Source organism: Patagioenas fasciata, chromosome 4 (assembly GCF_037038585.1).
Source record: "Patagioenas fasciata isolate bPatFas1 chromosome 4, bPatFas1.hap1, whole genome shotgun sequence".
Taxonomy (NCBI): domain Eukaryota; kingdom Metazoa; phylum Chordata; class Aves; order Columbiformes; family Columbidae; genus Patagioenas; species Patagioenas fasciata.
Genome location: NC_092523.1, coordinates 17420261 through 17708618, shown reverse-complemented (window position 1 = coordinate 17708618; position 288358 = coordinate 17420261). Strand labels below are relative to the sequence as shown.

At 38.4% G+C, this 288358-nt stretch overlaps 7 protein-coding genes across 21 annotated transcripts; 3 read left to right on the top strand and 4 right to left on the bottom strand.

Moving 5' to 3' along the window:
• Positions 1–54326: 54326 nt before the first annotated feature.
• Positions 54327–136622, top strand: LCORL (ligand dependent nuclear receptor corepressor like). Of its 12 annotated transcripts, none has more exons than XM_065836244.2 (8): positions 54327–54563; positions 86178–86243; positions 93077–93156; positions 93416–93545; positions 101095–101349; positions 108667–108757; positions 117925–121486; positions 135537–136622. In XM_065836244.2, the coding sequence occupies exons 1-8, from the start codon at positions 54416–54418 to the stop codon at positions 135594–135596; spliced, it is 4392 nt and encodes a 1463-aa protein (XP_065692316.1). In that variant the 5' UTR covers positions 54327–54415; the 3' UTR covers positions 135597–136622. The 12 variants fall into 12 exon arrangements, with proteins under 12 accessions (XP_065692316.1, XP_065692313.1, XP_065692314.1 ...); XM_065836241.2 differs by having other exon boundaries at positions 117925–122806; XM_065836242.1 differs by having other exon boundaries at positions 117925–122810; positions 135537–135681.
• A 3571-nt stretch (positions 136623–140193) lies between these two features.
• On the bottom strand, positions 140194–167185 carry NCAPG (non-SMC condensin I complex subunit G). The gene is made up of 21 exons (XM_065837468.2): positions 166811–167185; positions 165947–166156; positions 164875–165103; positions 163193–163338; positions 162197–162281; positions 159143–159332; positions 156677–156826; positions 154249–154389; positions 153156–153279; positions 151731–151820; positions 151404–151583; positions 150842–150952; positions 148830–148949; positions 147069–147305; positions 146543–146724; positions 143763–143937; positions 143209–143370; positions 142171–142342; positions 141898–141990; positions 141379–141457; positions 140194–140565 (listed from the first exon to the last, which is right to left on the bottom strand). The coding sequence occupies exons 1-21, from the start codon at positions 166919–166921 to the stop codon at positions 140427–140429; spliced, it is 3126 nt and encodes a 1041-aa protein (XP_065693540.1). The 5' UTR covers positions 166922–167185; the 3' UTR covers positions 140194–140426.
• Positions 167186–167310: 125 nt separating this feature from the next.
• FAM184B (family with sequence similarity 184 member B) lies at positions 167311–225355 on the top strand. 4 transcript variants are annotated; one of them, XM_071807339.1, is made up of 12 exons: positions 167311–167740; positions 169097–169168; positions 193907–194671; positions 205455–205565; positions 212958–213170; positions 214407–214560; positions 215720–215832; positions 216261–216445; positions 220513–220630; positions 220791–220895; positions 221570–221775; positions 223250–225355. In XM_071807339.1, the coding sequence occupies exons 2-12, from the start codon at positions 169109–169111 to the stop codon at positions 223338–223340; spliced, it is 2121 nt and encodes a 706-aa protein (XP_071663440.1). In that variant the 5' UTR covers positions 167311–167740; positions 169097–169108; the 3' UTR covers positions 223341–225355. The 4 variants fall into 4 exon arrangements, with proteins under 4 accessions (XP_071663440.1, XP_071663439.1, XP_065694045.1 ...); XM_071807338.1 differs by having other exon boundaries at positions 167311–168208; XM_065837973.2 differs by lacking the exons at positions 167311–167740; positions 169097–169168 and adding an exon at positions 180049–180241 and having other exon boundaries at positions 221573–221775.
• A 49-nt stretch (positions 225356–225404) lies between these two features.
• Positions 225405–227796, bottom strand: MED28 (mediator complex subunit 28). Its single transcript, XM_065836806.2, has 4 exons — positions 227622–227796; positions 227483–227549; positions 226207–226319; positions 225405–225745 (listed from the first exon to the last, which is right to left on the bottom strand). The coding sequence occupies exons 1-4, from the start codon at positions 227778–227780 to the stop codon at positions 225548–225550; spliced, it is 537 nt and encodes a 178-aa protein (XP_065692878.1). The 5' UTR covers positions 227781–227796; the 3' UTR covers positions 225405–225547.
• A 708-nt stretch (positions 227797–228504) lies between these two features.
• LAP3 (leucine aminopeptidase 3) lies at positions 228505–244177 on the bottom strand. The gene is made up of 13 exons (XM_065837825.2): positions 244011–244177; positions 243297–243412; positions 242926–242980; positions 240672–240777; positions 239394–239553; positions 236592–236753; positions 235485–235643; positions 234686–234810; positions 233273–233361; positions 231788–231890; positions 229835–229914; positions 229087–229199; positions 228505–228978 (listed from the first exon to the last, which is right to left on the bottom strand). The coding sequence occupies exons 1-13, from the start codon at positions 244131–244133 to the stop codon at positions 228780–228782; spliced, it is 1590 nt and encodes a 529-aa protein (XP_065693897.1). The 5' UTR covers positions 244134–244177; the 3' UTR covers positions 228505–228779.
• A 1870-nt stretch (positions 244178–246047) lies between these two features.
• CLRN2 (clarin 2) lies at positions 246048–254604 on the bottom strand. The gene is made up of 3 exons (XM_065837866.2): positions 253975–254604; positions 248983–249162; positions 246048–248570 (listed from the first exon to the last, which is right to left on the bottom strand). Exons 1-3 carry the CDS (start codon positions 254225–254227, stop codon positions 248305–248307), a joined length of 699 nt encoding a protein of 232 aa, XP_065693938.1. The 5' UTR covers positions 254228–254604; the 3' UTR covers positions 246048–248304.
• A 741-nt stretch (positions 254605–255345) lies between these two features.
• Positions 255346–266717, top strand: QDPR (quinoid dihydropteridine reductase). The gene is made up of 7 exons (XM_065837467.2): positions 255346–255504; positions 255617–255709; positions 257140–257236; positions 258828–258968; positions 261298–261406; positions 263818–263901; positions 265830–266717. The coding sequence occupies exons 1-7, from the start codon at positions 255418–255420 to the stop codon at positions 265933–265935; spliced, it is 717 nt and encodes a 238-aa protein (XP_065693539.1). The 5' UTR covers positions 255346–255417; the 3' UTR covers positions 265936–266717.
• The last annotated feature ends 21641 nt before the right edge of the window (positions 266718–288358 follow it).

Genomic DNA, 288358 nt, shown 5'->3' with positions numbered 1-288358 from the left:
TTACTTTTCAATTAAAATCGAGATTCTGTGTTTATTATAAATCCATGCAAACATTGTTTGCTGTAACCTGTTGAAGAGTTTGTCTTTATGAGGACAGATACCATATTAATCTGCTCTTAACATTCAACGTTTTGAAAAACTGAATTATTCATGCTTCAACATCTTAACTGTCCTCTATTTTTTAAATTTGCTTGCACTTGCACATACATGGTTCTTATAAAAGCCACAGTTAGACTGGTGTAGGTCACATCTTTTTCAACATAATTCTAAGCCAATAAACTCCATTACTTTCTGAGTATGTCTTAAACTAGCATTGTGTTTTTGCTAAAGCTTCTCATAATATTAGACAGTTGCCAGCTAAAAGGAAGAATCAGTAGTAGCTGCAATTTGATAAGCAATTATTCTAATGTACTTGTTTTTAACAGATTTCAGTTATTTCAGGCAGAGCAGGATAACAATAAAGTTGTGATTTTGAAATGTGAGAAGTTCTGCATTTTCACATTAAAATAAAATAAAACTTATATGTTTTATGTAACAGTTCAAAGAAAGAGGAGACTTTTTTTTTTTTCCTGGTATAAAACTGAGAAGCTAATATTACAATTGTGGGGGATTGAGTGTCCGCTTAAGCAAAAACTCATAACTGGGATCTGGGACATAAAATCCGTGCAGTGAGATTTATCCTAAAATAGTAGTTAGAACTTGCCAAGCAAAGTCACCTAAATCAAAGTGAGGTTTATGAGAGCTGGGTGATACGCACAATACTACAAGAAATGAACCTGGGAGCAGACAAGCAGACAAACTTGAACTGAGTCTTCAAGACCTGCCAGACAATACAAGCCAAATTATGATCTAATATTTGAAAGAAGATGCAAGGCAGTAAAGGTAAAGACAAGAAAGTCCCTTAGATCAAAGATCACTTCACAAGCACAAGGGACAGAACCGCAGCAGCAGATGATAATATTAAGAGCCTTTTTGCAAATGATGTGTTAGTTTTCATTCAGTGTATTGGCAGTGTGGTGGCAAAACCATTTACACTGGTTTTAAAAAAGACTCTTGTTTTGAAACTTATATTGATGGCACTAAGGTTTATAAAAAATACTGTCCAGGTTAACAAACAATGTGAACTTAATCTGAGAGTAAATAAACTGGAAAGGATGGAATTTGCAGCAGTAGTTCAGGGGAAAGTATATATTAGTATATTTTTAGACGAATAAGTATGCCTACCGAGGGAAGGGAGGCTAAAACAACTGAGGGAGAGTTTAAGGCAACTTTTAAGGTGGATATTTTCTCATCAGGGTATAGAATATAGGTAATAGAGCGCAAATCTTCACTGTGTCCCATATTAGAAGACACCCGTTACTCTGGGAATCAAAGAACAAATAAAAAAGCTCATATAATGGTTGCATGTGCTGACTGCTACTAGAGGGAGGGGAAAAAAAAGAGGAGGGGTGGGTGACACGGAAAGACAGTGCATTATTTAAGTTAATTAGGAGAATACATAAGTTAAGGATATTTTCCAGGATTTCAGAGAAATTTTATTAGAGAAGGCTAAGTTTATTTTTATATTTTTTTAAATGTAAGAAGTACATTGCATATGTGCTGGTAGCCATCCTTCCAAAAATGCCGTATACACCTGTGTTTGTTCAAATTATCTCTTAGGTGACTCTAGCACTGCTATTTTCATTACCTTCCAAAGTCAATATGCTCAAAGTTAAGAGACATGTGTGTACATTTTATCATACGGATGATACTAAGATTCTCACAAGAAATATCTTCATGCATGAAAAGTAGAAGAAAAGCACTGCCAAAAGATCTGAACATTGTGAAAAGGACCAGAATTGCTGGGCTAAACTTATAGATACAGAAATGTAGACTGTTTTAAAGAAAAAACACAGAAAAGACACAGGTAAGACTGAAACTATCACCTATATACACCATTTTCCAGGCAGAAGTCTCATTAAGTCTCAGTTCACTGACGAACACTTTTGCATACAGCACTCCTGAACAGGAGTATTCCTTGAATACGTCCAGCTAATCAAGTAATCCAGATTCCTCTAAATGACTGCCTAATCTTCAGCATTACTTACATCTCCATCCACACATTTTATCATCGCTGATTTCATATTTACTCCCTCGTATCATTGCTAAATGTTGAAAAAACTTCAAACCTAATATGAATCTGAGTAGTATCTCACTAGGAAATCCACCATCCACCCCACTGGCAAGCACTTGAAATCTGTCACATCTCTAATCCTTAGTTCCTGTACCAAGTGTTTTTCTACTGTTCTATAAATCTAATTTTCACCCGAATTTTATTCAGTACACTTATTACAAAAATCTTTACATGCTCCAAATCTACAGGAAATTTTGTGCCCTAAATTTCAGATTCAATGCAATTTAAAAAAAATCAGTCTTGTTTAAAATTATCTATTTCTTTAAAATCACATTAACTACAATAAATTTTATTCCTATTCTTTAATGTTTTTATCAGATAACACTTTTCCCATTATTTCACTTGGGTTTGATCTCAAGATAAGCAGAATATATTTACATAGCTTTTGCCTTTTCGAATTACTGGCACAAATGGGGTTAGTTTTCAACTGTATGGAACTTCCCTGGTATTCACATGTTTATTAAAATTAACACTAGGAGACTAGATATCTTAGTCAACACTTTCAGACTCTAAACTCCAGGTATTGACGTCAGCAGTGGTATCAGCTCTACTTCTGTGAGCAGTCTGGAAAGTTCTTCCTTGTTCTTATGCAACTCCTGTACATCAACCTTTCCAAATAGGGAATTGAAACAGTTGTTGAACATTTTGTGAGTAATTATCTTCATTTTACCCAAGTCCAATTTCATAATGGCCTATCCCATTAGTAGGATCTCTTTTGTTCCGAATGTAATTGAAAAAAATTTCTATTAGTCTTTTTACTGGTAGCGTGACTTTTTGCAATTCTTATTTTATTGCCAGTTTTTTATGCTCTAGATTGAAGTTCATTTCTCTCTCTTTTGCTTTTCTTCAATTTCATAGACTGTTTTTCTATTTTTGTTATCTTCATTGCATCATTGAATTAGGTTAAGCTTTTAAGAAAATTAGTTTCTTCCTGATTAATTCATATCAAATCATGGATTTGAAGATATTCTGATAATTCTCCAGAATTAATCAGAACTCCTGCTTTCTAATAACCCTTTCTAAAGAAGCCAAATTTATTAAACTTCCAGTTCAGCCAAATTTATCCATTATGAGGAGGTTCAAAATGTTGTTGCTTCATGGTGAATTTATATATTATATAATTACTGTGTCTGATTTTAAAACATCTAACAGTGACTAGAGGCTCTTGCTCCATAAATCCTCCTACACTTGCATTTAAACGCAATTATGTTTTTTCCTCTCCACACTTTACAGTCAGATGTTTTCTATTTTTATTAAATAGTCTTTAATAGATTCCCTTTTGAAGCTGTATTTGGTAGTACTTATATGGAGTTCTCAATACTATGCTACAGATACACTAAAGTGTGCCTATTTTAATTCAAATAGTAATTCAAGTGGAAAGTGGAGGGAAAGGGCTTGTGTGCAGAACTCAGTAGGAACTCTCAGAAGTGTCTATTACTGAAAACTGTCTGACCATACCACAGTTTTCAGACATGAATGCCTAAAGTCAAGTAGCAGAATAAAAGATGCAAAATGAGCTAAGCACAAGTGATATGATTCTCTTGGAGGCACTGATCAGTAACAGAGGGGTTTTATGTTTTTAGGTGCCTAAATATGGTTTTCAGTGCTTATTTTTTAGAATATTAGATAGAAAACTATAAGCAATCATTATTAAACTGTTCAATTCAAGGCTCTAGGATTTGACAAGGGCTTGTAAATATGGCATGTTTTTTCCTAAGGAGAAAAGAAAACTCATAATGTCAACGGACTGGAAATTCCACATCATCCCACATGTTATCCCACATCCTTCTCAAAAACATTACCTTTGCCAGGTTTTGATCTCAACTCCAATTACTATGGTTTCTTAAAGGAGGAAGACCTTACTTCTACGGAGTACTGAAAGGAATTTTAAGTGAAAAAATATCTGTACTCAGAAAAGGAGTAAATATGTTTTTAATTGAGCACATCTAGGGGGTGGAGGAAGCGGTCTCATGTTTTTAAATACATTTTTAGTACAGTTGAGGAAGCTTTATCATAGCTTGCATCTGTCCAATGGCTATTTGTCATTACTTTTAAGTGTAACCTGAGTTACACATCTTGTACAGAATAGCAACACACAAGAACTATGCTCCTTCTTAGGCAGAGAAAGGCAAGAAAAAAAAAAATTTGAGTGTCACTTCACTGACTGTAAAACTGATGTAAAACAAGTGTAAAGAGAATTGGATACCCTATTAATAGATCCTGTACAAAAATAGAATACACTGATGTTCACTACACTTTTATTTCTGGTTTGTATTTTGAGAAATCTTTCTGAGAGCTTCTACAGAGGTAAGAGTTTGTTCATCATTTGCAGGAGAGTACAGAGTTTTAATTCTTTCTTCACCTTTTGGTCTCTGCCAAAAATGATGATCTCATATAAGACTGGAATTTCTTTTTAATAAAAATGGATATTGTGTACAGTTTTCTTCTGACTTGTTTATTTAAAAGAGAATGGCCCAATAAAGGTATGATGAAGGCCCCACATGTACTTGCTTTCACCTGCCTGATTAATTCGATCTCAATTAAACAGCATGTCTTTGGCAAATACAACAAACAATTAAACTCTGTGATTTGGTTCTAATGCTTCTCTGCTTTCACAGACTCACATTTTATTTCAATTAGTTATTTAGATTTATAAATAAATGGCATGTCTTCTCTCACTCCAGGCAATCAGGTAAACAAAATCTAAGCTTAATTATGCTGTGCTTTCCTCCCTCTGCCAAGTCTTTTAATTGTTCCCATTCCAAACTCTAGTGTTACGAGAACCCATGTAATAAGAAAAATCAGGGTTTGTTGTCATATTTTCTGGACGTTTCATCAGCTTTTGATTACAGAATCTTGTAAGCATATTAAAGGTTGCAGTTGATTGAAAAAAAAGGCTGACTTCATACTGAAAGGGACCCAAAAACACAAACTTCTGTACTTCACATTTTAAACATAATTATACAAATTCTCCTTTTGCAATTTTATGTCAAAGAAGGGTGGGATCATGTTGTGGTTTAGTATAATATAGTTTAAAAGTACTACAAGGTACAAACTCATAAGAAGCCAGACTTCATTAATTCCACTGTTCACGAAACTACTTATTTAAACACATTTGCTGAGACTGTGAATTATTTCTGCTATGGATGCAGAAGATGCTGGGTCTGACAGAGCTTGCTGGTTCAACCTCAGAAATGACAAAAGAGAGATATATTAATCCCAAGACAACTCTTGCCCAGAAAACTGTCTACTTCTTTCATGTGATACAGAGGATGAGGTTGTAAACTCAGTAACCCCGATTTTGCTCCTGAAGAATAATCTCAGTGCCTCAAGACTGCATTTCCAAGCACCCCAGTTCCAGGAGACCTTCTTAGATGGGCTCAGCAGCATGCGAACAGCAAAATGTGAGAATGCTTAAAACCAGCACCCAAGTTACCCAGGGACATGATCAAAAGGCGCTCAGCGCACAAAGACCTCGTTTATCTGGAAAAGTCAATGTTGAGCTTTGGAGCTAAATAAGCTTTATTGAGCCCAAAGTAAATTCCAAGTAACTACAAAAACATCTTGCTTTTCAGCCAGATTCATAATACTTATAACATCCAGATTTTTCCACTAGGCTAGATCTTCCTAGTCACCTTTCTCCAGCATAATCCAGAGTCAACTGTGGCCAAAACACACACAGGCATACACACAAAATCAAAGTTCACTATTATGTTTGCTGCTAGATGTATTAAAGTCACAAGTAGTGATGTATATTTGACAGAACTATCCACTATTTATTTTTATTATACATTTGTAATGAAGCAGAAGGAGATGTTATATCCCATATGATGCCAAAGATGAAAGAAAAGTTTACCATCTGTTGACAAAGAAAGATGAGAGGGAGCATTTGCTAAAATTAATTATTTCAGTTACAGCTGAGCATCTTATATCCAAGATCCCCACACTAACTAGCTGGAGAGCTCACAGGAAAGGTCTAGGGCTATTCTGAAGGCCTGGAAGACTCTTGGTGTAGTATAACGTCAGACACTGACAAGCTCAAGGGTGAATCAGAGACCCCAGGCCAACAATCCACCCGTTGCAGCACAGAAGGGCTCCCATGCCCCACTGTACAATGGCTCACATTGCCACGATGTGCAAGCTGGGGTTTGAGGGTACAGGCTGCTCCTGGGAGTGGTACTGATGCCTCTGCTGGGATACTGTGCTCCAGCTTCTCACATGCTTCTGGAGCTCTCACCAGGAAGGGAGCCGCAGCAGGCACATCTCTGCACAAAATGGGTGTCCCAGGAGGCAGAAAAAAGTCAAACCAGCGTGCACGGTCCTGTGATGGGAGCAACTGAGAGGGAGAGTGATCTGAATGAGGGCCTGGCGTCACTTTAGCCCCTTGAAAATCCTCGCTTGCCAATTTGAAAGAGAACTGGAGACCAGTAATGCTTGTCTGGCATACATGAAGTGTTTTATTTATCAAAACTCTTGCTTCGGGGATTAAGTCAGTCCCTTAATTACATTAGGAACATTTCACTTCCTTTCCTCTGCAACACACAACTGAGAGATGCATTTAGAGGGAGAGAAAGGTTTTGCTTAGGACTTATAATGCTGGTAAACAGAGAAGGGACACAGGACAGGTCAACCTTCTTTCTTTGCTGCTGTACAGTCCATTTTCTTATCATGTCTGACTGAAGTATTCAGCTCACGTGATGATATCTCTGTCACTAGATTTCGAAAGTGTAAACTTGCTTGCAGCAGACTATCCAGAACAATGAATATTCCACTGTTTAGACTTCTGACATTTGGAATTATTTTTGCTAACTGAAATCTTTGCATTATAGGGTGAGATCAGTATGCAATGTCACAGCCTTTGACATAGAGCACGTCACACTGGGTGATTGAATGGTGTTCTTTGGCAAGCTAATGTGCTGAAAAGTCTGACTTGCATATTCCCTGCTTAAAGGAATAGATGAGAACTTGAACACAGAAGAAAAATAAAATGGAAGTACAGACCTAGCTGTGATGGGGTCGTGGGCTCAGAAGCAGAATTAGTGCTCCTCAGAATGAACTTCAAGGACCACTGGATGACTAACAGCAGATATTCAACAGAAAAACTAATTCAACAGTTAAGCTTTATTCTGTATAGTGGGCAGACTGAAAAGGATTCAGCTGCCTCAACTTAGGCGAAAATTTCAGATGCTCCAGAAATGGAGTTATCCACACTTGGCTGGCTGGTAGACTCATCACTTTCTGTAGTTGTAGCCAGAAGCAATAGGGAATCTAAAATGAAAAATACGCCTGGAACATGAACGCCACACATGAATGCCCATAGGTAGCAAAGGTCCATTTAACAGCCGTAAACTGCTTGGGCTCTTAAATCTTCCTGCTGTTCATCAGGAAAGAAACTGAATTTTCTGCATGCTAGAGATGAAAAACTTATATACATTCTCAGCGTCTTTTTTTGTTTGTTTGTTTTTTACCTCTTCCTCCCCCATTTTTTTGTTTGGTGTTTCATACTAAAAATCAAATGGCTAAATTTAGAAGACGAAATCTATGTATTGAAAAAAATGCAATGGGTCACCTAAATTAGGGCAATGATTTGGGGAATAGGCCAAGTTTAAAAAATTGAGATAAATCAGTCAGACATCAAAGGTTAAGGAATTAAAGTGGACTGATACAACCAAAACAAGGAATCAAACAATGGTTTGGTTTCTTACCATAGACTTACATCTGCTTATAGAGCCAAATTTGTTCTGAAAAAGTGGTGATGCCATACTAATAGGCTGGATTAAAGCAAAAGACAGCACTGTCTTTCTTTTCAAGGATATAAAATGTCCCTAGAACCAACCATTCTTTACTGCTCCTGAAAGTTCAAAGAACTGGTTTAGTCATAGGACAACAAAAAGCATTCAGCAGTAAGTTATGATCCTTCTTTTTTCAGATTAGCCACTCTAACAATTTGCCCTAAGAAAATACAGTTTACCATGTATGACAGAGCAAAAGCACAGTACCATAAGCACTGAATAAAACAGAACGAGAAGGTATGGTTAACATGGGTCACAACAGGTAACAAAGTTAAGCAGGACTTGCAGGTCCTATTGTGCTGCTGTGGGAGACATACAGTACAACAGTTTGATAAAGAAGGAAGATATAAGGAAACCCATTATTTTCTGTATCTGTTTCTTGTTTCTTCCCTTCCACTTGCAGGGAAGAAGTGAGATAAGTGAGTCAAGCCTGACAAGTCGTCAAGCAGACTATTAGTCACCTTTCTACAGTTGTCTGCAGGTTTGTGAGCAGGTAAGGAAAGAGCACTTGAACTTCCCTTCATGCATCCATTCCTCACAACTCTGCCTCTACAGATATGCTGGGTAGCAGAGCAGGTTGCCTTTCTCTCAGAGCTCTCAAGTGAGACTTTCCTTCTGCTTTGGTACATCTGGATTCTGGAGGCGGTAAATATTTCTGCTTTTCATTTGCTTCCTCCTCTTTCTGTTCTGTCTTTAATGTTGATCCTATCAAGACCCATGGGCTCCCCAGGGAAGAGGAGTTTGAGAGGTTACTGCAGTGCTTCCAGCATAAAAACTGAGCAACATCTCCTTTGTAATCTGTGCCACACAGTTGCATAAACAAGACTTTTAACCTGCAAATGCAAACAGGGAGTGACACTGTTGATTCAAATGGTCCATATTAGCATATCATATGTAGTACAAATGGACCTAGCATAAAATAATTTGTTCTAGCCAATATATGCATTAGCTTCCTTTTTTTTTGTCTCCAGTTGAAGTATTTGTCAAAGCAAGAATGACATTCATCTAAATTGTAATGATGGAAAATAGTTCTCCATATGATGTGGTCAACCCTCCAATTAAAATATTAATTAGCAAATGATAGCAGTAAAATTTCAGGTATATTTTTAATATCTAATTCACATATTTCATGTCCTCTGAACCATAGTTTACTCTGTAAATATTTGCTAATCTAACAAAATATGTACTGCCAGACTTAGGTCATGATTCATGCAGATAGCAAAGAGGACTTCATGCCATTTTATAATCTGACTTCCTAATTTAATTAACTCCTTTAATCTGTTGATATTGGACTTTTTTTGGCTAGCTCTTGTGATTTTGCTTGTGTGACTAAAAAGCTCTGTGTACCATTCAGCACAGGTTAGCTTCCTCCCTCTCTCATAGCAACAAAATCCTGGCTACCTCTGAAGTGGATATGCTAAATGGGAGGAATTTCACATCATCTCTTGTCTCTATCTTACAATCACAAAATGCCACACTTCTGCTCAGAATGTTTTTTTCAGCAACAACCATTTTGTGTGTGATGGTAATCAATTTGCTATTGATGATCTTATCTGCTCAGTAATAAAGATATATCAATAATATAAGTAGTATTTTTCATGCCCTTTCCTGATTCAGCAATGTATGGTATACGCAGACATTATTTTCCCAGTTATTTAATTTTCTAGAAGCCACGCTTAAAGAGCATGAACTTTTACAAATACTTGCTATTCTTGCTTACATAAGAAAGCCACATTCTTTTCTGGATGCTTCGCTTAAAAAGAGACTTGATGCTCGCAATTTCTTGCACCAATAAATCAAGCATTACGTTTAACATTGTAGCCATTTTTTCTGACACAGTTTACACTTTTTGCTAACACAAGGACCAGTCCTATAACCCTGATACAAATGACCTCATGGGAATAATCTCCCCAATTTCAATAAATCTATTTGCATTGGTACTGTTCAATATTCTACTCCAGTTTGCTGAATCAGACCATTAGCAAAGATATACAAATGTATTCAGCCATAGGCAACTGGTATTTCCCTGTTTCTAAATTAATGAGCTTATTCCGCAGCATAAACAGCTCTTATTTTCCACAAACCTTTAAAAGAATGAGCACAGTCAAGATTAAACTCTTCCTTTATTATGACATTCATTATTTTTTCATTATCCATTACTGAACTTTGTTTGGTGCCCTGCAATCGCAGAATGTTTTGTTGCCGAGTTCAGTGATGAAAGGATTGCTTCTACAATGCACAATTGAAGTATCTACTGACCAGTTTGGTGAGCTTCTAAGCTCCCTTCACTTCTAATGAAGCACCGTAACTTAGCAATGATAGAACATTTGCTAGCTCGCAATAACTTTTATTTAGTGAGACTATTTATGACAGCAGAACTAAAGTGAGTATAAGCATGTGTGGAGTGATGTCTTTGACAAGAGGTTCTGTGAAGACTGTTGTTAACACCTTACTTGTCAGAGCAGAGGCAGGCAATGTGGTCCATTGCTCACCAAGCTATTATGTTAATGCTAGAAAAATAATTGAAGTTAAAGGGGGTTTTGACCTAATGGTAGAAGGAAAAATTAAATACATTTACCAGTTTGCTGTAGTAATACTGCCCAAATCCATTTAACCTCATTTACTTTCATCTACATTACTGCAGTGATGTTTCTCTCCTTTTATCCAAGTCAGAATTCTGGTTTGATAGCTTTGCTGGAAGGGGAATATAAGAAGCAGAATGTCTGCTGCAGCTGAAGGGAAAAGGAAAGATCAGGACCTTCAACATGACTGCAGTGTGCATCGCCTGAATTTTCGTTTCCCTCTCCTTGGACAAATAGGAGTGCTTCTAGTCTGGGTTACAATAGTTTCTGGTTTCCTTAGTAACCCCTTTGAGAGCATTCATGTGTTTATGTTAGTAGGAAAGGGTGTGAGGGGGTCTAAAATGGAATATAAATATCTCAAACTTAGAGTAGGTAAAGCCCAAATTTTCTCCTCAGTCAACAAACCCAAACTCAAAACAAGCAAAGTCTCCCCGGAAATCAACTGAAACAATTATGACTGGGTATAATTTAAATCATGATGTGATAAAAGGACAAGTTTGTTCTCAATCAGAACCATTCAGGGCCTCCAGGGTAAACCTGGAAGCTGAGCAGAAGAAAAGCACAGTTCTTATCCTCGGGATAAGTCTGGAGTGGTGAAGTCTGACTTGCAAGAACGCTTCCTTTCTAGAGTTTTGTTGCATGGTAGTTACGAAGAAAGTAGTTACCCCCTTGAGGTGTAATATTAGCAAACAAAAACAAGGCCAGAAAGCATTATGTGTTTTCCAATAGCTTTGTGTAAGTATAGTGGAAATACTCTCATAATAATACACCCAGTAATACTTTGTACTGTACTTCTTCCTCCCTTCACTCAGTTGGCACTAAATACTAAATAACATGTTTAATGAGATAATAGCTTGATCTTGGTTTGTTTGTTTGCTTGCTTGCTTGCTTGTTTGTTTTTTATTTGAAGTAATGGATATGCTCCTTCACTAACTGAGAATTGCAGAGTTTCCATCCCTGGATATATTCAAATCTCACCTGGACACAGTGCTGGACAACCTACTCTGAGCAAGGGGGTTGCACTAGATCTCCAGAGGTCACTTCCAATTTCTGCTCTTCTGTGACTCTGGGATCCTGTGAAGTGTGTAGTCGTTGGGAAACTGGCTAAAGGAAAATTACTGAGAGAGCAAGAAGAAAACTACAGTTCATGTAAGGAGGCACCAGCACATGTAAAAATACATTTTCACAAATGTAATTATTTTCTGACTTAATTTATAGCACTTGAGAGTTCAAAGTGCAGATGCTTTTGAGGATGTTCCGATATAAAAACATAAAATAGTAACTATGGCATTGGTATTAAACAAATCTAATGTCCTAACAACAATTTTGGTATTTATAGGATTTTGAATTATAAGTATTTGGGGAAATAAGAACAATTAAAAGTTACAGTTGGCAGAGTTTCATTTTTATATGACAAAATGTACAGTTCTTGTCACATACAACTGGGAGGAAGATGAAAAATGAATGCATAGACAACTTGAGAGTAATATGAAAGATAAAATGCTGTTAGAAAGACAACAACGTAAGCATTTATCATTTTCTTTTGTTGTTCATATTTCCTATTTTTGTCTGTAAACTGTCATTCTCCTGTGCTGTTGATGGCTTGTTGTGTTTTTGAAGGCAGTGATGGCAAAGCTGCTGATACCATGTTCCTAATTTTTGCCTGCTGTGACAATGTTTTTCAACTCATAGTAACAGATTGCAAAATACATTTGTTGGTCTTTGTCTAACTGATTTTCTAAAATGAAAACAAAAAAAGATAATTACATAGGTCAGCAATGAATGGTTTAGTTTGTTTCTATGAGCTTCTTCTCTGCAGAAATGGTTTGAAAAGAAATTCAAGTTTTCATATATTGTACATGAATGAAGTGTCAGTAAAGATCTCATTCTATATACAACACATTACGTATACATCTTTAATCAAGTAAGCAGTTTCAGTAGATAGCTACTAATGAGCTATTTGCTACTTTTCAGTCGTGATTTATTGATTGGATTTCCATTAATTATCAGTAGGAGCTCTGCCCTTCAGTAGATGTGTCTCCATTGGCCAGTTGATTGTCCTTAAACTATTCTCTAATCCTACCTTTGTTCGATGTTTCATTGCCTTGAGTCTTGTAGAATATTTACTTTAGCACAAAGAGGAGAATCAGAACAGTGATGTTTTGTGTTTGTTTTGCTGAGATGAAAGTAACTACCTATTGTCCACATTTAAAACCAGTCAGGACCATTTCCTTCAGATAAATGCCACTAAAAACACATGGGATCAGAGTGCACCACATAAAAGTCTGACTCAAACCTCAGTAAAATCAGTCGGAATCTTTCCATTTAACTGAATAAACTTCAGATTGGATCCTGAATAGCTGAAAAAGCCCTGGCTTATATTATAATCAATCTCTTTCCTCTAAGAGGCAAAAGTGGCTCCCTAGTGACTTTTAATGCTGTTTTTCAAAAGTAGAAAACAGTAAAGATGAAAGTGCAGAATAATAAAGAAATAATTGAAAATACCATCACCGCAGTTTACTTCTTAGTTGCTGACCACAAAATTCAAGATTCAGTTCAACCAAAAAAAAAAAAAAAAAAAAAAACCAACAACAACAACCACCAACAAAAACCAACTGAACAAAAATACCAGCAAAACCTACAGTGAGGACTGTAGTTTGTATGTGTCCAGACTTCCAGGAGAATTTCCCTCCTCATGTTTAAACGATCTGGACTATAGGGGTTACTTATAATTTGGGCATCATTCTTGGTTTGCAGACTGAAAATACTGATGTATTAAGTAGAATGCTTTTAACATAAAATACTAATATCACACATTAGTGCTATAGCTAAGACTAATATTTTTAGACAGATACATATTGCATAGTAATAAATTTTCTTCTTTGTAAAGTGAGTTCCTTCTGGATCTTGATGTTTACTATTCAATAAGATGAAACAAATGTATTTAATCTTTTCATACCATCTTTTATCAGGTTGATGGAAAAGTAACTGCAGTTTCGGACCATGAATTTCAAATCATTATAACTAGACTCAAACACATCTTTATTAATCTAAAATGGGAACCATTACAATCAGAACATTTTTGCCAACGAGAAGTGAGTTTGCTTATTCCTGCAGCATAAAAAATCATGCTTCGGGATTCAACGAACTCTTGGAAAGCATTTTCTGCATCCTGCTGGTTGTGGAAACATTTTCCTTGCAAAAAGTTGTCGAGATGTTTGAAGAAGTGGTAGTCAATTGGGCAGAAGTCAGGTGAACACAGCAGATGAGGCAAAACTTCATAACCCAATTGGCTGTCATGGAGAAGATTTGGGCCCTTTCTGTTTACCAATGCCAGCTGCAGGCATTGCAGCTTTTAGTGCATCTCATCAGTTTTCTGAGCATACTTCTCAGACGTAATGGTTTCGCCAGGATTCAGAAAACTGTAGTGGCTCAGACGGGCAGCAGACCACCAAACAGTGACCATGACCTTTTGTTGGTGCAAGTTTCACTTTGGGAAGTGCTTTGGAGGTTCTTCTCAGTCCAACCACTGAGCTGATTGTTGCGTAAAGTCCACTTTACATCACACATCTGATCGAGAAATGGTTCGTTGTTGTTGCGCAGAATAAGAGAAGACAACACTTCAAAATGCCAATTTCTTTGATTTTGGGTCAGCTCATGAGGCATCCACTTATTGAGCCTTTTCACCTTTCCCATTTGCTTCAAATGCTGAACTACTGTAGAATGGTCAATGCTGAGTTCTTTGACCACTTCTCTTGTAGTAAGAGGATCAGCTTCGATATTTACTCTCACTTGGTCATTGTCACCTTCTGATGGCTGGCCACTAAGCTCCTCATCTTCCAGGCTCTCGTCTCCTTTGCAAAACTTCTTGAACCACCACTGCACTGTATGTTCGTTAGCAGTTCCTGGGCTAAATGTGTTGTTGATGTTGCAAGTTATCTTTGTTGGTTTATGGCCCATTTTGAACTCAAATAAGAAAATTTCTCAAATTTGCTTTTTGTCTAACATCATTTCCATAGTCTAAAATAAATATAAAATAACCAGCAAGTAATAAGTCAGTAACCAAAAAAAAAGGCATAAAGTGAGAAAAGAGCATTAAAATGATGCATAACCACATTTATTTAAGAATGTATTCCAATATCTAACAGCAAATTTCAACAATGCAAAAACTAATTCCTTTTGCACCAACCTAATACTACTAACTTTCAGGTTTCACATTAAAAAAAAAAAAAATAACCATTCTTTAATAGACAAAAAGAAAATCACTGAAGTTCTATTCACCAATTATCAACCAGCTTTTGTAATAAAAATAAGTCTTTTCTAACCCAGAAATGTGCAAAAATGCAACAGCAAGGAAGCATGAATTGGATGGCATAAATATTACAATACCATATATATTAATCAGCCATATATGAAGTATCTAGTATAGTATGTTATTACAATGCCTTTCTTACACAGATAAGGTTATACTTCAAACATCTTTCTTAAAATAAATTTCCATTAAAACTGCAATCAGATATCTCAAAGGATTAGCAAATCAGTGCCTATACCTTCAGTTTCAGGTCCATGGTTCAAGTCTAAAAAGGTTGTGATTCTCAGAACTTGTTACTATCTGGTGGCGTTCAATACCTCATATACTTGCAGCAAGTGGTGTTCCCGCTACAACAAAAAGAGACACTAACCAGCACACTTGGTGACAGCCTCAAGGTTCTATCATCACAGAATCACAGAGTGCTTGTAGGTTGGAAAGCACCTTAAAGACTATCTAGTTCCAACCCCCCTGCCATGGGCAGGGACACCTTCCACTAGACCAGGTTGCTCAAAGCTCCATCCAGTCTGGTCTTCAACACTTTCAGGGATGAGGCATCCACAGCTTCTCTGGGCAACCTGTTCCAGGGCCTCACCACCCTCATGGTGATGAATTTCTTCCTTATATCCAATCTAAATCTACACTCTTTCAGTTTAATGCTGTTACCCTTGTCCTATCCCTACATGCCCTTGTAAAAAGTCCCTCTCTAGCTTTCTTGTAGATCCCCTTTGGGTACTGGAAGGCTGCTATTAGGTCTCCCAAGAGCCTTCTCTTCTTCAGGCTGAACAACACCAGCTTTCTCAGCCTGTCCTCATGGGAAAGGTGCTCCAGTCTTCTGATCATATTCCTTGCTCTCCTCTGAACTTGCTCCAACAGATCCATGTCCTTCCTGTACTGAGTATGCCAGACTTAGACACAGACTCCAGGTGGGGTCTCAGCAGAGCAGCGGGGGACAGTCACCTCCCTTGACTTGCTGGTCATGCTGCTTTTGATGCAGCCCAGGATGTGGTTTGCTTTCTAGATTGCAAGCACACATTGCCAGGTCATGTTGAACTTCTCATCAACCAACGCCCTCAAGTCCTTCTCCTCAGAGGTGCTCTCAACCCATTCTCTGGCCAGCCTGTATTTGTACTTGGGATTGCACTGACCCATGTGCAAGACCTTGCACTTGGCCTTGTTGAACTTCTAAAGTTCACATGGGTCCACCTCTCAAGTCTGTCCACGTCCCTCTAGACAGCATCCCTTCCCTCCAATGTGTCAACTGCACCGCACAGCTCAGTGTCATCAGAAAACTTGCTGAGGGTGTGCTCAGTCCCACTGTCCACGTGACCAACAAAGATGTTAACCAGCACCAGTCCTAATGCTGACCCCGGAGGAACATCACTTGTCACTGGTCTCTACTTGGACATTGAGACGCTGACTGCAACTCTTTGTGTGTGACCATCCAGCCAATTCTTTACCCACTGAGTGTTCCATTCATCAAATCCAGATCTCTCCAATACAGAGACAAGTATGTCATACAGGACAGTGTCAAATAATAGAGGCCTAAATGATCTCTCGACATTCAGGGTGCTACACCAAGCCAGGGTTTAGGCAAAATGATACAGGGAACTTTTCATTAATACTATCTGGTATTGAAACTTGATCACGAAAATATTACAATACCACAAAAAAAAGACCCCAGAGAATAGTCTTCTTTTGTAAATGATGGCTATTTTTAACAGTTCTTATTCATGAGTACTAGGTACCAGTACAGGGATAATCCTCAGCCATGAAATCGAAACAGCAATGCCATATGCTATTGGTTTCAGCAGAGTCCATCCGGTAAAGCCGCTGAAGAACTAGTCAGAAAGGTGTCTCATTCTGATTAGACTACTTGTTTCCAGTAACTTTTTAATTTGTTCAGGTTCAGAGGCAAAGAAAGAAATTCATGCTCCTTATTTTCACTCCCAGTAACGCACTGGTTTTGTGTACTTTTCCTTTAGGCTGAGAAGAACTGAATTTCCAAGGTACTATTAAATAGACACATTGTCAGTAACGCTAAGAAAACCCCTATTCTTATACAGTTAATTAGTCTTGTTACATTAATTGAAAACCATTCAGAACTCAGATCTGAATGGAGGGTGATCTGGGAAAGCAGCCAAGTGGGGTTTTCACAATGTTCCTCTCCACAGCCCGCTGGAGGCAATGGACGTTGCCTTCACAGGGCAATGGATCAGGCTACGCTCCTGTTCTAAAGTGTTTCTGAGGAGCCATGTATTCATTTCAAGTAATCACATTCATGAAAGGTTATAATAATGAAAAAGGTGGGAAGGGAAAGCCTTTAAAGGGCTTTCAGCAATTAAGCAACAAGGAAGGTATCTTCTTCCAATGTAAGGGTGTGCAGAGAGCAGATTGCTAATGGCCTAAACACCCTTCAGGAAATAGCTGTGCCCTCTTGCAGGTGTTTGCAATGCTCAGAACACATTTTTTGTTGTTGTTGTTATTGTTGGTGGTGGGTTTTTTTGTTCCCAGTTTGGTTTTTTGAATAACAGAATATTAATAAAACAATGATAGATCATGAGTAAATATGTAGATCAAATATCCTGTTTACACACAGAAAGTGTAAAGAAGACAAAAGATGAAATATAGACAGAAAGATTAAAATAAAAAAAGACAAAAAGAGAAAATATAGCAACAAAGTACTTTAAGATGGCTTTCTCTTACTAAAAGACAAAAATATAAAAATATAGAAAATTAGGAAATATATGTACATTTGGATTCTAATTTATGGAAAAATTAATTACAGTACACTTAAGGAAAATAAATGTCTTTATAGTGGGTAACCCTTTGCCAAGGTCTGAACTCCCACTGAGCCACTCTGTCACTCTCCCTCTTCAACAGGACAGGGGCACAGATAAGATAGAAATACTCAGGAGCTGGGATAAAGGCAGGAAGATTGCTTACCAGTTATCATCATGGCAAAAGAAGAGTCAGCTTGGCAAAAAAATAATTTCGTTCAGTAGCAATTAAAATAGATTTGGGTAGAGAAAAACAAATACAATAATTGAAACATCTTCCTCCCCTTTTTCTCAGGCTCAACTTCAATCCTTCAGTCCCGACTCTTCTCACCTTCCCCCAGCCTTGTGTGCTGTGGGGTGCGGAGGGGAATGGAGGGTTGTACTCAGCCCATAATGGTTCCTCTCTGCCACTCCTTCCTCCTCACACTTTTTCCCTGCTTCAGCATGGGTTGTCCACAGGCCACAGTTCCTTCCGGGAACATCCACCTACTCTGGTGCAGGGTCGTCCAGGTTCTGCAGCCCCTCCGCCAACACTTTCCCAGGTAAACCCAGCACAGTGCTTCATTCAGAAATTTGATTCAACTTAAATATGAGAGAACACAAATATACTATGCAAAGTTCTTGATAAAGAAAATCTCGTGTTACCTTTGAAGGTAATAACAAAGTGCTCCTGAAGAGTTGCAGCATATTTTAAATATGCTTGTGATACAAGCTGATCCAAGTTAAATCCCATTGTACATTGAAAATTAGTAATAGCACTAGATTTTTCTGACAAATGCATAGTTCTTCAAACAGGCAGATCATTTCTTTTCTGGAATATGCTGACAACTCTTTTGGGAAATAGCACTCCGAAGCAGAGGATGGTGTTGAAAGACTGTGTGGAAAATAAAGATGCACCTGAAGGCATACCATACAGTGTTTGGACTAGTGAGGGTATCTTTCTGTAAAAACATTGCCTTTTTAGACCACCACAGAGTTCATTCCAATGTCCTGAATACCATCAAGTTTGTAAGGCACTTTAGTAATCAAGACTGCCATTAAATGCTGTAATTAATTGTGATGGTGTCTTTGCTCTGTTTTCTTCTATTTTTTCCTCCCATACATACATCATAAGCTACTCTTATTCCAGATATCTTATTATAACCATACTTATTCATTCATGTGTATCATCTGTGACTTTTTGCTACTACGACTTTTTTATTTTTTAACTACAGATCATTTTGTGACCTGAACTCTTTCTGTGATGATGGAAAAAACCTGAGATCAGGGCACACATTTTGCAAAAATTGATGCTTGAATTATTAAATACAACTCTATTCCCTTGTGCAGTGAGAGACTAGTAGAAAATGGAAGCTATATATAATTTAATTATGGTGCATACAATAATAATCATTTGTCATTAGGACCCTGATTTTTGCTATGATGTGCAAATAGAGAAATGCCCAGTTCACAGTGGTGAGGTGTTGTGTGACTTGCAGAGGAGGACTGGGTCTTTTTTTGTGTAAAACTAGACTTTTTATTTATTTCTAGTATTTATTTCTGGTAACAGTATTTCACTCTAAACTTTTAATTGCTCACAGTGAATCACAGTAACAAGTATTATAACTCAAAGAATCACTAGCTTACAAATCATTTTTAATGCAAATCACAATAGAAGGGCATATTCTAGAAAAATAATCAGAAACAGTATTCTTATTTCTAAGTGATTCCTGTTTAAATTGTGAAGTCGTGCTGTTATTTTGAAATTAAATGCCATAGTCTCATCTCTCTAATGATAGAAATTTGTTGATTATTACAGATCTCTAAACAGCACTCAGGCACATACCGAAACAGATTGATGATACCAACTGGATACAAACTGGAAGTGTTAAATTCTGCTGCCAGTTTCAGATGCTTTAAAACACTTCAAGAGTAGAGTTCTGGTGGCTTCAGATTGAAGACTGCGCTAAGCACTATACACATATATAAGAAAAGTTCCCTTTCTCTGCCAGCTTACATTCTCAGAATAAAAAGATTCCTGTTGACCATATGAAGGCTCAAGTGACACTGGGCAAACGGTATTAACATTATGATATGAAGACATGAAAAATTCAGTCTAAGTATTGTAGCTGTGCAACTGAAGTAGAGACTGGCAGGAAAGATGTCCACAGTCCATTGAAGGACATGTGAAAGTCTATTTGTGGCACTGTGTGGAGAAAGACATGCAGCCTGGGAAATAACAAAAATAGCTATTATATATTAATAGCTTGTTCTGAACATGCGGTGCTACTAATGACTAGTTTTTGTGTATATGTTTTGCATTTTGGAAATTAACTGACCAATTGAAGAGGTACATGATTAAAATTATAATCCATAGGATTTTGTCTAAGGAGGAGTGTGAATTTAATTCACATTGTTGGACAATTCACACTATGATGCTGGTGACGATTAAGCAGCAAAACACTCTCAAATCTTTTCCATTGCCCTATAGCCTTAATAAAGAAACCCAAGAGGTGAGCCAGGTCAGTCTTGAGCCACTTCAGTCGATCTTTGAGGCTGGGCAAGGCTGAGCAAATCCAGTCCTTAAGAGAGCCGGTATTAGAAGCAGGACCCTGAGGCAGTGAGTAGCAGCCTCTGGCAGAGCCTGTAAGGCCTGTAGCACCTGGCTTTTCTAGTTGCAGCCATGGACATATTCAGCCCCACTTTTCCACTCACCACCAAACACAAGGAATTTCTAAAAGAACATCTCATACTGGAGAGAGTATCCAAACATACACACTGAAAATGACTACTAGCTCACACTGAAATAGACAGATATTGCTTTTCAGATCGGTTGAGTTTTCCCATTTAATTGAAGAACTCTGTTCAAGATTACCTGAAAAACATCCAAAAATAAACCCCAGATTCAAGACTGCACTCCACTACTAATATACAATGGAAATCACAATACACTGCTTGCATAGGAGCTTGACTGCTGAGAATTTCACAGACACTTTTGCCAGAAGTCACAGAACTTTCAATAAAAAAGGGAGTTCGTAAGGTATTAGCTCTCAAACTGATGCCATGAAATTATACTTGCAGCTTTTGTGTAAGTGAAATAATGATTTTGGGCTGTCACGGTTGCAGGCACATTCTTGAACACATGACTCTGTTGCACTTTGTGGGCTTAGAAACCAAAACATAGACCAGTTATTTACAGATCTGCTCTGCAGCTTCAGAGTGCTTGGAACTGCCTACCCTAATGTCGTATACCTGAATGCCTTTTTCTCTCCCTTACTAGAGACAACTGCAGTCTGAATTCTTCATAGTCCCTTGTTCTGACACTAAAATAAGGAATTGCAGATGGGTCAGACTAAATGCACCGAGCCCAGTGTCTGGCAGGGACCAGCACACTCCACACAAGTCTGCTACGAGGAAGGCTTTTTCCCCAAGTAAGGCACAGAAATTATTCCATACCTATTCCTTATCTTTTATGTAATGGATTTCCCACAGTTTTGCCATGCTATCACGTATAATTTTTTTTCAGTTACATTTTTTTCAATTTGCTTTTTCCCATCATAAGAGCCATTTAATGCTTTTGGTAATGTAGAAGTTTTGAACTACCTTCAGTAAGAGCATAGTTAAAACCTGTAAGCAAAAACCGATCTCTCTATCACCACAGAATGTCTCTGCTTAATAGGAAGAAAATATTCACTAGCTAAAAGACAAATCCACAAGTATTTCACTTCTGGAAAAATACACATTGCAGGATATGTTATCAACAAAAAGCCCATCCCCTTTCATCTAAACATTTGTTTTTAAACCTGTCATACCGGACTAAATATAGCCTGATTCTGTGCTCCGCTACCATATGTTGCCAGTTTCTAAGTGCAGCAAAAGTGGTTTTAGATTTGAAAGGTTCTATTCAAATTCCAGCTGCTAATGGCACTCAGTTTTATGTTCAAAAGGGGTTTACTGTTTTGTGTAGACATTTAATTTCTACTTGTAGTTACTTAAGGTATATTCAGATACCAAATGGCACTTGTCTAAATTTTGTATGGTATATTCATCCTGTACACCTGTGAAAGGTTCTTGAGAAGAGTAAGGTACAGCCAACTACTCGTAGAAAATGTTAGTTCATGTTAATCAGCACATTATGAGAACACATAAGTCATTGCTTAAACTCATAGCCTCCATATGTTCTCTCCTTACAGATTACATCTTTTTCAAACAGAATTAGAATTATAGCCTTGTTATCACACACTTCCACAAGCAAAACAGGGTGTTCTGGAAGCTGGTTAAGGAAAGCATGCTTCCCAGGGCTTGAGACAAGTCTCGGGCTCATAACCTGTACATGCAAACACCTTTAGGTCAGGCACAAAGTAAATCCATAAGCAAACACCACTCTGTACATAATGTGGTAACTTTTTCCAGCATAACTGCAAGGTGAACTTACTGTAATATGTTCAGTGGAACAAGCTTCCAATGAATCCCACAGAGTAGCAGCAACAGAAGAGAGCCTCCGTGGGGAATTAAGTACTTCAAACCACAACAACTGAGAACTAACGTGTTTAGGGTCACCTCATCTCACTGCTCCCTACAGGAAAAGAATCAGCCCTTTCATGGCCTTAGTCCAACTCCAGCAATGTTACAATCCCAGTCATCCAGATCACTTATCTCCATCCCGGTTCAGCTTAGCTGTTCGCTGGGTGAAGCATTTTCACTGAGGCTTTCACTCATCCTGATGCTGCCTAATCACAGCTTTTCAGATCTAGCCTGCATCAACTTGCAGACTTTCCTCAGCATCAATTCTGTCTTTTTTTTCCTAAAAATGTTAGGGCAGTTGGAAAAGTCTGGCTGCTGTTTTGTTTATAGAAAAAGAGAGTAGAAGAAAAGTTGTCACTACTACATCCCATAATAAATACTTCATTTTTTGGCTTCCAGGCATCTCTAGTAAGTCTTTACAACACCTTTAACATCTAATGACCTCTAAGAGAATTATCTTTTTATTATTCTGTAGACCCTCAAGCAGGAAAACTTTCATGTGCAGTCCAAGTTCATGCTTATTTTAAAGAGTGTCCTCACACCATTCTGCAGCACAGGATTTTCTCCAAAACTGTGTTCAGAGCAGGGAAGAGGATTTGGAAAATCAGTATCTGGAAAACCTGTTAGTTTATAACCTATATGGTCTGAGAAGGAACACCTGAAAACATGGCAATTCAAAGCTGCTCGTTATTTAAAAATACTGACTAATCATTCTCTTCAGTGGCGTGAAAATCACGAGTGCAAAACAACAGGTATGACACCTTGTGGGATGCACATCTTTTTTGTCCTGCCTAAAAGGCAATGGGCAGAGCAAAGAGGAGACATGTAAATAGCTTAGAAGTTGGCTGAGTGTACTATATCTTCTGGTACCCAACTCAGAATATAACAAGTGTTTTTGATTTTCAGAAAGCCCCAAAGTCGCTTTCTGAACACCAGCTCCTGTAGGACAAGGCACACTGGGAATTCCTTGTCTGTTCAAATTCCTTTGAAAAATATTGGCCAAAGTTTGTTTGAGTTTTCTTAGCTCTTCAACTAAGCTGACCATTCGTCGGTTGTTTTTCTGAAGAGATACATTATAGGATGATTTGAGATTCACTTTTCTTGAAACTCAAATCAGGTTCCCACAATGAATTACATAAAACTGTTAATCCAGAGCTTGTATAACTAGTGTGTAACTATTAACTTGTATAACTTGTGTAACAGTTACATCATCCTATTTTGCATCTGCTTTTTTCTATTTTTTGCAATTAGAGACAGTGACACAAAGAGACCATCAAATAGGTACAGGACACATAATGATAAAATGTTTTATAGCCAAGATTCTGGCAAGAGTACATTCCTTACAAAGAAGTTACACAACCTGTTCTTAGAAGTACCAATAAAATCTTTATTCCTCCCTTTCTCCACCTTTTCCCATCCACACACATGCTAGCACAAATTTTTACGCTATATTTTGGAAAAAAATATTTTATTACATTTTCAGAGTTTGAGCCTGTTTATCATTCACTTAGTTTACTCACTATTCTGTACCTATGTGAGGCTTTCAATGCCTTCATATGCAAACCATACATACATAAAAATATATAAATTCTTTCTTTATCCTATCCCTTCATTTGTTATCAGAAAAAAAAAAAAATTTAAAAATATTTTAGGTCATGTCTGGAAATATTCACTGCTAGGTCAAGCTGTTCTGAACATACTGTCTTGTAAAAGAGCATAACTGGAAACTTGTAGATTATTGCATTGGGACTCCAGTCTCTCCCAAAACTTTTCAAGCATTTGCAATAAAACTCCTAGTTAGAGAGTCATCAGTTACATAATCAGAAGCAGCATTTTTAAAGATAATTCTTTTAATCTATTTTGAAGTTTTGCATTTTGCAACAGAGAGCACAGTATGATCTAGTAAGGCAGAACATAAACAGCCAAATCGTACTGCAGATTTGGCTAGGGATTCCTCGGGTCAGAGCAGACAAGCAGATTTCTAACTGTCACACACACACTGTCTTCTTCTGAAGCAATGAATCATGGTTTCTTTCTTTCACAGAGCACTTCAGATTTATAAGCTAAGTGCTTTTTTTCTTTCTCTTCCACCCATCCCCCCTCAAAGAGGAAATAAAAGTCACAATCAAAACTCACAGAATAAAGTCAGACATCTCTGTGGAGCTTATTCTAACAGCAAGTATAACTTAATAAAATCCAAGAAAAGATTAGATATTTGGGGATAGAGTTTCTAATATATATTCATTAAAGATACTGTAAAACTTTTAACTGAAAGACCTAGGAAAAAAGTTAAACTCATGGTTTAAACCAATCACTGTCTATTAGAACTTAGGATGGCATTTACTGTATGGGGAAAATTCTTATTGTAGCTGCTTATTGGAGTTTTTGGTACTGTTTTCTTCAACCTATACTACTGGTCACTAGGTACTGGAAAAGGCTGGCTACAGGTTTGATCACTGTGTCCACTCCAGGATATATATTCTTGTGTTTATACATCGGTAAAGAACCATAGCTTCACAAACTGAAGAGACAAAAGGGCTACCTACACAAATTGGCAAAACAGAAAAAAGCTTAAAGAGTACATATTAGTTACACAATCAGATTATGTGCAGTGCAGGTGAATTCCTCTGAGGTGGCTCATAAATTTGAGACAAAGACTTTGCCTCCTATAAACTCTGAAAGTTGTAGGTGCCGCCTTCTGTAAATATTAATAATGGCACTGGAGCAAATGCCACAAGCAAAGGGCATTTGGCCACTCAGAGTCCTCCCCACAAAACCCTCACTATCACATAGACTGTGCTGATTGTTCTCGAAACTTCCTATAAGGTTGCAAATGTAAATGAATTTTTCTACATATACCACAACAACACATGGATTAAAGACTGCAGTTACTCCTTCATTGCTACTTGCATCCTGGACGTAGCATTTAAATATATTTTGCAGCTGTCAGGAAAGCCTCAAGCACTCACAGTGACTGACCCAACCTGAACTACACCCTTCCCTCAGCCAGTCTTCTCGTACTGCACTCCAAAATGTTCTCTTCAACTGCAAACTACTTGAAAGCTGCCGTATTTAATCTTTTACAGGTTAAAAAAAACAAACAAAAAAACCAAACAAACAAAACAAACAAACAAACGAAAAAGCCCAAACAGGAACTTTTTAACCATTTTAACCATTATAAAAGACATCACCCTAAATTCTGCCAACAACCTGACAGCCCGAGTGGGTGCCCGCCAGCGATGCCTTGTCCCTCAGTTCCCTGGGTAACGAGGACACAGGCTCAGGAATTGAGTACAAACCTGCCAGGAGAAACACAGGAGCCATTTCACTTTTTTGCTGCTCTGTCATTTTAAAATATTTCATGAATGTTCAGTGTTTCAAAAGGTGGTTTGAAAGAGGCAGAAATTGCCTGGTGTGTATTCTCTTTTTAAATCCAGGGCAGATCAATGACTGTTTATTTATCCTCAGTGAAGCAAGTGATTATTTTTCTCCAAATTCTAGCAGAAAACACTCCCATCACTGAACCTGATACGACACGTGTCGGTAACTCACACAGAGCTGGTGAGGGGCATGGGACTGGAGCAGGTTAGAAACTGGCTGCCTTGGTCACACAGAGAGCACAATTACTTAATGACAGCAATTTACCAGTTTACAGTTCACAGTGCCAAGGAAACATCGCTTGTGACAGTGGAAACAAATCAAACATGAAGTGGTTGTTCAGCACAGAAAAATCAAAGCTAGTTCTTCTAACACTCAAAATCATGGAATTTATTTCAGTGCTTAATTAATGCTTTTGATATCCCATTCTAAGTAGATTTGCTGAAAGGTTGGGACAGTAGGCTTTTTAAATAACCAGAAGTTATAGATTAAACTGTCTTTGCTGCTTCTAGCTATTAACTCGACACGCAATTCTTTTCTAATGATTGTTCACCGTATGCCATTAGTCTTCCGACTGTGAGAGTTATTTATTTGTGCCGTTTTCCTAAGCAACCCCGCTAATTCCCAACTGAAAGATCACGCATAAGAATAGAGCCAGCGAAGCCGGCTGAAATCTTTCCGTTCACAAGGAGAGGACATTAAGGAAGAAAAGGGTTGTTGAAACCTCTCAAGGCTAGATTAATATCTTCACCTTTCCACAATAAACGAGTGCTTTTCATATCTGTATTATCATCCATTGCAACAGGAGTTCATAGACAGAAAAATTACGTCTCTTTACATTTAAAATAACTTAAAGAGAAAAGACAGAAGAGGTTTTGTTTTAACAGGTAATGAACTCACAACAGTCTCTCAGGAATAACGTCACCAGTGCATAGAAGGGGAAATCCCAGCTATATGTATTTTTCCCCTTTTGTTTACATACAGCTGCAGTGATGATTTCTTAGTGTTGTAGGAAATAAATGAGAGTCAAAATATGAAAGGATCAGTAATTAAATTAGGGGGTTGATCTTGACTAAAAAATTTGTTAGCCCAAAAACTGATACACAAAGGTTTTTACAGTTGAATAGTGTTTAGACTGAAAAGCACTAGAAATCTATCACTGCTTTCTGACCTACTTTCCATGGTCATCGCTAATTCGATCTTCTTGCCTTTCATGTCTTTCTGTCTCTGCCAACAGACAGATGAGCAGTGGAAGAAGAGAAGAGGCAGGTTGGGTTAAGAGGCCATATTAAGGCAAATCAGAGCAAACAAAAGATTGGAAGATTTCAGAAACCTCCTCCTTAAATAAGCAGACAATTACTCTTATTAGGATGAAGTCAAAGGACATTATTATCACAAATATAGCATGCCTCATAAATCACCCAAAGTGTCCAAGTAAATGATCTGTGCATGGATCATGTAATGTCTGAAACAATTATTATACCTCTTGCAGTATCAAATCTAAATTCTACAAAAAGTTGATCAAGACAATTGAATAAATAGATCTGTTGGAAAATTAAATATCAGAAATAAGGGGGAAAATTGAGTATATCAGACATTTTCTAAAAGAATTATTGTTTGGGGTTTTTTTAAGAGTTATGTATTTGTCTTGAAACAGAAACAATGTATAAGATCTGAAATAAGCCAGCAATCATATATTTCATTTCAATTCAGCTATTTTACCTGACCTGAACAACATAAAAAGGATGCTTTTCAAGCTAATATAATTTTTCTTTTTTTTCCCTTAAGAAACTTTTTATATGCACCAGTTTCTATCCTGAGCCCTCCCACATCTATTTTATTCCGGTTTCTTAGATAGATGAGGTTTATGTGACAGCACTGTCAATTGTCATCTGTACCCTATGTCTTCCAAAAGCCTTTCATCCCACTGACCACTTTAAAATAGCTTATATGAAGATAAAAATTTCTAGAAATGTGTCTGAGAATTGACAGTTGTTTGGAGAAGACAGACCCAAATTCATTTCTCTATCTGAAGCAAGATAGTGTAACTCCAGCAGTTTGCTGTTAGCCAGGCAGCACACACAAGAGCTAAGGCAGCCTTTGCCTGGGCTGCTACATGCCCAGCCAAACATGCAAGCGATTTAGGGATTTAGGAGCAAGAGAAAAAAAAAAAAGAAAGGAGGAGAGAGGACAGGAGCATTAGCCCATCAGAATGATCAGAATGTTCTGTGAGACGAGAGAAAGAGATTTAAGAGATTTAAGACACAGATCAGCCAAAAGCTAGTCTCCACTAATTTTAGTGTTCACATGACTTTTTTTCTCCCCTCAGATATTTCACTTTAGCCCCCAAGTGAAGTAGCCATTGTTTGCACACTCTGAATTGAATATTAGTAAATTCTCAGTTACAAGTTACATGAAAAAGATCCAGGATCTAAACGTAAAATGATTACAGGGGTTTGAAGAGAGGTACCTGACATACACTGACATTGCCTTTATTCTGAGGAATTGCAGCTTCTGACCTTGGCCCAAGTGTAAAACAGGCCACCAACTGCACTGATCCACATCTATAGTTCCTAAAGGCAACTATGATGTCTTTCCATGTTTGTTTCTAATAAACAAAAAACACATTGCCTACAGGAATTAATTGCCTTTTTGAGATGAACAGTTTATTCCTCATTGAAAATTATATCGTGACTCAGATATAAAACTGGTACGAGTGTCAAGTCTGTCAAAGAACAAACAGATGTCTTCCTAGTCCTATGTTGTGCATCTGCCTATATAATCCTGTTTTAAGGAATGTGTTGGTTTCAGTTATGATCGCAGGAACCTACAGGACATATTTCAACCAACTGCCCTAAGCTCTATCCTCTCATGCTGAGATTTCTAGGGAAGCTGTGTTCCCCTCGTCACCATCAAATAGCAGCATCTGTACTACTGTTCCTAATAGTGTTGCAGAAATTTATTTTTATTTGTTTGCTCTTGTCTTCAAATTTTCCTTTCAGAAAGCCATCAATATTGGAAATAACAAACATTCTTAAAGCACTGTTCTCCCATTTGCTATATTCCTTTTACAATCCCATCACACACACACACAAACACACACACACACACACAAAGACAACCACTATCAAGTTCTTTTTTTTCAATAAAGCTGTTCAACAAAAAATACTAATTTCAATGAGAGATTTTTAATTGGCAAGTTCTGTGATGACAAATTTTCAGCTATCTCTATGACAGAAGAGAAAGTTGAAATATGGAAGTGCTATTCGACTCCGTAGTTAAGGTTGTATGGACTGTTAGACCTTCAACTAGATTAAACTCACTCGGTTTCAAAATTTAATAATCACAAGTTTGAAAAAAATAATTTTTCAAAAGAGGACAGAACTAGATATGTGATTTTGAATTTAGTCTATTTTAAAATATAGATGCTTTATTCTGGACTTTTCTCATCACACAGAGAAACTTCACTGCAACTTTCAGTTTCAAAATTGCTGATAAAATGCATTTATTTGAATTCAATAACTGGACCCACTGTTTGTATTGTCTAATGTTGTTATAGCTTTTCTTTTTAGCAGATATTTTGGTAGAAAATAAAGTAAAAATAACTTGAAATAATCTTGGGAATTCATCTTAAAAATCATTAACAGCAAGTAAACATTTTACTATAAAAACCTTTTGAGATTGTCTTAATGTTTTAAAATATTATTTCTTTACACAATAAAAGATTAATACACCTAAAAAGATAGGAAAGTACCAATCATTTAGGTGGTGAAATTCCCTAAGGCATGTAATGTATCTAATTTGATGTTTGTGGGCTTTTGCCTTTTTTATTCTTTGAATTTATAGCCACCTCAACTGTAAAGTAAAATTACGCAGAATATTTATAAAATATTCTTATAGCCTAATAACTGTAATTTTATATATATTGAGTAATCCAGCTGACACTAAAAGGGTTTTAGTTACTGTGAGTACAGTCATCCATACATATTTGCGGAACACCAGCTTGCAACATGGTGCTCTACTTCAAATGTGGTTTTAGAAAAGCAGGTTCGACTAGGGAAAAATATGAAACAAATACAAAGGAAAGACAGTTCACTTTCAAAAGACCAAAGTGTTTCACACTACTTCCTAAATCAAAGAGGCTATTTTTTACAACTTTGAAGCCATGCTTTTATAAGAAAAGAAAACTTCTTTCTTCCCTCAGGACAACAGGAAGAAATTTCTGCTGTGTAGCAAAAATACAAAGTTCAAGCTCAGGAACATCTGATAGTTAGTTAGTTAGTTAGTTAGTTAGTTAGTTAGTTAGTTAGTTAGTTAGTTAGTTAGTTAGTATATTTTACCTTCTACTTTACATGGACTAAAAATGTCTTCAGAGTTCCTTCACCTTTTTAAACACTAGAAATTGTTCATGTATTATGGTTTTTCTTCAATGATCATCTAAAAGTTGTCTTACAGAATCACAGAATGTTAGGGATTGGAAGAGACCTCGAAAGATCATCCAGTCCAATCCCCCTGCCGGAGCAGGAACACCCAGATGAGGTTACACAGGAAGGTGTCCAGGTGGGTTTTGAATGTCTCCAGAGAAGGAGACTCCACAACCTCCACAACCCCCCTGGGCAGCCTGTTCCAGTGCTCTGTCACCCTCACTGAGAAGAAGTTTCTTCTCAAATTTAAGTGGAACCTTTTGTGTTCCAGTTTGTTGTACCCATTACCCCTTGTCCTATCATTGGTTGCCTGGCTCCATCCTTGTGACACTCACCCTTTATATATCTGTAAACGTTAATGAAGTCACCCCTCAGTCTCCTCTTCTCCAACCTAAAGAGACCCAGCTCCCTCAGCCTTTCCTCATAAGGGAGATGCTCCACTCCATCATCTTTGTTGCCTTCGTTTAGAACTTCTTTTGTAAAAAGTATGCTACATTTTCAACCATGAGAATGTGATAAACCACAAAATTCTACAGTTCTCCACTGAAAGGAATTATGAATCTTTGAAGGTCACGTATAAATACCTTTTCTAATACCTTTGTAACAGAAAATAGCTTCATAATAATGAGTATAATCTTTGTCCACATTTTCTTTTTCAAGCAAATCAGAAATTGATAATTTCTACCTGTTAAATTGGTATTGGTTTCTTTAACTCTCTTCTTTACAGATGCTCTGCAAGATGCACTCTTTCATGGCAAAGGGGAAAAAATAGACCCGCTTCAAAGGAGTAGCTGGCATCACTGCAAAGTAGACTGAGAGACTCTCTTCACGAAAGAAAAAAAAAGGACTTCGGGGTGGGGGAAAATCAGTTCTGCTTCAGTGTGTGAGACAAAGAGAAACATTTCTTGTTTAATCTAGAGATACACAGGAAAACCAGATTAACAGGTAAGATTGCTGTTTTCATTGTTCACTTAGATGGGCCTCACCCATAGTTGTTCCTAACACAAGAACAGTTGTAAAATAAGTACTGAAGGGCAAAAGAAGTTACTGATATACCTTTCAAAATTACAGTCTTCAGTGTTTTTACATGAAATCTCTAACAATACAAACAGGTAATGAAGCTGAAGACATTGCAGAGTTCTCATGCAAGTGCATCTTGTCTGCTTTTTAAAGAGATCTCTCTCATGAAGTAGGTCTTTCTCTGTTTACTTAGTGCTCTCCTTAGTGCAATAAACCAAACAAGACACCGAAACACGGGGCTGAGTAAACCAGAGTAAGGTGCATACTAAATACAAGAATTCCCAACATCTAGGCTTTGGAATTGTTTGGGGTTTTTTTAAGTTATTATCCTTTTCTTAATCGGAAGTGTAAAAATGTTATTTATTTCATGGCAACTAGATGACAAAGAAATATATTGAAATATAAGAAATAGACTGGGATGGAATTAGCCAGTAGTCTTACTGGCTATCTCACTCTACATCAGCTTTCCTGTGGGGCAAAACTTGTTTGAAATACATACATATAAATATCTCTAAGCATTTCTGTATATCTCAGATAAGTAAGGACACAGGATATATATATATATATATTTAAGATAACTATCACCAGAAAATAAACTACTCCTAGATCTTTCTTTGTGACTAAAATAGAACTCTCCTAAAGGTTTTTTTTGGGGTTGTGTTTGTTTTTTTTTTTTTTTTAAAAAAAGACCTCTATACAGATAAAAGTGACAGAATTAGGAGCATCAGTTTTATTTGAGCTGACACACTGAAAACAGTTCATTTAGTCTGTATTTGAAGACATGGAAGAACATAATTTTTTATGCCTCAGCTACTTAGCCTTTAGACCCCCGGGGTACTGGAGTCTCTTTCAGGGCACTGGGTCAGACTTCGATGAGAATAGGAATCACCCATTAGACAGGTGTGATATGTATACTTATCTACCAGCAACCAAATGAGGAAACACAAGTTTTCAATGTCTTTCCTTCAGTCTGGCTCAAAACTAGGCTGAAGAGTGGGGTCTTTTTCCAGAAGTAGTAGCACAGTTAATCAGTTGGCCCAAAAATCTTGCTTTTGAAGGCCTGCCAGCAACAAGTGGTGCTCACAGGCTGTGTAATGAGCTAGATATCAGCTCTCAACAACCTGCCCAAGGAATGACATGAATATAGAGCCAGAAGCAAAATCATATACCTCGAAATAACACACAATGAAAACGTTGTAAGGGCTGAGTGATCACTGACCACCACATGATGCCAGGTACAAAAAGAAAACTCAAATACAACTCATCTCAAATCAGAGCCAAGACCCTGTACACATAAAAAGCAACCAAGGAAGTAAAAAATACTGCTTTAGTTTTTAAGTACAAGCAATGGGGGCTACCATAAACAGATCAACTGATACTTCTTTTCCTGAGATGGTTTTGAGGTATTCAGAACATGCAGCTCTGTTACAGAAATCTGAGGATTATTTCCTATCAAGGAACTGTAAAAGCATACTGATTTTAGAAGAGTGCTAAATACTGACATTTTCAGTGTTCAGGTCAACGTAGCAATAATTCATTCTGTCTGAACTGTTGCAACTGGGAATGCAACCTGGTGCTTTATGTCATTATTTAATACTGTGTAGAGCCACACTGCTGCTGAAGGGGTCAGGTCAGTCTCCTTCCCCACCTTCCCAAGTCCTGTCCCCTCTCTTGTGCCAGCACTACACTCAGGAAGACATATGGTGAACCAGAGACCTCACCTCTGTGAAAATACATTTGGGGGTTTAGTTTCTAACCAGATCAGTGCCAGATCCAGTTCACCTTGCAGATGCAAAGATGTTGACATCTGCTCAAGGGAAGGGGCAAGAATAAACAACAAAGGCTGTGCCCCTCAGTAGCAATGATGATTTGTGCCAGTTAAATGGCTGTTGGATCCCCGGGTAATCGTCACCACAGAAAACCTTAACATGGAGCAGAGTGTTGCCTACTGTAGCTTTGCATAGGATCAGTGACGGTGACTCCTCAGCCACCTCTCACAGTTTCTTTTTCTGCCTCACACTTAATATATTTTTCTGGTTTTTAAGCAATTCAGCTGCAGACAGAATAGTTATTCCAGCCTTACTAACAAATGAGAAAAATTGCCTATTGTCATCTTTATTAAATCCCTCCATTTTCTTTTATTTTAAACAGTCCTGCTTCTTACAGTAGTTCTTTCTCCTAAGGTGAATAGGACAAGTTGATTCCCATAGTGTCTGCTAGAATAGAATGTTGGCTTAATAATTATGGATTAAATCCTTGTCCAAATGAAATCAAAAGCATCTCTTATTGCATTGCCACTTTGATTAACCCATTGCCATTCAAATGCAAGAATTCTTCTAGAAGAACTCCAAGCCTCTATTTGTTTTTATCTAGGCATCAGCATCCTTATTTGCACTGTAACTTCCCCAAGTGAATGCAGATTTTACAGTGCCTCTGACCTGCTGGGAAGGGAGTTTTCCACCACACAAGCACACAGGTCTTCCCAAGCTGCCCTTTGACTAATTTAAGGACACGTGTAGAATTTGGCAGAGACTATTACAGTGCAATGAGTGGAACCACTGTACTTAATAAGGGCTTCATGAGCAAGTCCATATTACAGTGTCACAATACAAACACATAACTAATTAGCTAAATAATGAATGGGAAACATAAAACCAGTTTCTTATGGCTGGGGAATTATAGAGCCTCAGGCTCAAATGGCAGCTTTAAATAAGCATTTCTTTGTTTTGTTAAGACAGGTTGCTTTATTTTAACATACATTTTATATTAAAATTAATTATAATGTATATTGGATTCTGTGGTTATAATTCATGTTTTCTGCTTTATGTGTCACTCACTCATTAGTTTCCTAAATAACAGAGAACACACTTAGTCAGTTGGCATTTTCCAGTGTTTTAATTGCCTGCTGTGATATAATTATTGTGACATTTTGGGATGTTTTTAACATCCTGAATTAAATATTCTGACATCCCACAGAGCACTTCATGAAAACAGTCAAACTGTATTCAAGTCATTAGAAGTGAAGTTTCCTTTAATATTAAAATTATTTTTGACACAAAAATGCAGATAAAATTAAAGTATCTAACAATTTATATCTTATGTCAGTTTTCATCTTTGAAACTGTAAAATGTTGTTAGAATATAATGACTAACTATGGAGCTCGAAGTGCTGCCTTAATTTGTATTTTCTTTTATTTGTTTTTCAGTAACAATCAAAGAATACTACCTATGAAATCCTATCTATCAAGCTTAATTTTTGGTGAATTCTCACAGTAAAATATGCTACACATTTTAAAAAATGAAATAGTTTATTCAGCTTCTTTTTCACAATGGTCACAAAATACTGTACATCTTTAAAAACTATTTTACTTGCCACAAAAATAGTTTATGACACAACATAAAATGCTTTGACTTCCAGATTAGGCTTCATTTTTGCAAACATTAATTGTTTAATGGATTAAACAATGAGAATGATGTAAGTCAAATGAAATTTTGTGAATTAGCTCCTAACAAGGAGCAATACCTAAGAATAAGAGAAATTTACATAATAAACAGCCTGTCTTGGTCTTTTCAGCCCTGTTTTGCAAATGGATTTGAAGTTTTTTGATATGTGCTAGGAGAGCAAGGAGAACGTTTTGGGAACCAACAAGGTCAGCTCCTTCCAGCCGCCCAGTCCAGCCCCTTCTGTCTGCACCACCAGTGATGCAGGAATGTGTAGGTCTTGTCAGGGACAGAAAGAGAAGTCAGGAGGGTGAGGGACGGTGATATTGCTCACTGGCAATCTCCAGTTAATACCTCGTCCCTAAAGACTCGCACACTGGCTTGTGCACAGCAATATATCAAATTGCACTATGGTCAGACTAGAAAACCAGACAGATATAACCTGCCACTAAACTTACCCATGTGAGAGAATGTCTCTAAAAAACAAACTGTGCCTGTGTATTAAATATACATTTAAAGAGTGAGTCAATGTTTTAATATATACCTAACTTTTCATTTATACTTTGCACTGATACCCTCAAAAACTCAAAGAAAATCCTCAATTCATATTCTCACATTTTCAGGCCTAAATAATTATTTTTTTAATCTTAACTGCAAATTTAAGTAGTCTATAACATTAATCAATTAAATTTCAAAAGACTGTCTGAATTTTCCTATAATAAAATGTAGAAATAAATGCAACCCTGTAATCCTGAAGTAATATTCCAAAAGTCTTAAACATAATTATGTATGTTTATATAAAAATAAATTAGGCTATGGAGTGACCAAGACATGGCCCATGCAAAGTGAGGGACAAGACTATAGCTTGTGTGGGAAGGCAGTAATTGCTAGTTATCAGAACCAAACCTAAAAGCAAGGGAGCAACAGTAAACAGCCCTATGCTATATCAGCATCAATTTGATAGCAAAAATATAGAAAGTGAAGTTATTTCTGTTTCCTAGGCATAATATAGCAACAATCTCGTAAATTAAATCAATTGTGTGATACAAGTGAAGAAGATTACAGTATTACTGAGCAGAATGTGTGCAAAATTAATGTCCATCATAACTATAGTGAAAACCCTGAGAGAGAGATAATGGAGTTACAATTAGGAGACAAATCTGCAGCAAGGATGTTACTTTTATGTATACGATTACCTGTCTTTTGAGTGAGTTATTGCTTTACTTAAATAAGTATTTATTTATTTTATATCTTTCTGATAGTACACTGATGTTTCATATTGACTTAAGGATGCCATAGCATATTTACTACAAGAAAACAATCCCAATTATATGATCAAAACCTTCAATAACCCAGCTGACATTTAATGCTGATACTTTATCCTCATGTCAAATTTTTATACAGTCTTGAGAGGTTTTTTTTGAAAATATGTCTCCACTTCGTATAAGTCTTTAAAACACTTTGAATGAGTTAATTATAATTCCCAACAGCAGATGTGGGTTTTAACAGCTGTAAGGTTTCCACTAACAGGATACCTGAGCAAATGTCCTGTTAACTTATGTGAAACTAGTTGTCTTGCAGAGCAATAACAACACAGAATCAAGAAATAACAGATTACAAATAACTTGGTTAAAATTAAGCTCACATAAACCATACCCAGGAGCAGATCAGCACTGGTCTTACTTTACTCCAGTTCTGAATCAATTCCGAATACAAGATCGGTGCGAGTGTCCTCAACCTTACTGACTCTGTTGAAACCTAAAGCCCTACTACTTCATTTTAGCTGCTGTTTGGCCAGGCATCTAAATGTGTTAAATGCATCTCTGTTCAACAGAGTATTTAAGTACATGCTTCGTGCAGCTGAACCCAATGTAGACTTAAGCACCCGCTTATAATAAGTATGGTAATACACAGTCCTGAATTTACTCTTCCTTCTACTTGTAAGTATTTCCGAGCATTAAGATGGTGACAGATCACTGGAATTGGGAAAAGGTTACCCAGAACAGCTTACTCAACTGTTCGTTTTCAGGCACAACATCAGAGGTGACAGAGTTTTTTAATTCAAAATACAACCAGCTGACATTGTACTCCATTGTGGTGTAGTATTAAAATCCAAAGAAGGAATCAAAGAAAAGTTAAGTGCCAGAAGCAACCCTTTAAAAGACTTTCCAAAAGTTTTATGAAGTTTTTTTTCAGGAATATCTATTAGAAAATATTTTTGTGTTTCTGTGTTGAAAGATGCAAAAGACCATTTCTTCACTTAGAAAATAAGTACCCATCTAACAAACAAAAAAAAATTTAATGCTCTAGTAATTCAGTTCATGACTTGTTCTGAGATAGTATGGAGTTACCAATGTATATTTACTTACATAGTTCTTTCAGATATATCAAATTTATACTTGAGGTCATGAGTAAAATCATGCTCATGTTTCAACACTGCCAGACAAGGTATTTCACTATTAATAAATTGGAATTGGATCACTGTCTTTAATGAAGGGAAATATCGGGACCACCTACATTAACATTTTACTTCAGTTAAAATGTAGTCTTTTCAAGTATGTCTCCCACTCACTGCCATGTAATATGCCCCACATTATAGAGCTGTTTTAGAGTGCAAAAGCTGCATTATCTTCAGATGAAACTAAGCTAGAATGTATGTTCCAGAAGCACACCTAATCATGTCCACATGGCCATAGGGCCAGACTACAGCAAGTCCAAAGTAAACCTCCAAAAATATAAATAATGGGGACATAAGACCTGATCACCAGTGCATAACTCTACAGGTTCAATGGGTGAAGCCACTCGCTGATGTGAACATAGCCATTCTGTCCATAGAAGTGCCATGGGAGGTTTGATGTTTAAATGTACAAAACACTCAAAACCAAGATTTTCAAGAGATATCATAAGCACTGGTGTAACTGAAATAGATGCAGGAAGTTTTTGTCTTCTTATGAGGTATAAAATAATTCAGTGGAACTCCATGTCCTTCCTTGCCAATGGTTCACTAAGACTATGGGGTTCCCAAAAATATCCAGTGCCATCAATGAGACTTAAGCTTCCAGGTTATCCCTGGTAAGTCCTTCTTGTCAATCAATCTTCACCTCTTAACTAAGAAGACCAGTGAGGTGATCCAGACTCCACTCTTGGCTCCATCTGCAGGGTTTTAAACCTCTCCCTCTCAAGAAATATCTATGACCATGAAACTGTGGGTAATGTAGGGGGAAAGGTGCTCTCTATTCATCCTACTGACCCTGTGACATCATGTTGAAAGGAATTTGTGATGAATTGGACAGGAGAGAGCTCAACTCCAACTTATTGATTAGGACATTTCTGTTAAAGACAGGAATACTCCATGACAGTCTGCAGGTAGTTGTAGCTGCCCTTACAGAAAATGATGCCTAGTATTGGTTTTGAAAAAACATTACAATTGTATTTTGCCAGGGCCCTAATCCTGTGCTAAGTATTACATATGCTTTCAGAATGCCCCCTAGATCAAGCTGCTTACAGGATTTGGTAGAGAAACAGCTCCCAGATCACTGCCAGACTGAGACAGAACATAGACAAGCTCCAAGCAGCCTTGGACATGCAAAAAAAAAAAAAAAAAAAAAAAAAGTCTACACACATTTGCACCTTTAAAGGCAAAGAAACAAAGAAAGCCAAGTGTATCTAGAATGGAACTGCTGCTGAGCAAGGTCTTTTTGAATCATATTTTAGGCTTCATGCTAATAAGCCCTTTATTTGAGTTACTCTCTGATTCCTCTGACTTTGAGGTCTATTAGTACTTTCACAGAATCACAGAATGTTAGGGATTGGAAGAGACCTCGAAAGATCATCCAGTCCAATCCCCCTGCCGGAGCAGGAACACCCAGATGAGGTTACACAGGAAGGTGTCCAGGTGGGTTTTGAATGTCTCCAGAGAAGGAGACTCCACAACCCCCCTGGGCAGCCTGTTCCAGTGCTCTGTCACCCTCACTGAGAAGAAGTTTCTTCTCAAATTTAAGTGGAACCTCTTGTGTTCCAGTTTGAACCCATTACCCATTGTCCTACCATTGGTTGTCATACAAAACCATTGTTGTTCCGTACAAAAGAAATAGCAGGACCTCAGGAAAATAAACTGAGGCAACTGAAAACTACAAAAAAAAAAATAGAGGAGACTAAGAGAAGGAAGCATATACTGCAAGCTGTGTAACTGAAGAGGCTTTACCAAGGCAGCTTGAGCACTGGAAGCGAGTCAGTGAAATCACCTTGAGCGCCAGGCAGCTGTGGTTAGAGCCTGTTTGCAGCCCTGGGTAAGCTGCTTTCAAACCAGCTCAGAGAGCTCTGGGCTCTGCTGCAGTCAACAAACCAATCCAGGAAAGAACTTTAGGTATGTGCTTAAGTTCATAATTAGGAAAGTGGGTAAGTGGATGCTTGAAGTTAATCACCTGCTTAAGTGCTTTCCTGAATTACAGCCATACACTGGTACAACCGATAACTATATCTTTATGTAGATTCCATTTTATAATTCTATACAGAAGCAGAGAAAGTATTTAGATTAAAGGAAGAGGAATGAAGCTGAGTAAATTCTATTCATGCTAGTTTTGTTGGCTTTCTTATTGCTGTCGTACTAGTTTGACCTTTATTTAGAAATCTGTTTGACTTTTGTCATCTGAGATTGATATGTTTCTAAGCAATGGACTATTTCTGGAAGGAAAAGCATTTCTTCCTTTCTCCTTTACTTTTTGTTTTTCCTTGTATTATAACAATTTGCACCATTTCTTACCTCTGTTGCTAAATAGATACTGTTGTTAGGTTTGCAGTAATTCCAACCGTAACTGTTGTGTGTCTATGCCAGAGAGCTATTTCCTGTCCCTCACCCTGGTGAAGCAGCTTTCTGAGTAAATATTTACAAAGAAATAATGTCAGTACAGTTTAATTAAAATCTTAATTTTTAAAAAATTAGAAATACGCAAAGTTGATATTATTAAATCAAATGAAAAATCGGAACAAATAAGAAAACATGAGCTAGAGTCAGTATAATCTTCTTGATCATTGTAAACAACAGGGTATTTATTCTAGAAAATGATCACTCAGCACAGAATACTTTATGTTCACTGAATTCATACAAAACCCCTTCTACACCTTTGTGTTTACCAAGCATTCTCCAACATACCTCATAAATGCAGAAAAATATTTTTAGCTATTCTGAAAAACTCCTGGGTTTCAGTAAATGCAGTTTATTCTGCTCACACCAGGATGGAGCCAGATGCAGTTATGACATCAGCCAGGGCACCTATTAGTCCAAAGTTTGATCTTCACTCTCTGAAAGTGCAGTTCAGGTTGTTAAATAGTCACAGCATTTAATTTTGGGGTTTGGAAAACCATCCCTGTGCAAATTATATATCATATTGGGTGTTACTCTTTTCTCCAGAACAAAAGGAACCATAGATAGCCTCAGTCTTGCATATTTTAAATCAAGCTTTACTAAAAATTCTCCTGTGAAAATGTGACAAAAATGGCTACAGGATGACAGAGAAAATTATTATTTTGAAGATATGTATCTGAGTAACGAAATAACATAAATATCTTTATTCTTTAGCTATAAGTATGTCCATTTATTTATAGTCAGGTAAGCTACCATGGAAATTTAGGAAGATTGCTACAAGAGCAAACACTTGTTCACACAAATTGTCTTACAGGATCAAGGTCTAAACTTATTCAAAAAAGAACCCAAATTGAGCCAGAAGCCTGACCTTAGCTCAGTTTCACCTTTTTTAAAGATAAATTCACCCAGAGATGCTAGAGATTTATAATCCCTAAAAAGAAGTTCTGTTAGATAAATAATAATTAAGCAGAACAAACTAGTATTATAAGTAGAGCAAGTTCAGAAATACTGAGACCTATGTTTAAAAAACGGTTTGAGAACAAATCTGTCCTGCCTGCTGAGCCTCTAGAGGCTATGACCTTCCTTGCAGTCCATTTTTCTTACTCAGAAGTTTCCCAAACTGCATACACCCTGCATCATCTCCTCAAGAAAGCTAACTTTTTTCTATTCCCTTCAAGGCTTAACTCTCTGAGCAGTCACACTGATCACTAGTGTAACTTAACCCTAATCCTTCTATGAATTTGTTTCCAGTTGCAAATTCACTTTATTTTCTTTCTCACCTCCCTAAAAAGGCAAGTTTTTTTCTCATCATATAGTAAAGAAATCACTTATTGTAATGATCATATTCTTTAACACCTAAACCTTGTCCAGCTGAACATGGTTAACCACTCCCAGGGGAACTACCTCCCTCTCTCCTATAGACTTCACCTGGCCAGAGTAGCTATTCTATTTGTGCCCAGTCATGGGTTTATTAGCAAAACATAAGATGGAGTACACTGTATACAAAACAGTTCAATTGACTATAAAAATAGGACTGGTTTTAGCTCTAAGTTTGGTTGATTTGGTTTTATGAAAATAACCTTTATGTCCTTTTTTCTAATCTGAAATGCACCTCTTTTAGAAGGAAAAAGATGCTGATTTGGGGAGTGATTAGCTTCTGTTTATAGTGGGTGAGTATTTGAATATGTTTTCCTTCGCTCTGATTCTTTTTAAGATGGCAAACTGAAGGGTTTTTTATTCTGTTTGGGTTTTGTGTTTGGGTTTTTTGTTCTGACTTGGGTTTTTTTTAGAATTTGCTGATGCTGCTTATGAAGCCCACAGTATGGGCTGGAAATAGGAGTATTGTTTATGTTAGAGATGAGTTAGTAGATCCTTGAGAAACCTTTCCACAAACTCCAGGATCCTTATTCCTCCTCATGGAGAAAAGCAAGATGACTACCAGATCATTTAAGATTTTGAGGAAAGGTGATTTCTAAGTCATCATTTCTCAAGCAAGTAATATCAAAATGAAACTTAAAGCTCACTAAAATGAATCTTGTAGAAGCTTATGCAGGTTGGAGGTTTGTGTAGCTTGTAACAAGTGAATTTCCTTACAATGTTTCCATTTAGCTATGCTTGCATGCTACCCAGACAAAGAAGCAAAATTTGTTCTAAATATACAGGAGAAAAAAACTTGTCATAATGACTCTTTCTTTATGTACTTTGCCTGAATTGATAAGACCATACTCACCTGTCTCTCTAATTCTGTCACATTTATAAGAAGACATATGAAGGAGCAAAAAATATTTAATGATATGTTCCAATATTCATTTATCTTGACTTTAATTTTCATACTGGTCTTACCTCACACCACAAGAGATTGCTACTAGTTTGTGTGTGTATATTTATATGGCTTTGTTTCTGAGAGAGAGAAGTCGTTGCAGGTCATCTGGATTCTGTATAGCTGGTTGGTTTATTTGTTTCTAATGTTACAAACTGGCATTTTAAAGGAAGCATATTGGCTCCAGAAGACTTGTTTTAAATGCATTTCCCTGCTCGAAGGCATGTTATTGCTTGACTGAATACCTTTGTAACTAAGAAGAAATATCTTTTCCAGATGATCAAAAGGGTGACCATTTTACCATGTCTAGAATCACCACCATCACTTCTGTTTATATCTTTAGATAGACCTACCACCTCATCTTTTCTGCTTCTAGTGGAAGAACAGCTGTGCTTCCAAGAGTAAATTCTAGCTGTAGGTGTTACAGCAAATTCCCATGTTGGCTGAACAGTTGCATCAAACACCATATGAAGGGTCACTGTGAAGCGTATAAGAGAAAAACAAAACCAAATTAGATGTGATTCTTTAAGCATCTTGAGTATATTAAAAGTTTTTGACAAGCAAGAGTTGAAATAATGGGAGAAGAAATTTTACATACCTTTAGAAGTGAAGGTCTTAACAGATATTGAACTTATTTACCTCACAGTGTTGCTAAGTCCAGAAGCCCAGACTTTAAATGTTGAATGAAACTTCACGTGGCTTACATTATATCATTTTTTACTTGCTTTTTACATTTTAGAAATTATTTAATGCTTTACTTAATTACCATTCTGTCTACATTAAACCATGTATAAAATTATTGACTGTTGAAATACTGAGGGTACAGTTTATAAATTGTGACATTCTACACTTTTGTATTTCACTTTGTCTTGAGTGGTATTGTTTTATTAGAAATATAGCACAATATTTTTAATCCTCATTTCAAGATGTGAAGGATCTGAGGAAAATGCAATGTTAAATAGGGAAGCCTTACTAAGTAATTTTGTTTAGCAGGCCTTAGTAAAGGCAGGCAGAAAGCTCCAGTACTATTTGGTACTTTAAAAAATTGATTGCTATTTTGAAGTTTTCTTTAACGATTTGAAAGTAAACAGAAAATCCTGAAGATGAAAACTTGCATCTGATGCAAAAATTGTTTCATTTGTCAAAGATGGTGAGAATCAGCTTATTGCATTGCACCCAGCTTATTAAATAAAAATTGACTGTTGGTATAGCCAAGTGGAAGATTAAACATGTATTGGGAAAAAGAAACACAGGAATTTCCTACAAAATGGAGAACTATATTCCAGGCAGCAATGGTCAAAAAAATCAGAGGACAAAATCACAGACCCAATGAGGTCCTCTAAGTGGGCCAATGTGATTCAGATATTTATATTCTAGCAGGGAAGTAATGAGTGTCCTTTAACTGAAGTAATTTTACTCCAGTATCTCACTTTTGAGATTTTAAAAAATTCTGCTGGCTCTTCTTATTCTTCCTTTTTAAGTGCAATGAGAATTTAGAAAATGAGCCAGAAAGGTTTTAAAAAACAAACAAAACCACCAAAATCCCAGCACCAAAGCTCTAGAATAGGGGTGTCATACTCCTACACTAATACAGTCCTAAAATGACATTCAACCCTTTGAAGGCAACCACAAGGTTGATGTGGACCCCAATGAAAATGTTCAGCTAAATAGTTGCATTGCCTATTTCATGACTAGCTGTATATCCACGCAGGGTCCTGTCATGAGGGCTGATCTTAGTTCAAGCTTCTGCTTAATTTGTTTCTCTAGCTTGGTTTTGTTTTGTACCTTCCCCTTGGCTTTTTGTCCTCTACTGTGTATATGTTTATCATCTTATCCTAGACGTGGTTCTTGTATCATCTATTACATCACTAACAGCATCATTTTTTTATTAGCAAACTTCAAGGTTTCCCTTCTGTGAAACAAATGAAACGCATCTCAACATAGGCTGTACAAATCAGTGATAGAAGTGGTATAATAATCTTTAACACTTAGTGTTGAACTCTCTTATCAAGATGGCCTTGAGCAGCATTGATTTGTCACTGGGTGATATGCCATATAACATTTGTTTATGACAATTGCGATCAGAAGTACTCAAATTTAACAAACAATCAGGCCACAGATGGCAGTTAATCTAGTCTTTGACTAAATTAATTGCTTTCATAATTGGATGCACATGGAACTGTTTAAACATTAAGCACAGTGCTCTTAGGTATCTTTGACAAGAGAAAGTATGTCTGTTCTAACCAAATGCTTTAAGCATCTGAGAATAACAGGAGAGTGTGCATCACAGGGAAAAAACCAAAACAAACAAAAACCACCACCACACAGAATGCTGTGATTGCATTTAGTTCTGTAGAAACAAGAAACAGCAAGATTATAATTGGCATGTTTGATTAAATTTGAGAAATGTCTTGTAATTGCACAGAGGTAGGAAACTTTTTACTGTTATCTCCTCACTGGGCACAGAATTAGCTTAAATGTTTGGGAGATAAAATGTTATCAGTTTCTCCTACACTTAACCAACAGATTTCCTGCAAATTAAAATAAGGGGAGAGGAGTTTTAGTTACTACTTGCATGACGTTTCCAGTGCTGGAGTGTACAAGCCTTGTTGAAACTCTGACACATGTAGCCAGGGACCCTTTGTAGGAAGGATGGTGATAACCAAGGTGAAAATGTGTTTGTTGTGGTAAGGGAAACCTGTTAAGCACCAGAACACCAGGGAGTGGGGATTCTGTGCTGGTGAATTTGTACACTTACACAACACCCTACATGTGAAGTTGTTACTTGTGCATCTTAGTGAGTTTTGCTGACCTTGACTGTTTTTTACCTGCCAGGCCAAGTTCTGTCTTAGCTCACAGGTAGTTTTGGGGAGATCACCTTTCACATTTGCATAAGCTCCTGTCTAGCAACGCACCAACCTGTGCACAGCTACACTCAATTCCTCAGCAGCAGACCAGGCTTCTGTTTTGCAGGCCACACCTGGTAAGACTGCACCAAACAGAAGAACATCTCCACTAAAAGTTGTAATATCCCTGAAAACACAGTGAAAATTCCATCAGTGAGGCTCTATATTCCCACTGGTATGCTCTTCCTTTCCTACAAAGGAAATTCAAGATGTTTTAAAATATAATATTTCCACTGCTAAGAAATATTGATCCTGGCAGTGAAAAAGATGCTATTTCCAATAATCTGTTGCCAATGATCATATGAAACAGTTGTACAAGGTCAATGTGGATATGGAGCTGAGATTTATTTTAGAAGTAGCACTCCATGTATAAAAGAACTTGCAGGGACAAGGCCACTGGTAAGGAGGTTGATGAGTTATTTGCATCAGTGTTGGAGGTGGGAGAAGCTAGTGAGATCCTGATGCTGAACCCTTTATTTCTGGGAGGAAGGAACTTGGCAGAGGAGTTGTCTGAAATCGAAGTGGCCATGCAAGAGCTATGGAACAAGTTGCTAAAATAAACACTAAAAAAAAAATCTCCAAGATTTGCATATTCAAATGAATTCTGAAAGAACTCCAGATTGAAACAGCTGAATTACGAGTGGAAGTGTATGACCTCTTACAGCTTTTTTTGAATCTGAGGACTGGAGATAGCATGCCTAGAGTTTTTTTTTTCAAAATAAATACAATTTTTTTAAAAGATCGAAATCAATATTTCACTACAAATTCTGTTATTTCTTTAAGCCCAAGACTATGAGAGTCAGTGAAGACAGAAGCCTCTTGGCTTCCTGTTGAAAGAAAAGGTTGAAAACATACCTGAATTCAAAACTAAGCGCAAAGGTAAGAAAAATTGCACAATGGAAAGTAATACAATAGAGAGACTGGATGGAGAAGGAATATCTCTGAATCAGTGTGGCACTGTGCCCAAACTTGCAGGAGCAGGATCCCAGCATTGGTCTGAAGTGGTTAAAGCACTTTTAGACCCATACCAGCTTCTTGGCCATCTTGCTCTGCAGGGAAGCATTGCCAGAGAATGTAGATATCTAGCTGTGAAAACATCCTTCAAGGCAAACAGTAGGAACTTTAGCACTTATATTTTAAACAAGAGGAGGAAAGGGAAAAAACAAATGTTTGGGTTTTTAGAGGAAGCGAACTTGCTTAAGACAGTGAAGAAAAAGCTTAATTTTGTTTGCATCTGAAGCCATGAATACTTGGAATGAAAAAGGTTTTTCCAGGGATGATCAAATTATGGGAAAGGACAACAGCAATGTTACGCTTTTTGTTATGATGGTCTGTGGTAGATCTACTCTGCTGTCTGCTTTTCTCAGCAGGAATCACATGAGGAATTGTTCAGTCTGTCATATTCAGCCTACTGTGACTTCATTTTTTTATTAGCTGAGGGGATTACTTCATGTAGTCCCAAAAAGGAATACTTAATGTGAATCTATAATTGTTCTGTTAATTTGTTTGAATTAACCTAAGACAAAAATAATCTTTAAATATTGATGTGAAAATGGTCAGACAACGTAAGAAAATCAGAAAATCAAGTTTGAAAAAAAGCTACTTGAGAAATAACATGGACCAAAAAAAAACCATTCCATGTGTTAGATTTTAAAAGTATGAAAAAGTTACGATAAGAAATTATCTTGGTTATGTTGAATTAGCTGCCTTTGCAAAATAGAAATTTTATTTTCGGTCCTTTTGCAGCACTACTGAGATTGATTAAAACCACATTAGAAGATACCTATTGAGAACCAACAGAAAACATTTCAAGAATGCAGTTATGTGAAGCAATATAAGGCCACAGCAAACTAAAACCCACAGCACTGATCTAGCCAGTAAAATACTTCCATTTCAAGAATAACCAGGTCCCTATTTTCAAATTATTTTGTCTCTGAGATATCATGTGTTTCTCCATTTATTTTGCTAAAAGCTTGAAAATGGAAGAGATGGAATTGGTGGGAAAGGAGGGAGAAGGGAGTGGAGTGGGGAATTCAGAAGATAACCTTTCTTTTAGCTGAATTGCCTATGGTTTAGGTTATACATAAAATTGATAAGATGAGGCTTATAGATGTAATAAAAACAGTTGGTCTAAATCAAACCATGAAGAGCTCTCCTTCACAAGGCAATAACTCTGCGAGTGATGTTACAGGAAATAAACTGCCTTATTCAAGTGACCAATGAGCCATTCAGTCTCATTTTCTACCACCTCCCATGGTGGATTCTGGTTAGGTTGGCTATAAAATTCCAGCCTATGCTGGAAACCACAGCTGGAAACATTTGCAAAGGACTCCAAAACATGAACTTCTGCAGTAAAAACATACCTGTTACAGGCATACACATTCCTTCTCCCATAACAACACAGATAGCCACTTTCTGGAGAGATGTGAAAGATCTAGGAGGTGGCACCCTACACTCTCCTTCCAGGGCAATGAAGCTGTTGAAGCAGCCAGTTTGTGAGCTGGGTGTTGCTTATGCAATACTCTACCCCTAGATAACAATTCCTCTGGGAGAAGAAACCACATCCTCTGTTTGATGCTCCACGTGTGCTGTATCTTGTTGCATGATCTGTTGGTGCTATTGTCATACAGAGAAACCCCCTGGTGTGACCTTTCACACAAGGAGTAGTAGAACTGGGGGGGGAAAAACTTCTTCCTTGGCTTAATTGATAATCGGTGTTCTGCAGCAGAACTAGCAGCCCTTGTATTCAGTGAGTACTTAGCTAGCGTAATTGTAAAAAGTCATTCATGAAGACAGTAAACAGTTCTTTGTCTTTTCAATAATAGCATAAGTTTGGATTACCAGCACATGCTCTGATGGCTGGCTCAGTATTTCATGTCTATTCTCTAATATTAAGCTGCAATTAGTGATCTATTATTCTCTCTGGGTTTAATAGCAGCATATTTTCAGCTGCAGAGTTGCTCTGGTGATGGCATACTTAAATTACTTGGCCACTTGGGAAACTTTAGAGGGAGTGAACGACATTACTCAGCTGTGTGGAACATAGGATAACAGTTTAAATGGAAGGGAAAAACAGCCATATTTGATAGATAGTGCTGTGGAGACATCACTTACGAGTATATATTGGATTTTACCTTCCCTCTAAATTTAATTTTAATAGTCAAATAATGACATGTTAAAATGACAGTCTAATCTATAGAAGACTAATTTGTTATTTTTTGGCATTTCAAGCTGACTCCAACTCACATACCTTTTTCTGCTAGGCTGGTGCTGAAACATAGGATATATCAACTACATAATAGATGCTTTAAACTAGTACTGAATAAAGTTGCTATATTTCCAGTTGAAAAGTATTCTAATCAGTTTTCTATAAGCTAAAACCCTAGAATCTTTCATTAGTTTGTATATTAGCATTTGATTTCACCTTACAAGCCTGTTTCGTTTAAAGCCCTATTTTTCCTATCTTCCTGCGCACTGAAGTATAGCTCTTCTTTGAGGAGTGATTCTGTAGAGTAACATTTTGGATTCCACTCTGATCAAATGTGCTTAGCTCACCATAAAAGTTGTGGGGTTTTGTAGCTCTAGGGGTTTGTCTAAATGTCATGCAGTCTTTATACATGTGTGCTCCTGCGTAGAAGAACATGTGTGTGATGAGACTATGGCCCTTTGGTCACAGTATGACCAGACACCCTCTAAAGAGTAATGGTTAACACAAAATGGAAAATAACCAATTAAAATTTCACTGTGTGTTCTAAAAAGGTATAAATTGAAAGCTCTATTCATGTTTTAGTTATCAATGTAAAACCGAGTGCATCTGTTTTATGAACATTTACTGTGGAGTTTGATCATGATGCTTGCTTGCTGCAAACAACACTAGTTTGATACATGGAAGAGACATCTTTATGAAATCAGCTGGTATAGTTACAGTAGACAGGACATGAAGAATATCTGTGTTCTTGAAAGCCTGGTTGCTTTTCACTAAGTTAATTAGACGGCCTGATAAGAAAACATCCGCTCAGACACAAACTTTGTTTTACCCATTTAGATCCTCACAGCTTTAAGAGCACTACTGCTAGAACATATAAGAAACATTTTCCCATTTTTTGCCTTCCTATACAAGGGATAAAGATGTCTCTGGAAAATGGTCATCTGCCTGCAATAATCATGTTTTGTGTACTTAGAATTAGGTCAATAACAGGGGCACAAATATACCACTGACTTGACCGGCTTAGTGTTGCCTTTCTATTAGAGGGTGGAAAGCTTCTTCACTTCATGAATTTCCTGGTACTTTTCTCTAGGTAAAGATTCAAGAAGCAGGTTTGGGCTAAAAAATTGTTACTGTGGACTTAGAAAGATAGCCAAGGTGAATTTCTGTTAATCTGTGCATAGATGCAGTCATGCACGTATGTTGAAAGACAGTGCTGTCAGCTAACACTGATGAGAACCACAAAAGCAAACCCTATAATTAAGATACAGCTGTACTTTTCCTTGTATATATTGGTAAAATACACACCAAACATTATACCCCAAGATTTCAGATGTAAAAAAGTGCCATTTCTTTCTTCATCTGTAAGATATTCGGTATTGAATTGTAGCCTCTGCACACATCACCATTTGTAAACTAGTTTGAATTTTATAGAAGCACAGGGAGATAAAAGGTCTAAAACTCAGGAGCCTGGAATGCTTGCAGATCTTACTTCTTCCTGGTGATCCAAAACCCTGACTTTTCTGTCCTGTTAAAAAGATCATTTTTTCACCTGTGTGTGAAATGGAAGCTTCTCTAATTGTTCTTATTTGAGTTTGAGCTTTCATTTTCCATGATAGAACTGACAACAGCGCAACAAAATATTTTGGATCTAAGTTTCAAGGCTCACAGAGCCCCTAACCCAGACATCTGCCAACTAACTGTGAACAATTTTAGCCGTTTTAAAAACAATTCTGTTTTTTAAAGGTATTTTCACGTAACTTCACACTGATTGAAGTTATTATGAAAATTTGAAGTCTAAACTATTAGATTACGCATAATCTTTTCACCCGGGCTGTGCTGTTTGCCACCACAGGCAGGGAAGTGGTAGATAATGGCATGGCCCCTCTCTCACTGCATTCTTGCCATACTGCATTACAGCTGCTGGCCTAGCTTCTCTGCTGGAGCTTACCTTGCTGCGCCACTGGAGGAAAAAGTGTAGGCTGTATGTCAAACTTGGAATAGTGGAGGTATCTGCTGGAAGTAGGTGAAATAGGAGGTGGAGCAGTAATGCCTCAAACCATACAAATCCAGCTGCAGTGGCAAAATAATTACCTATCCCTAGCTGTCTGTGCTTACCTCTCTTTTGGAGGTTGCCAGTTTATTCAGTCACAACGTGTGTAAGTTTAAAGCTCTGAAATTTCTGGTATTCCAGCTGATGACATTGTTCTTCTGCATCTTGCCAGAGTCTCACAAAACCGCCATCTGTGCTGGCCGTCCACTCATCACAGCCTGAAGCTAAGGATGAGACTGGGCCTGAAAATTCCTGTTCCTTTTGAAGAGGTGCACTTTTCCAGCTCCTGAATTCTAACTCTGTTTTATGTAGGCAGCTCTAGAGCAACTTAAATATTTTGTATGAATGTGCCTTTAGGAGTGACCACAGGGATTCTGCTTTCAAAGCATGAATAAAAACTTAGGCAGATTGCTGAATAGAACTGGAGGGTTTGCTTCTCAGAGCTTCTTCTATGGAAGCTATGTGCTAAGTCCCTTAGCATTTTTGAAGATTAAGTCCTCAGTGACCAGTAAAAGAAAGAAATTTATTTTTTTTAAATGCCTGTGTAATTTTTTTGCTTAAAAATGACACTTTTCCTACATCTGACACTGCAAAAGAAAATGGTATATCTTATGAGCATCTCTGAATTCTTTATAATATTCTAAATTGCTAGAAAATTGATTTTGCAAATATGTTTAAGTAGTCATGTATTGCCAATCTAATATTCACACTGATTACCAGATAACCCTTATTCAGTTTCACTTGATCCTCCCTCTAAATGATCATGTTAGTGTTTATGGTGACATCTCCTCTGGTGTTATTTTTTTACCTTTCTATTTTCTGCTGTGGTATGTCTTTCAAGTATGAATGAGTCTCTGCAATATTTGTTCATAAAGCTATCACACAATTAATCATTTAACTCTGTTTTACCCAGAACACCAACGGTTTCCAGGTTTATGAATTGTATTCACGTGAGAAGGGGAGCTCACCACATCAGTATGTATTCACTTCAAGATAGCACCTGCAAAAGGTTTTCTACAGGGTTTTGACTGTTTTAGTTACACTGTTTTAATTCCGCTTCATCCTTCCCCCCAGTTTCTGCAAAGCAATGCTTATGTGACAAAGAGCCATGCAAAGCTGTCTGTTCAGGAGTGAATTTCACCTTTGGGGATTAATTATAAAGAGTTTTTGGTGATGAACAATTCTGCAATGTTTCAATAAGGTAGTTAAATCTACCCAATGTGTGTTAAAATAAATTAATTCAGATTTTGATGAGGTTGTGGTATGAAATCATAAACATCTGTGATTTTTAGTTTCTCTTTACCCCCCAAATTAATATGACATGAAACACACAGAAAGAACAGGAGTAATAATTCCTGTAGCTTCAAACAAAATTGTACTGGACTTTGGCTTCAGAGCCATTTCTAAGTAACTGACTCTCTGATCCCATAAAATTAGCTAGAATAGGCAGCTAAAATTAACTAAATCAAAATTATCCCTCACTGCTCCAGCTTCTGCCCTCCATCATCCTTGGAGTTTTGATCCAACCCTTATTCAAGAAAGTGGAATTGCTTCTATAAAATTGAGTTGAAATCCACATAAGTGACTCCATGGCTGGAAAGTCATTTTCATAGAGAAGAAAAACCAGTACAGCTAATGTAAAAATAACACCACTGATGGTTTGATGAAGTAGGATCCTTGGGTTAGTAGGTTCAGTTTTACATTTGGAAGAATAAAAAAATCTCAGAGGGAGTGAGTGGTTCAAAACCCGGTCTCTATAGCATATCCGTTGTCTAGGCAGTATTTTCAGAAGGTGTAGGTGTTCAAAATCTAGGCAACTATAAAAATTCAGTTTGAAATTCTTTCCTTCCCCTTTCCTCCTCCTGTTCCCTGAAATCTGCCCACCAGCTTTGTTAGCCAGGGTTATTTCTTTTTTTTTTTTTTTTTTTTTTTTTTCATACCTAGAGAAGTCTTTCAAACAGAAGGAACCTTAAAATGACAAGAAGTGTGCTAAATGAACAAAATTTGGGACTGGTGTAGTTTTTTCTCTACTCATGTCAGATAACCTCAGGGATTCAGTTAAATGAATAGTGTTTAAAATTCCTGTGTGGTGAATTTGTTAAGCTCAATTAGCTGTTTTACAGAAGTGACAAAGTTTACTTTCATGAAATTTCTTTATTAAAAAAGACATGACCTGCCATCTGTTACCAAATTTTTCTTCATTTCACTGAAAATAGAACTGATCTTCAGGGCTGTGCTCTATCAGCCATCCCTGAATATGTCCTTCACCCACAAAAAAAAAAAAAAAAAAAAAAATCGTCTTTAAGAAGTAGAGAAGAAAATATCCACCATGGAAGGATTGCAGGAGAAGCAAATGCACAACAGATTTTTTTTTTTTTCTTTAAACCCATCTTAAGGGAAAAAATATTACTGGAGAATATTATTAGTTTGAAATTGATGTTAAGGTTACATTTTAGTTTACGTGGGTTTTGACAATGCCTTCCCAGAGCTGCCTTCTTTTCTGCCGTTTCTCTGAGGTAAAGCTGTTTTTTGTTGCTGTTTGGAAGTCCAGTACGAATAAGATAGCCAAGGTACTTGTGACAGATTTGAGGTATAGGAGGAAGCCAGGAGACTGGCAAGCAGCTATTTTTTGCTGGCTGCCATGATAAAGAGCTGGAGGAAGCAATAGGCTGCCTTTTTGCTAGCACTTCCAGTTTTGCCATTCTCCTGAAACACTCCAGCAAAAGATAAGGGCTCCATTCCCAAATATCCCTGCTCCTGGTTGCACTGACTATCTACACAGTTATGTAGAGGCCCAAATGAGTGGGGAAGTGCTTCTCGTTCTTTGTTCAAAGTTGAAGCCCCTCTGCAGCTTTGCAGTATCGCTGTTGTTAACTGCTCATTCTCTACCAGACGCAAAAAGTTGTGTACAGATAGGGAAGGCATGATTCTTTTCAGCATTGCTCCTTCAACCCTTATGGGCGAGGGAGGGTAGAAGCAAGGCTATCTTTTCTATAGCCTTATTAAATCCTGCTTTCTATCACAACCTGCAAATAGGCACAGAAAATGCCATTTCTTGCTGAACGAATGCTGCATACAAAGACTGTTCTGAAAAAGGGAGCGTGGGGGAGGAGGAGACACTCAAAGATGCACCAGCATCTGAGAAAACAGAGAGATCTTGTTTTTCTTTCTGGAGAATTCAAGACTGCTAATTGTTCTTTTGCAAGACACAGGTAGCAATTGTCATGTAAGACTGGTGCTAAAGACGTGTGTCTGCTGCTGGAATCTGGAGGTACAGCAGAGCAGCAAAACTGACTGTCCAAGTGGTCATCAAACGCTCTAAGCAATCATAGAGTCATTTTGGTTGGAAGAGACCCTCAAGATCATTGAGTCCAACCATTAACCTAATGCTGCCACTAAACCATGTCCCTAAGAACCTCATCTATATGTCTTTGAAACACCCCCAGGGATGGAGACTCCACCACTTCCCTGGGCAGCCTGTTACAGTGCTTGACAACGCTTTCTGTGAAGTAATTCAATCTGACATTTGTGTGTTAACTTTTTTGCAGTTATTTTAATCTGCCTCTAGTTCTGAAGGCATTTGTAGGTTGATAGGGAGCTTTCTCAGGCGTGCTCCTGGATACTGAACTAAACTGGCTTGCTTCTAGTTTCCATGTTAGGCTTTTCCAAAGTGGGGTGGGAGATAATGCTGTGTTTTGTGTGCCACTGGTCCCCAGCTCTCCTCCCTGTCCCACTCTACCTGATCAAGACCCTTAGAAAGAGCAGAATAAAGGCACAGCCATTGAAAACAGTTCGGTGAACTGAGCAGTAATGTAGAGAACTTTGGAAGTCTCCCTGTGGAGTTAATTTGACAAGCTAATTAGGAAGGCATAGCCTTGTGCCTTCCCTCGTGTGACAGCCGTCTCCGTGCCGGTGTCAGAACGAGGGATGGACGGAGGCATGGGCTTCCAGGAGCCCCGGGGGTGAGGTGTGGGTGAGGAGGTGGAAGAGGCTGCGGGGAAGTGGGCTATGAGCGAGCCCTGCTCCAAGCAGCATCCCGGGTAGACCGTGGGACGAAGGTGAGACCTGTGCCGGTGTGAAATCTTCTTAACCCGGAGCTGCCCTGCACCGAGCTGCGGTGCTGGGAGGTGTGGGGCGGCGGTCGCTCTGCGGGACTGGCGCTCGGGCAGCATGGAGCCGCTGGAAGGACCGTCCGGGGTGCCTTGCTGGTGGGGAAAGCGTCGGGGCTGGGTCCTATTCCTGTCCCCCAAAGAACTACAACTCCCGGCGCGCATTGCCACCGCCTGCCCTGGCAGGGCTGGAGCAGGTGGCGCGCTGCCCTGCGGGATTTGTAGGCCGAGGGGACAGCGATGGGAAACAGGGCGGTGGTGCGGGGCGGGGGGGGCGTCCCTTTCCGGGCCGGTCCCCGACCCGCCCGCTGCCTGCGGGGTGAGGCCGGAGCCCGGCGGGGCCCGCGCGGGCCGGGGAGCTGGGACACGTGTCAATCACCCCGCCAGGCGGCGCGCGCTCCCCGCCCCGGATGCTGAGCGGGGAGGGGGGAGGCGCGGGCACGCGCTCGGGGGGTGGGGGGGCTATGAGCGGAGGGAGAGGAGCCGGGGGAGCGCGCGGCTCTGCTGGGTGGCGCGCGCGCTCGTATGTAAATGAGCGGGCGTGAGGTCAGAGGCAGATGGAAAAGGGAACAGACAGAATGGCCGCCGCGGCTCCTGCTCCTCCTGCCGCCGCCTCTCAGTGCCGGAGCCCCCGCTGCACGGCGGAGCGCAGGGGAGTCCGCCGAGAACTCGACTCCTGGCGGCACCGGCTCATGCACTGTGTGGGTAAGAGAGGGGGAAACGACGGGGTGTCCGGCCGTGGCGGGGGAAACCGAAGGGCGGGGGAGGGGGCAGCGGGGTCCCTGAGGAGAACGTTGTGGCGAGTCGGGGACCGGGGTCTCCGTGCGGGAAGCGGGCGAGGCGCCCAGCGCCCGGGTCTCTGGGGTGGGTGGAGTGGGGGACCGGGGATGGAGGAGCGGCTCTAGCGGCTTTCGTGGAGCGCGGAAGCGGAGACGGGGTCTGTGGGGGAAAACGAAGGTCCTAAGCCGCCCTCAGGCAGCGCAGGGTGGGTGTTACGGCTTCGGTTGGGGCCACTCGGTCCCTGTCTTCGCCGCTGACCGAGACCCTTTCTCGGCTCGGGTCCTTTTGTCTCCGCTTCTCGCCGTTCGCGCGGTGAGTGCCGGTGGCTGCCCCCCTCCTCTCCTCCATCGCCAGTGCCTGGGGGGCGGAGGAGGGGAGAGAGCCCGCCTGTGTGTGTGTGTGCGTGCGTGCGCCTTTAAGAGGGAGCCGCTTCTGCACTGACGGTTGGGATTTGAAGTTTTCCCTCCCCCCTGGAAGTTGTCATGGCGACGGCGGTTCTCCCCTCGCGCTCCCCCTCCGCCCCCGGGGCTGCCCCGGTGGCTCGCGTGCCGTGAGGTTCCCCCTCGGCTCACGTGACTTCCCCGCGTGCCGGGGCGGGGGAGCGCGGGCCCCGCTGACGTTCCCGCGCGGGGAGAACGGGCCCGGGCCCGGGGGGGCGCTCTGCCCGGGCGGTACTTGCACCGGGTAACTGCCCGCCGGGCTGTCCTCGTCCTGCGGGCGGGCTGCCCGCTCCGCTGCTGGCACGGGTTACGTGTGCCGCCGCCGCGCCACGGGCTCAAGGCGGGGAGCGCTTCGGTATGGGGGCTTTGGTTGTGTTGTGTGGTTGTAGTTTTTTGTTTGTTTGTTGTTTTGTTGTTGTTGTTGTTTGGGAGGGTGAACGCTTCGATGCCAGGAACTGCTTATTTGTGTCGTTTCGTTTTCCTTCTTGGGGAAATGGATAATATCCTTGATCTTCAAGTAGCATGCTAGTGTCAGTACTGATCCTCCCTGATCGCTGAAAGCATATCTAGGTGTAACTGGGAGGGTAAGAAGCAATTCATTCAGTGTTTCTGCCTGTGCGTGAGGTGAGATCGAAGTAAGAAGTAAATATCTAACAAGTGGGTGCACCTATAATTACAGGCGATTAGCTTTGTCTGGATTTGCAGGGTATTTACATATTTGCAGTAGCCTTATAGCTTCTTTGTGTACACTTGCATCTCGTTCTTGCTGTGTTGCTCCAGTAAGACTTTTTAACACTTGTTCTGACACCTCTGTATAGATGATGATTCCTGTGTGTGCTTGCATTGACTTTTTAGTCCTTCAAGTTATGATATTGTTTAGGAAAAGAATGTTCATGTATTTCCAGACACCAATACTTTTATATAATACTTCTTGTGGAAGGAATGCAGTTTAACTAAAAGATATAGGGAGAGCTTGTTCATTGGCATAGGTGCTGTAATAAACTGTTAGATCTGATGGACTGATATCTCTTTCCATATGTAAGTGGCCACTCCTGTTATTTAATGGCATTTCCAGTTTAAATATAAGCTAAACTCTTGAAAATCTGTTTGGCAATTAATGACTGAAGGGACTTACAGGCTGTAATAGTATGCTGTCAGACATATTCCTGGAACACAGTTGCACAGCATGACCAAGGTCTGCAAAAAAATATAATGAATGCTCTGCAAGACAAAATTTCACTATATGTTGGGTCCACTGCTGGATGGATCTGTTGTGCTTAGGGAACTTCTTCAAAGTAGTTTTTAGGTTGCTCTGTCACTGAGAACTGCAGTGTGAAACCATAACATAACTACTTAATTTTACACTGATTGCACTGTGATTTTGCTTCATGCTCAGTTTTCTTTTCCTTGAAATAAAAGTTCATTAGGATATGATTTCTTTGTATATTAATGATGCAATATTTGGTTAGTAGAAAGGAACTCTGAAAACAACTACTAAGGAAGGGGGACATTGGTTATGGTTTAATAGTTAGTCAAGAGCTATCTCTGTTAAGAACTGTTACTTGGCATGCCTGTTGAGAACCCTTATCTGAGAGAAAGTGTAAACAAAGTGGCAAGAAAGTGAGTAGTCAGGATAATGGAGGTAGAGTACACTTAACAGGTTTGGGTTGTTTGTTTTTTTTTTCTTTACTCTTTTGAAATTCTGTAACATTAACTTCTGTAAAATAACCTCTTATGTTAACTCAAATTAACTTAAAAAATAGTTACTTGTTCTCACTCAGCTAAGTATTACTAAGGAGTTGAAGGGTCTGATAGAACTAATATTAACTGGAAGGTCAGAAAAATTGTCCAGTTGATGGCTGAAACAGCAACATGGTGGAGGAATGAGTGGTAAATATGATGGATTTGGCATAACTTACTTCTTCTTTCTCCACCTGTCTCAAGAATCATGTATTTGGGGCAAAGTCAGGAAGATGATGTGGTAAAGTAGTAGCTCCCAAATCTCAAACTAGCCTACTACCAATCCTAAAACAAACAAAAACCCACCACCAATAGAAAAATCAAATAATTCTACTCTCAGCATTTTTTAAATTAAAAAAAAAAAAAAATTGAACAGTGATATGGTTCTGTGGACTATCATTTGTCAAACGTTATGTTCAGAGAGCGGAGCAAGAAACTACAGGCTCCTTGAACATGTCATTTTGTTTCTGCTAAACCCTTTGGGTGAACAACTTTATTTTGATGTATTCTATCACTTACCATATTGGTATGAGATTTGGTATTTCTATTTCTGTAGTATCATCACTTGAGCACTTTAAAATTCTTTATCTGTAAAGAATTCCTCATCTACTCAAATTATGGGGATGGTAAACTCAGCCAGAGATAATACCTCAAAGACAGCAACAGCTCAGCTTGAGGCTCATAGCAGGTTGTTCACATCTGCAACAGTGAGACAGAAATAATACTCAGTTGCTGGCTGTGTACTGTTTGTTTGAGGGTCTGTGATGTCTGGGGACCTCTGCTTGAAGGGCTTTATGGTCCAATTGTTTGTTGGTCAAAACCTGGTTGCAAACTTGAATATTTGCATGGGCTTTAGAATTAAAAGCTTAGGTGGAATATGATTTAAAGTCTCAGGTCAAAATGTTCAAGCATTTAAAGAATTTGAGAAGGAAGACAGTGATAAAACTTCACTGACAATACTGAGAATGCTCTTATTTGGTATCTAGACATATTTGAACATACAAAAGACTTCACACCATAAATGACCGGAATATATTCACAGAAATTCTAAATGGGTGTTTAGTACAAAATGGCTGTTCAGATGGTGATCTTTGTGTGCCTTATGTTGAGCACAGACATTCCTAAGATGCCTAGCCTTGTGCTTACAGATGTACCGAACTCTTACATAATTTGATCGTTGTTCAAAACTACATGCTTTTAGAAGACACCTGAAGATCTTGGTTCTGTCATTGTTCTTACAGCATGCAGAATATGGGGTAATACCAGCTGCCCAGTGAAGTGGTTGAGTCACTGTCCCTGGAGGTGTTTAAAAGACTCCTAGATAAGGTTCTTAGGGACATGGTTTAGTAGCAGTGTTAGGTTATGGTTAGACTTGATGATCTTGAGGGTCTCTTCCAACCAAAATGATTGTAGAATTCTAGCAAGCACTGTTTACAGCAGCACTCACTGGTATGTTTGTCCTAGGTGCACCTTTGTGACATAATTAACAAACAAAATACCCTAACTCTAAATTCTGTGTTTATGGAAAGGTGTCAGAAAGCTCAAAATTGAAGTACCTAATTTAGCCAGCAACTGACTTCTGTGGTGGTTTAAATTGCAAGATATTTTCTAGAGGTGAATATCACAATGATTAAAAATTGCTCTTTGGCGTTTTTCGATAAAAACTTTGTAATGTGGATCGGCTAAATGCATTCCATTGGATTGAGAGGATTTGGTAGTATGGAGCTACAAAAGTCTAGCTCCGTACTGTGGTCAGCCTTAAGAAACAGGATTTATGCAGTGTTTTGAAATAGTCATTGATTCCCCTGACCGGTTTCATTTGAACTTCATGGGTAGAGTTGTTGGCAAGTACATTGAGTCCCCAGGACTTTCATCAATAGGCACAGAGGAGAAACCTAGCAATTACTGGGGTGCAAGAAGAAGCTTCAGCATAAGATGGTGCTTTTTACTGTTGTCACTGTATCCTGTGAGTGAAGTCTGCAGCAGTAACTTGAAGCTTTTTAATGGAAAGTGCCAGGTAATGCCAGTCATGGAACTTGAAATGTTCTTGCTAGGGTTTTGTGTTGTATTTTGAAAATATAAAAGCCTCTGAATAGTCTTTCATTGTGAAAATGCAAGTGTAAAATACTATCTCAATTACTTAAACAGAAAAAGTAATACATTGCTATTTGGGGGCAGGAGAAGGGTGAAAGTTTGACTGTTCCTCTGCTGCAGCTCAAGGACACACATTTGACAGGAAATAGCCTTGGTATTGCTTTCTTATGAAAACTGAAATTTGATAAAAGTGAAAATCCGTTTTTGTATGCTTGTGAAATCTAACATACAAATACTCTTTTACTGGTGTTATATTTTTTCAGACTTCTTTTTTTCCCTCTAAACTAGGATACACTGGCACGTCTAATTCTGTTTTGATGGGTATATATATACTTTCAAAATTTTTTTTAAATATTTGAACTTCTGTTCCCGCTTATCATTTTTGAACAAGCTGTCTCTCAAGTGCACTTTCCAGGAAGAGGAATTCCCCTCACAAACTGAAGATTTGTAGCTACTGCATTCGGTATTATCCCCACACTTGCAGTATTCCTGCATTAACTACTTTGTGTCTTTATTCCCATAATTCTCAGAAGTATTCTCAGTTTCTCATTGTGACTGCAAGTATGTTGCATCAGGTTAGTGTCACATTTTTGTAATGCTGCTGTAGTGTAGGTGATTTTCTATAGCTACCATAGTAATAGTTTCAGAGTTAGTTATTTTCCTATACATCAATCATGTTCTTGTCTATCTGCTAGTGATTGTTTTGATGGCTTGATGCTCTATAACCTGTCAAGCCACTAACAGACTGTATGCAAAAATAATTTCAAAATGATACCCGCTTTGAACTCTTTTGCTTTCTTGGCACTTCAGCTTCTTTAAACAGCAAACAAGCTTGCTGTGGTGTGATCATCCAATATGATAGGCTGTAATACTGGTGTAAGGTGTTCCTGTGGCTCTGTCATGCTTTGAGCTGTGGTGTGAAAGTCTTGGTGTGATTCCAGTGTAAAACAGATCAGGGAAGTAATCTCAGTGTTATTGCAAATATTGGAAGAAGAACAGGAATAAAGTCTAGTTTGGAATCACAGCACAGGTTCACAGGCAATTTTTGATGCGATAAAGGGAGATGGTATCATGTAAGGGAATAGCTCAAATTAGTATTACAGAGGCAGATATTCCAGTCAGCATTAGCTTTGAATATTTATTATGAAACCATAATCTAAGAATGCAGTGAAGTGCCATCTTGCACCATCAAGTCTAACAGAACTATTATCAGAATGGAGAAATTGCAATCCTGACTGTGTGTTCCTGCTGCTTGTGTGCTTGCATCAGCACTCATCAGACCCCTGACTGATGTCCTTTAACTCAGTAACTGGTCAGCTCTCTGTTGAGAGGAGTTAGGAGCTTGCGAAAAAAGAAAAATCTGATGGATGCTGGTGCAAGCACAAGGACGGGGTGGGACTGTGCAACAGATGCAGAATGGGTAATTGCAGAAATAAGCCACTGGATTGGTTTAGCTGCCTATGGCACTATCAGCTGCCAGGAATAGAACACAGCCTTACATGTATCATCCTGGTTTCCTCTGAGCTAAGCAGGTTAACAAAAAAGGAAAAAAATTATCAATGTGTGATGTATGTCATTGGAAATTGCTGTGGTGTATGTATTGCATTAACTGTCTTTAGGGTGAAATAAGAGAAAACACATGGGGTTTGTTTTGCTTATGTTGGACTATACTTGTTTCAGATATGTAGTGTTAAAGTAGCTGCTTTTCCATGTCCTCTCACAATCCGTTTCAACTCATCACCTTTTCTCTCAGAAAGAAGTAATTGCCTACTGCTGGCACGATGTGTTTTTGAAGGGATATCTTATGTTTGGCTCTTGAAAGACCTCTTTGCTTGGGAAAACAGTACAAGAGAAGTTAGACTAATGGCACCCAGAGGCTTAGTTTAGCAGCCAGAGGGAGGAAGTTCTGTGTATCTAGCAGTAGATGCAGTGCTAGTTCACTGATCTCTTGTGAACCTGCAATAGTAAGCAAGTACGGAGCATAATTTTATGAAAGACAGAACTATGCCTGCTACACAGACTAATCTATGGACTGTGTGGGATGCAAGCAATGCTTTGAGTTCTTTGAACTCAGAACAGAAGTGTGTTGCAGAGCATGCAAGTAGATGTACATATCTTAGGCAGTGTCGATAAAACCTGTGATTTATGTTTTTGGTGCTCCTTATGTCTGGTGTATGGAAGCTGTTCAATTTCCAAGTGTTCTGGGAACTACTGTAATCCTTGTCAGTGTTTTGGGGCATAGCTTGAACTTTCATAATTTAAGGTCTTTACATGGTAGTTTACTTTCTCAGTTCACTATCAGTTACATAAAAATTTAAATTCTTATAGTCTTTCTATGTTGTAGGCACTAGGAGTTTCTTAAGATGGAATTTGTGTAAACCAGAAACGTGGAGCACAGATACTATCACTGCAGCTTGGTCTCTCTTCTTCCCTTGAATTGGCATTCAGTAACTGTGTACTAATGGTTAAGGTTGGTAACTTTCAGGTTTTTTTGTTGATGCTTCACACAATTTTATTGTTTTTATTTCAGGACTCTCTGTGGACTGGTATGAACATTCATTTATTAAACAGTTCAACAAACTAGACTGTAAAACTAATCTAGTGTAAGACTAACCTAGAAAACAAGAGAGGAAATGTGCCAAGAGGAAGAATAGGGAAGAAAAGGTCAGATCTAATTTAGCTTGGATCACCTTCCTAATCAGGCTTACTACATACCTGCTTCTCCTGAGTCAAATGTTAAGTAGCTTTACTGGAGAGAACAAGACTTCTGATTTTTAGTTACTGCCTGTTTTAGCAACAGTTTTTGGGGGCTTCAAGGTGAGCCGGAAACTAAGTTGGCTGAACAGCATCCTAATCAATAAGACTGTTGACAAGAGCAAGAATACAGCATCGCTAACAATAATATCTTTCCACTTGTTCTCCCTTTGTAGTGGAACTTGTGTGATGTAACAGTGAACTGGCCTTCTCTTTTAAGTTAGTCTGAAGGGCCTACTGTGATGTTTTTTGCTGTTGTTGCACTGGGTTGGTTTTCCATTAGATGAGTCTCCTGAACTGTCTGGCTATGGTAATAAGTACTGGTAGTTGTGTAAGGGAAATAATGATGGGAATGTGACATGCTGATCGATTTATCAGATCAGTGTATGCTGTTGAGGATCTGTATTCCAGCTACTGGCATGTAGCCAGGGCTTGTACTGCCTACAGCTAAAATGGGAAAAATTAGTACCTCTTCTCCTTATCCACCCTTGTCTTTTTGATTTTTCAGCTGTATTATATGGGGGTTTTGAATAGACAGTTACAATGGATCCTTTATTCTTGAATATGGCTCAAGGAACAGGGCTTCAAACAAGGTTGTTATTCTAACCTTTAGAGTTCAGTGTGTTTATGTAAAGTGTAGAGGTCAACCGGAGCTTTATAGACTTCACTAACTTAAAATTCTTTGTCCCAGTTAGGACCACTGTAGTTTGTTATTCTTGAACCTTGCTCTCTTCCATATGCTTGGAGGGAGCTTTGATAAGATATGTTGGAATGGAACTGAATTTGTGTGATTCACATGTCTAGCATCAAACTTCTGGAAAATAGGGTGGCATTATAAATTTCATTACCATACATTAAAAAAAGAAAAATGAAATGAAAGGCCAAACAAAAATCTTTTTTGAGGAGGTAAAGTTATGTGATTTCTTTTTTTTTTTTTTTTTTTTTCCCCCCTTCCCCACTGCTAATCTGCCACTTTATCCTTCCATCCACTAAAGGCATAAAGAAGCCAGGAGGAAGAGAGAGCAGGGAAGGGAAGATGGTTGGTGGTGGCACATCTATTGAAGGCTCTACAGAGGTAGAAGATATATTACAGAGTAGGGGACTCTGAATTTGTAGACATGCATTGAGAGGCAGAGGTTGAATTCCTTCTTATGGGGTGTGGTCAGCAACATGGACTCTGCAGATTAAAGACCAATGTGTCAGGTTCGTCTTTGTTTCCACTTCTGGCACAGGCCAAGTTCCTGTGTAGTATCTTGAGAAGCTGTATTAACCCCTTTTTAGATAAATGTTTTATTCTTTGCAAAATTTTTCTGGAGTCTCAGCTGCTGCTTTTAATCATGTTTGGTTCCCAACATCCATTCAGGCTTCCATCTCCATAGCAACATGTGTTGTATGGTAGGAGTGAGAATGGGTAAATGTTACTAGGTGTGATTTTTTTTTTGTTTATTTGGTTGGTTGAGGTTTTTTTTGTTTTGGTTTGGTTTTTTTAAGTCTGTTGGTAAATGAAAGCTTGTTGCCAAATTGGTGATCTCTTTAATTATATTCCTTAGCTTGCAGTTTCTGTATAACTTGGTAGGGTCCTGCTTTCCAGTTATGAGACATCCTAACTTTTGTGGCACCTGGGGATTGATTATTTATGTTTAAAGAGCTGTTCAATGGAAATATTTCTTGGTTTTCAATGTGTTTAATTCTAAAATGCTACCAACTGTTTTTAAAAAATGCTTAATTTTCAGATTATAAATATTTTCCTCATTTCACAGTTCTCAGCTTCTTCAAATCATCTTATTTAAAGACTAGTTAAAAACCTTATACATGCATAACAGTTCTCACCATCATAATTCCACTGATTTATAAAGTAGCTCTAGTGCATTTTTACTCTGTTGAGCCACTGATAGGTCAGAGGGCAGTGTAATTAATCTAGGGTTGAATATGCTGCTGCTTTTCATAACTACTGTCACAAAGCTTTGCATGTCTTATTTAAAAGTTTTATTTTTCATTCTAAGAGCATTACACAATTTTATAATGTCAGGTTTAAATACTACTGGTGCAAAACTGCTGGGCACCTTTGATTAACAATGAATATTGCTGCAGTATATGATGTAGATTATAGAAGATTGCTTTAAAGGGCTCCGGCTTGTGATGGCAGCTGTCAGTTTGGCTCGCAGAACAGAAACTGTGCCACAGCAAGGCCCAGTTAAATGTAAAGGTTTGACTTCACCTAAATGTAGCTATTAAGACTCCTAATCTGTGTATGGGGGAGGATTTTCAAATGTCTACTGCTTTGTGACCTGTAGTTCAGATGCAGGTCATTCTGGTGTTAGCCATCTGATGAGGGGGAAGAAAAATAGGATCTACTTAGGATCTACTGCTGCCTTAGACTGCTCTGTGTAAGTGCTCTAGTGGTAACTGTGCCCAACTCTGTCTTAAAAGTTTGCTGTGCTGCCAGATGAATCCTGCAATGACTGTGGACTTGCCTGTGATTATGGTTCATTCTTCTTCAATTTTCTTATTCTTCCTGGACCACCCTATCTGTCCACCCATCAAAATTCATAAGTAGTCATTTCCTATCTTTGATTTCTCCTTAAAACAAACCATTTGTCTTTGGTTCCCAACCTTTTTTTTCTGTTGATTATCAGTGACACTAAAGTGATTTTGACAACTTTATCCATCTCCACAGATGGTTTTATCTCAGCTGCTGATTTTTTTATGTTTCTATATGGATTGTCTTCAGAATTGACTTGCATTACACCACAAACATGCTCACCAAGGCAAATTACACTTTCCACCTTTCAGTCCAGGATGTGGTGTCTCCTTTAAGTTTCTTATCCATCTAGTTGTTTCTATATGCGTTGCTGCTAGATATTCTATCTCCTGATGCTTGAGGAAAAGGGTGTGTGCGTCTTCATATCACCTTATTCAGGAAATGTCAGTCTCTGTCAATCTTACTAGGTCAAGAAGTCTGTTACCTTGTTAGCAGGCTTTCACGAACTAATCAGCAGCCATTTGGAAGGACTTAATAGCTCTTTTTTGGAGATGGATCACAAGCTCATTCTGACTAGAAGTGTCCTAACTTCTAGCCTTAATTTATCCACAGTTTTTGTGTATTGTCACAACACCATCATTTAGGATTTTTCCTTTTTCTCCTTTAACCTTCCATATCTATTCCTATTGAGATACTATTACTTATATAATATAGTACAAACTGAGTGTTAAGGCGTAATGAGCACTAAGGACTATAAAGTTGCTGTAATGAATTTGAATTTTAAACAAATAGTTTACATACAAGTGAAAAAAAAGTAGCTACAAATGTACAAGCTAGTGTAAACTGTTAATAGCAGATGTTGTCCAAAGTTTACTGTCTGCACTGTGGTACAGTCCCAATTGCAGTGCAGAGGCTATAATAAGCTCTCTTTGTGATCTGAGTATTTTCCTTTCCTCCTGTTCCTGTTTAAGTGAGTTCTTTGGAGTCGTGCTGAAGAATATTTCAAACAAAGTATAGTCCAGACCATGTTGAATAAGAGGCATAATAATCTGCCTCTACATTATCAGATAAGAACAGCTTAAGTTCAGTACTTATCAGAACACGTAAGTACAAGTACTAAGGGAACCAAAGAGGAAAGGTACCTTCCTAGATTTAATTCTCACTAACAGAGAGGGTCTTGTGGGGAAGTGGTGACTGGTAGCTCCCTTGGTCACAGTGACCATGAAGCAGTCAGGTTCAGAATCTTTGCTAATGGGAGGAAAACTGCCAGTGAGCAGACTGGAGGCTGCTCAGAGAACTACTTGGTGAGATTCCATGGGAAAAAGCTTTTGAAGGTGTTGTGGTCTATCAGCACTGGCCAGTTTTTAAGTGCCACCCACTAAAAGCACAGGACCAGGCAATTCCAAAATGCCAGAAATCTAGCAGGTGAGGCAAAAAGTCAGCCTGGTTGAGCAGGGATCTTCTTGAAGTACATGAGAAAAAAGAAATTATATGGTCATTGGAAGCAAGGTCAGGCATCATGGCAGGACTACGGAGATGCTGCTTGCCACTGTAGGGAGGAAATTCGTGCTGCCAAAGCCCAATTAGAATTCAAGCTAGCCACTACTGTGAAGGACAATAAAAAAGGCTTTTAAAAAGGTATTTATGGCAAAAGGCAAACTAGAAATAACATTGGCCGATTTTTCAATGAGCGTGGTCACCTTTTAATAGGGACATAGACAAACTTGAGACATTTACACCTCGGTTTTCAACACTGAAGATGGACTTGGGGGCCTTCATAGCCCTTAGTTAGAAAACAATAGCGGCATGAACAATAAACTTCAAATCAATCCAAAACTTGTACAGGATTTGCTACTCCAGCTAGAACCTTACAAGTCGATGAGGCCTGATGGGATTCATCCTAGGGTGCCTAAAGAGCTAGCTGATGTCATAGCAAGACCTCTCTTCATGATTTTTCAATCTTCCTGGGAATCTGGAGAGGTCCCAGATGACTGGAAGCTGGCAAACATTGTTCCAATCTACAAGAAGGGCAACAGGGATGACTCCGGCAACTGCAGGCCTCTCAGCCTCACTTTTGTTCCTGGCAAAATCATGGAGAAGATTGTTCTGGAAGTTATCAAAGAGCATGTGAATGACAACACAGTCATTGTTCCCAGCCAGCACAGGTTCATGAGAGGAAAGTCTTGCTTATCAAACTTGATTTTGTTCTATGACAAGTTTACCCACCAAGCTGACTAAGAGAAACCTATTGCCGTAATCTTTTTTGATTTCAGTAAAGCCTTTGATACTGTTATCCTGCTGGACAAGATGTCCAGCACGCAGCTGAGTAAACACATAGTCCAGTGGGTAAGCAATTGGCTGATGGGTCGGGCTCAAAGCGTTCTAGTAAATGGGGTTACGTTGGGCTGGCAACCAGTCACTAATGGGGTTCCACAGGGATCCATCCTAGGGCCAGCACTCTTCGATGTCTTTATAAATGACTTGGTATTCCCTCAAGTCTTGAGTCTAAGTTCACCGATGACACTAAATTGGGAGGAACTGTTGACACTTTTGAGGGTAGAGAGGCCCTCCAGAGGGATCTGGACAAGTTAGATAACTGGGCAATCACCAACTGCATGAAGTTTAACAAGGGCAAGCGCTGGATTTTGTACCTGGGACACAGTAACCCTGGCTGTACATACAGACAGGGGGATGAGATGCTGGAAAGCAGCTCTGCGGAGAGGGATCTGAGGGTTCTGATCAATGGCAAGTTGAACATGAGCCAACAGTGTCCCTGGCAGCCAAGAGGGCCAACTGTGTCCTGGGGGTCATCAAGCACAGCATTGCCAGCTGGGCGAGGGAGATGATTGTCCCTCTCTGCTCTGCACTGGTGTGGCCTCACCTGGAGCACCGTGTGCAGGTCTGGATGCCAGAGGATAAAAAATGTATTAGGCTACTGAAGAGTGTCCAGAAGCTGGTGAAAGGTTTGCAGAGAAAGCTGTATGAGGAGTGGCTAAAGTCGCTTGGTTTGTTCAGCCTGGAGAAGAGGAGGCTAAGAGGAGACCTCGTTGCAATCTACAGCTTCCTCACAAGGGGAGGAGGAGGGGCAGGCACCGAACTCTTCTCTTTAGGGACCAGTGACAGAACCCAAGGGAATGGCAGGAAGATGTGCCAGGGAGGTTTAAGCTAGACATTAGGAAAAGGTTCACAGAATCACAGAATGTTAGGGATTGGAAGGGACCTCAAAATATCAGCTAGTCCAATCCCCCTGTCAGAGCAGGAGCACCTAGATGAGGTTACACAGGAAGGTGTCTGGACGGGTTTTGAATGTCTCCACAGAAGGAGACTCCACAACCTCCCTGGGCAGCCTGTTCCAGTGTGCTGTTACCCCCACTGAGAAGAAGTTTCTTCTCAAATTTAAGTGCAACCTCCTATGTTCTGTGTTCCAGTTTGCACCCATTTCCCCTTGTCATATCATTGGTTGTCACAGAGAAGAGCCTAGCTTCATCCTTGTGATACTCACCCTTTATGTATTTATAAACATTAATGGGGTTGCCCCTCAGTCTTCTCCAAGTTAAAGAGACCCAGCTCCCTCAGCCTTTCTTCATAAAGGAGATGCTCCACTCCATCATCTCTGTGGCTCTGTGCTGGAGTCTCTCAAGCAATTCCTTGTCCTTCTTGAACTGAGGGGTCCAGAACACAATATTCCAGGTGTGGTCTCACCAGGGCAGAGTAGAGGGGGAGGAGAACCTCTCTTGACCTAATAACTGCCCCGCTTCTAATACACTGCAGGATGCCATTGGCCTTCTTGGCCACAAGGGCACAGTGCTGGCTCATGGTCATCCTGCTGTCCACCAGGACCCCCAGGTCCCTTTCCCATATACTGTTCTCTAATAGGTCATTCCCCAACTTATACTGGTTCCTGAAGTTGTTCTTACCCACATGCAAGATTCTACACTTGCCCTTGTTATATTTCATTAAATTTTTCCCCACCCAACTCTCCAACCCGTCCAGGTCTCGCTGGATGGCAGCACAGCTTTCTGGCGTGTCAGCCACTCCTCCCAGCTTGGTGTCATCTGCAAACTTGCTGACAGTGCACTCTATTCCTTCATCCAAGTTGTTGATTAATATATTGAATAGTACTGGTCCCAGAACTGACCCTTGAGGCACTCCACTAGATATAGGCCTCCAACTAGGCTCTGCCCCTTTGACCACAACACTGGCTTCTTTCCTTCAGCCAGTTCACAGTCCACCTCACTACCCGATCCTCCAAACCACTCTTCCTCAGTTTAGCTGTGAGGATGCTGTAGGAGACTGTGTCAGATGCTTTACTGAAATCAAGATAGACCACATCCACTGCTTTACCATCATCTATCCACCTGGTTATGTTCTCATAAAAGGCTATGAGGTTGGTTAAGTATGACTTCCCCTTGGTGAAGCCATGTTGACTGTGCCTCATGACCCCCTTATCTTTGATATGCCTGGAGATGGCACCAAGGATAAGTTGTTCCATCGCCCTTCCAGGGAGGGAGGTGAGGCTGACCTGTTTATAGTTGCCCAGGTCCCCCTTCTTGCCCTTTTTGAAGACTGGAGTGACATTTGCTCTCCTCCAGTCCTCAGACACCTCTCCCATTTCCCACAACTTAGCAAAGATGATGGAAAGTCACTTAGCAATTACTTCAGCCAGCTCACTCAGTACCCGCAGGTGCATCCCATCTGGACCTATGGATTTATGGATGTCCAGATTACTTAACTGGTCCTTCACCCAGAGGTGGAGCACTGGAACATGCTCCCCAGGGAGGTGTCACGGCCCCAAGCCTGACAGTGTTCAAGAAGAGACTGGACAACACCCTCAGACATACAGTGTGAACTGTGGAGTTGTCATATGCACGGACAGGAGTTGGACTTGATGATCCTTGTGGATCCCTTCCAACTCAGGTCATTCTGTCATTCTAGCTCTACTGGATCTGTCTAATCTAGAATCTATTGTCTCTAGCCAGTGGTGGGCTGTTAAAAAATTATTAATACATAATATTTCTGAAATATCTTCTGCCTTTCAATGGCACTTGTCTTGATCCTTGGCAGGAAAAAATCTTTTTCTTGGGTTTTATAATTGGTTTACTAGATTATTTTACCATAAGTTATTGGTGATTTTGTGTGTGTGTGTGATTTCAAAGCATTGTAAAACCTCAGTGGATCTCTGGTGTCCCCTTATTATACAATGTTATGTTACTTTCTCATTTGTCCTAAACAAAGAAGTGGAAGCATGCTATTAAACCATTACTTTAAAAAGGCAAGGGATGGCAAAGGTGTTTCCTATTCATGTGGTTTTGGGGTTTTTCTGCTTTTCTTTTTTTCTGAAGGCCTCACCTATTTTCCCTTCACCATCTCTTCCATCCTCAAAGCTGAGGAGTTCTTACATGTTATTTGTAGATAAGCTGTTTATTAAATTTGATAATTCTTCCCTCCTTTCTTAGTTCTGGTCTCTTCTTGAGATGAGAAGCTAGAACTATATGTATTCAAGATCACATCTGTGTGAATTCATGTGATGACAAACCAGGGAACAATACAGAAGATCTTCCTTTAGGAAGTCAAAACACTTGACATGCCGTTTACAGAGCTCATCTTTTCACAGAACTATATATTGGAACTTCAGGATAAAATTTGAGTGATAAGTCAGTTCAGAGCCCATTACTGTTGATGTGACATGAAGATTTGTCTTTTCTACTATTTAACTTAATATTTACTTGCTTTTGGCAATCATCTTCAATTTTACCACCTTGATAACCTCGATATTTTTGAAGTTCTCGTGATGTTATCTTGATTTTTCTTTGCTGCTAACACTAGAGAGTACTGGGCAGTGGATTGTCACTGTGGGTGCAAGAGCAAAGGCAACTCTCAGACGCTCTTGTTTGTGACCTTCTGCTGTGAAAACTAGCCATTTACTTCTGTCTTTTAACCAGTTACTTATCTATGCAAGGACTTCACCCCTGTTGCATAGGAAGTTTTTAAAGCTTTTGAAGATGGATGTCCATGGATGTCTCTTTGAAATCTTGATTTATTCCATGTCCTATGTCAAGATGCCTACTGACATCAGTTGTGTTTAGAGTATGATTTCCCTTCACAGAAGCTGCATTGGGTCTTCAGTAGTACATTATAATTCTTTATGCATCTGCTAATTCTGTTCTTCGGATTTTATTTGCCCAGTTATGAGCTTTTGACTTGCTGGTTTATGAAATGGCCTCAAGTTGCACCAGGGGAGGTTTAGATTGAATATTAGGAAAAATCTCTTCAGTGAAAGGGTTGTTAGGCATTGGAACAGGCTGCCCAGGGAAGTGGTTGAGTTGCTATCCCTGGAGGTATTTAAAAGATGTGTAGTGGTAGTGCTTAGGGGCATGGGCTTGTGTTGGACTCAGCAGTATTAGATTTGCAGTTGGTCTTGATGATGTCTAAGGGTCTTTTTCAACCTAATTGATTCTATGATTCTATGTATGTCTTTGCTGGCCTATATTCTAGGCAGATGTCTGTCTGGTAGGAGTACACAGACCAGTCCAAGACAGGCATATGCAGTTGCTGATTGCTTTTTGTTGATTGGTGTTAAGTTTTGCCCCTTTCCTGTCCTCTGATGTTGAGGTAACCAGCTTGCTGATATCTTCGTAAGTACTAGTTTGGGTTTATCATCCTCAAGTTCCTTCAATTTTTCTTGTTGTTGTTGCTGTGATGTTTTTTGTTCCTGTCAACAACAGGCTGTTATTACAAGAAGCATGTTTTATTTATCCCTTAGACAAACTGATCACAGTATGACTGGGTCATGTAGGCTCTCTGAGGAGCAGGAGAATGCTGCTCTTTCCCTGGCATCCAGCTGAAGTCGCTTAGCAGAGGGAAGGTCCTAGAGACTAAAGGATGTAGTGGATTGTCATGTCAACAAGGGAGTTAAATGGGCTGGGGTAAAAAAGGAATAGCTGCTTGGCCTGAAGTGTTGAAAATGTAAACTTACATGCATCAGGCCACACGGAACTCAGAGCTAGTGTTCAGCTGACTGAAAACAAGCTTGGAGGTGATATAGTACAATGTCTGTTGGGGAGTTATGGTTTATAAACTCAATTTTACCTTCTTATCTGTTTACTTTGGAATGCTGCCACCTGTTGTGTGTTCCACTCTGTTGTACCTGGTGTTTGAGGTCAGAGATGATCTAGATGATCTGGTGACACATAGAGAGTTTTACCATAAGGAAGAGGTTCAGGAGGTTTTGTTTCAAAGCTCTCCCAGTTGAGGTCTAGGCATGCCTTTTTCTGTTGATGCCTAAATCTGAGGAATTGTTCAATTAATGGCTTATATATTGTCCTGTGGTCTATCAGGAAACAAGATCCTTTGGCCAAAGTAATTTAAACTGTGCAGCTCTTAGTGTTTTTTAATTTGTGTCCAGGTGTATGTTCCTACACTTCATATAATCAGAAGTGAAATAAAATGTCATGTGTTTATCTTTGAAGCCTACATCATTTTGTGCTGATACAATCAGTCAGAACTTCAGGTACGCTTACATGCTTTTGATTGTTGGTAAAAGGGATTTAGTGAGTAAGTAAAACTTACTCCTAAGGAAATTGTCTAATAACCTTTCTTCAGTCTGGACCGTCTCCTTCAACATTATGTGCTGTTGTCTTCCTCCTTTTTTGTCAATTCCATGCCTGTTTGCTGTGCATTGTGCAAATTCTCTTCAGGCTTCCATGTCATCAGGTTCTCTCAGCTGTCTAATGTGGAGCTGAGAATTGTGAGGTGGCTCTTGATTTTGGCCTTTCCCATTTTAGTTAAGGTGACTTATCATAGTTTATTTTAATCCCTTACTATTTTTTAAAGAGCAACAGAAAAACAAAAACAAAACAACCCAAACTGATAGTGGCCACCTCTGTTGGAATGCCAATTGTTATATCTCCTCAGAGGTGATTTCTTCAGCAAGACAATCAGACTGGTTAGGATGTATTGGGAAGTAGTTTTATTTCCTGTCTTGCACTCTTGGTAAGACTCCTGAACGAATGTGTTCTGCCTCAGGGAAATGGAGTTTAATTAATAACAAATGCTCTGTTTGTTTCTGACTTGTGGCATCAGGAGTTCTTATCTTGAAATGCTGGAAGTGCCTAGAGTTCCCTGAGCTGAGTGCTGATGTGAAGAACTGCACTTAAGCACTGACCCAAGATCAACTTTGTGCACAGTCCTTAGAAACAATGGTAGATTACTTGAGTCAATGATACTTTTGCATTTCGTACCTCACTATTTCACTTGCATAGAGCAAGGTGTTTTCTTAAAACTAGGGCTTCTCGACAAAACATGAAGAATTCACATCAGAGAGAAACTCTTTAGTAAATCCTACAAATATCGGGGTTTTTGAAAAGCATTTGTCTGTAAATCAGTCATGTGTGAATTATAGTTGTCCTCTTTGGCAAGTAGTGTTTGTCCCACAAGCCTTTTGGGAGTGAACTGAAAATTCAAGGGATCATGATTTCTTCTTTAACTAGTTAATGCTTTCTGCAGTGACCCTGCAAGAGAAAAAGCTGTGCGAGAAACCCACTGTAGTGTGTTCTGAGGAAACTTGCTTATTTAGTGTGATGCTGTCAGTTATTGAAATCTGTGGTCTTGCTGAATATGCCTCTTAATTGGTGACTTCAAGAATGCTTGTCCAGTGGTTCATGAAGAGGTTTTGTTGGCCCAAGCCCAACTTTGTAAGGCTTTTACTTTAGGTTGTCGCTTGTAGTAAGGTTTTGAAGGCTGGCACTTGATGTGACTTGAAGTAATTTCTGATTCTTTCATATTGTGATATTAACAGAGCATATTAAAGTTTTTCTTGAGGCCTTTTTATTAATTGCCTAGGTAGGAAAAATGGATTGCACACTCTCTGCTTACCTTGTCTGCCTCATTCAACCACCATCATCACAAGATCAGAAGAGCCAGAGTAGCCTCTTCCACTGTTGTCTGCAAGAGTAGCTAACTGGTAGTGATTTGGATGGTGTGTGGAAGAGTTTTTAACTGTCTTTCCTACTAGGTGGTGCTGTCCTTCTCCACCTGCCCTTAACAACCAACTGACCTAATTATGTGGTCTATAGAACAATTACAAACCAGATACTGAACAGCTTCATTAACTGTCCATCTCCAGTGGTAGTCTGGCATTTTCTCATCCTTCATTCTCAACCTAGTAGATTAGTAATAAATGCTGGTTTTTGCTCTTTGTGTAGGATATGAGTGACCTTGACTTATGAGACTGATTAAGAAGTTTGGTACAGATAAGTAACTTCATATGATGCTTTCCAGAATGCTGGAATTGAGATTTGTCTGGTTTGTGCAGGAGTTTCCCTCCTGCTGGAAGTGCAGACTGTAATCACACCTTTCTTTTGAGAAATGCTATTCCTGTGTTCTTGACCTTGCAGTTCTGTTGGCTTCCCTAAGTGGTTGCTGTTGTCTTTCAAAATTGTTTCATTAAGAGTAAAAAGTACCCTACTTAGAGAGCAACTCCAAGTACCAAAGTTTCCTGTTTTGCCTTGCTTGAGACTTGTGGGAAGCAATAGGATATGGCTGTCTTGGGTCAAAGAAACTCACTAAATGGTGAATGAAATAGTAAAATCGGGTACAGATTCTACCTTTTTCTGTTTATCTTAAAATTCATGGTCCTTCTGGGAGAGGGGAAAAAAACCAAAAAAATCCTGACCAGCTAGGTACTTAAAATACATATCTGTGTTTTCTTTGGTGTTGCACCCCCCCTGCACACCCCAAGTCAGGTTGGACAGTTGTTACCGTTCTGAGTTTTACAGACTGTAATCAGAAATGAATTACAGAATTGTTACAAAACTGGTTATCGATTATCTCCCAGTAAATGTTCGGAGCTGGTATATGACTTCACTCAAATGCTGTATGAATTCTGTTCTACAGGAGATGAGAATCAGAGTCCCACACTCTGAATATTAGCATTTTGTGCTTTATCTTGTGCCATTTAGTGATTGGAAGTTTACCAAAAGTTTGTAACAAGCGTGTGCTAAAAAGCCCACCCAAACACACCTGTCTAATCTTTGAATTGTGTCAAACACTAAAAGCAAAAACAAGAGAGTAATTAACTTTTTCCTGTTCTCTTCCTATATCTGACATTTTTTTATCTGATGAGAATGCCTAATATGAAGCTAAAATGTATATTTAAAGTCTGTTTCTGTATTTCTGCTTTTTCAGTCTCCAGTGGGAAATGAGGGAATTCAGCCCTTTTAATCAAATGTGAAACGATTATAAACTTGTGTGTATTCTTTTCAGTATACTATGCAAGTTCAACAAAAGGATGCTTAGAAGATGTAGATTACATCTTCTATTGTCTATGACATGTAAGTTGAGGTACTCTACCTGCCTACATTGGACAATGTCATCTCTTAAGCACTGAGCATTTCTAAGAACTGAATTGAAATCATAGTTCAGCTGAATTTAGAGTTCTTCCAATCTAACTGGAGCATCTGAGGCAATTTTAACCTCAAATTCCAGAAAATCCGTTAGAGAAAGAAGACATGGTTAGTATCTCTTTTTTCACATGAAGTTTTTACATAGATAACTGTCCAGTTCTTGTTGACCGAGTTGACATGTTGACAGCTCTAAATTTTGTCTGATTTGCCAAGCCAAATTTTGCCTGGATACAATAATGATGACTGTCCAGGGGTTTGGGTTTTTTGTTTGGTTTTGTTGGTTTATTTTTTTTAAACCAAGTATTCATAAAAATAAGCTTTAAGTTAAAGGTGAAAATACAAGGTACAAGTATAATAAAATGTGGAAAAGTAAACTTATCACAAACTTAAATTAACTGCCAGTTTAAAGTTATGTTGCACTCATTTCCTTGTAAAATTATGGTATGTCTAGGATTATTAAAAATATTTTTTAATAAATTTGTTTCAGTATTTGTGTTAATAAAATGTTTGGAAAGAAATACTTTGAAGAATGCAGCACTGAGACTTAGAGGGTTTATAGTTCACTTACTGTGTTATGATTTGGCATCTAGATACAAGATGCCATTCATTCTGTAGCTTCAGCAGATAAGTCAATTACTTTCAGGGAACCACCATATTAGTGCAGTCTAGTTGTGAGATTTCAAACGATTTCGAACTTAGAAAAAAAAAGGTTCTAAATATGAGTGAGTTGGATTCACTGAGAGCTAAGAATGACTTTTGTTCGTAATTTCAAAATGGCTTACAGTTTGTGGGGAATAGACAGGTTGTCTGAATGACGCAGAAATGATAATTGAAAAGAAACATCCTGAAATTTCCCATGAAACTCTGAATCCCTGAGGAAATTAGACTTCCTTGTTAAACTTACTGTCAGGCATAAGTTTCATGAAATGTTCCTGAAGGCTTGCAACTTAATTAGCTTGCAGTAGACCCACAGTGTGGTACAGAACCCTATGCTTCAGTTTCTCAAAAGTTCATCAGGCTAGGACTATTTTGAATTAAATATTTTTTGGCTTAGTGAACTGGCAATTTCTGATAACTGTTTAACAACTTTGAGCTCTCTCTCCTTTCTTAGGAGAAAGCTTCATGTTCTTTGATTCTGGTAGCCCAGGATGTGTGCCAGACCTACATATTCATTAGTTGGCTGCTAGACTTTCTCACAGATGCAGATTAGATGTGTGATACTGTATAGCAGTAAAGCAATGTTCTGACTTGTTCATTGTTACAGATTTGCTGTGGACTTTGTTTTTCTATGATGATTTAGTGGACATCTGACTAGGCCCTCACATAGAAAATAAGTCTTTCTTTGGCAATCCTAAACTTTTTAGTTTAGCCAAGCTTTTCAGTCCTCTTGTACATCTTAAAATCATGGTTAAGAAATAAGAACACACTTCAGGCACATGGTATTCTGAAAATGACAATTGTTTCTATATTCTAGGCTTGGGCATTATTCTCCTCAGGTTGTAAAACAGTTGAAGTGATACCAAATGAGGAAGCAGCAAACAGTTTTCCAAGCTGAGCATTATATTTTTTTGCAGTGACTTATTCCCTCTGAATTTTCTTCTCTGGGGATACAAACTATAAACTGGCCCAAATTATCACTAGCACTGTTCTGAGTAGCAGTTGGCATCTAGATGCCTTTTTGATGTTGCATCTTGAAAAAGGCAGTAGGACAAGCTTCGGTATCTGAAGAACACTGATATTCACACCAATTCCATATCTAAATGTCCCTGTGTGACAGCTGGGATAACATCACTATTTGTGAAAGTAGAGTTTTTAGAGAGAATAGAAATTAAGTTCCAGTAACTGTCGCTTAGAAGCATTTTTCTCTCTTCCTATCCACAGAGCAGCACAGTCACTTCTGAAGTGTTTTCCTTATGCATTTTAAATTATAAATAACACAAATCTCTCAATATTTTGCTACTACATTAGAAATTAAATAAGATTTAATTTCTACAGTATCTGGAGGCTACAGTAAAAGGTGTCATGTGGGCTTTCCTATTTACAAGTCAACAAGGACACGTTGGAGCGTGGAGATTCTTCCTTTTTTTTTAATTGAACCTTATTTTTCTTACTGTGGTTTACAAGTACCTGAAAAATAGACCTGAATTTAGAACTGATGCTAATCTTAGTCTTTACTTAACCTACAGATGTGCCACTTAAGTTACAAGGGCTGCCAACCTTTTCTTTACAGTTGTTGAACAGTTGAGGGGAGGTAGGACATTTCTTCTTTTTATTTTGCTGCTGAGGTATGGCTGATGTCCCACTCCCAGCACTGGACTCTTACTCCCTCTTTGTATTCTGTATAATGCTTGTAACTGCTCAATGTTATGTTTGATGTATATATTCTTTTTGGAAAACATATTTCATCACTGTCTGAATTTCCTCAATAAAATACAGCATAGAGAGTTGAAAGTGAGGATTTTTATCTGAAGTGAAAAGTAGCCAGTTAGAACCAAAGCTGTTCTGTAGTCTCATTTCAGTTTTTGGTCACCCTGTCTCTGTTAAGCAGCAGCAACAGTGTCCTCAACTACATTGTTTTGTGGAGTCAAGGTTTGCATTAGAGAAGGACAAGTATATTTTTTAGCTGTGGTTCAGAATTTGTATTGGAGTCTAAATAGAGGATTTCCTCCCTTTCACATTGGAATCTCTGGTATGTTGGTTCCTGTTTGCTCAGAGATCTGAATCAATATGGTAAAGAAAATGAGCCCATTCCGCTAAATGTTTAAAACTTTCTATCATAATAATACTTCTTAGTGCTATAAGTGAAAAGTGGATTCAAGCTAGACAAGGTAGTCAACATTCTTATGTGAAATCTGTCCTAAGAGAGTTTCTCTGCAAGAAAAAATAGGCTGCTTTTTACCTGAGAATCTGACCAGCATTTTATTAAATAATGAATTTTACCGAATAGATATTCTGTAGTGACACTGCAAACAGGAAAAAGGTAACATTTGGATCAAGCCTTAGTAATTTGTGCTTCTGGTGTCTTGCTTTGTATCTTGAGTGTTCTGCCCAGCAAGATAGTGTCTGTTGTTTTTTGTGTTTGGTTTTTTTTTTTTTTTCTAACAATGGCCAAAAGGTGATTGAGTATTTATGTTCTGCTTGTGTGTTTTGTTTGCTTGGTTGACTTAGTTGTTGTTGTTGTGTGTTGTTTTTGGTTGGCTGTTTTTTTTTAAATTCAGTGCTTCAGTGGTGTAATAACCCGGTCTTTCCAAATTGTTGTTATAGTAGATTTAAAATATAAATAATAAATAATATTAAAAAAAAAAAAACAAACACCACAAACAACAAAAACCCTATGACTTTGAGAATTATGTCAATATATAAACAAGGCTAAGATTATTAATCCATCTATGGTAAGGGGCAGAGAGGACAGCTGCTGACCTGTGGGAAAGGCAGAAAAAACAGGTGGACATTGTTAACTCCTAATTTAAGTTACTTTGTTAAACCCTTTACTCTTATAAAATATGAAAATAACTCTCTTCTCTACAGAATATTATCCTTTAGGCAGTTGTAAGGGAGTTGGAGTAACTAGGTGTAATAAAAAGATTGAGATTACTATGAAATTATTTTCAAACTTTTGAATTAGTACTACAGAAAACTTCTAAAATGTTTTCCAAATCAATTGAGAGTGGTCTGACATATGAAAGGAATTTGATGGCTGAGTAATAAACACAGGTATTCTTATGGGGCTTGAGTTTCTGATGTGATTTTTTTTTTTTTTTTTTTTCCCCCCTGCCACTTGGAAGGTGGAGACCATTTCTTTATTTGGAGACAAAAATTGCAAAATCTACAAGCAGATAACCATTTTCTCAGGGGAACTGGTGACCTGTAGTGTCAAATGTGGTGGAACACAGAGTACAAGCAGCACCTGTAAAATCAGGGCTTATATTATACTTCAGAAGGCTGCGGGTTTAAATTATTAGAAACTAAAAAATGACTGAATGTGAGCTCCAAGTCCCTTTCTTATGAAAGGGATAACTTTGTAAGAAAGGCAGATGACTTCCTTGCCTTTTAAATAGGCCACAACAAAATACTGCCTCCTACTCTTGCACTTGTGTTTTAAAATGAATGCTGGAGCACTGTTGAGACAGAATTTGAAGAGAAGTCAAAGGTTTTTTTTCTTTCAGAGAAACTGAGAGACTTGGTGCTTGTCTGCTTGTGTTACTTGTTAATAAAACAAACAAAAAAAAAGGTGGTTCTTATGCTCGATGGATCTCATGAAGCTGAATTCTATGTGTGTTGCAGTTGTTGAAATCTAAGACGAGTCACTCAGAAATGCAAACCACAAAACTCCTTTCAGATATACTCTTGTACTGAGCCAAACTAAATAATGCAGTCGTGAAACTGTATAGAATGAGGAGAAATAGGAATTAAGTTTGTTACTTGTGTATAGTACTTTTTATTAATTGCTTGTAGTTTTCAGAAGGGATCACTTTTTGGTCAGGGCAAAGTGTCAAGGAGGCGGAGGGAGGGGGGGCGGGAAGCCTTCTAAGTCATTTAAGTCATTGCTCTGGTGTGGTAAAATCAAGCTTTTAACTGCTTATATACCTATCTATATGAAGTGAAATTTTTACTTCTTGTGGTAATATTGGAGGGTTTTATCTCAGACTGTGTTCATTGTTGCATCTTGCCATGAAGTTACTACTACTAAAATAAAAGTATATGGGCCACAGGAAGCTTGCATATGAGGCGGTTAGTCTGCTGACTAGGACAATACACTGGGATGTGCAGGATCTGTCTTTTGGTCCTTACGTGTCCAGAATTTCTTTCCAATGTGATTTTTTTGGTTTCTGAGACCCCTTACGCTATTTACAGTCTTCATAGATTAAGAAATAACACCTCATAATATGCATTGTCTGACTTCACAGTGGGAACAGAATTTATATGAAAACTAGATAAGTGTTCCTGTGGTCATAGGAAAATGCAGAAGCAAGAATTGAACTCTTAATTGTAATCAAATCTCTTTAATAACAAAGTAAAGTAACGCTAACTTACCACTACCGAACACCAGAAAAATAAGTAAGTATCATTTTAATGCTGTGTCTGGTGGTACTGTGCCCAATCTCATTAAATGTAATCCTATTCTTTGGACTGTCCTAATTACGTTTTAAAGACCATTTGTTAAATTTTACAATCCTCTAAGAATTGGAATCAGCAATTCTGAACCTACTTTCCATTAGTTTTGATTTTTAAAGCAGCATTAATGGCTAAATTACACACTGCTTAGAATGTGCAATTTTTTTCTACTCTAACTTTTAATTCCATTTACTGTGCTTAGAATATTGAATAAACTCAAAAAATGAGAGGGAGGCATGAATCTTCCTTGCTGATACATGTTACTTGACAGCATCTTTTTCTTAAATAGGAGGAGGGGTGAGGCCTGATTTTACTTAAGAAGCTGAATAACACGTGATTTGGACTTCAGTAAAACAGCTTGAACCACCATAATTTAGCTGTGATTCTTGATACAGTAAGCCACAAAGTGGAGGGTGATGTAGGTTCCTGTGATAAGTCAGTGTTTAGGGTTGCAGAAGTTGTGAAGATCCCGACATGATTCTGTTAACTTTGTTAGGTGAGTTAACAAAGATGTGTCATACAGAGCCTCAAGATCCCTTTTTATTTTTTTTCTTTCAGTGCATTTGGAGGCTGTAGTGTTTTAAGCTCTAAAAGTCTCACTTCGTTATAGTAAAAATACACATGCATGCCCTGTCCTTCAAAGCAGTGTGCAGCAGTCTGACCTTATGTCTAACTGAGGATATGCTGGGGAAGAAGGGGAGAAGCAAAACTTTAATTTGCATGTACCTGGGATGTCCAAATTCCTTAACATGTAGTTAGAGAAAACAATATGATCTCTTCTAATGGGTAGCCTTTCAGCATTAAGATGAAAAATGGAGTAGTAGATATTAATGAGATGAGCAGTATTGTTAAAGCATCTCCTTCTTCCATTTAAATTTTGTCTATGTAAGCAACATGAATCTACCATTTCTGGTATGCATCCAGAGATATGAATGAAACAGTCTTTATGGCTTGAAAAGATATCAAACCAAAAAATGAATTAATTTAGAAATATTTCCACTGAAAGCTTTTTATCAGTTCATCTGCTTGTGCCTTCCTAAACTGGAAGAAGCTGAAGCAGACTGGGGGGAGAGGAGCAAGTATAAGTGAAGGGTTTTCTGTGTGGCTTATTATGGGGTCATTGGTGTGATGAGAATTTAAATCATAAGATTTTCCTTCACTTTTTTTTTTTTTTTTTCCCTAACTGGTGGCTGCAGCATCACAGCTAGTTAGTTACGTGGATTCCCAATTAATCCTCTTACTAGTACCTTAATATGCCCCTGCGTCAGTTATAATTTTTATAGTTTGCCTAAATCTTGTGAGGCCCCTCCTTGAGATTTAATATTATTGTGTTCTATCACTGAGTAAAAGAGCAAAGAAAAAAAATGCCTTTTTTTACTAAAAAATATTAATTTATAGTAAAATGGTAAAATATTTCAAATACAGTGACTTTAACAAAAAAAGAAAAAAAAAAGCCTTGTAGTGAAAGCCCTAGAATTGAGTTACTTCTGAAATAAAAGCATGTAAATGTGGGGAGAGGGCAATACTACTTCTGAAGGAATGAAGAGTCAAGAATGAATGAAATGGACTTTGTTTTGAAAAGAAAATAAAAATACTGGAATTATTATGGCCATAAGCAACACTAGGAGAATCAAGAAAGTAGTATGATGTATTCTACCAAACCTATCAGAAACATTTTAATATAACCTACACATATACTAATTTTCTCTTTCCCAACTGTATAGTAATTACCTCTCCTATCTTCAAACTTGCCAAGTGGTGCATTTGAAAGCAGTACTTAAATGTCAGTATCCGTTTATTACATAATATTTATTCTTTTTCACCTGTTCTCCTAACCCATAATCTGAGTCATTCAAACAAATTTGTTGAAAACACACTTGCAGTCTCAGTTGTTATCACCTAGAGGACATGGAGAGGAGAGAAGGGGCAGTTTGAGAACATACTGAACTGGGATCAACTGTGAGCCTGAAATAACTATTTTCTCTCAGAAACATGGAGATACATTTGCTATTGCTTTTCTAGAAGCTGCATAACTAATTCTGCTTGACCTCAGTTTAGGCCAACCTTGTATTAAAAATTCTAAGTCTGCACCTTTGTGACTTTTCTAGACTCAGTGCAACATAGAATCAACTCTGTAGATAGGCTCAAACACATCTTATTAATCACAATAGAAACCATTACAATCAACACATTTTTGCCAATGAGAAATAAGTTTGTTTATTCCTGTAGTATAAAAATCTGTGCTTTGGGATTTGATGAACTCTTGCAAAATATTTTCTGTATCCTGCTGGTTGTGGAAGCATTTTCCCTGCAAACAGTTGTCAGAATGCTTGAAGAAGTGGTAGTCAGTTGGGCAGAAGTCAGGTGAATACAGCAGATGAGGCAAAACTTCATAACCCAATTGGTTCAACTTTGGAAGCGTTGATTGTGCAATGTGTGGTTGGGTGTTGTTGTAGCGGATTGAGCCCTTTCTGTTTACCAATGCCAACAGCAGGCATTGCAGTTTTCACTGCATCTTATCAGTTTTCTGAGCATACTTCTCAGATGTAATGGTTTTGCTGGAATTCAGAAAGCTGTAGTGGCTCAGACGGGCAGCAGACCACCAAACAGTGACCGTAACCTTTTTTTGGTGCAAGTTTGGCTTTGGGAAGTGCTTTGGAGGTTCTTCTCGGTCCACCCACTGAGCTGGTTGTTGCATAAAATCCACTTTTCATCACACATCACAATTTGATCGAGAAATAGTTCGTTGTTTGCGCAGAATAAGAGAAGATGACACTTCAAAACGACAATTTCTTTGATTTTGGGTCAGCTCATGAGGTACCCACTTATTGAGCCTTTTCACCTTTCCAATTTGCTTCAAATGCTGAACTACTGTAGAATGGTCAATGCTGAGTTCTTTGACAACTTGTTGTGTAGTGGTAAGAGGATCAGCTTCGATATTTACTCTCACTTGGTCATTGTCACCTTCTGATGGCCGGCCACTAAGCTCCTCATCTTCCAGGCTCTCGTCTCCTTTGCAAAACTTCTTGAACCACCACTGCACTGTATGTTCATTAGCAGTTCCTGGGCCAAATGTGTTGTTGATGTTGCAAGTTATCTTTGCTGGTTTATTACGCATTTTGAACTTGAATAAGAAAATTTCTCAAATTTGCTTTTTGTCTAACATCATTTCCATAGTCTAAAATAAATATAAAATAAAGAGCAAGTAATAAGTCAGTAGCAAAAAAAGAAAACACAAAGCAAGAAAAGCCCATTATGTATAACATAACCACGTTTATATAAGAATGCATTCCAGTATCAAACAGCAAATTTGAACAATGCAAAAACTGCAATTCCTTTTGTGCCAACATAATATGTAGCCACACTACTACTAAGGGGTATGAAAAATGTCTGTATTTGGTCATGCAGTGAGGAAGACTCCTAGTGTGTTCCTTGAGTACCTCTGCAAGTCTGTGTAAGGTGCACAGCCTGGGAAGCTTCCATGGACTGTATCCATTAATATTCTGTTTTATTCATAATGAAGAATTTTACAACCCATACTGTTTGTGCTTGGCAACATACACTTTCTAATGAAGACAGACTTAAGATGTGACAGACGCTAAGTAGTTTAGAGTGATAAAACGTTTCAGAAAGCTTAAATCATTAAGTTCTATGAGCACTCGAAGCATATTTTCTCTGTAAGACGACAAGAGACAAAATTCTGTAAAATAATTTAGAGCAGACTTTATTAGTAGTATTATTGGTGAATTGCAAGAGGTATAAGCAAATAATATTTCTGACTGGTATCTGTAGGCTCTTCAGATTATTAAGAATTCCAAAACCACCACCAACATTTTCTTACACACACTGTCTGATGAAATGAAACAAAGGTTTATTGCAATGCCTGGGTTCAGGTGATTACATTTTGTGAAACAGTGCCAGCACATATTCATCAGTAGCTATACAAGAAGTGAAAATGTATATTCTTGTTTAGGCTAAATTAAAATGCTGTCAATCCTGCTGAAAAGCAGGAGCAGAACTTTGTAGAAAACTGCACAAAATGCAAGTAGTCCCCATCTTTTCTGGGAAGACTTTAGAGTAAGGGCTGGAAAAATATTATGTGGTGTTAGATTGTACAGGTGAACTTTCTTTAAAAAAAAAGGGATCAAGTATCCAAAGGTGAGGAAGCAAATGATCACATTGAGTAAGTCTAAGTTGTGGCTCAATTGGCAAGTTCTGGGAGCACTTGTAAGAGAAGCATCACCGTGGGTGGGTGGGATGGAACCAAGTTTGGTGGCCTAGCAGAAGAGTGGGGTGGTGTGTCCTTTGTTCAGGAAAAAAAGCCCACAGTGTGCTAATTGCTGTCTTTAGTAAAAGCTGTATGGAGGTCTGTTTGGAAATGGCATTCTTTTTTAACAAATTGCTGGCTCACAGAGCTGAGTTTTCTGTGCTTGTGTTTTTGCAGAGGCAGGAGCGGGCAGTGGGGCAGATGTGGATAAGTATAAAAGTAAAGACAGAAACAAATAACACCCTCCACACCTTGGGTTGGGGAGCAGGTGGGTGTCCAGAAAACAAGGAGATTTTGGGTGCTGACTAGAACAGTAAACAAGCTTGCTGTTATTTGGTTTAGAAAGTGCTGACAGATGGTAGTTAGTGTTTGTTCTTTTGGAATAAGAACAGCTGTTTGCGAGAGATGCTTCACTCCATTCATATTTTTACCCAGTGACAGTAACTTGCAACAACCCAAGTATTGGCTAGCTGCTGAGCTAAGGTGGCTTGCAGTTTATAACACTGGTGACATAATAATACACTAGTGTGTTTTGTATTTCCAGATTGTTGTGTTTGGGGAATTGCAATCTTAACTTCAGACTTATTAATCTCTCTTGCTTTTTTTTTTTTTTTTTTGGTCCATAACCATTTGAAGTCAGACGAACTGGGAATTTGTGCCATGTTAATATGATGTAATTTATATTACATTGAATCTAAGAGTCAGTGGAATAATACTTGAAGGTAATTTTTAGTGTATACTTTTGCCTTGGATTTTTGCTGTCTAGTTTTTGTAGATTGTGTTTAAAAAGTGGATACATATGTGTTTGTGAGAGGACAGTGATCTTGTCACTTCATTCTTGTGTGGGACTATTTACTACGAAGAAAAGTGGAAAATTAAAATAGAAATGTATGTATAGCTCAAATAATATAGCAAGTATAATTATAATAAATTGAATTTATTAATAAAGAGAAGTATATTAAAATTATAAAATAATACAAAATTGAAAGGTAAATTTTAACAAAATGTGACCTGTCAAGCTGAACAGCTCCTATGTGTTAGCTTCTTTTGTCTATGTTAGGATTTTAATCTATTATTTAATATACTATTTAAGATATGGTACATATTTATTCTTCCTTATACTAGTGTACGTGTAATCTAAACCCAAAAGTAAATGTCAGTTTTGATGAGAGAGCAGTATGTTGTGCTACTTTAGAGGGCATCACATCTGATGAGCAGATTTTATGATTCTAAATATTCTTTGGTAGTTAGTTGTTCCCTGAAGATATTGGTATTCTTTATGTTGTATGATGATTAAATTGTCTTGCAAAGTACTACAAAATAGCTACATTTTAATGTAGACTGGTCTTGAGTGTGAGGAATGAGAACCTTCAAATGCTGCTTTGAATTATCCTCTTAGTTGAAAATAAGCTTATTATTTGGAAGCAGAAAAGAAGGGACACTTGTAAACTGTTTCTATATTGAACAAAACTTCTGTTATGTTGATGATGTAAATTCTCACCGTATTTTATCAGTTACCATCCATTTTCTGTTTTGGTTGGGGGAAGGAGGACAGAGTGTGGTTGGTTGGGTTTTTTTTGTTCTGTTTTGTTTTTTAATAATTTCATTTGCTCTGTGTCTTTGCCCTTGTTATAGTATGTGATTTTACCAAAAACCTAAACAGAGTAGCTGGTAAATCTGGAAAATTATCTGATTTAGCTAATCTTCAATTTTAAAGAGTTTTTGTACACATAGGACTAGAGAGGACTGTTGCAATATCAGAAGCAAAATAAGGTTTCTCTTTTATGTTTGTGGAAATAGTAGCCTACTGAGATTATATAATTTCAGGTGTTCATAAATGAGAAGTTTCTGATTTTGAAGGTTTCCTTCTCTTTCTTTTTTCTTCTACCTCCACACATGTTTCTAATTCCCAGTTTAACAGAGAGGCTTCATCACTTGTGTAGAGCTATGAGGTTAATCCTCCCACCTTTAAGATTCTGTGTTAGTTATTTTAAGTCTAATGAGGTTGTAGGGGCATGGCTTAATAGGCCGATTGTGTGCAGATGGCAGTTGCCTTGTCTTATTTTTATCTTCTAATTCTGTTGAATAGTACCGTAGTGGAAGGAGTAAATATTTGTGTTGATAAATGTAACAATTTTTGGAATTGCTCCCAGAATTTGAGAAAACTTGTTGCTGGTATTCTCAAACTTGCTTTCCTTTCAGAAACTTCTGATTTACTGTTTCAAATGTTTCTTTTGTCTCCAGGTTTTGAAAGTATTTTAGAAGGGCTTTATGGACCAAGGCTACGAAGAGACCTCAGTTTATTTGAAGGTAAATAAGCTGGCTTTTAGTGTGATTACCTTAACGTATTATTTTTCCTTTAGTTAAAGGCAGTTTAAAGTATATATTGAATTCTAAAAAGGAAGTCTTCAGCTGTTTTTCTAATGTTTATTTCATTGTATTCCTGTCAATACTCTTTATAAAGAAAATTTTAGATAAAATGGTACCTGGGTTTTGTTCCTATGCAGGGAAATCTTGGATTAGCTAAGCTTTCCTGAGAAACTCTAACGAGAATGTTTTGCTTTTCTGGAATACTGCACCTTCTACTTCATTTTTTTGGACTGCTTTTAGAAAGGGAAGACAAGCTGCTCAGCTTCATATTGACATTAATTGGGAAAAGGAAGGTGATGAATGCTACCTAGGTTTTCTTGTAGTGGTCAAGAAAATTTAAGCTTTGTGTATATTTACATCATTATATATAGTGCTTTTAAAAATATTTTATATATATATAAAGTATATATCTGTGTGTGTGTATACATATTTTTTCCATTATCCTTGTAAAACTTAACTGTATTCCACATGGGTTTGGTTTTGCTGGAACAGCTGTCAGTAACATCCGAGTCTTTAGTTAAGTATGAAATGATTTATCTGTCGTCAACAAAAGCAGAGGAGACACATCCAGCACAAAATTGCTTTGAAGCATTGAATGGAGTGTTCTGTCAAGTTCATTTTCATGGCTTTAAAAATATGTTCTTTCTCTTATCAAACTTTCAAAATGTTCCATTTCTTTACAATTTATTATCTGATACTGTAGTTTGTAAAACATGTAACTCCTATAGTGCTAGTACAAGGGGCAGGGTGGCATATACTGTGTTTGCTTAGAATAGTTTTGGAGTAATTGCTTTAACTTGGTTTTGATTTTGTCCTTGTCATATTGTGCAAGTTCTTTGACCTGTATCAAATGCATAACAAAATATGGATATACATAAGGAAAAGGGGGAGAACTTGAAATACCATTTTTCTGATGTTTTAAGAATTTTTTTTGCCACCTGTAAAGCTAAGCATGACACTAGTCAGACTTAAAAAACATTTAAGACATGTGTAAATTTGGGTTAAACCTTATTTTCATGAGTAGCACTCCTATCTGCTGTGATGAACTAGCACTTCACTGCTTTGGAAAGGGAACAGGGCATTGTTGTAATAGTGTACAGTATTTTTTTTTTTCTGGTTGGTCACTATGTATTGTGCGTTACACTGATTAGTGATTAAAGCTGTATTATTCTTTTACATTGAAGGGTTTACATTTTGAAAGAAATTTCAGGACACTTTTTTTGGTTTTGTGTAAAAAAAGCAGAAAGTACTGAGCTAATGAATATAAGTGTTACAGTTAAAGGAGCCTGATAGTACTCAGTAAGGTGTTATATTGCTCCTTTGGAGCTCCTGCATGTATATATTTGAGTTATCTTTTGGTAAAAGTTTTAGCTTATTTGCCTCATGTTGTTGAAGATTTCTTGTAACCTGTTGGCTGTTTCCATTGCTTGCAGATGACGTTTGATGTTTGGTGCCTCGATGACTCTGTCCTGCAAATTAAATTCATTTTTATCTAAAATGTAAAGTTTTAAAACTATTTTTTTTTTCAATTTGCAAGAATATCTGTCAGTAATGTGCCTGAATTTTTCAACAGTTAAAACCTGTTTCCATGGTTGACACATCTGTAAAACTGATTTTCCTTCTGGAGCAACTGCGGAAGAGATGGAGTGTTAGGTTGGGGTGCCCACCTTGCCTTACTATTTTGGCTCATTTTTATATATCCAGTATGCATAACTTCCATAGTCCCATTTGAAATGGCCATGTTTTACACAAACACAGTAGAGGTAGACCTTATGCAGGGGTGTCAAAACTCATTTTCACTGGGGGCCACATCAGCCTCACGGTTGTCTGGAAAGGGCCGAATGAATTTCAGGACAGTATAAATGTAGCTACTCCTAGGAGGCCCCTAGTGAAAATTAATTTGACACCTCTGCCTTATAGTATAGGATGCAAGGTTTGAATTGCATGGTAAAGATTAACACAGCATCTTGAGTAAAATTTGCTATAAATCTTTCTACTGTCAAAATTTAAGTGCCTTTACAGATAATGAAACTAAGATATAGAGTAAATAATTTGCCTTACTTAATAGAATATATGGTCTGTAGAATCAGAAGCTAAGGTTTTGGCTCTTGGCGAAATGCGTAAGTCACTGCATCTGATAAGGGGTCTATTTTTCTCACTATAACCACTGAACCAGAACTGTCAACATGCAGAATTGTGCCTCATCAGCAAGAGTGTATGTTTCTTTGAACAACCCTTGAGAAATTATATGCTTTTCTGATCCAGAAATGCATGAAAGTTGGCTGAAATATGTGCTGCGTAGCTACAACAGCATTTTTTCTCTTTTATTGTTGGGTTTGTGTAATTGTCTAAAATGTAACTTGAGTGTGTTGATATATTTCCTCCTTACTTCTGTCTTGAAATAGTATTTAATGTATAGGTTATACATTATTGTATTCTTTCAAAGTCACTTGAGAGAATGAGAAATTGTAACAACAAATTTAAATGGTAAAATGTACACTTCAGTTTTACTACGTTTTATTTTTCAAGAAAATATCTTGTAATCTTCAGAAATGATCTTGCTGAGAAGCCAAACTAATTAAGCTGAAAAAGCCACTCATAACACCAGATAATTACCTGAAGATGGCAAGATTTTTTTCGTTATCTTGAAATTCTTATACGATACATATACGTAGGACTTTTTTTTTTTTTTTCCTGGCTGCTTGGATAGTGCAGCTTCTGGTTGTGACAGTGTCAAGTTCTGTATCTTGGCGTCTGACCCAAGTCCTGCTCTGGATGAGCTCAAGGCTTCTGTCATTGAGTCCTTAGGTCTTTCTAAGCCTTTGCTTATACCCATTTTCAGATAAGTAGCTTCACATGTAAATTGTTATTCTTTACATTCTACTTACAGATATTTAACTAAGCTGTTAGAAGCTTTTCCTCTAATCATCTGGTGTGTATGGGGGTTGGGTTTTTTGTGTGATTATCTGCTGGGGTTCTGGTCACTTACAGGCAGAGGAAAAACAGCGTCTTGTGGGAGAAAAGCAGCTTTCTACCAGGAAAAAAATCCTAACTCCTTGTACAGGATGAAAAGTTGATTTGAGGGTGTGTTTTATTTTTCCTTAGGTTATTCTGGTATACTTATTCATATATAAAGTAATGGGGTGAAAAATTGTATTAGAAGCACGTAAATCTCTGATATCATTCAAGTTTTTATAAAATTAAAAAGGTGAAGGAATGTGATAAACACTTCAGATATTCTAATGTACTTATTAGGAAGCAGTAGTACAATATAAAAAGGAAGGCAATGATTTCCTAATTGAGACAAGTAGCTGAAAAATTTACTGGGACATTATTGTAATGATGCAGAAAATACTGGGAAGTAAGGGTTTAACTTTTTAACCTATCTCGTATTTAGATTTACTAGACAATTATTTTATAATTTGAGGTAAATATGGAATCTGTTCAGTACTACAGATGTCTGTATTAATTTACTTAATTCAGCATGATTACTTGGAAAAAATGATTTGGGAGAAGAGATTTGAAGAGCTTAAGAAATTAAGAAAGGTTGTAGTTTTTTGTCAAAGTTTGCCATCTTATTCTTAAAAAATTGAAATGAGTTTAACAGCGTTGTGCTAAATGATTTTGGTTTCAAGTAATAACGTGTACTATGCTTAGTGTTAGAATGCTCTTTGTACAATCTTAATACTGGCCAGCCTGTGAGAGAGAATTGTTATAGGTTGTCAGCAGACCTTTCACCAGCTGTCCCCAAGCAGGATAAAACGGGGAGGAGAGATGATCATGATCCTAAACTGAATGCAGCTAAAGGAAAGTTTCCTCTGTTTAAAAGTGCCATCTGTACCTCTGGTCTTCCTATGTTGTCTATCTGTAGTTAAAAACTAATACTGGTCTCAGTGTTCTTCCTGTGGTGGTGACCTGAGACTGGATGTATGGCATTTGATATAGCTGGCACATATCTGCTATGTGATGGCAGTTTTGCTTTGCTCACTGGCATGATTAATGCATTATGTTATGCATGGTTTATACTTCTTTGAATACATTTAGTGTTGTGCAGTGCCGATGTTACTTGAGGTCTGCTTTTTTGGCAACACACAAGCATTGCTCTCTAGTTATCCTTTTAACAGTGGAACGTCAGGATTCCAAGGCAGAAGAATATCTCTGAAAGTACAAAACCTTTCTTGGAGTAATGCAGAGAATCCCAGCATTTAGAAGTAGATTTATTATGATTACGAGGAAAACTATGAAAACATGATCTTGTTATTAAAGAATAGTGTGGGGGTTTTTCATCTGTGGACACATTAAAGGAATAGTTCTAAAAGGCTGGGACAGCTAGATTAATTCAGTGAAAATAACTCATTATCTTTTGTTACTGCCCAGTCAAGAAGGATTCCGTGTCTGTTTTTGATCATCAGCTGTCTAACCTGTCAGAACTGCTGGTTTACATCCCTGGAAGCATGTAACACATTGCTATTACAGAATTAGGTTCTGAATTAGTATGTTAGAGCTGAATAAATTAGGTTTAAATAATAATACAGAGTTACTGGGGTTACTTTTGCACTCAAGAACCTCATTTTTTGATTCATTTTGTTTCTGATGTTGCCTCTGTGATAATATATTTAAGAAAAAATAAAAGCTCAGCCATAGTGGAGAGGGTGTGTGGCGTGGGGGTGCATGGACAGTGGGAAATAACCATGCAGACAGCAAGGTCAGGGAAGGAAGACGGGAGAGGAGGTGCTCCATGCACTGGAGCAGAAATTTCCTTGCAGCCCGTGGAGAGGACCATGGTAAAGCAGGTAGAACCTGCAGCCTGTGGAGGACCATTTCGAAACAGATATCCACACTGCAGCCCGTGGAGGACCCCACACTGGAGCAGGTGGAGACGCCCTTGAAGGAAGCTCCATGTAAAGCCCGTGCTGGAGCATGGCCCTGGCAGGAATTGTGAGCCTGTGGAGCAGTCTCTTCCTGAAGGACTGTGCCCTGTGGAAAAGACACACACTGGAGCAGTTTGTGAAGAAGAGCAGCTGTGGGAAGGACCCACACTGGAGCAGTTCAGGAAGGCCTGCAGCCTGTGAGAAGGACCCCATGCTGGAGCAGGAGAAAAGTGTGAGGAGGAAGGTGTGGCAGAGAGGAACTGTTGTGAACTGAGGACAGACCCTGTGCCACATCCTCCTTGTGCTGTCTGGGGTGGGGGATGAGGTACAAGAGTCAGGAATGAAGGAGTGAAGTTGAAGTCTGGGAAGCAGGAGCCGTAAGGTAGTTTTAGTTTTGTCTTTCTCATTGTACAAACCTATTTTTATTGGTAATAAATGAAATTAATTTTTCCCAATTTGAGTCTGGCTTGCCCGTGACAGTACTTGGTAAGTGATCTCCCTGTCTTATCTTGGCCCACAAGTTCTTCCATCTTAGTTTTTTTTCCCTGCCCTGTTGGGGGGCAGCGAGAGAATGGCTGGGTGGGTGTTGACAGCCAGCCAAGACCAACCTACTACTGTGTGTTATTGGAAGCAGATAACCACAAGAACCTCCCTAACAGAGCTGTGATTGTAATTTAGAGTTACAGAAACAAGGGGGAAGCATATTTGGTAATTAATAAGAGGGGCCAGGAGGGTTGTTTATGTTGTAAGTGCATGAACTGGAAATGAATGGCATGGAGAGGACCTTGGTGTTCTGGTTAATCAGGTTCATATTCAGCTGCCAAAATGCTGCAGCTGTGGTAAAGACTCATGCACATCTGGGATGCTGTAAGAAAAGCACTGTCTGCAGTGTAAGTCAGTCTGGTGTAAATGTAAAAGAAAGGCATCGTCTTGAGATCTTGCACACCGGTGTTCAGGAGACAGGCCTGTGTTCCAGTGAGAATGGTACATAAAAGGTGGGGTTGAATCTCATGAGAGGAAACCACGTGGCATAGATTAGCCTAGCAAAAGGAAGTGTAAAGGGGGTATAATGAAATCCTCTGCAAATACATCAAGGTGCTAAATGCCCGTGAACAACAACTGTTAACAAAAGCAAACTGGTATAATTTGCTGTAAATTTAAACAAGAAATTAGAAGGTTAATTTTAACTATTAGCACAGTTGGTTTAGGAAAAGCTTTAGAGCAACTGGTGGTTCAGGAATAGTGTGTGGTGGAAAACTCTTGACTTTTCAACTGAAGCTTAATAACTTATTTAATGAAAATAGATGGCTTGTCTCCATTCAGAACAAGACTGGACTTGATATAGGTGATCTGTTTAAGTCCTATATTCCCTCAAGGTCAAAGTACATCTTCTGATAAAACATATAGTTATTTTGAAGTTTTATAAATCAAGTGCTACAAGTGAGTATAGGGTTTCGGTTTCCCTTTAGTGGTGGTATCAATTCAATTAAAATATTTTAAGTACAACACGTGTAGCTCAAATGGCAAGGAGTCCATATCCTAATTCCTTGCTTAGCTTACTACGTTTGTAACTTCTGTTAAAAGGAATGACGACTGGAATTCAGAGCTTTATTTACAGTATTCAGATACCTCCAGTAACTGTGATAGGTAATCAATTGAAATGTATGAGTTTGCCTTTCAACAAAAGTGCTCTATGCTGTTTGGAAGTTGGGCTATGTGAGCCAGACAAGACTTCGGAAGTATCGAAGAATTGCATACTACTGACTACATTGTACTAATAAAAGCATATTAAATTATGATGGAATTTATTTAAGAGGATGGTAGAATGTGTGTTTTGTTCTCAAAATCCATTTTACTTGTTTAAAACATCTAGCTTTTTTTTTTTTTTTTCCTTCTTTTAAGACTGTGAGCCAGAAGAGCTAACTGACTGGTCTATGGATGAGAAATGCTCCTTTTGTAATTTACACAAAGAAACAGTCAGTGTAAGTATGAACATGATATCAAGCATGACTCCCTAACACCCAATTCTTGGTATGAAAGTAAAAATCAGATAATTGAATTTTGCAAATACTGCATTTTGACTCCAGATAGTCTGGCTATGAGAAAGAGTAAGATGCTTTGGCTTTATAGTAAATACCTTTTAAGTGGTTCTTTTTCATTTAGTAGGTCAATAATTGAATTGTGTGTTGTACTACCAGTAGACTAACTTATGAAAGAGGTTATAATCTTCATGTCTTCTAGGATCGTGCATCGGTTATTGGTTCTTCACAGTCAACGCCTACAGAGGAACTGTCATCTCAGGGCCAGTCCAACACTGATAAGATTGAATGCCAAGCAGAAAACTATCTAAATGCACTCTTTCGAAAGAAAGGTAATAAAAGCATGTATTTTATATTAAGAGATATGACACGAATCTAGAAGAATTGCATGATTTAGGGTTGATTTTGATTCTTAAGGAGTTTTTGTTTATCTGCTGAATACTGTTTCTCTATTTCTTTGGTTTTCCTTAATCTTTGTTTGCTTGAATCACCAAATAAAATACTACTTTGCTGTTAGTCCTCTTGCATTATGTGTTATTTTCTTGAATTCCTGTATATTACATTTTACTGTTTTTGTTTGGTTAGTTTTTTTTGTTTTGTTTTGTTTTGGTTTTTTTCTGTGTGTGTGTGTGTTTTACCATGAGCTGCTACTTTGTTTCTATGCCAACCTCAGGTGCCATTCTCTGGAATTTTAACCATTTAAACATTTTCTATTCCTAAACTTCCAGCAGGAAGACCATTTTAGCTGAAAAAATGTGGTTTACAGGTTACAAAATGGGATTTGGGATCTTCTCCCATGAAAGTTGCTACTTCAAATACAGCCAAATCAGAGGTTAATACATTTTGGCAAGAAGTCTCAATTTAGCAACTCATTAATTCTTTGGATATGCTTGTTCTTTGTCACTCAGCAAGTTATAGCAGTACATGAGTGACTGACAAAGCTTGATTCCTGTAAGTTACTTAGCTGGTCACTGTCACCAGCAGCAAAAATACTCATTTTCTTTCTTAATTTCCTGTGGGAGGAATGTGACTGCAGTTCTACTCAGTAACTTCAACTTTCATGGGTTTTTCTTGCATTTGGTAGGTGTACTTGAAGGTCAAAATAGCTCTGTATGACTAGGGTGACAGCCCTCTCTTGTTCTGACGAAGAATGAGAGTCAGACATGTTCTCTTTATTCACATAGGTGGACGAGGAAAAATAAAATAAATTTTCTCTCCTTTGTTGTAGCAGGAAGGGATTACTATGCCCTTGAACCTGGGGTGGGTGAAATCTTTTCTCTGTATGGAGCATCTGTCTATTCAGCCTACATTGTGCTTAGGGCTTTAGCATGCAATAGCATAAGGAGTCTGTGTTCATTCCTTGGATTTCCTTAAAACCAACTGTCTTCTATTTGAAATAAGATGTCCAGTGAAGTTGCCATCTCATTATTTCTGAAATTCTTATTGTACTTTCATCATTAGCTCAGTTGCGTAGCATCTCCCTAGTCAGGTATTTTAATTCCCTCGAATTTCTGCTTTCTCAGATCTTTTCTTGGTTTTGGTGTACAGTGTTTTTAAATATTTGTCTGCTTTATGTTTCTGCTGGAGAATGCTATATGTTGATCCTCCTTGAGAGGAACTTTTATCATGGGAGAAGTGAAACTTGGCATGACCTCACCTCACCAGAGTGACTTTTGTTAAGTTTGTCTCAAAGAGCATTTGACTTTTAGCATCTTCCTTAGGGTTTTTCAATCTACCAGATCAGTAAAACTAGGTTAAAAAGGTTTTGTCTATTAAAAACCAAAACCAAAGTGTTTTCCAGTTGCTTTTGTGAATAATTACAGGCACCAGTACAGGCTGGGATTTGACCTGCTGGAAAGCAGCATTGCAGAGGGACCTGGGAGTTCTGGTTGACAACAGGTTGACCATGAGCCAGCAATGTGCCAAGAAGACCAATGATATCCTGGGGTGCGTTAGGAAAAGTGTGACCAGCGGGTCGAGGGTGGTTATTCTCCCTGCCTACTCTGTCCTGGGGTGGCCGCATCTGAAGTGTTGCGTCCAGTTCTGGGCTCCCCAGTTTAAGAAGGACAAAGAAATCCTGGAGGGAGTCCAGCAGATGGCTGATCAGTATCTGGAGCGTGTTTCTTAGAAGGAAAGACTGAGAGAGCTGGGTCTGTTCAGCCTGAAGAAGAGGCGGCTAGGAGGGGATCTTATCCATGATTACAAATATCTGACGGGTGGATGTCAAGAGGATGGGACCAGCCTCTTTTCAGTGGCACCCAACGACTGCTTAAGGGGCAACAGGCACACACTGAAGCACAGGAGGTTCCATCTGAATATGAGGAGAAACTTCTTTACTCTGAGGGTGCCAGAGCACTGGAACAGGCTGCCCACAGAGGTTGCAGAGTCTCCTTCTCTGGAGACATTCAAGACCCACTGGGACATGTTCCTGTGCGATCTGCTCTAGGTGAACCTGCTTTAGGAGGTGGGTTGGACCAGATGATTTCCAGAGGCCCATTCCAACCCCAACCATTCTGTGATTCTGCGATATGACTCTATATAGAGTAATTAAAATTACTATCCAAGTAGAGGAAGGGAAAACAATGAATGTTGACAAGAGTGAAAACTAGAGTGAACTTGGCCCTTATTCCATCTGTTGATCAGTCAAGGTGACTAAGCTAATCATGATACTGGGCTCAGAATAAATTGCCTTATTCTGGTTTTAACTTGATGGTGATCTGACGGTGAAGTGGACAAGTTTGCAGGTAGAGCTGAGAGTGTTGCTGTGACAGTTTGGTGGCTGTTGAGGTGGCATAGTTCTAGAAGACATGTGACCTTTTTGTGAAAAGGGGAGAACTGGAGTGAATACAGGGAACATGTTGATTAAAAAAAAAAAGTAGCTGTTCTCAGTTCTGCTACTTGCACAACAGGATTATAAGGTATAAGGGGTTGTGATTCCTTGCTGATTTCTACTGCCTTTTGGTATTGTATCAGAAGAGAAATTAAGTCACTATTTTGACTTGTTAATGAAAAAATACTGGTTTTCAAGAAATAGAATACTATTATGGAGCACTGTTTATGGAGCTTTTTACTCCTTGTCCATTGTCCTGCCAAATACACATGTCAGTCTCAACTAGCAGTCCTTAAATCAGTCATTCCTTTGTGCGTTGCACTCATATGATCACACATAGTGTTAATGTACAGAATAGTTAAGAATATGGATTTGAATAGTTACAAGGTTGTGCATTACATAAACTGTGCAAATCTTAATCCTAAATCTGAGCTGTGAATTAAAATAAATCATTGCAATTAGTCTTAATTACACATCTTCTTTATTACTGATTTCTCTTGCATTCTGACTATAATATTGACAATCACAAGCAGAAAATATCAGATTTTATCATACAAATGTGGTGTTTAGCCTTCTCTTACCCTAATAATATCAGATACACAGTGATCTGAGAGAAACTAGAGAACCTTTTACTCCAAATCCTAAGAGGCTGTTCTGCTGGGTTTGAAGCAGGATGTAAGTACATGATCTATGGAATAAATACAGCTGCCTTCTGTTGTAAATCAACTATATGCAAAACAGAAGTTTCAACAGATGTAGGTGTATAGATTTAAAACTTTTTAAGTAGCTATAATCATAACTCTTAATAAAATGACTTGGAATAAAAAACATTTTAGATCGTACATAGTATATCTGGTGCCATCTGCTGATAATAATTAATAAATATTTGCTAGTGATACTGACCTCAGAGACCTAATACTTTTCTTACCCCAAAATATATTAAATTGCATTTAAAAATATTACATGACCGATTTCCCATATGTAATGAAACTTTACCACTCTGAACTTAACGTTACAGGTCTCTACATGTTTTCATTGCATACTTGTACAATAATACAGACTTACAGCCATTGAATGTAAGTAATTAGACTTCATATAATACACTTCAAGTGCGTGTACCGTATTCTGATCACTCTGGATATTGATAAAACATTATGTAAAAGTAGATTTTCTTTCAAAAATCTGCAGTGTGTAAAAACACATATGAATAGTATCACTTTTTCTTCTTTCCTTTGAATATCTCACATCTCTCATTTTTTTTCTATATCGTTTAGAGAGCTGTGGGAAATTATTTCTAACTTCAAAATACTCTAAATTACTGCTTCTTCATAGTACAAGTTATGTGTCCGCAGCTTCATTTGTCATTAGGAAGCAAAGCAGCATTAATAACAATAGATCAAGAGTAGCTTTCCAGTTCTGAGAAGATGGGGTGAGACTCTTTACAGTGGTGCATAGCAGGACAACGCAAGATGACAGACACATTGAAATAAGATATTGTCTTTTATGTAAGGAAAAACGAGGACAGGTGAGCAGTGTAACAGGCTACCCAGAGAGGTGGTGTGGTCTCTATCCATGGAAGCATTTAGCACTTAACTGGATAAAAGCCAGAGCAACCTGATTAGATCTCATAGTTGACCCTGCTTTGAGCAGACACTTTTACTAGAGACTGTCCAAGGTCCTTCCAGTATGAATTACAATTTAATGACTTACACAGTAGAACAGTCAGTACTGAAGATGTGACACTATTTGCATTTGTGGCTGTTAGGGTTAAACAAACTGTGGTCTAGCCCTGTAGATTGAATATGCATTAGCAACAACAGCACTGCAGGTAAACTCCTGGAGCACATCTTCCAGATTATATTATCTGAGATACCTTTTCTTTTTTTTCCCCCCGTAGTATTACTTTTTAGAGTAAGTTAATGTAAAATGTGTAAGCTGCCAGTAGCTGTAGCAGTTGAATATATGAGGAATTTTCCTGCATTTATTCTTTTTAGGGAGTATTTGGAAATTACTGGAAAAAAAATAATACTAAAGAAAATATTACAAGACCAAAAAAATAAATCCTTTGTTATTCCACCTAGGTCAAAAGATTTCTTTAATCCTCATAGAATAGTGGACTTTTCCTGCAAGTGTCTCAAAACAATTCATGCTTGGTATTACCAGTGTGAAGAGTCTAAAATTGAATAAAAAAGTGATAGAAACTTGGCAGTTTGGAAGTTTTGTTTTGCAGTTTTACAACAATTGATGCTGGGGATAGTGATTAATAAGCAGAAATGTATTTCAGGCTATTGTGTTTTCCACCTAATGATAGGTGTTCCCTGTGCTCTGTGATCTCTTGCTTTTTAAGGTACAGAACATACCAGGGTGTCAAATAACTCTTAAATAACTCTTTCCCATTTGCACTGTTCACAACCTGTTCTCCAAAAATCATCTTTCTAGGAGATTTTTCTTGGGTGCATGCAACAGACTAATTTCTCTATATAAGCAGAATTGTTCCAGACCAGGTATGTGGTAGACTGTTCAGTGTTAAAGATGTTTTGGTTTGTATATTTTATTTTGTATGAGTTTCTTAATTACTGGCTGTTAGATTTTTGTTTGGTTACAGTTAGGTTTGTGTGTTTGTGTTTGTTTGGTTTTTGGGCTTTGTCTTTTTTATTTAAGCTAAGCTATTGATATTGTCTAGAGCTACGATTCTTCTGTACTTTTGTTGCTAAATAATTCAGTTTTTCAATTCCACCTCTTAAATTTCCTTGTTCTTTTGCTGTTTTTGCATATACATTAGCATTTTTAAACCTGTTGCCCTACTGCTTCAATATATTTTGTTGAATTTTTTTCTTTCCTTCTAAGTCTGTCTCTAGGGTGAAAAATATTCAGGTTTTACATTTATTAGAATCATTCTTTGTTTACTGGTATTTCCTGGTTCCCAAATAATACCTGTGCCTGGGTGTTACATGATAGGGAAAGATCTTTTTCCTTGTGGGTATCTTCCATCATTCAGAATTCCACCTCATATTTCTCCTCCAGAAACTCCTGTCAATTTTTGAAATTTTGGTAGAGATCTGGTTTGAAAGATTGTCAGAAAATACAGCTTCAGCCATAAGCAGACTCGTTTTGTTATGCCTAGCATAACATCACTTGAAGCCAAGGTGTCTAGCATGTACTTAGTCTTTGAAACTGTTTGAGCTTCACCTTATCTCATAAAGCATTAGTGAAGGGCCAATCAAAAGGTATTGTCAAGAAGCATCTGAACAGTCAGCTGCCCTCTCGTGTGCTTTAGGCAGCAGGTCACACACGTGCATGTTTGTAATTCCTTGCGATACTGGTGAAAATGAATTCTCAAAATGGAATGTTTTGAATAAACCTGAAACAACAAAAAAGGCATCTTCTAACTATTCATCCTAAACTTGAGCAGCATTCTTTGATCTGTCTCTATAGTCATTCTTTTGCTAATAGACCAATGGAGCTTCATTGGCATAGAAAGCTTGAACAAATATGCTGTGTGATCCTCCAAACTACTTATAAGGAAATTTACACTTTGCATGCAAACATCTATCCAGTCCAGTCCTTTCAGTTTCTCCACTTCCATGAAAACAATACTCAATTTATCATCTGTCTTACCTGTTTCAGACTGATTTAAGTATCCCAGTAACTGCCACCATGTCCTTTGGTGTTTCTTTTAGGCAATCAAAGCAGACCTAAAAGCTAATTCTTCTATATCACATTCACACTTCTAAATCTTTAAATCTCTGTACCCTCTTGATGAGATCTGTTCCCCTTGTTCCCTATGAATTCAAGGATAGGCAGTGGTTAAAAAGTGTTGAAAGGGATATTTTCGTTTTCTGTCTGTGTAGAGTTGAAGGAAAGGAGAAGGGGTGGGATAGCGCAATGAGTAGTACAACTGCCGCTTTAAGGAACCGCAGAGATCTTTGAGTATGGGAAACTGCGCTTGTCTTGGGAGAGGAAGTACTGCAGCCATCAATGCAATATTGCGTTGAGTAACGTGCTAACTTTAAGTGATTTTCTTAATTACATTGTCAGTTACATATCTTTATTTTGTTGGTCTTTCTGGTACTTCTATTTATATTAAGATTATTTTTTCAGTGATTCAGAACTGTAGAGGCTTAACTTTTTTCTAGCTGACAGATAATATGCAAATAAAGTCATAGGCATCTCAAGTTTTATTCATTTAATGTGTTTTTTAAAATGAAATGCTTCTATTATTGGGACTATTACATATCCAAACAAAAAATCGGGTGTTTACAATTTAGAACAGGAAATAAAGCTTTTTCTCCCAAATATTTTCATTGGTAGCACTTTGACAATGTCCTGGCAATCTCTGTAGAATCCTGTAGGATTTTACAATTAAAATTTACAACTTCATTTTAAAATTCAACTGCTTGTATTGCTGCAATTTATATGGGATATTTCAAGTAGTGTCATATTAGTTTTGACATTACAATACAATCCTGAATCTACAGTGGAGATTATAATCTAATATGTAGGTGAAACAAATAGTTTATTTGGTTTCTTTTAAGATCAGCTCCTCAAAAGTCCAACTGTTCTGTTATGAAAAGACTAATCTATAGAACTGCACTGTAAAATTAATTATTTTTATTATACTTGTTCTTTGAAAGTAACTTCTTTATGTATTAATTCATAGCTTTAACTTCCACTGTTTTTATTCAAAATTCTTTTATTTTCAAAACAAAATGAATAGTCTGCAACTGAAAGTTCTACGTATTTACTGACAATAAATACAAATTCTGTCTCCCCTACTTGCACTATTTATCAACCACATCATTTGACTAGCATGCCATGACTGAAGAATAAGGTAAAAATTACTGGTGTACATTAAGCATGTTCTTTGAAGTGACCTCCAGTTAGGAATGCTTATAAGAAAAACTGACATCTGAATTAACGTGTTCATTACACATGTACTTATTATACATATTTATTGTGCTTATAGGAAGTACTTATGTAAAGAAAAATAATTAAGTTGTTGGGTTTTAATACATCTGTTGCTTGTGTTGTTGTTTTTTTTTTATTCCTAGATCTTCCTCAGAACTGTGATCCTAACATTCCCCTAGTTGCTCAGGAATTAATGAAAAAAATGATCCGTCAGTTTGCGATTGAGTACATTTCAAAAAGTAGCAAAATTCAAGAGAACAGAAATGGTTCATCATTTGAACCAAGTCTGATATGTAAAAGCATCCAAATGAACCAAACAGAAAACTCCCTTCAGGAAGAACAGGATAGCCCTCTAGACCTCACTGTGAATCGAACTCAAGAACAGAATACTCAGCAAGGTAACCTTCTACATCTGCTTATCTGTTTTGTTGTAATTTATTACCTTATTACATCTTATTCCCTTAAAAAGTGTGTCTATGTCAAATATATATGTTTGTCTTTCCAAAGCAGTAATGGGTATACAGGAAAAAAAAAAATATGTGATTAAAATAAGGTTGAAGGATAATTGGCATTGCATCAATTTAACAGTAAGAAAACTCATACATTTTCCTTTAGACACCAGAAAAATGGTGTAAGAGTGGTAAAAGCAAAACACGTTGTTTCTAAAAGCGTTTTTCATATTGTGTACCAGCAGATAAGTATTCTCATTTCTGAGTGCCTGCGTTAAATAAGCTACATCAGAATTTCTCAGGTTATAATACTCAGTATAGGTGAGCTCACCTGTGGCTGTCACAGGTAACAGTGGTTCAAGATTTTGTTGAAGACATGGCTGTTGAGAAGCTGCCTGAGGAAAGAGAGAACAATACTGGAATTTCAGGGGACAAAGGTCCTTCTGTCTTTCAGCCTTGGACACCACGATTCTTTAAATATAGCCTGGAAAGAGAAGATTCATTTGTGAGGAAATGTCCATACTTCATCTCTTAATCATTATAGATCAGTGCAACTTTCTTAATTGAGAGTACAGCTAGAGAAAGAAAAATAGTGTCTCGCTGTCATTTACGAAAAGGAAATAGTTTCTTTTCCTCGAGGAATATTACTATCCAAAACTGATAACAACATAATCACAAGAGTGTTTTGGACTTTGAACTTGATTTGGATTAGCAGCAACTTTATGGAAGGGTTGTGACTGTCATGTGCAGCTTGAAAGTAGTGGCGAAAGCAGCTTTTGTTTTTTACAGATAAAAGGGTCCACGTTAATCTAATAATATTGCAGACCAAAGGGAAAACTTTACCTGTGTGTCATGTACCATACTAAAAAAGAAGGTAGAACTGCATAATTAAGGGGTTTTTGGTTGGTTGGTTTGGTTTGGGTTTTTTGTTTTGGTTTTTTGTGTGGTGGTTTTTGTTGTTTGTTTGTTTTTAATGTACATGAGTCAGCATGAAAGCGTATTTTGTGTGTGTGTACTTAACGGTACAGTCTTTAATTAGATGGCACATCCTCTGAGGGGCGGAGGGAAGGGAATTCTGACACGGATTTACCTTGCTAAGCATACCTATTCTAGATTAAATTTTAAGCATACCTTCTCTTTGACAGCAGAAACATTAAGAAATTGTGGAACTCCTGCTTTTCTGTCTGGTTAGCAGAAACCAGTTCATGCCTGGGTTTAACAAATACCTTGTGCAGATCAAGATATTTCCTGAGAAACTATCTGTTGTGCTTTGATATACCTCTGCTATGGATAAATTACAGTTTTTAGAGATTTATAATTGGCCAGGTTGAAGCACATTTCTTTTGAGAGCGTAATAAAAAGTACTTTCCTCATACCAGCACTACAGCCTGTCGCTTACTTCAACAGCTGGTTATAAAGAATAACTAGTTTAAAATGTCCAGGAGGGAACAAAGTTCCCCAAGACAGGTTCTGGTCCTCACTGAGCCCAAATAAATCTTTGAGGAATGAAAAAGAAGGCAGAGGGTGAATGGGGCAGGGACAGGAAGAAAGTTCTGCTGCCACCCTCAGCTGTTTGAAAATCTATTTATCTTGTGTCCAGAAAAAAACTTCAAGTATAGAGAGACTGAGGTACTTCAGTCTTTTTTTTAATATTGTTTGAATTGTTCTTATAATTAGGGTAAACAGCAAGTTTAGAAATATGTGTCTTCAGCAAAATATCTGGGGCTAAAGTAGTGGCTCACCACATGTAGTTTACTATGTAAAACTTTTATACTGTGTAAGATATTGTGGATTCTCAGAACTTACGCTGCCATGTTTGCGGAGTGCTTTGCAGATGTTAAAGATACTAGTCTTGCTGTGAAGTTTTAAGAGCTACTGAAATGAGAGGAAGTATTGAAACAAGACTGTAGCTGGAGAAAGGTTTTGAGCCATCTTAGCTTCTCTTCCAGGGTAGTTGTATCATGCTTCCCATTTCCCACAAACATACCAATTTTGAGCTATTTTAGCTCTCCACTGTAGTGGCAGCAACACAAGCAAATAAGATCAAGATAGAAAACTCAGTCTGCTCTTCTTATTTTGTGTTCTAGGTGCAGTGATTCATTAAAATTCCTTTCAATTAGCTGTTGTCAAGAACTATGTATTTATTCTACCTACCGCTCACTTGTCCTAAAGAGAGCTTGGGTGTATTGAAGAGTTACATGCTTACAGTATGGAATTGTGAAATTTTTTAATGGGATTATTTTTGAAAATGCATATTATTATGTGTCTAACATAGTATACTACTTCTGTCTGGAGACTTGTCAAAGCTATACCATGGTTTCCTTCTTAGTAGTGTCTTTTAATTGTCATGCAACTCTTTTTATTATTTGCTATTTACAATTCCTGTTGCATATTCCAGATGAAGTGGCAGTAACAGAACACGAAGTCCAAATTTGTACATTGCTCTAGATCCTCAAAATTGAAGCTTCTTTTAACTTAAGTACTGTTAAGCAGATGACGACCTAAATATAAATACTTAGGTTTGTTTTCTGTTTAGGCAGGTGCTTTGTATTTACAGTAGTTGCTTTACAGTGAATTATCTAAATAATACACCAGATAGTCTTGTTCCTGCACTATGGCAGTGGTTCTTGAACTTGAGAGGAAAGTGTAAGCTTCATTTTGTAAATCAGTAGAAGTGATTTTTTTGCACAGAGCAGGTTCAACCTAAGTGCTAGCTCAATACTGAAAAAAGATTCTGCCACTGAAGGTGGCTGGATGATCTTAAGAAAGCTTCTTACTTTCTTATAGTATCTGCAGGCCATCTCTGAAGTACTGCCAAAATATTCAAGTCTGATAGTTCCAGACCTAATAGCTCTCTGTACTGGGTTTCCATGGCAAGGGTTCAGTAGCTGGGGAGGGCTACAGGGGAGGCATCTATGAGAAGAGGTCAGGGGCTGCCCTGTGCTGGGCACAGCCAGCTCTGCAACAGACCCACCACAGGCCAAGCTGGAGCACATCAGTGAGCTTTGTGGTGCCTCTGTGAAAACACACTTAAGAAATAGCAAAAATGCTGTTTCTCACTCCTCCACCTGCCCAGCAAGGACAAACAACAAGGCCAGAGAAGGAGGCACTTCAGGCACCAGAGCAGATTGTGGAAGAGACCACTCCGGAGCAGACATTCACCTTGCTGCCCGTGGACCCTGCAGATATTCACCCTGCAGCCACATTGGACCAGTTGGATATTTCTTGAAGGAACTGCAGCCTGTGGAGGACCAACAATGGAGCAGGGGAAAAGTGCAAGGAGGGAGGAGCTGTAGAGAGGAATTATACTGACTAACCCCAATTCCCAATCCTGCCTGTGCCACCTGGGGATAAGGATGGGGAGAGAGGTGGAGGAGATGGGAGTGAAGGTGAGCATGGGAAAACTTGGGGTGGGGATGTCCCTTTAATTCTCATCTTTTTATTATTATCCAAATCTATTTTAATTGACAAATTAATTTTCCCCAACTCTGCATTGCTTGTGATGGTAACTACTAATTGGTCTCGCTGTATCTATCTTGATGACTGTTTGCATTTTTTACTCCCTGCCCTGTGTTGAGGGTTCAAATACTGGCCAAGGTCAGTCCATTGCACCCCTGGTACTGAATCATTCAGTAATGAGTATTCAAGCACTGGCATCCAGATACGTCCAGCTGGCCTGTAACTGATGGCGGAGTCCCAAATTATGCTCTGCTTTCTTCTGCAGGTGGAAGAGTGGTAACTTAGCAGGGTGCTTTCATTCCTGTGCCCCTTGCTAGTAACTAATTAGGCAGTTACTTTGTTTGCATAGCCAGCAGAAGGCATCATCAGGAAAGGTAATGAAGATAGACACTGTTCTTTTGTTACTATTGAAAACCTTATCCATCACACCATGGTAAACCTCAATAAGGAAGAATTATTATTTACTAAATCTCACAATGTTAGAACTAAGCAGGGCTCACTGAAATGTGTTGGAATGGAAAAGCAGATAAGGGGCAGCTTTTGCACAGCAGTTCGTGAAGGTCGGAACCTGCTGTGACAGGAAGTTGAGGAGACAGTGTCACTGTGTTCAAAGTGCCTTGAACACACTCCTAGCTAACAGAACCAAGGCCAGAAACTGAAGCTAGAGTAGGCAGGGATGAACCTCTGAGATCGCTCATCCAGTGATAGCAGCTGCTTGAAGAGCAGGAGAAGAATGAACCTCAGGTAGTGTGGCCAGGCTAATGTGCTCTCCAATGCTAGAAGTTGGTTTTTCCTGCACTTGGAGACCGAGGACTGGGTAGAGTAAGTTGTCTGACCTAGTAGGGCAGTTCATGATAGCTAGTGAGAGGTTTCCTGAAACCCAGAAAAAAACCTACAGGTTTGCTAGAATTAGTACAGAAATACAAACTGTAGGAACTCAGGGGTGACCCATGTAGTTTGTGTTACTTACTTCTGCCCACCTCCCAGTTTCTCTAACATCACTAATTTGGAGGAGTTCCAAGTGATCGTGGTCCTGATTGTTTTGAAAATCTTGGAGTTGCTGCACCTGATGAGCCGGCGCTGAGAAGCAAAGGCCAGAGGTTGAACCATTTCTTTGAAGATCAAAATCATTTAATTTGCACAGAAATGACTTCATTAGAAGACTGCAAGCAGCAGACCTGAAAAAACTTGTAGTATTTTTTTTTCTGTATTACGCAGTGTGTTATTCAATATTGTTCATGAAGACGGTCATCTTAGTAGTCATGGCTTCAGCTAAAGCATGAAAGTAATCCCATGTCTGTTATTAAAACCAACTTAGAGTGATTTTCTGTTCCTGATGTCATTCAGTTTGTGTCCAAAATGCTTGCCTAAATACCTGCTTGGGTAGCATTTCATTATTTCTTAAAGCTTTACAGCAAATGGCTCTCACTTTCCTACCGTTTGTAAGTGCTTCTTTGTTATAATAATAATTGATACTACTACAAAGCACAAAGATCTAGCAAAGCTGGAGGTACTCTGTATTTTTAATTAACCTGTTTGATTTATCAGCCCTTTCTGCATCAATTTGGAGGGTTTTGTGTTCTTTGGTTTTTAATTTGAGTGAAGTCACTGATTAAAAGCCTCGGCTGGGGTGACTTTACCTGGTATTTTGTATGTATATAAAATTTCTTGCCTGGTTCTCTTTCACTATTCTTTCTGAGGATCATCTTCCCATGAAGCACTGTCTTCAGGGAAGTGTCATGTACTTCATGAATACATTTGCTGTGTTGGAGGAACCAACTTTCTTGAACCTGAAATGATTCTTTAGTTCTTGTTTCAGGACCCTGCATTTTCCATACTGTGTTCTTTCTAGTCATTTTTTCAGCTTACTGATGGCCTTGTGTTGCCAAAGCCGATCAGGAAAGATTGGAAACAAAAATTATTTTGGTTAGATTTCGTTATGGAATCTTGTAAGAGTATTTGGGTTAGTTTGTTTCCTTCTTTTTTCTTAAAAATCTAGCTGCTTTTTTTTGTAGATTGGATATTAGAGAGATGATTAGCTCTTCATAAATTGATGAGTTGTGAGCTTTGAAGTATTTTTTTCTCAAGTGACTTTGTCCGGTGGTCTCTTCTAAACTTTTCTTATTGTAGTGCCTATGACAAAGTGAAGATGGACAAACTTGTGAAAGGGAACACACAAATACTTGAGAGGGAGATGTGCTTTGTATGATTGACAGAACACAACAGATGAAATCTGTCTGTTGCACGGGCCTCGGGAACATTGTGAGCTTATGTATTTGGGACACTTTACAGCTGGGCAGGCCAGATCATCTCTGTAAAATATTTCTGTAGTGGTTTTAATTGGCTTTTCCTTCTGGAATAACACTGCATGAGAAAGGTTGACTAGCATTAACTAGTCCTTTCTTTAACATTCTTAGGATTACAGAAGACTTTGAAAGTAATGTTTTCAGGATAAAAGAAGCATTTTTGACAAGTGGCATATTTATAAATATTTTTTCACCTTATGATACTACTATTTCTCTATTTACTCTTCTTCAAATAATACAAAATAGTTGGGGGAAAACAGTCAAAAATAATTAAAAACAGTCCAAACCAAATAGCTGGATTTGGTTATTACACCAAACTCTATTTCTTTGCAGTATTGGTATAAAGGGGAATTACCCTAACGATTTTTCTGACTTCTTATTCGAGTGTTGGCATTTGGACTATTCAGCCAGTGCTTCGTGTCTGCATCTGAGGCTGTGGGGAAATATATAGTTAATTGATGTAACATGAAAATGACACTAATGTAAAAACGACTAGCATAGAATTGCTTGTAGAGTTGAATGTTGAGCTGCATTTTGAAACTCAAAATTGGATTCGCAGAGCTCGAGTACACAAAAAAAGCCCAAGTTTGAAACAGAGAACCAAGGAGGAAAGGTATGAAATTAAATATGTTTAGGGGATTTCTCTATAATTTAAATGTGATTTTCTTTTAAAATAAAAACCTTAAACTAGGAGTATTTCAGGCGCTAATTAGTTTATTTAATTTTCAATATTCTCCAATATTGATTTTAAAAGTATATGGTTTTCAGTTTCAATATTTACATATAAATCTTGAATTTAAAATTTTCCAGTGACTTAACAGAGTGGACTCCTACCCCAGTTTAGGTCTTTCAATTTCTCTAGTTTAATTATTATATATATGTGGGGACAGCAGGGGGAGTGTATATAAACAAACTGTTAGAACCTTTAATGACATAGACCTCAAATGCTTAAAACTGTTGGGCTCGAGCTCTTTTCACAGTTACTGGGGTGCTGCTTTCTTATCCAGTAACCTGGTCTGGTCTCATAGCTGACCTTGCTCTGAGCAGGAAGTTGCTGTAGAAACCTCCTGAGATCTCCAGTAGCGTGAATTATCCTGTAAGCCTGTGAGTTAGTTATGTCAATTTTAACTTGGGTATCAGGCTTGTTTGGTTACAGTAGGAAAATACAAATATATGAATAATAATAAAAAGTGCATTGCTTTGGTTGCCTTTAAAGTAAAGAGTGCTATATATATATGCATACTTGGTTTTTAGGAAAGCAGTCACGTGTTTGTGTTTAACACAAATTTTTCTTTTAAACTTTGTTTCTGATTTTTTTTCTTAATTCTAAAATATTTTGTTACAAACCATTTGCTGACAGCTGACATTGTTAAAACAATAAGATGTCAGAGATTTTACAAGTAACTGCTTTAGAATTGTGCCATAGGTACAAACATTTGCTAACAAAATTTCTGAGATAATCCCTAAACAGCTGCTATCATCCACTACTCATTCTTTGCAGGGGATGGAGTGCTAGATCTCTCTACAAAGAAAAGCGCAAGGTTGGAAGAACCAAAATATGATCCGTTGTGTTCTGAAAACTCAGTGTCTGGGTAAGCAACGTTTAGGACTCTCTTCGACTTCTGTCAAAGACAATCCAGGTTTCTCTTCTCTGAAGTCAGGTTTTATGTTCATGACATATTTGTATATACTGACACACACGTGGTTCCTATTTTGCTTTCAAAAGAATTTTTGTCACTCATAAGTGTGTGTCTATGTATATATTATATGTTTCATTTGTCTTTTTCCTTTTCTTTCTGTTTAAAGAAAAGTTATCAGAACAATCACCAAACTTTAGTTCATGTTACTAAAAAAATGAACTGAAAATTGATTCCATAACACATTAAAAGTATTAGGATAGTAGAATAAAATGTAAATATATTCTTTCAGAATCTGTTTAGGAAACTCCAATTTTGGACAAAAATTACAATGTTCATATTTAGATTTAAAATATTCTTCAACTAACATGAACAAGTTAAATGACTATTATCTATACTATTCCTTAACACGAGAGAAAGCAAGTGCGCGCGAGAGAGAGCTCTTAATCATCATACTTATACTTACATCATGGTTTTGACTATGGTGTGTGGTGGCAAATGATTAATTTATTTATTCAGCAAGAAAAATGTTATTGCATCTGCTGAAAGCTACCACAAAACTAGTGAAATGCATTGTTTTATGATCTTGGCATCTTCCCATCCACTAGCCATAGCAAGACCCTTTTTGTCACCTGTATGTTTTACCAAATAACTTATTACAAATAGGACTACAGTAGCAGTATTTGTTAAATGATGTAAAATTGCATTTTATTAGTTTGCTGATATAAAGAAGTTTTAGAATGAAAATGACTTTGTAATTAGAGAGTTGGTAAATAGTGACTAGAAGTTTCTAAAACTGTTTTATTTTGCCAAACTGGACTTGATTGTTAACTACAGCACTTATTGTTGTAGAAAGCCTAGTTTTGTGTAAGTCTGGGATGTTTGTGTGTAGTTATGTTCTTATTTCTGCAAATTTTCTATGAGGGGGTTGACTCTTTTATTACTCGTTTAGCGGTAACGTCACGTTTCTACTAACAAAAAGCTCCTTCAGGATTTGGGTATTTAACGGAATGTTAATTGTGTAATTAAAAGTATAACAGTGTTGCTCGGCAAGCATGTGAACAAGGGAATATAGCAAGCACATGAGAATATTATCAAATACTGAGCTAGGATATAAAGTTCTTGGAAGGGCTGCTGTAGAAGCCACCGTATGATTTTTGACGCGCTGTCCTACCAGAACTGTAACATTTTGCTAGGATAATCATTTAACTACCGCAGCTCAAAGGCTTAAAAGTATCAGAAGCAGTGATGTTACCGAAGCAAGGAGTATAATAAAGGAGTGGACCCTTCCCTTCCATAGCTGTGTGAGAGTCTCTCATACATCAGTTTACCATCGTTTCATTCCATCCATCCAGGAGACTACACAGACACAGAGAGGACTATGTGGAAAGAAGTGCTGAGTTTGCAGATGGTTTGCTCTCAAAAGCTTTGAAAGACATTCAGTCTGGAGCACTGGACATAAATAAAGCAGGCATACTTTATGGCATACCTCAAAAAACTTTACTTCTCCACTTAGAAGCCTTACCAGCAGGAAAGCCTGCACCTTTTAGAAACAAAACTCGAGATTTCAGTGATAGTTATTCATTTAAAGACAGTAAAGAAACCTGTGCAGTCCTACAAAAAGTAGCCTTGTGGGCAAGAGCTCAAGCAGAGCGCACAGAAAAAAGTAAACTCAGTCTACTTGAAACCTCAGAATTAAAATTCCCAACAGCTTCCAGTTACCTCCACCAGTTAACTCTACAGAAAATGGTCACTCAATTTAAAGAAAAAAGTGAAAATCTACAATATGAAACTTCAAGTCCTACTGTACAATTAAAAATTCCTCAGCTAAGAATAAGTTCTGTGTCCAAACCACAGTCTGATACTGCTGGTCTTCTGGATGTTATGTACCACGTTTCTAAAACCTCCTCAGTCTTAGAAGGATCAGCTCTTCAAAAATTGAAAAATATACTCCCTAAACAGAACAAAATTGAATGTTCTGCACCTGTAACTCACTCAAGTGTTGACTCCTACTTTCTGCATGGGGACCTCTCTCCTTTGTGTCTTAATGCTAAGAATGGGACAGTAGATGGAACCTCAGAAAATACAGAAGATAGTTTGGATCGTAAAGATAATAAGCAACCAAGAAAAAAACGTGGCCGCTATCGGCAGTATGATCATGAAATAATGGAAGAAGCAATTGCAATGGTAATGAGTGGGAAAATGAGTGTTTCCAAAGCACAAGGAATTTATGGGGTACCTCACAGCACTTTAGAATATAAAGTAAAAGAAAGATCTGGAACATTGAAGACTCCGCCGAAGAAGAAGCTCCGATTACCAGATACTGGCTTATTTAATATGACAGATTCAGGGACTGGCAGCTGCAAAAATAGTAGCAAGCCTGTGTAGAATAATTATTAGCAAGTTGTTTTGTGTGTGTGTATGTATGTCTGTATACACACACTGTGTGAGAAATACACATGCTCACTCTGACAGAAGACGTGAAATTATACAGTTCAAAAACCACATACATGCCTTTTGAAAAATAGTTCTATTCAGGGTTTTCACTGTGGACAGAATTATAGAGTTTCTCACTTAATTCTGCTAGTGTGTATTTAATATAATCCTTGTATAAATAGGTGAAAAGATTCAGGTTTTATTTAGTAGTCAATAGCATAAAGATGTTTTGGAAAAACAAGTATTTGTCATGTGAAGCATAATTTTTAATTGGTGAAGAACCACTCTACCCATTCAATAATCCATCTTATTATGGAAATACATGACCAAGGGTTAGCAGACTTTTATACTTCACAGAATACTTGCAATAAATTGTAAGTAACTCAGATGATACAAATCAAGGGATTTTTCTTAAAAAGCTAGTTCCTTACAAGGACGTGGATTTGTGAAGTATTAGTAGGATATAGTAAAGTCTGTGAAAGAAAACGTTCATTGTTACTTAAATATCCAATACAAGTAAGAAAAGCGTTTAATTACTAAAAATGTGTGTTTAGCAGGCATAAACTGCATTTTTTTATCGTTTTAAGAAGATTTTGTTGTTGGTTTAGAAAGAAATTGGTGTTTACAAAGTGTACACTTATAAAACCTGAGAAATTACCGTAGTTATAGAATTATTAAATATAAAATAAGATGGAATACTAAGAGCATAAAATAATTTAAACTTTAACATAATTTTCCTTTTTAGTTTGACAAATAAGGTAACTTGTAAGGTTTAAAAAGAAAGTTGGAATGCAACTTAGAGCATGTTCATAATGTGCACAGAATGAGCTTGAGAATGGTTTGGGTTTGGTTTTTCGTTTGTTTAAACGTGCTGGTTAGTTGGTGTTATGACTACTTAAAATTTATTTAAGGATTGTGTCACACTCCTATTGAAAAACCTCACTGTAACTGTAATGTATTTGCTGCTGTGACATTTCAAAACATTTTCAGTTTATCAAAATGAATACCAAGTTACATTATCACTTTGCTAATAACCAAATTTGCAGTTCAGGGTCTTGATAGAAATACAGATATTAAACAGTGAAGCTGTTTTGAACTTTCAGTAGTATAAATTCTTTATAAATTTGGTAGTTAGAAGTTAGGCGGTTCACTTTAAATACATAACTTTTAATAGAATTTAAGGGAGACCAATTACCTTTGTATTGCAGTTTTTACATGAATTTCAGAGTATTCACATTGGACTTCGTATCATCTTTTTTCTGTAATATCACAAAATATATGTCTACCCATGAAGAATGGAGGCTTGCTTCATACATTCAATGCTGAACATCAATGCCCTTTTCGTCTAAAAATATATTTTTTTCTGTATGTATCTAATTTGGCAAAGAAAAAGCTTTTTCTCAAACTTTTATACATTTGGTGCACATGCATACATTTTTCCCCCACTTAGATTTGCATGTGTATAAGCTGATGATATAAATGAAACAGGGCATTACATACATACGGGCCACATCAGGTGATGTGATTGATAGATAAACTTGCCATTAAATTCAGTGGAGACTGTACTGCAATATTGATGGTAGAATCTAGCCCGTTTTTATTAACACTACTAAAATTAATAACTTCCATTTTAAACCAGAATAATCCATTGAAACTGCACAACCTGTGTCTCTGTTCTTTGGTCTCTCAGATCTATGCTGAATCTTCTCAGTGATTAAGGTTTACTTGCATATTACAGAATGAATCCTTTTTTACGTGGAACTGTACCTGATAACAAGGAGGTCACAAAACAGCAGATGTCAGGGTCATCTTTCATTTTAAAAGAATTAAGCCATATTTTGTGAGGACCAGGAGGATTAATTTGTTAATATATCCCCACTGAAAAAAGAAGTTGAAAAAACCTTAAATGTTTCAAGATCTGTCTTTATACAGTTTTACTTGCAAAAACTGTGGGATTCAATGCATTGCCTAATATTTATACTGTACTGATGTTTTCTACTCCTCAGACAATGTTATAAATTTGAATCAGAAGTTTTTATTGAAGGCAAGTTACAGTACTCTTTTTATATCATTTAAAAGATGACCTGACCAAATAATTAACAGGATTCATAAAATCAGGGATCATTTTACTATTGACTTAACAGTACTCAGTAGTTTTGTATGTAATATTATAATTAATTTTCAACATTTTAGTACTTGTATTTATTTTTTGGTCAGAAATAGTATATTAAGATATTTTTTGATAGTTTATAGACGATACTCAACCTGTAAGTGTTTAAAGGAACAGAATTCTTTGTTTCTAGTTATTAGGCTAACCTTTGATTACACAACTAAGGAAAGGCAGGGAAACATGTAGATTCTCCTCCCCCAACCCCTATATATTCCATTAAATGTCATTGAAGATTACACATTTTGAACTGTTTTATAAATTCAGTTACAAGTCGCTACTTAGTAATTGACAATTTCTGAAAATTCCTGTTTCAGCAGAATTTTAAATGAAGGCGAAAGCAAGCCCTACATGCTTTCTACTTATTTGAATGTTTCTCAAGTATTTTATATTAAAAAACAGTGCCTCTGTTTTTAGAACTACTGCTCAGTAAAGCTGTTTAAACCATTTCTGGTAGCTAATGACAATTTTATATTAAATTGTATATTAACTTTAGTGAGACTGATCTTTTTTTTTTTTAGTTGTTTACAGTACAAATACTTGTATTTGTTTTTTAATTGCAGTATTTCCATTGTCGCAGTAATTTAGTAAAACTCTGTGGCTGCCTTGATTTTTGACAGATTTTTGTTAACAACTGATTTCTAGGCAATTAGTTATATTTATGCATAAATCAATTGCACTATAATTCATGAATTATTTATTACAATATTTTCTAATGAATTCCATGTATTTGTCTTGTGTTGTAAATGTACTGTAATTCTGTTTTTCCTTTGTGTTGTTATATTCCTAAATCTGATTGTATGAATTTAATTGTTTAGTTAACGTGTTTCTACGTTGTAATTTGTAGTAAAGCACTTCAATGCTTTTGCACATAAATTTACAACACTGATGTGATTGATTTGCTCATTCAGTAAAAAAAAGAAAGAAACAAAACCCTGTACATTGACTCATTTGACTTACTCCTGAGGCACAAGTTTATTAGCAGTGGCATGAGATCAAGAGCTGTACAAATTAAGCACGTAATGACTAATTTACTCTGAGACTTTTACATATCAGAAATAGTAGCTTTAAGGAAGGATGATTTCTCATAATTGATGCATTATTCCTAAATGAGAAGAAATTCAGAAAACCAGTTCTATAACAGTTACATACTTTAGTTTGAAGCTAAAAGTTACCTATTTTATATTACAGACAACATATAGGGTTTTTTGAGGGATTTATCTACTTAGTAAAGTCAGAAAACAAACATTTCTATAAAACAAATTTATATTTCTATGCTGTTCATATGAGTACTTGAAAGTATGTTGTGTTCCTGTTCCCAGTTCGCACAGAGGTTGCTAGATTGATCGGTCCTGTCTGTGCTTGAGACAACAGAGGATAGAGTGTTAGGGAAGGAAGTCTTCCAGGAGTCCTCTTATTGAGCTCTTTCCTGTTAGTTCTTTTGAATTGTGGAGGAGGCAAAGTTTTGGTATTTTATACATAAAATAATATGCTGAAAGGCTAGTACGTAACTTTATCACATCTCTGCACTTTTGCCAGTCAATCTCCACTCCGGGGTATTAACTGCCCCTGCCCTTCAGCAAGGAAATAATGTCATTCCATGGTTCAGTTCATCTTCAGAGAAATTGTGCACAAAGGGTGCTGGGGGAGCAGTGGGTATTGGTCCTCTCAGCCCCTCCATTCCTTGCCCCTCTCTCCAGCCAACTTTTTGTGGGGGATGTGTAGGAAGTGCAAGACTGCTCTGTGAAGGAAGTATCCTATTGTGGAAGTGATAGCTCTTCCTGCTATGACCTTATTGTTTAAACCTTTCATCTTGAGGATAGTCTAAACTACTGTGTGACAACACCCATTTAATGGGCTATATAGGAATTATAAGAAACTGAAATAATGCCATGAATGTATTGAAAAACTATTAAAAAATAGTTCATTTGAAAATATGGACATATCTATGGAGAGACACCTTAATGAACATGTGTTGCTTTCATTTGTTTACATATCAAGCTCTGTTCCCAAATTATGACTAAGTAAGGAGTCAATGTGTCTTCACAAAGTTGAAAGATCACTTGGAGTGCAGTTCTATTACAATAGAATAATTAAAGTTGTCTGTCAGCTTTATTAACTAACACACTGCAAGGGAAAGCAGTTTATAGATGTTACACAGGGGTAAATAATCCCAAAAGAAATTGTATTAGAAGAATGTCCAGTATGTCTATGATAACCAGGGTATGACTTAATACGATAGGTTGATCTCCACATGCAAATTTTAAGCAGCTTTGAGACCTTTGGAAACTTTTGGTAACTGACTTTGAGAAGGCTTTAGGGCTCTGGAAGTGTTTTCCACCAATGTGCATATTTTAAATAGCAGCTGTGGATATAGGTCCTCTACAATGAAGGCTCTCCAGTGAAACTCCATTAGACAAACCTTGCAAGTCTGGACAGACAGAAAGCTACCTCTGGCTAGAGATTCAGTCTGAAAAGACACTACTATAGCCATCTTTTTAGCAAATTAGTACTTACCCAATTTACTGTGATTTACAAAGTATTGAAGACCTAGTGCTGTGTTCATTTTTTTTTCTATCTAGCCTTTCCAAACATAATGGAAGTCATGGTGGTGGGGAGGGCAATCAGTTTTCTTCTGTAATTGTATTGCTGGCATAAGCTGCTTTGTCACAAGTGCAGTGATACATTTCAACACCTCGTGACCCCTGAGGTTTTTTGGACTGAGTTACACTCAGATTCTTCTCAGTGTAGTGCTGTTTCAAAAGCAGTCAAATCCTGACAATGTTATGCCCTTGAATAATGCTGGTTTTACTTTAGATTGGAAATGCAAATACTTTTTTTTTATCTTTAAGACTTCAGTTATTTGAGTTTAAACATAACTGCAATTTCAACTAGTAACATCACAATTATGCTTTTGAGTCAATGTCATCTAGATGCTTGATTTTGATTATATACCATTTCATACTAGATATTAGAGGAGAAAGAAAAAACATGAGGAATTAAGCATATGAGGAATTCAGCATAGTTGGCTGTTTTTAAGCTCTAAACATTAAAATTCATGTAGCACAGTAAAAATAGAAATTTGTATAAATACATTCCAGTAGAAAACCTGAAACTTAAATTTACTATTGATTCTAATAACATTAGGTATGAGATAATGAATTGGTAATTTTATATTAATACAGCACATTAAGTTTTAAATATGTATGTTCCTCAATCAGTACAGTTGTAAACCTAATCAAAAGGATTCTTTTTTTTTTTTTTTTTTCCAAAATACAGACCTAAATGCAAAAAATTACAGGAGTTAATAGGGCAAAAGTTAGTGCCATGTTCAGAGTTTGGTGATATGTTTAAACAATACATACTTTTCTAAAACAGAATTCTTCTAACATTTTCTGCTCATGCAATTGGTTTCAGTAAAACACTTGAATTAGGTGTTAACTATCTGTTGATAGTTGCTATCCAGCATAAGGATTTTGTATTTAATTGCAGAAATATCTGTATTAATTTCTACCATGGAAAATTTTCAGCTTTTCAATAGAAATGATTGTTTAGGTAAGTAGTGACATTAGTTTTAATAGTTTATAAGAAATTAATTAATTAGCAAAGGTAGTATTTTATAAGTTACTTTATTTTCACTTAATATCTTTGAGAACAACTGCTCAGAAGTCTTATTTAGATATAGGCCTAACCTGTATTTGAGATTTAAAGGATACTAACCTTTGTTATAGAAGTTATTTATTCCAGTGGTGATTATCTCTGTTTCTGTTTAATGAAGGAATCTGTGTGTGTGTGTGTGCACACGTGTGTGTATGTGTGTGTAATATCTTGTAGTGAAGAGCCTGTGATGCACCTCTGCAGTTTATTTAAAAACTAGAAGGAAAACTTCTGTCTGCGAAGAACACTAACAGTAGCAAATGGTTATTTTTTCCATCTTCTGTTAGCCTAAATCTTTTTTAAAAATAAATATAGAAATAAAAATGTCTTTAGAAAGATCTTTAAGAGTATCCTGAAGAGCGTTCAATACACTTTGGTAGATGAATATCTTAGGGTGGGATTCAGGAGAGGTGGATCACTTCTTGCCTCGGCCGCAACCCTGAGTTGTGACCTTAGGCAAGTCATTTCCCCTCTCAGTGCCTCCTTTTGTGAAATGGCAGTAATACTGAGCTCCCCGAGTTCATGGTGAGGTTTTTCTTCATTAATGACTAAGGTAGTTTGAAATAATAGAAAGTTAACATTATTGTGATTACACTTAGATAATGAGAAGTTATGTTTCAAGCTGTTCTTTTAGTCCCTTAATTTTTTCCTGATTATTTTTCTTATGGTAGGACTATCACTGCTATAGCTAAAATGCACATCATTGCTAGCGATACTTGCAAGTGTGATTGAATAGTCCAGATAGAACAGAACTGTTTTGCAAACTTCAGCTTTTTAGGCTTGAGTTTAACCATTATAACAAACATTAGATATGGTGTTTTACTGTAATTTATATTTTGTTTTGATTTGTTTTCATTTTCAGTTCAAGCTCAACAGCTGATGCAAATTCAGAGGAAACAACTAATTTGGAAAAAGGAAAATCAACATTAAACAAAGTTTTGGAGTCTTTTTGTTCATATCACTGGCAACAGACTTTGGCTATGTTAAAATTTTTAATACAAGATGAAAATGTTCCCATAGTATGCAGTTGCAAGCAAACACATTTGGTCCACTCTGAAACTCCCACTTCCCTTACTGAAGAGGATGTTCACATTTCATTTTGCAATTGCAATGGACATATGCTGACAAAAAGGTGCTGTTCACAAAATCAAAGACCAAGCGCTTGTTTAACACCTCTGTCTGTTAGTATTAAAGATTTTCATTCTTTGTCATGCCAAGCTGTAGCAATTGGATGTATTAAGACAATGGTGAACAAAACATGTAGTTCTCATAAGTATTGTGCTGAACAATTGCAAAATTATAACAGGCATTCTGTGAAAGCAGCAGCATGTACGTATTCAACTAAGGATTGTGATCTCTTGAACAGCATTAAAAATTCAAATAGATCTCGGAGCCCGTCGCCTCCTCCGCTATCACCTGTACAGAGTAAAGAATTCGAATCATTGGAAGGATCGGTTATAGATTTTCCGACTTTAGACAATAACAAGCTTGAAATATCTGTCAACCAGCCTCCATCCCTCTTGCCGGCTGAAGGAAGTAAAGGAGAATTTGAATACGAAGGCAAAACATGCAGAGGAAAAGAGACTGAATATTCAGATGGAATGTTGCTATCAACAGACCAAGAAAGCTACAATTATTATATAAATTCTGAGAAGGCTGAGAAAGGTGAACATTCTGCCATTTTTCAAGATTTAATAGATCGTATTAATGAAAAGTTAAAATCAATAGACACTACAGATATAGCAACAAATCCTGTCAAACTTTCTAGCAGTGACAGGGCACCAGAAAATGATGTTAAATTAGGAGACTTCATAACCTCTCTTTTGCATAATGCTAAGGCAAGTGATTACAGCTTCATGGAATTGCTTCACCAACATGATAAACAAATGGAAAACAAAATTATCCAAACAAGATTTCGCAAGCGTCAGGAAACTTTATTTGCGACGTATAATTCTCCTGATTCCCCATTCATTCGACGACAGTCTTTGCAAATCAAGAGGGAGCTTGCAAGCCTTGATGAAACTCTTGTAAGAAAAAAATCATTTTCTGAGAGAAATGCAAAGAAACCTCCAAAAAAAATTGATAAAATATATCCAAATAAAAACCACAGTTTTACTGTGATAGAAGATGAGGCTTTGCAACATCTTGAAAGTAATCCGTGCACCAATTGCCAAACCAAACCAATGTGCTTTCCAGTACACCAAACAGAGTCTTTCAAACTACCTCTTACTAATTTTCAAACCAGCTCCAGCTTTCTAGTTTTTTCAGAAAACAGTGCTATTGCCACCGGCCAGCCAAACCTCGCAAAAACACAAGGAGATTGTGCAACCTTAAAAGAGACTGATCATATTCCTCTACAGGATGAGAGTATTGGAATCTTGGGCAGAACTAAACGTAACGTTGTGCCTCCTGGATGGTACTCCGTGTATGTAACGAACAATATTGTGTTTAGAAAGTCACCCAATGCAAAAAAGTCTTTTGAAAGTTTGGAAAAAATGAAAATAAAAAAAGATGCTTATGGTGAAAGATGCAGTGACATAAATATAAGCAAAATTGTGAGAGACACAAATCTGCAAGTTGTTGTAGAGCGTTTAGAAGATACAATAACCTTGGCCAGAAAGACTAACAATTCATTGTTGGATAGTTACAAAATAAGCCAGAAATTAAAAGATCATGCTTATGAAGAGGTTATGAACCAAGCTGCTAGGAAGGGCTTACCTTTCACTCTGGGTGAAACGGGATGCACAGGACAAAGCTGCTTTCCACATTCGTATGTGCCAAGCAACAGTAAAACCAAATCTGTGTGTGTGACAACAAACAAACAAGAAATGGTTATAGATCAAGAAATTAATGATGGCCTTTTGAAATCTCTGACCTTTGATTCATCCAGTTCAAGTTTCAATAATGGGGATTTGCACACAACTTCTGAAGCTGGGGACATCCCTTCTCCCTTAAACTACTCTAGTCCTGTTAAGCTTATGTTTGTCTCAGAGGTTAATAGTAGTGAAGGAGTCAAATATACTTTGACATCTGCAGCTGCATCTTCTAAAGGAAGCACAGATATCTGTTTGTTTCAGGGGCACACAAACGCTTTGTTAGATAAAGAGGCCACAGGAGACCTTTCTCATGCAATCTCTGTCAAGGATTGTGATCACAATGAAAATGATACCAAGGAGTCGTCAAGTTGTGTTTATGCGGAAACAGTTACAAGCTCTTGTCCAGTTGGTCAAACTAACTTAAGTGACTTGAAACAAAATGGTGAGGCTGTGGAGAAATCAAGCGTTAGCATCGAATCAGTTTTAAAAAGAAAGCCTGGTAGGCCAAAGAAAATAGGTCCTCAGGTTGTTAAGCAGGTTAAGAGACCTATTGGACGGCCTCCAAAACCAAAAATAGATGTGACTGAAAGCACAGAACGTAGACCAGAGGTTAGCAGTGATGGTAAAAATCCCAAATCTGATGCAGCAATAATGGAAGAAGTTAACAGCAACAAAAATATCACTGTGACAGTTGTTTTTGGAAGGTCAAGAAGAACTAAGAGACACGTTTCTGAAGGTAATCTAAATGTAATCAGCATTCTGCCCACACAGCACATTGATTCTAATTTTGCTAATGACCACAGCAAAGCGAGGCACAATCCAGAAACTGAAAATGCTTTGACCGAAATTGTAAAAGCCTTACAGAATTCTTCTACTGAAAATGAGGTCTCTGGTTATGACTATGTCAGACCTATCAAGAGTAACCTAGCATCACCTCTTCCTTGCAGCAATATTATACGGCCAATTAAGAAACCGTTAACCACCATTCGAAAACCTGGTAGGCCAGCAAAAGTAAAAATCTCTGGCATATCAGTGACTGTGAATAGAGTTTCACCTCAGGAAAGAAAAGTGAGTATTAGCAACTGTTTGCCTCCTTTACAACAGCAGAATGTGTTAGAAAAAAACATCCCACAGGAGAGAAAAAGTCAACTGTGCAATAATATGGGTCAAGTAAAGAGCATGCAGAAAGATTCTAGAGAGAATGGATCAAACAACGTTATTACAACAGTGTCAAGAAAACGTGAAATTCCAATGAGGCATTCTGCTAGAGACAGAAAACCCTCACTGCATTTTTTACATTCATTAGCATCTTCTAGTGCATTTACATGTAGAAGTGCCTTACTGCAAAAATCTTACAAACTCCATTTGAAAAAAGCTAAAGATCGAAAGGAGAAACATTGGCAATCAAATCAGAGCACAGCATCCAAAGATACTTCAGAAACAAGAAATTCAGGAAATGCAAAAAAGGATCTTAAGGATGGTGAATTCAGGCCCTTGAATGAAGTATCATCAGACCCCATTTTTTCATGGAATCCCTCTCTCAGGTGGTGGGCTACTTCCACGTCAAGTGACACGTTGTTGGAAGAACTAAATAATAGATTTGAGCAGGTAACTAATACCTGGTTGCGAGTGGGGGGAAATGAGTTTGATAAATGTGTTCGTGAAAAAAGGGATCCCATTGAACAAGACTGTAATACTGAAATGGCAAACCCTTTAGACTCCTGCCTTGTAGAATTTGAAACATCACCTATAAAAATGCTTTTTCAGAAAAAGTGTAATATGAATGAGCTCTGCACCTGGTTTATGCAAACTACAGAAACACAGTCTCTTTCTCTAGTGAGAAAGGCAAATGCTCGCAATCCTTTAGAAGTAGTTAGCACTAGAGAGATAAAGGTGGAGACTAAACAAGCTGATGTTAGTACTTGCCCTTTCAGAAAGCACTTTAAAAAGTTTGCACTATCCTCTCCTTCAAAACCAGCAGGGAAATTACAAATGTTACATAACATGGTGAGATCTCCAGTCTTAAGCATGAAAAGGAATTTTACGTTAGCCAGATTAAAAAGAAATGAATTTAAGAAGTTACAGCGTGATAGGTGGGGACAAACGAAAAAGCTGTATAATCAGGCTCCCGGAGGCTGGAACTCAAAAAAGAAAAATTTGCAGTTCTTTTGCCAAAGCCAGTTGTTTACAAGTGCAAGTGGGGAAAGCCAGGATGAAATGCCCAAGCTCCAGAAAAAAAATGCGGTAGAAATCCATCCCGCTCAGACTTTGGTAGAATCTCAGAGTAACCTCCTGCCAACAGCAAATGAAGCCAGAGAGGCATTTGTTCAACAGATGATGGGATCTTCTGACTTTAACCCACATCCTCATTTAGCAAATATACTTAAGTCACATACAGAGACAAATGGAACAATTTGTTGCCAGCAAAATGTTAGAAAAGAACAAAGCCAAGATAAACTCTTTCAAAATACTTGGAAAGCCAAAACCTTTAAAGATTGTAGAATATTTCTGAGAAAAATCAACCATATTGAGCAGCACAATTCATTTAAGTTAAATAATGTCATTTATTCTCCCGAAGCTGTTGAAAGTAAAAGCAATCAGGCCTATATGGAAGAAAAAAGGCATCCTCTTTTAAGGTCCCATTCTACTAAACAAAATGCATTAAAGAAACAAGAAAATGAAATGGAAATATCTAAACGATCTAATTCTTCTACAGTGACTGAAAGGCTGGATGGCCAGTTTCACAGTAGAACATTAAGTAGTGATGTAAACCATGGTGATAATCCTGCTGGTAGTTCTGAAGTTCTTATCAGAATAAACAAAAGAAAAAGTCCGCAATGGGAGACCACTGATACAAATATCAGAAAAAGGCATAAGAGACAATCATGCAGTGGTGGACAAATGGCAACTTATTACCCAAAGTACCAAGTAGGTAAGTTCCTGTTCCCCCCTTCATCTTAAAATTGCGGTCTTAAAGAATTGGATAAGTCAAACAACTAAGCACTTTGTCTACTCTTTGGGGGTTTTTTAATTGCATGATATTCAATTTAATTTCAGAGAGGTAATGAAATTAACCATTGTATAGTATCAGAATAATGCAGGAAGTGCAGCTTGAAACGTGTATAGTATGTAACACAAATCTTTCAGCTATGATAGGTGTGCTACATTCTATTATGGCTGTAGCACACCACGATAAAAGAAAAAGAGCTAATATAGTTCAGACAGACAACAGATCAAGTTCTGACGTATCTGAGGTCAGTTGCAGCTGGTTATGAATTTCAAAAGGAACAGAATTTCATTCCACTGTCTAGTTTCTCATATTGTGAGGAGGGATAAATTATAAAATGAAGCAGAAATTCAGTATATTAACAAATAGTTGTTTTAAAAAGTCATTGATTTCTCATGTAAATCTGTAATGGTTTTATACTGTAAAAACCAGTACTGCGTACTTCTGAGAAGTATTCAGTCAGAGATCCGTTGTAGTATCCATTCAATGCCATATGAAATCTGCTGACTCTAAAGGGGTTGTGCATTGAATCCTTACAGAACAATTTAAAATGCAAAATTATTCTAGACAAGTACAATATACACTTACTATGCTAAATGCATTGGCTTGGAATCTTTTTAGGCTAGTGTGAAATTAAATCCATTTTTAAAGCTCGATATTTATAATACATTGTTAAAAAAAGGGTGATCTCAGAAAAGACATTGTATTACCTACAAAAAGAGTACACTTGTGAAATTATTTCTTTTGTTTGGCAAAGAGATCTCCTGATACAGAAATCCCAACTTGTTTCAATAAAATAACTAAGGTGTGAGATACCAAGCAAAAAGTTCTGCAATAGGAATGAAATTATTGCAGAAATATTCATTTGTAGAAACAATATTGTATTAAATAATCTAATTATATTGCTCGAAGAATAAAAAAACTATTCAAAATATCAGAGCAAAATCTTATGTCCATCTTTGTGTTCTATATTGTAGAAAACTATCCCTGATAATAAACTGAAAACTTAACTGAAGTTGTAATATAAACTATATTATGCCTCTTGTATACTTTATTTTTTTTGTGCTTTATGTGATATATAAAATTCTTTCTATTAAGCTCATTCAATGCTTTTCCAAAGTACAGCATTTTTTATCTTTAGACTAGTATTTTGTATTTCAATTCACTGATTTGGGGTCAAATTCAACATAAAAAACTTGTTTTTAAGAAGTTCAAACCTTGACACCAGATTGATGTAAAAAACCCAGAACTACGAAAGGGAAACATCCATCTGCTTCTTTTTTCTTTGTAAATGAAGAAAGAGCTCTCTCATACTTTTAATTCAGAATTTTGACTCTAGTTGAGAAAATTTTGCATTCGAATTATATTTATCTTTAGACTTCTTATTGCTATGGCAATATAAGATCTATTACTGTGATATGGTCTCATGTTAGTTTTAATTGGGAATCAGTTTTATTTACCTGATAACTTTCCTCCTTTAGTTTTGGATCTTTAGGAAATCTGATAACTATTTTGATATTTTACATTCTTTCATTTGCAATTTTTGTTATTTTCCATTTTACTCATAGTTTCTCATATCAATTGTTGTCTTTAGAAAGGATATGACAAAGTTCATTGTTGACGGGAATGTTAAAATACAACGTATTGCCATTCTGGAATTTTCTCCACACTTGTAACCTCAAAGCATTTTTAGGGGTCCTGTTGCAGTATGGGGGGATTGTCTGATTCAGAAAGGATGTCTTGTTTTGGCATGTCGATTCAACATTGTGTACTGTCTGTACTAGCCAAGGAAATAATGTAAACATTTCTAGCCTAGGACCATGATTTCTAGCTGTGCATCCATGCCTTTTCAAATGTGATTCCTGCATCTGGAAGTGTAATGCACGTGAAAACATCATTATTCATTCATATGTTCTTTGGATTGTTTTTTTGTTGATGTGGTATTACAAATTATACCATTGTTCTGTTGCCATGCTTGAAATGTTCTTATATGTACATTTATGGTCAATATTTAAAGTTTTCCTTCAAGTTTTGCTGATCATGTGTTACCGAATACTCGTGAAAGAGAGGTGTTGTGATGCTGTTTTATTGTGAAGCGTTGTGGCAGGCAGGCAGAATGCTGCTATTGCACTTGTATGCCTACTCAGTTTTTGTTAGGATGTGCAAGTGGGAATAAAGCAGTTGAGTTCTTACAGCTCAAGGTAGTATCAAGCAAACAGAACTCTCCATGTACTCATTGTAGCAAGAGGAAAGAGTTGATCACTTATTCATAACTGCCTGCTTTACTCAAGATAAGGTGGGTGGTAGATACATTGGTCCATATGCTGGTTGTTACTGCTTGGCTTCTGAAATGTTGCTTCAACAATGCATTTGATGTGGAGAGGAGGAGTTCCCTTTTACTGTAAATCTATATTCTGACGGTTTTAATTTCTTTAACAACACTGAAACATTATTACTGTCGGTGGTGGCAAAGAAAATGACATAAGCATGTTTTTAGGCAAGCATTTGTTTCTTTCCATGAGCGTGGTTCAGTGTGTTTCCTTTTAACACTGAAAACCACATTCACATGCTTTGGACTAGGCCAAAAAAGATCCAAAAAGGCTTCAGGAGATCCAAGCTAAAATAGAGAAACTTATCCAACAGTAAAAAGGGACACAATAAAAGACTCAATTTTAGGCACTTCGAATGTACTGAATATTTTAACAATTTCCTTCAGAGGGTGGGTTCATCCCAGATGCAAAGGAGGCTGTGGACATACTACAACAGCGGGCAGTACTGCGGCCTGCGATGACGTGACACACCTGCCTGCTTACACTTTCTATCGGGGTGGGAGTTCTCACAGAAAACCTTTTAAAAATCAGTTTAGCTCCCTTGAAGCTAGGATATTTTCCTCATCTAAAATGAACTTTTTTATTTTCTCCCTGATAATGTGGCTTCGTGTTGTCTGGCGTTTTAGAAGAGAATCTGTTGTATTTCTTGGCAGAGAATATAAATTTTCAATTATAATTTTTCATTATATTTGAATGCTATCTTAATGAGATCAAGTTAATGCAGTACTTAAAATGAGAATTTGCTAATCTTTGCGATAATTTCAAAGTTGACTACAAGTGTTAGTAATTTAACTATGAAAACTTGGTATTTTTAATCAGTCTAATTGGTCTCTTGATTGTGCATACAAAATAACATCTATATTAATATGACAACAGAAAACTTTTTTTTAAGCTTGATTTCTGTTACTGTCAAATTTTCTTAAAATTGGGAGGGAAAAAATGTTACGAACTCTTTTTACACATCTGTATTAGCATGGCATGAATATTCCAGTATTGTTGCTTATTTGTCTTAGGGCAGGGCAATCCAGTGGTGATAAGGCTACACAGTGTGAATCGCATTCCCAGTACTGTGGGAGACATTAGTCTCACACCAGTGATCTAGTGACCAAAAAAAGCGAGTCTCTTCAGCTTTTGTTTTCTTTTAGGTGAAGTGCAAAAGAGATAGAGTATAACAGTAATTATATCTTGTTGATTTTGAGCGATCCTTTTCAGCAGCCATGTCTTAGCTCTTTTCACAAAGGCTTTTTATCGGAAGGTTACTTGGCTTCAGAATAAGTTTCACTTGTGATGCAGAGTAAGCAGATAGGCATTTTCAGAACTGCAATTGCCAGAAAAGTTACTTTTTCACAAACCAGCCATAAAACAAATTAAGAATATTAATAGAAAATGTAGAAACAATATTGAAATGAATGACTGCTCTCAGTAAACAGGCCATTTTAATGCAAAAGCATAGAAGCACTTCTATCAAGCTAGAGTTGATATATAGTTGGCTAAACATGTATAATAAATCCTGACTCATTTAATGAACTTAATGGTCTCTACTTCATTCCCCTTAATGCAACAACGGCAACTCTAATACCACAGTCTAATACTCTATCTTGTTTTACACTCTGGAATTCCACTTGCCAAATGCAATTTTATAGTTTGTCCTTACGTTGTCTTTCTCTCCTGTCATGTATGTGCTCTGAGATGCATAGAATGTGGGTGATGTTTTGTTTTAAACTGTGATCATTTACATATTACCTTGGATTATGCACTTCCTCATGTTGTTTTGAGGGTTCCGAGCTAAGGATTTTGACTTTTGCTTATCTGAATAGTAGACTTTCAAAGAACTCAGCTCTGAAGTCTTTAATCTCCTTTACCTGCAAGAAATTTTCTGTAGTTTAGTGTTGTGATCATTAAGCCTGTGTATAGGATTTACATACCCGGTTTTATACAAAAAGGGGGGGCGTCATAATTTTATTCCATATTGGTTTGTTAATCTCTTTTTAATTTAATCTAATTTCCTCAGAAACTGAGAAACTCCTGTTTTCCTGTTGGTTCTATTCTGAGGAAATGATTGAATTTTTCAGCTTTCTTCAGGGAACTGATAATGCTATATAAAAATAAATAGGCTTCTGTCTTTCTGCTTAAGCTTTTCGCCGGAAGAGAACATAGTAGTTTTCCCAGGCCTACCTAGGATTTTTGAAAATATGACAAATACGTATCCTTTTTGAAATCCTCTCTTCTGTTACGAGTTTTCTGCCTTAAAGCAGAGCTTCAGTTGATGTTAGATAGAAAGGATAGAGATCAAGCAACACAGCTTGTGATGATGTAACTTGTGAATAAAGCATCTATGTAGTCCAACCGTCACAAAGAAGGATAAATATACTGAAACAATTCCCCAGTTTGGTATTGAGCTCTGTGAAAATAATCCTGTTCAAGAAAGATGCTTTAATTCATAGAGTCATGTGTACACTGTCTTAATTTGCATTCCTCTATCGTATAGATGCTAAAGCTAGAGGTGTGGGGTTTTTTTTTTTTTCTTTCACCAAATTTTGGTAAAGTGTCTTACACTAAAATCTTCAGTTCCTTACTCTCCAAAACTGCAGATTCTGGTTCCAGAATCAAGGGGAAGATTTGCAGTGGTGTGAGGTGACTGGGCTGTTCGTTGCATGTGTTCTTGAGTAAATTTTCCTTCTCTAATCCCTCTTTCACTCAGTCAAAAGATGGTTGTAGTCTGTCCTTTGATTTGACACCTTTTTCAGATTTTCAAGCCAAATATAATTCCCCATTTATTCACTGTTGATCCTTTTGCCAGCAGTGTCCTTTCGTTTTGCTGTAATTGCACAGTTGTGCCTTAATGACATTGTTTAAACAAAATTTGAGACTAATAGAAATGTTTTCTTTATTTTAAAGTATTGTAGGAGAAAGTCTAAACATTTGTTTGCGGGGCTTTACAGAGTGGTGCTAAATGTAATTAACTTATCTGAAGTTTTGTTTCAAGTGTAGGTAAACATTTGGTAGCTCTTAGAAATTGTATTTATTTTTTATGTTCCTTCTTCCTTGTATTTATTTTGTAACTGGTTATTAATTTAATACAAGTAAGATTTTTGCCATATTTTAAAGACAGCATTTTTTATCATAAGTTGTTTTTTTCTCTGGTGCTTCCTGTGGTCAGCATTAAAAAGAAAGAGCCTCTGCCCTTTAAAATGGCCTTGAATCTTGAGAGTTCCCCAGCACACTGAGTGCTTCTGAAAGCTGCCCACGGCCTTCAGGTTCTAATTAAGCTAGATATTTTTACAAAGATCAACAACTAATTAGATAGATGTATCTGGATGGCAGTTGTTTTATATGGGAGGGAGAAGATTTTAAGAGCAACATTTTGCATTCCCATGCACACACCACTACGACATCATCACTTGATGTTCTTGCCCTTGGTGGTAACTGTCGTGCTCTGTGGTCTCCATGTAACGTGAGACGTGATGGTGCTCTTGGCTGTGTAACCTATTATAGCAGAGAAGGTTTATGGAGTCCTCATTGACAAAGTTTACTTCCTAGTAATTTAAAAGATAATATTAAATATTTTTAAATAAATTTGAAGAAATTATTTGGAAACCCAAGTTATATTTTTTTAACAAATACAGGTTTATAGAAATGTATGATTTCTTGACCTGTACCTAAGTATATTTATACAGGGATATGTGCTACCTGTGAACTGAGAACAATTCTAATGTACCGTTTTAAGAGAAAATTACTTATTTTAAATGCTGCAAATAGAAACTAGATTGAGCCCCCAATTGAGAAGTTAATTGGCATTTTAAAATTGTTTGCAATGATTTTTTTAATAGTGCCTTATTAAAAAGCTATAAAAGAAATCAGAAATTATTTCACTGCTAGTTAAATAAAATAATTTAGTTATTGTAACTGAGCAATAATTAAAAAGTATTGCATGCATTTTTGTCAGGTTCCCAACCAGGTCACAACTCAAAATAATGTTTTGATGTTTGATGTTGTGATTGGCTGCTGTGTACCTTGATAAAATAATGTTGTTCTTGAGACACATCTCTCTCCACTTTCTCCTTTCAATGCTTTAAGGTGTCATCTGGAATTACTTCAGTTTTCACATCTCCTCCATCTGTTATTTCTTTCTCCTCCTTGTTGGGTTGCCAGCTTTCAACTGACTGACTTGTTTTCTCATCTAAATGCTCAATTTATTTTTTTTCTCGATGTGTGTGTTTTGTCCATGTTATTTTTTCTACTACTTACTTTAGTGAGTCCGACTAGCTATGTTTTCCCTGCAGCTTTCTACTTGAAACTTTCTGCTTAACAGTCAGGTTTCAATGTTCTTATTGGGGCACTTTCTATAAATTCCAGAATGTTCAGTAACAATCATTTATTTTTAAAATTTAAGAAATTTATTTACAATACAAATACAAATTTAAGAGCTATACTTACGGTATCCATTCTTAAAATCGGTGTGGTGTTTCTTACCCGTCTTTCTAGTTTAAAGTTCCAAATATGTGTATTTGAAGAAATTATTCTTTTGTATATCATACTTGTTCCTGAGACATTTCGTGGTTATCAGTTTACTACTCAGAGCTGTTTTTAAATTATATTTAACTAGTAGAAATCTTAGAAAAGGAAATTACTAATTCGCAAATTATTGTTTGACCTTCTTTAATTCAGAAGTCTGGTGTCTTATAAACCACCCAGGGACTGTCTCATCATATTTCTGAGATTATCTCCCTCGATAATGTGATTGCATTCATAGTGTCACAATAATTATTATGAATTAAAGATTTGAGATTAATCCAGACGAAATGACAAGATTTACATAATAAATCACAGGATTGAGCTGGTGGCATTCTGTTCCTTCTGAGAACAGCCCAAACCAGCAGACTTAGTTTTGAACCTCCAAGGCTTATTGTACCTCGTTCAAAACCATTGTTAATTATGAATAAGTAGAATAAAACCAGCATATAGTATGTTTCTAAGGCAAATGAAACAGTACTTATCTGCACAACAGGTGTTTAGGGGTTTCTTTTTACTTTATTTGCATGCTACTAGCTTCTAATTATGAATAGAAATTATTAATAGGTCGTTTCCTTTCATGGAACTGATGATCAGAGGCAGACTTGTTTCATGGCAGTACCTAGGTGCAGAATAAATTACGTTCATCATAAAATTAATGATGCTTCCTTTCAACTGTTAGCTTCTTAGCTGGCCTTTGTTTCCAAGATCTTTGAAGACCGTACGCTCTGAATGATTTGAGAGCACAGGACTAGTTTTTTCTTTAACAGGTTTAATACTACCACCATGACTCAGTTATGCCCTAAAATTGCATCACTTCTTAATACCCATTTCAGTGACAGATGACATTAATATTTTGCTTTCTCTTTAAGGTCCCTGTGCCTTCTGTGAACTGCTAAATAATCTGTATTTTGGGGAGCCGTGAGGGCTGAGCTGTGTCCTTCCATGGCTGCGCAAGTCTGATTAATTTCTAGCTTTTTATTTTTTTTAATACTTTCAGTTCCCAGTTTCTACAATGATGTTGCAATTCAAACCTTTTATGTTGTCTGTGATCTGTTATGTTTAAGGGAGTGAGAACATTTTCCATAGCTGATTGGTTTTGGGGAGAAAGTCGCATTATTTCTGTGACCTCACTCTGAAACTGCTGTCATCTGCTCCACTTGCCATTTTACCTGAGATGCACACTATGTGCTGTTTGCTTTTACTGTTGTGCTGTGGCTTTGAAGACAAATTAGTTATGTAAAAAGTGTAATAAACATCCTGTGCTATATAATTTTGCCTTTGTGCAAGTTAAACCTTGAACAGTGTGTGGCTATTTCAATATATAGCCTCAGGAAGTAGCTACCAGTAAATAATCCTCTTTCACTGGTGTGCCACAAGTGCTCAGCAAATTCCTACTAGCCTCTTTTAGCTATATTTCTCACATATTTCATATATGTTTCATTATTTCATTCCTGTTTCTTTCTTATTCCCACCTTTTTTTTTTTTCTTCCTGAAACCAAGAAAACATTTCTGCATTAGTGTGAACAGCAGAAGAAACTTTTCCACTAAAATGTCAGTTTGGGACTATGGCTGGTTCTGACTTCTCACCCCATGTCTTTGCCTCCATTCAGTTCACCTCCTGTCTTGGTTCTGTCTTGGGTGCTGTTTTATTTGTATTAGTACTCCAGCTGTTTTAAACCCAGCTCTTATGTCTAATTTTTAAAAGACTCCCTGGATATTACTGATTTCCCCAGTTTGCTTTGATCTAGTTGAGCATGCCATCCATTTCCAGGGCGTGCATTTCTCTCTCTGATTCCCAAATGTGATTCCATCTACTCAGCTGAAAAATTTTATTTCTTATTAAAAAAAAAATCCATTTGATAAATGGAAATAAGACATTAAAATATCTTTGTAGTTTTCTCTGTTGTTGCATTTGGCATTGTGGAAAGATGAGTTTAAATTTTAGAGACAATAAATCTGGCTGCACACTTGGTTTACTTTAATTTCAATTTATGTTGCATTATTGGATCAATCTCTGTTTGAAAGCATGCCGAGGCTACTATAGTCATTGTAGATTTTAATCTAATATATTCCACTATTTCCTTTTCTGGGAAATGTTTGAGTAGTTTGTACAGAGTGAACTGGTTTGTGCTACTGAAGTTTTACTATTTGTACTCAGTGTTTTTGAAACCTCTCTGTAAAAGCCTGAAGTCAGAGCTGTATATCACAAATGCTTTTATGCTTTCCAAGGTTTAAATTTGCACATCATTAATGGTGGTGCTCAATAAGTGCCATTTGCAGAGTTTTTGTCAGACAGGAGGGTAAAAATCCAGTTCAACCTCACTCTCAGCCAGTTGGGAGGGAGATGTTTTTATCCATTAAATAAATGTTGCATAAGATTTAGAGTAACATAACCCTACAGGGATACTTTCATAGTCATTTTAAGGCATACAAACACACATTTGATGGTGATTTTCTATTAAAAATCAGTAGTTCTGTTCCCATAAGTGAATGATTTGGGAAAAAAGTAAAGAAACAAACACAAAATCTCAGGAAGAAATAGTTGCACTCGTAGTTTTAACTGCAAGTATGGGCAAGAGCAGGGTTTTCTTTTAGCTCTTAGGAGCATGGAAAGGCCCTTTATTTCTTGCTTTAGTAGAAGGTGGAATTCTAAGATCTTTCTATTTAATTCCTTTTGCTTTAATGATACGAGGGAATTTTTGTGGAGAGTCATGATCCTTTTAGAATCTAGCAGGCCTGGAGATTTAACCACACGTAGGGTTGTCTGCTTAGCCAGGGGAGAATAGACAGGACTTCAGAGTCCACTTGCATTATTCTGATTTGGCTGTTATGATTTCTTAGAATAACACGGGCAATTGCCTTTTTTTCCAACGCTTCAGAGGTGATTCAGTAATGGTGCTTTGTGAACTGAGAGTTGCAACACATAGAAAAATGATCCTGGAGTTGTCACTGACAGTTTTCTAGACCCACAGGTTTTCCCTTGTGAAAACAGAACTATTGAATGTACCATGGCTGGAATTCACGTTCCATGTTACAGAAGCACCTGTAGCTGACTTCCAAAAATCCCACGCATAGAAGCTGATGAACTGAGACAATCCCAAGTGAATAAAAACAAAACATTGCTGGAATAGTAAACAGATGGCTTCGGAACTGGTAATTCTAACCCTTTTTAGAGACCATTGTGTAAGATCAGTAAATGCCTGTCTGGGAAGTTAAAGGGACCTCCAGCCTCTTACTAGTGCGGTAGTGGAGAACTCCAGGAACGTAAACATTATTCTGTTCCTGGTTTTATGCATTCTCTTAAAATGTCAAACTCTTGAGTTTCCTAGAGTTCTTTTGTAAGAGGTAAATTACTGTATGACGATTAACAGCATATGGTGTAGTCCTGCATTTATCTTGTACAGAAATCTGTACAAAAACTAAAAATAAAGAGTGGGACAGTCCCTCAGAGGGGGAAGCCATGCTAGTGAGCTCCTGGGAGAGTGCTGTTGGGCAGTGTCAGAGCACTCTTTTTCATCTGCAGTCCAGGCAAATGGAAAGCAATTACAGTCACAGTTAACACCAAATGCTACTACACAGCCTGTTACTGCTAGCAGCGGTGTTTGGAAAAGGGGCCACACCAGTTCAGTGCAATTCCCAGTTTTTATACAGAAGTAACGTGCCAAATAATTTGAGAAGCCTGAACCTTTAGCTTTTTCTGTCTGGCACTTGCCCAGCATTAAACAAGTTTTATGTATCTACTATCTTTAAAGCACTTTGCAGGTATTTACTACATCACAGTTTGCAATTTCTTGATTCCCAAGGTATTTATGTCCCTTTCAGGTAACAACAACAACCACCACCAAAACCAAGCAACAATCCCTCAAACAAAACAACCTTCCAGCCCTAGCAGCTGTTGATTATTTCTGTTAGGAGGTTGAGTTTTTCCACCTGGCCATGCCTGGAAAGCGCATGATCAGTAGGGGTCAGGAAAGCTGCAGGACTTGAGCAGTCAGCCCTAGCACTGTCTTGTGTACACACTTCATCCTGGGGTCATGAGAAGAGGCTTTGACTTTCCTCACAGAATCGGAAGGCAAAGGCTCCAGTCTGAAGAGGCTGTAGATTCAAGACAGTAACGTTGCTGCCCACAGCCTTCTCTGTCACCTGCGCTTGTCTCTGTGTTCCTATGGGAAGGGTCAGAGTGACAAGAGTGGGTGCAAACCAAAAAGGAATGAAGGAAAAGGGTACAAGGCAAAAACAGGACAAAAGATAGAGGCAGAAGAATAAGGACACAAGGAGATGCAGGTCATGGGAGCAGCACCCCAGTTACAGAGCGTTAGGAGCCAGGGTTAGTACCTTGGCAATGCCTGTTTCACTGCCACGTCAGAAAGGCATACAGCCTTCTAGAGAGCTTGCTTAAAAATGTGAGAGAATGAAAACTGTGTTTCAGATGATCTGTGAAAAGTAACAGTGAATTGTCACTTTAGCTGTCTTTCCCTCTTGCCATGATATGGGAAGAAGTTTAGTCAGTCAGTCAATAGTATTTGAGTAACACAAGGTTAATATGGTTTAGGGTATAGCCTTACAATTGCTGAATGTCCTCAGCTGCTGTTACCCATGTGAACATGATACTTCAGCAGAGTCAGTCCTTGATAATTTGTGCCTAAATGCTGTGGTGAACCTGCTTTCCTGAGAATGCAGCAAGACCCATGAAGAGAGATTCTTGCTGCTTAAACACCCCTTTGCCAGGAGGAACTCTGTGTGGGTTGTTATAGCATGATCGTTACCTCTGACCCTTAATCACATGAAAAACTTTATTTTTAGTATCTGAGTAATTAGAAATATTTCCAACTTTGTATCATTCTTGCAGTTCTTGAAATTTTTGAAAGGGATGATGAGAAAACAGTGACTTCCACATAGGACACAGATCACTGCAGGAGGCAGGCAGCAAGAAAAAGGAATTAGTAGGGATGGAGAGGCTTGAAATTTGGATTTTCAATCTCTACCTTCTTGTCATCTAAGTGTGCACAATTACAGTGCTCCATGTATTAAGGAAGACCTTTTTTTTACAATGAGGGTGGTAAAATACTGACACAGGTTGCCCAGAGAGCTGGTGGATGCTCCATTCCTGGAGACGTTCAAGGCCAGACTGGATAGGGCTCTGAGTAACCTGATCTAGTTGCAGATGTCCCTGTTCATTGCAGGGGCGGGTGGACTAGATGAGCTTTGAAGGTCCCTTCCAACCCTAACTATCTATGATTCTGTTCTATGATTCTATATGGCAACAATAAGAGTATGTTTTAATCCACGCTGTTTAGTGATCCCCACAAAGGGCAGGATTTCTTTCCCTTTTTGTATTACTTTTCCTATATTTGAAACAAAATACCATCTGTCTATATACTAGTCCTCTCACAGCTGTACTAAGGTCAGCAAAAGAACCCAGCCTCAAGTTCTTGTGCAGTTCCTGCTCCTTGGTTTTACAGCAGTGAGCTGGGCAGGATTGGAGGCCAGCAGAGCACAAGCTCTGCTCTGCAGAGGACCCGGAGAGCCGCTCTCTGCAGGTGAACAGGTCCTGGCTGGCTCAAAACTCACAAGCCCCAGCTGCTTTCACAACATGGAGAGCACAGCACAATCAGGTTTCTGGAACCATAGTACAGTAAAAAAACAACAAACAAACAAAAAAGAACCACACTCCACAGTATACGTGATCTGCCACCACCTCATCTTGCCTCTTATCAGTTTGTTTGTTTGCGAGGGAAGAGGAAATCGTACTAAACTACTTCTCATTTTTTTTCCCCCTCTCCCACCCCCACTTTTCTTCTCACAGCACGCTACAAGTGAAAGTCTCGGAGCCACAGAATTCAATAGACATGAACACAGAAAATGAACATTTGAAGTCCATAAAGATGTGCCTTAATCAGCCCACTGAGTGGAATCTGAGTTTTTCAGCAGCATCTCTCGCCAGCTGTAAAGTTTTTAACCAAAATCTCAAAACGGATGAGAACAAATAGATTGCAGCTGTTCTTGCACTATTATTTTGTACATTGTTCCTGATTTTTTTTCTGCTGAATAATAAGCATTTATTACATTGATCTTGAAATGATCTTGTGTGATTGGCTTTATATTACTACTAGCATTATTCATTTTGATGTACTTTTTCTTTATTTTTGAAGTTTCACATCTGACCATCATGAAATTCTTGCAGTACAAATTTATATCAGAATCAAATGTTCCCCTTTAATAGTATTGTGATTTTTCTATGTTAAGTTTAATTCTTATTTCCCGATTTTATTTTTGTGCACGAAAGTTAATATATTATGTAATTTGTGGCATAGGTCACCATGTAAAGATTTATGGTAATGACAATTCAAACAAATCTGTAACAGGTGGAGAACGACTACCTCGAGCAAAGCAGTAAAACGAAAAGGTGAATTAGCTGAGATCTCCTTCGCAAATGGACTGCAAGGTGTCAAACAAGCGGTTTGGTTCTGCAGTGTGCTTTCATCTTCATTTATCTTGAGAACTGTGTGACCGTGTTTAATGACCATAATGTCTCCAGGAAAGGCCAAGCCTGCAGGAGAATCTCTTGAAAGATTGTCATTCAACAAATCTGTATCTGCACTTTTTGAGGTTTCTGCTAAATGGTCTTTCTTCCCCTTCTGTTTTTATGAATTTATGCCTGCCACCAATTAAAATGGATGTAAATGCTTTTCCTATTTCATTTTATTTCCTGTGTACTTTGGAAATTCAATGTAAACATCAAAATTTTGAACTACTCTAAGTAGTAAATGGTTGTTGCTGACTACATTGTAGACATTCCATGCTTGGATCAGCAAGGTTCATGTACTTCATCAAAAATTTATTATTAATAGAGCTATACCAAGAGTGTTAGAATAAAACCGTATGATATATTTCTCTTTTCTGGAGTCATACATTCAATACCTAGAGTAAAGGTTTCTTAATTCAACTTCTTAGTAAGTTGCCTGTCCTTTACTTGCCAAGACCTTATTTCCCAGAAGGAAATTTCCTTGTAAGACACTTGTGCTTTATAAAACAAAGGTTTTAAGGATTCACTTAAAATTATCATCATAGTAAACAAAGTGAAGATGCAATTTTTCTTTACAGAATTTTGATGGTTTGCAGGTGCAATCCAGTAACTGAAATAAAAAGATTGTTTTGAATTCAGGTAAGTCTCAAAAGATCCCACAAGGATATTGAGTCACTGAAGTGTCAGACAGTGCAGAACGTGAGAATTAACGTCCATCATCACACCACACTGTCTAGAGCAGGGCTGTCAAACTCATGTTCACCAGGGGCCACATCAGCTTTGTGGTGGCCTTCAAAGGGCCAAATGTAATTTTAGGACTGTATAAATGTAACTACTCCTAATTACATTTGGCCCTTTGAAGGCCACTGTGTGGCTGATGTGGCTCCGGTGAACATGAGTTTGGATATCCCTGCTCTAGATGGTCTGTCTTTATGTATCTCAACTATTTAACTTGGATTCTATGGGCCCAAAAAACAAAAAGAAAGTTAAACTTTCCTGGGGGAGAGACACTGAAGGTGACTTCTGAGGTTCCCTGTGAAAGCACATGAAGAATAAGGAGTCAGGGCTGTCCGCAGAGGAACATAAAAAGAGCCTTACAAGCAGTGGCACTAACGTAGCCTGTATCTTGTTCATATGCCTGAAGGAGGAGATGCCATGGGGATTTTCTCATTTCAAAGAATACCAGAACCTTTCTGTTGCAGACATGTGCTACCTCCGAGCAGCTGTTTATTAACTTTTATGACCACTTCCTTTGTGTCCTATTGAATTTCAGTTCTCTGATGAGTTCAGAAGTTCAGATGGGAGTCAGATACAGGTGTACCCCAAGCTCATTAACTACTTCTTTTTGTCAGACAATAAAAAACAAAACTAGGAAAAGCAGTTAATGTTGTTGGTGCAGCACTCACCCTTCATCTTGAGAAAGCAACCCACCAAAGGAGACTGACCAAGAGAGTATTTTGGTTTACACTCTGAAGAGATGGTTTATGCAAGCAAATAAAAACAATCACAAACCTGGTTTTAAGAAACAAAGACTGGTGTAGGAATAAACATGGGATCATTTTGACAACAAATGACCACTGCTATTTTACTATTTAACATGGAATCGAGCCTAAGTCTAGTGGGGCTTATGTTTGACACCCTGTTGTGTTTAGCCATCAAAGAGGACACACAGTAATTGGTTCAGACCAATGAAGAGGCTGCTTTAAGTCAATTAGAATTTTATTCCTTAATTAAGCAGCAAGGAAATTAGGTATTCTGAACACATAGAATTACATAAAAATCAGCAACATTATTTCAGCTAGAAAGACTAAGACATACTAAGGAAAGATTATTTTCACAACAGGGAGTAAGATACTTCCAGACTTTGCTCCTTACTGCCTTTGGATGTACTCTATCAGTCAGCTGCATACATTTAAACTTTGATTATCGCTAATCATCAGCTTTGAGAAATACAATGCACAACTGATCATCCTACCCTGCAATTAAGCAGCTTCCCTCCTCAAAAGAGGAACTAATTTTGCAAGAGCATGCCCAATTTTCTCTTGCACAGATAACCTGCCTCCTGTCAAGAAGGGCAATCAGCTGCCCGTTGCTGGTCAAGTTTCTAGCCCAAAAGAGGATCACAGGGTAATTCAGGCATAGAAGGGCCTCAAGGAGGGCTGTAGTTCCACATCACGCTCAAAGGCAGGTCAGCCCTTGACTCAGAGCAGGTTGTTCAGGACTTCATTTGGTCAGGTGTTAAAAAGCTCCTGGGATCCAGCCTGCACAGCATCTCCAGGGAAGCTGTTCCAGCTGCTCTCAGCCTGTTCTGCTGCTTTTCTCCTTATATTCTGGTCTCAGTTTCAACTTAGGCCCATTGTATTTTGTCCTCCCGTCATACATAACAGAGATCCTGGTTCCATCTCCTCAGCAGACTCCATGTAGGTAACTGGGGTCCTTCCCACCCCCTCCCAAAGGCTGAACAAGCCCCTGGAGCAGCCTGGGGGCCCCACTGAACTCACTCCAGTTTGTCAATGTCTGTCTTCTATTAGTATGTCCCAGTAAAGCTTTACAGCAGAGTCACCCACAGACTGAGAGGGGACTTCAGGGAAACCTCATCTTTTCATGACAACATTCTTGAAGAGATGCCAGAGGCGGAACCTGCATGATGGCAAGGCACGACAGAACAGGAAGAAGGCAAAACTGAACCACTTTGATTTATTCAGGAAGGCATTCCCAGAGAAGCTTCTGTAAGTTTTTATTGCTCCTGCTTTTCCTAGAAACTCATTTTAACCAAAAATAAGAATGGACTAGCAGCAGTTGTTGCACGTGTGCCAGTGGCAGAAGAGCAAACCAATCATGAGAGTGAGGGAGAACTTGTATCTGAAATGAAAAAAACCAACCCTAAACTTTAAAGCACAAGGGAAGCTCGAATTGACAATCACCTGAGAGAAACTGCAATATATCCTTCACTCTTTTGAAATATGTTCAAGCAACATTCAAGGGGACAGACACTGTCTCTGATCCCAAGTGGCTGCATGTACACAAACTCACACTAGAACAAAAGTTGAGGATTTGAAGAAAAGAATTATCAAAATAGGGAACTCGACTTCAATATTCCGTTTAAAATGATGAATAAAAGCAATTCATCCCAGTTACATAAGCTTCTGAATATCAAATATCAGTAGAAAAGTGTGTCATGGCATTCTGTGGTTTGACAAGTTTCCAACAAAAACTAGAAGAAAAGCAACACAATCCTGTCTGTTTTCTATATGCAAGCTTTAAAAGGGCATATAATAGTTTGGGCGTTACACTTTGGAAACACTACTTGTCGCTTCTGGCCATAAGTCATTTCTGAGAATTCCCAAAAGATACAGTATATTTACCTACTTTAAATGCACGTTTTCCTTAGAAAGCTACATTCAGCATCTGTAGTTGAGATGCGCATGTCAAGCAGTCGACCTGAGTTTTCTCCAATTGCCTTGGAAATTATCTGCATTTTAACAAAGGCATACATGATTAACAGAGTTGTTTCCAAACCAATAAAAGTAGCATTTCCAGAATGAATCCACTCAGCCATCAGTGACTACTGTGTGCAGTTTAAAGTTCATCTTCTATTGTCTCTGTAAAAGTCATGACTCTTCCTAGATACATCTTTAGAAAAAAGTTGGTGAACTTCTGAGGTACAAAATAATCAGAGTTGTGTACCACTTTAAAAAAATACAGCACACAGACCTTATAAAGTACTTTTGCCCTTCTGTACCTAAATATTCCTTTCCTTATTGGATCTTATTTTGTACCACAAATATTTTTATGCTTTTCTAAAAGCACATTACTGATTTTATATAACAAGGTCAGGATCAGTAGCAGACTTCCAGGCTTAGGTTTGTAAAATCAGTACCATTTTCATTCTCCTCCATAAAGGAAAAAAAAAAAAAACCACAACACACCCACAAAGTTTTGTTCAGGTAACATTTTTGTATGTTTTTATTACATGAATGATGGACTTTGTACTGGGAAAATCATCAAAAGCATCTAAAAAAAAAAAAGTAAAAGTTCCTAGAAAAAAAAAATCTACAATTATAAATGATCATAATATCAAGAGTTAAATGTGGCTAACAACAAATCTTATTTTTCAGGTTTGATGTTAACTACCAGCATTAGCAAGGGACACTTTCTCTTCTTTTGTCCTCATTGATCTGATTCTGATTCTGATTCCCTACTCAAAAGTCTTGAAAGATTCATTCTCGTTTTCTCAAGTGCCACTGTTTTTGCTCGTCTTGAAGGCCTTGAACTTGACATTGGGACTGATTCTGGAACTTCATCACCACTGAAATGTACAATATTTTAAAGTAAGACCAAAAAGACTAAGCAAACCGAAGATTTATATATATATATATATATATATATATTAACAAACTTGAAAGATGATTTTAAAGAGCAAAAGTACTTCTTACTAATCATAAACTTTTTTCTTAAGGACATATTAGTGTTTCCCAGCTGATATCACAATATCAGTAAAGATAACCAAGTGTTAGTGGCTACAAAATAAGCAAAACCTCCAAAAGGTGAGGTGGTATCAAAGTAAACCAATCCAAAGGGAAACAGGAACTATCGACCCTGGTACCCTAAAGTCTGTGCATTACTTGCTTGACAAAAAGCGAGCACAGCTGAAAATTACAAAAATGTCATTTTAGTGGTTTTATCCTACAAGATCATAAGGGAAGAAATGCCTTGTGTATATCCACTTATCAGTCATTTCTAGAAGCTTATCAACTGCATAAAAAATAAAAAATGTGATTTCTCCACAGATCAGTTATTGAAAAAGCAGAAAACACGCCTGCAAGAAGAGTAATAATGTAAGCTAAACATGTAAATTTTGGTCAGCTAGAATGTACATTAACTCTGTGCACAAAAGGTATGTTAAAAAAATAATTACAGGCTCTTAGACAATGACAATAAAATGTGAAGCTGTCAAACATCCTATTGTTTCAAAAGTACCAGTTATTTGCTTAAATATTTATCTATGTATTAGGAACAGAGGATATTAAGGATGCAGGTTTTGTGAAAGAAAACCATTTGAATTCAGTTTCCTTGCTAGAGCAGACATCACGGCTTCGATGGTGGAGAAGAAAGGATTTACCTCTCGCTACTGGATTTTACAGTTGTGCTTGTTTTTCTCCTGCGCACAGACCTCCCGTCAGCTGCTGCCTTCTGTTGTCCTAAGTATAAGCAAAAGTCTTTTCATATCATGACACCTTTTCTTTTCCTAAAGTAGTTTTGCATCTTCAGTGTTTGATATTGCATTGAAACCTGTGAATACGCAGTCACCACAGAATGTGGTGACAAAACCAAACCACCAAGAGAAGACCCACGATGTACCGCTTCTGCCATAAACACCTGTACCTTACTGTAAATGGCTGTGGCCAAATTATCTTGAAATCCTGTAGCTGAACTTTTTTTTCCTTTTTAAAATCTCTGTTTCTGGGAGAGCCAAACAGCATAAAAATGTCCACAAAACAGACTATTTTAACAAAAAAACCTTAAAAACTATAATGAAATATGAAGGCGGAATGGTTTCTATATATGTTCACCAAAATTTAATATGCAATTATTTTATTTAAAACAACTAGTACTGTAGCCAGAAAAAGCCAGTGCATACCTTTGCCAGCTTTGGTTCTTGTGGATTTCAATTTTGCAGTTGCTTTACTTTTAACTTCTTTAACTGGCGTATGAAAAGCATCTTTATTACTTCCTAGTAAAGAGAATAATAACACATTCCGAAATCATAAGATAAACTAAAAGTTGATTATCTAAGTATCAGTACCTCCACTTCAAGCTCTTAAATAGCAATAAAACCAAAACATTTTCATACATATCTAAATAAGTGAGTCAGTTGTAAACCTATGACTGAACTACACCTCTCTTGAATTACCTTCTTCATTGTGAATTGTATTTTCAGATACTGTGATGTCAGTTTCCTGGGACCTCGCAGACAGTCCTGTTTCCGCAGTCCTGTCAGAGTGGTCTTTGCCCACATTAGGATCTTTGGTCAAGTTCATCTTGATTTTCTCAATAGCTCTTTGACACAGTTTATCTTTCACTTTCTGGAGAAGAGACGTTTAATGTGAAACGCTACTTAACAACTATTTCTTTTATCCATTAAATTTACTCACTAATAGGATTAGTTGAATTTACTGTATGAAGGATACAATGTGTGATATGAAGATGATAAGTCAAGTTGAAAGGAGAAACACTTTCTCTGTCAACAGCAGGCACTGAAACCCCAAAAATCCCTATATTTTTTTTAAAGGAAACCTAAAAAACATTAAAGCAATTGGACCTTTCCAGCTGAGTCCTTGCACATAGCTCCCTTTGGATGATATGCCCCCAGTGGATCAGCATTCTTTTCAACATTTCTATATACCATTGTCCTTTGTCATACTCCCAAATTTTGCCTCTTTTTTTCTATATTAATAAAAGCATCGATGTAAAAACTTACACATCAGTCTTGTAACCCCTTCCTGCTTCATCCTAAACCAAGTACCCTTTGCATGTTAACTAATGATCTTAGAGTTATGTCATAAGTTTAGGCATAAGATTTTGGCTGTTAATAATTAACTAAAGATGATCCATCCCAAACTGTAAAAGAGTTAATATTGAATTTTGGTTTAATGTTTAAAAAAATTAACTGCATAACAGTTATCAAAAGAACTTACTGTACTGAAATGTGCCCAGTTGGGCACACCGTTTCACACTGGTTTTACTATGTATGGTAGCTGAAATATGTAAGTTATACAGTGATATAAGCTCAGATTTTTGTAAATGACTTATTAAAAATTAATTTTCAAAGACTGGTTCAAAGATAAATTCCAGACACATTGTCATAGTAAAACAAACACACTTCATTTTTAAGCATATCAGAATATTAGATTGCGAGCGGTGAAAAAAAGAAACATTATTTATGTACTACCTCTAGAATTTCATTGAGCAGAACCAGAAGATTCTCTGTGGAAGAACTACTGAGTTCTAGTGAATTTAAAGCTTTTGCATAAATACGAACACCTGGTGCAGTTGGGTCCTTCAAGATTTCACTGCAAATTTTCACTGCTAAACTATCATGCACTGTTAAGTCCTGTAAAGGAAAGAAACTAGATATCAGAAATTTCACTGGGAATGATTTACGAAAGACAGCAATGAGATCATTTTGATTTAAGCAGCTAATGATTAATTTTACAGAGCAAACATTTTCCTAAAATGCAGTATTTTGAGTACATGCACCAACTGATTTTTATAAATATTTTTCCCAATATAGACTACCAGCCACAGTGCAAGATCCTACTAGCATTTCTTAATTGTAAGAGGGAGAGGCGAGGGGGATTTCTTTACCTTAAGAGTCACTCATTCAATCCAGCTTCTGACACTAGGACTCTCAGAAAGGCCCAGACAGCTATCAGTAAGTGAAGGAGGTCAGTTCTTAATCTCTAGACACAAATATTGCTTTCCCTCCAGTTTAACACACTGTACCTGGTAGTCCTGAGACTTTTTAGAATGAGGTTTCAGTCCGCTTGGTCTGGTCAGGTCCACTAACAGTTCAGAAACGTTACTGATATCTATTTCAGACAAGGGTGAAGTTACAGGAGCATTTAAGAGTGTTTGCAGAGTTGGAAGATAAGCTGCTTCAAAGCATTCCTGGTTAAACCTGTTTCAATTGAGTCAAACATTAGTAGCATAATGACACACAATTAAACCTTAATTCACCCCTACATTTTCTCTTCTATGATGGAGGTTCACAGACCCACTATAATACATAAGTCAAAGTGGGAGCAGCCAGCCTTGGTGGAGACAGTCAGCAGGATCAAGACACTAAAACTGCTTCACAAAACCGATTTCTTTTAAGATTTAGCACATGGCATTTCAAGTAAGTTTCAGGTAACACTTCCTTCTTCTGAACAGTTTGAAAGTTCAGCCTTACTCCTGAAAACTTAACTGAAATGTATAGACATATTCTCTCTTAAGGGACAGAAATACATTTCTCTAAAGCTTCTATTTAGATTAATCTGTCTTCTGCTCATTCCTCCTTCCTGCTAGCATTTTTCCTTGGGGATACTTTTCATTCTGTAAGAAAGTAAGGAAGCCTGGCAAAAAAAAATGCAGTGGTTAGCAATATTTCTGGAATAAATACTTGTAGTTTCTTTTCTCAGAAGAGTTAACTCCTGCCAAACAAGCCTAAAAATCTCATTGCGCTCAGTTCTACATCAAGTTGTCTAAAAATGTAGTTCCACAAGACAGGTCAAAACAATTTAAAAGGTAAGATGTCAAAAAGTACAAGGTACTACTAGTTGGTGAAGCTAAGCCTTTTTTGTTTCTGATACTTGTTAACCTCCTATTTGAACTTAACTACAGGAGAGAGCTAAGAAAGTGAATCATTTCAAAATAAGCAGAATGATTGCTGCTGGATTATTGAGCCAAATCAGCTGACCAAAAAAAACCTTTTGAGCACTGAGGGTAAGAAAGAATGGAAGCAAGGACTCTCTCTTTCAGCAGCTTTAAGGCTTTAGATTGGGTCAAGCACAACTGAAATATCATTCAATTATTTCCTGTAAAATGAAAAAAAAAAAAAGTCTAGTAGGACATAGGCACAAGGCAGAATTTTCTCCTCTTAGGCTGCCAGAGAGTTTATTACTCTTCAGAAAACATTCCATGAATAAGAATTTTTCACTGGTTACAGGATCCTGCCCTGGTTATTAGCACAATGTGCCACTGTTGACACCGTAGACTATTTATAGAAGTCAGTATCAATATTTTTTCTTCACATAGTTCAAATATTTAATTTCAAAAACTAAGCCTCTTAGTTATATCTGTGATAAGGTGGAGAGGTTAACAGAGCAGCATCCAGAAAACAAATTGAACTTCAAAATTCAGTGAGAAATCAGTACCAAAATTAGGTATGAACTTCAACCAAATCTCATTCATATCCTGAGCTTCCCTTTTCTGAATGGCAACTTTGCAAAGACAGTTCTGAATTATACATGGTAATTAATAATTCTCTTTTGCAAATACAGTACTGGTAACCAAAGACACTCCATGATTCATCTTAAAATGAACCATTTGTCATCCATAATGCAGATAATGTTTTGAGACAGAAAATTAATGAAGTTTCCTAACCAGAGATCAATGAGCCACACTAAGATTTAGGATTTTTTTTCTGCAGTGATCACTGATTTTTCAGATTTTTGCCATCACCAGGACTCAAAAAAAAAAAAAAGAAGAAAAAATTCACATGGTCAGAAGTAGACATTAACAGGTAAAAGATTATCAATGTTAAAAGCTTAATTTCATTACTCAATACAAGAGATACTGGAATCATATGAAATTATTTTTTCTGTTACTTATTTTCAAAAGAATTTAAGCAGGAAAACCCCATTCTGGAAAGACTGAATATATTTCTCTTTTTTTTTTCTGACAACAGCAAAAATACATTTGTTTGTGTTTTTTTCCTCTCCACACCAACTCCCTTTTGAACTACTCCTCTTAGTGCAGCAATTTCTAAGCCATAAAAAATTTTATTCAATTTGTTTTGGGAAATAGATAAAGTAATATATACTACACCTAAATTAAATCTTAGCCATTAAAAAAGCAGATGAAAACTCAGCCAGTTGAGGCCAGCTAAAACCTCTAGCAGCAACTCAAAAGCAGGTTAAACATTTTTTTCTTTGAGCAAGTGAAAGGAGATGGGAGTTACTATTTAAGCTCTTATCACCTTACATAAGCTCTCTACCTCCTTTGTCCACTACCACAATAAAGAGGAGATTTTGAATCTGCTGTAAATTTAGATTGGAGTATTCTTTGGTTAAAAACAAACAAACCAACCAACCCTAAACCACTATCAACCAGCTTGCTGCTTTGATATCTGTTGGGCACTAATTATTTTCTTTTGAAGCATTCTTGCAAGCTACATTTTAGTGACACTCCAAAGTCTGCCTGTAGTGCTCAACAGCATGAAAAAGTAAAGCACATCTTTTAAAATTAATCTCTTATTCAGTATCTTGAAGAACAGTCTCAGTTATAGACTTAGGAAAGAAAAAAGTGGAAGGCCACAGAGCTAAGAGGGAAATAATGGAAAGTCTTCAGAACAGTCACAGGTTGAGATTATGTGCACTCAAAAGTAATAGGCAGAGGAGGCTGAACTAGATCTTTAGGTCTAATTTGCATTTGTGCAGTTTCTACTTCTGCAAGATCGAAAAAGGTTCCTAAAGCTGCTAAACCAATGTATATTTTCACATAATAATTCACAAAGGTCATACCTGTTTGCATAAGCAAATAAAGGGAAGAAAACTCCTAGACAATGTCTAAGCCGAGTATCATCTTCGGTCACAGGATTATACCACAACAAAACGAGATGAGAAAGGAGCTTGGCACTAATCAGTCTCCCAAAGAACATCAGTTTGGCTACACCTTCTGCAGCTTCTGTCCTCAGTTCTGAAAACTGAAGAAAGAACTGATCATATATACAACACACCAACCACAGCAATTTTCACTAACAATTTACAGTAGTAGTCTATGTCCTATTTTGCCAGTCAGTTCCTTACATTCACCTATTCGCACCTACACAGAACTCAAAGGTAGCTCAAGAGTAACAGTCTTTATCAGCGACAAAGTTGTGGTCGTTTTCATAGACAACTATTTTAACATTAGACCATTAACTTCAATTACACATCATGTAGTATTCACGTGCAACCTAATGGGATGGTAAACCTTCTGCAAAACTCATTAAAAAAAAAAAAAAAAACACCAAAAAAAAATGGAGGCAAGTTTTAATGATTTTCTTACCTCACTGTCTAAGAAACCAGAAAGAAGCTGCAGGAGGTTGTGAATCGTAGCTGTATCTTCTTCCTCTTCTATTTCTTCACTATCTTCCTCACAATTTTCAGTTCTAATGTGTGCATCTTCACTTTGAGAATCATTGCCTCTTCTGCCTTTAAATGGCTCAATCCCGAACAGCATTAGTTGATCAAAGATTGCCTTTAAAGCACTGAGCTTTACCTTTATATTATCTATTTGCAAAATCTAGGTTTAATAAGGAAAATATATAAGTTATCTTACAGTAGACCACCATTATTAACATTGAACATAATATTTTTTGCTTTAATAAGATTAATTAGTTTGAGAAACTTTTTATAATGCTTGGGATGAATTTCAGACTTTCAGAAGATGCGATATGAGTTTAAACCTGAATTTATAATAACAGTCTGGGAAATAATTTATTAAGTAATCTATGCAATTTCCATTACATAAAATCAATTGAATTTCACTCAGAGTGAGTATGCATGTGAGATGTACTTCAGTTGTTCAACTTCTAAACAGACATTGGACAAACAGAAAATCTATTTGTCTATAGAAGCTCCATAGCATTAGGAACTACAGAAAAAATACATAAGGCAATCCCTGCTCTGAAATACTGTACAGCTTAATTAAAATAAACAGTATGTAAAAAGACAGCAGGGAGCAAGATAGTAATAAATGTCAAAGTTGTATAGGTTACTACATGTATGATAGTTCAAATTAACATTCAAATAAAAACATACATTGTGGGTTAGCCTAGAGATCCTATATCTGCTTAGCCCAACACCCTGATTTTGATGGCAACCTACACAAAGAATATGAGTTTAGTAGACCAGAAATTAACTACTAAGTCTCAAATTTAAGTTGCCAAAACAACTGAAATCCACTCTAAACAAACTGACTTTTAATGAGACACCCTCAAGGGCAAATTAAAAGCAAAAGAATTGGCAACTGTTGAGGAACCCAGCGTTCTCCTGCTATGGTGATGACAGCTCTACCATCTTGTCTGAGCTGAGCATTTCATCTCAACACCTGCTGTCAGTTCTGGAGTGTGTATAAGAACGCATTCTTAATAACGCCTGATGGCCACCTACACTTCTCTCAAAGCCAGGGTCTGAAAAGTTAATAATAGTGCCATCCTTTATATAATTACCTCAGCATCAGAACATTTACCATAAACGTGGGAAATGTGTGTATTATGTTTCATATCCATAGATGTTTGGCCATGCTATTGTTTGTTGAAGATTGTTTTTACATTTCTTTTACGTACTTACCTGTGATCCGGGGTGTCGGATTTAATTGCCAAATTTTTAATTTTGTATGGATTAAGGAAGAGTTGTTGAGGATAAAACAATCAGTCACATTTCTAGTTTGCTTTCCCAAGGAAGACAAATTTACAGAATCCTACTTTTCTATGTTGTAATAACATAAATACATGACTGATTTCACCCAGATTCGGAAGAGAAAGTGAGACCTTACAGACAAAGAACTTCCACAAACTTTCAAGACAATAGGTGACCTTACAAAGGAAAGGTACACTACTACTAAGATACAGTATAAGTTTGAATATTATTAGACATCAGAAAAATCTACATAAAACCACACTCTCCAGATCTAGACTTTTAAGAAATCAGGAATCACTGGTTCTCAAATAAGGTAACTATGTAGAATAGCTTGTTATAGATACAAAACTAGTTTTATTTACTAAGTCACACAGACAATCATTCCATTTCCCATCAGATATTTTACCTGTAACAGCAATGCAAGATGTTTTTGGGCAAACTCTTTGCTCTGAAGGGCACAGCAACCCAGACACAGAACTGCCATATTTCTCACAGCTGGATGGACAGTAGTTATGCCAGGAAGTATCTGGAAACAATAATATTAGACTTTATAGTTGAAGAACATTAATTGAAAATAAAAAACTGAATACTAAAATGTGCTTCCTCTGAAACTAAAAATAATTTAGTTGGATGTGACTTTCCAATCCTGTATTCTTGCAGAGAAACAATACTTAATTCCGAGTTGCAAAATGCAGATGCTACTTTCATGTATGTAGACTAGTTTAAAAAGACAAAGGTAAAAATCCACACAAAATACCAGACTAGATATAGGGTGAATGCTACAATGGCGTCATTTTATATTTTTGCATTTACTAAAGAGTTCAGGTTTAAACAAGTAAGATATTCCAAATCTTGTAGTATGTGAAAATCCAGCAGGATACAAAAGCAGGATCATGGAGAAAGAAAAATGGAATAAACAACAAATGTGAAAATTAAAGAAAGACCTAATGAAAAAGGAAATGTTTCTGGGGGACACATCACACTAATTAGAATTTCTAAGATTACTTCTATATATCTGAAAGAAATCAGATGTGGTACCACTAAATTTAAGCTAATCTAAACTGGTGTTGCAATTTCCTTTGCAGGTTGAATTATAAGAATGCCCATACTGAGTTGGGTCATTTAGCCCATTGTCTCCTTATCAAAAAAGATCAAAAGCAAATTCCTATAAAGTATTCCATAAACAAACTAAGTAGATACTTCTCAAGAATTCTTGCCAAGGTCCCAACAATTTGCAGCTGGGAGGCTGTTCCTATGTACCTAATCATTCTATAATATTTATTTTTCTTGAACTTGCTTAGTTTTTCTTCAAATTTATGCAAATGTTCACCGCCCACTCATCCTGTGACAAGGAATTCCACAGATTACATATTATGTGAAGAATCAACTCATTTCATTTGCTTTGAGCTTGCTAGTTGGTAGCTTTAAAGGGTGATTGGTCCTTATACACTTTCTTCATTACACTCGTGTGTCATGCCTTCTGCTCTCTTTCAGACCCTACCCCTAAGTCGTCTCTCCTCCAGGGTACGAAGAGGTAGCCTGTTTAGTCGTTCTTCATACAGAAGCCATTCGATACTTTTCCTTACTGCCTTTCTCTTGATCACTTCCAATTCAAAGATAAACTTTCTAGACAAATGGGATAAGAATTGTGCAGAGTATTCAGGTATTTTCCATTTTGCTTGCACACTCAGTAACAGCTAAAAGTCTGTTAGATTTAGAAATGTTTGTCTTAAAATCTATACTCTTCACTACGAAAACTAGAAAGTATATCTGGTAGGCTGTAAGAGGCCTATAATGCCACTACTTCATTTTTTTTTACTACAGAAATGTTTTGCTCTTCAAAGGTGATTAAAAAAAAAAGAACAGAGGAGGTGAAGGGAATCCTCCCAAACATCCTTTTTGGTACATGGGAGGGATGAAAGAAACATGTATAAGAGTTCCAGTCTTTCCTAGATGAAAATCTTTTGATTAGTGGGGAGGGGGAACAAAAAAAAAAAGAACACACAACAAAACACGCCTTAAAAGTTTTGTATTAGAGATCTCATCACTTCAGCTGATAGAAAATCCAAGTAATTAAAGTACCAGCAAGGGCAGTGAGCAAATGCCTAAGCACTACGCTTGGCACAGTATAACTCAGAACTGTCCAACACTGTCATACATTAATCAAATATTTACCATATTCCTGTTTTATTTTAGTATCTCTCTGCTACAACCAGTTCTGGCACAGAAGCTCAGAAGAACATATCTGGATTGCACCTCAAAGACACTGGGTTCTGGGGAGGCTTAAAAGCACCAGACACAGCACTACAGATACAGCAAAGTCACTGAAATCACTACAAACAATCCTGCCAGCACCTTATGGCCAGCTGTGATGGATCCATTTTTATTATAATGTAAAAAGTATTTATTCATACATACCAGAGATTCAGTGAGTTCATTAATGGTTGGACCAATTCCTTTAGAAAGGGACATTATCTTCAGAAGCTCATAACACATTATCAGACAATTCAACAGTGTTTCAGGATCATTCTTCAAGTGAGTGAGGGAAAAAAGAAAAGTGTTATTAATACAAATAGTAGCTGTGATGAGGAGAATGGTGACATTAATCATGATTTTCCCCTACCCACATAAACATTTCCTGTCCACTACACATTTGCTGTGCAAGAATATTAATCAAAATCTGTCTATAAACTACGATGAAGAGAGTTGGGTTCACGCTTTCAGTTAGTTAAGAGAAAAAGGAGTAAAAACTAGACCTTTTCGTAATTCTTTAGTCACTAAGGACATGAGGAGTTTAACTGCAATTTTTTTTTGCTAGAGAGCAGCATCAGCTCCCATACATGCAGAAGGAGAACACTAATGGTATTATTGTTCATTTTCAGTTTTAAAAATTTAGATGACACAAGGCCAAACTTTATTTTAAATTATGAGAAAACATTAAAACATAGCCAGCACTTGGGAATACAGGAAGGGAAGATACCTTCTCCACACGCGTTTCTTTAATTTCAGGTTCCTCTGCTGCTTTTATCAGGTCATTTTTTGTGTGTTCCAACTCTGTTATTTGCTCTTTTAAAACTGATGCTCTATTAAAATCCTGCAGAGCAACGCATTGTTCCAAAGCTTCTTTTGCTTCGTTAAGTTTCACTTTTATTTCAGCCAACTGAAATACAAAGAAAATTAATATAATACCATAACCCTTGTGGTGTCAGCCAACACCACACTATTGACACTAGCCAATAATACACTACTATATAAAACTATTACTAGATGGATATGCTTAAAATATATTTTTCTAAAATCTAATTACCTTAAGCTCCCGCTTTCTTATTTCAGCAGCATCAACAGGCTGGTTGACTGTAATCATTGGCTCACGAACTTCTGATATAATTTCTGCAATCTGTTGTTACAAGCAGTATATTAGTGCCATTAATTTCAGCTCAAATGTCAGATACTAAGCATTTAAATTTACCCAATTTAAAATGCCATCCTTCTGAAAAAGTATTGAACATCTGTTCAGTTTCCCTTAACAGCTAAATCACTCCAAATAAATCCTCAATTTGACAACACAGAGTCTCACCATGGAAGTCTAGTATTTTCTACCATTTAGCTAGGTAAGCAAGAAAACAGAAAACCATCTATCCATGAGTAAGTGTTTGGCAGTTTCTGTGCCAACAGTTCGCAGGCACCATGTCCTCTAGATCTGAACACAGCCTTTAAAAAGAATTACTGGTAACAAGAGCAAAGTTTTTAATCTGTTACTACTTCAATCAAAATACAACTAGTAACATCATCATTTCAAAGGTCTGAAAACCACAATATGTAGTATAAGAAACCACATAAGTAATTTAATTTCAACCCAAATACATGTATAGAACTAGAAGAAAACTAGGCTGAGGGTTTTTCCATTGGTTGGTGGTTTTCTTTAAAGTTAGACCCATTATGTTAACAAAAAATGAGATGGAACACAAGGAAAACTAGACTGAATGAGACAGGATAGTCTTGATTTATCTTGTTTCAGATCATCTCAGTTTAACTTCCTCTTAAGCTGCACCAAATCCATCGAACATATTGAATCAGTGTATTTCACTAGAATAATAGAAATGCACACATTTAGTGTTACTATTGTACTACACTAACCAGAGTTCTTTCATTGCAATCATGTAACAAACCCATGTCCTAGCTTTACCCACTGGACTGAGGTTTTCCAAAAGTGGTCTCTGTCCTTGAGTCCAGGGTTCATTTAAAAGTATTTGAGCAAAACCTAGGGTCTGTTTTTCAAGAGTTAAATTTAAATAATTATGTTGTGTATAAAAAAACTCTACTATATAGAATACTTTTCTTATAAGGCTTTTTAGTACTTATCTCAGATAAAAGGAAGGAATAAAATTCTGAAACCTGGAAATGCACATTATCCTCATTTTGAACACTCTAGGCAAAACTGTTTGGATCTAACAGGACAAAGGATTTTTAAACAGATTTTCGAAGTGCAACACTTTCCTAATTGGAAGATTACATTTACAACACCAGTCAAATCTCTTAAGATAAAGATCTTTAGACAACCATAAAACACAGGTTTGTTAAAAGGAAAAAAAAAAAGAGGGGGAAAACAAAATATTTTTAGTTTGGAAAAGCATATCACTGCTGATATTTCTGTTACAATGCTTCGTAAAGGCTGTTTGATATATTGGGGAAGGCAGAGCCTAGAAAACAATGAGCCTTTAGAATTACTTACAATTTGAATCCTTCTGTCATCATCTTTAATTATACCGAGTAATTTTTCCGCAAGCAGAGATATAAGGGCTGTTGAAGTTGTGGGTAGAATGAGTATCTTTTGTAAAGTAACTAACAGATGCCTTCTGCATTAAAGAGAAAAAAGCCACACATTCTATTTGCTTATTCAAGAAAATGGAAGACATGAGAGTTAGTATTTTTCATTTAGTGTGATGAAGACTTTATAATACATTATAAAAGAAACTTTCTCTACAATCATATTTACTGCTGAATATATTCTCTTATTTAGCAATGTTTGCTTTTTCCTGATTTTACCTGATTAGATTAGATTTTACCTTGATTAGAAAATGCTACATTTTTCAATCAGGTGTCACTACTGTCCAATGAAAGGTGATACCAGCAGAAAACAGATTATCAATACTGTAGAATGCTTTCATAGAAATTATCTGACTAGCAACTAAAAAAATTACGAGTTAAACTATCCTGCCAGTCTGGCATCCATACAGTGCATTCCACTGAGAGTTTGAAGTTACTGCTGTGTTTGTACTATGATAACTGCATTTTTTCATAAAATGCCTGTGATGTATGAACTTCCAGATTTATTCACTCTTATTACTTCACATCAAAAGGCTGTTCAAATTGTAGGAATGACTCAGTTGACACAGTCCAGTTCAGTCCAGCAGCTAAAACATCTGTAACCTTTTAGGCCTTAGCAGACTGAGCTTAAAAACAGAACAAACATCCAGGCTATTTACTACAAGTCATGTGCTGAGAAGTAACTCATTTATCTCCTTTTATTTTTTATTTACTGTGTTCCAAATGAACAGTCTTGTACCTTCATAATCTCAAAAATACATTATGAAAATAACTGAATTAGTTCTCCCCAAACAATATTCTATCCGCATGTTTTTTTATAAAAGTAAGCAGACAATATTTGGGAAACTTTGGGGATCAATTCTATTAGAGAGACTGTGCCATTTTTCCAACTGCATTTTACCTGTTTGATCATGTTATTTTCTCAACACAGATTCTATGCCTGTCCACAGGCAAGAATGCCATAAACTTCATAACACAGATTTTATATTTAAGTTTACCTTCCTCCCTCTTCTGTGGTATCCATGCAGTCAATTATAAGAATCAGTTGCTGCCCTATAAATTCTTTTGTCATCAGGTTTTCAAAACAAGTAAAGTCTTCCCTTTGTTCTTGACTAAGAACTGGCATATTTTGGAGGTAACTAAATACAAATAGAACAGATATAATTACATTCAGAATCATAGTTGGAAAGATAAAAAAAACCACACACACATCCCAAACAAAAAACATACCCAAAACCCACCACTTTCCTATCCTGCATTAAAAAGTGGTTATCTTATTTACAAACCTTAAAAAATAACGTTTATGTTCTCACTGTCATAGATTAATAGTTCCAGAAAGTTATTTATACCAAACAACGTATAGTTTAAAAATAACGCACTTCATTAAAAAAATGCCTTCTTTGAGAATGCAAAACAGTAAGAAACAGAAAATTACAAGTTATGCTTGTACATGTATTTCAGTTCTATACCCCCCCAAAAAGACAGCATCTTAGGAATAAATGTATACATGTACCATTTTTCACATACACAACTAGTATTTTTCTGCATATTTAGGTACCATGTATTCTTGTACATGTTCAGAAGTGTTAGATTGCCTACAAGACAAAATACAACAAAATCATTGAAGTGTGCAGTGAATTTTAAATTCTTTATCTGATCAAGTACACCATCACGGAAGAACAACAATCTGTTGTCAGATACATTCAGCGACAAACTGTAGTCAGTTTGTCCTGTTTGTTTATTTTAAGTCATTGTTCTTTTACCAAAATTTTTTCCATCAATGTGTGCACACACATTCAGCAAGTCTAGATTGAAACACATTGTGTACAAAATTCACTCTTGAATATAACATTATATATAAAATTCAAATACTGATACGAGCTATGAAAAAGATGCTTATTTTAACCACAGATTTGCCGATACTTTTCAGCAACAGCTCATTCAGTTTAGCAAATTTTTAAAACTTCTTCAAGTTTAGGATAAAGTCTTTGGATGTAGATACTATTTGAGAACATCTGAAATTACAACAATGGAGGCCACTCTTTCTTATTCTGGCTAGCAATAATGTTACCTGCACCGGACAATAGTGAAATATGAACCCTGCATTTTTTTCTTAAGTATCGATAACTTGCAGTTTCTTGCTCCTCCTAACTGATACTCTCACAGTGCAAATAAAGACATGGATTGTACAATGGCAAATCTTACCTGAAACAACTGGTGGTACAGCTCACCAATGAATAGTCTAACAGTTAATATTACAAATAAGTATGAGCAAATCTAACTAATCTTACTCAGCCTCTTCCTGAAGGGGGAGATAATTGAAGGCATTTTGAGTAAGATCAGATGGAGAAAAAAAATAAAATTGTGGAAAAGTAATGTTTTATGGACTGTTAAATTATGAATGAAGAAATTTATATCCATCAGACTGGATCCACATTTAAAAATAAAGGAAGCACAGATGCCTCAATTATTAAGTTTATGAAACATGTTAGCATATTCCATATTGAAAAGCAGCAATGATTTCTGTAAGTACTACTAATATACTCCAACCACCGAGGTGAGAGAAGAACACACGTATTTTTAATTGGAAACATCTATCAAAACAATGCATTTTTCAGGAGATCTGATTTCTATTCATTTCAGGAAGCTTCACTCTACACTTTGCAAGTAGAACACTTCAGTTAATATTTCTCGCCATTCCCCATGCTCACAAACATAAATTTTGTTCAAATTTTAGATTAAGATTAAAGTATCCTACTGAGACAAAAAAACAAAACACCTTTCTTCACTTGGTGAAAAAAAAAAAAAAAAAGTAACAAAACATTCATTTTTCTCCCCAGTTAAATGTTCTCCCTTAGCAGATCTGTCACGGCCTTCAAACATAAGTTTTTGGGAAGTGTGCCTGCCTAAGCAGGGGAAAGAGAAGGGAACTTTCAGTTTAAAACACACTTATCTTGGGGACAGCAGCCACATTTTACTTTATTTTCACAAATTACAACCATGAAAAAAGTATTGGCCTCTGCAAGCTCTAAAAACCTCTTTGTGCAAGCTCTTTGCAAACACACAGCAATCTACATAATAACAGATGGACAAAGGATAGCTGCATATTACAAAACAATTATTCTATTACTTTAAATGAAAAATAATTATATGTTAATGATCTAGCGGTCCATCTCACTTGTAATTAATGAGAAAGGACATCCCAAAAATTATTTTCAAGTTACAAATCTGATTTTTACAGTTTTTGTTTAAAAGAAGTAAATCCTCTCAAAAATCTTTAAAGCTTTTTAAAAAATTAAAATCATTGTTCAAGCACAACTTTGGCTTTGGAGGAAAACTGAATAACTGAATAAAACAAATATTCTCTATTTTACAAAAAAGTAATCTATTTTAGTGGTAAGATATTTATTTTTAAATGCAGTATACCTTAATAAATAATCTGCATATATAGCTGGTTCTGGCAATATCTGTTCCAGTAAATCTTCACCTTCTTCCCCTTTCGATTTTAGATATTCACAAAGACACCTCCAATATAACACGTTCTCAGGTGTTAAGTCTTCCAGTGGAATCAGTTTTCTAAACAAAAAAAAAAAAAAAAAAATTACAGAGAGAGAAATAAAACAGGGTTAAAGACAACAAATGCACAAAAATATATTATTTCCTAAAATGAAAATGTATTCCCCACAGAAATACTTAGAGACTGACAAAAATAACTTCCGCTCTTTTAAATGAGGACATGAAGCTCCTTGAGTCTCTCACTACATTGCGCTTTTCCGTATTTTAAATCAGAGCTGTTCATACTGGTTTGCAGAAAGATTCTGCTCAGTCCTTCAGACCTCCTAGAAGCAGCCACCCAAGTACTTTAACTCCATGAAACACTGTTTCCCTGTACAAGTTTGGAAAACTGAATCACCGAAAGTGCAACAACTGCATGAAATTATTTTTCAGGTTCTGTTTATGAATTTTCTTCCATTCTTAACATAGGACATTCACACAATATTCAAATAGCAATTATAGTATGTCAAATGCAATAAGTAATAGAGCTGCTTCTCAGCGTATCTGTAAGCTCATCCTCAGTTTACAAATCACAGCACTCCCACTCCTTTCTCTAATCATAGTCTTTTCCATGCTAGGCATGGCATATAATCTTTGTTTTCAGAAGCGTAACATTAAGTCGTGAATTCTTTCTACTTGAAAACAGAAAAGACAGAGTACCACTGCCAGTGGTACTTTTCACTCCCTTGAATCCCATTTTACTTGTAAACTATCAATAACAATTTTGGGGTCTTTTTAGGTCACACACAGAAAAAAAAGAAAGAAAAGAGTATACTCTAAGCAACATGCAGATTAAAGCTGATCCTTTGATGGCTTCCCATTAATCTGACAAGTCTTTATTTAAAAGTAAATTTAACAAACAGAAATCATAGACTTCAAAAACTTAAGCATTTATCACACTGATATTGCACCGCTCAAACTGTGCTCAGAAACATACAAGAACAAGCCTAATATTTTCCATAAATCAACCTCCTTACAAGGTGAATAATTGCACTCACTTCTCAAAATGTAATTTGTCAAACAGATCTACTTCTTAAAAAAATTCTCAGCCCACTCCTTCAAAACAGAAGCCTAATTTTGTGCAGGATCAAAGAGACTGCCAAGTCCACAACTATATATTTTTTTTTCCTTTGAACCTCTTAAGATATTGGCACATTTCCAGAGGCTATAAGAAGGTTATTTAATTGTTACTGATGCTTTTTAAAGTCAGACAGGCTCACATCTATAGCTTTGGAGTGCAATGCATGTAGCATCTATTGATTTCAAAACATCTGTCATAAGTTACTACTAGAATGCAAGACTTCATATAACGACACTACACATTTCCCCCCAAAAAAACAGAATAAGATTTTTTTATCACTTTTTAATCTGTGACAATTTGTCTGTTAAATTTATCATCTGAGACTGGACTCCTACAACCGTTAATAATAATTTTGCCTCAATTAATTCGAGCTGTTTCTTCTCACACCTTTTTGCCCCCTATAGCAATTTTCTACAACTTCTAATTTCTTGTTTCCTTCCCTGCTTCATTTTTGCTTCATGGATCTTAAACATTCATCATGCCATCTTCTTCATAGCTTGGGAATTCGGTCAAATTCCACCAAACCTTAACACAAGGAAAGCCTCTACAATGGCAGCTTCTGCCAAGCTCTGTTAATATGAGTAAAACAGCTCCAAAAGAAGGCTAAAACACAAGCCAAATCATTCCGTTCTGGTTGATTCTTGAAACAGTTTGTGGATAACTGAACCAGCCCAAATTGTGGTGCCTCTAGCTCAGCAGAAAGAACAGAGGGAAGCCGAAGAGGACTAGAAATGCATAAGAAAAAACAGAAGCATTACTGAGAGAGGACAGGGAGAAAACGAGCTTTTCAGTATTACAGGTTAAAAAAAAATGAGAGAGGAAAACACAGTTGTGGGGTTGAGCTAGAATATTGCCTTTACTTGTACTCTACAGAGAGTACAGGAAATAAACCAAATCAGACCAAGTTGTTACTCATAGAAAAGCTTGTTTAGTTGATTTATTTACTACCTCCTCTTAAATTTTAAGAATGTGATTTGGGGGAGTTCTGTAAACAAGAAGTAAAAACATTTTTCACTTTTTTCTTCTTGCTTATCTGGCACAATCATTTTCAACTGGTGAACACACATCTTTTAAAGCAGCAAAAAGCATATCCAAAACACTTAAGGACACAAACACCAGAGAGACATCATGGCTTACACCACATCAGTCTCTTATCACAGGTAATAATTATTCTGCTCCCCACTTAGATATAAACTTTTATTTAATATTCTAATACAAAATATACTTGGTTTGGAAGTGAAAACTGATCTGCATACCTGCTGTCAAGGTTTGTACAGTTCTGAACAAAGTCATGAAGTGGAGATGATGAAAATATAGTATTTAGTGCTTGGATGGCCACTTCTGGGCAGTTTTCCACATCCAGTCTATGAAGCAACTCTAAAACATTCCCTTCAGCTGATTGTAACCAGGCTTGTAGCAGTTTCTTCATTACCTCCTTAACAGAATCTAATAATACAGGAATTTAAATGGTTTAAGACATTAAAGGCCAAAAAAAAAAAAAAAAAAAAAAATCACACTTTCAAATACTTTCACTTAGTATTATTCTTTAGAAGGCTTTTTGGAAATAAGTTGCTATATAATTGAACTTACTGCTACCTTAAAAAAAAAAAACAAAACAAAACCCAACAGTTAATCAAGAAGTACCTATGGAGCACTACTACATTTTTGAGGTAACTTTTTTCCCACAAGAAACAATAATTTAAAAAAAGTCTATTAAAAAAACGATTACATCTAAAGACAGCACCTCGACCCAGAAAATCTACAAACCATGAAGTCTTGTAGAGCAAGAAAATATTTTGAGTAAGCATTGTTACATGCGTGCTCTGTTTCACGCATTTAGGAATTGGTCACTTTTGGAGTCAGGATACTACTGTCCAGACTTTCAGTCTGAACTGCCACACAGAATTCTTGTGTTAATCCAATTATTCAGCTAGACTAAGAATTTTACATAAAGACACTTATAGTCCCTCTTCCCCATTACCACAATGAACAAACAGTTTATAGATGAGTACTATTTAATCAAGAAAAAGTATGTGAACATCTAGAATAAGTACACCAATACACATACAAATTTAAGCAGGGAAGTAAAAAGGCTAATAGTCTGGTACAAGTGAAAACATAATAACTAGGGAGCAATTCAAGTATGCTCTTAGGACCTTCTAGAAAACAATATCTAAATTAAGGGAAACAAAGTTGAAACAGACTGACAACTTTTATCTTTCCTCTTACATGTAACTTACGATTATAAAGACAGTACTTAAATACAGTTAGAAGTTCAAAAATAGCTGTAATAAAGGCCTTGTAAGAGCTAAATTAAGGTCCTAAGAATGAGAAACCTCTTCATGAAGGAGAAAAGCATAAACCAGTAGAATGTAGTAGAATGAAAGAGAATGAGAGTGGAGAATTGACAGCTAAATGCATCCTGAAAAGCAGAACTAAGCAGAATCTGGATTATGTCCTCTAAGTTTTGTTTAATTATAAACCCTTGTTGTGGAGCCAATATGGAAAAACATCCAAATTTTCAACCCAGCAACCTTGAACGAGCAGGTTCCTCTCTTGTTAGCTTGGGAGTTACTCAGATAAGTAAATTTGATAAAGATATACATATTCAAGGTTATAGAATTTGCAAAATGGATCAAAATGATGGAATGCTAGCAGATGTATATATAAATGCAGCCAATTTGGAACATAATCATCTTCTACCCAGCAGAGAGTATAAATATCAATAGTATAAGTGGGGCTACATACACTGGCATATATTTTCTTGACACCTAGAATCACAAAGGAAAAAGAGCAAGTCCTTAGCAGCTAGCATAAAGAATCATCCCAAGGAAGAGATAGACACCAACAGAGAAAGTATCTGCTCTGGATCGTAAAAGAAGGCAGTTCTTTATGCTGAACACCTCAATGTCACTGAAATATAGGCCATGTAGGAAGTCTGTACCTTCACCCCAAGGCAAAAGAATTATCAGTCAAGACAAAATATTATTGGGGGGCTGAGGGGCAGGCAGCCAGCAGACAAGCATCATCTAGTTAGGTCAAACAGCAAACTAGTATATTGACAAGAAATTGTAATTAAGAACATGGGTTTTTTAGTGCTGGACTTCAAAAGCAAAATCTGACGAACTTCATTAGCCTACTATAGAACAATTCAAGGAAGGTGGAGAAAAATGCTAATTAAAACTTATTATACAGAAGGAGGACTTCTTTATAAGTGTAGTTCTATACAGCATAAGAAAGCACTCAGCTGATCATCTCTTCTGTTGCTGTCAAGAACATACTAACATGATCCTCAACTACCCAAAAAGAAACATAAGTCAAAAAAAACCAGAAGCATACATGGCACGCTTTTAAGAGCACCAGTTACCAATGAACACAGTACTTTTGTCTTATTCTCTAAGTGAATATCCACATAGGCCATATTTCTCAAAGTTCACAAGCAGCACATCACTAAGCAAGGAAAATTGTCAGAATAAAATTCAGCGGGGCATAGTACAGATTTTCCAAACAAAGTATGTGGATAACACAGCAGCACTTGGTAAAACTGGCAGCTTTTCTTGTGGAATTCATGTATATAATTGCTATTGCTGGAAAATTTAAAAAAAAAAAAAAAAAAAAAAAAGGAAAAAAAAAGCTGTGTTCTATGTAGCCAGGCCAAAATTGTCTCAGTCAGATGCATGTGGCTTTTTGATCTTTTGGCAACAACACCACACACAATTATAGGTACATTCTGAATGTCTCTTTATGTAAAAATGATGCAGTACAGGAGATATCAAAAAGAATGAAGCTGCTTCATAACGAAGTGAATGAGGGTCAATCAAAAATTAATTTAAAAAAAAAAAAATCAACTAGTTAAATAAAAAACTGACCAACTAAGAAGATTCCTCTCTGAATGTACACAGGAAACATTTTCAAACAATTATCAAACTGATACTAATGTATTTATGAGCTACAAAAATATCAGTAAAGAAACATTTCAAAATACACTGAAATAATGAAATTTTACTACTTCTGTGTTTCATCACATGGTTGTTTTTTAAGTTTGAATAGCATTTGGTCCTATTTTAGAGCTCAATGGCTTTCAAGCTTTTTGAAAGTGCAATGCTTTTCTGGTTTGTCTGCTATGAGGGGACTGGAAAACCAAAGCAGCAAGCACAATTTCTTTTGCTTAAACATTTCCTGGTACCTCATGACTCCCTTTGAGCTCCTTATTATTGCTATCACAGCTTCCACATAAATCATCCCCAAGACATTCGGAAGCATTCCTTCTTAAACATTTGTATTAAGATGTTGAGAAAATGACCTCTTACCACATCTGTCATTAAGTCCTTGTTGCAACAGTTTTACTCTCTGTGCTATTGACAGAACTCTCACAGGAACTTTTTCTGCCAAAACCTTACAAAAAAATTAACACATTAAAATACATTTCTACAAATAATAACATCTGAATTAATTAATTACCTGTTGGTTTCAACTGTCTGTTTTACCCATCCACAGAAACCATAAGTCAATAAAACCCAGTAACACCTATACCACCAGCCTCTTATCAACATAGTAACAAGCAGATTGTTGTGCATTGAAGAAATTGTAAAATAAAATAAAGTTAACAAACAACTTAGAAGCTTGACAGCTCTGCTTGAATGCAACACCTGGATATGAAAACTATTCTCTCTTTAAAGCTCCAAGAGCAATTAATCCCTACAATGAAATGACTGAAGTATGTACTTTTCTTTTAAGCCTGCTAACACAGAGATTTAGTCCAAGTTAAGAAAGAATAGAAGATTGTTCTACATGAAAAAGCTAAACATTTCATTTTAAGATCTTGTCTAAGATGCCTGCACAAAAAATATACATGGTAGCATTCATTCTTGCCCCTACCCATAAACATATGGTTGATACTTCTCAAAACTGTAACACAAAAAAAGCAATTTTTTACACTAGTATTGCTGTGATCCCAACATCCCTTAATTATCTATTATGAATAACAGAGAATAAAAATTGCTTCACAAACATCACCAAATGCATAGATAAAAACCAAAAGATTGTATATATAATCTATACTTTTACTGTCTGATCCTAAAGAGACAAGTTCTATCACAGAAGTAACTTCTATCAAGGAAATTCTGGAGTCAAGTTCAGGGGTTTTACTTGAAAAAGTGTATTAAATCACTCCCCCTTAAAATTCTGGCAAATGAAAATAAGTTATTTAACTGTTCTCAGTGTTTTAACTGGTGAAATATAATAAAAATTTTAGAGCCTTTTTCCTAAGTCAGTCTTTGAAACTAATATTAAGTGATCCAATTTACCTCATATGCCAGCTTCCTGACAGCTTCCTTTACATCCATAGTGCGGCCTACAATTTTTGGCAAAGTCCTTGCTGATGGAGCAATACATGACAGCACTGCACGCCTCACTTCTGAATTTGAATCATTTTCAAGCAATGTGTTGTAAACTGAAATAGTCATAATGATGTATTCATTAGAGTTTGAATAATTAGAGAAAAAGCAGCGAATGCTCAAACAAAAAACAAAAACAAAAGCTCACACAGCAGCTGTCACTAAAACCCCTTTCCCATCCCTCCATATTTAGGGAACAATTCAGGGTCACAACCCCAAGATTTTATGGCAATTACATGCTGAGCTATGATCTCAGTTCAACTATGAAAACAGTATTTGCAATCACAAGCAGGATCTTCAATAAGTAACTCTGAAAATTGCTACTCTAGATCTCACTTACAACTAACCACTTTGTCATTCATTGGACAAAGAATGCTTCCAAATGTTGGGCCCTTAAGACCTCTATTTACTGGCTATCCATTGTCATCACCTTTGAGATGAAACCTCAAATTCTTCTAAAAATGGAAAGCTGCAATCTCCATTAAGCCTACCAAAACTCAAACTGCAAATTTCTCATGTAATGTTTTTTGTTATATTCTTGAGCCTTCTTCAAAATTGAAAGCAACAAGAATTTAATCAGAGAATACTCAAATTCATCTTCTTGCTCTGAGACAATTACTATGAAAACTACGTGCCTCTAAATAAGGAACTTATAAACACACTTTGAAAATATCATTTCAAAGACAGGGCCTTAACGACAAAACCAGACAACTAACTAACTCTCTTCACAAAAGACAGTACGTAAAGTGTAATCAGAGCACAATTTATATATCAGCTGTGCTGGTACAAACCTACAGTTCCTCTACCTTGAAGCAACAAAAGCAGAACAATCACACCATACAGAAAGAAACAAACAGCACAAAAAACAGCATCAAGAAACCTGGGTTGCAGAGGTGCTCATCTCTTAAAGGAAGTGATCCATTAACAAAATAACAGGGGGAAAAAAACAAAACACAAACACAACAACAACAACAAAAAACACAAAAACCAACCAAACAAACAAAAAACACAAAAACCAACCAAACAAACAAAAAACACACAAACAAACACACACCAAACCCAAAACAACACCATCCTAAAAACAACCCCAAAAAAAACCCCATAGGTCAACAATGTCAGTAACTAGTCTGCCTTTCACGGAGCAGCCATAATTTGACTAAAATAAAGTATTTCTGTTATCATTTCTACTCCTCTAAGTGTTTCGGTATGAATTTAAATCAATTAATAATACCGAAAGTGTCCTTAGAAGTTAAGAACTGAGCAAGTATGTATCATATTTCCATAGCAATTCACAAAACACCATTATTCTCACCATTGTTCAGCCACATTTAGTTCCCAGAATAGCCTGAACCAAATATTATTTGCCTGTCATCTAATCCCCAATGGATCTCTCCTTCAAGCAGTTTTGTCTTTGCTCTTTGAACATACAAAACTCTTGCATCCGCAACCTCCCCTAACAAAGAACTCCACAGTTTATGAATTACTACAAGAATATCCCTTAAGATTTGTTCACTCAATGTTTAAAAAAATGCTTCAAAGTAATGTAAATCAACAAATACTCTGAAACAATGAAGAAAACCAATAGTACTTACTATTAACAACAGGACAGTTTTCATCCTTGGGATCTTGAAGTCTCGACAGGGCCAAGACAGCTTGAATTCTCACATTTGAAAATTTATCTTTAAGTCTAATCAGCATAGCTTCATTGATTTTATCAAATAAATCATCATCAATCTGGGCATTCTCCGGCATATTTCCCAAAATCTTATTAATAAGCTGGCACGTTCGAAACCTAACTGCATGGCTGTTCGCATTGTGAGACTTAAGAAAATAAAAGATAAGTATTCTTATAATCACAGTTTATAATTTCAAACATAGGGCTATTAATATGCACAAGTAGTTAATGTTCTATGCAGTACATTAAATATGCACTTCTGTATTTCGAAAGCTTTTCCTATTTAATTTTTAAAGCAGACTACAATACACTAGCTAACTTACTCCTCTGCCTCCATAAAACATTAGAACAAAAAACCAAAAAGATATTAGCAATGCTGACTAGTGATCTTGGCCTGATCAAAACTACTTACACGACAAAACACTAGTTTAAGAAAACATCATTCTACTTGTGTTTTCATGCTACTTGGAACTGTTGATCTTTTTTCTATGTAACACAATAAGCAGAAAGGAAGAATACATATGCTAACCATACTTGTATGAAAGATCTTTTAATATGTTTACTTATCAAAGAAACAGTATAAAGTCATTTCCACAGCTTCACACTTATCAATGCACATATCATAAAGCCTATAATGACACATTGGACAGCCAAATAAGAAAACAATATTTTCTCACAGGCCTAACTTTTGAAATCCAGCTGTTGGGTTATTGGAGGTGTGGTGGTTTGTTGTTTGTTTATTTGTGTTTGGGGGTTTTTTGTTTGTTTGTTTTTTGTGGGGTTTTGTTGTTGTTGTTGTTGTTGTTGTTTGGTTTTTGTTTGGTTTTTTTGGGGGGTGGAAGCTGTTGTTCCTAAAGCACTAGTTTTGCCCTGCTTTCACTTTTTGACTTCTAGTTTGTAGGTGTCATCTGGCCTGCCAGCAAGTTTTCCCATCTGCATGAAGTTTCCATTTGTTATAACTAAACATTTAATTATAAGAGTTACTGTACCTCAAGCAGAAAGTTAAACACATAATTCAGAAGTAAATCTTCTTCTTCTTCCTCCTCACTACCATCCATTTTCTCCATTTCATAAAAACAAGTAACAAATTTAGCCACAAAATTGATCACTTGTTCCACTGCTGGTTCCCGTCTGTAGATTATCATAGCATACTTAAGGAAATGAATGAATTTTTCGTGAAAATCTCCCTTATCTTCCAACTGAAAAAAAAACCACAACAAAAGATGACTACCTGGTTCACCTTTCAAAAGCAGCATCAGAGGAAAATAAATTGAATGGGTTTTATAATTGACAGCTTCTATTTAAATTTTTAAAGCAATAAAGCCAGCAGTTAGGATACACCTGCTGTCATGCATTCTTCACTGAATATTTTGCTTTAACTCCACAGCAGACATACGTGTGGATGGCTGGGCTCCATTCTGGAGTTCCCATTTACCTGCTAGCAGGTTTCAGAACAGCAATCCACACCCTCATCCATTATCGTTCTGCATCAGCCCTGCATCTCGGGGATTCAAACACCTTCCAACCACAGTATTAACAACAGCCGTGGGCTGCTCTTAACACCCATGTTCAAAGGAGGCAACTGCGTGTAACAGTTTAGCGTGTGGCTTGGTTTTTGTTTTGTTTTTTTTTTTTTTTTTGCTTGCTTTTTTCTGCTTGTTTGGTTTGGGTTTTTTCGTGTTTGTTTTTTAAGTCGCAGGGCCCTTCTTAGGCATCCTGGCCTCAGCGCTGGTTTTCGGGGACCACAGAGCCCCCTGCCCTCTGCAGAGCGGGTCCCAAGCGCCCTCCCCGTCCCCTCAGCCCGGCGGGTCCCCGCCCCGCCAGCCGCCCGCACGCCCCGAGGGCGAGCATACCTGATCGTAGGTGCTCTTCAAACCCACAACAAGTTTCGCGTGGTTTTGGTGGGGTTTCTGGGCCATCTGAAAGGCCTCCTTGATTTGCAGAAGCCTCTTTTTTGCTCCCATGGCTGCAGAGAAAGGGGACGGTCCCGTCACGACTCCCTCGCTCCGGACTCCCGTAGCGCAGAGCAGCGGGAAGGCGGAGAGCTGCCGTTCCCACACCGGGCCCTACATCCGCAAGGCCATTCCAAACGATGCGAGGTCCCCGCCTCAGACCCGAGCCGCTCCTCGCACGCCGCCCTCGGGCCCGTTCCCTACCAGCCACCGCGCGCGCTCCAGCAACGGCCGCAGCGCCCGAAACTTCAAACTCGGCGCGTACCGCTCCTGCTCTCGCGAGAAGGGCGGTGGGCGGGGCGGGGTGCGCGTGCTCGCCTCCGCGCGCGGTCCGGCGGAGCGGCCGTTAGCCCGGGAGCGCGCGGGAAGCACCGCGCCGCCATTTTCGCCGAGGGGAGCGGCCAGGGCGGTACGGGGACGAGGGCCATGCTGGCTTCGCCTCCGCCTCTTGGGGCGCGCTCGCGGCAGGAGCGGCGGTTTCAAAGTCGGTATTAGCCCCGCTGCGGCTGAGGAGAAGCGTCGGGCAAGGGGATTTCCAGAGTGTGTTGCTGCAAAATAGTGAATTAAGCTTGATAAACCCTCGTACTCTCCTCAGCCACTCTTCCTTTCCGGATGTGATCATCTGGAAAAATTAGTATAGTTTAATTTTGTAAACAGGAGCCTCACACTGGAACAATCGGGATAGCAAAACAAGAAAGCTTGGCCTCCGTCTGGAAATAATAAAAGCCCTTAGGAGAATGGCCATCTAGTGAGACAAAAGCTGCTCAGCTACCGAATCTACAGCAATATAGTTTTGCTTGTTTTAAAGATTTAGGTAACAAAGGGGATTAAGTAAGTAGTTTGTTAAATAACTGGTTACTTAGTTCCCTGGATGAACTACCTCAGTTGAATCCACCTTGCAGACTGTGTGTTTCTTATTGAAACATCCTACTATTTTGTATTGGATATAAAGGCAATTGAAAAGATGTAAGTCAGTATGTATAACTGACTTGTTGGAATGAGTATTTGTGTTCTTTACAGGTGGACTCTTTTACTAGTGGTAATTTTCTCCAATTTTTCAAGTATGTTTTCCCAGAAATCCTTTAACTTGAGAACAGAAATAAATGCTGTATCTCATGAAAAAACAGTAAGATAACTAAGCTCAAACCCCAGAGATATGTTACAAACTACAGAACGTATTGTAAAGCAGGGACTGATATTCAGTAAGAAGCAAGGCAAGGGATGATTAGCTGCATCAGCATATATTAACTCCAGAAAATGTGAACAGAAGCAGTTAACTGTTGACACCAGGAACTTCAGGTATTTGACATCAAGTGTCTTTGGGCTTAAAAAAAAAAAAAAAAAAAGAAAAAGAAAATAAAAGAAGTGACCAATTACCTCAAGCGATGATAGTTATCTAATAAGAACAGATGAGATACCATCAAATGATAGGTCAACTAGTCAGAACCCATACTGAAGAAGATTCATTTTTGGCTAAGAAAAAAAAAATAGATAAGCACTAGGGGTCAGTCTTAGTCCAGATCTGAATCTTCCCAGTGTTAATTCTTCAAGTAGAAGATTTTTAATCAACAAAATAATGAAACTATTTTCTCTTCACAATTGTGTCAAGGATTACAGGGTACCTGAGCTGTGTGTGCAGAACTGAGGGTGGTAGCAGGAAAAAAAATATGTATTTTGTAGATATTTTTTAAATTAAAAGTAAAAATATTTTATTAATGTAATATATTTATTAAATTAATATTTATTAAAATAATATTTTAAAATAAAAATGCATTTTTAAAACATGTATACATGTGGCAGAGAGGGTTTTTTTCCTGACATATCGTATTACCATATATTTGTGTATGTTTAAAACAGATAACAGCTTCTTAAAGGTGAGTCATTTGTATTTTGTATTAACTTTTTAACATCTGGACCTGGCCTAATCCTCATCTGGTCCTAGAGAGGAGGAAATGAATTCTGTATGCACAAGTATAATAGTAACACAGAATAATACATATTAACTTTTTCCTAGAAGTTTTTATGTTGGAGAAATAGTGACTCTACAAAAACACTATAATCAGCTGCAAACACTCGATGAGTTGGGGTTTTATGGGAGTTTATATTTTCTAGGGAAATAAAATGTGTAACCATCTTTCTATTTAAGGTATTTTTACTGGAAAATTAATCTAGCATTTTTGCCTATAGGAAAAGAAGACTATGGAAACAGGAAAAGAAGAAGATGTGTGGAAGAGGATGGAAACTGGAACAGAAGAGCAGGTAAAACTTTGTGAGTCTTCTGGCTTTAAAAACCCAGGACTTTTAAATGAAACTAATAACGCAAACTGAAGTATTTTTGATACATATGTGTTTGGAAGCCCATTTGCGCCCACCTGCATCTCAGACCTATGGATGAGGATTTTCCCTTGTCAACAGCTTGCAGTCTCTTATGATGGGTTTCAACCAGGATATAAGAGCTATTTATTCCAGTCTGCTTTAAATATTTCTGCTAGGCTTTGTATTTCTAGGTAGAAATAAAAGTCAGGCTTCTGTTATGACAAATTGAAGTTCAACATACTGGCTTTCAGGGTAAATATGCCACAGAAGTCCGGATTCCCAGTTGATATTTCATATGAAGATATATAACATTCTGAAGTAGGATCACAAATGTGGCCATTTAGACTTATCTCCACATAAAATATCACAGTCACCCTGTGATACCAGATACTTTGTTTAACTGATAGAGGTGTTTGTTGTCAGTGTTTTCACAGGTTATGTTGCAGCACCTTCACTGCATTAATAAGCCTTAATGGTGCCCGACCGGCCTTGCCGGGTGCCTCCAGCCACACCCCTTGCCCATGGGCCTAGGAACCGCATTCTGGCTCAGGCCTGGGCCTTCTGTTCTTTTCTGAGCTAACTCTCAGGGCTCAGTAAGGGCCAGCCGCTTCCTGAGAAATGAATACAACAACTGACTGGGAGGGCAAGGACCTCTCCAGCAGCACGGATTTAGATGTTTTGGCCAGTAGGTTTCACAGTTCTATCAAAAAAGGAAAGGACTGATGAAGCTCAGAAGCTCTCCAGGCTCCAGAGGGAAGCATGCTCTAAAACATCAAGATTTTTTAACTTGTCCTTGGAAATAGTGACCTCCTCTGATTATAGTTGTCTCTTTCTACTTCTGACCCACTGTTCTACATCCTTTCTCTTTGCCAGTTCTGGTGTGTGCCACAGGATAAGCCAAAGTTGATTCATGCTGGTTACTTTGTGGTAATTTTAGATGTAGGTCTTGGGGTAAAAAACAGGTTAAAAACCCTGAAAGTTGTTGCTATCCTATTTAGTAGGTGTTCCAGAGCTTTTGTAACTGATGCACCTGGTCGGTTCCAGTTTCCAGATTAAAAGTTTAAGCACAGTAATATTTAATCCATAATCGGGCCATCATTATGCAGTAGTAATAGGAGTGTCGAGGGTTTTGATTGTGGGGTGACAATAAAACCCTGGCAGATGTATTGTTAACCTCCTCTCCTTCCCCCCTTCCCTCTTTTGCCCCTCCCTCTCCACCCTTCCCACTAAGGACGGGCAATCAGGAGGAAAAGAAGGACAGAGAGAAGAGAGTTGGAAAAATTAAAAATGTTTTACTAATGCTACTAATAAGAATAGAGAAAATAGTACAAAATATACAAAACCAATCTTGAAAGTCTCAGCAACTGCAGAGCCAGCACCCAAAGTCCTGGATTGGACTGTGCAACCATCCGGAGCTAGATTTAGTCTCTCACTAGGCCTCAGTTTGCAGGGACGACTAGCAAGGTCCTCTCCTAATATCAGCCATAAGCAAAAGGGGAAAAAAAAGGGATGAGATCCTCATGATCTCCCACTTTTATATGAAGCATTCACGTGAATGGAATGTTATACACAGTTGGTCAGTTTCTTGGTCACCTGTTTCTCGTTGCCCCTCTTGCAAGATGTCCATCAATGCTTATCAGTAACTTCGCATTCCATTGCTATGTTTACCAAAACATGTATCTGGTTCTCCAGGAAAATGCAGCTAATATGAAGGCTTTAGCTGACAGGCAAATTCACTAAAAGAGAAACTTGTTTTTTTTAACAAAACCAGGACAAGGAGGTTCTGTTCACCACGTTCCTCCAAAACTTGTGTGCATGTAAGTCAGCTATAAGGTTGTATATATGTTTCTGAATAGTTACTGTTTTCAGTCAATGAGGAAATCACTAATGCTTTGTGGTTTCTGAATTGGACTCTCAAATCCTATTTGCTCTATGAGGTGGAAATTATTGAAAATTACAGTTACATATAGTATTTTATATATACATAATTATATATAATTATGTAATTACCCAAGATGCAACTGTAGCAGAACCACTTCTTGTTCTTTTTCTTGTATTCAATCTCAAACCAAGCTTTATTGAAAGTAGGATAGTGAACCAGGTGAGCAGGACAGCTACTTTTCCAAGTTTTCAGACTAGTTTTTATCCTTCTTTCATTTTTTTTTTCCTGTAAGAAGGGAAAAAAATAGTCCCTGAATTTTGTATATTGGGGTCAAAACGCTACTCTGGGACCAAAGTGAATTTAAATGGAGATCAACAATGAGCATCGTCATTTATGAATTAAATTAGAATCTCACTTAGAGATTACAGAATGGTTGGGATTGGAAGGGGCCTTTGGAGATCATCTAGTCCAACCCACCTGCCAAAGCAGGTTCATCAAAGCAGATCGCACAGGAATGTGTCCAAGCCGATTTTGAATGTCTCCAAAGAAGGAGACTTGGCAAAGATTAATCTGCCCTTGCTGAGACACTAACTTGAGAAGTTCTAAATCCGTTTTATTAATATGGCTTTTAATTTGAAACATAATGTGACAGTTAATGACTAATTGTATTGTTCTAAAATTTTCAAATGCAAATTTTATTGGACTGCAAAACAGCAGTAGAGTGTAATCTGAGGGATTGGTTTAACTTTGTCCTCATGTATTAAAAAAAAAAATCCCACTGACTTCAGTAGTACTGATATTCAGACAAACAATGGATGCATTTGGCTCTGTATTAATTGTGTTTTGGGAAAGCTGCTTGTAATATGTTAAAAAAGGGAGCAAACTTATGGATTAAAGATATGCAACAGAAATATCTTCCTTATGTCTTGGAATTTGAGGTATGTGGATCTTTTAGTAGTAGCTAGCCTTATCTTGTGTATCATAGAATGGTTTGGGTCAGAAGGGACCTTAAAGAACATCTAGCGCCAACCCCTCTGCCTTGGGCAGTGGCACCTTCCACTAGACCAGGTTGCTCAAAGCCCCATCCAGCCTGGCCTTCAACACTTCCAGGGATGGGGTATCCACAGCTTCTCTGGGTAACGTGTTCCAGTGCCTCACCACCCAAAGATATTTATGTGTAAGTATAAAAAATGCTGGATTGATGGACTTGGGTTTCAGTTGAGATAGTGAGATAAACTGGATGAGTTTGATCCATATCACAGTATCACAGTATGTTTGGGATTGGAAGGGACCTCAAAAGATCATCTAGTCCAATCCCCCTGCTGGAGCAGGAACGCCTAGGTGAGGTCGCACAGGAATGTGTCCAGGCGGGTTTTGAATGTCTCCAGGGAAGGAGACTCCACAACCTCCCTGGGTAGCCTGTTCCAGTGCTCTGTTACCCTCACTGAGAAGAAGTTCTTTCTCAAATTTAAGTGGAACCTCTTGTGTTCCAGCTTGATCCCATTGCCCCTTGTCCTATCATTGTTTGCCACTGAGAAGAGCCTGACTCCATCCTCATGGCACTCACCCTTTATATATTTATAAACATTAATAAGGTCACCCCTCAGTCTCCTCTTCTCCAAACTAAAGAGCCCCAGCTCCCTCAGCCTTTCTTCATAAGGGAGATGCTCCACTCCCTTAATCATCTTTGTTGCCCTACGCTGGACCCTCTCCAGCAGTTCCCTGTCCTTCTTGAACTGAGGGGCCCAGAACTGAACACAATATTCCAGATGGGGTCTCACCAGGGCGGAGTAGAGGGGAAGGAGGACCTCTCTCGATCTACTGACCACCCCCCTTGTAATACACCCAAGGATGCCATTAGCCTTCCTGGCCACAAGGGCACAGTGCTGGCTCATGGTCATCCTGTTGTCCACCAGGACCCCCAGGTCCCTTTCCCCTACACTGCTCTCTAATAGGTCATGCCCCAACCTATACTGGAACTTGGGATTGTTCCTGCCCAGATGCAGGACTCTACACTTTCCCTTGTTAAATTCCATCAGATTATCCCCCGCCCAACTCTCCAGCCTGTCCAGGTCCCGCTGGATGGCGGCACAGCCTTCTGGCGTGTCAGCCACTCCTCCCAGCTTAGTGTCATCAGCAAACTTGCTGATAGTACACTCAATTCCCTCGTCTAAATCATTAATGAATATATTGAATAATATTGGCCCCAGTACTGACCCCTGAGGCACTCCACTAGATACTGGCCTCCAACTGGACTCCGCACCATTGACCACCACTCTCTGGCTTCTCTCTTTAAGCCAGTTTGCAACCCACCTCACTACTCTATTGTCGAGACCACACCTCCTCAATTTAGCTGTGAGGATGCTGTGAGGGACTGTGTCAAAGGCTTTACTGAAGTCAAGGTAGACCACATCCACCGCTCTGCCATCATCCATCCACCTTGTTACATTCTCATAAAAGGCTATGAGGTTGGTCAAGCATGACTTACCCTTGGTAAAGCCATGCTGACTGCCCCTAATGACCCTCTTATCCCTGATGTGCCTTGAGATGGCACCAAGGATAAGCTGTTCCATTACTTTCCCAGGGACAGAGGTGAGGCTGACCGGTCTATAATTACCCGGGTCCTCCTTCTTGCCCTTTTTAAAGACTGGAGTGACATTTGCTTTCCTCCAATCCTCGGGCACCTCTCCCGTTTCCCAAGACTTGGCAAAAATGATGGATAGCGGTCTAGCAATGACTTCAGCCAGCTCCCTCAGCACCCGCGGATGCATCCCATCTGGACCCATGGATTTATGGACGTCCAGACTACTTAATTGTTCCCTAACCCAGTCCTCATCGACTAAAGCAAACTCCTCCATTAACCTGGCTTCATCCGGGGTCTCAGGGGTACAGGGTTCCCCAGGACATCCTCCAGCGGAGTAGACAGAGACAAAGGCGGCATTCAGCAATTCTGCCTTCTCTGTGTCTTCTGCCACCAGGGCACCCACCTCATTCATCAGTGGGCCTACATTGCCTCTGGTATTAGTTTTATCTGCTATGTATTTGAAAAAGTTCTTCTTGCTGTCCTTGACCCCTCTCGCCAGCTGTAATTCTAAGGAGGCCTTGGCTACCCTAGCTGCCTTCCTGCATCCTCTAACAGCAGCCTTATATTCCTCCCAAGTGGCCAGTCCCTCCTTCCATGACCTGTAAACTCGCCTCTTCTGCTTGAGCATACCCAACAGATCCCTATTCAACCACGCAGGCCTTCTGGCTCCCTTCCTCGACTTCCTACGTGTGGGGATGCTCTGATCCTGAGCATGGAAGAAGCAATCTCTGAATGCAATCCAGCTCTCTTGGGCCCCTTTTCCTTCAAGCAGTCTTGCCCATGGGGTTTCCCTCAGCAGTTGCTTGAAAAGGCCGAAATTAGCCCTGCCAAAGTCCAGGGTTGCAATTCTACTTGCTATTCTGTTCCTGCCACACGAGATGCTGAACTCCACCATCTCGTGGTCACTGCAACCCAGGCAGCCCTCAACCTTTACTGCTTCAACCAGACCCTCTTTGTTAGTGAGGATGAGATCCAGCAGTGCACCTCTCCTGGTCGGCTCCTCCACCATCTGCATGAGGAAGTTATCATCAATGCACTGGAGGAACCTCCTGGACTGTGGCTGGCTGGCTGAATGGTCCTTCCAGCAAACATCAGGGAAGTTAAAATCACCCACAACAACCAGGGCCTGTGACTGTGAGGCCACTCTCAGCTGCGCATAGAAGGCCTCATCAACTTCCTCAGTCTGATCTGGTGGCCTGTAATAGACACCTACAACAGTATCACCCCTACCAGCCTGTCCCTTGATCCTGACCCATACACTCTCAACTCATTCCTCATCTGCTCCTGGGCAGAATTTAGTACATTGCAGTTGCTCTCTCACATAGAGAGCAACTCCACCACCACGCCTGGCTGGCCTGTCTTTCCTGAAAAGGGCATAGCCATCCATGACCACATTCCAGTCATGTGAACTGTCCCACCACGTTTCTGTAATTGCCACCAGATCATAATCTCCCGACCGAACATAGGATTCTAACTCCTCCTGCTTATTCCCCATGCTGCGCGCATTGGTGTACAGGCATTTCAGGGAGCGAGCAGAGCACACCAATTTCTCCCTAGGGGCACAGGAGGCCACCCGGTCCTCATCTGTTTTAGAATGCTGCCCCTCTGGGGCAAGCCCAACTACAACCCCATCCCCCTTCGAGGCTAGTTTAAAGCTCTCCAAATGAGCCCAGCTAATTCCTGCCCCAGCATCCTTTTGCCTCTGCGAGATAAGCCTTTCTTGCATAACACTGTCCGGACTGGAGTCTTATAAAACCAGCCATTATCAAAAAAACCAAAGCCCTGCCTGTAGCACCAGTCTTGGAGCCAACCATTTAGAGATTGAATTTTCCCATTCCACCCCACATCGTCACTTGAAGAGGGAAGGAGTGAAGAGAAGATCACTTGAGCCCCTGAATCTTTCACCATCCTTCCCAAGACCTTGAAGTCATTCTTCATTCCCCTCAGACTACGGGAAGCAACTTCCTCCCCATCTGTCTGGAAGACCAGCAGTGGGTAGTAGTCTGTCGGTTGCACCAGTCTGGGGAGCTCTCTAGCAATATCCTTGATCCGGGCTCCAGGTAGACTACAGACTTCCCTAAGATGAGGGTCAACCCTGCATATTGGGCCCTCTGTTCCTTTCAGAAGGGAATTTCCTATTACAATCACCCTTCTATCTTTCTTATCAGAGGTAGTCTTCAGTTGTGTAGTCAACCGCCTCTTCCTATGTGATCTTGTAGGCAGGCTTGGCACCACCTCCTCACCTACCTCTTCTTCAAGATCCAGGGCCTCAAACCTATTACGGAGGGGCACCTGGGGAGGCAAATCAGGCAGGGAGTGGGGCTGCCTGTGATGCCGAACTGGAATAAGCTTCCAACCCTCATCTTTTTTTAGGTCATTTACCTCTGCCCGACAGCGACAAGGGTGGGGCTGTCTCAGGACCTCCGCCTCTGTCCGGGAGGGCAGGAGGTCCATCTCCTTTTCGGGGGTACCTCCCTGGGGCCTTTCCGACCGGCACGTAAGGGTGTTACTCCACCAGTCGATCTCCCTTTCGCACTCCCTGATGGACCTCAGCGTCTCAACCTCCTCCTTAAGCTTCACAACCATGTCGAGCAGATCTTGCACCTGCTCACACCTCACACAAGTGGAGTGCTGGCCTCCCTCCTCCGGCAGCAGCAGGCTCTGGCACTCCTTGCAGCCGGAGACCTGAACAGCCACCGTTTGGGACAGAACTTCAGTCTGCGTTGCCACAGTCTTTTTGAGACATGCTCTCCTTCTGGAGGCGACCATGGTCATCAGCGGTCTGGGACGCTGGCAATAAGTCGGTGGGAATGAAAAACAAGTGCTCTCTGCAACCCGCTGCGCTAGCTGCCACACCCGCTGCGCTAGCTGGTTGCTCCTCTCTGCACCTGGTGGGCAGCGACTAGTCGCTGCCCTCCCAAAGGTTTTTTCAAGGCAAGAGGAGGAGGTGTGGTCGCCGTCACCGTGGGAACGCCCCCCGCCACGTCAGCCGCTCTCTCGCAATGGCTACCGGGGCTTCGGGGGGATCGGGACCGCCGGGAGTCACGCTGTCCCTGTACGTTTCCCTCTGGGCTTTCTAATCTCGGCTAAACCTCGTAGTCGACTGAACCTCGCCGGCTCTGGCTCTCGCTGCGCTGGCTCCGATCAGCTGACTCACAAACTACTTAGATTATACTGATGTTTAAACCATGCAGGTTATTAAGAATTTTATATATGTATTATGAAAGCCCACCTGAAATTTATTTTAGCCATTTAAGGCTAATGTGCTTGGTGTCAAGGATTTTGTAATAACTGTATCCAGAATTGCATCTTTTTCCATTTGCCAGTCCTGCTGATGTTCACTTAAAGGCTCTTTTAAAGATTTCTTGGTATTGACTGATTAGCTATCACAGAATGTTTCTGACATCTGAGTCACTGATATGAACTAAACATGTGACAGAACAAAGTGTTTTTATGTTAACCAAGCAATGGCAAATTGCTTTGGTACCATCAAAAAAGGATAAGAACTCAAAAGTTATTTTGCATGCAGATTTTGTTCCAAGTAGTTTGTTTTCTGTTTGACAGGGGAGAAAGGTATTATGAAAACATTATAAAAGGGGGAAAGTAATATTTTTATTCCTCCCACATGTCTCTAAAATAAGAAAGTATTTGATTCCAAGTCAGAGCTTATCAGAAGGTTCCATGTGGTTCTCATAAAATCCACGTTTGTTTACTACACACTCAAATTATGCTTTGTGACATCTTTACTCTTATCTGTAGGTGGTCGCCAGATCAATTACAAGAAAAGAAATAGGTCAAATACTCACTGAAAAGCTCTGCCATTATCTGCTGACATTCTGTTATTGAAATCAAGTGGATTTTTTGAGTAGTGGAACTAATGAACTTGAGTCACCTATGAATTTATCTTCTGTGGTTGCATTTTCTGGTGCTTGAAGTCTGATTTAAGCTTTTCTGATGTTTGAAGCATTGACTCATCTGGACTCAGAATAATTTACCAGCAACAAATTATGTTCTGCTAAAATACCATCTTGTAGCAAAGCATCAAGTTTTTCTCCTCTGATCCCCTAAAATACATGAACAGCCTGCTTGAAAACATCTCAGTGGTTTATTTGTTTCCCAGTGTACCTGAAGATCTGTGCTCTTCTGCTCTGTCTGTGCCTATATAAGTGTCACAAGTCTCTATCCAGCCATGCCTTCAGGTCCAGTGTGTCCTCTGCTGTTTGGTAGAAACAACATGAATGTTACTGTGTAGTAGAGCGATAATATAGGTAACTTATTGTAAGTACTTTTAAAACCTTTCGCATTTTCTTAATTTGCTTTCTGTTTTCACTCAGTTTTGTTGTTTTTCTGAGGAAACAAGGTGCTAGGAAATTGTTCTAGCCCTTTGTGTTCTCTGGATTGTTCTAAAAAGCTTCTCAATTTTAGCAAAATTTTACATTTAGTTAAGTTCCTACACTTTTTTCTTAAATGGATGAGCATGTAGAGAAGATATTATAACCATATTAACTGAGTTAAACTTAAGTATGAGCACATGTTTTATCGGGTACCAAACAATTGGTAGTGACATATGCTTATGCCCTGGTCATAGAAAAAGTTTCAGTCACAGGCAGCAGCATCTTGGACATTAATATCAGTGAATGAAGGAACTATACTTAGTCCTTCCTGGGTACAAGGCTCTGTTTCTTATATCTTCTTATAAATGTTCTGTCTGGGCTAAACTTCTTTTCCCTGCTTAGCATCTCCCAGTAACTGTGACCATCTTCATTTTCCTTCCTGGCCTTTCCCTTCTATGCTGTTTCTCAGTCAGTCTCCATTTCCACTCACTTCTGGAGTGAAGATTCTTTCTGCCTTCAGAGACTTAGAGACCCTTCTTTTCTCCGAGCAATTAAAGGGTTTAGTTTCTCTGGCCCAAGGTCTTCTCTTCTTACATCTTCTCACTCTTCCTTCTACCTACTGCCTGCAGGCATTCTTCTGCCCTGATCTTTTTTTTCCTTGGAGTGTCTATTCTTAACAGTGCTTTACCTTTTTTTTTTTTTTGCCCTCACTGAGTATCTCCCTTCTTTGCTGAAGATTTTCCTTTTTTTCCTTTTGCCCTGCTCTTAGCTGACACCAGATAATCCTCCTTCCCAATTCTGATAATCTTGAGGAAGCACTTTTTCAAACCCACCACTAGTGAAGTGGAAGCTTCTTGCCCAAGAAGGATGGAAAGACTGCAAGGAGGTGAGATAGAAAAGCTGTCTTACCTGCACAGGGCAGGGGGGAAGAAGTAGCCTCATGTTGACCCTGGCTGGCTGTAAGAGAGCATGAGCTGAGATGTGTCCTCTGTCTGCTCCATAGGGTTTCTTATACTGGCTACAGCTGCACATCAAAGGGATGTAAAGCAGCTTTCATCTTCTCTCACTTGTTCTTTCTCTCTCTTCCTCTTCTCCACCTCTCTGACTTCATCCTACTTTGCCTTCTCCTCCTTCCCCTTTCTTCTAGACTTGTTTAAACATGTCCACTAACCATTTTCTTCTTGCATTAACACTTTACTGAACCATTCTTCTTTTAAAATTCCATTATCTTAATAGCTTGTCTTGTCTATGCCCTTTTTTTCTACCCTTTCTGTCCTTTCATTTATTTTTACATGTAGAAGCCTGGTCTCTTTGAAGAGAGGGAATGGCTTACAGATGAAGAAAAAAAGCCCAGTAATATTGTCAGTTTTCTTCTGACACCTTGCCAGTGCCTTTGGTGTAACTGAGGGGAACTGACCTGTCTCTTTGACTAAGGCAGAAGGGCCAGATCCCTGACACTGCTCCCGGGCTCAGCTGTGCTCAAGTGTGCCTCTTTGCTGGAAGAACTGCTCCATTCTGCTTTCAGAAAAAAAAAAAAAAAATTAAACCAGGTTTCCTTCATCACTTTGTTGGTCCGTCCGGACTTAGAGAGGATTGCCAAGATAACAGAGCTTGTGAAAGGTGCCAACATCGTCCTCTCTCGTGACCTCTGCAATCGTTTGGCAGCCCCAAGAAGGTAACATGATTTAATGTGCAGGCGATCTCTATAACAGATGCCCGGCAACGTCTGTGCTGCTGCCTGTACGGCTGGCTCAGCATCTCCTGTGGGAAATTTGTAGCATCCAGCTGCCGGCATCGTCTGGCGGAAGCTCAACCATTTGAAGAGAAGGGGAGGGAAAAAAATCCCTGTCAGGATGTTTGCACATGCTGTTCTCTGCCTCTTCGCCTGGGTGTTCTGCTGAAGGACTGGGCCATCTGCACAGAACGGAGAGCAGTGACGACCGGAGCTTGCCCTGTTTGGGGCTGAAGTTCCCCCAGCACTGTGGAGGTTTTGGGGGGGTGCAGCGCGCCGGGGGCACCGGCAAAGGATCGCACTACCCGGAGTATACATGGGCAGACGTGATTAAAATATTTCAAGCCTAATGGCCTCTGGCATAAACAAGATTCATCAGCCCGGGACTTGCAATGGATCTGGAGCCGCTCGCAGCAGCTCGGCAGAGGAATGCAATCAGGAAATGCACATGAAAATGTGCAAGAAGATTGCCCAGCTCACTAAGGTAAGTCTCACTGTTGCAGCCTTCCCAGGGAGGTGAGCCTGCCCTGCCCTGGCCGGGGACGGGGGCCTGGCTCGGACCTGACTCCTCTGACAGCCCCTGTCTGAGAGGAGAGAAGGGAAAACTGTCCTGCTCTTAAAAGGCGGTTGCTGAAAACATCGATGTGCACAAACTTCCTTTCAAACAGTTCCCCCGCGGGTGCTACAGACCAACCTTAGCGGGTTGCCTTTGTGGCTGACGATCGACATCTCGCACTTAACCGCTCTAATTAGCGTGTAACAATAGCGAGAAGAGCTCAGGCTCTGCGAAGACATAGGACTTGTCTGTGCGCTGCTCGGAGGGATTGACGGTATCAGCTTTTTTTTTTTTTTTTCCCTAAATTACGAAGGTGTTAATTCATTTGCGTTTTGATAGGTTCTCGAGTAATATTGTTGCAAAGCTGCAGCGTAGTTGTGGTACTGAAGTACAATCTTACTTGTTGTCTTGTACTTAATTGTTCCCGTTATGCTTAAGTAGAAATACTTTAAATGACCTTCATAAAAGACAGGAGTTGGAAAAGAGGCAGGACTAAATTACGTAGTATATTGTAGTAAAACTTTTAGTCACTACGCAGCTATACCACTAAATATTTGGAACATTTTCCACTCTATGGTAAGAGAAAATCTATAGGAGGTAGCAGTTATCTTTTAAGCTATTTTTATGCCGCAGCTTTCTGAGAAAAATGCTGCTTCCTATCCATGTTTACTAATCCAGCTTTCACATGTTTTGTAACCTCACTGCACTTAGTAAAGCCATTTTAGCAATGAAAAAACATGGACTAAAACTACAGGTCTAACAATAGGAAATCATTAGGATTTTCAAGTTAGAATGGCTTACTAGTTGCAGTGCCATTATTCTTATCTAATGATTACTGTATGTGATAATGTGTATCGTGTATAAATACATACACAAGTGCTACCTATATTTGCACATGTACTTGCTATATTACACTTATTATACTATACCAATACGTACTTTACTAGTGCACTGATTGTATGTTTGTATAATAGTATTTTGTACACAATCTGTTCTTTTTTGCCTATGAATGCACACATTACTCGTCAAGGTCTATTTTCATTCTGTAGTATTTGAAAGAAAACTATCCAAATAAATGCCTTTTCTAAAAAAAAAAAAAATAATAATTATTTTGAACACATAAATGTGTGATTAATGAAGTCTAAAAATTCTTAAAGAGAAGCAGTCTGTTGATTGATAACATTCCTGATTCCTCAACCACAATGAAAGGTACTTGAAAGATGACTGTAAATTAGATTAAGATGTCCCAAGTTGCTCTCTTGTTTTCTGCTATCTTTGACCAATTTTGCACACTAAGTAAAATTTGTCCGTAAGTATCACTCAAAAAAATTTCACAGATTGCCTTTTCTAACAGAAAAACAATAGCTGGGTCTCTATTTATTGATACCTTACGCTTCATGGTAACAAGAGTTGAGGAATGACCAGCTCTCTCCTTCTAGGTGGTCTATTTCTCAACAGCAGACTTAGGTCATACTGATGAGATCTGTACAAAGAAACACGGGTTCAAAATTTTCAACTCTCAAGCTAAACTAATTTTCTGTAGAGATTTCTGTGCCTTCCTTTTCATAGAAAGTGATTCTTTTTAAAGTCTCTCTAATTTCAACTAAATTTTGAGGACAAAGCATCTAATTCCTTTCTGAAAACATACCACTTTATGAAGTTTGTCTTTGGGTTGGGGAAGAAAGTTGTGAGAGCTGTTTTAGCAGCAAACAGGGAAAAAATCATCTCAGTGCAAAGGATCATAGCAAAATTTTATTCCAGTATTTTTTTTTGGATGCTTTTGCAAAGTTTCTCCCTGTTAAAATGTGGATGGGGTGATTACTTTTAATAGAATTTCCCCTCTGGACACTTTTCAGTCATCTGAAATAAAGATTATTTATACTTGAAGCTCAAAAAAAATCTATTTTAGAATGTGGCCTTTAAGAACTCAGTTTTTCTGCAATAGCACTGTGCTAGAGAAAACTCATGGTAGAAGTGGAATTTTAATGATACACTTTTCCTTCTAAATGCTGGGTAGACTAATACTGTACCAATGGCAAACATCTGAGAAGCAAAATCTGACACCAGATTAGCTGAAAAATGTCTATATGGAAAATTTGTTATAATCATTTTTGGTCCAGTAACTTTAAGAGCTCCCTTTGAAATCACTGCTTTCTTGGCTGTATTACAGTTGGAATAATTACAATTAAATCCCTCCTAACTTTAAATTGCCTGTAGTGCTTACCCTTCCCAATTCTAACCTAGTGTGCAATACTGCTGTCTGTTATTAACACAGCTGCAATTTAGTGATGTTAGATTTTTATTGCTGGGAAGATAATGATCTAATTTCTCAGCCGCTCTGCATTGTGCCAGGAGAAATCAATGCAAAATGTTTAAATTACATGTACGATACAGATGTTGACTTACATCCTGCTCCTCTGTTACATAGTCAGTAGTGGCCTCCTCCTACTCTCAAAGGCAAAGGAGGCAAGTGCCAAGGCACCAACAGCAGAACCAAACTGGGTGAGGTGGTGAAATTTCCATTGTTGCATGATGTGCTGATTACATTGTAAGGCATGGGTTGGTACAGGGAATCCCCAGGGGTGAACAGGACACAGAGGTCCTGAAAGCTGCTCCCATTCTACTGCCATGCTATTCCTGCTTTTGGAGAGGTACAATATAGTAAGTTTTCAAACTTTCAGTCCTGCATTTTTCTGTTCTGCACCTTTTTGCCTGTAGCGGCAAAAATACAAACCTTTAGAAACATTTTGTTTGCTTTGGGCAGCAAGCTACTTGCTTTTTGTAGCCTGTTTATCAGCAGTTTTAGATGCCTGGCCCTTCTCACACAGATTGACTTTTTCCACTGTTGACATGTAGAACATTCAATGTTTCTCCACATCAAGCTATCACAGTGAGCAAAGGTAGGCACCTTTCTACAATTAGCATATTTCAAACTCAGTCAGGGTACCTGTTCTGCTCTGCCCCTTCTCTTTCCACAAAACCAAGGTGGTGTTTGCATTTCAAGGCAGAAGTAGCCACAGATCCTTGTCTACCACTAGACCTCTGTCTGCCCACATTTGAGGTACACTAATGAACATGGCAGGTTTTATTATTATTTGTACAGTTTTTCTTTTAAAGACACAACTCACAGTATTAAATGAATATGTGGGACAACATTATTTTTTTAAAACATATATATATTAAAAAAGGATATATTGGAAAGTATAAACCTATACTTTTTGTTCCCATGGATGCAGGTAAAAAATTTAAAAGCTCTGGTAAGATTAGTGTATATAGATAAGAGCTGTCTAGGCCTTCTGAATTTTGACCTTAAAATCAGATAACATTGCGGCTATTTCCAGATGAACTATGCTTTGATTTATGAACTCTGAGAAATCAAAACAGAAACATTCTGTTTGCAAATGGGAATGTCCATCTGTAGTTGTCATTCACATATACAAATCACATACACATGTATACACATCTAGTTGGTAGGCACCTTTCTACAACATTAGTGCATTCAAATTAATAGGGACTTGAAATTAGTGCATTCTTATGATTGTAACAAAATGCGTGACTTTGTACCAGTAATTAAGTTTAGACTTCTCCAGCAGACATTGGACCCTTGGCATGCTCTTTTGTGCTTGTCAGTTATTTGCATTTCTGATATGTTTAGCAACAACATGGAGTTTAAAATGCATGCTGACTTTTATATGGCACTTTGGGTTCCCTGCTGCCTCAAGCTACAGATTTCTAACATCCGTTGGTTGTTACAGGATTTTCGGTGCTTATGGATTCTCAGGACAGCCGTTTTTAGTTGAGATAGGATGAGAAATGCAAATGAACTCTTGGAGTGCTGAGGAGAATGGATCAGCTTTCACTGAAAACGCAGCTTAGGCAGGGCTGGCAAGAAATAGATACACTGCAGATACCCATGTTATTCAGGCTTCTTTTCAAACCTCTGCCAGTGGGCCTCAAACCAAACCTGCTGTTCTGGGCTGCAGTTCTGGAACTAAGCTTAATTTGAATAACTAAGATGGTGACATTAACTGGTGATCAGAGAGCTACTTAAGCCACAAAATGGTTATGTTTCCTTCATAGAGATATTCCTGGATACCAATGTAGGAATGTTTTTAAAGAGAGTAGATAGTTACCCTCAAACTCATTTTCCCTAGGAGTTCATCTGACTCTATATTGGGAGTCTGGGAGCCTTGTTTTAAGAAGCACATTTTAAATTGCACTATTTCTGGACAGGTAGATTGTTTGTCAAAAAATGAAACAGCTTCATGAAAATTTTGTGTGTGTATATATGTTGGATACTGTGTCTCTTAACAGAGGAAGTGAGTGCTGATGCTGGGAAAAGTTAATTGTTGGTAAGACAAAATTAAGAACCTCTTCTTTCCTTCAGGGGAAAGAAATGTGAAAGGTGAGCGGATGTGTTCCTCTTCTAGAAGCAACAGCATAGGCAGATGTTTCTTAATGAAACTATGTGGAGCAGCTGAAAATGTTACACACTCTGGCTGCTTTTCACCACTGGTCACCAGGAGGCTTATTGCCCCTCAGTTCAGTTAGCAGTGTGGAAAAGATGAACATTATTTAATAAGCTTCAGTGCAAAATCAGCCATATAAGCACTCCCCGCTTGTGTTAGTTATTTAAAGAAGGATGTCTGACTTTTGCACAGAAGTGTATGAGATACAGTCTCATATTTATTTCTATAAGCTTCACTCTTTGGGTGGAAATTTACAGAAGAATTAGCAGGTGGTCTGGTATGTGTGTGAGGGCGTTGACTGTTTATAACACTCCGGTGTTTTGTAACATGGCCATATATTAGATAGTTTAAGCTTTCCTGTTTTATTTGCTATTTTAAAAATGGCTGATAGGTTTAGGAACAAATTTCATCAAATTTTAATGCCTTACTCTGGAAGCACCTGTCAGCTGAGCAACTGTAACAGAGAACTCCTGTTGTCTACTCATGTTTGTAGTTGAAATATGTTGTGTTTTTCACATAGTTTAAGCTAAGTTTACTGACCTTACTTACTGTCGTGTCTTAACAGTGCTCTGTAACTAATGCTTAAAGTGGCTTAGCTGATCTGCAGTTAGTTGTTATGCTACCAGAGCTTTCCCGTGTGCTTGAGGCTTTTTGATCTCAGCTCTCTAGAGAGGTATTCAGTATTCTACAGAAATGAAGCAAAATGGAACAGCATAAAAACTAGGATCATGCTTTTGGAGCAACAATATTTTTCCTTTGGGCAGGGAATATAAAATCTGGACTCCATGTAGGCAAAGAGAATCTTTTTGGAAAGCTGCTGAAATTATGTACTAACAAGACTAACAAAGTCAGCTATCAGTATTCCCATGTACTTTACTTGATCATGTACTTGTTTTCATTGTTTTTATGTAAAATTTTCTATCAGGATTTCAAAGCTAGCATTGTTTTTGCCTACCAGCTGACAAAAATGTGCAGACTAAGATTTCTTAATTTGTCCTCACTACGTTTTCCTTTCAGAACATGTGCAATGTCATATAATTGTGTTGATCAACTAGTCAAAAGCAGTATTAAAGCCACTATTTCTATTAGGAAGGAACCCAGAATCTTATTATTGGATGGCTAAAAAATTGTCATTTAAATTAATTCAAGGTGTAAGAATGACATCTACATATTGGAAATACGTTCTTACCATACAATTTTGTCACTGACCATACCAAGTTTGCAGAAAATCTGACAGCCTTAGTAACCAATAACTCAAAGGTACTTTATAATGGAAAATTCAAGTCACTTCTTCAAGGAACCCCAGTTAATGTTTATATACCAAATGTTGTGCATTTTATTAATATGTGCATTATAGGCAATAGGTCATTAAAAATTTAGTAATCCATTAATTGCACAGAAGAAAATTGCAGGATTATAGTTTTTTCATGTTCTATCTTTTCTTCCTGGATAATGTGTAAAAATACTCTTTTCAGTGACATTATAACTGTGCCTCTCTCCTAACATTTTATTTAACCAGTATGTAGATGCCAATATTTTACAATTGAGAAAATTATGCCCAAGTTAGAAGTTTATGCCAATTCAGCTTAAGATATTCTCACTTAAATGTCAAAAAACTGTGCATTTAGGCTTTTGAGCAATTCAGCATTGTGTATGGTATATGAAATACTTTTTTCCCCTGAGGTCATGTCTTGATTGGGTAAAAGAGTGTTAATTTTTTATGAAAACAGCTGTTACACTGAGGCAGAACTACCTCTATTGCTGTGTCCACAGTCAGATCTTAAGCACAATAGTTGTCTCACTGTAACAATTTATTTTTCATACCTGTACACAAACAGACTGTCTCTGTGGTGTTGAAGATCTCTTGATCCGTGCCTTCAGTGGGAACAGATAAGCATGTGAATTGTCCTTGCTTGTGATTAAAGCCATCAGGATGTGAATGTAGTTGGTCCGGTAGCTAGACTGAGTTAATTTATCCTGCCTCCCAGTGGGGCACAGTAGCTCAGGCTTGACTGTGCTGGTTGAAGACTTGTCATTTTACTTAATGTATATTCACTTGTCTTCTAAAGGGCTTGGAGGCAGCAGGACACATATAACCCCTATTATTGAGGATGCACTACCTTTATTTCTTAAAGAAACTGCAAACTGACTGTTTTCAAGTAGGGATTTTTTTCTTTAAAGTTAATGACCTCAGTGAAAATCATCTGAAGTAAGATTGTACCTTTTTAATGTAGTTGTCATTCAGAACTTTGTGTAACTTGGCTTTTAGGCACTTAAACATAGTTTTAACTTAAAAACAGGTTAGTACCAGAGAAGTCTTCTGTTTTAATTGACTTTGGAAGCTACAGCGTTTGACTGTGAGTATGCACTGACATTTAGAGGATTACATAAGAGCTGCCTTTAGATGTAAATATTGGATTACAGTTGAATATTTTGCTTTTTTCATTTAGGAGAGAACTACTAGAATTTGGTAACAGGACTGTTAGAACTATAGCTGGTACTTTAAAATGTTTTTACAATGTTTAAATGTTAGCATGCAACCACAGTGCATTGCCAGTCTCCCCTTGGCAATGCACTGTACAGCCCCTGTCCCCTGATTTTCGAGATGAGGAATGTGTATTGAGCAGCACAGCTCCCTGCCCACTTGTGCATCCAGGTGGGTGAACACAGTCAGGGTCTGGCCAGGCAGTGTAGTCAAGTCAAAGTAGCAACAAGTGTCTCTTGGTCATCCAGTGCAGTCATTGTTCACAGGATAAACATGATGCTGTTAGAGACTTCTGGGGTTTTAAGATTTAAATTTTAATGCTTAAAAATTAAAGCATAATTAAAAATTAGCATTTATATTTGGACTAGGCTTTTATCATAGACTGGTTTGTGTTGGAAGGGACCTTTAAAGATCATTTAGTCCAACTCCCATGCAATGAGCAGGGATGTCTTCAACTAGATCAGGTTGCTCAGGGACCTGCTCTGTTTATTAGACCAATTTAAATGTCCCAGGCTGGTTTTACTTTTTCTGGTAATAAATGGTAGCTAAATTTTCATGGTTTTATGATGATCAATGCAATCTTGGGAGTGTCCAGCATATGCTTAGTAAGAATGTCTTCCTGAAATGGGAATGTGAGTAGTGGCTGTATTCAGTCTAGCTCCATTTTACTGTTATGAGTGTTTGGGGGAAAAAATTACATGAGTAATAGTGTAGTCTTATGATGTGTGTTATTATGTAGTCCTTTAACTACATAACAATCTGTTGATTCTGGCTACTGTGATAGTAATTTGAAAAGGAGGACAGAAACTGAAAGAAAAATATCTTTTAAAAAACACTGAATGCTGAGGTCCATCTGAAGCAATAGCTTGTCTCTGATGGTACTCAGAATGTTACAGGAATCTGGCATGCCTCTGGTGCACTTGTGTATTCTCCCTGCCTCCAGTGATTCGTGCAACTTTTCGAGAGGCTGCCAAATTATCTTAGTGCTTAATAGCCTGACTGTATTTTTCGTCTGTAAATTTCTCCAATCACTTATTGATTCCATGTGACCTTTTAGCGTTACAGACTCATGTGACAGAACGTCTGTACTAATTGACTATAATGTGATATACTGTCTTCTGTTTATTTTAACTTGCCACCTCCTAGCTATTTTTTGGTTTATATATTGAAAAAAGCAGTGAGTGATCCTTTGGTGTTTACCTTCTCCATTATACTTTTGACTGTAGGGATTGCATGGATGAGGTTCAGTCTGAGATTAGGATACTTGGTGTACTTCATGGGTATTGTGTGTCCAAACTGCCAGTGTAGATCCTAGAGAGTAATCTAGTGGACCAACCATTAGGAATTGAACTCAGTTTCATGGACTATCTAAAACTAATGTAATTTGAGATTTGAGCATCATCCACCTAGATCTGCAAAAGCATAGTTATCCTGCAAAACCTGTGGCATATTTGCCAACTCCTGTGTGGATGTTTTAGGTGCCTATGGCATCTTAAATGACACCAGAACTCTGAGATTAGGCAAGTGAGTCAGCACCTTGGTGTCTACCTCAGTGAGCTGAATCCTTTCCGTTCTCTGTCAGTTTTACTGACTGGATCTCTGTTGATGGACTCTAATGGGAGTTTACACAAATGGCACATCAGTGAACACCTAAATCCCAGTATTTTAATCTCTAACAAAGCTGTCTCATGTTATCTTCCTAGTTGTGTCTCTTTCAGAGTTGGAGAGTCATCGTTTATTGTGTTATTTCTTGCATGGAAGCTTTTATCATGATTGGTTATTCTTATTGCTTTTTAGTATACCTTTTTTTAGTTCAGTTAGACTCTGCTTGAGCCAGAGGGGAACCATAACTTCATGGTGTCTCCGAGATGTGGGTGAATCATAGACTTATGTTTGTGATAGAGAAAGGTGTTTTCATTTGTTCTGCATTTGTTGCTTAGAAGTCCTGTTATCTAGCTGACTGCTGTCTTCATTGTGTACTTTATAGCTCCAAGATTTATTTCCTTAGTAATTTCAGATTCTGTCAGTATGTATGGAAAATGTAGATCTACTCCTTTAAAGGACATTAAATCACATTTATCTACACTGAACTTTGTGTCTTTTTACCACTGTTTTTGTGAGGTTCTTTAGCAACTCCTATAGTCAAATATCACTTTGTATTGATTTTAAAATTCTCAAAATTTTAATGGATGTATTCAGTAGGATAGCTGTACAGTGCTCTGGAGACTATCCGTGACATCTTCTAAAAACGGACTTGTCTCTGAGAGTAACTGCATATTATTAGGATAAGAAAACTGCAAGGCAACTGAAATCTCATAAAATACTGTGCTTTTCTTTTCAAAAAGTGTATAAGGAATAAACTGGGAAATAAAAAGACATAACCTTTATGTAAACATAGCAGTGGCAGAGGATCTGTGAAACTTTCACACATATTCCCACTATTGAATTTGCTTACAGCAGCAAAGAACGGTGCCTGCAGTAGCAGAAACTGGTATTATTAATTCATGGATACCTGAGGGTTTTGATGGTTTCTTTTCATAATTAGCAAAGTATGTAGAACATATAAATATTTTTTAAATTTTAAAAATTCCTTTATCACAATTTCCCCTACAAATCACAGGAAAGTAAGAATTCAGTTGAACCTGTAGAATGCTTTAGCCTGGATTAGGAAGAAACAGGCCTCATTTTATCTGTGCTTATCACAGATCTACATCAAAGGCAAAACCTGCAATAAACATTATGTTTTAAATAAATTATAATATTTGTCACCATAGAAAGGTGTATTTGTTTGAGTAAATCTGTTTCACCCTGGGCTCTAATTAAATGCATGATTCTACAGCTTATATTTACAAGATTTACAAATTCTACTGTATTTAAAGTAAGGAAATACTTTGAAAAACAGGAACCAAGTGAGACTTTACTTGATGAATTTGTTTGTTTACTGCATTTATTGTAATATTGGACAATGTTGCTTTATCATAATGCAAGAATTTAACCAATAGGTGAACAGAAAGGACTCTGAAATCAAACAGTTTTGCCTTTCTGCTTATCTAAATATATGTGTATGCGTATCGATTTATTTAATCAATGAATAAGCATAATCTTTTAAGGTATTTTAATCTAGTTCTGTGTTTTTTAATAGAAAAATTGCCTAATTTAATTTTTACTGAAAAATAAGGTGATCCTCTCTGACAGCATTTGAATACAGCTTAACCTGATGAATACACTCAGGATGAATTTGATTCACTTCAGGGAGAACAAAGAATTAGAAAAATATTTCATGTAAATGTCATGCCAACTGATTTTATTCATTCTAGTTTTTAATTCCATGCAAAATCTACAGAAAATAATAGTGGTTTTAATATTTAAGTTTTGCAAAATTATTTCAAAGTTATGGAGAAAATATAAGATACAGCTTGAATCAGGAACTATAAACAAAAGGTTTATAACAACATACTGTAAGGAGGTAGATGCTACAAAGATCTGGGTTAGAGCTTGCAGTATTTGACATATAATGAATGATTTGGAAGTAAAATTAAACAACATATTAAAATTAACGGATTACATTAATTCAAATGGAATAATAAACATCTAAACTAGATGGAAAGAAAAAAGGAATACAGATGGAAGACAAAATAAACTGTATTCAGTTTAGAAAAAAGCTTTTTGATTTTTTTGTAACTTTAGATTCTGAAACACTTTGAGATGTTTGTAGCACCAGTTTTTCAAGGCTTCTCTCATGTAAACGGTTAAATGGGTAATGTTATCAACAGTTGCAGCAACTATTTGAATGCATAAAATTATTCTTGTGGTTTCAGGAAGCCACAGAGGACACAAGGAGAGATATGAGACTTAGTTCATGAGGTAATCATATGGTACAGCAGTATCGTTCAGTTGAAATCAGCACAGGTATAAAAGTGGATCAGCACTGTAGCTAATCATAGCCCAGGCCTGTACCTTAATTAAAAGACATACTTCCTTATTCAGTGTTAGAAAGAATGAAAGGTACATATGAAATTATTAATTTAAAAGTTGTGGTAGTTGGTTTTGTTTTCTAATCTGTATAGCCATAGTAACAGAGGGAGCTAGAAATACAGAACCTTTTTTTTCAATAACTGAACTTACTTTTAATAATTCCTCTGTCCTTGCTTTAGAGGAAACCCTGGCATGTTGAGATACCTCACACTGCTCTGATCTGCGTGGGAAGTAGGCAAGACAGAATTCATAGAAACCAATTCACCTACTAGTGTGACGATAAGATACTGCCGCTACTGGTGGGAGGGAAGCGTTGCAGTCACCTGGCCTAGATGAGCCTCCAGCAAGATAATTAGCAATCAAAATTTGTCTCCTTCCCTGCTGTGGTTAGGGTGCTGTCCAGCCCTCCACTGCAGGGCTTGTTCTCATTGTGTATTTATTTATCTATTAGCACTTTCTCCATCATTAAGAATTTGTGCTCACTAGCTCAGGCCTGAAGGAAGAACACTTATGATCTTTTACCTTTGATTTTTCTTATCATACTCACTACTCACCTTCCATTCCAAACTGTCTCACTTCTCATTCAGCTAGTAAAGCAACCTACTAGAACTGGGTTTTTTTCATTATGATAGTCAAGTTCCGCCAAGGGTAGTGTTTAACAGTGCTGTAGGAAGATATAACAGTCTTTTTTAGTTTGAACACTTCAGCTTTGTCTTCACTGATTAAGTGCAGCTGAGTGGTTTTTGTTATTTTGCATCACCATAAAGAAACAGAGGAGGGAAATGCCATTTAGATTTACAACATTTCACAGTATCACAGTATGTTTGGGATTGGAACGGACCTCAAAAGATCATCTAGTCCAATCCCCCTGCTGGAGCAGGAACGCCTAGGTGAGGTCGCACAGGAATGTGTCCAGGCGGGCTTTGAATGTCTCCAGGGAAGGAGACTCCACAACCTCCCTGGGTAGCCTGTTCCAGTGCTCTGTTACCCTCACTGAGAAGAAGTTCTTTCTCAAATTTAAGTGGAACCTCTTGTGTTCCAGCTTGATCCCATTGCCCCTTGGAGAATAAAGTATGACTAATAAGATGTATTCATATTCAATGCACTGTTAATGTTCATGTGTGTACTAGTGTTTTTACCAACCTGTCATAATGCTCAGTACCATGTTTCCCAATATATTCTTGGAGAACTCTAAGGAGGCAGTAGCTAGTGTAGAGCTCTTTTCATTTGAAGGCAATGCTGCCTGTATTGTCAAACTGATCAATTTTAGAGCTGCTTTAGAAAAGCTGTTTATTGACACAATTATTAAGAGGTTTATACCACATTAGCCAGCAGTATATACACTTGCAAAGAATAGATGCTGAAATAAATTTTCAGTATTTTTCCTTCCAGCACATGAAGTCCCAGATTCATCTCACATAAGTCCAGTCTCTTAAATGAGATATCTCAATAGGAATATAGTAGCTATATTTGGTAGGGAGTGAAAGGCATGTGTGAGGGGCTTAAATTTCATAAAGTACAGAGCAGCAGCCCTCTAAAATTAAATCTCTTAAGAAGGTTAAGATACTGAGGAATCAGTTTCAGCACCCGGGCTTGAAGATTAAATTTAAGGACATGCATTTTCAAGTCAAAATTCTTCATTGTGTTTCTAGTCACTCTTGAACAGAAGTGTCAGAATAATAGAGCAGGGAGGCCAGTTTCTCTACTTCTTGTATATAACTACCCTAAAATGGTGGTGATGATCTAATGCTTAGTGGAAATTGGGATTCCAAATTCCACCATCAGCCTGAACACAACATAGTATGACACAGGCAGTGCTGATTTACTAGGTAAATTAATCATTAAGAGTGGAAGTCTTTGAGTCACAAAGGCTGGATGTTCATCTCTGTTTTCTGGTGGAACAAAACGCAGAAATGTGATCATCAGCATCTGACCTAGTTAATCGAAGTGTTGCCCAAACTAATTACTGGTCATTCTAAACCCATGGGCAAAATTAATCTTCTCTTTGAAATTTTTATGTCCCTCTCCTGAACAGTTAAGAAATGTTCATAGGATGATTTTAGTGGGGAGAAGGAATCTGCTTGGTAACCTGCAACTGTTTCTGTTTCAAAGGAAAATGGTTAAAAATAACAGAGAAGCATTAACAGCATGTAGTCTAAGGGCCCAAAATATACGTATTTAAATGCAGACAATTACTTTGTGCCTGCTTGGCTTCTGGAATATGATGCTGTTACTCTCTTTTGTCACATATTTATCCAGAAATTTGTCCCATTTAACCCCATTGCCTGAATACTTCTCAGAATTAGGCCAAAAAGGTTCTTGCAGTCAAGTAATTTGCGAGGCACGTGGCTTCCAGGAGTGCATCTTCAGTGATGATTTAGTTTGAGTCAGGAGTGAAAAACTGAATCCTCCTTACAAACTTTACATCACAGAGTAATGAACTGGACATCAGGACTTCAGTTTTCACTCTACAGATCTGCCACTAGTGGTCCCCAGCACCTGCTAATGCTAAAGGCAACGTGGCAGGTAGTCCTCCTCCTCTGAAGGCTGGGTCTACAAACACGGACTCAGTTACCATTTAACCCCCTGATAAATATGGTAACTGAATTTGTGACTACCGTTTATGAGATACTTTAATTTCCTATTATTTTTCTTGTTCTATAGGTGATATATGCCCTGAACATTAAGAATGATGAACATGAGGCTGTTATGCAGGCTCTGAGAGAGGCTCATGAAGAAGAAATTCAGCACATTCTTGCTGAGACAAGGGAAACTATTATCCAGTGTAAAAGCAAAGCAGAAGAAGAACGATTGCTGAGAAAACGTATTCAGGCCCTTGAAATTGCAGTAGAACAACACAAGAGACTAAAGGAAGAAGCTTTGGCAGAGTTAACATTGTGCAAGAAGCAGGTAGAAGAGAGGGAGTTGAGAACAGAAGGAAAACAAGTACAGATGGGCCTTTCTACAGACACGGTAGATACCAATGCAGATTTTGAAAACAAACTTCTACATTTAAATCAGGAGTCTGATGGACTGCTAAATGAATGCAAAGCATCTAGGAGAGAAAATCTAGATAAAAGAGTAGTTTTAGATGAAAAATACAGCCTGGAAGGACAAGCTTTAATAAATGAGATGGAAAATCTGAAGAGGGAGAACCAGAGAGTAACTGAAGAATGTACTCAAAAAACAAGCAAACTACAAGCCTCTTATGAGAGAGAAAAAGAGGATTTGAAAAATGCTCTGCAGCAAACTGTGGTAGAAACAAAGGATAATTCTCAGGAAAGAGAAATGGAGCAATGGAAGAGCTCAGAGGCTGAGGAAGTTGTTTTGCTGCATCAGGTAAAGAAGCTGGAGGCAGACCTAGAGGAGAAAAGCCAGAAGATAAATGAGAGGAAGAAGCATTCCCAGAAGCTAAAGGAGAGAATACAGGTAGAGTATGAGACTGTGATCCCTGTCTTTACCTATAAAAGTGCAAATTATCAATGCTTCAAAATTCGGACATGGAAGGATCTTGTAAATATCTTATTGAGTCAAATCATTTGTAAGCACTAAAGTAGTTTTAGAGGCTTAGAAGAGAAATAGGGGGGATATAGTGCTGAGAGTTTTATACAAAGAGTTAAGATGATTAGTAACCCATTAGGAGTCTTTGAACACTAGGCTTTGTATTCCCTGAAGGAGGAGTGTGGTGAAATTTGTCTGTTGACTGAATAGAGCTTTACCTTTCCTGCCCAGAAACATGAAGACAACAGCAAGCAGGCACTACTGCTAGCAATGAGTGTTTATGGAGTACATGCTCTTTTTCCCTTGCAGTTGCCAACAGCTCAGTGCATGGATATGAACACAGTTAGATGAGAGATCTGAACTGGCAGATTAGGAATCAAGTGCTTTGTATTGTATGACTCTTGCAACAGGGGCTTGTACCAAGTGACATTTAATGAAGTGTGCTTTACACCTGTGAAGTTTTATGTGCCAAGCCTTGAGACTTTCACTGTTAGTTCTCACCTCACACTGTGCTTGTCTTACCCTAGCTGATGTGTATCTCATACATTTCCAACACAGCTCTGCAGCCCCTTTCTGCTTAATTGGATCACGTGTCAGATGCAGTTTCAGAGGTTGGCACATCATGGGCAATATGCCAACCAGCTGCATTTGGTACATAAGGTCAGGATGTGGGAGAAACACTGATGAACTGTGCTGAAGCTGAAGCACCCAGCCATGCTCTGTGCTCAACAGTTCTACTCACTTCCATGGTCCTTCCTGACACATAAACTCATGTATCAGACCTGTTCCCAACCGTATGACAGCAATCTTGCATGTTAGATAAGAAAACACCTTGAATATCTAGACTTGGCATATTTCAGAATAACAATATTTGCTTCCTGATCAGAAATAATATTTTGCCCCTAGGGTGAAATCAGTGTGCTCAGCTCGCTCCCTGAAATGCCTATACACCAATGTGCACAGTATGGGGAATAAGCAGGAGGAGTTAGAAACCTGTGTTCAGTCAGAAGATTATGATCTGGTGGCAATTACAGAGACATGGTGGGACAGCTTACATGACTGGAATTTGGTCATGGATGGCTATGTCCTTCTCAGGAAAGACAGGACAGCCAGGCGAGGTGGTGGAGTTGCCCTTTACATGAGAGAACAACTACCATGTACTGAGTTGCATCCAGGCACGGATGAGGAGCAAGTTAAAAGTCTGTGGGTGAGAATTAAGAGGCAGGCTGGCAGGAGTGATACTGTTGTGGGTGTCTATTACAGGCCACCAGATCAGGGTGAGGAAGCTGATGAGGCCTTCTACAGGCAGCTGAGAGCGGCCTCACAGTCACAGGCCCTGGTTGTTGTGGGGGATTTTAACTTCCCTGATGTTTGCTGGAAGGACTACTCAGCCAGCCAGCCACAGTCCAGGAGGTTCCTCCAGTGCATTGATGATAACTTTCTGTTGCAAATGGTGGAGGAGCCAACTAGGAGAGGTGCACTGCTGGACCTCATCCTCACCAACAAGGAGGGTTGAGGGTTGCCTTGGTTGCAGCAACCATGAAATGGTGGAGTTCAGGATCTTGTGTGGCAGGAACAGAATAGCAAGCAGAATTGCAACCCTGGACTTCAGCAGGGCAAACTTTGGCCTTTTCAAACAATTGCTAGGGTAAATCCTGTGGGCAAGGCTGCTTGAAGGTAAAGGGCCCCAAGATAGTTGGTTAGTATTCAGGGATTGCTTCTACCAAGCCCAAGATCAGAGCATCCCGACATGTAGGAACCTGCGTGGTTCCTACACGAAGGAGACCTGCATGGTTAAACAGGGAACTGCTGGGTAAGCTCAAGTGGAAGAGGAGAGTTTACAGATCATGGAGGGAGGGGCTTGCCACTTGGGATGTTGTCAGAGGATGCAGGGAGGCAACTAGGAAAGCTAAGGCCTCCTTAGAATTAAACCTGGTGAGAGGGGTCAAGGACAACAGAAAGAGCTTTTTCAAATACATGGCGGATAAAAATAACACCAGAGGCAATGTAGGCCCACTGATGAATGGGGTGGGTGCCCTGGTGACAGAAGATACAGAGAAGGCAGAGTTACTGAATGCCTTCTTTGTCTCTGTCTACTCTGCCGGAGGCTGTCCTGAGGAGCCCAGTACCGCTGAGGCTCCAGAGGCAGTCAGGGCAATGGAGGAGTCTGCCTTGGTTGATGAGGACTGGGTTAGGGAGCAGTTAACCAATCTGGACATCCATAAATCCATGGGTCCAGATGGGATGCACCTGTGGGTGCTGAGGGAGCTGGCTGAGGTCATTGCTGGACCACTCTCCATCATCTTTGCCAAGTGTTGGGAAACGGGAGAGGTGTCTGAGGACTGGAGGAAAGCAAAAGTCACTCCAGTCTTCAAAAAGGGCAAGAAGGAGGACTGGAGTAACTATAAACAGGTCAACCTCACCTCCATCCCTGGGAAAGTGATGGAAAGACTTATTCTTGGTGCCATCTCAAGGCATGTCAAGGATAAGAGGGTCATTAGGGGCAGTCAGCATGGCTTCACCAAGGGGAAGTTGTGCTTGACCAACTTCATTGACTTTTATGAGGACATAACAAGGTGGATAGATGATGGCAGACCAGTGGATGTGATCTACCTTGACTTCAGTAAAGCATTTGACACAGTCTCCCACAGCATCCTTGCTGCTAAACTGCGGAAGTGTGGTCTGGACAATCAGGTAGTGAGGTGGACTGTGAACTGGCTGAAGGAAAGAAGCCAGAGGGTCATGGTCAATGGGGCAGAGCCTAGTTGGAGGCCTGTATCTAGTGGAGTGCCTCAAGGGTCAGTACTGGGGCCAGTATTATTCAATATATTAATCAATGGCTTGGAGGAGGGAATAGAGTGCACTGTCAGCAAGTTTGCTGATGACACCAAACTGGGAGGAGTGGCTGACACACCAGAAGGCTGTGCTGCCATTCAGGAAGACCTGGACAGGCTGGAGAGTTGAGCAGGGGAAAATTTAATAACACATAACAAGGGCAAGAGGAGAGTCTTGCATCTGGGCAGGAACAACCCCAAGTTCCAGTATAAGTTGGGGAATGATCTATTAGAGAGCAGTATATGGGAAAGGGACCTGGGGGTCCTGGTGGACAGCAGGATGACCATGAGCCAGCACTGTGCCCTTGTGGCCAAGAAGGCCAATGGCATCCTGGGGTGTACTAGAAGCGGGGTGGTTAGTAGGTCAAGAGAGGTTCTCCTCCCCCTCTACTCTGGCCTGGTGAGACCACACCTGGAATATTGTGTCCAGTTCTGGGCCCCTCAGTTCAAGAAGGACAGGGAATTGCTAGAGAGAGTCCAGTGCAGTGCAACAAAGATGATTAAGGGAGTGGAGCATCTCCCTTATGAGGAAAGGCTGAGCGAGCTGGGTCTCTTTAGTTTGGAGGAGACTGAGGGGTGACCTCATTAACGTTTATAAATATATAAAGGGTGAGTGTCACGTGGATGGAGCCAGGCTCTTCTCGGTGACAACCAATGGTAAGACAAGGGATAATGGGTTCAAACCAGAACACAAGAGGTTCCACTTAAATTTGAGAAGAAACTTCTTTTCAGTAAGGGTAACAGAACACTGGAACAGGCTGCCCAGGGAGGTTGTGGAGTCTCCTTCTCTGGAGACATTCTGGACACATTCCTGTGTAGCCTCATCTCGGTGTTGCTGCTCCAGCAGGGGGATTGGTCTAGATGATCTTTTGAGGTCCCTTCCAGTCCCTAATATTCTGTCATACTGTGATTCTCTCCTTTAGAGTGAGAGAACCCCAGAATCCTCTAGAGAGGAGGGTCACCCCAGTTAGCTGTGTTCCTCCAAGACACCTCTGACCTGTTTCACTATCTGCCTTCACATCTTGCCTGTCAGTATCATTTTGCTAATGGTGAAGAGTTCTGGGCCTCTTCTTTGAGTCTGTTCTGTGAGGGAGTTCAGCCTTCAATACAGTCACTGTGTTTTTGTTTCACAAGATCACAGGGTGAATTGAATACACCTTCTGCAATGTTAAGGAGGTTTCTTTTCTCTAGGTCTCCTGTAGCAGAGACTCAGGCACGGATTCCAGAAATTCTTCTTAAATAATTTATTCACAAGGGACATTGTAGAGCAGCTCAGGCTGGGTGCCTCCTGAAGAGGGACCCTCAATGAAAAAACTTTGACAATTAAACCCCCCACGATCCAAGCCCCAGCTCCCTATATGTCACTCCAAGCCATTGCAAAATTAGAGACTTGAGATCTCGCTGTTCTTCATTCGATCTCCATCCTCATCAGGCAGCCATCAAAGTCCTGACCTTCAGGTGCCATTTTGCACATGCACATGGAGAAAAATAAGTTCTTGGCAAACAAAAAAATTCTTCTATTTTGTATGCTTTTCGATGTCTTTCTGTTCCTTTACTTATCTCCAGGGATGTAGCTCCCCTTAATCTTCTAGTTTGAAGACTCTGAGGCCAATTTTTTCTTAAAACGGGAGAAAGTTCAAAAGTTCACAGCTTGCAGAAGTTACGCTCAACAAACTTACTTATGCTAAGCAAATTCTATATAAGTAGTTTGCAAACAAGTTCTATAAGAAGCAGCATACTCAGTAATTCAATAAGCTAAGGCAGTCTATTCCCTAACATCAACATTATTCAGACTCCATTCTCTCAGTATGGAGATCTGTAGCAGAACAACCTCTATCTTCTGCAGAAAAGTGGGGAGGATATAATAAATGTCAGAGATGCATATATGCCATTTTAAAAAATTGAGTTAGGGAAATCTGGAATATCTGTTTCAAAAAGGAAAAGTGTCCCGGTTCTGTAGAATTTTGAAGCAATAAAAGGGAGGAGTAAAATGGGGTACTTGAAGTAATATTCAGGAGAAATGAAGAATGGAGACATGAAAATTTATGTTCATGGCTTATTGTTCTGGTTTATCATAGAAGAAATGAAGTCTTTTAGAAATAAATAATGTAAAACATGATAGGAACTGGAAATAAGAAGGTGGTATCATTAGCAATTTAATTTCTAAATTCAGTATCAGCTGGATAAAACTGAAATATTTTCTGAGGGACATATGCTGAACTTGTACATTTCAGATCATCTACCATCTATGAAATGAGGCTGATTTACATACCACCAGAGCATATTGCCTTGAATCTTTAAAGAGATAGCTTTAGGTTAGGATAAATCTGAAAGAAGAAAGACAGGCACAATGTTATTTTCTGTTTCTTTCAATCTTAAATAAAAAAGTAGAAGTTTCTCCTTTCTAAATTGGATATTTCTGATGCCACCATGAAATACTACATTTTTTTTTAGAATTCTGTGAACAATGGCAGACTGGGAAACAGAAACATTTATTTAATTAGTAATACCTCTGATCATTAGTAAATACTAGCAAAAAAAGCTATCATAAGGCTTAAAAGATAAAAGGACTGATGTTTTAAGCAAGGTGAATTTTCTGGTTTCTCCTTAGTGTAAGCCAAGAGGTTTGAGACCTTTAGATGAAATGCATCACATTAGTGCACATTTATTTATTATTCCTGTGGAAGTGAGAATACAAAGAATGACAAGTCATTAAGTCTGATCTGTTCAGTGTAGTTTTGCAAGAATTTTGGCTTATGCCAGAGGTAAAAGGAACAAACTTACCTTTAAGTTTTCAGCTACAGAGAGTGTTAAATACAAGTTAGTTTTAACCCACGAGGTTTTACTCAGGATTCATATAAGAACAAATGGCAATTTTGTCTGAGTGAATGTTGCAGTATTACGTTATACATCAGGAAACTGAGACTAGAACCTCCAGAAGTAGAACATTAAATATGGTTCAAATTTTTGCCTTTAGTTATGGACAGACAATTCCCAGCAAAGTCTGTAGGAGCTGATTTACCTAGTCTTAGGCATCTATATTATGTATTACATTACAAAAAATTGTAGTTCAGCAACTGCAAAAAGAAAACCAAACTGATATTCATTACCTTTTAGCACAAGTTGTCATGAAAATAATGAAAGTATATCGTTTTCCAAGTTTAGGTTCTTAGACACCTTTTAGATGGTAACTCTTGATGAGTGTTCGCTTTACAATGATGCATACATCTGAGGGAATGGCTCCACATTACAAATATTCAGGCAGCAGAGACAGTTTAGGGGTATTAAACAGCAAAAAATGCATTTAAACCAGCTCTGTAGGTGAGAGATTTATATCATGGAACCATGCTTAGAAAGAAAATGACCATTTATTTCAGATGACAAAAAAAGAACATCTGTAATAAATGTAGAAGTAGTGTCATGCATACTTTAGGATTTAGAAGTATAGCTTAAGGGAACACAACAGGATATTCTTGGATCAAAAGGCATAGATCTTCCTACACATTTTTACTAAGTGTAGCTAAAGAGAGAAATACACTTCAAGAGATGGAAATCTGGCAAAAAGCAGGTAAGATCTTATTAATATAATTCTGAAGTATTTCCCTTGTTACTAGTCACTCACATTGGAAATTCCACAAGTTATTTATGCTATTTGAAATGTAAATTTTTGATACCACAGAAGATATGGACACCATATTGCAAAGCTAATAGTAAAGCAGATGACTGAAACATCAAATAACAAGGCTGCATCAAATGACTTCTACCAAGGAGAGCCAGAAAAAAGTGGCTCTGAAGATGTGCAAGAGCTTAACCAGGTGGTTTGCTCTCAAGTATTCAAAGGCACGTCACAACAAAAGTACTGAAATAAATGTCATTTTTCTTTTAAGATTAATGGCTTTTGGGTTATTCTACAGCAGTCAATCTTGTAGGATTCCCAGATCTCTGACCTTATCCAGTGGAACACTGACTCATGTTCACAACCTGAACTACAGGAGTTGCTGCAGCGACAGCAAAGAAACTACTGACATCCTTGAGCTAGAGCAGGGCAGAGTGTTCAACTTCCTCTGTAACCAAAACCTTGAAGAGAACAAGGTCCAAGACAGACTTCCTCTGTTGAAGCCAAGTTGGAATACTGATTTTCTTTTTTAAATGTAGAAAAGAGTTCTTCTGAAAACTATGCAGAAATAATATCAGGAATAAACTCAGTACAAAGAGGATGTATGTATCCTGAGAGTTCCCTCTGTGCAATGTCTCCCCTTAAACAATTGTCCATCCCTCAATCTTTTCAATATTTTTTAGTTCTCCTAGAGTATTGTTACGCTAGCATTCTGGAAAATTAGACCTGGCATCAGAGACGTAACAAAACCCAAAAAGTCCTTTGTATGTTTTCACAGAACTGAGGTTTGTCCTTGAGGATGCCTGTGTGGTTGAAGTCAGTCACACACTCAAACCAGAACAGCAAAAGAACCTCCCTCCCTAGACTGCAGAAGAGGCATACAGCCCTGAACCGCTGCAGTTCTACCTTGTTAACTGAAATAAAGCCAGTATTTTTCGGTGGAGTATATCCACTTAACTACCATATTCTGTACAAAATAGACTACTGTGACCCCAGAATATACCTTGGTTTTGTCATATAGCTGCTGCTTGTAGACTATGGAAACTGTAGCTATTTAAAAAGAGGGTATGAATAAAAGACACAGAGAATTTGCTTTGTGAAGGCAAGCATCAGTCCCATAAGGAAAAGATTTGTCTGAAGGAATAGCTGTTAAAAGGGCTGTGAGATCTTGTAATGAAGCATACAAAAGAAATCAAGCCAATCTAAAACTTCATGGAAGCTGAAAGAAAAAAATGCAGAAGTTGGGAACGTTCTTCTATTTATAGATGCTCTAATTCATTTGGTTTTAATCTTATTGGTCACAGTGACATCATTTGAATTATCCTCACTGGAGGCACTTTGAATTAACATAAAATGCAAGGATTTTCTTCTTTCTACAGTCTTACTGGGGAAAAAAAAAAAGGTAAAATTGATGTATTTCTGTGAAAACCTCCACAGGCAGGAAGGTGAATTTATCCTTGATGTGATAAACTGCCTTCTTAGCAACACTTACCTTTGCATGCTTTGCATGTGACAGTTGGAGTGATTAATATGAGGTCCGTCCTGAAGAAAAAGATAGGTGTACTCCAATTTCTGACTTAAATTTCCATGTATTCTACATCCTATTGTGAAATACTCAAATACATGGATTTAATCAAAATTTTGCATTGTTTAGCCAGAGGATCTAATTCTGTAAAGTGCTGATAAATGGATCCAGCATGCAGGTGTTACCAATGAAATAACTAGTTACGAACAAATACATACATATATATGTGTGTCCTTCAACTTTAGTCAAAAAGAAAGCTTATCTTCTCATGGATCCAGACAGGTTGCCTGAGCAATACCTTCTCTCAATGTGTTTTAAGTGGCTGCGCTGTAATTTTTGTTCTCAATGTGTGTTAGCAGCTAGCTATTTGGCTTAAGAGATTCTTTACAGAATTTTGCCTTCACGAGAACTGCTGTCTGGGGTTGAATCCTTTGGCTTCAGGAAATTTTCAATCCGTAATGTTTCTGTGCAGTAGGAACCCAAATGTGAGCTGAAGCCTATTCAAAGGCTTCAAAGGAAAACCTTGAAACACATGTTTAGTTTTAAGCACAGGCTTTAACACTTAGTGAACCTTACAACTCAGTTTATGTCCAAGTGGTTTGACAAATTTGGGCACAAACTAAGATGGAATTTAGTTTCTGTCTCCTAATGTACTTTTGTGCTTGTCAAACAGCTTCTAGACAAGAAAAAAAATTAGAGCAGTTTGTAGGATTGAACAATCGGACTGTGGTCAAGTGTTTAGACCGGTCAGCCCAACTCTTTAGAGCATTTTTGGTGCTAAGAATGTACTTCTACCTATTTTTCCCAGTTATAATGCTGCTATACCTTTCCAAGTTCAGTATATCCTTGAGAATAATCAAATTGCGTGCTGATAAGTTGTGAAGTCATAAAAAGCATGCAGGTCCCATCGCTAAATGTTGAGCTTCATAGTACCTTCTACTGTTAAGTGTTCGTCAGAAGAATTAATGTCTGCCTATGAAACTGCTGGAGTTCATACATTTATGCAACTTCATTTCTCAGAAAGGAACCTGTGTGAGTGAATTATTTTATCTGATTGTGAAAGTGTTCACTTTTGATCAGTATGTGAAGATGCAGTATTTCGAGGTATATAGTTACACTGTCAAGTATAAGCCTTATGAGAAGGAATTTGCCCTTTATATAATGTATTATTTTATCTGAATAAGCATGTACAGCTATACTTAAAATTATGCCAGGCTGAAGCTCTTTGTGTGAGTCAGATCAAATTTAAATATCAAACACTTTAGTAAAAAAAGCATAATAGTAGGCATTTATTGATTATAGGAAAGAAATATTATTGTTTATAACTATTTCTTGTTAGAGATTCACATTAATTAAATCAGAAAAATCTTGAGTTAGGAGAACTTAAAATTACAGAGTTTTTCATTACTAATGCTATTTATATCCTCTGATGCAATTAAGACCTGAAACAGCTGTTTGAGAAGTATTATGTCTGGTTTTCAGATAGAAAAATTAAGATGTAGAGAAGGGAGTCAATTGGCAGAGTTGAAGGGGGAATGTTGCAAATACCTGATCTTCAGGTTTTAATCAAAAAGACCATTATATCTTCTCCTTTTCTTACAGGCAAAACTAAAGCTAATTTCTCCCTTGCAATATTCATGTCTCTGTGTTTGATTTCATCCTTTAATTGCTACCTAACAGTCATCCTGTTCTTAAACTGTGAAATGCTAATATATTCTGCTTTATTTAATTATGAGTTGCAAGGAATCTGTCACTATTGCCTGTCCTTCTGTTTCCTAATATTATTCTATCCTCCTAACGGTTATCACTTTCTTAGTTTTTAGGTATTGTTTCTGTTATCTTGAATTCTTAAGTCATTGTGCTATACAAATACAGGTGGGGGGCTGTGAAAAGGGGCTGTACAGGATGAGGAAGGTGTTACATTGCTATTTTTATTCTGTTTGCTCCATTTGTGGTGTCTGAAAATGTGGCAGAATATTTTTTGAGTCAGCAAATTGGCATAGATAGGAAGAGCAAGCACACTAAGAAGCCTGTAGTGTGTGTGTGTGTATATATATATATATATATCTATATCTCACTTCATGACCTTTCTAGAAGTTGCACATTCAGTCTTTCTACAATAAACAATTGCTCATGTTTGCTACAAACAATTGCTACAAGCTCTTGGTCACTGTCTTGAAAGGGATATTATCATTGATTTCTCAACAGCTATTTCCAGCAATAAGATGACTGTATGGCCTTCAGTTTTATGTTCTTTTTACTTCCTCACTGGGATTTTCTTTATGGATGCTATAATTTAGCATTTCTTTTGATTCCCTTTGCCACTAATTGTCCATTAGTTAATCAGCTGGTTATTTCTATGGTCAATGTATATTTATGGTTTTTTTCAGATCTTGTGAGTGACTCTTGGATACTAAATTATTTTTTAACACTAACAACACTCAAGGCAAAACAGTCTGACTCTTCATACTGTGCAGTTTTCCACCTCCGGGAAGGTTTCAGTGGAACGTTAGGATTACGTGAGCCGTATTGTCTAACACTGGTATTAGAAAGAACCAAACCGTTAATCTTTCCTTGAATGAATAATACATGAGTGACATTAAAAGACAGTAGCATGTATTACTGTGTAAACTGCTCTATTATCTAGGTTAATGTAGAAGAAATGTTCTTTCTTTTTCATGCTGCATGTTTTGTTTCAATTATTGCATGCTATTTTTTTTTTTTTTTTTACTTTAGGAGCTCCAAGCACAGCTAGAGGAGTTTAAAATAAAATCTGAGTGTGAACTAAAGCAACTGGAGAAAGAGAAAGAAGTCCTAACTGAAAAACTTCAAAACTCTTCACTTGAGGTAAACTGGGCATAAATGTAACCCAGTAATATAAAGGCTCTTCTTTTTTCCTCTCTGAGGTTCTTGATTAGATTTTAATTGTATTTGCTGTTACTATCATTCAAGAACACATGCAAGGACTCTAGGTAGAAATAACAGAAATTACTGTACCTGAACATCTATGAAGATTCTGACAAACCTGTTTATTTTGATAAATGTCATATATCACTCTTTGGAGATATACTAAGGCTTTTTGGTGACAAGTTTGGCCATATCAGGGCTGGATGGTGGCTCTGACTGTACACAGGGCTGGTGAGACTGGGATCTTCCTTACAGCTCTTCTTGACGTTCTCATTTTTTTGTGGCTGTAGACATGTAAAAGGGCCTGTTTACGTGCTCCCTTGAGCAAGAGAATTGAATGGAAAAAGGGTCGATTAGATAATCATTTCTGTTCTGCCTGCTTGATGGTAAGGGTGATAACTGAAACAGATTGGAATTTGCGATAATTTATTATATATTAGCGGTTAGGTATGCCTCCCTCTATGTTCAGAAGATCAAGAACGAACTAGAGAAAGCATTGTGAGCCCAAAGTGGCCTGGAGGATGTCATAGCTTATGTACAGTTTCCCACTCTGGTTAAACCTAAGTCAAATACAAATCTGCAGACATGGATTAATCTGGAAATAAATACCTGAGTTGTGTTAGTATTAGATTATCCACCTGTAAAAGCTGTAATATATAGTCAGCTACGGGACAAGTGAAGCAAATTTTCCAAATTAGTACATCTACCACAATATTTATACAGGAAAGTGTCATTTTAAAAGCCATAACAGGTTGGTTAAATAATTTTTTCCAGAAGCAAAAGCAAAACCCGTACAAGACAATTATTTACCCAGGTAAAGAGTGCACCTTTAAAATTTCTGACAACTGTGAATATACATTTTCTCCCTCCCAGGAGTTCTGCTTTTGTGTTGTTCATTTCTTTTTGGCAAATGGTATCTGCTTTGAAGTGCTGTGTATGGGATATCTCCTTTTCTTCAGCGTGATCATTTGAAGTTTTTGGCTTGTGTACATTTTGATTCTTTTATCTCATGGATAAGCTATAGAATAACTTCTTTAACAGGACTGAAATCAGTGCCCTAATGAAAAGTTCTGATGATATTCAGTGCTGCATGCATTTTTCTACCCCAAGTATATAATTGCATTTGGTACCTTTTTCAGAAGAGCAATGAAATTATTTGTGATTGTTTGTTCTGGGAGATTATGGGTGAAGGGCTATATTTTCACTATGAGAATTTGTCATCTGTTTTTTTTTTCTTTCCTGCCACTGTGGGTTTTGAGGCTCCAAGATTTTACTAAGCAAAATGAGGATATTCCCAAATATGTCGATTTCCTTCAGTCTGGTTCAAGAAAAAGTAATGAACAACAGGAATTAGGTAGCTCACACTGTGGAACTACTAATTACAGATAGCCAATGTTGTTCTAAGTGGCTGTCTTTAATTTTGATTGCTTTATATCTTCACTGATTCTAGCCAGTTTAACTTCTTCCAGGTTCAGGGCAGCTTGCAGGGCAACAGTTCTGCAAATGTTGAAGACTTACATCTTTCTCAGCTGGCATTTGTAGACTCTAAGTGTCCATAATAAGCTCTTTTTGAGTCTTCAAAGACAGAAAAAGGACAGATAAGCTAATGTTGGCCCCCTTTTCTTACCTGCTTCCACTTTCCCACGTGCCATTACTACTGCTTGATGTGATGCGTTCCAGCAATGGGAGCATGTGTTGTGGTCATTTACTATGTAATACCTGCTTTTTCTCTCATTCATGCTGACTAGTTCTGAGTGCAGCATGTTCTTTTACCTGAAGAGGCTAAATGCCATTTTTAGGTTTCATTACACATTTGAGCGTGCCACGGCTTTCTACAGGTTCTTCTCAGAGAATTTCAGGTCAGTCCAACCTGTGCTGACCTATCCAGAGTGACTTCTTTGCACCTAATCCAAAACATGGGTTCTCAGAAATTAGTTGTCTTTATTCTTTTCCAAACTCCCCTAAATGTATATTTTTCTACAAAAATAACTTACTCTATACAAAGCTGAAAATTTACAATGATATTCTGGTATCACTGGGTAACGCCTGAAAGTTACACCAGTTTGAGGTGTGAGGGGAAGAGTAGTGGCACGCTGTCTGCTCTCCTAGTATGTATGCAGGTGGTACATTTCACTCAAAGGTCTCAAAGTCAGAAGGCTTATGACGTGAAGCAATTATTCTTCAGGTTTGGCAGATGAAAAAGGCAGTCAGTCATCAAATTACATTTCTCAAAGAGATACATTCAAGACAGAAAAATAGGAAAGAAGCCTGTGTTTCTTAACTGCTAGTCTTCTCATATCACAAGATTGTGGTAAATGCAAGGGATGGTGGGAAATTATTGCCACTATAAATATAAATAGTATATAATAGTATATATCATGCCGTATGTTATGCTCACAACACCATGGTAAGTGTGAACAGATAAACTAAGAAATGTTTTATTGTATGTTAGAATCCTAGCAATGCTCCCCAAAGGGAGGAAATGCTCCCTCTAAAGAGAAATTTTGCATTTTTCTTGGCACTCTGTAAGTAAGTTACTTTCTGAACCAATTACTTGGCAGTATTGCCAAGGAGGTAAATAGTTTCAACTTCTAATGCTTTCCATCTATAAATATGCGAATATTCACAGCCACCCTTTACTACACAACATTGTGTTTCACTGAGGGCATGATTCCCAGCTGGGAACCTTTGCAATGGCTCAGCCCAGAGCTTTTGCCTCAGAGGCTGCGCAATGGGCTGTTACTAATCCAGTTCTAACCTGGATACAATTTCAGATCTAAAAATAGCTTCCTTCGCTGCATAAGGCACGTTTTTGGTTGGGCTGACATAGCTAGAGCATTATGCAGAGTAGACAGAAACATGATAATTTCACCTCTCTGGGGATGCACTTCAAAGTGGCAGTATTTCTGTATTACTGAGATTTTTCTGGATAAAGAAATCAGATTCACACCTATCTGGTCCTTTGGAAGGAAGGATGTGTGATCCAATGTGGGTCAAATGCTAATTAATTAAAGTCCTCCAGTTCCTTGCTTTTGCACTACAGGATCTCTTCAACATGTGTTAAAGGAGCTATTCTGGAATTAAAAGGTGAATAAAATGGAAGCACAGACATTACCTTGTCATGATATGTCTGTGAGCACTGTGAGCACAGCAATGTGCACAGCCCTGGTGTATCTTGGAGGTACCACCAAATAGCAGCAGTAGAGGTATGCCTAGTGCGTTCACACCTGTCCCTCCAGTCAGGAACTGGTGTAAGTTTAGGAAGGCAGTTAACTGTGAACTTAACTGACCTAACTGTGAAATAAGCCTGAACACAATGGTAAAACATAATTTTATTATTTTATTACTTCTTATAACAGGTTACCATTTTGATGTAATAGCATCATAGTACAAGTAAAACCCTGTAGCATTTGGGTGCTTTATTTTGACTCTGAACAAATTCTCAATTATGGTGACTCTTCTATAATACATTAAAAGGCAGATTTAAGTCTTTTATATAAATTCATCCCCTAGCAATGCATTGAGAAACTTGGATCTTTCTACTTAAAAGATACGGAAAGTCAAAGGATTCTCTCTGATTCCAACTTTAGATCTTGCCTTTGTGATTTCACATTCCGTATATACACTAAGTAAAAGAAGGGGAGAGCAGACATAAGATAGACTTCAAGTATTCATAGTGCTTGCAAGCACAGTGAATTAAAATAATCAAAGCAGAAGTCAAACAGGGGAGCCAACTGTGGTGGCATGCACAGCCTTAAACTTGCCCAGTGTTTTTTACCCATGGGCTTTCAAAGTCTGAGGATACTTCTTCAAAAGAATCAAGCCATCCTTCCCAGGAGGAGGACAGTAATTATGGTTAGAAGAGAATGAAACTTGAAAGACTTCTGAAGTATTTCAAAACGTATGTGACATCTTTTAGTAATAGTTGTTATTTTTTTCTTTACTTGGAAGACAGTGAGAGGCAAAATCACCTGGCATACGAAAGGGCAAGTGCAAACATAACCCTGAAATTGGAAAATAATTCAGCAGAGCCTAGAAAAATACTGTTGCCTAGAGTTTATACTGTGGGTAGAGATTAGTTGCATCTGTAAGACCACTTAATGCCATGCTCGTGGATAAAAGTGAATGAGTAATAGTATTAGAGGTACAGTTTTTTCAAGAGGTTTTGAGTTGCAGCAGGAAGATGTTATAAAGCAGAAGATCACACAATGTTGCTCATTTGTCAATAGTAAAAGGACCCAAATAGATTCTGGACTGATGTGGGTCAGCATTGTTTGATTGATTTAAATGTTACTTTACCAATTTAAACAAATTGAGGGTCTGCCTATCTGTTTTGAGGTAATGAAACACAATTAAATGCCTGGGCACTGCAAAATATTCCAGAGAAGGATTTGGACTGGTGGATTTGAAAGCCCTTTTAACTGAAAGACAGGAGAAGTAAACCTGAAGGAATGGAAAAGTTTGTTTCTTAACTTCTAATATGTTAGAAGTAGCAGGATTCATGAGAAAGAGTGTGTTTGTATGCCTGATGTATTTATGTAGGTCTTTTTCCCTGAATCACTGAAAAATAATGTTTTTTGAAAAACTTTTCCATCTGATTTCTTACTACATTATGTTCTGTGTTGCTACCATTTTACTGCTTAGCCTGTTTCTAGTTAGTATGATCTTATGTTTCATGTTAGTAGTGCTTTGAACGATTAATTGTCTAAGAAGAGAGTCTGGAAGGTTAACCACAGCTGAAGTTTTTATATGTCTCTTTTCATCTTTCCCACCTAGATGAATATTTAATTTGCAGAAGAAATATTCCAAGCAACATTTGTCCTGTTTCCAGTTTTTCTAGTAGAAAATATACAGCCTACTCTTCTGGCACATCCTTTTTACTCACTGGCTTACTTTCAGGAAGCCCAGAAAAAACCAAACATGCTTGAGTGTAATAATGCTAGTGAATATTAGGTCAGCTGATCCAGGAGACTGTACAGCATTAAGTATTTCACATCAGAAGTTAGTTTTATAAGGAACTGCAGTACCTAAAAACTTCAGTGTTTCCTTTCTATAGGAAAACTTTGGCTTGAGTTCAATAGGTATTAAGGCAAAGTAAATGTTTTACCTGTAACCAGAAGCCAAGGTGCCCCTTTGGTTAAATCATATAATTTACCATGTATTAAAAAAATATGAATAAAAATTGTGGCAGCTTTGGAAACAAAGGTATGGTTGGCAAGTGGCTCTGGCATCTGCTTCGTTTTGGAGTGTATCCAGGCCACAGATAGATCCCATCACACAGACATTAGAGACAATTAATGTTTTTCATTAAGAATAACATTTACCAATTTTTCTTCGCTAGTTTGTTCAGACAGATAGTTCTCTTTGTGTTTAATTGGATGACACAGCAGAAGATGCCAAAAAATGACTGGACGATTATTAATAGTTAACCTAAACTCAGTTTGTGGCAGCTGAAGCTAAGTGTTCTTTCAAATTTTGTCATTCAAATAAATTTAGGTGGAAATAGCTTCAGTGAAATTCGAATGCACCACATTGGTTTGAAATTATTTAGGAAGTGATAAAACTAGTCTTTCATTTTCTGGCACTTAAAAGAGAATTAAAAGACAAACAAACAAACACTTTATTTGCAAAACACTGGGTGAAGGAATGTTTGTTTTCTTCTTATCTACCAACCTAGCATTTCCATGAGGTGTGGGAGACCTGGGCTTGTTTTGTTTGATTTTGTTTGTTTTCTTCTGTCAGCTTTCTCACCATTTAAAGAGTCCCTTGTCAATGGGTTATAGGATAACACTGGGTGAGCTACAGTGTTGTAGAGTTGTCATTGGACAACCTAGGCCTTCATCACTTGGGTAAATGTCCCAGTTACCTTAATATGCACACGCACGTACTCTCTTGTTCTTTCGGTTTTTCCATGCCTCCATTCTTCTTTCTCCCTCTGACATACACAAAGCCGAACCACCGCTGCCATCTCTTCTTCCTCTGTGTTCTATGAATGAGGCCATTTGTCTCCTTGCAAATTATGATATAATTCAAGTTTTAAAAACATTGAATTCAGTCTGGAGGACATATTTGAATTTTTCATTTTGATATATACATTCAAAAATCTTTCCTTTGGACAGTTTGACTAGAAGTTTATTGATTGCTTGGTGAGAAGGAACTATTTAGCTACCCAAAGCTACAGTGTGTCCTCAACTAGAAAACTGGCTGCAGTATGCATAAAAAAAAGGAAGGCAACACTGAAGAAGAAAAAAAGAACATATATTAGTGTAGAGGAAAGAGTAGGCTGGAGTCACGGGTTATAATCTGTATCATATCCAATTTGCAGGTGTGTGTAACATCATTTGAATCATTTAAAGTCAAATTAAATTCTAAGGAGTCCAATTTCTTCCTTTCATAGTTGGAATTCTGTTTCTCTAAGGCTGGAAGAGTACAAGTATACAAAAAATGGAAGACAGACCATCCTCTTTCACATGCTCCCAAAAAGAAAAGGCGAGAGACATAAAGGTTTTGCAGGAGGCCTGGCACTGCAAAAACGCAGACTTGGAAGTCAGATACAGCAGCCAAAAATACTAATTTGCCTTACTAATTATGCATGCTCCATCTAGGCAGAGGGCAGTTTTTCAGAATTTCACAGCTATGCTATTTGGAATGGCAAATTGAAGAAGAAGGGCAAATACAAATTTTTGCTGAAAGTTTAGAAAACTTAGCAAATAGAAAAGAGACTGGATTCTTCCTTCCTTCCCCACCAAAACAAACAAACAAAACAAAACCAACAAACCAATAACAAAACAAAACAAAACAAAAAAACCCACACACAAACCCACCGAGTTAGTCCTATAAACAGGTATTTTTTGTTACTTTTGCATCAGCCATTGTAGACATGTCTACTGTATTTTCTAATTAAGCTAAGCAGGGGAGAAAATAAATCAAATCTGAAGTGTGGTGTGCAGAATTCTTGTTTCCCTTGGTTCTAGTCTAATGCTTTATATAAATGGACTCTGCAGTGTTACATCTGCAGGATGACAATATGCACAGCCTTAGGCCTGCCCCCTGGTTTGTGCCATAATTATTGTGCAAGTTGAACTATGGTTTATATGGATGGGATGGAGCAATTTGAAAATAAATTATTTAAGACAAATACTTGATGGGCAAGAGATAGTCTATACAAGAGATGCCATTCTTCACTAAAAAAGGGTCTCATTGCATGAAACAAGCATCTTGCTATTTTTCATAGAGCAACCCAAGTTTAAAAAATGTACTCAAATTTACATAATTCCTCTCCATTGTGAATGCAGCCATTAATCCTATCCTGCTGACTTACTTTTCTGGAAGGTGGCTCAGCTGAAGCAAATATTAGACCAACAAGCAAATAATTTCAAGGAATCACTGCAGAAACACAATCTACAGTCCAACAAAGAAAAAGAGAAGCTTTTGCAGGATCTTCAAAACACCATCAAAGAAAACCAGAATGTTAAACTGCAGCTGGAGGTATCACATCAAAAAGTCTTAAAAATGTTGGAGAAAAGCAAAAATCAGGAACTCAAGGTCAGTTTATAACATACTAGTGTAAATAATCATATTTGTGGGATAAACCATATTAGCCAGAGCCGATTATCAAAACTCAGTTATCTCCAGTTATCTTAATGATGTGTTGCCATTGGTGCACTTCATGAATTATTTTGTGATTTTGAAACACCATAATCTTCGTTTTTGTTTGTTTGTTTATTTTAACATACAAACTTAGACCACAGTGTGAGTGAAATAGTATCATAAAATAATATAGCCTATTCTCTACATTTAGACTGCAATGAATACAAGCTACTCTTTCTGTGTTCTTGCTTCAGAAATGCAAGGGAATTCCTAAGTGTATTATTAACAGGAGTCAGTTTTATTCCTTTTCATCCATTGTTAGTTTATACATAAATAGTTTAAAAGTAATACAATAGGCATGTACACTGATGTGTATTGCCTTAGATACCTTCAAGAAATCAATCCTGTAAGTGGATAACTAAAGCTTTTAAAGGTTCGAGTAGATTTATTTCAGTGACAAAATGTTGATGCATATATTGAGGTTTTAAAGAATGTTGCTGTTTGGGAAAAAAAATCAAATTGAAAAATCTACATGTGATTGTCACCTGGAGTTCACATGTCCCTGTTGATATTGCACACCTTAGGGAAAACCTCCTTATGAAACATACGTAGTAAAACCATCCTAGATAGAATTTAGTATCATGTTTATACATTCAGAATAAAATTCCAGCTTTAACAAAAGCAAGCTGAAGGCAGTGAGCTGGTAAAAATGAGAAGTTTGCTTTCAGAGCCACTGCAGAGCAACTGCTCCATCATTTACAGTGTATCAGCAGCATTTCTAACAACAGTGCAAGTTTTAGCTAAGAACGATAAAAGGAAAGATGGAAGCCTTTCTTTGAGATGCTGCGATAAGTAATGACATACAGGTCAAATCTGAGGACTTTGTATGTTGAATAATAAAACATCTTTCTAATGCCAAATAGTGCAAAGATGTCAGTGTGATTATTTAATGATGTATGACAAATCTAACAGATGATATCTTTATAATTTATCTTGTCCCTGTTAAGTTTTATTTTTTGACTTCAGCTCATTTTTATTCTTGTGTTGATGGAGTGTTACGTAAATTGGTGATGAAAATAGAAGTTGTGCAATAAAAGACCAGATTCATCCTGGCATTACAAGTAAAACAACAAGGTGATAAATGGGCTCCAACTACTTTGGTTTTTTTTGGGGGGGGTCTTTTGTTTACAGGAGGCAGAAGAACGTTTGAAAAAAGAATTTAATGAGACTTTCAAGATCCAACATCAGTCTCATAGGCTGGAAATACAAACCTTGGAAGAGAAAGCAAAGAAAGAATTACATGATGAACTGAAGCAGATACAAAAGCAGCAGACCTTGTTGCTGGGTATGTTGCATGTCATGCACAGCTCCTACTGCTTGATTATATGCTGAGAAGCACTGACTTTCCTCCCATTCATTTTCTTTCCTATCTTCTGGGAACTCAGGTCTTTGTGAATCTTCTTTTCCGCACCCTGCAAGTTCAGCTATATAGACTTAATATTCTTTGTTAACCTAGCTCTCAACTGTCAGCAGCAGAATGTTGCTGGGAGGGTAGTCTGATGTATAATGTTCGAGTATGCATTATCAGGTATATTAAATTGGAATATGGTAGTTAGTGTATATGACTTTCCTCTTTTTTTCCCTGTGATATGAAGAATTATTATATGTGGCTCAAGTCCACTCTGTTGAGTTCAGCAGTGGAGACCGGTTGCTCCATACATATTGTTAAGTCAGTTTAGAAAGTTTCCTAAACTGTTCACAACTAAAAAGAATGCCTTAGGAGGACCCGTAATATCTCCGGGTTTGAACTCAGGTTATTAAAGCTCATTTATAAAAGGTTTTTTAATTAAAGAATACTTTGAAAGTACTTTTAAGTACAAACTGGATTATCTTCTTGAGGTTTTTTTTTTTTTTTCAGTAATTCAAATTTGCTAGAAAGATTTGTTGCTCTCTAAAGTTTATATGTTCAATAGATAAATTCTTGTTCTACAAGAAGAATTGTAGGGAGACAATAGAGAGACAGAAAAATTTCCTTCTCCTTGTATTTGATGCATGCTGAAACTTTTACCCAATATACTCAAAAGTTGCAGTGTATGACAGATCTGCTTACGTAAGTGTTGTACTTCTCTAACACAGTGAGAGCTCTCCTCAGTCTGACGTATCGCCCTCTATAAAACACCAGTGGACTTAACAGGGAGGCTCAGGGCTGGTCCAGTGAAGTTCCAGGTTAGAAGAAGCCATAGTGATTTAGTCTGCAAAACAACTGCCACAGAATTACCTCTCTAATTCCACTGTTGAAACATTGCTATTATCAATCCATATGTTCTTACTGTTGTTCAACCGAGTTACTTCTCTAGTAATAGGAGGCCATTACACTTAATGGCGAAGGAGCAGAGGAACAAAGCAAAATGTAATGTATTAGTGTTGTCATTTACATTGTCTATATCTGCTTTCCCCACCCAGCTGGCCTCTGACTGCCTTAGTGATTGTCTCATTGTTACTAGGATCTCTGAGGATGGAACTCTCTGAGCAACAGACATCATGCACTAATCTCAAGAAACAAATAGAAGAACTCCAAACAGAGCTGCGGAGTGTGAGGACACTGAAGAAGCAACAGGCAAGAATCCAGTTCCTACTTCATTGCCATATTGTATTTTGCAAGAACAGTAGTATCATATTTCTTTCTTCAGAGATAATAAAAGTGTACGGAATCTCTTACAGAAATGGAACAGGTTTTCTTCCCTTATGTGCCACTTCTAAATGTTAGCATTGTTTATCATCTTTTCCCTATGGGCAGGCTTTTCTTTCCCTTTACAGATCAGAAGCTACTACACAAGTAAATGAATGAATGTTGCAATAAAATAAATTTTATGGAGACTATAAAATATGTTCAGGAACTTTTGATCACAGATTTTGTCTTGCATATAGAATTGCATAAATAATTGAGAAAATCTGTTCACAGAAATTCAGTGGATGTATTTCCAGTGAATTCTTCACGTTAAATAATAAGAGGCTGTGAATAACTAAATTTGGCCTTTTTCTTAGGAAGGAAGTAGCCAGAGCCAGATCAGATCTCTTCATGATGAACTGGAAAAATGTCAGAGTGAAATTTCTGAACTCAAGAAAGAGAATTTACTTTTGAAGGACACAATGGAGCTGCTCAGTGCTGAGTTGGAGTCGCAGAAGCAAGAAGCTACACAGCTTCAGGATAGGGAGAAACAGCACAGAAGGTTTGCCTTAAATTCTCAATCTAGAGATTCAATAATAAAGCCAGCAGCTGAAGTGTTCTTAATGTGATGAGTGTCAGAATCTCTCTTTTCTAAAGAGGTTAGGTGTTTTGTATATGCAGTAGTTCATTTCACATTTCTCTCCAGCCATAATAAAAGGATTTGAACTAATTGTTCATTATATGTCACAGAGAAATATGTCCAGTGTAGCCCCACAGGAGTAACTGAGAAAATCTGTGTCATGCAGATTGAAAGGCAGTGGAAGACATAAACAAATCCCAAACCCCAAGAGCTATGAAAAAAATTTAGAAGTCTCTGAGAATTTTTTTTTTTAATACATACCCTCTGTAGCCGAAACCAATGGGTTGTGAACTCTAAAGACGACACCTGAGAATGTCACGTGTACTCCGTAAGAATTTGCTTTGGCTGTAGCAGCCAGTTTTGCACTGGGGACACTGACAGGGCCTCTGGGCTGATGGAAGTCTGGAGCTGAAATGCTGCCAGGGCACAGAAAGGACAAGCTGACCTGTAGTCTTGGCTGCCTTTGTAGAAGGTGGACTGCATCCTCTTAGTGTAGACACAGGCTTGGAGCAAATGTTGCACTGCAGTAATAGCATCTTCCCATTTGCGTGCAGAGAAAGTGCAGGACTTATCTTTTACATGGGAGACAGGACTGGGGTTCACTGTCCAGTGCATTTATATGGCTGTTGAATCCTTTCAAATTTCTGGGTGATCGTACTTAACACATCCTCTTTGCGGAGCAATTGAGGGATCTGGTGCATGGGTACCTTTCAGTTAATTTCAGCAGTAGTGTAGAATGTATGCCCTAACTACTCATGCTGTACATATAAAAGGATTTCTGAAGAGTGTACCCTGAAAGGAATCTTTAAAATTATGTCCTATACAGTCTTGAGAAAAGCACCCAAGGGATACAGGGTCTCTTGGCAGACTGTCAGAGTGGCCAGAGTAATTCTGTTTCTGTCTACCAGTTGAAAGATATTTAAAGAATGAGAAAGAAACTTTTTTTTTCCTTTGCACCCTTTGGAGAGTTACTTGAAAGTGACTTTCATTTCAAGCATTTGAAGCAAGATCAACAGAAAGAATTGCAAACCAGAGAGTTTCATCAGTGCCCTCTAGCTACCTTGAAGGAATTTAGAGCTTCTGTTCATGAAGAGAATTATTCACATGTCAGTGACGAAGTCTAAAAGGCCTCAGATGCTAAAGCTGCTGGGCTGGAGGATAATCTTTACAGGGGATAAATGGCGTAGCTCTACTACAGTAAGCATTTGAGAAGGAAGCATTAATGGAAATTATATAAGGAGAAATCCTTCAAATAGCAAGAGGTAGAACCAAAGAGCTGAAATGGTCCTTAGGCACCTGATAAAGACTGCTCTGAAATTAACCCATGGAAGGTCTACAACATTAACTCGCAGCTCTTGTTTTGCTTTTGCAGGACCAATAATTTGTGCATCTAAATATCAGCTTTATTACTTTAACAACAGTGACCTTGTCTTGTGCTAGGTAGTTGTTTCTGATTTGAAAGCTGGTAGTGGTTTATTATTTGCATTTGCCAATTTCTTTTAACCAATTATTTAAAATTACTATTCCTGCTGTTGCCAAGTAGGTGAAACCAGTAATCTGCCTGAAGTCATCATTCCCATTTCCATTCTCTTGAATTGTGTGAGTTCCACCTCCAAGAACTGAAACCTTTTGCAAGGATTAGGATGAGAGCAGACAAAGGTTTTTTATGGGAAGAGAGGACAAGTCCCACAATGTTTATTCTGAAGGAAAGCTTTTATTCCACCCTTGAAGATCCATTTCAGGGATTCTGCTTCCATCTTTACTCCTATTCTTCTGCTTCTTATTTTGTGCCAAGTGCCAAATCAATCATTCTCATGGCTGTGCTCTAATTTCAAGAGCAGAAACCTTTCATGGTCCTTTTGGCCTTTCCTGAAGCATATCAGAGAGAAAAAAGAGGAAAAAAAAAAAAAGTGAAAGGGGCTTAGAAATACAGTAAAAAGGAAAAAAAAAGTAAACTGACTATCTTTTGTGCAAATTACAACTGTTAATCTGCTGGGTCTGATGTCTCTGTTTTAATCAGTAGAGAAGAGAACATGGGCTATGCATTGAGTTAATGAAAAAGTTACTTCAAGTTTTAACAAAATGTTAGCAAACAAAAGGCAACAAACCAACAATGATTCTTCAGTAGGTGTCTATTGATTTTGGGATCGGTATCAGAAAAGCGGTGTTGTGGCTAGGCTTGAAAAAAAGTGAGGCACTTTTTAGTTTTCAGTTGATGGTGTTAATCAAGTAGCTTAATCTTTCAAAATATGTTGTCTGTTAGAGATAAGTGTTGTAGTTAAAGGCATTGTTACCTTTCTTGCCTTATCTATTTTTAAAAAATTATTTTTAAGATGGTGGTAGGCAGTATTAAATGTTTCTGGTGCCATGATGTGATGAAATAAAGCATCAGAACCTCACATTAAAATCCAATACATTTCAAAATAATTTTGCTTAATACAAGTGAGTTCCTATTGTACTCTATTGTCATATTTGACCATTAAGATTGATGTGCAAACTAACCACAACCAGAATATCAATAGCATCATTATATAGAATAGACCCTCTGTTTCCTGAAGGCTGAAGGTCAAGTACTTCTCCAAGTAATTTTCCTCTTTCTCAGTGTTAGTGTGGTTCTGCTTCAGACTGTAACTGAAGTGTCAAAGTCGCATCGGTAAGCAGAAGCCCAGAGCTGCACCTGGTTAACTGCCTTTGTAGTCAATAAAAGACCTCAAAACTGCATGTTTTGATCAATGATAGTATTGAAATAGTATTGAAATGTGAGAATTCAGACATATTTTAATACCAATGGAAGGTTACTGGTAGAAGACCACAATATCAAGCATAAAATGAACTGGATATACTGAAACAAGATCAACGGAAGGAAAGTGAAAACATATTATCTGATTTCAGCAGCACTTGTCACATCTCCAAGCAAAGATTTGCACCTTAGAAACTGAGTAAGTCATTTAAATAAACTCTAGCTCATACTGGCAATGAGTTCCGTTTGCAACTATTATTCTTACTATGCCTAATTTTTTTTATTACTCAGAGGTAGAATATTATAAGCACTGAAATTGAAGCATATAGGTATTTCCTTTGCAAACACAGATGCAGATATATTGTAATGATCTCTGAACATTGTTTAATGTAAAGCTCTATACACAGAAGTTTTACAGTTTGAAACTAAAACCTTCACTTAGCATCTTGCAGTTTTATGAAGTGTAAAATCATCTTTTTCATAGATTGTACCAGAGGCCAGCGTCCTTTGAGGTTTGGTCATGCTCCTTCTCACTCTTTTGCAAATTCCTGAGGACAAGCCCGACTAACTCATGTAAATAAATGCACTTCACAGCCCCCTGTGGCATTAAGAAGTTCTGTGGTGCTTCAGATCGTACAAGAGAGGCCCCCCAGAAAAAATCCTTGTGATTATATATATCTCTTGTCCATTTATCTTATCCCGACTGCGCAGCACAGGTCCAGAAGAGACGCCTACGTGCATGCAAGCAGGGCTCAAACCATTCAGATGTTAAGATGCCTCTCTTTTCATGAAAGTTACAGGAATTTAGTGTTTCTGAGGCCTCTGTCAAATATGGTTGGAATTAGCCTGTGGATTCTAAAGCTATTGGGTCAGAAAAGAGAACAAATAGATGAATACAGGCATGCATAGGTACTGTGACACAGAGGGGTTTTTTTTCCTATAAGAAACTAGACTAGCTATGTGGTTTGCAAGCTTGCTAGCATTTTACACCAGGGACTGGATTTTACACTGGACAAGTGTTGTGGGTTAACCCTGGTGGCAATTTATTTTGGAACTCCAAAGCATTCTATACTTACATATAATCCATGTGCAGACGCCCATTTTAAAAAAATGCTGCTTTATCAGAAAGGCCTGACTATGTACCTGCATTTTAGGCTTGGAATTTAGGGCAAAGTACAGCCCAGGTATCTCTTGAACGTGGCCTGAGGAAGTTTTTTCTGGTCTGTTTTTTTTTTTTTTTTTGGTACAGACTTAAAGAATCAGAAGAAAAGTCAAGAAAGTGGGAGTCCAGATCAGAAGATGCACACCTTATAAGCTCTCTGCAAGACAAATTAAGTGAGAGAGAAGAGATTATCAAGCAGCTGGCAGTAAGATTTCCTTTTATGTGTACATATATATTTTGGGATCTGTTGGAAGGCTCTATTCAGTGTTTTACACATTGTTTTAGACTGGTACTTTCTGTTCTGGAATACTTTGACCAGCTTCAAACAAATAGATGTTCATACATGTAACTTTATTTCCCCTCAGGAAGGAAGAAAATTTCAGCATTCACTTGTAGCCAACACTGAGTCTTACAGGAATCGATCATTTTCTTTCAACCCTGGTACAAGATGCCTGACTCCTTCCATGAAGGTAAAATGGGCAATGCAATTAATGCAAATTATGATGTTTTATTGCTATTTGAATCATAGAGATGATCAGGACAATAAAGGTCCTATTAATTTTTATGATGACGTTATTCAGTAGAATTCTTTCCAGTAGGCCAACCTACAGTCAGGTGCTAAGTATAACATAAATTCAGTAGACACACATAGATATTCGTGTTTAAGCAAATACTGCAACTCTAAAGACCTCAGTCTTCCACTGGGGTAAGCACAACTATTGCTTGCAGATTTGGGAGGTGCTGTTAGGGATATTGCATGTATCAAGGAAAATTAGTTGTGTTTGAGCTGCTCAAGATTTGCCCTTTGTCATCCCAGCCCCTCTGTATGATGCTGCCTATAAATAGTCATGGAAAGAAGGGAGGTCGGCTCGGTGCAAAGCACCTACCTGAGCTCTGCAAAGCTATCAGATCTGATGCATCTAAAACCTGAAGGTCAAATACACGAATTGCTTTAATTGGGCTGCCTAATCCATGAATCCTCACAGCATACCCTGAGAATTTACTTTAAATGCCTATAGGAAAATATAGCAATCTTCATTTTTGGGTGCTCCTCATAAGATATCTAGGAATGAGGTGGTGTTGAGGTTTTATAGTATCAAGTGCAAAATGTGTGTGTAATGAAGTTTTCTGTTACAATACAAAGCAGAAGAAGACGACGGTTGAGGCGCCCAGTCGTGTTGTCAGTGTCCCGAATTTAGCTTCCTACGCAAAGAGCTTTTTGAGCTGTGACTTGCGATCAAGAAGAAGTGCTCCTCAAATAACAAAATCTACCAGCTTAGACCGGAGTCCTGGGTGCCTCAGGGTGAGCTCTCCATCAGCACAGTCCTCAGACACCAATGCTGCTACAAGGTATTTGTCCATTTTGCAGTGACTTGTAAGATGGTAAACATATTGTTCAGAATCTCACAGGCATTCAGACACCTTAGGCATTTGGAAATCATCAATGACGTGAGGTTCCCATTGTACAGTGAACTCTGTGTGTTCAGTTCTCTGCAGATAGGCCCAGAACTTTACTGCCGAAGTAGGATGTGAGCCCAGCAGAGCTTGTGATTGCAACATCTCCTGGTACAAAAAAATTAGAGGAGTTGCAAGTATTTAACTAAGAATGTAGTTGATAGTGAATATGGCTGTTTAAAACTTCAGGCATGTGTTTTCCTTCTTACTTTGTTTCCTCACTTTGCACATGGTAGATGTGGATAGCATATTTTTGTTTTAGGGCATATTTGAATGTATCTACGCTAATAATTTGGAAAAGGGTTGAGAGACTTAAAAAATTATTTATTAGTAAATACTTAACTAAAAACTTCTTAGTTTGATTTTTTTTCTCTGAAAAGCTTGAATTTTTTTCAAATTTATGAGTTATTTAAACAATATTTAGCTTTATAAATAACTGAACCATCTCTTCAAGAAATAGTTTAAAATTCATGTAGTTAACATTGTACAGTTATAATGATAAATATTTTTAAAAACCCCAAACCTACCACTATTCTTCAGGACAAAAGCCAGCCTTCTTACCTATCTCCTGCTGGAGATAAGTTATCTTGGAAATTGTGTGCTAGAGTTCTTTCCTCGAAGGCAGATGGTGCTCACTGCTGCCAAAGACAGTAACGTGGGCCATGGGCTTGCATCCAGTTTGGCAGTTTCCTACATCTTAAAGACAAAAGCATTCTGTGTCATGCCAGATGATTGCCAGGGCAAAGCAGAATTCTCTTTTAAAGGGAAACGTACAGGCAGACTGAGGCCAGCTTGGCTGCTGCTTACTCTTTTAAATCTATCAATTCTAAGTAAAGTCACATTTGCTATTATAAACTACCCAAAATTAATATAAATGTTACAAAAGCATCTCAAGTGCTGAAAAATTAGGGACTATGTAATAGGATTGATTGTAAAAGCCCATTAATACTCAGATAAATCTTTCATTTCCAAATAAAACTTTTACTCAACATTTTTAATGCAGAAATTGTATTTCATATTTTTAAGAGTGAATTGCAGCTGCCATTTGCTGATTTTCAAGGCTTCATATTCTTGAAGCATCCTTTTTTTAATTTATTTTTTGAGATGTCAAGTCAATAATTATGTTCAAACATTTCTCCACAGCTGTTCAGTTCTCCTGCACGCTTCCCTTCGTGTTACTACCAGTGCTGTAAGCCCAGTTATCTGGCTAGCACAGATCTCACTAGAAACTGTAGCTGGCACCTTCTGGCCTCATCCACTTCATGTAAGCACAGATCCATTCATAGATTCATGTGTTTTTCCAGGAAAAAAAGTATTAAATATTGATAAGATTGCAAGTAATGATGCTGATGCTTATTTGTTTGCACAGGACACATGGCAATGAACCACCACAAACTAAAGATGACCAAAACCAAGACCCTCAGCATCAAGAATGGTTTACTAAATATTTTTCGTTTTAAAGCAAACTATTTCCATACTTCTCACAATTACTAGAAAAGCTGTTCCTGTTTTCTATTAAGGAAAGATAATCCAATATATGATTTAGGAAAAAAAATAAACTTCCATGTAAATAATGAGGAACAGTGGCACACTCTTACATCTAATTACTATGGCATTATAGGCATGGATTGAAGGGAAAAAATGCACTATTTTTAACAACCCATGTAAAAAAAAATGAAGAAAAAGCAAAATTCTGCATACTGTTATGCGAAGAGACTTTTTCATCAAAAGACTGTACTACTCCACAATTACATTAAATATGCAATTTGGTCTCAGATACATCCTGTCAAACTGGCTCCAGCTGAAAAAAAGATCTTATTTAGGTGATTTCTGTAGGTTTATACATTTGTTTCATCAGCTGTTTTAATGATTTCTACATATAGTAATTTAATTTTGAAAGTTTTTAATAGCTTTTTGTTAAACTCATTTTAAGCTGTTCAGCATGGGTATGCCTCCAAGAATAGCATGTTTATAGCAGGCTGGTTTAGAAATACTTTCTGGTTTGCTTAATAAACTGTTTTGTATAGTCAGCATTGCAATATAATATTCCTGTTGCACTTCAATATATGTAACAATCAGCCTGATAAATTAGGGTAATATGTAAGTATGAACATTAAAACTTGCTTGTAAATCATCCTTTCCCATGTTTTGCAAAATAGTGCTATGTTATACTAAAGAGTGAATCAGACTGATGCACCAAGTTCCAGATTTACAGGAACTATGTACATGTACATTGTGTTCTTATGGCCACCAAAATGCAAAGTGGGCGAATGACTACATTTATCAGATCATGGTAGCCAACTCATTACTGGGAAGAAAGATGCTCAGGAAGAAATTGACCCTCAGGTAATTCATCAAGAAATGTGAAAGCAGCCTAGTGTTCAAGATAGTTCTCATCTTCAACTGCTGTACGATTTGAATCCCCATTTAATGGCAACCAGCCAGGCCCAGCTGTGTAACACATTGTATATGTGCGAGGAGACGTAGCTCCAGCCTAACCTTGCCTTCTGTCAAACAGACAGCAAGAACTGTACTAACAGATGCAAACACTTACTGCAAAACTGCCACTGCACCTCACCTGCGGCAAAAAGGTGGCAGAAGGGGCAGAATGCTTCTACAGGCCAATACTTCCAGTCATTTAGTACTTTTTACAAGATGAACTGCTTAGTTTGAAAGGAGACTTTGGCATCAGATTTGGCAAGAAGACACTTTTTATAAATACAATCAAGAAGAGGATAAAATGGTGTACAGTAACACTGAGCAGTGCCTCGGTATCTGTGAGAAGATCATAAATATATAGGGCTACATTTTTCAGTAAAATTTTTCATCCACCCTGCCACAAAAACTTTTAAAGTGCATTAGGAAGTTCAATACACAATTACTTATTCTAATTTTCAGGGTTTTAATATTCTCATTAGTTAACTTTGTCCCCAGAATGGTGTCCCTAGAAAGTAAACTTTCCTGGCTATGTGGACAAATTAAGCTTATTGCCTAGTAACAGAGACAGAACACCTTTCCTATTGCTACTTCCAAAACCTTTTCTTGGTTACATTTAGATTACCAGATAGTGCACCCCAGTAGAAGCTAATGCTGTAGACTAGACAGTGCCGATGACACAGCATCCATGAGGAGTGGTCTTTATTTTGGAGGTAGATGTTTTGGACTTTCTCTACACTAGCCTGACAGACAGAATACCAGTAACACTAGGCCTGCATTACATACCGCCCCCCCCCAGCCAGGGGTACACATTTTGCAGTTTCATTTTATCCTACGAGAACCAAATTTGTATATCCTGAGACCCCTGCATGAGATTAGCAAAATCCAGTGGAGATGATCAGTTCACTTTAAAATAAAAAATATGTATTTTCCTCATACCAGCAAAGATAGAGTTAGGGGAAAGCTGGGGCTACTCTTCCTAGAAGGAACAGGATGCATTCTAGGAAACACACTTCTACCAGAAAGCATCCTGAATAGCAGCTCTCTTTTCCATTGAAATATAAAACAAATCCATACTTTTTTTGAAAAAAAAAAAAAAAAAAAGATAATTTATTTCACTTAATTGTCTTAACTATATTTGCAGTACAAATTACATTATACAAAAAGCATACAAAGTAACAAGAACACTGCTTTGCATTGTTGAAAATATTCAGATACGTAAAATCAAAGATCATGTTTGCTTCATTGGAGCAGGAATAGTGGCAGATGCTTGTTCTAGATAAACTAATGGACCTTGAGGCATTTCTGCAGGCTTTTTGTGCTGTACACTGATATCTTCCAGGACCTGTTGCCAGTGTCGCAGCTTAGCCAAATGCTTCTGAATCAATGCTTCTTTTCTCTGCAATTCATTTCTTAATTCTGAAACATCCTAAGGATGAAAAGATCTGTATTAGTAAACAGACAGTATTCATAAGAATAACCACCTCACATACAGAACATGTAGTACTTTTAGCTTGAGTTTTCAAGCTGATCCTATATGGATTCTAATAATGGAAATGTGTCTAATGAAACAGAGGGAAAGCACTGTGCATGCACCAGCTCTGTTCCCCTAGGTCACACATTTCAGAGATCATTACTCCCAGCAAAATTTGACTAACTACTTTGTTTCTTCCAATGAAACCATTATCTGTGTTCCAACACTCCACAGAGCGACAGCATCCAGCCTCTCCAGGTTCATGGTGAGAGCTGTTCTGTGAACAGTCACGTTCTACCAACTTAAGATACAGCACCATGTTGAGAAACCCAAAATTAACGTGAGTGAGGTGATAAACTGTACTGGTACGCAGCTTCTCTCATCTGGCACAATACAGGTAAATTAATTAAACATACCTCTTTAATTACTTGCTCTGGTTTCTGAACTGATAACTGCAGTCTTTTTTGAAGAAAAAAGCATTCGGTTTGTCTCGCAACATCCAGAAACTTCTGGATGCACTGATCAACACCTAAACACAAACCAGCAAGAACAGATTCCAAAAAAGAAGTTATCAGACTGATACTGGTAGTTTTCTGCATGCTCTTAAAAACACTTTTCATGGTACTTTCTAGAAAAAAAATCTTCACATTTACTAAAATGACATATTTATAAAACCAGGATGTGCATTAAGACTCTCTATAAAACGTTGCTTTGCAAACTTTCAGAACTTCTTTTAAAGGTGCAGGACAAGTCGTCTTTTTTCACAAGTTTTATTACATTTTTGGCAATGACAAAGAGTGATATAATAATCTGTGGAACTTGACTGAATAAAGAAAACATTTCACTGCACACCCAAACAACAAGCTCTATTTAAGGTTCTAAAATATGGGCATATTTAGGAGAATGCTTTGCCTTCATATATTGTGCCCTACTGTTTTGAAAATAAAAGCTGTCCCTTTCCAGCACATGACTATAACCCAATATCCAGAAAGAAGTTTTCAAAAGCACTTCTGCTGTTTCAAAACTGAGCTTGAGAGTCAAGCTCTGAGTGTTTTTCAGGGAAAAGTACATTTCTGTCCAGGACCATTTTTCAATTTCCTGTTTATAGCAGTTCAGTATTAATTACACTTCTCACAGAGGTGCCTGTCACACAAGTCCAAAAGCACTGCTAGCGAGCAATCTAGGCTTTGATTTCCAACCTGTTGTTATTGTTTCACAAAGCAGCTTCACAATGCATCACATTAGCTTTTTAGTTTTTGAACCATGTATGTCACTGCACATTAATACAACCCCCTCAGACCCCGGGAGCCAGCTGGCACCTGGACCCTTCCACAAACCCCGACCATTCCGGGGTGGGTTTCTTTCCCCGTGAGCCTCCCACTGCTGTCAACAGCGTTCCACCTGGGAAGGAGCCAACAGCCCCGACTTACACCAAAGTCGCCTTTCCAAAACCGTGAAATAGTTTTTAAACCTCTTGGCAGCCAATGCCAAGACCCCCGGCAAAGCCCAAATGCACCTGCACGACTTCACAATGTTTTACAAGTCAGCCATAGATCTGCAACCCCAGCCGTGCCCCTCAGCACTTCAGGCCTGCAGAATAAACCCTGGTGTATCCAGGGCTCCTGCGAACCGCCCCGCAGCACCTCAGCAGCGCCCGAGAGCCGCCGCGGGTCAGCCCGGCCCTGGCCTCACCAGTGCGGATCTCCTCCTGGTCCGTGCCGTTCACGTAGTCCTGGCTCACCAGCGAGGCGAAGCAGGCCTGCGAGACAGAGAAGTGCGGCGGTGAGAGGGCCAAGGCGGGGCGGCGCCCTCCCCCACTCCGCCCACGCACCTCGAAGGACGCCTCCAGCTCGTCCACCAGCGTGTTGTTGGGATTGCGCGGCCCCGTCGGAGGCGGGATAAGGCCGGCCGGGCCGGGCCCGCCAGGAGGCCCCGGCGGCGGCGGCCCGGGCGGCTGGCTGCCGAACATTCCGCTCAGCGCCCCCGCCATGGCCACGCATGCGGCGAGAAGCGGGAGCCGCGGGCGGGCCCAGGCGCTGCCCCGCCCCGCTCCGCCCCTCGGCGCCGCAGCGGCGGCCGCCGGCGCCGCCCAGCAGCCTCGGGCCCGTCTCACGCAGGGCAGCCCGAGCCGCCGGCTGTCGCCCCCCCGAGTTAAACGGCGAAGAGGCGAAGCAGAGAAAGCAAAGCCATCCTTCCCAGCGGGACCCCCGCCGGCCGGCGCCCTCCCGCGCCTCGCAGCACGGGTGAACACCAGTTGAGAGCCACTGGTTACACACCGGCGATCAAGTGTTGGGCCTGTTTGACGCTTGAACTGGGGATAGTGCCCCTGCTTGGAGCCCGACAGGCTCACAGCCGCAAAGGGGGAAGCAGCAGGGTGACAGAAATGGCAGGCTGCCCGAAAACAACCCACCAAGCACTAGCCTACAGTCACTGGTTTTTGTAAAACAGTTACACTCTTGTCAGCACTTGTTCAAGATTTAGTACATAATTTAGGGCTGAAGCCATGTTAATCACACCAACTGCAACAGCCTGAACACTGACAGTGCATCATTTCTACCTCAACACACACCAACAGCACTTTGAGTATCATTTTTATAAACAACTTTGCAAGTTGCCTATCACACCACCTACAATTCACCCAAAACAGAGGCACAGCCATGACCTCCATCTTTTGTTAATTCTTTCCCAATCAAAACACAGGCACAAAGAAGAGATTTATTGTTATTGCAATAATTTTGCTTACTTTATATATAAAATGAGATGCTTTCCATCATCATGTTTTGGTACAAATATCTCAATAGGTCAAACGGAATATTATTTCAAACTGCATAATATGGGATGACAAGTCTCAAAAGTGAGATATTCTTACCCAAGCAGTTATTTATAAAATGCATCTGTAGTTCATTGCCATAGTGAAGATCCACTGGGGACATTCATATATGAATAATACGTTTCTTAAGGCAGAGTGCATGATTTTAGAATAAGTATCTTATTTGTTATTACGACTGTCTTGACTTAATCGAGCCGCAAACTCTACTAGTGTTCTTGTAGGCCGCCCTGCCATGCCTTTGCGAAGATATGGCACCTCATCTTTATTCGACATCACACCAGCTATATCCAAATGAGCCCAGTGCGTGGCAGTCACAAACTCCTTCAGGAACGCAGCAGCTGTGCACGCTCCTCCAGCCCTGCGGGAAGAGAAAAATTGTACTGTTTCTAAAGCAACACCAACAGCGCAAACATTAAGCAAATACACTGTCAGAAAGGGCCACATGAAGGGTGTTGGTGCATCTTACCTGCTGTACTTGCCAATGTTACTCAGATCTGCAAGAGGACAGTCTGTTACTTGTTTTGTGTAATGTTCAAAAAGAGGCATTCGCCAAACTCTGTCTCCTGTCACAATGCTGGCCTGAAAAAGAAACAGTCGTTTTTCTTTTTAAACTGCATTTGTAAGCCCCAGTATCATGCATGCTTATTTTTGCTTAGCTTTGCTCAATCTAAAAAAAATCTTCAGCCCAGTATAATATTAGGTATTTGGAAATACACCGCAAAACAAAATAGTGAATCCTGCTTTTTAGGTACTTTAGTGTGAGTCAAAAGGCTTTTTTTTTTTTGCTCCCCAATTTTTCCTAACACCACGAATCCTTCCATTCAGAGACCTCCTTTAACCACCACACTTCAGACACTCAGAAGGTCTCCGAATTTCTTAGTGCTTTTAAGCAAGTTCAATTATCTCTTTAACAGGAATGAATTACTGTCAGTAGTCCAGAGCTTATGCATATGCACTAAGTTATCAGAAGATGCAGATCCTTGAGATGACGTGCATGCTGTTTGCTGTATATTAAACCTCATTAAAGAGCTAGTCATTAATAGTCAAAATCATTTAATTTTCAAGTAGAGTACTAAAGCCATTCCTACAAGGTTTCAAAATGTAATAATATACCTTTTAGATTTGCATAAAGACTTTCTGTAATGCATTAACTTTTTAATAAGAACAGCTATTACTGAATGATTGTTGATTCAATGATAAGGCAGATGTTCTACCTCATAAAGGTGATTCCAAAGCCAAGAGGAGTTTGTGAACACTCCAGTCGCAGCAGACCCCAATGCCACATCCATGGCACCTACAGAAACACAGGGTTATACAACAACGGGAAAGGGGACCCGAGCTGTTCCTCTGCATCCTGAATCCTCACAGAACTTTCCTTCTTTAATTCCCATTATCAGTAATTTCTAAAGTCTGCAAAACGTAAATATTTTAGTGCACTTACATTTGTAAAAGTTGGAACTTGTGAAAACATTTATATAATCTAATAGGACAATAATTCATAAAACCTATATTCTGTATCTCATGAAACTATATTTTTGGTTTTCAGCATGATGTTTCTTAGCAATATTTCTAATGTAATGTATTCAGCAATAAGTGTCTTATCAAAAGAAAAATTAAAAAATCTAAAATCTATTGTTTACTTACAGAAAATGAGTGGGCTTTTTCCAATGTATAGACTTCTACAATTTTTGAGATGATACTTTCCCTTTTGGGCATTTCGCTTGCATAGATTTTTTGCACAGCATATATGAATTAACTTTTAGTGAAATAATCCGTATCAAAATACTAAGCCATGCCTAAACCAGAGGGATTTCATACATATTTATTTATTTGATGCCACAAAACTGCTTCTTTAATGCCAAAGCACAATTCTCAGTGAGATTTTTTTAAAAAATGTAGTTTAACAAAATGATATGTCAAAGAAATTTTCACAGGAGCTTTCCTCCTTCCCGCTTGGTGCCAAACACAGAATAATCTAGAGGGCGTTTCAAAAAGATGGACCCAATTCGAAATGTTGTCTCAGTGTTGGCCGTACAGCAGGTGGAAGGAACATAGAGCATTTATTAAAAATGTTACTAAAACTTGATAACTCATTAAACCGTTTGTAAATTTCTGTGTAATTGTAACATGTTGCCATTGTGAAATACATATACTGCTTTGAAATTGGGTCCATCTTTTTGCAATACCCTGTATAGTGGGAGTAAACTCCTTCTATCATGCCCTTTATATGGGAATGCTTTTATACAAGCCAATGATCATACAATCAGCTTCCCTTCTGCCTATTGAAATGGTGGAACATAATTTAAAGCACTAGTAGAGAATATTTGGAAATGTAATTATTTTGCTTAGCATATTCATTAAGCTACACAGCGGACTCCTGTCAGAACTATTATTCTGTGTTTTGCTCATGTCAGCTACAGTCACTTCACCCATGACAGCTTGTTACTGCAGTTCGCGAGATACAGACACAATGCTGGTTTTCAATTTAAAATTATAACCTCATTCATATACAACTGTAGAGATTAAACAATTAAAGCACATTTTATTATGCCTGAAAGTATGCAAACTGCACATAGGAGATACTTCAGTCAAATGAATTATTGGGAAGATGATAATGACTCTCCTGTTATCTAGAATCATTGACCTGAGCTACACCAGTACTGGAAGAACTGGTGCTGGCTTGGCCAGAGCTCGAGCACTCAGGAAGCCGTTCACAAAGAAGATATTTTGGCTCCAGCATGGCCCGTGCCATACGCACCTGGCAGGATTCTTCCACAGCCACACCAGTATCTCTGCATCACACAGCCCCGAGAGCTGGGAGCGCTTAGCTCAGAAATGGGGATGCTCGGAAACATTGCACAGAAATATCCAAGTCTGTGTAGATTTTCCCACGCTTAGTTCCAGCTCAACTGGGCCAGCCCAGCTCCATCTCCATGGCTGAGCGTGCACCCTGCATCCCAACACCCTCCCCAGCCCTAGAGATAGGGTGGCTATAGAAGTTGTTACAGCATAAACTGTGCTAGCTCCTGTCCTACATCTAAAAATCATCTCAGCTGCTTTCAAATTCAGTTTGGCTTGATATACACAGTGCAACTAATCCATAGCCCAACTAATGAGAGCAACAAAGAACTGACTTGCAAAATGAGCTGGGAAGGGAGATTGCTTACCTGTTAATGTTGCAGCATTCACAATAGCCCTTGGATTAAAATTGTGGGCATAACAGAGAGCATCAGCTAACAGCAGTCTTCCTTCTGCATCTGTGTTATCTACCTTCAGGTGCAAAATTAGTAAAAACAGATTAACTACTGAAAATATCCCTTTCACAGACTTATTTCCTACATATTATTTTAGATAGCTGTGAGATTGTGAATCCACTGTCACAGGCCCTAGAACTTCAGGTAATCCAAATTTACTCAAAACAGACTAAAAAAAAAAGTATTGAAAATATAGTATTGATATACAGTTACATTCATGAAATGAAAGCATGTCTGTAGCTGAACTCAAGTGAACTCTTGTGCATGCTGGGGCTCTGTGCTGCTGGCTCCTCTGGAGAGAGCCTGGAGGCTGGAGAGGTGGCCAGTGGAGCGCAGGGGACTGGTGACCACTCCCAGCAAAGCCCAGGAATCCCAGGGGCTGTTTCTGGGCAAGCACAGCAATCTAGCCCACGGAAACTGCCATGGAGGAGAGGGTACCACAAAGAAGCACAGATGCATAGCAAGAAACAGTTCCTGGTTATACTGCTTTCTTTGGATGTTGAAACTTTTCCCTCTAAAAGAAATTAATAACCCTTTTGGTCCCTTTCAGGGAAAATTAATGATAAATTCTGCATGATTAATTGAATGATGTGCTCTGAGCTATTAGCACTTCCTTGCAAATTTCTTGGTGGGGGAACATGTGCCCAGTCTGTTCCCTCAAAGCAGAGGGCGACTCAGTTTTGGGAGGAGAACCTCAAGGACCTGAAAAGTTCAGCAAGTGAAAGGCAGAAGAATAACAGAAATGCAGACAGAAATAAATATTGATTAAGCCATCTACTTCTGCATGAAATCAGTGGTCTACAGCACAATGACTTGAAGTACCATTTAATCTATTAGATGAGTATGGAACAGTTTGGATTCAATCTGAAATATGTATTTTGGGTACGTGTTTGGCAAGCTCCTTTGAACAGCCAGCCCCTATGACTCAGTTCTGATTGCTCAGAGCAGCTTGGCAGGGTAAAGATCTTGGTTATGTCAGCAGGAAGCTCGTACTCCCATGTGTTACTCTAGAGAGCCCGGAAGTGTCCTGAAGGGTCTGCTGGAAGCAGCTCATATGTTATTCATCCTGACTGAGAACCTATATTTATGAGCACTGTAACAACCTCTTGTGCTAAACCCAAGAATTTCTGTTAGTTCAGTAAATTACCATACTTCTCAGTTTTCCTAGCAACTTATAAAACATGTCTAATCCCTTCAATCTATATTTATATTTGAAAGAACCCTATGATGGCAAATTCTAATTAACAACATGCTTCTTAAAATTTTTAAAAACAATACATTTACATTGCCTATCTTTGTAAAGGTCTTTTCAGACACACACTCTGACTGTGGTCATATAACTTGATTGATTAAACCAGTTCATGGAAAGTACTCAAAATCCAAGTTTCACATGCCTACCTGTATTGTTTTTCCATTCTTGGCTCTAACTACATCCCCAGGCTTGTTTGCCTTCCCACTGGGCATATTTTCACAGAGGGGTGCCAAGCCTCAGAGAGAAAAAGAAAAGTGCATTACTAGTTTTTATCTCAGAAAATATGTAGGCAAAACACTTAGAAAAAACCCAAGCACCTTCTTAAGAAAACAGTACTAGTCTCATCTTGAATTTATGTTCAAAATCAAATTTTCCTGGGGAAATTTCTCTGCATGTTTTACCACCACCACATTCTCTCACCTACACCATTTTACCACTGGGATTTATTCCTGCTTTATGCCCAGACATGATCAGAGGACCAATAAATATAATCTTATGTCTTCCATATATGAATAATTAGTCACATGTAAAGGGATTTATTTCTCTCTGAAATTAAAAGCTTCTCAAATTAACACTCTGAGCCAGTCAAGCTCTGCTAATTGCAAATAAATATTGTGTAATGTCAAGAGGGGTCCAAGGACTCACCATAGACCTCCAGCCACAAGAAGGACAAATAGAGATCAACAAAAAAGAAATTCAGTGTCAAATCTCCAACTATAAAGGCGATAATGGGATGAAAGGCACTCCACCATTCCTAGGGAAAAACTGCTCCTGGCACAAGGAATAAGTGAACTCTGGACCACCACTTTTCAGCCGAATTAAGTACACGGACTTTGCACCACTGAGGAGTCCTTCCCATTGCACTTGGAAGCAAGGAATGTGGTGAGGATGTGGGTTTCGCTGCCCTCTACTGGTTGAAGCATAAAAGTGACTAAAATATTAGATTCCTGAAAGGTTCTCAAACATAAAACTCATCCTAGAATGGATTACATGTCATCAGTAACTCATTTTGCCACAGTTCCTGAATCAGCTCATTTAAATTTTAGCTGTGCAACATTTTTGCAGAAAAAAATATAAGCATTGCTCATACTTAAAAATAGTATCAGCAGATTGGGGTGGTTTTTTGTTTATTTTAGGTGTTTCCTGAGATATTCAGCAAAGGAAACAAATGCTGATCCCTCTGCCTGTTCAGCTGTGGCAAACACTCCTGGAGGTAGCTCAGCTAACTCATTTTTACTTGCTTTTACAGATAAACACATTCCTTCTTGTAATGAAGGATCAGAACTTCTGAAAAAAATGTTGAAAATAAGTTTACTAACAATCCCTTCTGACCTGAGATCTAAAAATCATGCCTTCAAAATTCTGTATTGAAACATTTTGTTCAAGCAAAGCTAGTAATTTTTGATAAGCAAGTAAGAATGGAAGAGAACTTGAGACACGTAAGTCTGCAAGAGTCTGTGGCATTTCTGTAAGGCCATCACCAGTGCTGATACTAGAAAATGACTTTGTCAAAAAGAAATCTTGTACAGATTTTTGGATTCTTACAAAAACACACTTACCAATTATGTTAAGAGGTAGATTTAAAGCTGCTGCTGTCACAATGGCTGAACACACAGTTGCTGCCCCTCCCATATCTGCTCTCATCGCATCCATACCTGATGATGGCTTCAGTGAAATGCCCCCACTGGAATAAACAGAACAGATATCACCCAACATGTAGAAGCTCAAAGTTGAATACACTGAAAATATTCTCTCCATCAGAATGCTTTAGCACCAAGTATCAGTAAATGTGTTTTCAAATATTCCTGCAATGGCCTAACAAGCATACTGAAAGCAAGATACCTGTGTTTTCATTTCAAATAAAATATAAAATTATTTCATTGTAATTAGGATGCCATAAAAATCCAGGCAATCTGCAGCAGACTAACTCAATGGTCTTCATAACAGCAAAAGAGCACAAAACAAGAACAAAACAGTACACCTGGTAAAGTCAGCATGTGGAAGGGGAAAAGACTGATAAATTCTTCAGTAGTTATGTGACATGAAAAGCAGTTATAAGGAACTACTGCAAAGAATGAATTGTTTTGTCTTTAAGCATGATCTAGATATCCTGTGACAGACTGCAATTCTAAACATGTAAATTCTTCATCCAGGTCAAAACCAGAAAAAATAGCAAGTTCCTTGTTTTCTTCCCCCCGCCCCAAATTTCCATTTTCCTCTTACAAGTGTTTATCAATTCCTACTTTGTCCAACCACTCAAGCTTGTCTTTGCTGAGCAAAGAAAAAGCATCTTCCCATTGCACATGAATAGCAGAAAGGCATTTTCCCCCTTAGTCATTAAAATATTAGCACACATACCTGTCAAATGTCACTCCTTTTCCTACAAATACCAGCGGGGAGTCATTTGTATTAGCACCACCTGAATAGTTCATCTCCAAAAAGACGGGAGGTTCAGCCGAACCCTTCGCTACACTCAGGAATGCTCCCATCTGTTGGGTCGCTATCCAAGACTCCGGTCTGTAATAGAAATCATTTTTTATTTTGGTAATTGGACACTTTGACTAAGGTGATGTTGTTTGTCTGTTTTTAGGAGATCACAATTCTTGAATGTTTGTACACAAACTATTAGTTCCATATTAGTTAGTTATTTTGGAAACTGTCATTTAGATCCAGCCATTATTACTTTTTTTTGAGAAACAGAAAAATAATGCTTCAAAGCTGGTGCTTGTTTTTTGTTTTGTCTTGTTTAAACAACAGCAACAAAACAAACAACAACCAGTTTATCCTTTCTGCATCGGAGGCATTAAACCTTCACTTGCCCATCAGGCTGTAGTCTCTGAACGCACATGGAATAACAACACTGCAGCAGGTTACAGTTCAGCTTTCTGCTATCAAGATGATTAACTAAAGGCAAAGCTGATCTCCCTCAACTTTTGCTTTTCAAGAAAACAGCTTCCAACACTTACACAACCGGTTTGCCTGTTTCCGCTGAAGTGCAGTAAACTAGAAAAACCAAGGCAAGAAGCATTAGCTCAGCAAATGAAACTGCAAGGGCTTTTACAACTCCATCTCAACGTTTTTAAAAGTTTAAAAAAAGCCCCAGCAATAAATACAGGATGTTTAATTACCACATCTGAACAAAAAAACACAAAGGTATGTATAAATTAATCCACTTGGAAAAAAAAGTATTAGAAAAAAGGTTCTTCATATTTGCCCTTCATTCACTGAGTCTTCACCAGGCTTCGTCTTTCACAACACATGTCAATTAAGCAGTAATTGACTGCATGACTAATAGTATCTTGCTTACTCTGCTAACTGGAAACTCACCTTCTAATACAGAGAGTAGCTTGCAGTCTGGGCACTTCTCACACCCTTTTGTCAAACACTTCCCCTGCTTTTGTCATTTGAAGTGGCAGAATGAAAATGAGAGCACATTGCTTATTTGACTGATTCAAGGGAATTTACCTTATATGGACCTTCACAGTGCTGAAATTCCTGAGCTTCTGTTCAATATGTTCAGCAAATTTGATTGGAGTTATATAATTAGCTGGAGCCTCCATAAGGTACCGAGCGAGGTTCTGACCCTCAGCGTAGATAACACCTTTTTGCCAGGCTTCTCTTTCAGCACTAAACAACACCACACAATAATCAGGATCATAAATATTTGCAAAAGAAATATGTTGTCAGCACCTATCTGTTCTCTCCTGTTTGAAAATGCAGTATCATTAATTTGGGGCCATTAAGAATGCCACAGTAATCTTATTACGAGGAATTTAGGATGATATCCAAAGTTCATCTAGTCTAGTAGCTCATTGCTGTTACTGGTCAGCACTGAATGTTTCACAGAAAGCTAGATGAATCCTAGAGCAAAGAGATATAAAATTATCTGTCTAATGCATTAGGTCTTGTCCTAATCCTTACTAGTCAGAGATTGGCTTAAATCCTTAATCACAAGGTTTAATATCCCTTCCCAAATTTGTAATCACATTAATTGTAACAGCCCCAAAAGTTTTTATTTACCATATACAGCTCCAATTCTGTTTCTCACTTTACTGAAATATGATTATGCGGTAAGAGTAGAATCTGGACCTCATTTCACAGTGCACTCAAGGCATTTCACTAATGAATGACAGAGTAAACATTTGAAGAGCTGCCTGCATAAGAAATGGCAGTGTCTCTTGGTTACTTTGCAGCACTACCAGTATAAAACCTTTCATTTTACTGAGACAGAATGAAAATACTTATTTGCCTTAAAAGATACCACAAAGCAGGGCATTAAGCTGGATTTTGCCTCTTAAAAGAGCAACAGAGTGAAGAAGAAATCCAGGAGGAATATAGAAACATTGCCTGGATATGGAGGGATGGAATTAAGAAGCCAAATCTCAGCTCACAATGAAACTGACAAGAAGTGGAAAAGGCAACAAGAGGACTTCAGCAGGTACATCACCAGCAAAAGGCACGACAGAAATAATGCTGTCCCATTGCTAAATGGGGCAGGCAATCTAGGGAACACTGGGAATACTGAAGTTCTCAATGCCTCCTTTGCACCAGTCTTAATAACTATTAAGCTCTTCTTCCAGATTCTCCAGTTCTTTGTGCTTAGTAACAGAGTTTGGGGAAGAAAGATACCCATGGCAGAGGAAGATAGACTTAGGGCTGCTTAAAGAAGCTGGACATATACAAGTCCTTGGTAGCAGGCAAGATATATCTGAGGGTGCTGAGGAAGGTGGCCAGTATCATTGCAAGGCTGGTTTCTTTCAGTTTTAAATGTCATGGTAACTGAATGTATTTCCTGATGATTGGAGAGTCCTCACCTCTAAGAATGGCAAGGATATAGGGAACTTCAAACCAGTTACCCTAGATTAATCCTTTAAAAGTCACCTTGTAGTCATCTCCAGGTAGATGGACAAGATGTCACTGGGAAATGTCATCATAGATTTATTTGGGGCAAATCATGCCTGACCAACTTGACCGAATTTTATTATGAGAGTGCTGGCACAGTGGATGCCATTTATCTTTGCTTTAGCAAGGTTTTCACACAGAATCCTTGCAGACAGATTGAAAAAAACATGAACTGGAAGGGTAGACAATAAAACGGGTGAAAAACTGGAAGAACTGTTGGGCTCAGTCGAATGGTCTAGCTGGCAGTTAGTTACTTGTGTTCCTCAAGGGTTGATACTGAGGCTGATACCTTTATCAACAACTTGGACTATGAAATGTACCCTCAGAAGATCATGGACAGCAATCACATTGTGGGGAGCAGCTGAAATGGGGAGGGCAGGGCCGCCATTGACAAGGCCTTGACAAGCTGGAGGAAGGCACCAAAGGGAACACCCTGAAGTTTAACAGAGACTAGATGACCTCCAGAAGTCCTTTCCAACCTAAATTATTATATACAAAAATTACTTCCAGTGCCATAAGTGGTCAGAGGACCATCTATGTTTTCAGGAAATATTTAATATTTATTAATACTTATTAATAAATATTTAATATTCACTGTTTTACCAAATGGGAAGAGTGTTGCACATAGCTTGTCAAGATATGCTTAAATTGAGATGTTCTTATTTTATTTCACTAACTTCCTCATAAGGAAAGACTTGTTCCTGTATAAAGTACATATGGAAAATACCTCTCCTCTGTGTGACAGAATGTCCTATATGGAAGGTCCAAAGTCCCCTCTAATAGAGTAAAAGGGGATTAATAAAACTTTGTTCTGGAACCAAGAGCTCTAATATTACTTTCTGTTCTCAAGTAACAGTGATGTCTGTTTAGAGGACAGAAGCACCCAAGCTTCTCTTCTTGCATCATATTCTGTGAATGAAAATGTAACAAATGAACTACGTAAAACATACCCATCACGGCACAGTCTGGTGTCAGTTAGTGTCTCCTGATTCTGAAAAGGATTTATCCATTTGTGGAGTTTGAAATACCTCCACAGTTTTGGCATGCAATACCAACAAACATCTTTTAATGTCACAACTATGCTTCAAGTAATTTTTTAGTTTTATCCTGGGCCTTCTTTTCTATGAAGCAGCACTTATTGACCCTTAACCTCAGAACATGGCATACTAACGAAGCATATGGAGCAAACACTGAAATGTACTCAAGACATAAAATACTTCAGGAAACTCAAAGGAGTAGTTAACAGGGATACTGCTGCTAGCCCTGTTCTTTCAGTTTTATGTTTTTCTCATGCACAACCATGCACACAGTTTTATACATAAATAAACAGATATATAAATAGGCAAGCTTTCCTTTTGACATCACCTTCCATGAAGCTGAGGAGTAATTACAGGTTTCTTTTTTTGCTTCAACTCATTATATTCATGCAGTCCGAGGACAGCACCTTCCGCAGCTGCTTGAGCATCTCCACAGGGGTCTACTTCAACAAAAGGGATCTCCAGGTCTTGGATTTGTCTACAACCAACTGAAAAATACAGTACAGAACTAGTAGGCCGAGTATTGCATAGAACAGCAAAACCGCTCTCCGAGATGATAATTTCAAGGAAAAAATAATTTTAATTCAAGATATCTGAGAGTTTACAAGTAAATAAATTAAAAAGATCATGCAGTAGAATAATTTAAAATGCTAATGAACATATGCTGACAAATTTTTACTAAAAATATCACTTGATAAATTGTAATGATTATGACATTCCACAAGAATATAAAGGAAAGCCCACAGTTGCTATGATTCCTTTAAGCTCATTCTGTATTAAAGAAAAACCTCCATCATTTTGGAGTGCTATGGATTATGACTATCTACAGGTATCAGAAACTTGCTGTAATTTAGTTTTTTGCTAAGAATATATGGCTGCTCTTTTCTTCCAAATGAGTTTATACACAGTTTTATAAACAAACAAATGTATACATTCCATTAATTCTGCTTTGTACCCAAATAATTTAACAATGTTTTGGCAGCTGTTGAGACAACACAGACTAGCACTTTGGACATACAGCTGTCATTTATGTATGACTGACCTCTAGTCTCAGATTAGAAACTCTGGTGAAAACTCTTTTTATTCTTGTTTTATACACACTTAGATGCCACAGTTATCTTTAATGAAGATAGAGAGGCCTCCTCTGCCTATGACAGATAACATACTGAATCATACTACTGATGTTGTGAAAGATACCAGTTTATAAGACAAATATATCAGTTACAAACTAAGTAGCAAAAGTAAATATATGTGCATACTTAAGTACAGTGTGAGCATTAAGTGAATCGGTGATGCTCTCAGGCTTCGAAACAGTAGTAATTAAACAACTGCCTTCTCAATATCACACTGTTTAGGAAAATCGTTTGCTATAAAAAACTGGAGTTACCTGTCTGTAGATTGATTTACATGCCCTATAACTCCTTCCTTGCTAAGGAAAAACTTCATGAATATTAGTGACACATAAATGCATTTACTAAACCATACAATAGGTTTTGCTTTTCAAAACCACATTACATCTCGACTTGGTCTTCCAAAGTGTGGAACATGCCACACCATTGCAATAGTTTTATAGCAAAATGTGTAAGAAAATTTAAAAATAGTTAACCTGCTACAGCTGCACGAATATTTTCTTTGTCTTCATTCCAGTTTTCGTGGTCATTTACTCCAGCATCCTTCTTACCCAACCCAACTACAACCACACTCGGAAAGTCCTAGATGAAGCCAACACAAATATGGATTCACTTTCCTCGTTGTTACAGCCACAGCAAACAGTTGCTAAAAAGCCCTTACTCTCCAAATCAAACCAAGCACAGCATAAAAATACATTCATTACTTCCTCTACCTTAAGCACATTTCTATGTTAAGAATGCCAGTATGGTGCCGCTATCTTGCACTCCTAATCATTTGTCACAGGCATGCAACCAGTTGTTCTCTTGTCCAGTTAATTATGTGCATTGCAGCAGATATGGCATTATGCTCAACACAGCAAACTTGGTACTTCTAAAGGCAAGGCTAAGAGTTCTTTGAAAGCAGATCCAGCTTTCCAGCTGCAAAAAAGGCCAGAACTGAGCTGGAGAAGTATAACTTTTTTTGGCACAGTACTACATTCAAGGAAGTAAAATCACTTCAAAGGCTGAGTCATTAGCTCAGCTGAGGAGTTGAGCTGGCATCATTTGCCAGGTAAGAAACCAAAGCTGCGCAGAGGTACACAGCTCCAGAACTCAGGAAAGCAATGTAGCACAGCAGACTAAATGCTTGCCTTGAAAGCTGCAAGCAGAAAGCTAAAAGAGAGAATAACAAAGATTAAAGGGGTATTTTAAGTCTTAAGTCAATTTTGTATAAAACTCAAGGTTACATATGTAAACAAATTTCCCACTGTTCTGAAGAAGAGTTAATCTCAGGCTTTCCCTTCCATCACGAATAGCTGCTCTGTCAGATTCTAGCAACCAGCTTTAAAACTGCTAGACCACGAAGTCTTCCAGTCCACAAGATGCTGAAACTAGTTTTATCTTTCCAGCAGACCAGTGATCGAAGTTAACTTTTTTTAGTTATTTATTTAGAAGAGGTGTATGGCCAAATTTTACTGCCTTCTCTTGCAGAGATTTGCTGCTCAGTTCATCCTGTATGCAGAACTGGAACAATGGGAACTTCAGTGGACTCAAGTTCCATGAAGCTTCTGAGAGCCTTTCTGCTGAGTCCAGTGTCACCGCACAGGAATTTATATATGGTAGGCAATATTCACTAGCCCTAATGTAAGATTCAGCTACATATACAGGGACACCTAGTGCCAAGTTACATGTCTGTCTAACCTCTAGCTACTACTCCAAAAAGGCATAAATTGTACCATATTTGCCAGCTCCATAGAATCATAAAGGAGTTTGGCTCATCTAATCCAACCCCCCCTGCAATGAGCAGGGACCTCTGCAACTATATCAGGTTGCTCAGAGCACCATCCAGCCTGGTCTTGAATGTCTCCAGGGATGGGGCATCTACCACATCTCTGAGCAAAGTGTTTCACCACCCTTGCAATAAAATTTTTTTTTCCTTATAATTAGTCTCAACCTCCCCTCTTTTAGTTTAAAGCCATTACCTCTTGTCCTTTCGCAATGGGCCCTGCTAAAAAGTCTGTCCCCATCTTTCTTACAGGCCCCTTTTAAGTACTGAAAGGCTACAATAAGGTCTCCCCAGAGTCTTCTCTTCTCCAGGCTGAATAACCCCAACTCTCGCAGCCTGTGCTCATAAGAGAGGTGTTCCATGTATGTGCATCAGATGTATGAGGACTTCTCAAATGGCAACAAAAGCCTAACTTTAAGCAGATGAATCATCTCATACCCTCGTGGTATATCATGTCTGTGCAAACAAAAGTCCTGCTTGAAGAACAGTCCTACGTTTTGTTTTCAGAAGTTTCAACCACATGACTTTAAAACCTCTGAATAAAGCCTACGATGAGACTACCTTGTGTTAGAACTGCCATGTCTGGAAGGTCTTTGCACGTATCCGTACACGCTCATGCACTCACTCCTGAACAGAGAGGCACAGTAGAAGTCTGATCCAGAACTGTTGTGCCTCAGCTCATTCAATAAGCAACTATTCAGAGCACACCACCTCTGGAGCAGACTTGTTTACATATTCTCAATTTGCAGCACAGTGGAGGGAGTACAGGATTGTGTAAAAGGCCATGAAACATGGGGAGTACAGAACAGGAGGTTTCAATAAGAACCACGTTTTTGTTGAGAGGGCTGAGAGGTGGGGAAGAAGAGCAGAGCATTTATACAAGCACAGCAGTGACCTCAGCTCAAAAAGATGCAAGGGCAAACCTCACGATAATCAATATGCACATGAAAATCCACAGTTCATACCTGATGCAAACCATGGAATACACGTGTTTTGCCTTTCTTCAAAGGTGGCCCACATCTAGGACACAAAAAGATTCTTTCAATAAAGAATTCCTTATTGGTGATAAATCTTACAGTACTAAATCCACTCCACAGCCACGCAGTGCTCCTCAACACTGTACGGGGACACGTGGCTCAGAGCTGATTTACAGAAAAGGGCAGCTCCCATGAACATTTTGCATGTTTCCTCAGTGCTCGGTCCTTCCACAGGAGTTCCCCTCCAAAGTGCAGCCTGAGAAGTTATATGGATACAAATACTAATAATGGTAAAAAGATCATTCTTGTTGGTGTTTGTAGGTACTTTAATCCATTTCAGAAGCTTATCATACACTTACAGAGACAGAAGTTCTCTCAGCTTTCCAGACACAAGTCTATCAAAAGCATCTCCTGCACTAGTGAACATGGCAGCATCTTCATCTTTTTCACTTGAGTAGATTCCCAGAACAAGACCCTAAAAAAGGATGTGCATTAATGTAAACACCGCAAAAAGTAGAGACTCATGTGAAAGACAACAAGCTCACTGCTCGAACCATAGCTACTACTGCATGCATTCATCTCCATTTATGTATTTAATGTGACGCACAAAGCAACACTTGGGTAAACCAGGATAAACTACTACAACTACTTAGAATGGCGAAAAAGACATTAGATACAGTATAACTGAAGTTATAACCATTTTGCCTAATATGTAGAGATAAAACCTGTCAATCTATTATTTTAAGTACAAAAGAGCTTTTTTCTTTCCCCCAGTCCCCTTCCCCCCTCCCCCGCCAAATGCAGATGTACGTCCAGGCGGAGCACAGGGAGCTGCGGACCCGGGGCAGTGCCCTGACAGGCAATGTCTCCTAGGCGCAGCCTCCCGGCGGCCCCGCCGCGGGCACGGCGCCCACCCCGCCGCCGCAGGGCTGCGAGGTGAACCCAGGTGGAGCTGGGGGACACAGGGGCAGCCCGGAGCTGTCGCCGGGCACGCTCAGCCGTGAGCCGCGAGGCCGAGCCTGAGGAAGGGGCTTCCCTGCGGCCCCGCCGGCCGCCTCACGCCGCCCCCTCACCTTCCCGCCCGCCCCGCGGCTGTAGCCCCGCGGCGAGGGCCGCTGCGCCGAGCAGCTGCAGGCCAGCGGGACATCCCGGCAGAGGCGGCGCGCAGCCACCCCCCGCACCCAGGCCAGCAGCATGGCAGGAGCAGTGGAGGCGGGACAGGAGGCGCGCAAACCGGCGCGTACCACTACTAACCCCGGCGCGCTGTGGCCTCATCAGCCGGCGCCGCGCATGGCGGTGCCCGCGGAGCGGGGAGGGGCGGAGGGCGGGGTCTGTTCGCAGCCGGTGTGTTGGGGACCGGGAGGGGGCGTTTGGTTATTGACGCGTGTGTGAGACTTTGTGTCGCGAGGAATTGGGGACGAGGCGGTTTCACAGCAAAGTTTTGCCCTCTCGTTGTGTGCTGGAAAGCTGTCTGGCAAAGGGGTTCTGGGGGTGTTGACAGCCAGTTGACCATGAGCCAGCAGTGTGCCCAGATGGCCAAAAAGGCCAACAGCATCCTGGCTTGTATCAGGAATAGTGTGGCCAGCAGGACTAGAGAAGTGATTGTGCCACTGTATTAGACAATGGTGAGGCGCCACTGTGAATCCTGTGTTCAGTTTTGGGCCCCTCATCATAAGAAGGACATTGAGGTACCAGAGAGAGTGCAGAGGAGGCAATGAAGCTGGTGAGGGGCCTGGAGCACAAGTGTGATGAGGAGCAGCTGAGGAAGCTGGGGCTGTTTGACCTGAAGAAAAGGAGGCTGAGAGGAGACCTCATCGCTGTCTACAACTACCTGAAACGAGGTTGTAGCATGAGGGGCGTTGGTCTCTTCTCTCAAGTAGCAAGTGACAGGACAAGAAGAAATGGTGTTGAGTTGCACCAGGGGAGGTTTAGATTGGATATTAGGAAAAAATTCTTCACGGAAAGGGTTGTCAGGCATTGGAACAGGCTGCCCAGGGAAGTGGTGGAGTCACCATCCCTGGAGGTGTTTAAAAGGTGTTTAGATGAGGTTCTTAGGGACATGGTTTAGTGCTAGAGTTAGGTTAGGTTATGGTTGGACTCGATGATCCTGAGGGTCTCTTCCAACTAAAATGATTCTGTGCTCTCAATAAAGGACTCGCTTGTGCTGCTGAGGATGAAACAACTTCTTTTGAGGGCTTAGCACAGACTTTAAAACAGTCCTGCTATGTATACAGTACATTTAATGTGCATTTTTAATATTAAAATATAAATGATATATGGAAAAATAAAATTTATTGCAAATACAAAGGCAACATATTTACATTATTTTCCATGTAGCATGGTGGTTTTCTTGTACAATATCACCATGTCTGTCTAGGAAGACTTGATTAGGTTCTAAGAAAGAGCAGTAACAATCCCAGAGTGAAATAATAAAAAAATAAAATAAAATAAAATAAAATGGTGGTAAATGAAAATAAAAGATCAGGAAAATTCACACCAGAGTACCGGGTCATCAGTGTAATGTCAGAAGTAGATCTATGCTGTTTTAGCAAAATCGCTGTATGGAAAACAACTGTTTGGAGTTTGCTGACATTCATTGAATCATCAGTATGAAGAGCCAGAGTTTCAGTGGCACTGATCATGTACTGGATTTTAATGTCAAGTGACCCAGATTATTTGTTGTTCCTTTTCGCCTCTTTCCCCACTCCTCGCGCCCCCCCCCTCCTCCCCGAATTATAAAACATGAATGGTAAGTAATTTTCTTTTATGTGTGATACTCTGACACCTTACAACACTGTGTATAACAATTTGTTTTTCCGTACATCTGTAACTGCACTTACATTGTTACATCAGCAGAACATGATGAAGGAAAGCTGGGCCTGTTCTCCTGTAACTGTATATTGCAGTTCCCACCTCACCATTTTTTCCATTAAGTGGTACAGACAGAAATAACATGTCTTATTAAGGACAGCAGCACTCAGAAATGATCACTGAGGGAAACTGAATCCATTTTGATTTATCCTGTAAAATTACATTTTTAACATTAAATCATAATAAAGAATCAAAGTAGAAATTAGTTTTTAGCTTAATTTATTTTTGAAAGGCTCTTAGATACAATGAATAATTTCCTAGATCTTTGAAGAATGCTTCTCTGCATCCTGCATGGAGCTTTTATATATTCCGCATGTACAAATTAAGTGGGTATTTTCAGGATATATGAAGTTGTCTTCAATTTTATGGAAAGACAGGATTTGACCCATAACCTCTTCAAAGTTCTGTGCAGATATTGCCCATAAATGTTCTCATTTGGGATTTCAAAGCTTCCAAAGAAAAAGTACTCCCAAATAAGTCTTCATTTCCACATGTTGAGCATGCATATGATTGGATACACGAGGTAAAGTATAACTACAATGACAATGTGTAAATAAAGTAGATCACACTTCTATCAAGTTTCACATTTTTTGACGTATTTTATGATGTGCAAGGGAATGCTGAAATGGTCTAAGTGATAGACTTACCTGTTGTTAACCTTAAGGTGTACTGTGTAATTGTACATCTTAATTATGTGTGGTTGCATTTAACCTTTTCCTTCTAGACAGAATTTCCTGGGCAACTATTCTATGCGTTGTCACATAGGTGTGTCTTAATAGTGCTTAAACTGAGACAACCTGTGCAACTGAAAACTTAGTTTAGCCTTGTATCTGTTTTGTTCATTTTAATTCATCCATGGTAATACTTCTGTTCACTCTAAAGCGAACTGAAAATACTATTTTCTCACAATTCACAAAACAGTCATTGGGTGATACTGTTGTTTGATTATTCAAGACATGTAACTACAGTATCCCACAATAATACCTCATACTTCTGCTGTGAGAGATCTTTGGGGCCTAATACTGCAGAGTATGCATCATTGTTGAATAGACTCAAAACAAGAAATTGAAAAGCTGATCAGCCCAGCTATCCCTCTTTATTTGTACAGTGTACTCTAATGGTTCTTTCAGAGCTACTGTGATCTATCCAGAAATCCAGTCCAACAAGTCTTTAATTTTCTCCTTAAGTAGTCCTATGGCTCTTGCTCAATAACAATTTTTGGGTGAAATTTGGGGGGCACTGAGAAGTTCATAAGCAGTATGAAAAACGTGTTGTAATACATGCCTACTAGTACTACTGAAAAGCATTTCTGAAGCAATTGGTCTATATAAAAGATTTTAAAATCTGCTTCCTTTTCCCTTCATAAAGAGAATTATATTTAGTAAAAGCTAAGTTATGTGTTGCAGTATAATTCTTTCTGTACAACATCTACTTCTAAATTATATGTTCATAGAAAAAATACAAATGGCAAAGATTTAATTTTCTACTTGTGTAATTATACTGCAGTTCAAGGTTTTCTGCTTCAGAGACGCTCAGAATTTTCTGGGAGGTGCAGGTGGTGGTACCACAGAGGCCTCTGTGGATGGTTTTCTGGGCAGTTCTGTGCAGCTACCATCTAAGGCACCTTCACAAGCTGGGCTGGTTCGCTGCCTGTCCGTGTACTGGGTATCGCACCATCCTTTTAACCATTTTTATTCATTTTAATACTGTTTCGTCATACATCACTTGATTTTACTTGATTGACTTGATTTCACATAGACATAAGAATTGACAGGGTTCTGAAGACAATTAATCTGTCATTATTATTTTCTAGGTTATCTAAAAGCACTACTACTTAGATCCTGTTTCCTTTACTTCCAGAAACTGCAATGAAACCTTCACATTGCAGCTAATAATTTTTTTCATAGTCTACTAGCATCCCACAAACTTTACTTTTCTCACTTCTTTACTTTGTGGGGTTTGATAATTTCTGTTATAAATATATTTTACACGTACTTAGCCTGTGCTTCCCCTTAACTTTAGCTTCACAGATTATGTTTTCTTTTTCAATGCAGTATAACATCATCAAACATATCTTATATGGCCCTCTCAGCATTTTCCAGATAATTCTGTGAAGGTAATTGGTAAACCATTATTTCTGTTTTGAAATACCGTTATGGTATCAGAGATTTGTGATGTACGTATTTTATTTCTAAGCAAAGAAGACACTTGATGAAATCTTGTTTCAACTTTGTTTTCTAAATTATCTCAAAATACAAATTTTCTAAATACTGCCAACAGCATCTATTCACTGCAGATATTGGTCACTTTTGAGAATAATGATATTTGTAGCATTGGATTTTCCCACTTTCCCACATATGTTAATTGCTGGTATTGTAGACTGACATCTTTACTCATGTTTATACCAAAATCATCCATCCAAATCAAAAGCTGAAGAGCCAAGAAGCTGCTTCTATCATGACAGTTCACTTGGCCAAAGTGATTGTGTGTAGATTGTTAGTACATGATATCTTCTGCTGTAACATTTGCTTCCTCTGTTTTAGTCTTAATTTTAGGGAAATTAATCCCACTAATGGCTATTAGCAGCATATTTACTGCATGTGTTGTGGCACTTGCCACACAAAGCCAAAAACAGTCTTCAAACCGTTCTTCTAGGATAACAAATTGAAAGACATTTTCCCGAAAATTGGCAATTCTTTCTGTGAGGTGATGAAGTTTCACAGCAGCCATAAAGCTGGTGACTGCAAGTGCTATAAATCCACCTGCAACAAAATGAAAGAAGTATTCACCATTGTTGTCAAAACAAGACAGACATTTTTTGGTTGTGCTTCAGAAGGCTTATTAAATACAACAGAGAGCATTATACAGACCTAGACATGGCTTAAACACCTTAAAAATGCTTTGTTTTAATTGTATGGCCAAACATCATACCAAAGTCATTTTATCCGTGATATAAAGCCTATAGGCTGGCTTTCACAGCTCCTGTGAAAAGCTGAGACTAGACACAATAAGCTGAGATGCCACCTGACAGTTCAGGTTTGACAGATGAGATTTCACCACTAACTTCATTTTATTCACAAGTATTTAAATTGAGATATTTAGTAAGGCAAGAGAAGGAACTTTAAGCATTTTATATGCATGGGACTGGTGTAAAATATGTGTAAATGGTTTTACCTGCAAGGAAGTTCCAAAGGCATATTCCTGCTGGACCTTTAATAGCCCGGTAAGGAACTTTTATTGCGTTAAGTATGCAGAATCCAAAACTGACCAGAGAAAAGCAAATGGCCACACAGAGGAACATTATAATCGTCACATGCAGGCCTGTATTCAGCTTTTTCACCATGTGTGGGAAAACTGGCAAGAAAAAAAATCATCTATTCAGTGTGTATTTTTTCTTGACAACAGTAAACATCATGCTGTGCTGGTGCTATAAACTTCAATTATACTTAAACAAGACTATTCTTTACAGAGGTCATCAGTTCAGGTAGTTACATGTTAGTTCATGATTTGTCACTACATCAGACAAAACAGGTGTTTTCTACTAGAGGAATAGTCCTTTACACAGGGTCTGTAAATAAGGATTCAGACTTAAATCCTGTTCTATTCATCAGGTTGTGTTAATGTCTTTATCTCTGCTGTTGCATCATCTGCTGCATTCTTTTCTATCTTTTTTTCACATCTGCTCTCCATCCCAAACTCCTTTCCTTGTGCTTCCTATTCCTGTCCCATACCCTTAATCTCATCCCTTTGAAGTCTGATAGTCCCTTGCTGCCTTAAATAGTTATCACTCCTTTCTGTGTTTATTTGCTCATGTTATTCTTCTTTCTCTCTCTTCCTCTCTCTAATACTGGCTCCAGCAAGATCTACTCTGATTTCATGCTTCCTAGTCCCACAGGTTTCCACTTTCAGATTCCCTTCTTGGTGTCTCATCTAGCGTTTATGCCCCCTTATGCTCTTCTGTGTATCTGGCAGCGTTTTCTCACATCTGTAGGAAGCTTGTGAAGTATTGCAGTTGGGTGGGCTTTAGGTAAAGTGCTCACAGGTTTTGCTGTAGGCATGAGCTCACTCAGCAGCCTGTTGCTCACCTGTCTCTAAAGAATGGGACCTCTCTTGTTTTTGTCCTCACAGACAGAGGTACTCCGTTGGAGGGCCAAACTGGCAAGGAGCAGGGAAGTGTGGAGCACCTGAGTATTTAGTTTATCCTGCAGCCCTTTAGCAACAGAGAAATCTAAGCAGGGAATTGTAGGTGAAATGCTGACTGACATGAAAGAGAGAAGCTGATTGAGAAGAACCCGAAAATATAAGCTGATCAAGAAGAGCCCTTCAGGTAATATAGCACTGCACACTCATACACATTTTGAAGAACTAACTGGCTAATTACTAAAAAGTTACTAAAAGAAAGTATGTTATGTTATGTTATGTTATGTTATGTTATGTTATGTTATGTTATGTTATGAATAAATAAATGGATTGCTTCCTATGTTGTATAACTGAAAAAAATCCAAACAAGCCACATAAAAAATAGACAGCAATAATTGGTACATGTCACAGTGAATATCAGGTGTACAATTCGGTCATCATGACATGACAGAATTCTAGTAGATTAAGGAGAAAACTTCATACTGTACAAATTCTATACAAAAATTAATGATTTGACAGTTCTACCTTTTCAGTAGCTTGTTCTGGGATTGTAGTTGGGTGTGGTATACATGGGAGAAGAGACTCCAACAAGAAGAAAGGAGGGAGGTAAATGAGAATCAGCAGTACATACAAGCCATGGGAAGGCAGAAACTAGCTTGCTTTCTTAACTGGCTGAAGGGCAGAACTCAGAGGGTTGTAATGAATGGGGCTGTATCTGGCTAGCATCTAGTCACCAGCAATGTTCTAGGGCTAGTCCTGTTCAATGTATTTATCAATGATCTGGATGCGAGAATCGAATGCACCATTAACAAGTCTGCTGATGATACCAAACTGGGAGGTGCTGTTGACACTCTTGAGGGACCAGAGGCCTTGCAGGGGGACCTAGATAGATTGGAGCACTGGGCCATGATTAATGGGATGAAATGTAACAAGTCCAAATGCTGGATTCTGCACTTAGGACAGAGCACTGCTGGGCGCAAATATAAACTGGGAGAGGAGTGGCTGGAGAGCAGCCCTGCAGAAAGGGATCTGGGGTGCTGGTGGGCAGCAGCTCCATAGGAGCCAGCAGTGTGTACTCTGGCAGCCAACGGGGCAAACCCCATCCAACAATTGAAGAAGGATGTTCAGATACTCAAATGTGTCCAGAGGAGGGAAACAAAGCTGATGAAGCTCCTGTGAGGAGCAGCTGAGGACTGGGGCTTGTCTATTTGGAGAAAGTGAGGCTGCGTGGTGACCTCATTGCTCTCTACAACTTCCTGAGGAGGGTACGTGGAGAGAGAGGTGCTGATCTGCCTGGTATCCGGTGATAGAACGTGTGGCGCAGCTGGACCAGAGGAGGTTTAGACTGGACATGAGGAAGCATTTCTTTGCTGAGAGGGTGGTCAAACACTGGTATAGGCTTCCTAGAGAGGTGTTCATAGCCTCAAGCCTGTCCGTGTTTAAGAGGATTTGATCAATGCCCTTAATCACATATTTAACTTTTGCTCAGCCCTCAATTGGTCAGGCAGTTGGACTAGAATATCGTTGTAGGTCCCTTCCAACTAAAACAGCATGTTTTATTCTAAAATAAGTGGTAGTGTAACAACAAGGCACATGAAATTTAATTTGCTTACAAACGAGCAGAGTTTATAGGATGGTTGTAAACATTCTCTTGCCTCTTTGCTGAGGCTGTCAGCCAAGTCCCAAAGACATGACCAGTGAGCCTGGCTTAGTACGCAGAACTCAGGAAGGATATTGCCAGGAAGGCTCCTGACACATTCCGGCTATGTTTGCTATGCACAGGCAAAATGCCTGGCTTCCACAGCTGGTTCTTAGGGCTTGATGCAGTTGTCAAAACATAAGCATCTTATGGCAATTTAGATGCCCTAAGACTACCATAACAACCACATGGGTGTAACATACATGCCATACTAAGTATGGGACACATCGAGAGGCCAGATGATGCACCCTGAGGAGCCTAAAGTGGCACTGGACAACCATTATGGCAATCGAATCATGCTACCACTGTCCCAGTTAAAAAAGAGTGTGCCAGCTGGAAGCCTACTTTAGTGAATGTTAGCGCAGCGAAAGGCCATGCACTAATAACTATATATTATTCCAATTCAGAATTCCAGAGCGTCAGAGCTACTGCAGCACTGCAGCGTATGAGGTGCTAGCTTTTCTGTCTTGCTCTGTGCTGCCTGTGCAGTCCATCTGTGCTAACACATTCCCCAAGAAAAGTCTCCTATGTCTTGATCCTCAATAAGTTCAGAATGCTTGGAGATTAAGGAGGACAATCAAAGCAAAAAAAGTCAGACCCAGAACCCCCAAAAGTCCTACTGACCGTTGTGCAAAAGTATTTAACAGCTTTGTGTACTATCATTACACCATTTTGAAACTAATATTGTGAAACTATCAAACCTGACAGAGCTATTAAAATATTTAAAAGGGAAAATCTCCAGGACACTTGTTTACCTAAATGCATGGTTGTGCCCACTGCTCTTAATGACCCAATTTTGCCGTTCTAACAGAGAGAATTCTTACTAGCTTCAGCAAGAGTTTTTTGTTGCTGCCTTGCCTTAAACCTTGACAGTTCATCTAAGGAGTATACGATCATGTCCTGCAAATATTTATTGATGCAGTCTGGAGTGATGGTGGAATATTAGGCCTTCCTCTCAGGTTACACAGCAATTAATCAGAAAGTTTATTAAAGAGTCCGGAAAGCTGTAAAGAGATTTAAAGGGTATTGTCTACTTTTTTCCTTATTCTCTCTGACAGGATAGAGTGAAAGTACTGGGACTGTATTTCTGAATGTCCTGAAGAGAAGCAGAGCAGATCTGGGAGAACTTTGACTCGATGGCTTGTCTGCCAGCCATTTGTACTCACTAGACAAAGGATTTGAGCATGACAATTGTGTCTGTGTCATAAAGTTGCAGCTGCAATCAGAGCTTGAGCAAGACTTGGCTATTGTGAAAGCAACTAGTCTGAATTCATCACAGCTTAAGAACTGGTCATGTTGATCTAAGTTGAGGTTGCTCTGGTTCCCCATTCCCTGTGAAGTCACACAGTCCCGTCTTCCTTAGAGTTTTTATAGTGGTGCTTACACAGTTGTGTAGTCAGCTACAATCCTATGGGAAACAACTTTTTTATTTTAGGTTAATTTTATGGCCAGCTTAACTTCCTGAACTACCTCACCACCACGACCAGAGCCATTGCAAAGGATGGGGCAGGACAACATTGCTGTGGGCCAGGGAGAGGGTGAGACTGCGGCAGCTTCAACTTGTATTGGTTTAAGTGCAGTGGATCTGCACACTGAACTAAATATCTTCAATGCATATAATTCCCACTACAGCACAGGATGTGTGAAAACTTGAAATCATCCAAAGTATAGATCAACATCTGAGTGCTTTTGAGACCTCAGGAAAATATTTTAAGTTAAAAGGAGGAAATTTATAAGAGTTTCTACATCTTTTAGGAGTTCAGCATTTTTTGTCTTTCCAAAGTTACCAGAAAGGAAGGTAAAAAAATTCTTCAACATGTTAATAAAGCTAGAGGCATCTGCTATGGCAGACATCTACTTTAGGACCGCTAGAGAAATACAGAAATGTGGCCAGCTAAATAAATCTCTACTTCCTAAAGGAAAAAAAAGTGAGGAGTTTGACACAAAAGACAAGAACAGAGATGGCAGAGCAACACTTGGCATGGGAAAGAATCAGTTCAGGGGAAAGTGCAATTTACAGGGTCATCTCCAAAATACTTTCACTCCCTTCACAAGACTCAAAGGAAAGCCTCAATCTAGTCCGAGGGATTTTTGTCATCTCTTGATTCCAGGATTATAGAACATACCTGGAAGAAAAAAGCTAGCCTGAAATGACAGAGATCTTACATTCACACTCTGATCCCAAACCATAAAGATCACAAGTCAGCCACAAATATTAATTTAATAATAATCATTTGCATTCTATAAGTTCTGTAAACAAAAAGAATATAGTGCTTTTGAAGTTGAACTAGACATAAGACTAAAGATCCAACCAAAATTTTACTTACTTGTGAATTTGGAACGCCTCCCGCCCAACCCACACTGACGGATTTTGCCACCCCGAAAGAGTCCGTAGTAAATTTCTCCAATGAACTTGACCAGTTCCGGATCTGTGGCATTGACCAAATCAGCTCCTGTTTTGCAAAGGATCTTTCCAGTCATCCACCTCGGGGTCCCCATTGCAACAACAATCAAGATAAAAGATGCAAAACTTATTAGAGAAGCCAAGGCAAATAAGGTCTTTTTAAAACAGCCAGGCATCTTACTGGTTTCAAGGAGTCATCTGCAAGGCCTCTCTGCAGCAATCAGACATGGTTCCCATTTCCTTGCATGTTCCAAAATCCACAAATGAATAGCAAGCATTTCAAAATACATATTGTATTTTGAAGCTCCAGAAATTAATCTGCACGGTTAAAAATCAAGTCCAAAAATATATTTTGCTGCGACAGCATCCTGAATGGTTGCAAGTAGCAGCTTCATTACACTGTAGTGTGGTGATCCTTGTTTCTGCAGAAAGTAATCCTATATCTATTGCCTGACTAATGTTTCATCGGAGGTTTAATTGTCCTGCTCAGATAACATCAAGTTCCTTACTGTAACAGCATGGGAACAAAATTTGGAGCAGAATCTTTTTTTTTTTTTTTTTTTTTTTTAGATTATTGAAAGCGTGGGTAAAGAGCTGTGTGCAAGGTACAAAGCATTAAAAACACGGAATTTGCATCAGGATTCTGCCGGCGTCTGAGCTGCTTTCTCTCGGCGCCTGCTCCCACCGGCCTTTGAATGTCACCGCTGCCAGCACCGGCCCTGCGCCTCGGGGCCCTTCCGTCTCTGAGCCTGGGGACTAAGGGACAAAACAGATGTGTCACGGTGCCGGGATGTCACGAATCTTGCAGGTACACCGGGCCGCACGCAGCCCCTTGCAGCCCAAGCGCTCAGGAACGTAATTCAAGCTACAGGTGCGATCAGGCAGCGCTAAAGAAAACCTCACGTAATTGTTTGCGGTTCTATGGTTACTGTTACTCAAGACCTGCAGGCATCTGTATAACCACTAATTAATTAACCCCGGCAGTGTTCCCGGGTGGCAGAGCGCCGTGCAGCCGCTTTTGCCCGCAGCAGGCACAGTGGGTGCCCGCCCAGCACCGGCATATCGCTGCCGGCTTTCGCTCCGAGCCAGCCCCAGGCGCTCGGGACCCGGGGGATCCGCGGGCGGGGGATTTCCTGAGGCGGCGGCACCATAAGAGCCCTCGGTGCCAGGCTGGGGTTGGGCAGGGGCACCGGGACTTTTCCTCCCGGGGAGGCAGCGGCAGGTCCTGCCTTTCCCTCGCCCGCGCCACCTCCGGCCGGGCGCGCGCGCCCGCCCCTCGCCCGTCCCTCCCGGCGGGCAGCCCGCATGCGCAGGCCGGGCGGCGAAGGCAGACGGCGCTAGAACCAGAGTGGAGCAGACAGTGGGCATGGCGGCGGCGGGCAGGGTGTTGGTGTACGGGGGCAGAGGGGCGCTGGGGTCCCATTGCGTGCGGTACTTCAAGGCCAAGAACTGGGTAAGCGCTGGGTCGGAGGGTGGCGAGGCGGGGAGCCCCGCCGGGAGGGCGCCCCCCTGGGGGGCGTGCGGGAGAGCGGGCCGGTAACACGCTGTTCCTCTCGCCCCGGCAGTGGGTGGCCAGCATCGACCTGGCGGAGAACGAGGACGCCAATGCCAGCGTGGTGGTGGGGGCGACCGACTCCTTCCCCGAGCAGGCCGAGCAGGTGGGTCCGCGCCGGGGTCTCCTGGGCCGGCCCTGCCCGTTGGTGCTGCGGCAGCGGTGCGTTCAGCCTCGCTCCTCCGGGTGTGCCTCCGGTCGGCCGCCGCTGTGGCAGCAGCACTGAGGTGGGCGGCTGTGGGGGTGGGTTTGTCTGGCGGCGAGAAGCCGCTGGTGTGGGAATGAGGAGCCCGGCCAGGGTGGCCCCGCTGCCAGAACTGTGGCCCCGGAGATCCCAGCTCCTGCTCATTGCTTCATTTTATAATTGCGTTTTAACTGCATGCAGTCATGAGTATGTATAGAAGGAGCCTGATCTGGGGTTTTGGAAGTTCAGCAAATAAGGCAGTTTTGCATTATTTTTCTCTTGGTGACGTGAAGAGTCGCAGACTGAATCAGATGAGTGTAATGAAAATGAATTAGAGCACCTTAAAATGCAACACTTGTTTCTAGTGTCCTAACTGTTAAAGGTGTTGTGTGTGGGTAGCTGGTATACTCAAAGCACGGCAGCCCTAAACCCCGATGGGATCCCTAGAGAATGCACTGGTTTCTGCAAAGGTGCACATGGGAGAATTCAAGCTAGCCAAAAACTGGTTTGCTTTATTCTCAAGAGATAGGATTTATTTTATTAATTTTAACTTTTGAACCTATTTCTGTTATTGATAAATTGAATCATCAGCCAACATGTTTTCTTTATATCTACACAACTCTGAAGACTCTTAAAGAGTAATGTAGAATATTTACAATGTATTTTTCAATGCTGAACCTTTGTGAAAACCAGTGGATTTTTTTTTCTTTTGTTGAGTGGTGGATTGCTTGCTTTTGACTTTGGCAGAGAAAATTCTTGGCCAACAAATTCATTACCAGCTCTGAAGTCTGATACTTGAAAGAGAAAAAGAAACTGGATATCTAAAAGTATACCAACTCAAATTTAGGGTCCAGACTTGAACCCTAAATATTGTTGTGGTCTATATAGGAGCAATAAGAAGGCTAATCTTTAGGTTTTCGTTTCTTGTGCTGTCATCAAAAGTGGCACCATTAGTCCTGGTCAGACCCAGAGTTTCATTTCCCGTATTAAACAGCACCATACCCAGAGAAGAACCTGTCAAAAAGTAAGTCATAAATAATAAAAATTTTTGTTAATTACATAAGGGTCAGATCTTTCAGTCCTGCTCAAATCAGTTATTTCCAGTGATGTCACGCACTGTAAGATCTGACTTGAATCAGTCTGACTTTCTTTTGTAGTTATCTTTCAACACAATTTTGGTTTGAGTTCATAGATCATAAATGTTAATCTTCTGCAACTGTTTAAATTGCTGTGTGCTGTGTTACTCAGCTACATAACTGGAAAAAAAAAGTAACTTTAAGGCAGTCTTGATATTTGCTCCTTTACTTTATCAGTTTGGTGTTTTCAGTATGTTTTTGTTCTATGTATTGAAGGTGACAACAGAGGTTGGAAAACTTCTTGGTGAAGAAAAGGTGGATGCAATCTTGTGTGTAGCAGGAGGATGGGCTGGAGGCAGCGCCAAAGCTAAATGTAAGCCTTTGGTACATGCATGCCACTGAACACATGAAAGAAATCTGAGAGGAATCCTTAAATATCATGGTAATAAAGATACTTGACTTTGTTGTTCATCCCGAGTCCAGAAGAGGATGTGAGCATAAAAGTACAAAGTAGCTGAGTCACAGTGCATCTTAGTGCTTCTCTGAATTTTTGTTGTCTGAAATTTGCACAGCACTTAGTATACTCAATAATACTTTTTGGTGCACCAGTTTTCATCAGAAAAACGTCACTGCGCTTTTTGAAGGAGTTTAGCAGTATTATCTATGAACTAACTTTTGCCGAGTTTACCTGTCTTAGGCAAGTTACATAAGACTGTGGCTGGGTAGAAACTTCAATGCTGTTTTCTAATTCATCGCGTTATAAAACCTTGGTTGCCTCTTGCAGTTCTCTGAGCTGTTACTGTGCAATACAGTATTGGAAGGAGCTGTTTAATGATCTGAGATCATGCTGCAGCAAGAAACCTTCAGTTAAAAAAAAAAAAAGCTTTTAAACATATAATATTCAGAATGAAATTTTATACTTTACCTACTAGTGTAGAGATAGAAAAAAAAAAGCTGAAGTAAATATGGCAAAGGTGTCTTTTTCTTTCCTCCTTCGAGTTTGAATATTACAGGCAAAGATTTACTTTTAGATAATGTGAAAAGGCATACGCACACCACAGTTGCATTACATTAGATTGTTGTAAGCATGCACCGTATTTTAAATAAGGTGATTTATCATAACCATGATTCGTAGTAAAGTTATTGGTAGGGTGGCAGGATATCTTGGGATAGGTGGTTGGCTTATGTCGCAAAGTTACTTAAGCTTATTCTGTATTGTGTCATGGAAACGGTTCTTTCTGAATACTAAAATCTTTGACATGGCTAGTTACTGTGTTTCTTCTTTTCCTGTGCAGATATTGATGATATAAAACACTGATGAGAATTCAGATTTTGCCCCTGGTAGGCTGCCTTACCAGAGTTTGCCCTCCAGTACGCGGGGACGCTGGAGTGCGTGCTTAGTACAGTGCAGGTGCACGCATCTTTGATATTTCATATCAGCATACCACTGTCAGACAGAGTGTTTCTTTATTTATGAAGTAATCTGGTGATAAGATGTTTTTTGTTCAACTCCTTTATCTCTCGGAGTCTTCTCTCTGCATACTAAAGGAGTGTAGCTCTTTTGCAGCCAGTGAGGAAGTTCTGGAAAGAGACAGATCATGCTACTACAAGGTGAGATGAGACTAAGGTGAGAGTTTTGAGATCCTTGATGTAGATCTAAGCAACCCTACAGGAGTTTAAAGTATTTGGAAATCTTTGAACCGTTCATGGAGAGATAATGGCACTGTTTTTTATTTCAAGTGGTGAGAAAGCAGATTATGGCCTAGAATATATGCTGTAGAGCTGAGGGTGCAAAGCTCGAAGAGAAGTGAGATACAAAAGACATAAATTGATACTTTACTCAATGTGGAGATAGAAAATGGTAAAATGCATGTTTTCATAGTCCTGTTGCACTCTGTGTGACAGTAAGGAAATTAGAAGCCTTCTATCTTTTAGTTAATTTCACTAATTCTTTTCCTAATCAGCTTTATACAGAAACTGTGATCTGATGTGGAAGCAGAGCGTTTGGACATCAACTATCTCCGGCCACTTAGCCACAAAACATCTGAAAGAAGGCGGCCTCTTGACTTTGACAGGAGCTCAAGCTGCTTTATCTGGAACCCCAGGTAAAATGCAACACATAATTGCTGGGACATCTTTTAGTCTGAGAGTTCTTGTTTGTGAAGCAACAGTTTAATTCCCCAGTTTCTTGACATCTAGTAAAAATGGAAAATTGCTGCTAAAACACTTACAGAAAGTGTAATTTTATGGGTAGCAACACTGCATCTCTTAAAACTGCAGTCCAAACAGATACATTCAGTATTTAAATAATATTTGACATGCCTTGGTGGAAGGTACTTGACTAATATATTATACAGTAAATAGTGTTCATGAAATAATGAAGAATAGAAGCACACAGCAAGCTATAAGTACAGTGCTTAAGGAAGTTAAATCTGTTTGTGTTCTGAAAAGGCAGAGTCCTTAATTGCTTATTTTTTCCACTGGTGATGAATCAGCTAATTCTGATAAATGTGCCTGTCCTCTTCATGTTCCGATTCCAGTCTACCTTTGCTTCAGACGTAGATAAGTTTGTTGACCTTGGCTTTGCCTTCTACTAGCTATTCAATACAAACTTTGAGTTTTTTCGTCTTGCTCCTCACCATATTGGTCTGCATGGAAGAAGAAATCTGGGAGCAATTTAAAATTAACACCAAAAATAAGGCACCAACACACATGCCCACAGGCAGGGAGAGGAAAGGTTGTAAGACAAATGCTCTTTATTTCACATTCTTTTATTAGTGTGACTTCAACAGTATTTTGATGAGACACAGATACTAAAATTTTAAAATGTTATAAAATTTATGAATGTTCCTGAAAGCTGTGTCTAAAACTGTTCAGAAAAAGTATGCTATATTTTCTAGTTAATGATTTATCTTCTGTGACCACAGTTGCATCTAGCATAGTCTGAAGATAAAAGGCTTATTTCATGAGAATAAGCAGATAAATAATTTCCTGTGTACTACTGACTGACCATATACAAATGAAAAGATGTGAACTCTGGCAAACTTTCATGGTTTTTGTTTGAATGTTTTTGGGAGGTAGGGACCACCACACAGGAATTGAAGCAATTTGCTTTCATGTTTTGAACTAGCTGGTTTCAAAGACTCTGGATTTTTCTGAAAAACACAGCAGTGCTTTGGGCAAACACATGCAACTTATTAACATCAGGAAGAATTGGGAAAGAGTTGTTACTCAACTTTAGCAAATATAACTTGTTACGCTTGTTAATACCAACCATTATGGAAGGAACCATCTTTTTCTTGTTTGCTCTTAGTGTGTTTTTTTTCTTTTTCTGTGTGAAAATGTTGACTCACATAATGGAAATTAAATAATACCGAAAATTTAATAAAAAAAATTACAGAAATAGTCTGACAGTGGCTAAGAAATGTAGAAGCATGAGAAGGTTTAAGAAGACTTGGAACGTTTGATTTCGACAAGAGGGGAATGATAGAGATGCAAATATTTTTATTGTAACAATGAAATATGTTAGCTACTGCTGCCTGAGATTCCTCCACATAAAAACAGATGTTATTTAACATAATGGAAGCACTTCTACAATGCAAAATTATCTTTGTAACTTTGGTAGAATATACTTCCTCAGAAACAGTGAAAAGGAGTTGTGTAGTTATATAGATGGGTAGAAAGGCTTCCAGTTGTAGTAGACAAAATACATTTGTTTTTTTCTTATGTGTTTAACCTGTGTCTGTACTGCTTGGCAGATACATACCATGAGACATCTCAGACCTGTAGCACCCTGATTGTCTTCATCTTGTACCTGACCAGTATGCCTTCTGCTCTCATTCCTGTTGGTCTTACACTACTAAATACTGCCTGCCTAGAAAGCAACAGCGTTTAGGAAGAAGCTTTACCTGCAGTTCAGTCAGTGGTTTTCTACTACAAGGGGTTTTTTTTTGTAGTTTTCTCCAAACGGCCTGTCAGACTTGGGATGTTGACCAAGTAAATTACAGTTCTGGAGAGAAGTGGGTCCAAACCTGCAAATACTTCAGGCACGTGATTAAAATTAGTGGATGATTGCCTTGTTAAAATCCGCGAGCATCCTCACGCTTGCTCTATTAGATTTGTAACGTTAGCCACCCATTCTTCAGGATACGTTTAGGTACATTAACTAGATGTACTGGATAAGCTGCTTTATTTCTATAGTGCTGAGTAAACAGAGTTCTGTGATAGTTCCTGGATGTCTAGTAAGAGCTTTTTGTTTTTTCTTTTTTCTTCTAGTATGTATGTTTTGATAGGTTTTAAAAGTCTGATTCTGTTCTGGCTGTGGTAAGTGGTCTTAAAGTAATATTAATCAAACAATCTGAGGTTCTATTATACTCATGATGATATTGAAAGCTGTTTTGATTGTGCTCTAATTTGCCTGTTTTTAATTATTAGGGATGATTGGCTATGGCATGGCCAAAGGAGCAGTGCATCAGCTTTGTCAGAGTTTAGCTGGTGCCAATAGTGGCTTGCCATCTGGTTCTGCTGCTGTTGCTGTTTTACCGTAAGTGGTTGTGTAGTTGCCTCTGCCTTTGTTGTTTTATTTAATTACTGCTGTAACCTGGAGGTACACGTGTATGCTTGCAGCGTCCTGTTCACAGTACACAAACAGCTTCTCAGCCTTATTTACAGTTTCACAGGGAAAGGAGACACCTTGAACATATAAACACAATGATATGTAAGTCACCTTAAAAATGATTATTTTATTTTCTTTTCCCTTACTGAGCAGTAGTGGATGTTAGGATTGTAATCAGCTTAACTATAGCTATGCATTAACATGTGATTATTTTTTTTTTTTTCGGTATAGACAGAACGTTGAAAATGAAGTGAGCTATTCAGCACAGTGCTAGACTGTGTGATAGTAGTAAAACAAAGGATTACTTGATAAGTGTTGACTTGGTTAAAGATGCTTCTTCATAAAGCGCTGCATATCTATGATCAGTAAAATTAGGTCACTGAGGATCTGCGAGAAAAAGTTTAGCTTGTATTTGCTTGTCACAGCTTCCTTTTTTATGAGGAAAACTAGTAAAAAGTGGGTGGCCTAGTAGATCTTTACTACGTCTAAATTTATCAGTTCTGCTGCTAAAACTTAGAATTATTTTCCTTGCCACATCCATATCTAGTTCAGGACCCAAAACTTAAGACTAAAGAATTCTGTAAAGGGATTTGGAACACCACCTGAATTCTTCCTGCTTTGTTTTTCTCATATACACACTCTCATGCACACTTCTGCAGGTCAGAGAGCAGTGGCATTAAAAATGTTTGGAGACTTAACACCACCTTCTACAGAGCTTTACAGACAGATACTGAGATCACTGGACTTTTGGGCATTCTGCACTTGGATAGTTCTCAAGCAAAGCTCAGTTAATTTTTGAGAGGGTAGTTGTACCTTGGATTGTCAGCTGTATCTCAGTAAGGGGGTTGTGAAAAGTTCACACCTCAGTATCTATGTATGTAGCGATGTGGTGGGTTGACCCTGGCTGGATGCCAGGTGCCCACCAAAGCTGCTCTGTCACTCCTCCCCAGCTGGACAGGGGAGAGAAAATATAATGAAAAGCTCATGGGTAAGGATAAGGACAGGGAGAGATCACTCGGCAGTTACCGTCACGGACAAAACAGACCTGGCTTGGGGCAACTAATTTAATTTCTTACCAATCAAAACAGAATAAGATGAGAAGAAATAAAACCAAGTCTTAAAACACCTTTCCCCCACCTCCACCCCTCCCTTTTTCCTGTGCTTGTGTGCACTCCTGATTTTTCCACCTCCTTCTCCCAAGCAGTGCAGGGGGACAGGACATGGAGGTTGTGGTCTGTTCATCTCACATCATCTGTACTGCTTTGATCTTTTGAGGTCCCTTCCAATCCATAACATTCTGTGATTCTGTGATTCCCCTTCACGGGGAGGAGTCATCACGCTCTTCTCCTGCTCCACCTTGGGGTCCCTCCCAGAGGAGACAGTTCTCCACAAACTTATCCAGCATGGGTCCTTCCCGCAGGCTGCAGTTCTTCACAAGCTGCTCTAGTGTGAGTTCTCCACAGGGTCACAGCTTCCTTTGGGAACATCCACCTCCTCCAGTGTGGGGCCTTCCCTGGGCTGCAGGTGGACCTCTGCTCCACCGTGGACCTCCGTGGGCTGCAGGGGAACCTCCGCTCTGGCACCTGAAGCACCTCCTGCCCCTCCTCTTCCACTGACCTTGCTGTCTGCGGAGTTGTTTCTCTCACATATTCTCACTCCTGTCTTCTGACTGCTGCAGGTTGTTATGCAGGTTTTCTTCTCCTGCTTCTTAACTGTATTATCCCATAGGTGCTACCACCATCACTGATGGGCTCGGCCTTGGCCAGCAGCGGGCCTGTCTTAGAGCTGGCTGGCACCGGTTCTGTTGGACATGGGGGAAGCTTCTAGCAGCTTCTCACAGAAGCCACCCCTGCAGCCCCCCTGCTACCAAAACCTTGCCATGCAACCCCAATACAAGTGTAAATATATATCATCAAAGTCAAAACTTTGCTTGTGCATTTAACCTCTGCATTTGCAGCTGGCGTGAGGCTATTTGAAAGCATGGATTTGGTGCACGTGTGCCATGCCGTATGCGTGAACAAACATTTTACTGCCATTCCCTGTCTGCATGAGAGAGATGGGAAGGGAGCCCTGGGCTGAGTGATTGTCCTAATGGGCTGAGTGATTGTCCTAATGGGCTGGATGTCATCAACAAGTCAGGAAGGTGAGGGGTTACAGGTTGGAGCCTTTGATATACACTGAAACTGATGGCTGTGTGTTGTTAACAAATGCAGAGGATGCAAGGAAAATCCATACCACATGGTATAAAAGTTGAGCATATGTTACAGCAAAGAATAGAAGCAGGTGGTGCTATCAGAAACATGATATGTAAATAAAAAGCTTATCTTTTTTAATCACAGGGTTACCTTAGATACACCAGCAAACAGGAAATCAATGCCTGATGCAGATTTCAGCTCCTGGACGCCCTTAGAATTCATTGTTGAGTGAGTATCTGTGTGATAGCTAAGCAGTTCCTCATTGTCCTTCTTGCTCTGCTGCATCTCATTGCATGTTCTTTCAAAATAGCTGTCTTGGATTGGGTGTTTTTTTCCTCCATCACCCCGCTGTTGTCTCTGTTTCTAAATCACGTTGGGTTTATTGCACAGGCTTCTTAACTGGAGAAAATTGGCCCAGCTCCATCAGCTTCAGCATCTCTATACCAGTTATTCCAACAAGGGAGATAGCCTTAAGCAGTTGGAGGCCACAGAATCTCATAAAGCTTATAGATAAATTAAATTGCAGACAGCAGATGCAGGAGACAGTAGTCTGGTTTAAAGGTAAACTGCAAATAGGCATGTAAACTTTGGGATTTTTTTTTTCTTTTAAACTTTTTACTGCCTAGTGTATGGTATGTTAGTTCAGTTCTCTCAGCTGGCAAATTTCCTGCTCTTGCTTAGAAAAATTTAGTACAGTTTGTTGGGTTTTTTTCCCCATCATTCACAAAGGCTTGTCCAGAATGAAAGTGCAAAATGCTGAATTTTCGACTGTGGCTTATTTAACAGCAGGCTGAGATTATAAGGCATACTGTTTCTAGTTCCTCTCAGAGAAGGTGAAGCGTAAGTGCTGCTTTCTGTGATATGATGAGGGGTAGCAGAGGTTGCAGAGCGTGAGCTGTCAAAAGGAAGCAAATAAGGACAGAACTGTTGTCTCTCTGAGGAAAAACAAAGATGGATCTACGTTCATACATTGCAAAGGGCTTTGCTCTTACATGTTTAAAGTCTTTTGGAACTGGCACTGAAATGGCTGATTGTTCAGAGTAGTTTTGTTTCCTTTTTATTTATTTATTTTTTTTAAGTTGGTTGTCAGAGTTGGAAATGGTTTTTGTTGCAAGCCTGTGCAGCTGTTTGATGTGGATCTTTAAAAGGACCCCATCAATTGAATTTTTTTTTAACATTTTAGGTCAACTAAAATCTTTGTTATGTTCCAGAGACTGCTTACCCAGATGTTGTGGTTTTATGAATCTGTATTTTAATTTTAACTTTTAAGCATTTTTCCTTATGGGAGAATTCGATTGATTGGTTTGTTTTGTTTCTTGGGTTCTTATTCCATAAACTTTAAATCCAGCTTTGAAAACAGAAAATCTCCCTGGCTGTGGAAGAAAAACAGCCAGTGGTGTTAAGTGTTGGTAACATTGCATCTTGGGAAGTATGCTGGAAATCTTTTTCCATATGGCACTTGAATTTTTTGCCCTGGAAGTCATTGTGTCAGATTGCAGCATGTTGCAGTGTGGCAGTTGCTATGTCTGCAGTATAGGAAGGGTTGATGGACTTGAAGAACATGCTGCACTTTCTGTAATATATTTTAAGTAACGATTTTGTATTACATTTTGATAAGGAGTGTTCTGGTGTGCTACCTAGAATGAGTCCATCTTTACTCCACATCAGTTTACATGTCTTAAGGCTTCCTGTGCTTCTGTGAAGACAACTTTCACAGTTAAATGCTTGAGTGTTACAATGGCCTGTTGGCAGAGTAAGGGGTTTAGCAACTCTCTTTTAGCCGTAAATCCATGTTTCTGATATATACTACGAAGGCAACTTAAGTAGCCTCTCCTTTCTCTTTTAATTTTTTAACTTGAAAAAAATCTTGCCACTTTGACATTTTAGGTCCCTGGCTTTTTCTTTTGAGATGATCTGAAAATCTTGCGTGTGCTGTAAAGCCCTACAGATTTCTCTGGGCCTCTGTCTGGCTCTGAGGATCTGAATCCAGTGATTGCATTGCTAGTTTTCAATATACAGAGAAATCTCTAGAGAGGGCAGTAGGAAAAGAAGGAGAGTAATAGACTTTTATTTTATGCTTCCTGTCAATATACCTGATAGTAGCATTTATTTTTCTCCTCCTTCTCACTGTCTTTTATCCATTTATTTTAAAACAGAACCTTTTATGACTGGATAACAGGAACGAATCGACCAAACTCAGGGAGTCTAATCCAGGTGATAACTAGAGGAGGGAAGACTGAACTAGTTGCAGCACATCTTTGATGTCAGTCACTTAAGACAGTGGAACTTCGGCAAAGGAGAAGCTGTGGAAAATCTTGTCTGCCAATATAATTTGGATGGTCTTCTGTATACAGTGATCGTACTTATGTCATTAATGGAACCACATTTCAAGTAACCAGATTTCAAGTAATGTTTCTGTGCTGTCATTTGTGAGCTATCAGCATTTGTTTACTAACAAGTATCAAGTAATTGTCTCTAAATGAAAGTCACAGGCTTTAAAGTCTGTAGATATCCTGATTATGAGAACTTCATGTCAACTTACCTGTTTTCTCTGAAATGGTAATTGTGTTGAATTATGTCATGTAATCACATATATAATAGTTGGATTTTTTTTCCTTGGTCATTTTAGTGTTTCTGGCATCTTATTGTGAATCTTGCAGTAGCCTGTCTTTGAGAATATAACGCTGCCTCTGCATCTTATGTTGGCTGTAATTACGGGAAACATTGCAGTCCCATATCATGTCCTAGTATCGTAACATTTTTCTTGTGAATGTTCCACTTGAGTTTGTGGAACTGTATAGAGATCACTCACTTGAGAAGGAGTTCCTAATTTGCCTTACAGTTTATAAGCTGCTATCAAGCCTACAATTGTAGGATAAAACAGTCATTCTGCCAAATGATTAGTATATCTTTGTATTAGTTGTGATGTTTCTTCGCTTTTCCAGAAAGCAAAGTGCTGCAAAAAAGTACTAGAAAAAGCATACATGCATTTATATTTTAATATGGAACTTTTTGTGCTAAATAAATGTATATTGTTTTATGTACCAGGCTGTCTCTGTCGCTGTAATCCAAATATCTGGATAACATTTAAATCGATTTAACTGAACAGCAAGTGGCAAAGGACTTCATTTTTTACTTATTTCCTTCTGACCATGCCATGTAAAATACCTTTCTGTGGTGGGGATGCAGAAGAGCTACTAGCCCTGCCTAGAGGCAGCCCTTCTGCTGGAGCAAGGGTTCTCTTTCATCCAGCTACATTATGTGGAAGCATAGTTCGGTTGTAGACTGAAAGTATTGCCTATTCTGAGCATAGGCGTACATGGAACCAGTCTTGTCAGGTTTTTTGGAACATCTTGAAAACAATTGAACGTGTGGAGCTGTAGGTATGTCCTCTCTTTGACTTTTTTTATTGACTTCAGGGCTGTGTTGGGGAAGGATTTACCACCATCAGTCAGAGACTCTTTCGCCTCTTCCCACTAGGAAAAGCTCGCGTATGCCTGTGTCAATTTTAACATGGTCATATGGTTGCATGATTGCCTTTTTTTGGTATGACTGTCAGTTTACTTGTTTTGTTTTGCTGGATGTGAAAGTGTAGAGAGGAATTTTTATGTCCTGTGAAACCAGTCGAGAACTGTTGATTCATGAAGCTGCTTTTGATTTTACATGGAAGACTTGCAGCCATAGTGTTTGACCAGCAATTTCTACAGGCTCAGAGTACAGACAAAAACTGCAAAGTGCTGATAAGGAATGAAACACAAAGGTGTTGTTCAATTAATCTGGAAAAGGGAAGAGCTAACATACAGCTTACATGATTTGGAGGTTTCCCTTTGCCAAGCTAGCTGAATTTCCAAGTTGCTTTCAAGTTGTGATGTGTCTTTTTATAAACATCTATTGAATTGTGCCTCAGAAACTCCCTAAAGAGCAGATAAAACTCTTGAATTGTCAAGGGAGCATGGCTGGGATTCCAGATGTGCGTTTCTACAGCAGTATAAGAGCACAAGGCCAAGGACCTAGCAGACTATGGCTTATGGATATTTTTGCAGAACCTGCTCTGGCAGAAGATACCACAGCAAATGGGACTGAGATGACCAGAGAATCTTTTATTTGTTAGTGGCTTCAGGGGCTTTTCAGGCATCTTTGATAGATCATGTGAGTGTATGTGGACATCAATGTTATTATTAATAACCTAGTGGAAAAGGCAAATGACTGGTGATCGGTCATAACAAATTAAGTTGAATGTTGTGACTAGCCAACCATGAGATTATACAGGAGGAAATGGGGGAACCAGGTTTAAATTTTGGTAGAGAACAGAAGTTCAAAATAAGACAATGAGGTGCAATCCATGCATTTCAGAAGCTTGACAGATTCAGTCTTCTTCACTAGAAAGACCTGGTGGTCCTGGTAGGAAAACCTGAGGCAAATCTTTGGTTCTGACGTAGAAGCTTCAGGTGCGCTCTGCCTGTGTCAACTAGAGAGAGAGCCTTCGAAGCAGGGGAGCTGGCGAGAGGGTCACTAAGCTTGTGCAGACCTGACCTGGTTAGTTGTCTCCTTCCATGTCATGTTGAATGAATGCACCAGTGCAGGTCTTGCAGCAGGACAGATGTGTTAGGACAGTGTTGAACATGAAGCAGTGCTGCCAGTCTATCTGTGTGGTTGTATGTGTCCAGCTGCAGGTCCAGTCCTGCTTCAGCGCCTCACAGGGATCTGCTCTGCAGGTCTTGGCTGCTCTCACCAGCTAATTAAATGGAAGGATGCAGTTATTGTAAGACAGAGTAGCTGTATAAACCCATGAGATGGAAAAAATTTATATTGAGTGGAATGTGAACGTAGTGACAAGAACATTATCCTCAGCTGAGCTTTCCTTCTTCCACTCATGCTTGAAGGGGGAAGAATGGTAGAAAACATGACCAATTCCTCTGTTCCAAAAAAGGGTGTCTATCCCAGTGTCCTCATTCAACTTGTGCCCACTGGGTATGAAGTGGTAATATAGCTATTGGAAAAAACAATTTGTTGACTGTAGTAACGTAAGATTTGTGAAATATGCTGTCAAACAGTGAATAGTGTTAAAACATAATCGTGAATGGAAGACTGTTAACTGGATTATTAACTTTTTTTCAATTACAGGTATGAGTAGAAAGTTATGAAAATGACATTATTGAAGCTTGAGAATGAGAATGAAGGTGTTGGCAAGCATATGTCAAGCTTGCTGCTAGAGGTGAGAGATTTAACCTGGGGAGTTTGGAAAAGAGGCTTTATGTGACAGTTTTATCCTGTGTCTCTGCAAACTTTATTCCAGTTAAGTAATTGTCTCGGGGAAAAAAGGCCACCCTGACACTGCAAACGTGAGCTGCCTGGCTGCTTCAGTGTGCCTAGAGATCTGTTGGTGTTGCAATGAGGAGTAGACATGTGGCCTGTGGGAGCTGCAGGGGGTTAATCCATACTAAACACGCGGTCCATACAGACACACACACAACTGGAGACTGAAGGTCTGTTGTGAAGATTTTCATAGAATGGTTTGGGTTGGAAGAGACCTTTGAAGGTCACTAAGTCCAACTGCACTGCCATGGGTAGGGGCAACATAGTGCCTCTTACAGAAATACAAGGCCTGGTGAATTTGTTGAGAACCAGCAACAACGATGTAATACTGTACAAGTAAGAAGTTTATCCTCCTTTAATTTAAGGAATGCTATATTTATTTATTTCTAAGCTATATTAAGCAGCTGAAGTTAACAATTTTTTCTTTAGGGCTGAACAACTGGTGTCAGATTAAAAAATTCATGTGCACGGATCCAGTTTAGTAAAACTTTTCTATACAACCTCCTTTCGAAGATGCAGGCTACTGTTTATTAGAGTTTGGTGAGGTCTGGGGAAAAATAAAACACAAATCATGCCACACAGGTAAGTCGTGCTCTTGCGCTCTAACCCATTTGTGCTTGACATTCTGTTTTTCACAGGAGTAACAGCCTACCTCATGTTGTTAGAAAAGTGATGTTTTCAGACCCAAGACAATGTGCTTTTGAAAACATGATGCAATTATATGGTGCATCCATACAGGCATAGGTACAGATACCCCAAACTCAAACAGGGGTGGCTGTTATGCATTGCATCAGATATGAACGTGCAGAGATGAGCTGTGGCTCTGTCAGAAAGCCATGGCAGCAAGGACAGGTCTGCTCTGTATGGTTTTTTTTTTTCTCTCCTACGGATTTAGAGAAAGTAGATTTTAATAAAGCACAAGTAAGTATGAAAGGCGCTTGTACAGAAGAATAGCAGTAGTATCAATACAAATCCAAAGACTCCTGAACACTGGGCAAGAAGCTCTTTTCAACAATTTAAGCGCAAGTGGGTGAGAAACAGAGCTGCTGTTCAGACTGAGGCCGCCCTTCTCCAAAGCCTGACCTGTGCACGGTCCTGCTGCTTTGCAAAACCTTTGATTCATTCCAGGACTGAGTCTGCAACTGTTTTTAGATTTCACTGTGAAGTGAAATTCACATATTTTATAAACAGGTTTAATTAGTTTTTCAGAGTTATATTTTTGTGAGAAAATTTGTTTTCTACCAATTAGGTACTAACAATTTCCACAGAATAAAGGTTTAAAATGACACTCTGTATCCAAGGAAAGCAGATGTGCTGTAAATACCATGGAATAGTTTCCAAGGATGGTGGTAGATGAGTCATTCAGTTCTACAGTAACCCAAAATTGCACTTTGAAACCTTTGTTGAAATAATTAATTATGCTCAACAAGCACAGTTTTTTTAATTATGAAATGAAAATCACCACCACAATAAAAAGTAACATTTATTATCTTGTATCTTCTTCTTCATATTGGCTCAGTGGAAGAAAACAGACAGGGACTGTAGTAGCATACAGAGATGCTCAGACTCACCCTTGTAGTGTTGAGCAAGGTGAGAGGGAGGCAGACATCTGAAAAGCACTGCAGAGGTCAATAGCAAATGTCACTTGAGATCTAGATCGCTGTCACACTGTCATTCCTGCGCTTCCTGAAACACTATGTTCTAAAGGGTTTGTTTTATAAATACAGCCAGTCTCAACACTGCCTGCGAGGGCTCTTCGAGGCTCGGATCACGAGTCACACGGCTGAGCTGAGGTTGATCTTCAGGAATGCCAGTAGATGGCAGAGACTTCCAACACACTGGGGAGATTTCTCTCCTGCTACAAGTATGTAACTGCAACTGCGTTCTTTTGGGCAGCACGGATTTGAATTGTGCCACAGCCTCTACTGAGAGGCTTGTTCTCCTTGCTTGCTTTATTGCCCGCAATCCAAGCTTTCTGCCCTTTCCCACACCAAGCACCTGCAGCCTATTATACACACTACTTCAAGAAACTGTTTCATCTGTTTCAAACAAAAAAATATCCCAACAAACAAAACAACACCAAAAAAACCCTCCCAAAAAAGAAGGCCAGTCTGTGAAGGGAGTCCCACAGCAGGGTGTAGCATTACTGTTGACAGGTTATCAGCAAATGGGTTGTCAATCAATACCCTGTCACACAGCTTTAAGGGTTTGGACACAACAGGAAGGGAAACACATTATTTAGCTTTTGTACTGCACATAAGGATTATAAGAATTTTCTAGCCCATCAAAAGAACCAGCATCTATTCAGACCAGACTAGAATTAACAACTAGATGGAATTTGGAGACATAAAAATTAATGACTATGAGATTTTGAATGTGAAAGATTTAACTCCTTTGCCTGTGAAATGAAGGAACGTATAATATTTTAAAAGTGTTATTTAGGAGGAAACAAGGAATAGCAAGTCACATGACTATAGTTTATATAGCTTAATATTCATTATCCAGTGCCTACTGTAGATAGGAACTACACCACTGATCACAGTATTTTCCTTGTATGAACTTCCTCTTAAATACTATTATTAGGTATGTATTAGGCTATTTTTACAAGTGGAAAGTACAGAAAAAACTTAAGATTGGAGCTCCTGGTTTCTGTTCCTGTTTTGGCTACTACTATGCTGGAAGACTTCAAATATGTCTCTGCATCCTTGCCTCATATCCCAAATACATATGAGACCATTTTAAAGTGCTTTGAGATCTACTGATGAAAATCAGAACATATAATGAAATACAATTATCTCTTTGTGAGTGCAATAAGAGAAGCTCAAAATACCTCTTTTGTCATTGGTCTCATTGAAATTAATGTAAAATTGTGACCACAAGCCTTACATCTTACTGAGAAAGGACTGAGGAAATAATGCACAAGTTAGCATGATGGTTGGGGGTGCTTGGATGTCCTGTCTAGATTGTGCTTTTGTCAAGAAAGGTTGGACCAGATGATCCTTGTGGTCCCTTCCAACATGGTATTCTATGATTCCGTGGTTAGCTTTTCTATGTAAGCCCAAACACAAACATTGCCTGGAAGAAAAGAGTATCTTTGACCCCCAAGAAGGTATTTTTTCTGGATTATTAAGATCCTTCTCACATGCTCAGACTACCAGATTTTCCTCCATCTTCCATGTGAAGAATGACCAGACTCTTAGGATGCCCAGCTGGTAGTTATCAAAATCAGTACATGCTGCCCTGGACAGCAGGGGATGGCTATGTATTTCCAAAGTAAGAGCCTCATGCATACAGTATTGCACTAACCAAATGAAGCAGTCCATCTAGCAGATGTTAATGACCTACTTTACCCACATTACCTCATAAATAGCTTTAACTTGACTAATTTTTGTGAATAACAGATTTTCTTTCTCCTTACAACCTCCCCCTGCCCTGCTAAACTCCCTGTTTGCAAATGTAGGTCTATCTTCAACCAAAGTGTTACCCTGCAAACTTTTACGCCATCTATAGAATCATATATAGCTACCATGTGGGGAAAACACACTATTAGCAATATAAGGCTACACAGATGCATAAAATCTTGTATCCTCCCCCCTCCCCAGTCTCAGCTTCCCTTGTTTTCCCTGTGGAATACAGTCTCACAGCCTGAATTTCCTCAGAGAGGTGTCAGGCAGTGTAGGAGGTTGAGGTACTGTGTGCCTGATGGTTTTCTGCTCCGCTTCCCCTACTGGTTTTCCTACTGTTCTGTTCCTTGGTGGCCCTGTCCTGGTGTGGGACATCCCTGAGGGAGCCATGGACACCCCACAGTGGCATCTCTCAGGGGACCACAGCTGTGTTCTCCTGAGGGATGTTGCTGCCCTGCTGCGGGGTAAGCAGGGAAAAATACTGTGGGCAAGGGTCAGAAAACGACCAGCTTGGAAGGAAAAGGGAACAGAACAGGTAAATTTGTGTTGAACTTTTGCCACCTTGCCACGGGGGGGTGTTGAAAGGCTTGTCTGATGTGACTGCAGGCACGCACCATGCTCCTGCTGTGGAGGGGTTTTGTCTTCATCGTGCTAGTAGAGAAAAAGAGCATAAGTCATGCTTAGCATACAGATATCTCGAATGTGGTAAAAAAACCCATGAAGGTCATCTGGAAGATATACGGGGGGAAAGACATGCTATTAATGATGTAAGAACCATTTAGCCAGCATGAAGTCATGTATTCACTGAAAACATTTTTTTCTGGGTGTTTATTAGAAAGGGCCAAGCCGTGTGTGCCCGAACAGCCATCAGATGGTATAAAATGTCACTTGAAGGGAGGGTTTACTGGCTCTTGCCCCAGGCTGCTGCTGGGCAGCAGGTTCTTGGCACAGGGCGGTGGGCAGGACGAGCAGTGCTGCAGCTGCCCAGGTACACGGCTTCTGAAGCAGCTGGGCGCCAGGCTTAAATAAATGTGTAAATTGAAAGCCACAGGGGTGGATAAAACTATCTTTAAGAGAGTAAGAGTTGAATTTTCAGACAAAGTAATTATTAATTCTTTCATGAGGGTCTGCTACCTGTTGAAATACAGTTAAAAATTGGAATGAAACAGGAATTGTCCCTCATGAAGTGCCCACCATTCATTGCTAGGGGGGGCTGGATGTTTAAATCAACACCTTCTTCTTAACCATTGTGCTTTTAGTTATTAACTTGACAAAAGCACTGGACTTCAGATGTGGGGGTACACCTGTTTTTCTAACTTCTGGTCTTGGCAGTTGTTAAGTGGTGGAAGTTGATATTTTCTATTCAAAAAGAGATACCAGGTACATCTGCTACAATAGAATTACTTGGGTTAGCACCCTCAGGATTAAGGCTTTCTAAAAGCTGTAGCTAATTTGAGTTACATTCCATCATTTAATGCATTAATTTCACCTGAACTACAGTCAACAGGGAACAGACAAAAACAGAGCAATTGCTTTGTGTGTGGCTGTATTTTGTGGATTTCATGCAGGGACTCTAAATACAGCTAAATGTGTCATGATTAGGAAAATTCTTAATGTTTAGAGGTTTTTTTTTCCTATATTGATTTTTCACTGAGGGTGGCATTTACGGGGTAATTTTGAAGTTCAGTAGGCAAAAAGGGGGATTGATCCTGTTCCACTTACTCATCGTTAAACTTATTATTCTTTGTCCTATTAATTTTTTTTTGAGATCTCAATCAAAAACGCTTTATGTGAGGCTTGATTCCAGCCACTGTGATTAGAGGTTGCTTTGTATTGCTGAGCAAAGGGGAACTGTTAACAAGAGAGGGTTTATGGTGTGGGTGAACTAATGTGAGAGCTTTAGAGCAATAGTTTATGCAAATGGAGAATAAGTGGGAGCAGTACTGGGGAATGATGGTGATACTTAAGACTGGGATAAACCAGAGAGGTGAAATGAGCAAACATGGACATGATGAAGAGGGGGATTACTCTTCAAATATTGAAGGTAAAAATATGAGCCCAGAATGCTAGTGTATGGCAAGAAGGGGAGCTGTGCAGCACCCCTGTTTCCTTGTTGAGTAGCAGAGCAAACATATGGTTGTACTAGCACTAATTGGCAGGGTATGATGTGAGGGTATCAACATCGTACACAAAGATCAGCATTCCAGGTAAAGACGGAAATCGTGGATTTATGAACAAGAGAGGAAAAAGGGCTTGAGAGAGGTGAATTTTGAGTTAAGAATAACCAAAGCAGGCATTAATATCAACAGGTAATTTTCTTCTCTTGCTTGCTTCTTTCTGGGCTAAGGAAACTAAGACTCCATGTGTTCTTTATGCAGTCATGAAAATATCAACCAACATGGTCAGCCTCCAATACAATGAAAATTATCAGCCAGGTGATAGAAACAATGTACCTGTTCCCATCAGAAAAGAGAACATTTTAGCCCTAATTAGTATTTCCTGAACAAACAAGGCTATTTTTTCTTGCCAACTTCAGAAACCAACCCTCCTTGTAGTAAATCAGACCTCTTAAATGTGTCTAATGAATTAGACTATCTGTGTTTCATATGTGAGCAGAACAGTTAGCCATTTTGATGGGAAGCTTCTCCAACCATACAAAATGAATATTAAAAGACAATTGGGTGCTTATTGGCAGCATAAATTGTGATTTGGATTAAAACATATAATATGGTCTCATCCAACCCTAGGGAAACAAATGGCTTTGAATTCTACATCCTTGTGCTTGTACCAGGAGGTGGCACACCTGTAATATCACCGCAGAAATAGAAATGTGGTTCTTTTCACTGTCAGGATCTTCTGTTACCCCAAGCAGTTACAGTTTCTGTGGGGAAACTAGAGGTACAAACAGGACTTAGTGGAAGCAGCGGGTGAGAAAGAAAAGATAATGACCAAGATTGGGACACTGTGATGTAAAAAGTTATTTGGCTAATGGGGAGGGAATGTGGAAAATGGAAGATAAAGTCTGGGATTATTCTGGAGTTGGAAGACAAATCTATGATTTTCCAGCACAGCCTTCTTCCACCCTCTATGTTCCTGATTATATCCAGGCAGCCTCCCTATTCTTTCTTTTACTTACTTTTACCTTTGCTTCTCTGCATCCCTCTTTTATTTTAAGGAGTGTAAGAGATGAAGTTCAGCCTCCCCTCAGCTCTTCCCACTTTTCAGAAAATACTCAGATAACTTCTCATAACCAGTCTGAAATATCACATGGGGAAGGACTCTGAATGTAGCTATCAATACTTCAGTGCCTGCATTGGTGACAAAACTGGCGTTTTGAGTTGATAGTGCCCTGAGAAGAATGTTCTCTACTGCTACTAGCTTAATAACCTGATGCTGTGAAATGTTTCATGGCAAGTGCAGTGAAAATGAAACTATGAAATGTCCTGTTTGTTGCTACTCACCACAATTGATCTTACTATATCCAGAGCCCTGTCGATGTAGCTGTTTGGAATCATTATTTGAAACCCAAGTTGTCTTTCATTCATTGAAAAATTAATGTTAGAAAACTAAACATATAACTTTAAAATTTTTGGCTAATCAGATGGTTTTTTCTCAAATGAACTAGTGTAAGATAAAGTTGATCTTAAAAGTTTTGAAACAGATTCTAGCAGTGCTAGTCTCATACCTGCAATTCTTTTAATCCAGTGACACTAACTTCAGGCATGCTGAACTGAAATGTCTTTGAAAAGGTATAGTTCTACCTATACAAATCCCTGAAGTCCCTATAGGTTCTAATCCTGAATATAGTTTAGTGGCCTCCACTGTCACACAGTCCAGCCAGATATTCCAGACTGCAATACAGACTAGTTTTAAATTAACCCAAGTGTGGCGAGAGTACAGGCATCACAGGTCAAGCTTCAGCCTCAGCTATTCACTCCACTTAGAAATAGTTTAAAAAATAAGAATAATGCACTTGTAATCTTTGTGACTAAAATGCCTCTCAGAAGCTTAGGCTGTTCAGAAAGGAATAGGGCCGAAGAAAATATACTTATTCTGCTAATTTTCATTTCATTTACATTTGACAATGAGTGTTTCAAGTTAGTGTGCCTGTTTCTGTCTCAATCAGCATAGCTCTTCCTTGCTCTTTTAGTATTTGATTCTTAAAGTCTTTCCCAAAATGTCCCATTCTGCCTGCTGTTGGTATCAGGGCACCAAGACAGATGGACTTCGGCTTTGGTGCAATACACTAGTTCTTACATTTTTTCCTTTTTTACATCTTGCTACTAAACTGACATAGGTTCAACCTGGAAATTAGAATAAGACTCTGGTCATTAGATCTATGAGGTTTTGGAACAGCCTTCTCAGTTGAAATGGAGAAGGGCAAAATACTGCCCTGTTTTTGAGATGGAGCTCAGTAAATTTGTATTGCATGATGTGAGCATGTGTGACTTGAGGGACAAGGCTTGCTAATCCTGGGAGCTGTCTTCACTGCAGTGTTCCTTACGAAAAAACCCCACAATGGTCTGCTCCTCAGGACCCTCTTTTGCACCTCTGGAAACCAGCAATAAGGTTGTTTAAATATGATGAAATGAGTGCTGGCAGTGGAGATAGCAACAATCTGCCTTTCTCTTGAGGATAAAACAAGAAGATATATTCATTTGATGGCAGATGTCAAAAGTCATGGAAATTACAGATTAAAATCATTTATGTGGGAAACAGACTTTACATCTCTTGACTTCTATTTTGAAAGAGTGTCACATTAATGAACCATCATCTAAATGCATCATGGGAGCACAGGATATAAGAAAAGCTGTGCACTGACAGTGACCTACATCCTGGGGCATACCGAAGCCACAGCCACGTCAGACAGGATCTTCAGATTGGCCATTTAACTGTCAGCCACATGATTTGTAGCTGGCTGGAGTAAGGATTAAAAAGCCAGTATTTCCATTAATATGTAGTATGTTAGACACACATAGACAGGGAAAAAAAAAAAGGCAAAATAAATATGCAGCACTGAAGTTTTTATTCAAATTGTAACTTGAAAATGGGGAATTCCCACTCACACTACCCATTTCTCTAATTGCAAACTTTTAGGAATGGGTCTCTTTCACTTCCGTTCCTCTGGAGGAAACAAATCCTGCAGATATGAAACACAGATTCAAAATACATAAAGAGAAGCACAATATCTCCCTTGCATATAGACTGTCAACTCAAACAGGCAGAGACTGATCTAAGGTGGGAGTCATTGCCCATTAATAAGCTCTGGTCCTTGGAAAACATGATTTTTAATTTTTATTTAATTTTTATTTTAATTTTTATTTTTTTTTTAATCTGGCTCTTTTTTGTCTTTGAACTATTTGAGGTGCTTCCTGCTGACTTTCCTCAAGCACATCAGCATGAACTCTATGAACAGTGGCTGCTTCCTCCTCCTGGTTCTGTTCTCATGTCATGGGCTGCCAGGCAGAGCTGCGAAGGGAGGGGAATCAACAGCAACCAAATATGTTTCTGACTCTGCCTGCTGAGGAGAGAGAAACTGAAATGCTAATGTGATGTTACACCATGTCTGATGTGAAATCAGTACTGTTTCTTTTCAAAGAAAACCTGCTCTTTGTTCAAGAATGGTGGGGAGTAGCCATTGGTGTGTGGGCTGACACTGAGGAGCTGGGAGCACAGACAGCTGTTGTACTGAAGACCAAACTTGTGGACCACTGAGACTTGCAGACTAATTAGTCAAACTGATCAGTTTAGAGGAGACATTTCTATGTTATTTTGATATGTTATTGGTGATGATGCACTGATTTCAATAGCATGTCTCTTGTACCAATGGAGTAAACAGCTGTGTTGTATTTGGGTAGCATGTCTTGTACTTCGTATTACAGGTTGAACTAGTTGTTTTTCTTAGGGCAGGGGATGGAATTCAGAAAAAAACCAAAACAAAACCAAAAACAAACAGAAGAGCTGCAGTAGTTAGCAAAATCCATTATTTAGCAGATCTTGCATTTCTTGATGAAACAGATCTGCTGTTGCTGGTGTTACGAATGATGGCTCACAGTCATAAACCATTTCACTTCAGATGATTCAATCACAGGTGAAGTGTGTCCAAGTTATCTGCACCCAGTCCTCAAGGCTAGGAGCTCTGATACTTTGTTAGTGATTCTTTAACCGTCACTCCCATTAGCAATAGCCTGAGAGACAGGCAGCAACATTTCCTTGCCCCTGCCGTACACAGCCTTGTCAGACACAGCTACATGTAAATTATAGCCTGTTCTATGAGGCTAAAATTGCCCTCTAGCACAGCACTCTGAGCCTTCGTTCCCCCTCAAACGGAGATCCCTACAGTGCATGAATGGAAATGAAATTGCCAAAGTGACAAAACCACAGTTCCAAATGGTCTTTATATTTACTTAATCTGAAAGTTGTGCTCATCGTCTCTGCAGGTGGATAGAACAAGTGCTGGTGTGAAGACAGGATGGATGAATCTGACGATGCAATGAATTAGGGGAGTACAGGAGGCACCACCAATAGCTCTTCAGTTTAATGATCAAGTAGCCCTGATTTCTTTTCATAATGTACAACAGTAACTCCCTACCTTGCTACAGACTATTCTTTTCTAAACCTGCTTGGTGGGAAAGGATGGGACTGGTGGTGGGTAGATGTTCATCTTGGACTTTGTTTCTTAGAGACTTACAGGGCTTCACTACTCCATCCACCACTTATTTTTTCTTCTAGGTGTACTTTGTAATATTTGCACAGATGAAATTTTGATTCTAGACCTTCTTGAAATGATTCGGAGAAGTTAAATCCTACTTGGATACTATCACTTTATGGGAAACTCAAAAATTTCATTGCCTTGTTATTTGTTCAGTTACTGATGACTCAAATGAGCTTTCATTTGGTGTGTGTTCTAGTATACTACCATGCAGCATAAGGAAACCTTGGATCTAATCTAATAATGATCAGAACCACCTAAATGTCAACCTATAGGCATGTGTTTATCAATTAAAAAAACCCAAGACATTAATTTATGTGTCATGTGGCAGTAAAAGTATGGAGGGAGGCAAACAAAGAGGGATCAGAAGTGCTGAGTTAGGTGTTAAATGGGAACTTAATTTATATAACCTATGATAAATGTACTATATTTCAAAGCAATAATTCATGACTGAAGGTTCACTGATTATTTGGGAGTTAGACAGAACCAAAGCAAGAAGCTTTCTTCAAAGGTATCTTAGAAGCCCAAGCTTGAGACACAAGTCTTTGACAAGGATTCCATCAGATCCTGTAGCGAGTGGTTCTGCTGTTGATACAAAAATAAAATCACCAATTCTCATGTGAAAAGTCATTCTCTAAATAATTTAAACATAATGGCAGAGTCCTATTTTCAGGAGTACTGAAAGATTTCAAAAAGGAGATGGGTCCATGCACACAAATTGATACTGAAAGCTTCAAGTTTTATTTTGGAGATCTAATTATTTGTCTCAAATGCATGATGGAGCAGCGGTGGATGTTCTGATTTGGACACCTCCTTTCTTTAATTATGTTTACTAGTTAACTTGATCTACCAAAGCAAGTTCTCTTTCTGGAGGAATTACAACATTACCTATTTCAAGAAAGAGAAAAAGAAAAGCCATGAGTCAGATGAGATGTTTTTTTAAAAGCTAGCTTACATTATTTTTTGCACTAATGTAATTAAATTTTCATTTTGTTTTCTTATAGCTAAGTCTGTAACAAGGAGATTCAAGTCAACTTGAAAAAGTAAATAGAAATGCATTTTGTGAAATTAGAGAAAATAGAAATTATTTTTTATGTAAATTACATTAAACCGAATCAAAGAGCTTTCAAAAGCTGTTCTTTCAGACAGGGAAAAACCCATCCTCTCCCTTTACTTCTACCTAATGCTTTTGGTGTGTAAATATATATATATATAACAATAAGAAAGTAAGTCTGAGGAAAGTTTGCTGCACACCATTTTCTTCCCTTCTTAAAAAAAATGAGGAAATATGGAAATTGCAGTAAAACCTTCAAATATTAATGAGGAATTTAATCGTGACTAGAATGAATTTGTTTTCCTATAAGAAACATAGATGGTAAAATTCCAATTTTAACAAGAAGTGCTGAAACTTGTCTTTTGAGCTAATTACTGATTCTGAAATAGTTGAGAAAAAAAATATAAAATGCTTTTCTTCTTTATTTCATAAGATTAATCATCTTTAGGATGCGATTTGCTCCCTTCATGGCATAGGAGGAAGACAGTGATAGTGATTAATATATTGACATAGCATCCAAATGCTCTTTCAGTCTACATTTTCTTTAAAAATACACTTTATCTGAATGTTGACAATCCAAAGATTGCATGAAATATTAAGATAATGTGCATTTACAATCTGCTAAATATGAAACACGAGAATAAAAATACAGAATAAACACTTTTGTTTACATAGTAAAAATACTGTGCCAAATTCCAGCCAACTTAAGAAAGTAATTTAGTCACAGCAGATAATAGTACTAGTTTTCTTATATTCACCCAGCAGCAAAATACTATACAATCTCTGTCTTGAAAATCTGTCATCTTCTGTTCCAACTCTCTGTATTCCTTTTCTCATTTTTTCTCCTGACAGTGTTTCCATGAACCTTCTCCACTATTACCGACGTTATTGACGTTGTTCAAGTGGTAGAAAGATCAGTAAGGTCAGTAGCGGGTTCCTGTTATTCACTGAATTTACATTCTTGTCTTTGCTATTTGGTGGTGTTATCCACAATCCAGCAAAGATTGCAGATCAGTGCTGTAGGGCTTCAAGAAGCAGGGCTTTTATTTCACTGATTCCAAAATCACTTGTCTTCTCGTGGGTTTATGTTTTCTCTTCAGCTATGCAAAGAGTCAGGACTAAAGAACTCTGGAAAGGAAAAAGGAGGAAAGAATGGATAAGAGTGGATATGGGGGGGGGGGTTGCTTTTTCTAGTAAGAGGGATTAATGGAGTAAAACGCCTTGTAGACGCTTCCCAGACAAAAAGGATTTATCCACTTTACGCCACAAGAATTTCCCCCCTTCTAGGCTTATGAATGTTCCTTCAGTTTGCTAAGAAAGAAAAGTTTTTTGCCATTCTTGTTGTAGATACATGGAAGCTTATGTATGGACAGCAGCATTTTATACTAAATTTCAAGAAACATTGCAGTAGGAAGGAAGGGATTTTAGCCAGGCTTTATAGGTACCATTCAGTTAACAACAGGAGATTGTTTGGAACCTGAACAAAGCTGTGCCCGTCTGTCACACCATCATAGAACAAGTGAGGGGCATGAGGGGGTCCTGCTTCTTCACCTAGTCAGGATTCTTCTTTACTTTTCATTTAGACATAAGCAATATTTCTGTACTTACAGAGCCAGAGGTGTAAGCTGCTAAAGAGCATGTAGGGACACTATGTTTTAAGGGATTAGAAAGCTGGAATTTGACTGGCTTTGCTGGTAGGCTGGACATGCACAACGCAAAATAATCTTGTACCCTAAAAACTTAATTTAAAAAGTCTTCCATGTATGATAAGAATAAAAGAGTTTCCTAGAAATATTTAATTAGGACAACATACTTTAATAAAAGTAAACCAAAATATTTGTATTTTCTTATTCCTCACAACCTACGGGCATCGTGCAAGTAATATTCAACCAAATATTTAATTACTGACATATTAGAAAACACAGAAACAGTAGATCTTAACAGTGAATGCCCTATAAAAGTTAGTTTAACTGGGGACAGAGAAAGGAATTTTTTATCTGTTTAGCAGGGTAGATTGAAGTTTAATAGAGAGATGACATTATTATGACCCTCTCTTCGTTGCTATTAAGCAGTGTTGTCGTTCTTGCTTCCCAGTGAGTTCTTGGATCATAATTTGAGATGTATCATATTTGGATGTTTAGGTGTATTGGTCATACTAGTTCCTCTGTGAATTTAAAAAATAATAAGGATAATAATAAAAAAATCAAATCGTGTAGGTAATGCCCAAGCTGATTTGCTCGATTATTTCTCAGTTTGTTCATTTGTTTGTTTGCAGTCTGTTTGGTTTTATCCTCCCTTCCTTTCTGGAAAAAGGAAAAACTTGGTATCTGTAGAAATATCTATTTTTTCTTGCTTAGTACAAATGGCAGGTATAGGGAGGAGAAAAATGAATGCAATACTTCTCTCATGGAGTCAAAGACAGAAGGTCTTCAGTGCTGAAATTATCTTTTTCAGAGCTTTCCCTAAAAGTATAAAAATGTAAGCTGTAGATGTGGTGTATTTATCAAAGAACTATTACACATTTCGTTTCTGCACCTAGGCTTGCTTTGTGGGCAATGCAGATGCTAATTTTAGGTAAAAAATGTCTTGAATGCAAAGCTTTGCTTGTTCATTATTTATTCAAAGTCTCAAATTTTAACAAGTTTCTTAAATCAGGGATATGCAGTGCTTGAAATGGGAACTTGTAAGGGGCTTGATGGCCATGTCCTTGCTATAAACTTTCGTATCCTGCACAAATAATCCTTTGTCCCTTTAACTGGAGTTATCCAAGGTCATCCAGAAAGGTTTGAGCAGCAGAACAATTACACTGGTAATACATACAAACCAAAGCCTTTCATTTGGGACAAGAACTTCGCATATTTTATTACCCCAAAGCCAGGAGGTAGTGACAGTGCCTGTGCTGCAGTGCTGGGGCTGGTCAGGCAATCAATTGTAAGTGACACTGTTCTCAACCTGTGTTGTCTCCTGTACATGCCATTGGGACAGAGTTCACCTTCTGGCCCTGGTGTAGGGGACAGCTTGGGCACAGGCTGCAGGAGGGATGGAGTGACCTGAAGATGCCATCAGCAGCATCTCCCTTCTTGTATTTATGAGTCCCTCAAGTCTCTTTCCTTTCGCCTGTACTTCAGGTCTCTGGATTTCCTACACATTAGCTGAACGAATATGTGATTTATATCTGTTCTGTCCCTTAAAAAAAGCAAAAAGGATGCTTTACTGGGCAGAGGTGTTTACCATGTACAGCCTGAGGTAACTTGTTTGAGACCAAAAAGCAAGCAGGTTGTGTCTCTGAGCTGGGAGAGTAGATACATGAGGTCTGGAGCCTGAAGTTCAAAAGTTCAAGAACCATGGTAAATAGAGATTCTGAGAGATTCTGGACACAATTCTTCCCTGTGATTCCCAAGGTCTGTTTTTTCACTTTCTCCATGAAGGAAACTCAGTGTACCTTCTCCTATGCTACATTGTAGAAATTATGAAAATATCAGATACTAAAACTAGTCTTTTTTTTTTTTTTTCTCCTTCAACTTGAGTATGAGGCCAAATGACACTAAAAACCTGTGCAATGAGCAATACACAAACCTGTTAACATCAATTCAAGGAGACTGTATATCCTGAAACTTATAGGAGAAAAAAAATGATTGATAAACCTTCATCTTGTGATTCTAAAAATGATAAATTTTACTTGCTAATACACAGTATCCAGTAGATGTAGATGTAGCTATAGAAATGTTACAATTCTTAATACACTTCTTGTCTTTGAAATGTAATGAAATGATACAGTACTGTATGAAAAAATAGACATCCAAAATAAAGTAAATGCATACAAACATGAATAAAAATCTGGAAAATAAAGGATCAACATAGGTAACAAGTTAATTTGATAGAACATATTTCCAGACTTTTAGTTGCATTTGTGTTCTATTTATTCCGAGACTATAATGTTTACTCAAGTGACTAAGACTGCCAGGCACTTCTAAGCAATACATGGCAGCAACATAACAATGTTGATTTCATAAATGTGGGAAGTTTCAAACTTGTTTTGTGTTTTGGTGGTCCTTGGGTTAGTCTGCCCCTCCTCTCAAGTCTGGGGACCCCAATGTGCTACAAGAAGTCTCTGAAGGAACAGTAGCAGTGCAGGCTGGATCTCATACCTAAAGAAAGAGAAGTTAATTTTAAAATTTGCTTGTCAATGAGGTAATTAGAGGAAAACATGTCTACCAGTCTGTCAGTTCTGTGCTGGCACTTTTTCTATAGTATCACCAATTTTTGGTCTTCCCTCTTAGATATACTTCTGATTCATGTTTTTTCACTATTATGTCAAAATTAGTTCAGTAAAAGATTCCTGCTCGGTCTAGTTTGCTTGCACTCTGCTCTTTTGATTTGACATAAACAGACGTTCAGGACTGAATAGCTGTCTTGCCATCACTGCGGGCTTATGCTGCACATATAACAATTTCAACAAAGGCTGAATTACTGTTCCTTTAAGCACGCCTGCCTTCTGTTTCATGTCTTACTGACAATCTGCTAAGGAAGCAAATTGCAGTCAAAAATCATGGCAATTCAAGTTGCCACAGCACAGAGCATACAAACATACAAAACTTTAATTATCACAGTATGTGGAAGAAAAAATTTACCTGAATTTTCCCTAAACTGAAGAGGGGTGTCTTACACAGTGTTACCTCTGGGCTAGTGCTGAAATGAGCTTTGGAAAGTAAATCAGTGAATAAAAGCTTAATACAGTAGATTTATGTACGTTGTCAGTTTCTAAGCAATATAATCATTGTCAGTTTTCTGCCTGTAGCTACTTTAGCTTTTGGGAACAAAGAGAGAATGTGTTCAGCCATGTGACATTTTTTTCCTTTGCAAAGCTCACCACTTTCTCCACTTTGGTGAATCTTGCATTCTAAAGAGCTCTCACACATTCTTCTGTGAAAATTTTGTAAAAAAATCATTTTACAACATTGTAGCTGAAGTGGTTTTCCAGATCACACAGGCAGCTGAGAAATCAATGTCAAGCTTGGATACACGGAAACATGCGACCTTAAATAAACTGGAAGTCAAAAGATGCAATCCCGCAGCTTTACAGAAAGCTACACAGTGACCATATGATAGATGGGTTTCCTTCATGGTGACAATGCACTGCATAGTCAGTCCCTTCACAAAATTATTTATTAGAGACATTCTCACTTTCTCCTCTTTCTTGCTTATGGTCCTCTCTTTACACAGTCAGCCCAGAATGATCCCAGATCCTACAGTTTGAATGCTTGTCTTTACATCAGACTTACACCTGACTCTGGTAAATTAGTGCACTGTACAGCATATAGATTGGCAGTTGTTTAGTGTTTAACCATTTCAGAGAAACAATACTGCTTTTTCTGATTTATAGTCTCGCCCTTGATCAGGAGAGCAGACATTTCCTAAGCACCTTTATCATGCTTCTCTTAAACTACAGTGAGGATTGGTCTTGTTTTGTAATTGTGTGGTGCTGTGAGAGATGGCTGATTAAATCCATGGTACTGTAATTTGAACGTGCAAAGTCATATAGGTTAAAGTAGTACATAGGATTCATTATTCGTTACTACTTCTGTGTTCTGTCTTCTCCTCCTTATAGGGCCAAGGACTTCGGATCATAATACTCACAGAGGTGTATTTGTAACTAATAATGCATGTTTGTATTAGGAATAATGTTCTGGCCCAGCTGCTTTCTTAATTTCTAGTAAGAAAGAAAAAGCAATATATATCTTTTGTAGTCTGGGGTTTAGTTGGCAGCCAGGGATGTGGTCAGTGATGTCTGAGGTCAGAATACCTGGTTTCAGCTGCTGACTGTAGAATTAATGATCTCTCTGTTTCAGGGGAGGGAGGCAGGGGAAGAGCACCTGGTGAAAAACAACAACAAAATTACTTGCCTATAAGAACTGTAGCTGAGAGAGTTTTACTGTGCTCTGGATTTGTTGTTGTTTTTCTCTTTGTATGTTCAAGAGATTTACTTGACCTCTTTTATTCCTGCTAAGAAGTAACTATGTATTAATTACTAGGTAATTTATGTTACAAACTAAGAACATGACCAAAACATTTTGAGAAATGGAAATGTGATCTTAAAACTTTTTTTCAAATAATGTGAAAAAGAGATGATATTTTACTGTTTGTAAATGTATGTGAAATTATAATGATTTCTATAAATGATAGAACTTAATGAAATTGCAAAAATATAGACATTTGTCAATAGTTTTCCCCATTTTTTAATAAGACCTGAATTAAAATTAAAAAGTTACATCAAAATCAGGCAAAACATCACAAAGAGTTATTTAAACCCCAGGGTTATTCTGTAGAATAAATATGCACGGTTGGTAGCCATAAAGCTTTTATATTTTACAGACTAAATAGCCAAGTAAATTGTTTTAACTTTGGTGTACCCGCTGACACTTGGGGTGCAAACATGGCATCAATGCTCAAAAAGGCTGTGATAGCTTAACACAGCAAATTAATGTTGTGGGGTAACATGTTTCACAGAAGTGTTTGGTGTGTCAGTGGATTACTGTATCAGAGATTTTTTTCACAGTCTTAATTCTGGTTGAGGTCTTACGTGGAGAAGGAGAAGGATTTGACTGAAGACAGCACTTAGTTCTGTATATCATAAAGTTATCAGAATCATTAAGAGGATTTATTTTCCTTGGTAAAAGGGTGTGTTAAACCAAGATTAAAATGTGCTATATGGAATTATTTCAAGATATTTGCACAGTAGCTTCTAAACCCTTTATTAGAGATAATAACATTAATAATAAAAGGATAAGCTTTGTTTTGTCAACCACACAAGGTGAAGCTCAGTCTTGTGTGTTTTCATGAGAACTAGACGAATGTTTTGAGGGCCTATAAAAAAACATTTAGGTGGCTACTGTAATGAGCAGTTACTATAAACAGCAAACCTCAAGAGTCATCTAACCTGGGCAGAAGTTAGGTCAGAAACTGCGTGCATTTGCTCATCCCTGGGGGTTGTCTACACTGGAATAATGTTTTTGGAAAAAAAGGAAAAAGTACTTAAAGAACAGTGAACTTTCAAAATACCTTTCTTACATATAAAATACATAGAATGTCTAGACATATTTAAAGAAACATGGGAAAACTGAGAAAAGTATGCTTTTTTTGAGGAGTTTTGAAAGTGAACTCCGATATTGTGAAACTTTTCTTACAGACATTTTCACATACTCTAGTTATTTACAGCTGCTTTGTCAGGCTTTCAAATAAAATACATATTCAAGCAGATGCTTAAACTACTGAATTACACCCCATCGCATTTGGATGAGTACAAGCTTATATTTAGGTTGTGTTCTGCATAGTGATACATCAACAAGATCTGAAATTACCTCATTTCTACACACCGCAGAGACCATGATTTCAAGTTAAAAAATTTGGCACCAGTTCCAAGAGGAGGTATTTTCCTTCCTTATGAATTGTATCTGTGCAACATGTACCTTTGCTATAGATAGGGCAAAAAGAGAATTTGTGGGCCTGATCCAGCTTTAACTTCTCACGTGTTTCTGCCGTTTCATTCAGGTTGCATCAGTTTCCTGATGGAGATACGAACATGGCCCACAGAAGGTGGTGCTTGTCACATCAAGGTGGTCCACATGCCAGAGTGCAGGAAAAGAGTATTTTAAATCATTGTTGCTTCTCTGTTTTGCAAATAACACAATAATTGTAACAAGAACTGCTTTCCACAATATACTAGAGGAGGGACACTCAGTGAATCCTTACTCATTTCCACAGAGTAATTTTGTGTACCGGCTCCAGGTCTACATGCTTCTTTTGCAGCAGTGGTGGAGATGTGATTCAGCTGCTGCTCAGGAAACAAAGATCGTGATAATCAATAGAGGATCTGTCACTAAAATTGAAAATTTCTTTGCAGTTTAGCTTCAGACCGGAATTGCCTTGTGCTACTTGCTTCAAATACCTCAAATAGGTGGTGTCTAAAGTTGGCCGCTTGAACCAGGAGAAGACAGAAATGTTAGTGGCAAATGCAAAGGTTGATGAAGGCACAGAAAAGCTGGACTTTATTTAGAAACAACCTATCACCTCCACTCTTCTCCCACATTCCCCCAGCAGCTGAATAATCTTATGAAATACCACTGACCTTCCTAATTCTTCCTTTCCTCTTTTAACACGTAAAATAGTTAGCTGCTGTACTGTGGAGGAAAAACTTCCAAA

Excerpts from the sequence above, each read along its gene's own strand:
- CLRN2 (XM_065837866.2), bottom strand. The coding sequence starts at position 254,227 with ATGCCTGGCTGTTTTAAAAAGACCTTATTTGCCTTGGCTTCTCTAATA. Across the intron at positions 249,163-253,974 it reads GAGGCGTTCCAAATTCACAA|TTTTCCCACACATGGTGAAA; the intron begins GTAAGTAAAATT and ends TTTTCTTGCCAG. Across the intron at positions 248,571-248,982 it reads CCTTTGGAACTTCCTTGCAG|GTGGATTTATAGCACTTGCA; the intron begins GTAAAACCATTT and ends ATTTTGTTGCAG.
- FAM184B (XM_071807337.1), top strand. The coding sequence starts at position 180,107 with ATGGCCTCTGGCATAAACAAGATTCATCAGCCCGGGACTTGCAATGGA. Across the intron at positions 213,171-214,406 it reads GCAAAAATCAGGAACTCAAG|GAGGCAGAAGAACGTTTGAA; the intron begins GTCAGTTTATAA and ends TTTTGTTTACAG. Across the intron at positions 221,776-223,249 it reads GACACCAATGCTGCTACAAG|GACACATGGCAATGAACCAC; the intron begins GTATTTGTCCAT and ends TTGTTTGCACAG.
- LAP3 (XM_065837825.2), bottom strand. The coding sequence starts at position 244,133 with ATGCTGCTGGCCTGGGTGCGGGGGGTGGCTGCGCGCCGCCTCTGCCGG. Across the intron at positions 229,915-231,787 it reads GAATGCTGCAACATTAACAG|GTGCCATGGATGTGGCATTG; the intron begins GTAAGCAATCTC and ends GTGTTTCTGTAG. Across the intron at positions 228,979-229,086 it reads AACATTGGCAAGTACAGCAG|GGCTGGAGGAGCGTGCACAG; the intron begins GTAAGATGCACC and ends CTCTTCCCGCAG.
- QDPR (XM_065837467.2), top strand. The coding sequence starts at position 255,418 with ATGGCGGCGGCGGGCAGGGTGTTGGTGTACGGGGGCAGAGGGGCGCTG. Across the intron at positions 255,710-257,139 it reads TCCCCGAGCAGGCCGAGCAG|GTGACAACAGAGGTTGGAAA; the intron begins GTGGGTCCGCGC and ends TATGTATTGAAG. Across the intron at positions 263,902-265,829 it reads CCCTTAGAATTCATTGTTGA|AACCTTTTATGACTGGATAA; the intron begins GTGAGTATCTGT and ends ATTTTAAAACAG.
- MED28 (XM_065836806.2), bottom strand. The coding sequence starts at position 227,780 with ATGGCGGGGGCGCTGAGCGGAATGTTCGGCAGCCAGCCGCCCGGGCCG. Across the intron at positions 227,550-227,621 it reads AGCTGGAGGCGTCCTTCGAG|GCCTGCTTCGCCTCGCTGGT; the intron begins GTGCGTGGGCGG and ends TCTGTCTCGCAG. Across the intron at positions 225,746-226,206 it reads CAGAGCAAGTAATTAAAGAG|GATGTTTCAGAATTAAGAAA; the intron begins GTATGTTTAATT and ends TTTCATCCTTAG.
- LCORL (XM_065836241.2), top strand. The coding sequence starts at position 54,416 with ATGGAAAAGGGAACAGACAGAATGGCCGCCGCGGCTCCTGCTCCTCCT. Across the intron at positions 93,157-93,415 it reads TACACAAAGAAACAGTCAGT|GATCGTGCATCGGTTATTGG; the intron begins GTAAGTATGAAC and ends CATGTCTTCTAG. Across the intron at positions 122,807-135,536 it reads CTTATTACCCAAAGTACCAA|CACGCTACAAGTGAAAGTCT; the intron begins GTAGGTAAGTTC and ends TTCTTCTCACAG.
- NCAPG (XM_065837468.2), bottom strand. The coding sequence starts at position 166,921 with ATGGGAGCAAAAAAGAGGCTTCTGCAAATCAAGGAGGCCTTTCAGATG. Across the intron at positions 162,282-163,192 it reads TCAGGAAGCTGGCATATGAG|GTTTTGGCAGAAAAAGTTCC; the intron begins GTAAATTGGATC and ends TTTTTTTGTAAG. Across the intron at positions 141,991-142,170 it reads TACAATTCACAATGAAGAAG|GAAGTAATAAAGATGCTTTT; the intron begins GTAATTCAAGAG and ends TCTCTTTACTAG.